Genomic DNA, 288358 nt, shown 5'->3' on the forward strand with positions numbered 1-288358 from the left:
TGTATTAGGCGTGACGCAGTATAATTACTAGGTAACAGTTCGTAAGGAAACGTAACAAAACATATATTTATATTTGAGCACTTTATTTGTATTAACAGTTAAACATTATTGGTTAAAAACAGTCTTGGTTGCAATTTCAGGTTAGATGCAACCAAGACAGTTTTTAACCAATACTGTTAAGCACTGGTTTGCTGTTATGCCACATATGGACTGGAAGAACTTAAACATTACGTGTTTACATTATTCCAGAACAAAAAAGAAAAATAATACACTCAACGTACAGAACGTAATGTTTAGGTGTTAATACAAATAAATGTGCTTAATTGATAAATGGACGTTTCGTTATGTTTCTTTACGAACTGTTACCTAGTATTTGTACTGCATCACTCCTAATTCAATTTCTCAAGCAGAAGTAGATGACTTAAACATCTGAACTGAAACCATCGTAGAACAGAAACGGTGCGTTTCTTGACATGGATTTGTATTCAAAATATTGTGTACCCCCTCCTCTCTACAAGACCTAGAAGTTTGTGACAGGAATTTTCGAACACCCAATACACTACAAAAATTACAACATCTCAACAGGAACAGCTGAAAATCGCAATTCCGCCAAAACGAGCTCGTTGTGAATCAATGTAATAAACATGAGTCAAATGAAACAATTTGCGGCTAACCATGTATCACGTGAAAGAAAATGACATATTTTGACCTCATGTTCACTGCGAGCCCAGCAGAGAAGAAGTCGTCAACATCAGAATCAAAAAGAGTGTTGCAAATCAATTGAAAATCCGATGTGGGACAGTAAAGTGAACATCCAAATACTGGAAGTTATATATGAATCATACAAAATGAAGAGACAAGCATGAGAACTCCTACAGGCACCAGCTCATGTAGGAACGCTTTATAATTAAAAGGTCGACCAGTTGATCAAGCCAGTACCCATGCCCCTACAATGAACGTTAATCTAACATCTTTCGATTTCAACATATGAATACGTGAAGTGGCCGCAGAAGAATTCGAGGGAACAGAAGCATTTAAATCTGGTGTAAAGATCAGCGTTGCGCTGTTATCTAACCAGCAATTAGAAGGTCCCCCTGGTTTTGACAATTTCAGGCGAGCAAGAAGCTGATAATAATTACCGTAGTACGAGTGCGTACCAACTATATTTTAATTCCCTCCAGTTCTATTGGATAGACTTTAAGGATAACCCTTTCCGTGAATATCGTAAGAAATAAGGAGTTGAAAACCACTTACTGTTTTCCTGCGGTTACTTCGAAGCCTAGCAAAAGCGCTTGTGCAAACCACTGTAAAAATGAAGATGTCGCTTCAAACAGAAGCTCCCTTGTTACGTGTCATGACGATATTAAAATCTACAAATTCCTCTTTGATTTTGTAAGAGATAGTAATGTGTGCTTATGAAATTTGGTGCACTACCAGTGACAACATAAACATGTTAAAAACAGGGTTGTTTTAGAAATCAGCCTTATGCAAACACAATTAGTTTATTTTTGTATTTACCCAGACATGTTTCGACACCAATGTGTCATCTTCTGTGGATCAAATTTTTATTTCTGTGAAGTACAATATCACATTTGTAATAATTTAACTGCTGTAGGCCTAAGAAATACAATATTTGCAATTTGCTTCGCTTTGTTTGGACACTCACCTTTAAATTACATCACTAACTGAACTGCATTATTATTCATTGATTTTAGAGCTCGCTTTCGTCGTTTTTTTGACAGCATGTCATCTGCAAACTAGCCATGAAGAAAATTATTGCGTATTTGTGGAGAGCTGTTTCGAGGGTAGAGGTTATGTACGTTTCTGTACTTACATTTTCGTGTCCCTGGTTGGTGTCTCAATCAGCTCTTATTTAGTGCGTTGCTTTCACTCAGTTTTCCACAAATTTCCGCTCACTGCTTCACATGTGAGGTGAAGTAGTGAGCGGAAATTTGTGAATTTATACAGATCACTCTGTACCAGAGGTTGCAATTTGTTTTTGATATCGAATAAAAATTTTTATACACTGTTATCGTAAAACACAGGTCTGCAGAAGCTTGTTTCCACCAAGATTAATATCCATATGCACAGTAACACCGCATGGAGCACCACGGACTGTCAGCACAGCAACCATTGTTGGGGTTTTGCTTGACGCGGCGGCAGGAGAGAGCGGTACACTGACAGCGGAACCCCCAACGAAAGTAGTGGACGCAGAAGTGGCAACACATCTTTCCAGGCGATTTTCAGTTCAGTGAGCCAGCCGGAGTGGCAGAGCAGTTCTAGGCGCTACAGTCTGGAACCGCGCGACCGCTACCGTCGCAGGTTCGAATCCTGCCTCGGGCATGGAGGTGTGTGATGTCCTTAGGATAATTAGGTTTAAGTAGTTCTGAGTTCTAGGGGACTGATGACCTCCGAAGTTAAGTCCCACAGTGCTCAGAGCCATTTGAACCATCTGATCAGTTCAGTATACAGCTTAAAGATGGAGGTAACCTTGTGCGGAACTAACATAGCCAGATACATTCGTCGTCATGCTCGTCTAGCCCAGCATCTGTCACAGCAGTGGTATGGTCTGCCACTGGGTACACAATATTATCGCCTCTGGTTCACGTAACTGGTAATTTGGACAACAGCCGCTATATTTCCAACATGTTGAAGACAGCGGTTCTGCTTTGTCTTCGAAGTCTCTATTAAGTTATCTTTCAATAAGATAACGCAAGACTGTGTGTTGGCTGAACTGTGGTGACCTATCACGATTCACATGGTATTCAGATATTTCCTTGGCCGGCACGTGCTCCGGATATCTCACCCACGGAAAACATCTACAGACCGATTAAAATTACATGACAGTTGTCTGTCACTTGCCATTACAGCGTTGTCACATCGGCTGCTGGCTACCGCTCGGTTATAGGCGACACGCAAACACAGCTGGTCACTTCACAAATGTTTAATGTTGGAAGCTGCAGCCGCGATGGATGGAAATGCGAGATGCTCTGTCGGCAGATGGTTTTAAGTGACAAATGACTGACCTGCGGTAGACGACGCGTTTTGTAGCGCTGAATTTAAACGCTTGCCCTAAACTAATCACAATCGCGTAATGTGCAGTTTATCTGAGGAAACGTCAGTCAGCAATCTGGGGCAGGACTAAAATCACGATCGTTGTGTTCACGGCGATTAAAGCCAACCTCTATGAGCAAACTCAAGACAGAAAAATGCCGCCGTTAATGCTACTACAAATGGTTTTAAAATGTTGGCAATGTAACGCGCCGAAGTCAGCGTCTGTTGAAAGAAGATGGGACCAATTGTGCTGCGTACAAACACTGCACACCAAACGCCAACCTCCTGATCATGCAATGGTGTTTCGTAAAAGTTACGAGGATTCTCCTCTGCCCAGAACCTGTGATTCTGTGAGCTGAGGTAACTACTCAGGTGAAACCAGGCTTAATCAGACACAAAGAACAGAGCGATGGCCAAGCCATTCGTTGTTGTCTCAGCGATCAGAAACTCACAAAATTGGATGCGCTGAGGAGCATCTGCTTGTTTTAATGCATGAATAACAGACACTCGGTGGGTATTCGTCTGCATGTTCGACGTGATACGCTAGTCTCTTGCGACAGACGTCGGACTCATTTTGTAGGACTCTGAAGCATTTTCTGGTGAATTGAAGCCACAGTTTTTGGTGTGCGGGCTCGTTTCGGAAAGTTTTTTCATTTGTTCAAAACAGATCCTGTCTGACGTCATTTTCGGACTAAGTGTTGCATGGCGCTCTTTGCTGCCACTTTTATACCATTAAACTTCTCAGCAAACAACTGACCACATCATTTCCACGACTTTGTTGTCACGTAACTTTCCACAATGAACACCCATTGCTCCACTGTGAGTGCCATCGTCACATTTGCACTGCGCCACTCACACTGACACAACCAGCACTAAACTCTGTACCGGTGTGGATGATGTGGCGGCCGTATACGTGGTGTGCGCGTCATGAGGTGTATTTACACAATGATCAGCCAGAGCATTATGACCGTCGAGCTATTATCGATATAAACCAGTCCAGGCGACAGCGGCGTCACTTAGCAAGGAATGACTGTCAGTCACACACACATACACGTACACACACACACACACGGTGCGTGTAGTATCAGTCAACGTGCTGTCCAGTGTTGAATGGAGAAGGTACGCGATCTATCTGAGTTTGCCCGAGGGCGTATTGTGATGGCACGGAGGCTCGGCACGACTTTTTGGGTGTTCGAGAAGTGCTGAGGTGACTGTCTTCAACTTGTGGCGAAACCAGTGTGAAACCAGGCCCAGATGTCGTGGGGTTGGGTGGCCACCCCTCACTACAGATGTCAGACGTTGTAGGCTGGGCAGTATGGTAAAACAGGACAGGCGGCGAACTATAGCGTAAACAACATCAGACTTCAATGAGATTTTCACTCTGCAGCGGAGTGTGCGCTGATATGAAACTTCCTGGCACATTAAAACTGTGTGCCGGACCGAGACTCGAACTCGGGACCTTTGCCTTTCGCGGGCAAGTGCTCTACCAACTGAGCTACCCAAGCACGACTCACGTCCCGTCCTCACAGCTTTACTTCCGCCAGTACCTCGCCGCCTACCTTCCAAACTTTACAGAAGCTCTCCTGCGAACCTTGCCGAACTAGCACTCCTGAAAGAAAGGATATTGCGGAGACATGGCTTAGCCACAGCCTGGGGGATGTTTCCAGAATGAGATTTTCACTCTGCAGCAGAGTGTGCGCTGATATGAAACTTCCTGGCAGATTAAAACTGTGTGCCGGACCGAGACTCGAACTCGGGACCTTTGCCTTTCGCGGGCAAGTGCTCCACCAACTGAGCTACCCAAGCACGACTCACGCCCCGTCGTAAAGCTGTGAGGACGGGGCGTGAGTCGTGCTTGGGTAGCTCAGTTGGTGGAGCACTTGCCCGCGAAAGGCAAAGGTCCCGAGTTCGAGTCTCGGTCCGGCACACAGTTTTAATCTGCCAGGAAGTTTAACATCAGACTTTCCGCTGGGCAGAGTACAAGTGTGTCTGAGCACAGTGTACTGAACACTCCTAATGATGGACCTCCGCGCCGAAAACCCATGCACGTGCCAGTGTTAACATCACGACATCGGCAATTACGACTGAAATGGACACGTGACTGTCGGCACTGGACGTTGGTGCAATGTCAGAGCGTTGCATGACCTGGGGAATCCCGACACTTTCTTTCGATGGGATGGCGCGAATCCGTCGTCTTCCTGGGTAACCTCTCCTTGACCCCTGTACTGCAGGACGAAGACATGCTGACAGCGACTCCTTTATATTCTGGGAACATTCGCGTGGGCATCCACGGGTCCAGTGGAACTCGTGCGAGACACCATGTCAGCCAAGGAGTATCGAATACTGATTGCAGACTACGTACACCTGTGCATGACGATCATGTTTCCCGATGGCAGTGGAATTTTTCATCAAGATAGTGTGCCATAGCACAAGACCAAGTGTATGTTAGAGTGATTCGAGGAACACAGTTTGCTAGTTCCAATTGTGCTGGCTCACCAGACCTGAACCTCGATCTAACACATCTGAGACGTGAATGAACATCGCGTCTGAGTTCATGGCCCCTTTTCCCGGAATTTACGGGAAGTAGGTGCCAAGTCCCCCCAGCGACGTACGAAGGGCTCATTGCTTCCATGCCACGACGCATCACCGCTGTTATCCGTGCTAAAGGTGGACATACCGGCTGTTGGTAGGTAGACATAATGTTCCGGCTGATCAGTGTATGCATACATTCACGTCCAATCGTATCCACTCATCTGGGCCACTTGTATTTGTCCCAGCCTGTACTTTCCTTGAAAGTCTCTTCGGATTTGCTGCCGGATCCTAAAATCAACTTGACTCGATATTTCGGCGATCCAACTGGTCGCCATCTTCAGGAAAATACTGGTTCTGCTGATGAGTCCCGCTGAGAACTGACACCATGTTGCAAATCGACGTCCTATATAGGCCACCGTTCAGTATACGGCGCATGCACCGCCCATCACGGTTGCTGCCCTCCAAGACAGGGAGGTGGCGCCGCCCTTAGTGCTACGCTGTACTTTCCTATTTAAAACCTCTACATGTCATCATTTTCGTATCTTCTGTATAAGCAATCTCTGCCTTAAACGCACATCATTTTATCTGCATTTTCTACAATCTGTCGCCACTTGACGATGGTCCAAGTAGCAAAAAGCCAAGCCGAAAGCCGGTTCGCGAACAAAAATGTAATTTTGCAGAACATTAGGTAAGTATTTCCTGATTAATGTATTTACGTGCTAGCAAGTTAAGATGCCTAAACGAAAGTGTCTCAGGGAAATGTAGTTCATGTAAGTATCTTTACAAGCATCAACCAGCATCGAGGCTCTCCAGCTGCCTAGATGCGAGGTACGTGAATTTCAGAAAAGTATTCTCAATCAGGTAGGTTTGCTGCATGGAATCAGTCGGTTAGCAACTTTCCCATGGAATCTCAAGTCGAGATATCCATATATCTCGCACGTCTTGACGCAATATTTCATTGCCTGAGAATACTTGCTCCTCGAAGAAAGTTCGTACATTTCTCACCACTCTACATTTCGGCACTCGCATCGTAGGTGAGAGCCATCAAGTGACCATATACCGAACGATGGGAGCAACACTCAGTGGGATGTATGACAACAGTGCTACGCGTAGCAGACTTCTCCAAAATAAAGCCACAGACATTTCTAAGTCAGCTACTACGCTCGAACATCGAGTGTTCGCTGTTGATCAGGTGCCTTTCTCAGGCCGTCTGGGCTTCGCTCGGTCCTTCACAGAACTATTCGGTATAGTTCGACGTTTTATTTGATGCACGATGCGACACTATTTCTACTGGAAGTTGGTCTGGCATTTTGCGTTCGACATGAGTTCCGAAAATTCGTGGTGTCAGTACTGTTTATCCTTCTCTATTTATTCGTGGTATAAAGGAAGTTCATAGATCCTGTGGTTGTTTGCACACAAAGAGCAAAACTAGTGACCTATTGTCCCATCATTTAAAAATGAATACAAATTACATAAGGGAATGATGTGAATCCTCAAATTCAATTATGCAGTCGCATAATCCACTGGTACCGCAAATTTATTATGGAACAGCATTACAACACCATACAAAAAGATTTAGTTGATGATGAAAGAGCAAAAAATTACAACGATCGACATACAGTTTGTACTGGGTTCATTGTTCCGTACATCAAGAATTACTTTGTGCTAAGTTAGCAAAGATGAAGCACGTGAAGATATTAGTGGAATGAGTAGTAAATTTTCTGAAGTCGAACGCATTTTTACATCATCAGTTGGAACAGTTTTTAACGGAACTGAACAAAGAGTACGGAGACGTTATATATTACAGCAAAGAACGTTGGTTAAGTCAAAGAGCATGGCTGGAACAATTTTTCAATTTAAGACCCACTAGTGTTGAGTTTCTTATGGAAAAAAGAAAAGAGGAACGAAAATTAGAAGATGCTGAATGGATTGCAGACCTCTCACCTTACAAGTACTTGACTGCACAATACCCACAGTAAGACGTTGGAAACTGAGAAACAACATGTTTCATATTTCTTGGTGATACGTTTAAAATGAAAATGCATTGTGGAAGGGGCAGATTCAAGTGAGCTCACTGCCATTAAAGTAAATGCAAATTATGAAGAATTCATTGTGGCGTTGAAATAATTGCAGGAATAGTTTTCTAAACGTTTTGAGGACACTATGAATCTTACATCTGTTTCTGAGCTCTTTTCGAGCTCGTTTGCTGTTTCAGTTGAAAGTATCCCTGTACATGTGCAGCTGGAACAGATCGATCTGCAGTGCAGTTATTGTTTAAAAGCCAAATTATTCTGAGATAAAACTGTACAAGAGTTCCGTAAACTTTCTTTGAATAACTCTAGAAGTGTCACAGCAGAATCGGGTGTCCGGTAAAAACATCCAACAATTAACTTGGTTTCTCCTTCACCTGTTATTTGAGACCAAATGACTTCACTGTCAACTCAACTTCGACATCAATAAAGACAATATTTCTGGCAGCTACAATGAATACTCCCCGTCTTATGACCACTAATCTGTCTTACCGATATACGTTCCGCGATCGCTAAATATCTCAGAGGTTTCCAACTCGAGTTTCAGCCAACTCTCGATCTCAAGAATAATTTAAGGTTGAGAACTTTCCTGGAGGGCAGTAAATTCGGGAACTTTATTACGAATACTTCAACAGTTTACTGATAAAACTGTGACAATTGATAACATCCTCATTGTCATCTTGTCCTGCCAATTGAAAGCAAGGGGTTTATCTGTTGGCATTAACTCGGTGTCACCTATTTTAAGTTTTTCTGATAAAGCAGGTACGCCTTTACGGTCTTTCCTTACAGCTCCACAAGCATTAGACACTCTGTCATGCAGATAAGAAAATAACGCTGCCTGGTCTACCAACTGTTAACACACAGTGTGTGACGGTTATCAAGATAGCAGTCTAGTGAAGTACATCTACATCAACAGCCATACCCCGCGAGCCACCGTACGGCGTGTGGTGGAGGGTACCCTGCACCACTACTACTCGTTTCCTTTCCTGTTCCACTCGCAGACAGAGCGAGGGAAAAACGACTGTGTATATGCCTCCATATGAGACCTAATTTCTCGTATCTTATCTTGGTGGTCCTAACGCGAAATGTATGCTGGCTGCAGTAGGATCATTCTGCAGTCAAGTTCAGATGATGGTTCTCTAAATTCCCTCAATAGGAACGTCGCCTTCCCGCCAGGAATTCCCGAAGCATCTCCACAATACTTGCTTGTTTTTCGAGCCTACCGTCAAAAAATCCAGCAGCCCGCCTCTGATTTGCTCCGATGACTTCCTTTAATGTGACGTGGTGTGAATCCCATACACTCGAGCAGTACTCGAGAATAGGTCGCACTAGTGGTCTCCTTTATAGATGAACAAATTTTTCCTAAAATTCTTACAATAAGCCGAAGTCGACCGTTCGTCTTTCCTATCACCTTCTCTACCACTCTCCTCACACGCTCATTCCATTTCCTATTGCTTTGCAACTTTAGGCCCATTTTTTGGACCACGTGACTGTGTCAAGCACTACACCAATTATGCTGTATCCGAACATTACCTGTTTGTTGTTCCTAATAATCCCCATTTACTTACGTTTTTCTACAATTAGAGGTAGATGCCACTCATCACATCAACCAAAAATTTTGTCTAAGTCTTAACCTACAATACCTCATCTTCGATTCCATCCTGTACATCATCAGCAAACAACCACATATTGCTGCCCCCTCTGTCCGCCAGATCATTTGTGTATACAGAAAATTATAGCTGTCCTATCACACTTCCCTGGGCACACCTGATGATATCCTTGTCTCGCTCAATACATGACACGTCCATTTTACTTTCAGGAACTTGGACCGCAAGGATCGAGGACATGTAGCACGAATGGCACAGGTTACTGTGATTTGCCTCGCCATCATGTGATCCCTGCTGTACGAGAGAGTGGTGATATGAACTCAATTACTTTGATGCACGTTGAAGCCCCACCTCCCATTGCTCCTGAGGTCGCTGGGTCACTTCGTGACAAATTTGGAGAAAACCACCGAATCGTTGGCCGATCGTTGCAAACAGCATGACGACTAAGATAAGCAGATTTTAACTCTCTCATGTGGAAAGTAAAATATGTTTCTTTCAATGGTTTATTCGTCGTTTCTCATCCGCATGTCCTTGCAAACGTTTTTACGAAATTTCGTTGTCCTACGATCACTCGTTTTTCAAGTCGGCTTTCTCAAGTAGCGAAAGTTTAGTTACAACCACCCTGTACTAAATCGTGCACCATTTGTATAACTAAACCACGTACAAATTTAATCACGCATTCTTCCTATTGTACCGTAGGCGCGCAGTAAGTAAAATTTCGTTATTAGCTATCCTTCCCTTTGATCCAGTAATTGTATAGTCCCCTGGCTGCGTTACGAGCACTGCGCAGGTGAAGTCGCTCGATGCGGCTGCCACCTGTAAGTATCGCGACTTGCCTGATATTCTGTCGAGGTTGTCTCCCTTATGGAATTTGGCTTCACCGTGCCTCTAGGATTCGACTTTAAAACTTCTAGTAGGAAAACGAAAGTAGTGGCATTCCGAGAAAAATGTCCAGTCAGATAAAAAATTGTTTTGGATAATTCAGTTTCAGTAGAAGTGTCTCAAACCTCTTATCTAGGCTGTGAATAAGTTATGATTTTCACTTTGATTTTCAAAATAAAATTCAAAAATTCGAAGCTGTCTGTGGTACCATTAGCAGAACATTGGGTCATAAACATTAGCAGAACATTGGGTGACAAAGTACAAAAGAGACCATCATAGAATATTATAAAGTAATGGCGGGTCCTGTATTATCCTGTGGAAGTGAAAGCTGGGTTGTCACAACAACAAAAAAACAACTAGGAAATAAAAGTCAAACTGCAAAGAAGGGGTTCCTAAGAAAGACGAAGGGCTGCAGAAGAAAAGACATGCCTAGAAATGAAGATACTAGAAAGCATATTTTCAACACGCATGAAAAAAATTCAAAAATATCATGATGATTGGAGACAACAGAATTCCAGGTCACAGAATTCCCTAGATGATCGTGAAGTTCAGGCTGAAGGAGAAAAGAGAGGTTGGAAGACCTCGAAAAAGATGGAAATGATTTTGTTTCTGAGCTCGTAACGGGCAACAGTCTAATCCTTGAAAAGATGATGATGATGATGATGATGATGAGACTATCCTTCCTCGAGCTACGATATTAATGGTTATAAGTGTACGCATCAGCGTATTAGGAAGCTAAAAATTCCGCTACTTGTGAAGCTCGTAAGCAAATTCGGTGTCTGTGCGTTCCATTGAGGCAGTGTAGCGTTGTGGGGCACTTCCAGGAACGGCGGACGGCAGCCAGAGCGAGGTGCGGGGCCCAGCAGTTTGAGTCCGACCTCTGCGCTGTCACCATCGCCGCAGCCGCCGCGTCTCCTTCCTCTCGGTGAGTAGCGCCCACCTTGCACGTCTTACTCAGCGCTCACGTTCTCCCCAGAATCGCAGTGAATGTGGAGCAGCCCAGGCCCAGTGTCGCTGCTTTCGCGTCGAATAGGCAGAGTGGTGTAAGGTCGGGTAGTATCGGAAACGTAAGATCTTACGAAATTATAATTCTTTCTCCAGCTTGTATTGGAACATTCTTCACACTTACTTAACAAAATTATAAAAATCGATGTCATAAGAATAAACGTCGGTAGATTTTTAAATATTTTTCCACCATTTTCTTTTCGGTAGTTTACATTTTTGGAGGGTTGTATCGGACATGAAATTATAACATGTAAAAAGTCATTTTTTGTTACAAAAATGTAATGAGAAGGTAAAATGTTATAAGTATTAAATTAAAATAAGTACCAGCTGTACAGGACGATTCCGTAATGATGTTACATACGTTTAAGAACGATGGAGAGGGGTAAATGTTTCAACGCACAGGTCGAAAGTTATAAGCGAAGATCGTTCTTATACCTCTGACGGTGGTGTATGTATACCGTCACTGTTGTTGCTAGGATTGTAAGGCAAGCAACTGTCATACGTGATAGTATGGACCAAAACAAGGGAAAAAAGCTCTAGTAACCAAATCACACCTTAAGAGCTATGAACACTTCTCCCTTTTCAGTACTGTGAAACACATATCTTCTACTGCAGTCTCTTTGGTTTTCATATTCTTTAGATAAGGTAATATGGACCAAAACAAGGAAAAAAGTCCATTAAATATGGGCTCCAAATTGATACATACCTAAAGAGCTATGGGCACTTGCTCAGTAAATACAAAATTTAATATTATTTATTTTCAAACAAAACACAGCATTTCAAAGCTAAGTTGCTGCACCGAAAAACTCATTAGAATCAGATAACTTGTCGCCAGTCCGAAACGCACTACTGTTTTAATTCAAAATCGCGTTCGTAGTCTGGTTTCTCCCTAGTTCACACTGCAGTGCCGCGACAGATGCTTCCACTAACGTGCGTGTTTAGAAATGGCTTTCATCCGATACAATTCGCTGTCCGATTATACCCGATCTTCCCATAATCTTGCACATATTATAAATGAAAGGTGTGTGTGTGTGTGTGTGTGTGTGTGTGTGTATTTGAGAGAGAGAGAGAGAGAGAGACAGTGAGTTTGCATGTTTGTTACTCCTTCACGCTGAAACGGCTGGATTGATGTGGATGAAGTTTGGAAACGCAGATAGCTAGTACCCTGAATTAACACACAGTCTACCTGATGAATACCTAACTGTCAAAGGGGTAGGGATGGGAGTGAAAAAGAGGTGTGCCCCACGATGCACGAATATTTTATGCATACTTCATTCATCCAGTAATTGAGAATGACAGTACTTTGTGACTTTCAACCAAGTTTACAACATACTTTCATACTTTTAAGAGACATATTTTCGATGACCCCCAATACAAAATGATGAAAGAGAAAAAAATGTATCGCTTACTACTTATTCGCTGTTGATATAGTAAAACTGCCGCATTAGGCACGACGTTTTATTTTATTACTTCTTTACTACTAATTGTATCTGCGACAAATTTTGGAGACGATACTGAAATATACCACTGTATGTACCAGCAAAATTATGTCACTGTTCGATACAGTTCAGGAGGTATGACGTCATAAACACTGAGATAGAAAAAAAACTGCCGCTTCATCCGTGACGTGTTAATTTATTACTTCTTTACAAACTGTGTTCAGAATACATTTCGGAGATAGTGGCCCCATACAGGGTGTCTCATAATTCATATTACGCACTTCTAGAGATTGTAGAGGGTACTCAGTAGATCAAGTTTTACATAGGAATCCATGGCCGAAAACGTTCATTTCCATGTTACAGGGGAAACAAGATGTACAGATTTCACTCTTATTTACTGTGATATTACACCAGCCGTTCGATATAACGACCACGAAATGCGGTTCACACAGTGTATCTGCGTAGTATGTTCGATAAACACTGTCCAACAAGCGTGGTGCGTGGCTAATTACTTCTGCCGCTGCCATGGTCCGTACAACCAGATCTTCCTCCGACTGGACATTAGTCTCGTAAAAAAGATTTTTCATGTAGAGCCATAAGAAGAAGTTCAAAGGGATTAAATCTCGGGTTCCTGGTGGGCAAGCATGTGGTCCACCTCGACTGCTCCACCTGTCCCCGTAGACTACGTTCCGATTGTTTCGCGCGCGAATGCAAAATGTACTGCCGCAACATCATGCTGGAACAACAATCCGTGCCGAATGTCCAATGGCACATCTTCCAAAAACTCCGCCAGCACATGTTGCAGAAATATCAAGTACCTGGAACCCATTAGGAGGGGAAGAAGGATGTACGACGCAATCACACTTCCATCGCAGATACCTGTCCAGATATTAATGCCGAAATCTTCGTGTACACGTGGCTTTAGTGTTTTCTTTATCTCAAATGTAGCTATTTCTAGTGTTCAGATCAGCTTCCCTGTTGAAATCGCTTCGTCGATGAAAAAAATTTGCCTCGGAAACTGAGGAAAATCCACACAACGGAGAAAAAACCAAGTACAGAAATGGACAAAGTACAGAAATTGTCACGTGGTACAATATCCGATGGAAGCACGGAGTGTTCTTTCTGGAGGTGATATGGGTGGAGTTACTGTTCATACAGAACACGCCAGACAGACAAGTGAGACACACGCAAAGGCACGAGTACTCATCGGTGGCTTCTCTTCAACTTGACGAAGCACTTCCTCTTCCAATACGACAGTGCGCCGCCTCCTTGGAGCACCACAGTTTGCTCTATCGCTTGTGAATTTCCCACTTTCCTGCAGCCGTTGTTCCACTCAGGCAAACATGGGATTAGATGGAATTAAACCGTTTGGAAAGTACTTGCGGTACAGCTTCTCTTCCATTGTGGCAAGATTCACCTTAAATTAATAACATATCGATGTACTCCGCGCATGTGTATTCAGGCATCCTGTTACTGAAGTACTAGTTACCGTGATGTCAACTGACACATCACCAGAAAGCATGAAAAAAAGACAGATGGAAACAGAGGACATACCGTGACATCGCGTCATTGTACCATTCATGAATATATAAGTAACCTGCCGTAACAGGCGAATTGCGTAAGAAACATCTTACGTACGACTTCGTATCTACATCTACATCCATACTCCGCAAGCCACCTGACGGTGTGTGGCGGAGGGTACCTTGAGTACCTCTACCGGTTCTCCCTTCTATTCCAGTCTCGTATTGTTCGTGGAAAGAAAGATTGTCGGTATGCATCAGTGTGGGCTCTAATCTCTCTGATTTTATCCTCATGGCCTCTTCGCGAGATATACGTAGGAGGGAGCAATATACAGCTTGACTCCTCGGTGAGGGTATGTTCTCGAAACTTCAACAAAAGCCCGTACCGAGCTACTGAGCATCTCTCTTGCGGTGTCTTCCACTGGAGCTTATCGATCATCTCCATAACACTTTCGCGATTACTAAATGATCCTGCAATGAAGCGCGCTCCTCTTCATTGGATCTTTTCTATCTCTTCTATCAACCCTATCTGGTACGCATCCCACACCGGTGTGCAGTATTCAAGCAGTGGACAAACAAGTGTACTGTAACCTACTTCCTTTGTTTTCGGACTGCATTTCCTTAGGATTCTTCCAATGAATCTCAATCTGGCATCTGCTTTACCGACGATTAATTTTATATGGTCATTCCATTTTAAATCACTCCTAATGTCTACTCCCAGATAATTTATGGAATTAACTGCTTCCAGTTGCTGACCTGCTATATTGCAGCTAAATGATAAAGGATCTTTCTTTCTATGTATTCGCAGCACATTACACTTGTCTACATTGAGATTCAATTGCCATTCCCTGCACCATGCGTCAATTCGTTGCAGATCCTCCTGCATTTCAGTACAATTTTCCATTGTTACAACCTCTCGATATACTACAGCATCATCCGCAAATAGCCTCAGTGAACTTCCGATGTTATCCACAAGTTCATTTATATATATTGTGAATAGCAACGGTCCTACGACACTCCCCTGCAGCACACCTGAAATCACTCTTACTTCGGAAGACTTCTCTCCATTGAGAATGACATGCTGCGTTCTCTCATCTAGGAACTCTTCAATCCAATCAAAAATGGCTCTGAGCACTATGGGACTTAACATCTGAGGTCATCAGTCCCCTAGAACTTAGAACTGCTTAAACCTAACTAATCTAAGGATATCACACACATCCATGTCCGAGGCAGGATTCAAACCTGCGACCGTAGCAGTCGCTCGGTTCCAGACTGAAGCGCGTAGAACCGCTCGGCCACACCGGCTGGCTTCAATCCAATCACACAATTTGTCTGATAGTCCATATGCTCTTACTTTGTTCATTAAACGACTGTGGGGAACTGTATCAAACGCCTTGCGGAAGTCAAGAAACGCGGCTTTTACCTGAGAACCCGTGTCTATGGCCCCCTGAGTGTCGTGGACGAATAGCGCAAACTGGGTTTCGCATTATCGTCTTTTTCGAAACCCATGCTGATTCCTACAGAGTAGATTTCTAGTCTCCAGAAAAGTCATTATACTCGAACATAATACGTGTTCCAAAATTCTACAACTGATCGACGTTATAGATATAGGTCTATAGCTCTGCACATCTGTTCGACGTCCCTTCTCGTTGTAACATGGAAATGAACCGTTTCCGGACATGGGTTCCCATGTAAACTTGATCCAAATCCCCTCTACAACTTCTAGAAGTATGTAACATGAATTGTGAAACACCCTGTATACCGCTGGATGTATCTGCAAAATTATATCAGTGCACAAAGCATAGTTTAGGAGATACGTCATACACATTGAGCTGCGTCAACATGAAACTGCAGAGTGAAATTCGGTAGAGATACAGGTGAAATATTGTACAAATAGGTGTTAAATACACAAAATACACATGAAATATATTTCACATGCGCGTACGTGGCCAAAATCACAGGTAAAAATCTCATCCTAAACCCCTGGAACGATTTCAACCAAGTATTGTACACATATTAGATACAATCTGCAAAGAAATACTGTGGGGGTAAGAACCAAGCGCTTCCTTTTGGGACAGGGGTGATAACGTGGAATGAGAAGGGGGAGAAGAAGATAGATTAACAGCAGGAGGAAGGAGGAGATTTAAACATGTAAGGGGAGGTGGAGCTGGAAAGAGAGAGGGGGAGGAGGAGATGGACAGACAGAGGAGGAGATCGAAATGGACAGAGAGAGGAGGAGATCGACAGGGAGAGGGGAAAGGAGGAGATGGACAGGGAGAGGGGAAAAGAGGAAATGGACAGGGAGAGGGGAAAAGAGGAAATGGACAGGGAGAGGGGAAAGGAGGAGATGGACAGAGAGAGAGGGGGGATGGAGTTGGCTAGGGAGGGAGAGGAGGAGGAGATATACAGAGAGAGGGGGAGGAGGAACTCGGCAGCGAACTGGGCGTGGAGGAAGTGGCCAGAGATCGGTGCTAGGCGGAAATGGACAGAGAGAGGGGGAAAGAGGAGATGAATTGATAGATGATTGGAATAAACACGTACTTGGGCATTTTTTTGTAAATAAATTTTTAACCGCGGGCGTCATCACGGGGCTGAGCTAGTCGTGATGTACGTTTACGTCGATGACCACTGTAAAACTGCCAGGTATCCAAGTTTAGGAAGGACTGTCGCACTCTTCGTGTGGAAAATCCGACTTCCGATTAAACCTTGTCAAGAAACGTAAAAACCCTTCTAACACCAACACTGATAATGTTTCACATGTCGCTATCTGTTCCTAATGCGTTTTAAATTAAGAAGTAGTCTCGTAAACGAAACTGAAATTAAAAATCCATTTCTTAATCAGACGAGATCTGTATAGGAAAATCTGCACTCAACACCCATAACATCGAACTTACTCACATGCAGTAGCGAGTCATAAGTCGATAGAAAGAACTGTTTGCAGTTATTGTCAATTTTACGGTTCGTGAAATATTTTTGCAAACGAATTCGTCGTCAGATAGCAAAACTAAGGAAGTGCTACTGCCGAAAAAGAAGCGGATGTTGGAACTGAGAAACAAGTATAATACTGAATGCTGTAATGTCTACTCATGGCTTAATAAAAGTAAAGATGGCTATAATAATCATTTCAACGTGGCTTCCTCCTATTATAGCGTATTTCAAATAGGCGAAAATAGCCTTAAAATGGCCACATTGGAAGATGAATTACTGGTGAAAATGAACTACTCATTTACTTCTTTGCAGTTTCGTCGGGTTCTCGATAGGGAAGAAGGGAAGGTTCTATTAAAGAGGCTGAGAAGCGTAACAGAGAGAAAACGTGGACTGGTGTTTCGCGGCCATCTAGTCTGGAAGAGTAACAGCGGGATATGTAATATAATTTTTGAATATGCCAACTGGAAAAAAATCTCCCCAGTGAAAGTGGCTTCAAGATATCAGAAGCGACGTCAAAGGCATGAAAATTGAAGAACAAGAAAGTCTGAAAATACTAAAGTTTCGAAAGCAGATTTTAGATTCTCATCTCCTGAGAAATGCAAAAACAAAACTGGAGCTTACTGGTCCGAAGATTGGGAACTACAGTACTCTCAAAGTACTCTCATCCAATGAACTACTATTGGCGAACCTGTTGTTAAATCACAAGTAGTTGTTTACGTGTCCATAGGACAGTCACGAGAGGCGAACCCAGCGGTATAAGGGGAGGCGAGGAGTATTGTGCTGTTAGTAGAGAAGCAGTCTCAGGAGACTGGGTCGTTCAGGAGATCTCAGTGACTTAGAACGTGCACAAGTCATTGGACGTTACCTGAGTGTCCATCAGCTTCATTTCAACCTTCATAAAGCTGCCCAGATACACTGTTGGTGATGTGATTGTGAAGTGGAAAGGCGGAGAAACAACTATAGCTAAACCAAGGTAAGGCAGACTTCGTACTGACGGAGAGGGACCGTCGAGCACTACGGTGGGTGGGTGTTCAATGAAATATACGATGCTCTGCAAAACTTAAGAATTTGGTGGAAATGAATGAAAGTGCAGGAGCATGTTGCCAGAGGTTTCCCAGTCGCGCACAGAATGCTGTTCATCGAAAGGCGTGAGGTCAGCGTGACTATAGCTTCGAACGGGGTTGGCCCCGCAACAGAGGCAGGAATGGGGAAAGATAGTGTGCAACAATCAGCGAACATTGACGGTGGACAGTGATAGTGTTCTTCATTACCACAAGTCCCGGAGACAACATTTGGATGACTTAACGTGGGGAAGTATCATCGAGAAACTGGAAGACGGCCGAAGTGTGACGATTGTAACCCAGGAGTTTGGTACTGGTCACAGCATTGTTTTACTTGCATGGGGAGTGCCCTAAAGAGAGAGAGGAGGTGGTCTACCATAGTCAACAACAGCGGCAGATGACCGCTGTATTTTGCAACAAGCAAGAAGGAACCCACGCCAAAAAGCGGGTGAAATTGCAAACAAATTTAACAGGACTGCAAGGCACGCATCTCACGCTCCACAGTGGCATGGCGACTGAATGGAAGTGGTCTCTTTGCCCGGCGACCTGGAATTCGACGTGGAAACGGGGGTGTATCTATGCAGCGGTGCAGGACCGTGTGCAGCAGACAACGCATTGCGGAAAATCGGCTGGACCTATAGCCTATATGCTTTGTAAGTGGTACAGATGTAGTTGTTGCTCACGCAGTTACACCCAAGATGATACTGCGACTAACACCCAATGCAGGCGCATTTGTTCGAGTACTCGTTGACGAGTTCTCTTCAACGATATGCAGTACATCTTCTTCAAATTCGGGAGTACAGCTATGCCGTGGAGCGCCACAGTCCTACCTCCTCACGGTGAAGATACCTGCGTCTCGGAGCCGCCGCGTGAACTGGGGCAAAACGATTGTGCGATGGCGTGCTGCGTAGTGGAAAACGTCCATGAGACAGCAGTTCTTCCTTTGCATTTAGCTTCGCTGTACACAAGGAGCACGTCAGTATATTCTGGGAACGTGTACCAAACCATGTTTATTGTATCGGAGATGCACAGGCATTAAATAGGTCTTGCAGTAAGGCAGGTTTTAAGTCACGTCAGGTGATAGTCTAACGCAATCCTGTCTACCCTACTGCATACCAGGACAAGCAACTCTGAGAGTCTTCCTTTTCGTTCGGCAGATGTGGATGCGTTACACATCGGAATTGAAACCGTAGTAGAGGGAGGGGGGGGGGGGGGGGGGGACGGTACGTTTCCGGACATGGATCCCCATTCAAAAGGTGACTTTGTAACGGGAATTTCCGAACACCCTGTATGTGCATATCGCTCCCCTATGCCTTTTGTCACCTCAGTGTACGTTTATAGCATTTTTAGATTAAGAGAAAGCTTTTAACAGTGTTGGCTGGAATATACTTAACGTACTAGAAATAAAGCACAGGAAGCGAAAAGTTATCTACAAGTCATAGAGAAACTTGACTGCGGTTATGAAGGTGTGAAAGGCAGCAGTAGTTGAGGAGGGAGTGGAACAGAGCTGTAGCCTACCTCCAACGTTATTCAGTCTGTACATTCAACGAGCGGTAAAGGAAACCAAACAGCAATTTGGGAACAGAATAAACGTTCGCGGAGAATAAACAACAATTTTAGGTTTGCTGATGACACTGCAATTCCGCCAGTGACGCCAAAGGACTTGCAAAATCAGTTAAAACGGAATCGGTAGTGTCTTGAAGAGAGGCTACAAAATGAATATCAAGAAAAGTAAAACAAGGGTAATGGACTAGCCGAATTAAGTCAAAATGGTTCAAATGGCTCTGAGCACTCTGGGACTTAACTTCTGAGGTCATCAGTCCCCTAGAACTTAGAACTACTTAAACCTAACTGACCTAAGGACATCACACACATCCATGCCCGAGGCAGGATTCGAACCTGCGACCGTAGCGGTCGCGCGGTTCCAGACTGTAGCACCTAGAACCGCTCGGCCACTACGGCCGGCTCCGAATTAAGTCAGAAGAAGTTGAAGGAATTACATTAGGAAATGAGACTCTATAACAGTAGATGAGTTTCACTATTTGGGCAGTAAACTAAGTGATTATGACCGAATTACAGAGGATATAAAACTTAAACCGGCAATAGTAAGGAAAGCGTTTCTAAAAAAGATAACTTTTTCATCATCGAATATCAGTTCAAATAATAGGATTTTTTTAAGTGCTTGTGTGAAGTGTATCCTTGCACGGAAGTGAAACGAGGACGATATACAGCTCAAGCAAAAAGGGACTAGATGCTTTTGAAATGTGGTGCTGCAGCAGCAAGATAAAGATCAGATGAGCAGATAAGAGGGGGAATTTTAATTAAATCTGGGGCAGAAGAGCTTCATGGTACAATTTGAATAAAACAAGCTATCGGTTGACAGGACACGTATTGCGGCATCAAGGATTCATCAGTTTGGCAATGAAGGGAAGTGTGGAGGGCAACAATTGTAGGGGTAGACCAAGACTTGACTATAGTAAGGAGATTCAAGTGGCTGTAGGTTGCAGTGGTTACGCAGGCACGAGCAGGTTTGCATAGGACAGACTAGCATAGAGAGCTGCATGAAACTTCTTCGGACTCAATATCAGAATAACAACGTGTACAAAAATCGTTGCGAAAGGTGATCGAAATCTGAGACCCGTTAGGTGAAGGCTTGCCTTGTCAGTTGTGCTTCATGCTACACGAGTCTAACTGGAATAACAAAGAACTTGGCCGGTCAGAATACAGAATTCCCTGAAAGGGGTTAGCGGAAGAGGGCGAACGGCGTAGTAGCTGTAGGGAGCAGCCGCCTTCCTGGAAGATTATCTGCTACTAGGCGGAAGTGGCGCAGCTACTGAAATGCGTACGTAGCAAGGGAGACGGAATCGAGCAGTTGGCGACGTCAGGAGAAGGCTCCACGTTGCATTTCTCGCTGCCTTATCTGTAGTTAGCTTCTCCACATTTCCAACGAAACTCTGAACACTGGCCTTCACATTTCTTGAGAAGTAAGCACACCAGATCCACCAAAGGCTTCGCGCTCACATCTCATACCAAAGCGTCTACCCCTGATAATCGTTTCATTCTACGATGAAAAGAGTCCACAAGTTTCTTCAGGCATACCACATCCACACAATGATGATCACATCTCATAGAGCTACCAAACTGTGGGCATTTTGACTGTCACTTTTCAGCCACTGTTCCAAATAGTCTCAAACATTTCTTGCGGGGCTGAAACCAGATAATTTAGCGAGCCTTTCCCGATAATTACTGGCGGCGAACATTTCTTCGCTTTCCATGATTCGCACTGGCTACATACTACTATCATTCACATATGAGGTAGCTATCTCTATGATGGTTACAATGTCTGTGTCCTTCAGACAAGCATACGTGTCTGAAGGACATTGTAATGTGAAGATAAAGAAACTGCATAAACACGGACATTATATCCATCACTGATGTAGCCATGCCTCGACGGGCTAAAATGACGATAAAATATTTAAGGTTGAATAACAAGTACACTGTTTTTGTTCTACAAGTTTTCGGCGTGTTGGGCCATCTTCAGGAAACAGATAACTATAATCTGGAAGGGATGCTCTTTCTTAGGTAACCAGAATTGTAAGCAAAGATACAATGCACTTGCATAGGCTGTTGAGCAGCAAAATTGTTTCTTAACGTTGAAATTACACTTTACCCAATGGACAATTTTAAACACAACAAATAATTAAACTACACATTACTATAGATTAAGTAGTTATAATGCTAACGTTTTTGACGTTTTGACATTGGCTGAGAAACTGTTGATCTGAGCACTCTTCATTTATTTTGTGAAACAAACATATTTTACATTGTAAATTACATTTTATGCAATGGACGATATTAAACACAGTATACGTGATTAAAATACACATTATTACAATATTACAACTTACGATGCTGAAGTTTGTGCACCACTTAAGTTACTAGCCCTCAGTTTTACAGTTCTCAACCAATGTCACGGTGCCTCAAACTATGCATCATAAGGAATAACCTATAATACTCTAAGATGATGTATTTTAATTATTGTGAAATATTGTCCATTACGCAAAGATTAACTTACAACGTTAAAAAACGTATTTGTTGCACAACATGAATGAAGAGTGTTCAGTCAATGTCAAGACCTCACAAACTTCATCATTATAACTGTTTAATCTGTAATAATGTGTAGTTTAATTATTTATTGTGCTGGGTAAAGTACAATTTCAACGTTAAGAAAAATGTTTGATGTACAACACTCTATGCAAGTTGATTGTATCTTTACTTATAATGTATGGTTACCTAAGAACTAGTGTCCCTACCAAACGCTAGTCGATTGATTCCTGCAGATGGCCCAGTAAACCGAAAGCTGGTTTCAAATAAACAAAAATCAGTGCAACAAAATCAGTGTACTTGTTATTCAATCTTCTACCAAACTTCTACCAAGAAGTAAAGGAAGAATCGTAAATAAGATAAAATATTTCTCTCCCTGTGCAGAAAACAAGAAATGTGCGAGCAAAAGGGCTGTCTACTTCGTGACATATGGAAGCTTTTGATGTTTCTGATCAACAGTCATACAGTAATTTTTAAATAAACACACCACCATTCGACGGTATTGTTGTTTATATAATTACGACCAGATTTCGGTCTTTTATTCCATTTTCAAGTGATTGAGTTCATGTCATTAATATATATTGCAGAACATTAAGATCAAAATTGACCATAAATTAACCATGATTGTGGTATCAGTTTGGATTCCGTAGAAATACTGGAACACGTGAGGCAATACTGACCTTACGACTTATCTTAGAAGAAAGATTAAGGAAAGGCAAACCTACGTTTCTAGCATTTGTAGACTTAGAGAAAGCTTTTGACAATGTTGACTGGAATACTTTCTTTCAAATTCTAAAGGTGGCAGGGCTAAAATACAGGGAGCGAAAGGCTATTTACAATTTGTACAGAAACCAGATAGCAGTTATAAGAGTCGAGGGACATGGAAGGGAAGCAGTGGTTGGGAAGGGAGTAAGACAGGGATGTAGCCTCTCCCCGATGTTATTCAATCTGTATATTGAGCAAGCAGTAAAGGAAACAAAAGAAAAATTCGGAGTAGGTATTAAAATTCATGGAGAAGAAATAAAAACTTTGAGGTTCGCCGATGACATTGTAATTCTGTCACAGACAGCAAAGGACTTGGAAGAGCAGTTGAATGGAATGGACAGTGTCTTGAGAGGAGTATATAAGATGAACATCAACAAAAGCAAAACGAGGATAATGGAATGTAGTAGAATTAAGTCGGGTGATGCTGAGGGAATTAGATTAGGAAATGAGACACTTAAAGTAGTAAAGGAGTTTTGCTATTTGGGGAGCAAAATAACTGATGATGGTCGAAGTAGAGAGGATATAAAATGTAGACTGGCAATGGCAAGGAAAGCGTTTCTGAAGAAGAGAAATTTGTTAACATCGTGTATAGATTTAAGTGTCAGGAAGTCATTTCTGAAAGTATTTGTATGGAGTGTAGCCATGTATGGAAGTGAAACATGGACGATAAATAGTTTGGACAAGAAGAGAACAGAAGCTTTCGAAATGCGGTGCTACAGAAGAATGCTGAAGATTAGATGGGTAGATCACATAACTAATGAGGAAGTATTGAATAGGATTGGGGAGAAGAGAAGTTTGTGGCACAACTTGACTAGAAGAAGGGATCGGTTGGTAGGACATGTTCTGAGGCATCAAGGGATCACCAATTTAGTATTGGAGGGCAGCGTGGAGGGTAAAAATCGTAGAGGGAGACCAAGAGATGAATACACTAAGCAGATTCAGAAGGATGTAGGTTGCAGTAGGTACTGGGAGATGAAGAAGCTTGCACAGGACAGAGTAGCATGGAGAGCTACATCAAACCAGTCTCAGGACTGAAGACCACAACAACAACAACAGTGGTATCAGAGAAATCCGAAGAGCCACCAGCACCAACCATAGGAGGCTAAAAAATTCTGAAGATGGCCTGTATATAAGCTGAAACGGGTTAGTAAAAAAATATTATTGCGATCTCGACAATTCATTTTAACTCAAATTAAGAAAAAAATTGGCACCCCACGAAATGCCAGATGTAAGATCATCATCTTGTAAAATGATCAGTAAAAATTACTATTACTTGCTATTATTTACTGATCTTTTTACAAGATGGTGATCTTCCATCTGGAATTTAGTTAGGAGAAAACATTTTTCTTAATTTATGATCAATTTTGAGCTTGGTGTCCTGCAGTATATGGTACTGACATAAACTGCATCACCTGAAAATAGCATAAAAGGCCGAAACGTGTGTCGTAATTAAATAAACAACAATACAGTCAAATGGAGGTGTGTTCTTTAAAAAACATGGGGAAGTGTGGGTCGGTCTTGTTGGAGCGCTCGGATAGCCGAAGTGGTTGATCGAAGAACTGGCACCCGCTTTTCACGAACCACCGACTGCAGTGGCGCGTATTTAACCCGAAACTATAAGGAGTTTTTTGTGAATTTCAGTTACGTCAAGGCCCTCCGCCGAGTGAGCGACTGCAGAGGGCCGGTAACGTTTATTGCCGGCTGATGTGAGACCATCCGCAGAATCCGACGGCAAGCCGTCTTCTCTCGATTACTTATCCAGTGGTGTGGCGTCCGGTGTACGGTGCTCTCCTCGAAACGGACGCCAGAGCAGCCTGGTATTTGGTCAACCACAGATATATGAATCGCCAGAGACTCCATTCTACACGTATGGTAGACTCTCCGTTATGTCTCCACTGCCATCTGCCTGATACGGATGAACAGATTCTGGAACGTGAGTTTTCCGTGGAGGATGACGAGACTGATGTGGGCCCTCATTCAGCGCGTGACTCCAACTGCAGTGACTCTGACTTCCCTTCTCTTCCCAGATTGATATTTTATCCACATGCATGCAGTTACATGGCTCAAGGATATTACCATATTGTATCTTTACCTGGATGGTGAGACGCACTTTCTCGATTTTTGGACCTTCCTTGTGGAACGATTCACTTGTCTCCGACGTCAACCGCGTTACCGCCAGTACTATGCTAATTATCTGAGTAGTATCTTCTTGGACTCTCTCCGCAGTTGGGGCCACTTTTATGGACCGCAACAAGTCACAGAAACATATGGACACTATCTTTACGAATACGTGCCCGCCCCTACTGTCCGGTTAGATGGGTCCTCGGACGTTTTGTCGCTAGTAACCGCGGTTGTAGTGTCTAATGTTGGTTCAGCCGAAACAGCGGACTTCACGTTGTGCTTATGTTTTAATTTTGCTTTTGCTGTTTCAATACTTTTTTTTACCTCCTAGAAGGGCGCAGTTGTAGGAATAAAGATTTTTTTATTAACCTGCCTCCCTGTCGCACGAAAAATAGTTAAGGTGATAACAAAAAAATGCAAACTTGCTTAAGGGGACCGCTCGCCGCAATAAGCGCCAAATTTGGGTTCGAGTCCGGACCCTGAACAAATTTTCATTTGTTACAAACAGTTGACTGCAGTCCACACTCACAAAATGCGAATTCATCTCGTAACAGCGATCGCGGCTAGTTTCATATGCAGAATGTAATACAATTTGCACGACCTACAGCACTCCCTCATAAAGTTATGCTGCTTGTAGTCAAGGGATTTTCAGCTTCTGCGTAGCACTTCCTCAACAACTTTGCAACTTATATTTACACCCCAGTTTACTTTATGTCCGAAATTCTAGTACTGCTACCTTACTTCAGTTAACTATGTATTTTTGTGTTTTTCTTTGTGGCTATTTAAATTAATACACTTATATTTTGCTACTAATATTAAAAGTCTCCTAAAATATGTTTCAAACAGTCGTTATAAGCTGTATCGGCAGTAACTCGTGCAACTAAAGAACGTAGCCAAGTCTCCAATAACTAGATATTTTCATAAACAAGTTGTGCTTTATTAGCTCCAATACGCGCCAACACACGTATCAAATAATATTTGTTAAAACTGATTATATATTCCAATCAGTGTGGCGAAACTATACAGATAATAATGACCTGATTGTGTCGTTAGACCCAAACTACAGAACACTATTCGTTGACTACAGTGGTGATTCAGTGCGGTGGTTGTGATGTTCGGCATTTGAGCAAGGCAGTCGACAGCTGATGATCGGCTGCAACTGCCGAAGCCAGCCATCGTCACCAACTCTGTAATTTCGCAGCTGTGCCTCAAGCAGATAATCAGTTTCAATTCGTTTACAATTTCTGTTTCTCTCGGAACAATGTCTCTGTCAATATATCCATCTATTACTCAAAAATATGCCAGAAAACTTAACTATTCTTTTTATTCAACAGAGTTCCGCAGCTTCCAGGGCGCTGCAACATCCAGGAATGTTACGACAAAAAGTAAGTTGCAAGATACACGGCCTGACAAAAAAAAAGTGAAGCGCCCAGAAGACGTGATCGGATGTCAACGTAAATACGTACACGTACACGCCATCGCGCGGGTACGTAAATCATTAGAGTTGCAATTCTCTGTGATAGGTACAAAGGTCACCGGAGTGTATTAGTGTTTTTTGAGTTTAGCGTTGTTACCATGCTTGGTGGGGTATATAAGGGGTGTGAACACCGTCCGATATTGAATGATCACTGTGAAGGACACGGAGATGCTGCGTATTCACGTGAGACGATGTTATCAGCACGTGGCAGGGTTTGAAAGGGGCCTCATTTGGTAGGCTGGTCGAATCGTGCACGGCCCAGATTTGAGGGGCATTCGGATGCGACAGTAGCCCAGTGCTGGACGGCGTGGCAACGTGAGGGCCGGTTTACACGTCGTAAGGTTTCCTTTTGATCACGTCTGGCCGCCACAAAGGAGGACTGAGTATGTGTGCCAAGCATATCGTAAGCCCTTTACTTATACGAGTATACATGCCATCCGAGAACAAGTAATGGAGTCCCTGCAACATTCTGTGCTATCTCGCACCGTTGATCGGAGACTAGCAGCAGCTGGACTAGACATTTACCTTTTCATGCGTAATACTCCGTAAGTAGCTGCGTTTAGTGTGGTAGCGTGATCGTGAAGCATGAACTGCTAATGAATATGGCGTCACATTATGTTCAGCAACGAATTTGGTATCTGCACTACCCCGAATCACCATTGTCGGTGAATATGGAGGCGACACGGGTGATGTTGACGTACTTCCGTAGCCAGTAATATCCCCAGATCTGTCCCCGACGGAACATGTGTGGGACTAGCTCGGACGTCAACTTCGTCACAGTTTTAGTATCCACGATATCAATGACCAGTTGCAATAGTTTTGGACGAGCTTGCCACAGGAGAGGGTACAGTGGCTTTATGACACCCCTCCCAGTCGAAGCACTTCATGTATCGAGGCCACAATGCAGCTACAACGACGTACTGATAAGTGGGCTCATGCGCCAAGTTCTTTGCAAACTCGAGTTCGTAATTACTGAAATAATCTGACATATCCTTTCAACGCGTGAAATTTCATTTCGTTTCCTCCTTCTCTTCAGGGTGCTTCACTTTTTTGTCAGTCAATGTATATTTTATTTCAAGATTTACTTAGAATAAGAAAGTAATTTAGAAATAGTTGAGACTAGTTTGCAGTTAGTGTCGTTTCGCTCATGTACGCCATACTGGTGCATTGAGAATACCTTGCTGTGTAGATTTACATTAGAATAATATTCAAGTGTATAGTTTAAAATACAACTTCTGGCTACGGATTCAACACAAATGGAAACTGTGCTCTGTTATGTAACACGAACTTTGCAGTTTATTCCAAGAAATGCAAGTAGTTGCAGGGATTAGCTAATCTGTTTTTAAGTCACATATTTAACTTCAAATTGTTCATCCATCATCATATGATGCTAGTGCGTCCGAAGCTGCAAAGCATAGAATGTAGTTTTGGTGGAAACAACTACAGTATGGAGACGAGAATGTACTTTACACTCAGTATGGAGACGAGAATATACTTTACAGTCAATATGGAGACGAGAATGTACTTAACAGTCGTTCGTATTCCTTTACAGTCGTTCGTATTCCTGTCTGCAGGAAAATTTCAAGTAGTTCAAATGGCTCTGAGCACTATGGGACTTAACATCTGAGGTCATCAGTCCCCTAGAACTTAGAACTACTTAAACCTAACTAACGTTAGAACATCACACACATCCATATCCAAGGCAGGATTCGAACCTGCGACCGTAGCGGTCGCGCGGTTCCAGACTGAAGCGCTTAGAACCGCTCGACCACTCCGGCCGGCCAGAAAATTTAAAAAGTGCTATAGGACATAAAGATAATTCGGATTGCATTCGTTAATAGTTCCCAGGGGCACTTCAGAACAAATAACCATTAAGAACTGTACGTCCTGCTCATCTGTCTCTGAAGTGTGTGAAGAGTGCGACCTAAAGGTTACCACTGCAGCAGCAGGAGTTACGTTCTTAACCAATTCCTCAAAGGAATCGTGTCAAGGATATCACAGGTCTTGGTTGTAAAGCAAACAACGAAAAAGAAGGTGAAAATGCTTCTGATATTTTGAAGAGGGCTAGGTCCACAGCCTCAGTGAAATACACTCCTGGAAATTGAAATAAGAACACCGTGAATTCATTGTCCCAGGAAGGGGAAACTTTATTGACACATTCCTGGGGTCAGATACATCACATGATCACACTGACAGAACCACAGGCACATAGACACAGGCAACAGAGCATGCACAATGTCGGCACTAGTACAGTGTATATCCACCTTTCGCAGCAATGCAGGCTGCTATTCTCCCTTGGAGACGATCGTAGAGATGCTGGATGTAGTCCTGTGGAACGGCTTGCCATGCCATTTCCACCTGGCGCCTCAGTTGGTCCAGCGTTCGTGCTTGACGTGCAGACCACGTGAGACGACGCTTCATCCAGTCCCAAACATGCTCAATGGGGGACAGATCCGGAGATCTTGCTGGCCAGGGTAGCTGACTTACACCTTCTAGAGCACGTTGGGTGGCACGGGATACATGCGGACGTGCATTGTCCTGTTGGAACAGCAAGTTCCCTTGCCGGTCTAGGAATGGTAGAACGATGGGTTCGATGACGGTTTGGATGTACCGTGCACTATTCAGTGTCCCCTCGACGATCACCAGTGTAGGAGATCGCTCCCCACACCATGATGCCGGGTGTTGGCCCTGTGTGCCTCGGTCGTATGCAGTCCTGATTGTGGCGCTCACCTGCACGGCGCCAAACACGCATACGACCATCATTGGCACCAAGGCAGAAGCGACTCTCATCGCTGAAGACGACACGTCTCCATTCGTCCCTCCATTCGCGCCTGTCGCGACACCACTGGAGGCGGGCTGCACGATGTTGGGGCGTGAGCGGAAGACGGCCTAACGGTGTGCGGGACCGTAGCCCAGCTTCATGGAGACGGTTGCGAATGGTCCTCGCCGATACCCCAGGAGCAACAGTGTCCCTAATTTGCTGGGAAGTGGCGGTGCGGTCCCCTACGGCACTGCGTAGGATCCTACGGTCTTGGCGTGCATCCGTGAGTCGCTGCGGTCCGGTCCCAGGTCGACAGGCACGTGCACCTTCCGCCGACCACTGGCGACAACATCGATGTACTGTGGAGACCTCACGCCCCACGTGTTGAGCAATTCGGCGGTACGTCCACCCGGCCTCCCGCATGCCCACTATACGCCCTCGCTCAAAGTCCGTCAACTGCACATACGGTTCACGTCCACGCTGTCGCGGCATGCTACCAGTGTTAAAGACTGCGATGGAGCTCCGTATGCCACGGCAAACTGGCTGACACTGACGGCGGCGGTGCACAAATGCTGCGCAGCTAGCGCCATTCGACGGCCAACACCGCGGTTCCTGGTGTGTCCGCTGTGCCGTGCGTGTGATCATTGCTTGTACAGCCCTCTCGCAGTGTCCGGAGCAAGTATGGTGGGTCTGACACACCGGTGTCAATGTGTTCTTTTTTCCATTTCCAGGAGTGTACTTGAGTTAAGTCGTTCCGTTTTAGGCTTTTAAAATATTATTTATTGCGACGGCAATTTATTTATTTATTTATTTATTTATGCATTTATTTTACCTGGCAAGATTAGGGCCTTCAGGCCCTCTCTTACACCTAACCAGGCATACTCAGATTCAAAAAATTTCAGTGTCTACAGAAAATTAGGACATATAACATGTTATACAATATTAATGTTAAAGAAAAAAAATAGAGATTATAAAAGTAGTACAATGATAATTATAACAATCAAAAAATAATTATAACAATCAAGAATAATAAAAATAATAATAATAATGATAATAATAATAATAATAATGACTATGTATAAGAAAGTAAACATGTTTTTCTTTTATGAGTGTCAGTCCTATTGCTACTTGGGAACACATGATCAAATGTCAAGCAGTGTGGAACATTGGGAACTACTCAACAACATAAAACTGTGACATGTTGGAACATAATTCCCAGCTGTGTAAAGCCAAATACATGTGGTGGTATAAATCTATCCACTGTTCCATACACCATGTGAGCACTCCTTAAGAAGCTGATAAAATAATGACATGCTTCTGACATGATAGTAAAAACAACATCCACTACAAACACTAATAACGTCAAAATTTCGTAGCAGGCATGGTGGATGGATTTTGATGCATCCATCACTCCTGCTATTCGAGATTTTCACTTTAGTGTTTGTAGTGGATGTTGTTTTCACTATAATGTCTGCTGTCTGCTGTTATTTTATCAGCTTTTTCATGAGAACTCGAATGGTATATGTAACAGCAGATGGATTTATTCCACCACATGTATTTGTATTTACACTGCTGGAAACTATTCTTGTACAGAGATACAGTACTGGAAAGAAGAATAAAATTTTCGAGTGGCCTGGAACGACATCCATGGGTAGCACACCTGCCTGGTACGCAGTGGGTGCCTAACGAACATAAACACTTGGGGTGACCGGAACACAAACAAGCAGGGAGCACATCACCACAGAGTGTGTGTGAGAGAGCGTCATTAACACCTGACTCAGTACCAAGACATTATTGCAAAGGAAGGGTAATGATATTTTGTGAATGTGGCAGCTTGAAGTAGCTACCGTAAATACTACACAAGAATGCCTCTCAGGCTGCAAATCTTGCACAAAAGACATCTCTGATGCTCAGAAACAAAACGTTAGTCCAGCAGAGAATGCTGACAGGTTCAAAAAATCGGAGCGCATTGAATCACCCGCAGGGGGTATCACGTCATTGACTACTAAACGAACCACTACTTTCCTTCTTCTGAGGGTCAGAGTCTAGCCATTCCGTCTGCATCACTGATACCGACAGAAGGCCAGTTCCATTAGTTTCTGGATGACCTATTGACATATGATGAAGCATTGCCAGCTGCTACCAGTTTGGGAGTCTACTGATACGAGGCCATAACCATCCTGCAGTGTGGGCAACTGCAACTCTGCGAGCTGACATTCCTGCCAGTCTGACAGGCTGACTTAAGATGAGGGACTTGCGCCTTCTCGCCATGACGACATCCATCATCACAGGTATGCAGATTTCTGGGGGCTAACCTAAGTAGAACTAAATTAACAAGAGTGCTGAGGCTTTGGCGGCCACCCACAGTCATGATAAGGTATGGGGGCACGCCAGCCAACTGTCAACGTTGCACGACGCCGTAGAACTGACCACAGGCAGCACTAGGGGCTAGGACCACTGATTCCACGATGGGTGCTGACGTGCCGCTGAGCACATCCCTGGGATGTGGACGTGCACGGCTGCTAACAAGCCACGCTGAGGAGGAGATTAAATCACTTTAAAACACTTATCAATAATTTAATGCTGTCTTATTGACTTCATGTGTGTGGCACAGTTCTTCGCCACCACCTCTCTGCTCGACCATCCTGAACCCTTGTAGGGGGCCACATCCAGTGACTTCCTGCACCATATTCTAGTATGTCACAACTTTATGTTACTGAACGGATCTCAGTACCCCACAATGAGTGACTATGAGTATGTGTCGAAATTGTAGTTGCAGTAAATAATATTTTAACAACTTAAAGCGGAATGACTTCATTCGAAAAAGCTTCTGACATTATTTCACAGGAAAATCACTTTTCAAGCAACGTTGTAAACTAGGGCATGTTAAGTGTTACGTGACTTTTTCGTTAGTTATTTATTTTCTATTCCTTCTGTAGGTAGTGCACTGCCAACCCACAGCCAGTCGCTCCTTGGAGTTTGTTTTGAGAACAGTTACAACTTGCAAATGACTTTTAATGAATTAAAAAGGTGGTATTGGGATGTGTAATGAGATACTAGTGATGTTACAGCGATTTCTTGGGCTGTGCCAAAAAGAATGTAGACTTTTCCTATTGCAATACATTCCTGTATCTAAATATGCTGGCACCATAAGTTGACTCTCATGTACAGTTACATATCGAAGGCTATGCTGCATAAATTGCGAAAGTAAATTCTAACAGTCTACACTCAGTGGTTCGCTGATTGAGGAGACGTATGTTTACCTCATGCCTTCTAAAGACGTCTCGTTATCCCCATAGGAATTCTACTCCATAACTCACGGCTTGTAACGTAGCTATTTTCTACAGTGAACGTGGTAACTGATATCGCTACTAATGTCACTATAATAACGTTCGAAATCTTTCATTTCATAAAAAGGTTACAGCCGTATTTATTCGTCCAAATAAGGAACACTTATATCAGTCGTTATGTAACGGGTTATCAGAAAGTTTACGTTCAAAGGCCGTGCAGTCCAAAATTGGTACGACAATCAGACAAAATCGCCACGAGCACTGAGGCATTCATCCCACCGACGCACCACGTTGAAGATACCCGTTTGTTAAGACACTGTGGCCCGCTGCGTGAAGAAGTCTGTAACTGCCTTCTGCGCATCCTTGCCCTTCAAGGTCCTTTTTAAGCGATCGAAGGTATGATATTCGCATCGGCAGGGATCAGGACTATAGGGTGGGTGCTCGAGTGTCTCCCACTTCAGTCTCCCAGTTGAGGCTGGACTGCCAGATCGACCAACGTTTTGTGTCGAATCTCGAACCTCACTGAACTTGGCACCTCGTTCACCGGTGTTTTTTGAAAGACCTACTGCCTAATATACATCCTTCATTCTACCATGGGCGTATAGCGCTGTTTGTCCTTCGGCAGCCAAGAAAAGAATAACAGCACTTTGGTCCTGTTCGAACACATTTGGTAATAACATCGCCATAGTCCACCTTTGCACATTTACCCTGCCCTTGTTGGGAAGATACGAATGCCACACTAACCCCTTGACTAGATGTCGGTGTTTATATACCCGCATACGAGTCACGCTACGTTACATACACGCTGCAGTAATATTCTCAAACGGAAACTCTTTGGTCTGTACTTATAGTAAAAAATGCCTTGTGCGGGCCAGCGAAAATACGAGGGTTGGAACTTAAATAGTGGAAACCATTTATTCACAACTGATACAAAAGAGTTAAATGTTTGTACCTGTTACTGTATTTCAAAGTAGTCACGAGCGTTGTGTAGAGCCCGTTGCCAGTGATGTGGAAGGCGTAGTATACCGTTAGCAGAGCCTTTTTTGTTGATGGTGCTAATGGAGCAGTCTAAAATTATGTTGATTCTCGTGTACGACTGTCATGGTGTTATCCTAACGCATTACGTTGCTTCACGGCAGACCGTCCATGCACAGTATAACCGTTCGTTTTTGGAGCATCACCTGCGACCAGCTTTGCGAAAGAAGCGGCGACACTTTCTGCGCAACCCTCCCATCCAAAAGCACCACATTGCCCGGGCGCATACAGCGCAAGCTGTGGCTGCTCTGTTCGGTCGATGAGACTGGGAAGTACTGTAGCATCCACATACTCCCCGGACTTAAGTCCTTGTGGCTTTGATTTGATTCCGAAGATGAAGGAACCACTTCGTGGCATTCGCTTCAGAACTGTTCCAGAGATTCGACAGGCAGTAGAGCGCTCCATTCGCACCATCAACAGAACAGGCTCAGCTAACGGTATGCTACGCCTTCTACATGGCTGGCAACGGGTTCTACACAACGCTGGTGACTACTTTGAAGGAAAGTAACAGGTGCAAACATGTAACTCTTTTGTATCGGTTGTGAATAAATAGTTGCCACTATTTAAGTTCCAACCCTCGCACATAAGCGAATGTACTCGTAACGATCGCAATGTCCAATCAAAATATCGTGCAGAGGAGCCATTGTACCAAACATCACTGACTTTTCTTGAGAGTCATTCAACCTCAAATTAAACATTGCCCAAGACAATTCTAGCAATTATACAGCTTTCAATTACAAAACTGTAGCTTGTTCGTTTGATAACGTTTTACATGCTCACATCGACAGCCAAGTTAGGCTGTTAAATGATCGCTCCTAACAGTTACTTGCTTGCCTGCGCAGGGTGCATTTCCGTCAGAGATCAGGAATATCAGCCGAAATTCGTTAAGTTGATCTTATTAATCTGTCTGCTACCGAAATATATTTTTTAACTAAATAATATTGGAAATATGAAACGTCAGTACGAGTAAATATTCCAGTATGGTTCGCTTGATTTTGTATTAATTATCAGTTAATTATCTTTTAATTATTTTTGCTTGAAGTTACGCGTCTTGCAGTCTATTTTAAGGTTAAGTTCCCACAATCTTCAACAGTTCAAAGATGAAGTTTCCTACTGACAGAAACTTTGGGACTCTCTGGGTCCAGGTGTCCTGTCCATCTGTCGTAGTAGATTGGGTAATCCGCCTCTCTACCGACACGCACAGCAAACCGGTGAATGTAACTATATTGGGATTAAATAATATCCCACAATAAGGAACAAACACCATAATTTGACGTACCATAACACATCTGGTGTGATTGCAGTTATTTATTGCGGTAACACCTTTCAGGTAACGAATTAAGACATAGGTTAGGACCTGAACTGGTTTTTATGCGAAAATAAGGGCACCATACAAAAAAATTAACATTAACACTAATGTCCTGTAACATTGCCTCTAGCCTTAGTAATGGACTCAATTCAGCGAGAAAGAGAATCTACAGATTTCTTCAGCTATGCCATATCCAGCTGAACATCCTCGTTAATTATTAGATCCCATAGACTAGACTGTTCCACCATTGCCCCAAAGATAACAAACGACTCCGGACCCCCGTCAGTTCGCAGTCGGGCAGGTGCAGTTAATTTAGGCTACTTTCCAGGTGGCCTGCTACACGCATTCTGTGCATACACCAGTCAACTGACCACCCCTGCCCGCGTGTGCTCGGCCAGTAAAGTACGATTACATACGCTATGGCCCGGCAGCTCGACCTCCTCCACTAAGCATTCTGTGCAAAAACGGAAGATAATTGCTTAACACCCTGTCGGCTGCGTGGTCATTAAAAATGGAGCACGAGCTCAGACTACGAAAGGATGAGGAAGAAAATGCCCTATTCAAAGGAACTATCCCAGCATTTGCCAGAAGTAATTTACAGAAATCACAGAAAACAAAGTCTGGTTGGCTGAATAGGTATATGAACTGTCATCGTCCTTAATGGGAGTCCAGTGTGCTAAGCATTGCGCCACCTCAGTCCGTCGGCTCTGTGTACGGGTCTCGATATTACCTTACCTGTCGTTGCAGAAAGAGCAGACTGAAGGTGGTGTGGGACTGCTTTCCTATATCTAGGAGTACAACATAGGTACTGCTGGTCATCGGTACATGTCTTGGCGCTTGACTATCATTTGGTAAACATTATGGATTCTAAACCTGTAATAAATGTGTCTCTGCATTCATGAGCTTCGTAAGGGCAAATGTTGTCTACCTTGTAGATAAGAATAAACTATTACTTATCTATTGGAACGGAATTTTTGCTATTGTTTTTAACAAATTTTTTTTTTCTAAATGTTTCAGCCATCTTTAGTGGTGTACAGAGACATCAGTGATGTAAGTATTTATTTAACTATGAATGTTTTGGTTTGAGATATGTAGACTTTCATATAATTCACACACATTAACATGCTAGCCTTAAGTGGTGGTGAGAGAGGGTGGAGGGCTTTGTTTTGAACTATGGCTGCATAAGATAACTGTAGAGACCAGGCGTGAACTATCTCGTTTACCACGCTGCCAGCTTCAACAAGCAATTGCGTGGTCGCTATTACCAAATGTTTGGCGTACTCTCCTCTACTTTGGGTGTCTGTTCTGCTCTCACAGAACACGCCTGCAGGCAGGTTGCCCTGCGAGTGGGAGGCGGGGTTTTTTTCCCCACACCGCTTCCCTCTGCTCACGCGGTCCAACTTCTGGCAGCAGACTGTCATGATATAGTATTGTCCGCACTAAAGTAATAGTTTAAAGTTGCCTTAATATAGATTGACCACTTACTCTTATGACACCTATATTTTAATTATGTCCATTGGTTCTTGTGTCAGCTCTTCTATTCTCAACATTATTTGATAAGTTTTCACTTAACCGTGTGTCACAACATTCTTCTTCATTGTACTTGACCTTGCTGCTACGTTAACTGAGGGTGATGGGAACTGTTGAGGGTTTCAGTGTGGTTAGATGATGGGGTGTGGAGGAAAAGTTCAAATTTCTAGGTGTTCATATAGGTAATACACTGTCATGGAAAGACCACGTTCAGGATCTTGTTCAAAGACTTAATGCTGCCATTTTTACTATTCGAACGGTATCTGAAGTGAGTGGTCGTTCGACACGAAAATTAGTCTACTTTGATTATTTTCATTCGCTTATGTCATATGGTATCATATTCTGGGGTAACTCTTCCCATTCTTAGAGGATATTTTTGGCTCAGAAACGAGCGCTTCGAGTAATAAATGGTGTAAGTCCACGTACCTCTTCTCGACCCTTGTTCACGAGTCTGGATATGTATTGGCCTCTCAATATATATATTCCTTACTGTCATTTCTTGCTAACAATATTAGCTTATTCCCAAGAATAAGCAACTTTCACTCAGAATGAGATTTTTTCACTCTGCAGCGGAGTGTGTACTGATATGAAACTTCCTGGCTGATTAAAAGTGTGTGCCGGGCCGAGACTCGAACTCGGGTCCTTTGCGAGGTACAGGCAGAAGTAAAGCTATGAGGAGGGGGTGTGAGCCGTGCTTGGGTAGCTCAGATGGTACAGCACTCGCCCGCGGAAGGCAAAGGTCCCGAGTTCGAGTCTCGGTCCGGCACACACTTTTAATCTGCCAGGAAGTTTCAACTTTAACTCAGTTAATATTCGGCAGGAGTCAAACCTGCGTTTGTGCAGGAAGGTGTGCACTATACTGCTGCATCCATTTTCAATAAGCTACCACTCGAATTCAAAAATCTTAGCAGTAATCCACGCGCTTTCAAATCGAAACTGAAGAGTTTCCTCATGGGTCACTCCTTCTATTCTGTCGAGGAGTTCCTTGAAAAATTAAGCTGATTCTTGTTGTATTGTTGATTGTGTTTACTTAAACTTATGGATTGATTTTTTCAGGTTCGTAAACATTCTATTTTTATCTGTTCTTACTGTTATGTTGTAATTTCATGTACTGACACGTTCCATGACTTGGAGATTTGCTTCTCAGTTTCATGCTACGGAACTTGACGTGTAAATAAAATAGAATAAAAATAAAACGACACGAGGTCAGCGTGACTGTACCACCAAATGGGGCTGGCCCTGCAACAGGAGGCAGTTGAACGAACGTGAAAGGTGTGAGTGTATGTGTGTGTGTGTGTGTGTGTGTGTGTGTGTGTGTGAATCAGTGAGCAGTTACGGTGCGCTGTGGTGGTGGTCTTGATTACAACAAGCTATTGGTCACAGCATTGTTTCACGTATAAGCGGAGCGTTCCGAATCACACGCACTACTAACCGAAGGCGAGAGTAGTGGTGCTAGACCACTATCAACTACAGCGACAGATGGCCACTACATTATACAACATGCAAGAACTGACCCACATCAAACACTGGGTGCAGTTGCAACCACAATTAACGGAACTGCAAGGCAAGCAGTCTCACGCTTCACAGTGGCTAGGCAACTGCGTAGGGCGGTCTCTACGCCGGACGACCTGTACGCTATGTTCCATTGACACCCGCTCATCGGCGGCACCGTTTGCGATAATGCCAAAAGAATAGAGACTGGACCAACGAAGAGCGTACTATTCTCGGATGAGAGATGATTCAGTCTCAGCACTGATTCTGGACTCGCTCTTATTTGGCGAGGGTGGGAACACGTTATACTCCCACTAAAATTGTCGAACAGGATCGTTTTGGTGGTCCAGGTGTTATGGTCTAGGGAGGCATAATGTTACTTGGGCGTACTGACCTCCAAATCTTTGGATGCGTTGCACTCACTGGTCAAAGTTATTATGACGCTGTACTCATTTCCCACGTGCGTCTTTTCAGGGGTACATTCGGACCTGACATCAATGTTGTACATGAGAATGCGCGACTGCATCGAATGACACAGGTGAGGTAGTTCTTGGAACGAACGATATTCGGCGAATGCTCGGCCCTGTCTGTCTGTTCGACTTAAATCGCATCGCGAAAGTGTGGGATGGGTTGGGAATTTGTATTGCAACACGTCCATATGCACCAAAGACTATCCAGCAGTTGCAACTGTGCTGGTAGAGGAACGGAATGCCTACCACAAGAACTCCTTACCAGCTTTGTGTCCAGTGGAGGAGCACGGTGTGGAGAACGCATTGCAGTGCGTAATGGTCGCACACCCTATTAAGAATCATGTCTGGCCGTTTTTCATGTCCAGGAGACCTTCACAATTCGCGGTGACTTCGGCGTAATTATTGTTTTTGAATAATAGTGTCCTTTAACTTCTTCTCATTGCATATTTCTGTCAGTTACACTCCGCTGTAGCAGTTCTTTCTATGAATGGTCCAAGTGTCGTCGAGCTATGTTTCTTAGTGGCGACACATCATGCGACAGTTGCTTTCATCCTTACGTTCTGCACATCAACGTAAACATCGAAAAGTGTCACGACTGAAAGTGAATAAAGATGCAAAAACATTTCAGTGAACTTGGATCTGCCAGAGAAACGTTTTCGAGATGAATACGATTGTGTATAAGAGCTGCAGTTGACTTCAGTATCTGTTGCCCTACTTTTCGATTAAATCCACATAGGTCTTAAAACCTATGCTCCGTGGATGGAGAATGTGGTAGACGTATGAACGGAGACTGGCATGTTTTGCTGTTAATACGAGATGACGTCTATTGTATCAGTATGGTCCTAGATGAATAGGTCGATAGGGACCTTACCTTAGTGTCCAAGATCACCGGATCTCAAAAAAATGGCTCTGAGCACTATGGGACTCAACTGCTGAGGTCATCAGTCCCCTAGAACTTAGAACTACTTAAACCTAACTAACCTAAGGACATCACACACATCCATGCCCGAGGCAGGATTCGAATCTGCGACCGTAGCGGTCTCGCGGTTCCAGACTGTAGCGCCTAGAACCGCACGGTCACTCCGGCCGGCTCACCGGATTTCAGTCCTCTGGATTTTTGTGTCTGTGGTCATCTCAGAAGCGGAGTGTACAGCAGTGCCGTTAATACAACCGAAGAACTGGAACAGCAAATTGTACAGTATTGTCAAGATTTACGAGGTGGTCTTAGAGTTTTCGAAAGAATTCATAACTCACTGCGGAGACGAGTGCAGTATTGCATCCAAATGCAAGGATGACTCGTGTAAAGTATATGTTTGAGGTCCCAGGTGGCATGACGAATATTGTGAAGTGATACCGTGCCACAGTTGACTGTTTAATATTGTGTGTTTTTTCCGCTTCACACTTTGCACATCGTCCTGAGAATACGTAAGGACAAATGGAAGATGAAACTCCGCCCACAGAAATCAATTACAAGAGCAAATGGCCTGCTGCTGATGAGCGTAGTACTGCAATTACAAAAGTTAGCCATTTGACAATGGGCAATGTAGTCCAGAACCCGTTATAGCAATAAAATAAAATTTCTAATACTGTTTATGTGTGGTTGCGTTCTCCACTAACAGTCCTTACCGCCCACGGAGGTTAATATGATCCAGCACAGACCCACACTCCCATCGAGCGCCACCTATCCACAGTCCCTGTTCATTTCCTCCTGGCTCGATGCTCTGAGATTCCCACTGGAGGTCGGACGTACTTGTGCATCGGCACTGAAGAAGGTGGATCCATTGTCCATCAAGGCGAATCAGTTATATGAATGCGTGGTGTCTGTGCTTTCGGACATGTTCCGTTCTTTCGGACGAGTTTCATGTCTGACTGCGAGTCGAAACTGGTACCAATCGTTATTGTTGAAAACACATGGAGAGGTGTTAAAAATCATAAATATTTGCCACCTCTAGTTTTATGTGTGCTAGCTACAATTTGAAATGACATGATGGAAACTTTTGTGCAGACCAGGTTCAGAATACAGACATGTATCTTTCGTGTAGACATTCAGGACTTCGGAATCTTGATAAAACAATGAAACGGTGAAACTTTATCATCTCAAAGGGGTCAACCCTGGCGAAAGGAGACATTTCAGTTCGAATCCCAGTCCAGCACCACACCACTATTCTAAACATCTCATGTTCCAATACAATAAGAAATAAGTGCCCCGTGACTTACATGATGACTGCCTCACTAACAAAAACCACTGTTGTGTAAAAAAACAAACTGGTGACAGAGTTTCTACCTGGCGTGACTTACGCCTCTGTCATGTTCAACCTACACTGACTCTTCTAAAGTAGGTAGCGAAGGGGGGGGGGGGAGGAGTCGTCCTGTTTAATGTCGATTTGGAACCCTTCAGTGCTCAACTTGGGTTACCAGAGGTAAAGGTGGTCTGTTTGTGTTTGTTAAAAATGGATGCCCGATGTGTGAATCGAACCCAGACCTTAAGTGTACGTAGGTAGAATGATTCTCACAGACCACCAACCTACACAGAGCATTGGTTCATGAGTGAGTCGTAATGAAGGAAGCCCCACACTGAAAGATAATTCTGATTCGCTGGAGGTTGATTACAACCTCTGTTATACATTTATTTCCTTGTTCATTTATATCGATATTCACTAGCTGTGTTGGCTACCCAATGCGTGCTTTTCACTTGATTTTGTAATGTCTGAATTGAAATCACATAACAGCTAGCTGAACGAACTGGCAACAATGTAGGATGCAGAAATTTCTGCTGGAAGTGTTGCTTTCCACTTGTGATTGTGTACTAGTGTATGTATTTATGGTCTACTCATAAATATGTTGCCGGCCGGAGTGGCCTTGCGGTTCTAGGCGCTACAGTCTGGAGTCGAGCGACCACTACGGTCGCAGGTTCGAATCCTACCTCGGGCATGGATGTGCGTGATGTCCTTAGGTTAGTTAGGTTTAATTAGTTCTAAGTTCTAGGCGAGTGAAGACCTCAGAAGTCAAGTCGCATAGTGCTCAGAGCCATTTGAACCATTTGAACCATAAATATGTTGCAGCGTAAACGCAGCGGCCAAATATCGAGCACATTCTCATCTTTACGTTTTTAAATCGCATATTACCACTTCGGCGACGTGTGTGTTCCTAGCCTACCGCGGTTATCCAGCCAGGGAAACGGAATCAACAGTTTAACGTGGAATCCGAACCACGTGTTGTTTCTGACGATTCCCCACATCTTTGAGATTGAATGGTGGGTTAAAAGGAAGATTGAAAAGTCGATGTTCTGATCAGGAATAGATCTCACACAACTTCTCGATTTCCTGGCACTCTTTTTTTTTTACCTCCAAAACTGAAAAATCCACAGTTTCGTCGAGACTCGATCCCGAAATTTCTCGTCTTGTATACACGTGCTTTACAGCTTTATTTTTTTATCGTTACAACTCTCTTCTTAAAAAAGAAAAACAAAATCAGAGTTAATTCCACATGGTACCGCCACTTTTATACACAAAAAATAAAAATTCCTTTCCAGTTGTTCCATGCAAGTACTTATTTACTTGCAGGGTGGCGCAAGAAATGTGTTACCATTTTGTTTTTTAAAAAAAACTTTATTGTCAATACAATCTGAAAGGAACATATACTGCAATGAAGAGCCGTCCATGGAGATTTGTTCTAACTCAGCACATGCTCAATATGTCCACCATTTCGTTTCCTAACTTCCTTGAAACGAACACTGAAGTTAGTGATTACCCTACGGCACATGTCTTCCGTAATTTCACTGCAAGCTTGAAGAATAAGTTTTCTGAGCTCCATTAAATCACGTGGACGTTTCTGGAAAATTTTTTCCTTTAGGTACCCCCAAAGAAAAAAGTCACATGGATAGAGGTCTGGACTATTTGGGGGCCAATTTTGTCCGTCATTGAAGCGACCTGGAAACCTGAGTCAAATGATCCGCATCTCGAAATGCTCGTGTAAAAACTCAACACAGTGTTTGCAGTATGTGGCCTTGCTCCATCTTGCATGAACCACTGCGTGTTGAAGGGCAAGGCAGTAGCAAGAAGCTGTGGAATGAAGCTATTGCGAAGCATGCTCAAATAACGCTCGCTGTTCACAGTTTCTTCACAGAAAAAGGGTCCAATAAGTCCGTGACTGGAAATTGCTGCCCACGCTGTAATCCTCGGAGCATAATGTTGTCGTTCATGAAGCACTTGTGGGTTTTCAGTGGCCGAAAAGCGTACATTTTGTTTGTTAACCACACCGTCTAAATGAGTCCAACAAGGCTTTTCGTTTCATGAAAAAGTAACACAATTGTCGATCGTTGCTGTGTCGTCAGTCTTCCATTGTCAGCCATTGCTGCTTATTAGTCTCCTAGCTGCAGCATCGTGAATTACACATCATTTCGCAACTCATTTGTTTTTCCAAGCTCTGCTGGTACTGCTGTAGAGATCCCAGCGGGATATCTAATGTGCGTCGTGAAAGAAACAATTGGTAACACATTTCGTGCGCCACCCTCTATTTTTAATTGATGAAAAAGACCAAAAGGACCACAAAAGTGAAATAAACTGCAAAACAATATTCCTATAAAGGAGCCATGATAAAACTACCACAAGGATACGCTAACTCAACCGATAAGTTGGCGACGAAATAGAAGGTTCAACATATTGGCCGATAGGTCGTGACACCCTGCTTTCCTGATGGGGTCGATAGTGCGAAAACAGCTGCTGAGGTCTCTAGTATTACTCCTAGTATTCCTCCCGCGTTTGAGATAATTCTTCCGGAAATACCGAAGGTTGAAGATGTCGATGAGTCTTCTGATATTCCAATGATTCAGCAGCAGCAAATACAGGCGCACCTAAAATTATCTGTTCCCTCGATGTCACCCATTCAGGTGACGACGCAACGATCAATTGTTGTTAATCCCGTGGAGGCGATTGTTGGCCGGAAATCCTCCCTGTGGACCAAGATGTTGAGGTGCCTGCACCCTCTCTTGTGCGTCGATCTGAATTGCAAGGATCCCATCCTAGGAAGTGGGCCTCTAAGGCTATTTGATTGTCACTTACTTCGGTTAATGTTCAAGAACCGCCTACGTCCCCGACTGTCGATGTGTATTGCCTTGTACTTGTTGTAAACAACGGGTCGAATTTGAGGGCGCGTTGGCTCATAAAAAGAAACGTAAAGATTTCAGAGGCGGTGGTGGTTGCCCCCCACCCTCTGACTCGTTAGTGGACTCGGCAATAGATCTTGACACACACTGATCAAGTAATTCAGTTGGTCAGCAGATCGAATTTTATTTATTGTTAAATATGCATGCTTATAGGTTTTTTGCTTTGAATGTTAGTATGGTGGAATCGGACCTGCGGTTCGTTTCGTTGCGTCAGTTTATTTATGAATCCTGTTCGGAAGTCGTAGTGCTACAAGAATTTCAGTTTATTCACTTTTCCCTTCTTAGTTTTTGCACTGTGTTGAATGGGGCTTCCGAATATCCGAAGGCGACTGCTTTCTGCTTTGTCTTTTAGAGATGGCATTCCCATTGTAGTTCAAATGGCTCTGAGCACTATGGGACTTAACATCTGAGGTCATCAGTCCCCTAGAACTTAGAACTACTTAAACCTAACTAACCTAAGGACGTCACACACATCCATGCCCGAGGCAGGATTCGAACCTGCGACCCGTTACCATCCATAGGGGTTTTCGTCGGGGAAGTCCGCTTTCACTGTCGTTGTTTGTTCTATCACTTTAGCCGCCTCTCGAAGGATTGTCACTCAGTTACAAGGATGGACACTCCTGGGCGAGACGATCTCGTTACGGACTATATGATTGCGCTACTCCGTTCTCCCGCTGAAATTCCATAGCCCACAGCTACTTTGAATGCCTTTTGCCCGCATCAATGAAGGCAAATATCGGTTGATAAAATAAGGGGTTTTAATAAGCTGTCATATCGTGGGCGACGGTGCTCGAGACTCATAAATCTTTTAGTTCTCCACTCCAAATCGCTACATTTAATTGGAAGTCGGTTATGAAGAAGATATAAAATGCAATCCTGGATCATGAACGGTGTTCCCTTAAGCCAGGGCCGGCCAAACGCTGCACAGTGTGCAGACGTGCGGTAGTGCTGCACATGTGCGCACGTGTGCGACAGCGAGCGACAGCGACGTCTGTTATTAGACATGTGTCCTAAATGAACGACGGCGTCTCCACTTCCCTGTGGTACAAGCAAGAGCGCAACATATCCAGTCTCGTTTACCCCTGGTGACCGTAACCTTAACAGAGAAGTACTGAGAAATGGCAAGTACTGTGACAAAGCAAAGGACGGGAGATCTATGTTCTTAGTCGTTTAAAAATGACTGGTAACTGCAATTCTTTTTTGTAGCCGTTGGCGAAAACTCACAGCGTTTGCTGTGCCGCAGAATAATAGGCGGCCAGCGTAAGTTTTCAATTGAAAGACACTACAATACATATCACAAAGACGAGTGTAGTGTACTCAACAGTGAAGAACGGCAAGCAAAATTAAAAGTCCTTAAGAAAATGGATGAGACACATCCACTCGATTTTACTGTACATCAAAGTAACTGATACTTCTTGAACTCTTAGTTTCTTGTGTTACATTTATGTCTGTTTCATTGTACGCTGTACAATGTACTGTTTTCAGTTTTCCAGAATGACAACCACACTAAATCTTCACTGCGAGCAAGTTTTAAAATCGCATTAAGAATTGCACAATCTGGGAAACCCTTTTCAGAAGGGGAGTTTGTGAAAGGGTGTCTGATTGATGCTGCAGAACTTGTGTGTCTCACGAACGTTAGCAAGTTCCAAGAAATCAGTCTATCCAAACAAACAGTGACAAGACGTATCAGTGCTATGGCCGGCGATCTGTACAGGCAGCTAATAAATAAGGCTAAATACTTTGTTGCTTTCTCTGCTGCGCTCGATGGAGCAACACATCTTACAGATACAGATACAGCCCAAGTTGTGATATACATACGAGGTGTCGATAAGGCACTTTGTGTAACAGAGGAGCGACATCTGTGCGTAGAAACATGCACTACATGAACGCTGACGGCTACGGCGTGCAGGCTGTGACCCGGAAGTTACACACGTACAGGAGCACCGCAGGCGTGCAGAATTTCTGGCCGGCCCTGCCTTAAGCTGTTTCAAAAAGTTCGGATCCTGGATACCTACGTTTCGTGCAAAGCATATTACATCGCTCAGACCTTTCTCCTTCCCGCGATGATGTCTAGGAAAGTAAAACGGCGGTCTTGGCTTTTTTTAAGGCAGCACCATCATATTTTTCGTATGCGTGTTCTCTCGGGGATTTGGGACTTTCCAAATTCAAAGGAAAGCGTCAGTGTTATTTGTTCGCCGCACCATGTTGAATATCTCTCACGCAATCCACATATTCACTTCCCGCTTATTTTACTGTCTGTGGGCGAGCAGTCTTGATCCCCATGCATCTCAGTACCGCATTTTTGGTGATGTGCGGGTGAGGGATTAACTGTGCGTCACTTGTTGAACCGGCATCGCCGCAAACTTCTTGGGAGACGGTGTGGTTTCACCTTCTCCATTTTGTTCAACCAATGGCGGTGGCGTCCTCGTGGTATCACGTGGTGCACAACCTAATATCCACCAATGAGCGTCTGTTTTGTATTCGACTTACTGTCACGGACCAGTGCAGTCGTTGTCCCGCTAGAGACACTCTACAACATAGATATATTTGTCATGGTCACGAAGCGAACTGGCACAGGCTGAAAAAAACCATTAGCGTTTCTAATTCGATACACTGAGACTGCCGGCCGAAGTGGCCGTGCGGTTAAAGGCGCTGCAGTCTGGAACCGCAAGACCGCTACGGTCGCAGGTTCGAATCCTGCCTCGGGCATGGATGTTTGTGATGTCCTTAGGTTAGTTAGGTTTCACTAGTTCTAAGTTCTAGGGGACTAATGACCTCAGCAATTGAGTCCCATAGTGCTCAGAGCCATTTGAACCATTACACTGAGACTGCCTTTTCGGCTGATATCCCGTTACGTCCAGGCTCCTCCCAGTTGTCGAGGGCAAAGTCAAATATTACTGCATGGTTGTTGGGCTACTATGTTCATTGCATTATGATGAAGGGGGCAATACACACATCCTCGCCTTCCACCAATATTTGGCCACTGCATATTGGAAGTGTTTGTGCCTGCCGGGGCAGGCTTTTTGAAACAGCTTAAGGCAGGGCCGGCCAGAAATTCTGCACGCCTGCGGTGCTCCTATACGTGTGTAACTTCCGGGTCACAGCCTGCACGCCGCAGCCGTCAGCGTTCATGTAGTGCATGTTTCTACGCACAGATGTCGCTCCTCTGTTACACAAAGTGCCTTATCGACACCTCGTATGTATATCACAACTTGGGCTGTATCTGTATCTGTAAGATGTGTTGCTCCATCGAGCGCAGCAGAGAAACCAACAAAGTATTTAGCCTTATTTATTAGCTGCCTGTACAGATCGCCGGCCATAGCACTGATACGTCTTGTCACTGTTTGTTTGGATAGACTGATTTCTTGGAACTTGCTAACGTTCGTGAGACACACAAGTTCTGCAGCATCAATCAGACACCCTTTCACAAACTCCCCTTCTGAAAAGGGTTTCCCAGATTGTGCAATTCTTAATGCGATTTTAAAACTTGCTCGCAGTGAAGATTTAGTGTGGTTGTCATTCTGGAAAACTGAAAACAGTACATTGTACAGCGTACAATGAAACAGACATAAATGTAACACAAGAAACTAAGAGTTCAAGAAGTATCAGTTACTTTGATGTACAGTAAAATCGAGTGGATGTGTCTCATCCATTTTCTTAAGGACTTTTAATTTTGCTTGCCGTTCTTCACTGTTGAGTACACTACACTCGTCTTTGTGATATGTATTGTAGTGTCTTTCAATTGAAAACTTACGCTGGCCGCCTATTATTCTGCGGCACAGCAAACGCTGTGAGTTTTCGCCAACGGCTACAAAAAAGAATTGCAGTTACCAGTCATTTTTAAACGACTAAGAACATAGATCTCCCGTCCTTTGCTTTGTCACAGTACTTGCCATTTCTCAGTACTTCTCTGTTAAGGTTACGGTCACCAGGGGTAAACGAGACTGGATATGTTGCGCTCTTGCTTGTACCACAGGGAAGTGGAGACGCCGTCGTTCATTTAGGACACATGTCTAATAACAGACGTCGCTGTCGCTCGCTGTCGCACACGTGCGCACATGTGCAGCACTACCGCACGTCTGCACACTGTGCAGCGTTTGGCCGGCCCTGGCTTAAGGGAACACCGTTCATGATCCAGGATTGCATTTTATATCTTCTTCATAACCGACTTCCAATTAAATGTAGCGATTTGGAGTGGAGAACTAAAAGATTTATGAGTCTCGAGCACCGTCGCCCACGATATGACAGCTTATTAAAACCCCTTATTTTATCAACCGATATTTGCCTTCATTGATGCGGGCAAAAGGCATTCAAAGTAGCTGTGGGCTATGGAATTTCAGCGGGAGAACGGAGTAGCGCAATCATATAGTCCGTAACGAGATCGTCTCGCCCAGGAGTGTCCATCCTTGTAACTGAGTGACAATCCTTCGAGAGGCGGCTAAAGTGATAGAACAAACAACGACAGTGAAAGCGGACTTCCCCGACGAAAACCCCTATGGATGGTAACGGGTCGCAGGTTCGAATCCTGCCTCGGGCATCTCGCTTCCCACGCCCGGGTTCCCGGGTTCGATTCCCGGCGGGGTTAGGGATTTTCTCTGCCTCGTGATGGCTGGGTGTTGTGTGATGTCCTTAGGTTAGTTAGGTTTAAGTAGTTCTAAGTTCTAGGGGCTGATGACCATAGAAGTTAAATCCCATAGTGCTCAGAGCCATTTGAACCATTTGAACCTGCCTCGGGAATGGATGTGTGTGACGTCCTTAGGTTAGTTAGGTTTAAGTAGTTCTAAGTTCTAGGGGACTGATGACCTCAGAAGTTAAGTCCCATAGTGCTCAGAGCCATTTGAAATACAATGGGAATGCCATCTCCAAAAGACAAAGCAGAAAGCAGTCGCCTTCGGATATTCGGAAGCCCCATTCAACACAGTGCAAAAACTAAGGAGGGAAAAGTGAGTAAACTGAAATTCTTGTAGCACTACGACTTCCGATCAGGATTCATAAATAAACTGACGCAACGAAGCGAACCGCAGGTCCGATTCCACCATACTAACATTCAAAGCAAAAAACCTATAAGCATGCATATTTAACAATAAATAAAATTCGATCTGCTGACCAACTGAATTACTTGATCAGTGTGTGTCAAGATCTATTGCCGAGTCCACTAACGAGTCAGAGGGTGGGGGGCAACCACCACCGCCTCTGAAATCTTTACGTTTCTTTTTATGAGCCAACGCGCCCTCAAATTCGACCCGTTGTTTACAACAAGTACAAGGCAATACACATCGACAGTCGGGGACGTAGGCGGTTCTTGAACATTAACCGAAGTAAGTGACAATCAAATAGCCTTAGAGGCCCATTTCCTAGGATGGGATCCTTGCAATTCAGATCGACGCACAAGAGAGGGTGCAGGCACCACAACATCTTGGTCCACAGGGAGGATTTCCGGCCAACAATCGCCTCCACGGGATTAACAACAATTGATCGTTCCGACGTCACCTGAATGGGTGACATCGAGGGAACAGATAATTTTAGGTGCGCCTGTATTTGCTGCTGCTGAATCATTGGAATATCAGAAGACTCATCGACATCTTCAACCTTTGGTATTTCCGGAAGAATTATCTCAAACGCGGGAGGAATACTAGGAGTAATACTAGAGACCTCAGCAGCTGTTTTCGCACTATCGACCCCATCAGGAAAGCAGGACTCAGCACCACAGGTTACATCAACCAGCCAAGTTACTTCAGGGAGGGGTGGATGAGTAATAGACATATCCGACTCCCCACCCTCCTTTGTACGACGTCTCTTGTGGTACACTGCGGACACTGCAGACTAGGCAACAACAATTTCAGGTCCTTACTGCGAGGACAGTCAGGAGTAGTAAGCTGCGCGTCCCTCAATTGTTCCAGTGAAAGACGCGGCACTAACTTCGTGAGCAGTATATATAATTTAATTTTCGGTACTGTTCAAATGAGGGTGGCAATACAAGAATCAGCAGCGTGCTAAGGTGGCCACTTTCTCTGCAGAGGAAGCACGCCCTCCCCCGCTGCCCACTATACGTAATATGAATGCGGTAACCACAGACCTGTAGATGGAAAGGAACGTTATGTTTGTCTACCATCTCCACTGAACAGATTCCACTATAACATTGCAACTGGTGTTGACTGGACCAGTGCTTGTCTCGTATGCTCCTCACAAACCTTCCTGAAGTAAACTGTCGTCAACCTCTGGCGAGAAACTGAACACCCGGACGTTAATTTAATCCATTTCCACGTTAGCAAGAAGCACCATACTTGTGGGGCCATCACGACGCTTACAGGGAACTTGAAAACCATGACTCAAAAGAAACCTGTCTGCTTGTATTGCATCCAAACACGTAACGAAAAAGACCAAGTTATTAGAAAAAGAGTACGCAGTATAAACCTGATCAGATGTTACATGAGTAGCATCAATGAGCTAATCATCAATCTCCAAAGTTCAGGGCTGCATGGAACTTTTAGATTTGTTGAAACAAAGCTGACTGTACCTTTCCTTGGAACATATTGGAACCTATGACCTACATTATGAGCGGACCACGCCGCTACCACACAACTATTAACGCTACGGACCAAACGACGATGCGACACACGCGAACACACAAACAAGGCTGTGATAAGGTTGTCCAGGCGCGCACGACGCTGCGGTGAGGCAGTAAACTGACAAAATTCTCACTCGGTGCTCGAAGTGAAACTATTATGTTATCAAGCACGCTCTCATCTTTACCTTTTTAAATCGCTTTTCATCTTATTATACACTGGGCTGACAAAAGTCATGGGATACCTACCTATATCATGTCGGAACTCATTTTGCCCACCATAGTGCAGCAACTCGACGTGACATGGATTCAACATGTCACTGGATGCCCCTTGCAAAAATATTGAGCCATGCTGTCTCTTTTGCCGTCCATAATTGCAAAAGTGTTGCCGGTGCAAGATGTGTTGCACGAATTGACTTCTCGATCATGTCCCGAAAATGTTCGATGGGATCCATGTCGGGAGATCTGGGTGGTCATCCCATTTGCCAATCGCGAACAGTTGTGGCACAGTGGCATGACATGAATGACTGCAAATGTCCATTTTATGTAAACACAGTCCACACCATATGGAGCTACCGCCATCTTGCACAGTGCCTTGATGATAACTTGGGTCCAAGGGTTCTTGGAGTCTGCTCCATACTCGAACTCTAACACCACATCTTAACAACTGAAAGTGGACTCATTTGTCCAGGCCACGGATTTCCAGTGGTCTAGGATCCAACAGATATGGTCACGAGCACAGGAGAGGCGCTGCATGCGATGTCGTGTTGTTAGCAAAGGCACTCGTGTTGATTGTCTGCTGCCATATCGCACCAACGCCATATTTTACCTCACTGTCGTAATGAATACGCTCCACATTGATTTCTGAGGTTATTTCACGCAGTGTTGCTTGTCTCTTAGCACTGACAACTCTATGCGAACGCCGCTGCTCTCCGTCGCTAAGAGAAGGCCGTCGGTCACTGTGTTGCCCATGGTGAGAGATAATGATTGAGTTTTGGTATTCTCGGCACACTCCTGACACTGTAGATCTCGGAATATTGAATTTCCTTATGTTTAACTTCAACTACCGTTCCGCGTTCAAAGTCTGTTAATTCCCTTGGTGCGGACATACGTCGGAAGCGTTTCACATGTATCACCTGAGTACAAATGACAGCTCAGCCGATGCACTGCCCTTTTATAATACTACAGCCACCTTTATTTGTGCATATCGCTGTCCCACGACTTTTGTCAGTTCAATGTATACCAAACACTACTGATGGAATGCTCCTGCTCATTAGCCTCGGCCTTTCGCCGATTCGTAAGAGCCGAGCGGTCTAAGGCGCTGCAGTCGTGGACTGTGCGGCTGATCCCGGGGGAGGTTCGAGTCCTCCCTCGGGCATGGGTGTGTGTGTTTGTCCTTAGGGTAATTTAGGTTAAGTAGTGTGTAAGCTTAGGGACTGATGACCTTAGCAGTCAAGTCCCATAAGATTTCACACACATTTTAACTTTTTTTTTTTTTTTTTATTCGTAAGAGATCGAGCCTGATGTGCATCGGCACCGAGCGAATCATTGGCCATCATCATCGTAATTATATATGTAGTGGCTGTTCTTTCGGACGTCATCGCATTAATTATATATGTGGTGCCTGTTCTTCCGAATGGAGGCGATGACGGCCAGTGACTCCTTAAGTTCAGATGCACAACAAGCTCGAACTCTTACGGGAATCGGCGAGATGCCGCGAGTAATGAGGCTAACGAGTAGGGGCACTACATGTGTAGTGCGTGGTGTAAGTTAAGAATCTGTGTCTGACTGGGGGCGTGCTAGGATAGTCCAAGCGATTGTGCTGGCCACTGTGTTCGGATGGCGTAGTGGTCAGCGCATCTGCCTAGAAAGCAGGAGACCCCGGTTCGAATACTGATACGAAACAAAATTTCAACTATCCCCATTGATATAAATCAATGCATACTGGCAGCTAACGTCTTTAATTCCATTGTGTCTTGCTTCATAGCTGGCGACGTTTGCTTCACAATTAGCTCGTGAGTTTTCATACTAGCGAAGCCTCTGGGGTATCAGGAACTTCATATGAGAATGAAAATAGCGTAATTGTTAAAACCGACTACTCCGTTAAACAGTACTCTAGTTGTGGCTGAATATGCATCAGTATCTGGCCCTAATTTTAATTTCATTTAATCTTCTGATGACATGCAGAATGAGTCACAAATGCTCTGAAAGTAGTCTTTCCTACCTTGTGAAAGCTCAGATACCGTTTTGTATTAGCTGACACTAGGAACGGGCTGCAGGCAAGCGCCAAACTCTTCATTGTTGTATCGGATTATCTGTTCTTAGCAAAGTGTTGCCCATTGCCGTAATTCGTTGTCTGTTACAGTTATTGCGTTAATCCCAAGGGCTTGTTCGAGAAAATTTTTCCACATAAGCGCCTTTTAATTTTGCGCCCCCTCTTCCTCCCCATTTTTCCTCGTACATTCTCACCTGCGCCAATTTTCGCTGCTAATTGCGTTATTAACAGTATGCATTCTCACGCGTGTCAATTTTCGCTGCTTATTGCGATATGCACGGTATACAAATCTTGCATTTGGGAGTAAGAGGCGCCACAAGCGGCTGCTATTGATTGCGGTACGCTCTGAATAGAAATCTTATAGTTGTGGCGTCTCTAGTACCCCTCTCAGCTTCGCGCCCCAAGCGGCGGCTCGTGTCGCTTGGGCCTAAAATCGTCCCTGTTAATTCTGAAGACAATTTGCAGATCAAATCTTATCGTCTGATACACAAGCGAAATGATGGTCACTGCACATCTTCTTCGTGTTACAGTCTGATAAATAATCAAATCATTGCCAGCTATCTTTCAACGTTTAGAATTTTACTGAAAGTTAGCACGTCCTGCACAAAATTTCTCAAGAGGATAATACATTTTTATGTACTCATTCCCGTCTACACCTCCCTTTCAATCCACTACCTCAATTTCACAAGTTAGCGCCTCTTCACAGACGCTCAAAACAACTGCGGGAAGCCGAGATATTGGCGGCTCCTCAATGTTGTATCATACTACACAAATGCTTAATATATTCTGTTGATTAGAATGGCTCATTCTAAACCTTTTAAACAGGAACTTTCACGCTTTATAATCTTTGTGACAATTATATTTTCATTTTAAAATCGGAAATGACGAGAGTCGATTCGTTTGAGGTTTTGTTTCACAGTAGAATGATGAACATTAAGTGTCTGATGAGATAAAAGATGATCTTCACTGCAGAAACGACGACGAATAGGTGGAAAATATTAATTAAAACAGGATGACAGAACATGTCTTAAGATAGTAGGAGAAAAGGGGAAAAGCTGTATTGAATTACAGGCATCATACACTACTGGCCATTAAAATTGCTACACCAAGAAGAAATGCAGATGATAAATGGGTATTCATTGGACAAATATATTATACTAGAACTGATATGTGATTACATTTTCACGCAGTTTGAGTGCATAGATCCTGAGAAATCAGTACCCAGAACAACCACCTCTGGCCGTAATAACGGCCATGATACGCCTGGGCATTGACTCAAACAGAGCTTGGATGGCGTGTACGGATACAGCTGCCCATGCAGCTTCAAAACGATACTACAGTTCATCAAGAGTAGTGACTGGCGTATTGTGACGAGCCAGTTGTTCGGCAACCATTGACCAGACGTTTTCAATTGGTGAGAGATCTGGAGAATGTGCTGGCCAGGGCAGCAGTCGAACATTTTCTGTATCCAGAAAGACCCGTACAGGACCTGCAACATGCGGTCGTGCTTTATCCTGCTGAAATGTGGGGTTTCGCAGAGATCGAATGAAGGGTAGAGCCACGGGTCGTAACATATCTGAAATGTAACGTCCACTGTTCAAAGTGCCGTCAATGCGAACAAGAGGTAACCGAGACGTATAACCAATGGCACCCCATACCATCACGCCGGGTGATACGCCAGTATGGCGATGACGAATACACGCTTCCAATGTGCGTTCACCGCGATGTCGCCGAACACGGATGCGACCATCATGATGCTGTGAATAGAACCTGGATTCATCCGAAAAAATGACGTTTTGCTATTCGTGCACCCAGTTTCGTCGTTGAGTACACCATCGCAGTCGCTCCTGTCTGTGATACAGCGTCAAGGGTAACCGCAGTCATGGTCTCCGAGTTGATAGTCCATGCTGCTGCAATCGTCGTCGAACTGTTCGTGCAGATGGTTGTTGTGTTGCAAACGTCCCCATCTGTTGACTTAGGGATCGAGACGTGGCTGCACGATCCGTTACTGCCATGCGGATAAATTGCCTGTCATCTCGACTGCTAGTGATTCGAGGTCGTTGGGATCCAGCACTGCGTTCCGTATTACCCTCCTGAATCCACCGATTCCATATTCTGCTAACAGTCATTGGATCTCGACCAACGCGAGCAGCAATGTCGCGATACGATAAATCGCAATCGCGATAGGCTACAATCCGACCTTTATCAAAGTCGGATACGTGATAGTACGCATTTCTCCTCCTTACACGAGGCATCACAACAACATTTCACCAGGCAACGCCGGTCAACTGCCGTTTATGTATGAGAAATCGGCTGGAAACTTTCCTCATGCCAGCACGCTATAGGTGTCCCCACCGGGGCCAACCTTGTGTGAATGCTCTGAAAAGCTAATCATTTGCATTCCACAGCATCTTCTGCCTGTCGGTTAAATTTCGCGTCTGTAGCGCGTCATCTTCGAGGTGTAGCAGTTTTAATGGCCAGTAGTGTATAACTGAAAACACTGAATTCAAATGGAGAGATTGGCACATGGGAGGAAGTCATGACGAGCTGGATCAAATCATTCAGGATACCAGAGGAAAAAACACTTCATTGGTGCGTTATGTATACATTTCTGCCGTTGTTGCAGTTGCGGTCTTCAGTCCGCAGATTGGTTTGATACAGTTCCCTATGCTAATCTAGCAAGTACATTATCTCTACGTAACGACTGCAACCTGCATCCTCTTGGACCTTCTTACTATATTCAAACGTTGATCTTTCTCAGCTGTTCTCCCCCTCCCCCTACACACCCCTCCGTCAATTACCAAATCGCGATTCCTTGATACCTCAGGACAGGTGCTATCAAACGATCTCTACTTTTACTCAAGTTATAAAATGAATATCTTTCCTTTCCAGATCGATACAGTAGCTCTTCGTTATCCGAACTACCCTACTAATCTTCAGCATTCTTCTGCAGCACCACTTTCTTGCCTGAACTGTTTATAGCTGACATTTCAATTCCGTTCAAGGATACACTCCAGACAAATACCTTCCGGAAAGACTTTCAAACATTTAAATTTATGTTGGAAGTAAACTAATTTCTCATTTCCAGAAATGTTTGTCTTAATATTGCACCTTGTGTTTTCTGTTCTCTCTAAGTAGGCCATCTTCACTTATTTTGTGCCACTTTGGCATCTGAGTTATTACATTGTTCTTGAAGTCTGCGAATATTTTTCCCTTAGCATTTATCTTGCATTCCTGGTTGAATGGTTTTGTCATTATGTTTTCTCCCAAAGATCTCAATTGTTTTGAGGTAATATCGTTTACTCCAAATGCCTTGTTTTTACTTATGGATTCAGAGTTCCGTAAATTCAGTTCAACGTTCCATACGTTTTTTAAGGAGTTTGTTTGGTTCAAATGGTTCAAATGGCTTTGAGCACTATGGGACTTAACTTCTGAGGTCATCAGTCCCCTAGAACTTAGAACTAGTTAAACCTAACTAACCTAAGGACATCACACACATCCATGCCCGAGGCAGGATTCGAACCTGCGACCGTAGCGGTCGCGCGGCTCCAGACTGTAGCGCCTAGAACTGCTCGGCCACTCTGGCTGGCAAGGAGTTTGTTTATCTATAACGATAGCTGCTGTCAGTATTAAGCTTTGCAGCAATAATTTTTTTTCTTTTTGGACCATGATGGGGTGCCCGTGATGTGTGTGGGGTCATGGAGTGTCGATGCTATTAACATATAGTTTAGCAGCATTTCCTAAGTCAAAGATTAAGTATGAGGTACTGTAATGAACCAACAAACAGCTGCTGTTGAATTATATTCAGCAAATGAGCTTTTCAGTTGCAGTACACATAAGACAGAAAAAAGTAATTACAACACTTACTGAAGAGTTGGGCCACGATTTATCTTCGACCCTCTGTTACAGTATTGCAGATAAAATTGATTGGCCTATTCATTTGGTTAACATGGCAGTGTCCTGTTCCGTGTTTTCCAGAAGCATGTAGCAGACGCACAAGATACAGCTTAGCGTTGGAAATATTTTTCCTGCCCCTAGCTAGAGACCTGACAACATTCTAGAGTATATCTGGCAATACTGTGACCTTCGACTTACTTCACGGAGGGGCAGAGAATTATCCTGCTATATTTGCTTGATATTTCCTTATCATTTTCATTAAAAATTCTGGATGGTTCTCACTTAAGGGATAACATACAGTTATGTTTTTCAGTCCAGGAGGCTGTTTCCAAGCTGTAACTACAACCACTCTCGTCTCTTACATTGAAAACTATCCATCTTGTCCAGCGCTGGGGCGAAGCGAGAGCTCCATGTGACAGTTGTCTGGTTGCTCAGCGGTAAAAGTGCTCACCCTTCAAAGAGCAGACTGTGGTAGCTGGCTGTTGAAATCTCGCTCAAGTCCAGATTTTTACTTGTCCTGTGACAATGTTACACTTGGGTAGATCGACAATCTGTAAAGAAATTTCCCTCATAAGTTTTTTTTTTCTACCTTGGTACAAGACCCTGTAGATCTAAAAGTAAAAACTTACAGAAATTCATGCTTGTTACTACTTCTTCTTCTGCAGACATAATTTTTAGTTTTTATGAATAAACAATTGTAGTGACTCAATTGGGGCACTGAATAATTTGTTAACTGGATTTAGTTATGTGCGTGCACTGCTACATTTTCACACTTTCTTTGTAGTCCTGTAACGCTACTTCAGTACGACCATGGACTGCACGTAGCCACAGATGGTTTTATGTCAAAAATATGTAGTAACTTGCAAATTCTTAACAACTTGAGGACGTTTGTGTTATAGGTACTTTGTATTATTATAGAAGATTGGATTGGACTGTTTGAGGGAAGAGACCAAACAGCGAGATCATCGGTCTCGTCGGATTAGGGAGGAGGGGTAAGGAAGTCGGGTGTGCCCTTTCAAAGGAACTATCCCGGCATTTGCCTGGAGCGATGTAGGGAAATCACGGAAAACCTAAATCAGGATGGCCGATTATAGAAGACCTTCGTTGTAAGGTTACTATAATAAGTTGTTATTTACTTGTCTTAGAGTGCACGCCACCTAACTTCGTGTCTCGCTGGTGACTGTGCAGCCGGGGGAAGCCGTCTGTTGCAATGTAGTGAGACTGCGCATTAGGTGAGATCCTTCGGCAGTCCGCTACAGACTGCATATAAGAAAGCTGACAAGCACAATGATTTACGCCTTTGTGAGGAACTCCAAGTCATCAAACTGTGAACTTTTAAAATATGGAGCTGTATAAAATGTGTAAAGTAGAAAAATAATAACGCATAGTAATAGGCTGAACAGGGAAAACAACAACAGACAGATTTGCATTGCTTGCCGTTTCCATCGATCAATACAACAAAATATCGTGATGAGTAACTGGGAAAAACCGCAGCGCATTTATTTACCTTTCCTGTTCGAACTTGGAAAATGAGTTCATCTTGTGATATCTCGTAAATTAAAATTTAAAACGAAGAAGAAACGAAAAGAAAACATCGTTTCAAGGTATATAATATAGTCTTAAGTTGTACGATATATTTTTAAATGCGGTTATAAGCAGTTCTGGCACAGTTAGCCAAAAACAGCGTCTTGACCCTCGCTGTCTGATTCAGACGAATCAGAATCGTGAAGATTAATTCTGAAAGGCTCCATCACCGAGTTTCTGTCGATTTGCTTTTTAAAATCTTCTTCCTGCGATGTTTCTGAATGTCTGACGAAGTTTGCCCATGCAGAGATGAATTGTTCACTGCTCCATGTGCGAGTCTTTCGATATCAGCAATCCGGAAGGTGCTATTTCTTTCTGCTATATCAGCTTTAACTTACACCCATTCCAGCTCAGTAGGATTGTAGTGGCAGTGATACGGTCGAAAGCTGGTTACTCGGTGATCATACTGTCTCGCAGGTTCATCTACCTCGTAAGTGCGATATGTAGGCTTGTATGTATTTACGAACACGGGTAACTCTGCCCTGATATGCGACGCAGTGTGAGGAATTCCGTTATATGACAACCATAACATAATTTCATATTTTCTGGTATTTGAAGTAGGAGCCTTATTCACTTGCACAGAGTGCACACTTGCATTGTTCATGACAATAACAGAATTCTCTGCCAGGTATGAAAGTGGTCATTGTACAAACCACTGCTTGAAGACAGGGTGAGTCATTTCAGAGTGGTAGTCATCTGAATGCTTTGACTTTGATCCTTTAAATGCTAATATACTTTCTGGTGTGAATCCTGTCTCTGCACAACCAGCGTGAAGCACAGCAAAGCGTCTTCCCTTGCACACAGGAACCTTCAGGACTCCAACATCCTCACTTGTCTTTTAGCACATTGGTCTTGAATTGTTACGAATCACGCACGTTTCATCGAGATGATAAATAATACTTGATTTTCCGGCGTGTTGTATCCCGTGCATTGATCTCGAGAGCACAGTTCTTGCTGCCACGTCATTGGTCTTTCTATATTTCAATCCCATTTTCCTTAATATTCTAAACATGGTAGATTATCTACCGTAGGATATTCAACTTTATTATACATGCCAAATATTTTTCTCCGTAATGCATTCTTGCTGATCGTACAGCTCACTTTCGAATTTCTTTCGAGTTTGGTGCTTTACAGCCGACTTAAAAATAAATGATCCGTTCTCTTCAGCAGATGCGTTGGCTTCTCTAGCGATCCGTTGAACATTTCTCAGTCCGATAATGCACGCCTCAGCTGTAACGTTCTTGGCACTTGGCAACACAGGCAGACGCTTTGTGATCAAACGTGAATGCCGCTTCCGACTCCCGTCTAAAGGATTGATAACGTGAAACACCATTTGTCTCGCCTGCTTGTGTAATCCTGGGCGATATTTGCTTTTGCCACTCATACTGCTCAGACTGCCTCGAAATAACGTTTGAAAGAACACTGCGCAGAATGCTAAAACCAATTGTAAACTTGCTCGGCACAGTACAGAATGAACTACGCTACGGCTGACTGCTGTTGGTTGGCGGATCAGACGACATATCCGCGTTTCTACGCATCGCATCCACAACTCACCCTTCAAGTTACGTGGCTTGCAGTCTAGCACAACGTATGCCTTATAGCATTTTCTCGTTAGTTTATTGAACACAGCAGATAAACGTATGAATTTTGTTAAGACTTAGCAGTATTGCTCCCACTCTATCTAACATTATCGAACTTACACTGTACCTGTATGCTTGTTTCATCTTCTTCATTGTTTTTTACTTCTGTTTTTTGGTCATTGTGAAAGATTTCCTTAAACAGTTTTCAGTTCTGATATAAAACTGTGTGTCATTCACAGCTTATGAAATATCTTTGTGGATGTTCGTGTTTTCTAATCGGTGTTGCTTTGCATTCTGATTTGTGTTATTATACGTTGGAGGCAGTACGTGTGTGTGTGGAGTGTAATGTTTGTGTTGTGTGATGATATTGACGATTATGATGATGATGATGATGACAGAAGGGAGAGGGTGAAACCCGGTGCCTACACATAGCCTACTCCACTCGAATATCCCCAAGGGTGGCGCCAAGCTTAACGTCCCCGTCCAACAGACGGATCACCGTCGACAGTCTCACATGCCCTCACTTCATGAGACACTGCGGAGACGTTTGGTATTTAAACCAGGACATTGACCCAAATCTTGGTGATCAGGAACTTTAAGCCACCAACTCCCCTCACCTTGCTGGCCAAATACCGGAAGTGAAAATTTTTCCACCACCAGGATTCGAATCGACTACCCCCAGGTCGAGCGACGCCACACAAGCAGGCGTTAGAGACCTCGGCCACGGATGCTAAAACAGCGAACCACTCCTGGTGAATGAATTTAATGTTTGCGTCACACATAAGACATAGAAAACAAAAATAGCTACGACAGCTTCTGAAGAGTGGGGCGACCAAATAATTTCCCCTTGCTCTTCAATTACGATGTCTGAGCTACAGTCAGTGAGCGTGAGTATTTGTTTTGTAAATAAAAAATGCCTTCTCTTGCTGCACTGTACTTTATTTCTCCCAGACGCATTTCGCCTCATTTCACTTTAGGACCTCATCAGTGGGATTTAGAATAATATAGTTTTGTTTTGATACGTGTTATTTATAGCTTACAAAACAGTTCACGTCTCGTTTTTACTTAAATACGTGATTGTTTACAATTCTTTGCGTTTTTAGTTGCCATCTGTAAGTAATGACTTATTTACATAAAAAATGAGACGTGAACGTTTTTGCAATTTGCAAATAACACACATCAAAACAAAACCGTATTATTCCAGATCCCCCTGATGACGCCTTAAAGTGAAAAACGGAGAAACGCGTCTGGGAGAAAGAAAATACAGTGCAGCAAGAGAAGGCATTTTTTATTTACAAAACAAATATTTCTGTGCTTGCTGGGGAAGATGACCACGCAAACGAACTCGTTAGTCTGGATATTATTTGTAACTATGCTCGTCAGCCCAACAGACCTCACGAAGGAGACAGCCCCTCCCAAGATAAAAGCAAATAACGCCGTGACCTCCTCTAGAACTCCGAAGGTTCGGTGACATACAATTAAGGTCAAAAAGGAATTGAAGGCTCTCAGACTAGCCTGTAAACCTGAGTCAGACTACTCCAGACCATTCAGGAGTGAGGAACTAACGGCAGCTCCCAAGGAAATGAAAGCAGTTAAGGCACCTGGCTTTGGCGGCATCGATTTATAATCCATAATCCACAGTGGGAAGCATGCAAAAATTTGGCTAGCAGCGTTCTTTAGTAATATCCTCCAAACTGGTAACATACCTATGACATGGAAAGAGCAAAAATTATAGTTATCTTAAAACCAGGTACACCAAATCACAGACGGCAAAGCTATCAACCAATTGCTTTACTTAGCACAGAATATGATCTTTTGGAAAGGATACTGTATAACAGAATCAGCAACAAAACTTTCCAAGACTTTCCCGCTGAACAGGCAGGGTTTCGCCCAAACCGTACCTGCACCGACCAGATTCACTCACTGACATCCTCTATTGAAGCAGGATTACAAAACAAACAAAACTGCGTTTATAGGTATAACAGCGGCCTATGATACTGTATGGAGGTAGGACGTTACAGTCAAACTTCTACGAGTCATACCATGTCTTAAAACTCAAAACCTCATTAGTGCTATGTTAAGCAATAGAAGCTTCCAAGTTCTAATAGATAATAAGATGAGCCCCCTAATGAAGCTTAATAATGGCTTTCCACAAGGAGCAGTGCTAGCCCCTCTTCTGTTTTCCCTGTATATAGCAGACATGCCTAAGACCACATCAGGGAAATTAGGATATGCTGACGATTGGGCTCTTGCTGCGACCCACAAAGATCAGAGCGTTACTGAGTCTGTCTTGACTCAAGACCTACAAATTGTTGGCCAATACTTCCGTATCTGGACGTTACAGCCAAGTGCTGTAAAAACAAAAGTCACCAGCTTACACCTTAACCACAAACCTGCAAACAAGAAAATAAAGACATATTTTGAAGGGAAACAGCTGTACCATAACAAAAGTCCACATTATCTAGGGGTCACTCCTGACAGGACGGTCATCTTCAAAGAGCACTTGCTGAAAGTTGCAGCTAAGATGAAGTCAAGAAAAAATATCTTGCAGAAACAATTGAAAGAAATCAACCCTCGGTCACTATTTTTAACGAATTAACCGGGTTTCAACATTGCTAGGAGTGTCTTCCTCAGAGTTTAAATCAAAGAATGGTCTATAACATGGTCACAGAATTATGACTAAAAACGTATGATACAAAGTATAAGTACAGAATCATCGTGAAAGACTGGCACTACTTATATGTCATTTATAGAATAATAAATATGCCAAAAAGGCATTAGTCACAAAGATATTTAAGATAATTTTTTTTTGTGATTGCGAGCCACTAAGGGCTGCTCGTTACTTACGCTCTTACAGGTTGCAAACGGACTGAGGTGCCCGCGTTAACAAATGCGGCCAGGTGAACATGGCACTGCAACGAGTGCGCCACCTAGTAGCCGTAGATACAATTAGGCTACTTCACATTGAATATAGGCAGATATGATTATAAATGAGCAGTATTTGGTACATAATGGAAAGCAATGTTTGTTTGATAGTAGCATACAACATAACATTTTGTCTACATCGAAGCTTATAACAATAAGATAAAACATAAAAACATCATTATGAAAATGTAGATAGGACTGAATGACAACTTGTAGAAAGCAATATTGACGTGAGATACAGCCAAGAAACAGTTGATAATTAGAAAACATAGGACTACCTTAGCGCGCGCCGGAGATCATCGCCTTCTGTGTCTCGTGTGTGTGACGTCGTTTAGTGTTTTTTGGTGCCCGCCGTCCCACCACTACGTTCACTTGTGCCGTCGGATTCATCAGTGTTCTGTACGCCGTGCCAACGTGTTTTCAGTGTTGTTATCGTCACGTGTGAACGACTCCGTGTTTTTTGTGTCTCTGTGACCTCTCTCTTTTGCCCGTCACTTTGTTCACTATCATTCTCCGTTCTTATACTATTGTAAACGCTATGGCTGAAGAGCGGCGTAGTGTGCCGCTGCCAGCCTACCTGATTTGTACAGGTTTTAAAATAACAATAAAGTAAAAAAAAAAAGACTACCTTAGAAGGAAAAGAACATTTCGGCAACTTGCACAAGGAGACCCGAAGTCAGATATCGAGTAACGGCTTTATACCGTTGAAAAAAGTTTTGTTACGTAGCTGTAGCTGATCGTTAAGGATGAGGCTATCCTTTCGAGCAAGATTTTGAAAATCTCTAATTCTTCTAGATTATATAGTCTACGCCCTTTCTTTTCGGTGTGCAAAATGTTGCTATCGCAGATGGTTTTAGGTGAATGACCTGTAATTAGAAGATGGTTGGCAAAAGACGAGTTTTGGAGGGTAGTGCCATTTTTTCTTAGCAAGTGTTCTTTATATCTGGCAGAGAAGTCACGTCCAGTTTGTCCTATATACTAAGAGCAGCAAGTATCGCAGACAATCTTGTAGACACCAGAACTTTCTAAAGGGGAACGAATAGAATGTAAATTATGAATGAAGCTTTTTTTCAAATTGTTATTAGTAGAAAAAGCAACGTCACAATCGTATTTCTTTCGATGAATGCGCTGGATCTGATAAGAGATAGGCTCCACGAAAGGAATAGAGAAATATTTTTTTGAGTTAGACTCGATAACAGAAGTGCCTAGCGTAGTAATTCTTTTAGCAGTTTTCTTTTTAAGGACGTCATCTACTATGTTAGGTTTATACTCGTTGTTAACTGTTATTGTTTTAAGTAAATTGATTTCATCGTTGAACTTTTCTTTAGAAAGTGGGATGGAAATGACTCGGTGAATAGCAGAATGAAAGAAGGCTTTTTTATGCGATTGTGGATGAGTAGAAGAGGCAGGAACGATCTGGTCGGTGTATGTTACTTAACGAAAAATGTTTAAAGAAATTTTATTTGTTTCTATGGTAAGCGTCGAGTCAAGGAAGGTTTAATTGACGGGCCTCATTTTCAAATTCGATAGTGAAAGAAATTTTCTCCTGAAGGCCATTGAATAGGTTAAAGAAACGATCAACACCGTCAGCGGGTCCTTTGTAGATGATTAGAATATTGTCAACATATCTGGAATAAGAAAGAATGCCTAGTGACGCAGATGGAAAACAATTACAAAGTTTTTCTTCTAGGGAGTTGATGAAAATATCAGCGAGGATACGAGCTAACGGATTTCCCATAGCGAGACCGTCGGATTGATGGTACAAATGTCCATTAAATTCGAAATAGTTGAACTTGACTAAGACTGAGATGAGTTTCATGAAATCTGTGATTTGTTCATCTGAAATATCTTTCTTGTACCGACGTAAATTTTTTTCTACAATTGTAAGCGTTTCCTGTACAGGGGACGTTAGTATAAAAATTTGTGATATCGAAAGAAACTAACTTGGTGTCTGAACTGCATTCTAAATCTTTTATGTTTTGGACTGAAGTGTGACTATTTGGAACGCTAAAATTGTTCACAAAAACGAATGATTTTCTCAAAGTTTCATGTAGAAATTTGGCCAGATCATGGTATGCACTCTTCATACTATTAGATATCAGGAATATCGGATGATTAGGTTTGCGGATTTTAAATTGAGACCGAAGTTTTGGAGGCTGAGAGTTCATGTTAATGAGCATTTTCTTCTCATACGGTTTGAGTAGGAAATTTGCGCTGTTGATGGCTGTCCTGACCTGTTTTTGTAAAACTGGAGTTGGATCCTCGTGCAGTTCCGAAATATTATTTTCGTTAAAGAAATCTAAGGTTTTACAAATATATTCAGAGTTATAACCAATAACTAAAGAGCACCCTTTGTCTGACTTAGTAATTAGGGCTTCTGCTTCTTTAAGGTTATTGTTAATGGAAACTACCAATTTTCTATCATTATGCGTAACGTTATGAATAGGGGCTGTATTTTTCATGAAAATGTTAGCTATACGAGTTTGACAAGAATTATCTATTTTTTTACTATCGAGACCAACTTTAAGATCTACAAGCACCTTTTCAGTCACGTTTCTATCTGACTAGTTGGGCGAGACATTAAACTTCAGCTCTTTTTCCAGCAGGACAGTTTCATTCTGTGTAAAAATAATGTTAGTTTTGTTCAGAATTCACCTTAGTCCAAAAAATAAAAGATTTAGAATGCAGTTCAGACACCAAGTTAGTTTCTTTCGATATCACAAATTTTTATACTAACGTCCCCGTACAGGAAACGCTTACAATTGTAGAAAAAAATTTACGTCGGTACAAAAAAGATATTTCAGATGAACAAATCACAGATTTCATGAAACTCATCTCAGTCTTAGTCAAGTTCAACTATTTCGAATTTAATGGACATTTGTACCATCAATCCGACGGTCTCGCTATGGGAAATCCGTTAGCTCGTATCCTCGCTGATATTTTCATCAACTCCCTAGATGAAAAACTTTGTAATTGTTTTCCACCTGCGTCACTAGGCATTCTTTCTTATTCCAGATATGTTGACAATATTCTAATCATCTACAAAGGACCCGCTGACGGTGTTGATCGTTTCTTTAACCTATTCAATGGCCTTCAGGAGAAAATTTTTTTCACTATCGAATTTGAAAATGAGGCCCGTCAATTAAAACTTCCTTGACTCGACGCTTACCATAGAAACAAATAAAATTTCTTTAAACATTTTTCTTTAAGTAACATATACCGACCAGATCGTTCCTGCATCTTCTATTCATCCACAATCGCATAAAAAAGCCTTCTTTCAGCCGGCCGCGGTGGTCTCGCGGTTCTAGGCGCTCAGTCCGGACCCGCGCGACTGCTACGGTCGCAGGTTCGAATCCTGCCTCGGGCATGGATGTGTGTGATGTCCTTAGGTTAGTTAGGTTTTAGTAGTTCTAAGTTCTAGGGGACTGATGACCACAGATGTTAAGTCCCATAGTGCTCAGAGCCATTTGAACCATTTTTTTAGCTTTCTTTCATTCTGTTGTTCACCGAGTCATTTCCATCCCACTTTCTAAAGAAACATTCAACGACGAAATCAATTTACTTAAAACAATAGCAGTTAACAATGAGTATAAAACTAACATAGTAGATGACGTCCTTAAAAAGAAAACTTCTAAAAGAATTACTACGTTACGCCCTTAGTGGCTCGCCATCACAAAAAAAATTATCTTAAGTATCTTTGTGTCTAATGCTCTTTTGGCATATTTATTATTTTATAAATGACATATAAGTACTGCCAGTTTTTCACGATGATTATGTACTTATACTCCGTATCATACGTTTTAGTGATAATTCTGTGACCATGTTATAGACCATTCTTTAATTTAAATTCTAAGGAAGACATTCCTAGCAATGTTGAAACCCGGTTAATCCGTTAAAAATAGTGACCGAGGGCTGTTTTCTTTCAATTGTAACTATTCACGGTCTCTGAACGTGGAGCCATGTACAAAATTTTGCGATCTTGGAGAAATTTTTTGGCATGGCATGGGGATCATCAGCTCCAGCACTAAGGCCATCTAGTCGTGGACTGGTGTATCCTGTGGCAGAATATGGTACTACAGTCTGGATCAACAGCCCATACACCAGACTCGTTGATACGCAGTTCAACCAGACTATGCGCATCATTAAACAAACTATCATAAATACTCCAGGGTTATGGCTGCCAATTATCAGTCATATAGCTCCTATTTTTTCCAACCTGAAGCCGCTCTCAAGCTGGAGTTTACAAAAATAGCTGGAGCTCCTTACCTCTCTATACATGAAGATATTCTTGTATTCAATAAAAACAGACTTCGCTCCCGTCATCTACTTCTACAAGGAGCAAAATCTCTGGTGGACATCGGAGCAACAACAGCAGACCGATGAACAGAAATGTGGCAGAACAACGCTACCCCAGAACAGCTAAAGATGCCCTGCATCTCGACCAGGCCACCAGGGTTTGAAGAGCATCGTAAGATCTGGTATACAATCAATAGGATGAGGACAAATAGTGGAAGAAATGCTGACTGAATGTACAAATGGGGATTAACAACATCGCCCAGCTGTGACAGTCGTGCAGAACGACAGACTGTTCAGCACATCATACTTACGTGCCGAAATCGATCCTTTCCTGTCGATCTAGAGGACTTCGTAGTCGCAACAAAGGCATCAATTGTGTATTTTCAATAGTTGGGCATAAGTCTATGATCTTCTGTGTTTCGTAAATACACTCCTGGAAATTGAAATAAGAACACCGTGAATTCATTGTCCCAGGAAGGGGAAACTTTATTGACACATTCCTGGGGTCAGATACATCACATGATCACACTGACAGAACCACAGGCACATAGACACAGGCAACAGAGCATGCACAATGTCGGCACTAGTACAGTGTATATCCACCTTTCGCAGCAATGCAGGCTGCTATTCTCCCATGGAGACGATCGTAGAGATGCTGGATGTAGTCCTGTGGAACGGCTTGCCATGCTATTTCCACCTGGCGCCTCAGTTGGACCAGCGTTCGTGCTGGACGTGCAGACCGCGTGAGACGACGCTTCATCCAGTCCCAAACATGCTCAATGGGGGACAGATCCGGAGATCTTGCTGGCCAGGGTAGTTGACTTACACCTTCTAGAGCACGTTGGGTGGCACGGGATACATGCGGACGTGCATTGTTCTGTTGGAACAGCAAGTTCCCTTGCCGGTCTAGGAATGGTAGAACGATGGGTTCGATGACGGTTTGGATGTACCGTGCACTATTCAGTGTCTCCTCGACGATCACCAGTGGTGTACGGCCAGTGTAGGAGATCGCTCCCCACACCATGATGCCGGGTGTTGGCCCTGTGTGCCTCGGTCGTATGCAGTCCTGATTGTGGCGCTCACCTGCACGGCGCCAAACACGCATACGACCATCATTGGCACCAAGGCAGAAGCGACTCTCATCGCTGAAGACGACACGTCTCCATTCGTCCCTCCATTCACGCCTGTCGCGACACCACTGGAGGTGGGCTGCACGATGTTGGGGCGTGAGCGGAAGACGGCCTAACGGTGTGCGGGACCGTAGCCCAGCTTCATGGAGACGGTTGCGAATGGTCCTCGCCGATACCCCAGGAGCAACAGTGTCCCTAATTTGCTGGGAAGTGGCGGTGCGGTGCCCTACGGCACTGCGTAGGATCCTACGGTCTTGGCGTGCATCCGTGCGTCGCTGCGGTCCGGTCCCAGGTCGACGGGCACGTGCACCTTCCGCCGACCACTGGCGACAACATCGATGTACTGTGGAGACCTCACGCCCCACGTGTTGAGCAATTCGGCGGTACGTCCACCCGGCCTCCCGCATGCCCACTATACGCCCTCGCTCAAAGTCCGTCAACTGCACATACGGTTCACGTCCACGCTGTCGCGGCATGCTACCAGTGTTAAAGACTGCGATGGAGCTCCGTATGCCACGGCAAACTGGCTGACACTGACGGCGGCGGTGCACAAATGCTGCGCAGCTAGCGCCATTCGACGGCCAACACCGCGGTTCCTGGTGTGTCCGCTGTGCCGTGCGTGTGATCATTGCTTGTACAGCCCTCTCGCAGTGTCCGGAGCAAGTATGGTGGGTCTGACACACCGGTGTCAATGTGTTCTTTTTTCCATTTCCTGGAGTGTATTTTACATTTAATCAACTTATAATCATGACTTTCTTTTCTATCTGTACATCTGTTGCTTAAGAAAAAATGTTTACTTGTGTGACGTGATGCTAGCCATTCGCTAAACATAATAAATAAACAGTTACAGAAATACGAATAAAGCTCATTGGGCTATGCTTCAGGTATTTCGGCTGCTAGTCAGTGTGGTAGCAGCAAGGATCATCGTATCTTCGAAAGGCGAGCTTCAAAGCTGCTATGCAGCGCAGCAGATCAGCTGAGCCATTGTATTCTTCTTGTCGTTAGTCGAATGAAGAATTGCCAACATTGTGGTATATTTTTAGCAAATACGTGCCTGTTGATTTACTTTCTGGCGTGGTTCAGAATTGTCCTGCTAAAGTCACTTGACATTTTGTTGTCTTTTCTGATAAATAATCTAAATTATTCTCACTCAAGGTGTAACATTTGGGTGTCGAATTCATTATTTGATTCCAGGAAGGTCATTCCACACAGAATCTATAACTAATGTGATATTTAACGTTACTAATTATCTCTGTTACTCAACAATACCCCAGTGAGAGCGTACATTTGTCAGTGCTGGCTCACCAGCTAAGTGGCAATGCGCCCGCTTTGTGTAAGGAACACTGCATTGGCTATAGATTCTACTCTCGGTACAGCTGTAAACATTTTTTCTGCTGTTTACTTCTTCTCTCACCGAGCTCTAAGCTTCCAGGTCGAAAACCGTTAAGTAAGTCTTAACTTCCCGATCTTAAGTCTCATCGCAATTTTGATTTACTACTCCTTGGATCTAAACGTGAAAAATTTTAGAAACTGGCCTTCCATGTTTGTTAACTCTTCGATTGTTTTTGCGTACACTGACACACATCTTACAAGGGAACCTCCCCATCGCACCCCCATCAGATTTCGTTATAAGTTGGCACAGTGGATAGGCCTTGAAAAACTGAACACGGATCAATCGAGAAAACAGGAAGAAGTTGTGTGGAACTATGAAAAAATAAGCAAAATATACAAACTGAGTAGTCCATGCGCAACATAGGCAACATCAAGGAGAGTGTAAGCTCAGCAGCGCCGTGGTCCCGTGGTTAGCGTTAGCAGTTGCGGAACGAGAGATTCTTGGTTCAAGTCTTCCCTCTAGTGAAGATTTTAATTTTTTATTTTCAGACAATTATCAAAGTTCAGGCACTCACACAAAATCAACTTCGCTCTCCAAAATTCCAGGACATGTTGAGATTTGCTTGGACATATGCAGGATTTGACGGCCTACACACGGAAAAATTTGAAAAAGTTAAAAAAATATGTTTTGACAGAGCACAGGGAAAAGTGCGACTGTGAAACTGTTGCATTCATTTGTTGCAGTTTATGTGACAAACTCTTATGTTTTCATCACTTTTTTGGGAGTGATTATCACATCCACAAGAAAACCCAAATCGGGCAAGGTAGAAGAATCTTTTTACCCATTCGCCAAGTGTACAAGTTAGGTGGGTCGACAACATATTCCTGTCATGTGACGCACATGCCGTCACCAGTGTCGTATAGAATATATCAGATGTGTTTTCCTGTGGAGGAATCGGTTGACCGATGACCTTGCGATCATATGTTTTCGGTTCCCATTGGAGAAGCAAGTCCTTTCGTCTACTAATCGCACAGTACTGCGGTGCGGTCGCAAAACACAGACACTAAACTTATTACAGTGAACAGAGACGTCAGTGAACGAAAGGACAGATCATAACTTTGCGAAAATAAAGAAAGTAAACTTTTCACTCGAGGGAGGACTTGAACCAAGGACATCGCGTTCCGCAGCTGCTCACGCTAACCACCAGACCACGGCGCTCCTCAGCTCGCGGTGTCCTAGATATTGCCTATCTTGCGCATGGACTACTCAGTTTGCATATTTTGTTTATTTTTTTCATAGTTCCACACAACTTCTTCCTGTTTTCTCGATTGATCTGTTTTCAGTTTTTCAAGCCCTATCTACTGTGCTAACTTATATCTAAATCTGAGGGGGGTGCGATGGGGAGGTTCCCTTGTTAGTTTCTTTGTGAATTCAGAATTCAATTGATTCTGTAAGGCATTGTATAATTCGTTAACTGGCTTTTTGTGTCTACTCGCTCCGTGGGGTTTATACACTCCTGGAAATTGAAATAAGAACACCGTGAATTCATTGTCCCAGGAAGGGGAAACTTTATTGACACATTCCTGGGGTCAGATACATCACATGATCACACTGACAGAACCACAGGCACATAGACACAGGCAACAGAGCATGCAAAATGTCGGCACTAGTACAGTGTATATCCACCTTTCGCAGCAATGCAGGCTGCTATTCTCCCATGGAGACGATCGTAGAGATGCTGGATGTAGTCCTGTGGAATGGCTTGCCATGCCATTTCCACCTGGCGCCTCAGTTGGACCAGCGTTCGTGCTGGACGTGCAGACCGCGTTAGACGACGCTTCATCCAGTCCCAAACATGCTCAATGGGGGACAGATCCGGAGATCTTGCTGGCCAGGGTAGTTGACTTACACCTTCTAGAGCACGTTGGGTGGCACGGGATACATGCGGACGTGCATTGTCCTGTTGGAACAGCAAGTTCCCTTGCCAGTCTAGGAATGGTAGAACGATGGGTTCGATGACAGTTTGGATGTACCGTGCACTATTCAGTGTCCCCTCGACGATCACCAGTGGTGTACGGCCAGTGTAGGAGATCGCTCCCCACACCATGATGCCGGGTGTTGGCCCTGTGTGCCTCGGTCGTATGCAGTCCTGATTGTGGCGCTCACCTGCACGGCGCCAAACACGCATACGACCATCATTGGCACCAAGGCAGAAGCGACTCTCATCGCTGAAGACGACACGTCTCCATTCGTCCCTCCATTCACGCCTGTCGCGACACCACTGGAGGCGGGCTGCACGATGTTGGGGCGTGAGCGGAAGACGGCCTAACGGTGTGCGGGACCGTAGCCCAGCTTCATGGAGACGGTTGCGAATGGTCCTCGCCGATACCCCAGGAGCAACAGTGTCCCTAATTTGCTGGGAAGTGGCGGTGCGGTGCCCTACGGCACTGCGTAGGATCCTACGGTCTTGGCGTGCATCCGTGCGTCGCTGCGGTCCGGTCCCAGGTCGACGGGCACGTGCACCTTCCGCCGACCACTGGCGACAACATCGATGTACTGTGGAGACCTCACGCCCCACGTGTTGAGCAATTCGGCGGTACGTCCACCCGGCCTCCCGCATGCCCACTATACGCCCTCGCTCAAAGTCCGTCAACTGCACATACGGTTCACGTCCACGCTGTCGCGGCATGCTACCAGTGTTAAAGACTGCGATGGAGCTCCGTATGCCACGGCAAACTGGCTGACACTGACGGCGGCGGTGCACAAATGCTGCGCAGCTAGCGCCATTCGACGGCCAACACCGCGGTTCCTGGTGTGTCCGCTGTGCCGTGCGTGTGATCATTGCTTGTACAGCCCTCTCGCAGTGTCCGGAGCAAGTATGGTGGGTCTGACACACCGGTGTCAATGTGTTCTTTTTTCCATTTCCTGGAGTGTATTTTACATTTAATCAACTTATAATCATGACTTTCTTTTCTATCTGTACATCTGTTGCTTAAGAAAAAATGTTTACTTGTGTGACGTGATGCTAGCCATTCGCTAAACATAATAAATAAACAGTTACAGAAATACGAATAAAGCTCATTGGGCTATGCTTCAGGTATTTCGGCTGCTAGTCAGTGTGGTAGCAGCAAGGATCATCGTATCTTCGAAAGGCGAGCTTCAAAGCTGCTATGCAGCGCAGCAGATCAGCTGAGCCATTGTATTCTTCTTGTCGTTAGTCGAATGAAGAATTGCCAACATTGTGGTATATTTTTAGCAAATACGTGCCTGTTGATTTACTTTCTGGCGTGGTTCAGAATTGTCCTGCTAAAGTCACTTGACATTTTGTTGTCTTTTCTGATAAATAATCTAAATTATTCTCACTCAAGGTGTAACATTTGGGTGTCGAATTCATTATTTGATTCCAGGAAGGTCATTCCACACAGAATCTATAACTAATGTGATATTTAACGTTACTAATTATCTCTGTTACTCAACAATACCCCAGTGAGAGCGTACATTTGTCAGTGCTGGCTCACCAGCTAAGTGGCAATGCGCCCGCTTTGTGTAAGGAACACTGCATTGGCTATAGATTCTACTCTCGGTACAGCTGTAAACATTTTTTCTGCTGTTTACTTCTTCTCTCACCGAGCTCTAAGCTTCCAGGTCGAAAACCGTTAAGTAAGTCTTAACTTCCCGATCTTAAGTCTCATCGCAATTTTGATTTACTACTCCTTGGATCTAAACGTGAAAAATTTTAGAAACTGGCCTTCCATGTTTGTTAACACTTCGATTGTTTTTGCGTACACTGACACACATCTTACAAGGGAACCTCCCCATCGCACCCCCATCAGATTTCGTTATAAGTTGGCACAGTGGATAGGCCTTGAAAAACTGAACACGGATCAATCGAGAAAACAGGAAGAAGTTGTGTGGAACTATGAAAAAATAAGCAAAATATACAAACTGAGTAGTCCATGCGCAACATAGGCAACATCAAGGAGAGTGTAAGCTCAGCAGCGCCGTGGTCCCGTGGTTAGCGTTAGCAGTTGCGGAACGAGAGATTCTTGGTTCAAGTCTTCCCTCTAGTGAAGATTTTAATTTTTTATTTTCAGACAATTATCAAAGTTCAGGCACTCACACAAAATCAACTTCGCTCTCCAAAATTCCAGGACATGTTGAGATTTGCTTGGACATATGCAGGATTTGACGGCCTACACACGGAAAAATTTGAAAAAGTTAAAAAAATATGTTTTGACAGAGCACAGGGAAAAGTGCGACTGTGAAACTGTTGCATTCATTTGTTGCAGTTTATGTGACAAACTCTTATGTTTTCATCACTTTTTTGGGAGTGATTATCACATCCACAAGAAAACCCAAATCGGGCAAGGTAGAAGAATCTTTTTACCCATTCGCCAAGTGTACAAGTTAGGTGGGTCGACAACATATTCCTGTCATGTGACGCACATGCCGTCACCAGTGTCGTATAGAATATATCAGATGTGTTTTCCTGTGGAGGAATCGGTTGACCGATGACCTTGCGATCATATGTTTTCGGTTCCCATTGGAGAAGCAAGTCCTTTCGTCTACTAATCGCACAGTACTGCGGTGCGGTCGCAAAACACAGACACTAAACTTATTACAGTGAACAGAGACGTCAGTGAACGAAAGGACAGATCATAACTTTGCGAAAATAAAGAAAGTAAACTTTTCACTCGAGGGAGGACTTGAACCAAGGACATCGCGTTCCGCAGCTGCTCACGCTAACCACCAGACCACGGCGCTCCTCAGCTCGCGGTGTCCTAGATATTGCCTATCTTGCGCATGGACTACTCAGTTTGCATATTTTGTTTATTTTTTTCATAGTTCCACACAACTTCTTCCTGTTTTCTCGATTGATCTGTTTTCAGTTTTTCAAGCCCTATCTACTGTGCTAACTTATATCTAAATCTGAGGGGGGTGCGATGGGGAGGTTCCCTTGTTAGTTTCTTTGTGAATTCAGAATTCAATTGATTCTGTAAGGCATTGTATAATTCGTTAACTGGCTTTTTGTGTCTACTCGCTCCGTGGGGTTTATACACTCCTGGAAATTGAAATAAGAACACCGTGAATTCATTGTCCCAGGAAGGGGAAACTTTATTGACACATTCCTGGGGTCAGATACATCACATGATCACACTGACAGAACCACAGGCACATAGACACAGGCAACAGAGCATGCAAAATGTCGGCACTAGTACAGTGTATATCCACCTTTCGCAGCAATGCAGGCTGCTATTCTCCCATGGAGACGATCGTAGAGATGCTGGATGTAGTCCTGTGGAATGGCTTGCCATGCCATTTCCACCTGGCGCCTCAGTTGGACCAGCGTTCGTGCTGGACGTGCAGACCGCGTTAGACGACGCTTCATCCAGTCCCAAACATGCTCAATGGGGGACAGATCCGGAGATCTTGCTGGCCAGGGTAGTTGACTTACACCTTCTAGAGCACGTTGGGTGGCACGGGATACATGCGGACGTGCATTGTCCTGTTGGAACAGCAAGTTCCCTTGCCAGTCTAGGAATGGTAGAACGATGGGTTCGATGACAGTTTGGATGTACCGTGCACTATTCAGTGTCCCCTCGACGATCACCAGTGGTGTACGGCCAGTGTAGGAGATCGCTCCCCACACCATGATGCCGGGTGTTGGCCCTGTGTGCCTCGGTCGTATGCAGTCCTGATTGTGGCGCTCACCTGCACGGCGCCAAACACGCATACGACCATCATTGGCACCAAGGCAGAAGCGACTCTCATCGCTGAAGACGACACGTCTCCATTCGTCCCTCCATTCACGCCTGTCGCGACACCACTGGAGGCGGGCTGCACGATGTTGGGGCGTGAGCGGAAGACGGCCTAACGGTGTGCAGGACCGTAGCCCAGCTTCATGGAGACGGTTGCGAATGGTCCTCGCCGATACCCCAGGAGCAACAGTGTCCCTAATTTGCTGGGAAGTGGCGGTGCGGTCCCCTACGGCACTGCGCAGGATCCTACGGTCTTGGCGTGCATCCGTGCGTCGCTGCGGTCCGGTCCCAGGTCGACGGGCACGTGCACCTTCCGCCGACCACTGGCGACAACATCGATGTACTGTGGAGACCTCACGCCCCACGTGTTGAGCAATTCGGCGGTACGTCCACCCGGCCTCCCGCATGCCCACTATACGCCCTCGCTCAAAGTCCGTCAACTGCACATACGGTTCACGTCCACGCTGTCGCGGCATGCTACCAGTGTTAAAGACTGCGATGGAGCTCCGTATGCCACGGCACACTGGCTGACACTGACGGCGGCGGTGCACAAATGCTGCGCAGCTAGCGCCATTCGACGGCCAACACCGCGGTTCCTGGTGTGTCCGCTGTGTCGTGCGTGTGATCATTGCTTGTACAGCCCTCTCGCAGTGTCCGGAGCAAGTATGGTGGGTCTGACACACCGGTGTCAATGTGTTCTTTTTTCCATTTCCAGGAGTGTATATTTTCGAGATAATCCCGAAATGCTTCTTGTATAGGGCAGAGGACTTCAATGGACACAGACCACATCGGGCTCAAAAGTGCGTAATATCTTGGTAATGCGTGCTCGCGTTACAGGTAGTATCTGTTTTATTAAATTATGCATTTGTCGTTAGGGGAAACCTGGTAAACTGTAGTTCATTTGTATTAGAAGAGAACATATTTTATAGCGTTTCTCGTTGTTTTATTGAACGTAACTGAAAAGTATAAAAGAGAAATTAATCACCAACGATGCACACTCCCAGCTTTAAATAAAACAGACTGACGAAAGTCGGGCAGTTTTTGGATTACACGTCTGTAGAAAGCTACTGCTTTGGAGATAAAGATGTCAATCCGAGATTAAAGTGCATTTTCGTCCACAAAGAAATTCTCTTTGCGGTTGTCCGATAAGGAGCGAGAAAGATAAACGTTTGAGGACGCTAGATCAGAAGAAGAAGTGCGACATGGATTGATTTCAAACCTATCTCCTGAATAGGTTCGTTTGTGAAATCAGCAGAGCGTAAGCGGGCTTTCTCATACAGTAGCAATACTAGTTGCAGTTTCTACCACTTTTTCTTAGGGACGGGTAGAGGTATCGAGGTGAAATTTATGTCGAACACTAATATTACGGTCTCTTGGCGTTGTAAATGATTTAACCTCCAAAGTCAATGTAATCAAAAGACACCATCATACATGTCACATATTTTTATACTTGCAAACACAGCCATCAAATCCTACATTCCCTATATATGTCGGACCCAGTGGTCTAGCGGGCAATCCGGCTTCTAAAGCCGAGAAGAGCGGACGTGGTGTGTGTCTCCGCACGCAGCGCGAGCCCGCTCGTCTTATTTACTTTCTTTGGCCGATAGTAAAGTGACTCCGAAGCGCAACAGGATCATGGCGAATCAATACTGAAAACCAATATTGAAATTCACGTTTAGAAACGACTTCGCTAGACCAAAAGAACTCGATGTCGAGCGGTTTTTAACAGAAGAGGCCAAGATCCTGGCTCCCGTCTTCGTCGGCATCCACTTTTCGATCTTAAGAAACACGGACCATGTGAAACTGGTTCACGGCGATACATGCTGGAGAGTTCTTTGATACGTGATACACGGACTCCGCTTTTGCCACTCAGACGGAAATCTTGGCAACGTCGAGGGTGATCATGCCAGAGTGGGACTATGGACTAAACGCATATTTGAATTACACGTCGAACTCTAGGCGGCAGTCGTCGTGGTGGTGCTCCACCCCTGCGATACAGTACAAGGACACTTGGCAGAAAAGTGTACCCAATTTAAGACGTATCCAAGCCTCAACGGAGTGCACTAGGTGCGCATTGAACTCCGACGGCATATGCCATCATACCTCCATATCGGAGGCTACCGGGCCATAGTTACTGATGACGGCCAGCCTAAGACGTGTTCCGGATGCTGCAAGGAAGGTCGTCCACGTTCCGAGTGCCTCAAACTTCGAATCACACAACTTCCACCGTTGGACATGGCACCTCCACCGACGCCGACAATCCTTCCAGTAACTTATGCGGCGGCGCTCAAGACGTCTTCGCCTGTCTAGACGCAACAGACTGACGTTACAGCACGGGAACCACCCTCCGCAGACCGACGCAGGGCCAATTATTCAGCCGGGCCAGTGGCAGAATTCTGAACAACACCATGGATACTACCGCAGGCATCGCCGACAGCAGGATGACAGTCGATACACTTAGCGACCAACAGAAGCCTTTGTGCCGCGAGTCAATGCCATCGTCGGACACGGAAGGCCACACATGAAAACAGCATTCTACGAGACGCCGAAAGCAACGCCGGGTAAGACCGTGTCGGAACACGGCAGTTCCCATTCGTAGGAGGAACAAAATTGATCCTGCAGGACGCCGACCATGACACTGACACCCCTGACACTGACGGTGGGGCGGGCCGGGCCCGTCTGTCAGTCCTTTGCGGCGAATAGAACAGACTTCCGCACCCACATCGCAGGACGAGGACGTCTAGGCCGGGCAGGACCCCGGTCCGGTGCGCGCTGAGGTCTGAACAACACCCGGAGTGCCGCGGTCGCCGGGGTTTGACGTCACTCACGACGTCCGCTTCTCACCACCATCACCATGGATAACGCTGCCCAACCAACCGCACAGCCAGGCATACCGCCTGTCCAGGAAGAATATCAACATGGTTAGCTCTCCTGCCAAGATCCAGCTACTGAGAGAAATAATACGAGCCACAGGAGTCGACTTTACATTCCTGCAAGAAGTACGAACGAATACATCCAGAACTACTCAACATATGTGACACCTGGGGGTGCCACAGGAACCAGCGTGGCGATTTTAGTGTGTGACGGTATCAAGGTTACCGACTTCCGTATCTCCCATCAGCACGAGGAATAGCGGTCACGGCACTCGCCATCCAGTTCACTAATGTTTGTGCACCGTCGGGCACCACCAAACGTCGTGACCGGGCCAGGTTCTACTTCGGCCCCCTTTTCCTAGGACGGTACGAACACAGAGTCTTCGCTGGCGATTTTAACTGCGTCCTTCATCCCAAGGACCTAATCCCGCACTACACGCGTTGCTCGGAATTGGGTATGGTGATTCACGATCTTCACTTGTGCGACACGTGTAAAAAGATACACGGAGACAGCGGTGGACACACACGTCTTACCAGTCATTCGACAAGCCGGCTGGATCGCCTATATGTGTCACAAAGTCTTACACAGGGAGTGATGGCCTCTGATCTTCTCTGATCACAGTGGCTATTTTTTCACGATGAATCTCCACCCTCAACAAATCTGGCATAGTAACGGCCTCTGGAAGACGAACATAACACACCTCCAGGATCCAGATTGCAGTCGGAAAGTCGCCGCAACTTGGTCCAACTGTCAACGACGTCACTCCCTATACCATTCGACTTTGACGTCGTGGCTCCTCTGCACCAAACAGACAATCCGCAAGACACTTATGAAGTTTCGCTAGGATACGGGTGCGTGTCGCTGGCAGGTCCTGAACTTTTACTATGTGACGCCCAATCTCATCGCCAGACAGACAACGCGAACAACACCGAATCATGGCTCACATATTATCGTTGATGAAGTGCCATTTAGAAGGCGCCGTGGTCCGCTCATGACGACACGACCGAACGGCCGCACAAGTCCCTACCATGCATCATTTTGTGGCATACATGCCCGACATCTATGGACCGATGACCTCAGCAGTTTGGTCCCTTAGGAATTCACACACATTTGAACATTTGGCCGACACTACCGACAGTTAATCAGACACCTTACGACACAAGTAAAGGTGCTCCTGTACGACCCAAGGAATCACAGTGAAAACCATGAAGTATCATTTTCGTCATTTTCATCATGAAAGAGCAGTAGACGACGAGGCCACTGCAGAAGCGTTGTAACAGATGACATGTACTACCGACACGGCAACAGCCGCGGCTTAATGGAGGAAGTCTCGTCTGAGGAGGTGGGAAACGTCTTGGACGAAGGTGCGGTCAGTAAGTCTCCACGGACCAAAAGATTACCATTCGAGTTTTACCGGACTTTCCGTGGCATCATGATGACCCGCTAGGCTAGAATGTTCGGAGAACTCATGCCCCCGGAGTGCTCGATACCGCGTACCTTTGTCGAAGGACTTGTCATACCAGTACAGTACCGGGCAATTGATCAGTGACCATAGGCCATTTACAGTGATTAATGCCGACTGCAAGATCTTAGCCAGGCTTTTGGCAGGCTACTTTAAGAGGACTTTGCCAATTACTGTCGCTCCAGAACAGACGTCGCAGCGATATGTAAATGGCCACCAGTGACTGTAGGTACTTAACGACGATCACCTCGGTGTGTCGCCTGTGGGCAGCGATCGTCTCTATCGATTTCAATCGGGCCATCGATAGAGTGCACCATAACTTCCTCCAGCAGGTGATTTCCTCCCAGGCACATTGACACCCTGCGGCGCCTTCTGGCAGCAGCCAGCTCTCAGGTCCAGTTCAACGGACGGACGGCAGACCCAATACCGTTCAAGAGATCTCTACAGCAAATTTGCCCCTTTCTACCTACCCACACACGAAAAAAGGTGGGCAAGCGCGTGTTTGAGAATCGAAAAGTCGTGGGATCTATTCTAGGTAGAATCATCGATTTTTCGTCTTCGTTTTAACCTAGCCTTCACATCTTAACGATGTAAGGAGTCGCCAGAAACAACACACGATTCGGTTTCAGTGTTGAACTGTAGGTCCCCTTTCCCCGTCTGGATAACTGGGCTAGGCTGGAGACACACTACTCTTCGAAGTGGCGTCCAATAGAAAGACTTGTACCAGAACGTTGAACCAAAATAAACTATTATTATTGTTGTTATTCGAAAACCTCAGAGCCTGAGTCCGACTCGCTCTCGTCCACTTTTCATAGGTAAATTTTGCCCAGGTGGATTTCATACACTACTACGACTGACGTAATATGCTGCATCAGAAAGGGTCACTACGCCTTTAACTACGTAATTATATGAGAGATAATACGGTTTAAAAACGTAAAGATGCGAGTGTGCTCAACATCTGGCCTTTGCTTTTACATTGCACCATATTTATGAGTAGACCATAAATACATACATCAGCACAGAATCACAAGTGGAAAGCAACACTTCCAGCAGAAATTTCCGTATCCTAACGTGTTGCCAGTTCGTTCAGTTGGCTGTTATGTGATTTTATTTCAATTAATTACAAAAGCAAGTCAAAAGCAAGCATTTTGTAGCCAAGAGAGCTAGTGATTATCGATGTGGACGAAGAAGTAAATGAATGTATCGAACAGGTTGTTATCAACCTTCATGAAAGCAGAATTCTCTTTCAGCGTGGAGTATTCTTCATTACGACACAATCATGAACCAAAGCTCTGTATACTTTGGTGGCCTCTTGGAATTGTTGTAGCTACGTATGTTTAAGGTATGGGTTCGATTCACATATCAGGAGCCATTTTCAACAAGCACGAACAGACAACCATCTTCACCTCCGGTAACGCAAGTTGAGCAATGCATGGTTGCACGTTAGTTACAAATCCACATTGAACATGATGTCCTTTGCTACCTACTTTAATAGTCAGTGTAGGTTGGGCACAACAGAGGTAGATGTCACATCACGTCGAAACTCTGTCACCATTTTTTTTCTTTTTGTTACACCACAGTCTTTTTTCAAAATTAATGAGCCAGTCGTCATGTAAGGCTAGTGGGCACTTCTTATTGTGTTTAAACTTAAGATGAAAATATTGGTGGTTGCCTGAGATTCTAACTCAGATGTTCCTTTCGCCAGGGTTGACCCCTTTGAGATGAAACTGTTCCACCGTTTCATTGTTTCCCCAAAGATACTAAAGTCCTCAAGGAATGCGAGAAAAGTGCATATTTGGGTTCTAAAACTGGACTGACATAAAAGTTTCTATCATGGCATTTCAATCTGTAGCACTTACATACCAAACTGCAGATGACAAATGGTTATGATTTTTAACATCACTCCGTGCTTTTCAGCAGCAACAATTGATAACGTTTTCGACTCTGAGTTAGACACCGAACTTTTCGTCATATCATTTCATGTTCAAACGTGCCACTCTTAATTATTAGTGAAAAAGAATTGTAGTCAACAACAGCGATATGTATGGTTCGATTTCCAGGCGGCACAGAACTTTACGTTATCTTATTTCCCGTTCAGACATGTGCACATCTCGCTCCTGGTGAGATAAAACCGTTTTTATCGTCTATATGTCACCAGACGTCACCGACGATAGGTGCTGTAATAGAAAACTTTTATGTCTCGTCATTTCAGTTTCAAACATCTCGTCATTGGTGAGAAATTACGATTTCTAACATTTGATTGAGCATAGTTAACAATTTCAAAAGGCGCCCAGCTCAAATCCCCGTCCAGAGCAAACCTTTATGCCACGTCATTTCAAGTTTAGACACGCACAAATTTTCTTACTTGTGATTGAAACCATATTTAATGTCTTCGTAGTTAGCTAACAGGAACAATAGTTGCTGGATTGGAGTCTCAGGTCCTAGTCCAGTACAAAAATGTTTGTAATGCGATTTCAAGTTCAAATTTGCTTCTTGGTATCTCAGTTACTGTAATAAATTTCAATTTACAAGCGAATTGGGAATGACATCTCTAATAATTTCTGACATTTGCATTATCGTGATATGAATTTGCATCTGAATTGATAGCAATGCAGAACAGTCATCTCTTGTGGTTTTTTGTAGTAATCTTTATGTATGCTCAAACGACTGCACTGAAAAGATAGCAGAGGACCTGCAAGACAGTTGCTTTATGTGGGTAGTATAACATTCAGGCGAAATGCAGTTCAGAGTGCCTGGCGGAGGATTTATCGAATCACTTCCACACTATATCTCTACCTTTCGCTCTCTAACAGTGCACGGGAAAAACGAAGACTTAAATATTTTCGTGCGAACATTGATATCTCCTATTCCGATGTCCTCTTTCAGTCCTGTTTGGTAAGGATCCCATACCGCACAGTTGAACTCTTGCAAAAAAAAGAGAAGCGTACTGTAGGTAGAGGTCATGATTGCCTACAGAACCATGATTTACTGTAGGTAGAGACACTTTAGTAGATTTTTTGCATCTTCTAGGTGTTCTGCCAACAAAAGAGAGTCTTAGTTTGCCTTCCCTACATCATTATCTATATGATCGTTTCAATTTAAGTTGTTCTTAATTGTAATTCCCACGTATTTAGATGAACTGGCAGCCTTTAGATTTGTGTGATTCATCGTGTACCCGAAATGTAACGTATTCCTGCTCCCGTGGATGACCTCACACTTTTCATTATTTATGGTCAATTGCCAACCTTCGCACCAATACAGATATCGTGTCTAATTGATTTTGCGATTGATTTTGATCTTTACTGCATGATAAATGGCAGTATCATCTGAAAACAATCTAAAAGGGCTCCTATGATTTAGTCTTTAATCGTTTATACCAGGTATAACGGGTGTAAGTTCAAATGGCTCTGAGCACCATGGGACTTAACATCTGAGGTCATCAGTCCCCTAGAACTTAGAACTACTTAAACCTAACTAACCTAAGGACATCACACACATCCATGCCCGAGGCAGGATTCGAACCTGCGACCGTAGAGGTCGCGCGGTTCCCGACTGAAGCGCCTAGAACCGCTCGGCCACACCGGCCGGCCACGGGTATAAGTACCGATGTTTTTATATGTGGTATAAAATATACAGGGTGTTCGTTTTAACTGAAGACATTGAAATATTTCGAAAACTACTTCATGGATAAAAAAAGTTAAAATTCCAATTTGTTTGTCTCGGAGGAGGACATCCAATGATGCCACACTCGACCCCCTCGCGTCTCCCAGTGCGTGGGTGGTGGTGGGCAACTTTGAAATCTGCAGTGGGAACCCCCATTTTTTATTACAGATTACGATTCTACGGTAAAATCTACATACGTCTTGTCTAAAGCTTTTTCTTCTTTTCGTTACAGATGGTGCTGTAATCGGAGTAATGGCAATGGGTACACAATCGTAATTTACGATATACTTCTCAATGACCTCTGAATATCCAGTGGCCCGTGGGACCCGACATCCATGCTGAGAGGGTAGAACAGGCCGGTATTTCATAGCTTCTAATTGGAAACCCCATTCGCAACGTTGTGTTCCTCCCACATATGGAACAGAGAATTACTCGACGCACCACTGTGGCCGTGGGTCGAGGCCAACGCTACTCTGCTTTTCCAAGTGTTCAAACGAAGTACCACCCACTTCAATACACTAAGTGATACGCTTTCCAAATGGCAGTATACAGGACAGAAGCATATCTGCGGGAATGTCAGTACAGGCGTTTCTGATCCGGTCGACCCTATATTTACGGCCTGTTGGCACTTGCTAGTACACGTTATCTTTTAAACATCTCCACTCAGAGAAATCCAGCGACCTTGTGGGGCAATTAATAGGGCCACATCTGCCGATCCACCGACCAATGTAAACACGGTCTAATACCTCCCGTGCTACAATTGCGTAGTGCGCTGGGCAACAGTCACGCTGAAACCACATACGTTGTCGAACGTCTAGGGCAATGTCCTGCAGTAGTACCGGTAGTTCCTGTTCCAAAAACATTCGATATTTGCGTCCTTTCAACATGCCGTCGATAAAATACGAACCAATGACATTTTTCCCCATGATGCCACACCATACGTTAATCTATCAAGGACGCTGATGGCCAACTTGCTCGGTACGGACTTTTGTTGAAGTTTCGAGAACATACCTTCACTGAGGAGTCAAGCAGTATATTGCTTCCTCCTATGTATATCTCGCGAAGAGACCATGAGGATAAAATCAGAGAGATTAGAGCCCACACAGATGCATACCGACAATCTTTCTTTCCACGAACAATACGAGACTGGAATAGAAGGGAGAACCGATAGAGGTACTCAAGGTACCCTCCGCCACACACCGTCAGGTGGCTTGCGGAGTATGGATGTACATGTAGATGAATCTGTGGGGATTGTACACACTCCAGTAATGCATGTTACGCCGGGTAATGGTACCATGGTTTGTGAATGCAGACTCATCGGAAAGTAGTACCTTGACATTGAACGTGGAGGCCGTTTGCATTTTTTGACGTGCCCATTCCCAAAACACTACCCGGTTATGGAAATCGGTGCCATGAAGTTCTTGATATAGTGACACGCGGTATGGATCACGTATGACGGTGCAGTATTGTGACAGTACTACCCATGGACATACCGGAATCGCAGTGTAATGGCCGGGGCCTTATCCATGGGTTGTAGTGCAATGCCGTTAGTACAGCTATTTCATTACCTTCCCCTGCAACACGTTTGCTTCGTTTCCTTTTGCCGCTGAATGCTACCATGAACAAAAAGGCGTTCACACCCTTGTAAAAGAACGAACGAGAGCGAGCTTTCTCTGGAAAACGCTCGGCACACAAGACAACAGTAGCCTCAACATTTCTTCTACAGTCTTCGTAAATCACGATCGTTTAAATTTTCACTTTTGTGGTTACAATATTCGTCGACCACTTGCACGTCTGTTCTCCAAATGATAGGCAGTGGTGCAGGTAATAAATACCGCACAAGTATTGTAACGTTTCGAACGTCTGTTCTACGTCTGCATGATATGTGAGCTCCGGTTGCAGCGTACTGCCTGTTATGATACGTCGAAGTTCGCTACACAGTCACGGTGGCACATCTAATAGCCGATACAACGTTGCGAATGGGGTATCCAGTTAGAAGTTATGAAATAGTGGCCCGGGCTCCCCTCACAGCACGGATGTGGAGTCCCACGTGCCACTGGACATTCAAGAGCCATTGAGTATAATGTCGTAAGTTAAATTGTGTACCCATTTCTATTACTCCGATTCCAGCGCCATCTGTGGCGAAACGAAGAAAATGCTTCAGACAAAACGGATGTAGATTTTACCGTAGAATCGTAATCTACAGTAAAAAACGGGGTTCCCATCGCAGATTTCAAAGTTGCCCACCACCACCCACGCACTGGGAGGCGCGAGGGGGTCGAGTGTGGCATCATTGGATGTCCTCCTCCGAGACAAACAAATTGGAATTTTAACTTTTTTGATCCGTTATGTAGTTTTCGAGGTATTTTAATGTCTTCAGTTAAAATGAACACCCTGTATATTTTATACCACATGTAAAAGCATTTACGCTTCACCCGTTATACCCGGTACAAACGATTTAAGACTAAATCTTAGCAGCCCTCTTAGATTGTTTTCAGATGATACTGCCATTTATCATGCAGTAAAGATCGAAATCAATTGCAAAATCCGTTAGACACGATATCTGTATTGGTGCGAAGAGTGGCAATTGACCATAAATAATGAAAATTGTGAGGTCATCCACAGGAGTACATTTTGGGTACACGATAAGTCACACAAATCTAAAGGTTGTCAGTTCATCTAAATACCTGGGAAATACAAGTACGAACAAATTAAATTGAAATGACCATACAAATAATGCCGTGGGGAAAACAACCTAAGACTGTGTTTTGTTGGCAGAACACCTAGAAGATCTACTAAGTGTCTGCCTGCGCTACACTTCTCCGTTTCCTGCAAGAGTATAGCTGTGAAGAGTGTGGTTCTTACCAAATAGGATTGACGCAGAACATCGAAATAGGAGATAACAGAGTTCGCAAGGAAATATTTAAGTCTTCGTTCTTCCCGTGTACTGTTAGAGAGCGGAAAGGTAGAGAAATAGTGTGAAAGTGATTCGGTAGTCCTCTGCCAGGCGTTCTGAACTGCGTTTCGCCTGAGTTGTACACAACCCTCATAACACAACTGTCTTGCAGGTCCTTTGCTATGTTTCCAGTTCAGTCATTTGACTATACATAAATGGTTACTACAAAATGCCACAAGAGATTACTGCCCTATATTGCTATCAATCGAGATGCAAATTAATATCACGATAATGCAGATATCAGAAAACATATTTTTAGAGATGTCATAATCATTACGCTTGTAAATTGAAATTTATTACAGTAACTGAGATTTCAAAAAGCAAATTTGAACTTGAAATCACATTACGAACATTTTTGTACCGGACTGCGACCTGAGACTCCAATCCAGCAACTACTGTTCCTCTTAGCTCACCCGGAAGGTAATGTGCAATTAAAAACGGGGTTTCCCATTGAAGATTTTAAAGTTGCTCACCACCACCTAAGCACAGGGTGAGTCGCGTGTGGTATCGTTGGATGTTTCCCTCCGAGACAAGCAAATTGGAATCATAACTTTTTTTCATCCGATGTGTAGTTTTCCAAATGTTTCAATGTTTTCAGTTAAATTGAACAACCTGTATATTTTGCGTTCGTGGATCCACATTTAAACACCAGACTTACTTCCCTGCGGAAAATAAACATTAATGGCTTTCTCTTGCCACATATACTTGGAGGTATTAACCAACCTTAAAACATACTACTCATAATAGTTACAACTATTAGTCTGCAAATGAAACAAATACTGATGCGATGTTATTCAGTACACTTTTCTCAGTCACCAGTAAAAATGTCTGTAGTTACACTCGTTACACCTTGCATAGATTACAAACAGCAGAGTACCTGTAACACTTTCATGGGGAACTCCAGATATCGCTTCTATTCTGCTCGATGACTTTCTGTCAGACCTTTCCGACAAGAAGTCGCGTAACTGAAACTATACGCCATAGGCACACAATCAGATTAAAACCCGCTTGTGAAGAACAGTATCAAAAGCCTTTTAGAAATCTAAAAATATGGAATCAATGTCGATAGCACTCATTACTTCGTGAGAATGAAGAGATAGCTCTGTTTCACAAGACCAATACTTTCTGACTCCATACTGACTGTCTGTCAACAGACCGTTTTTCCCGCGGTAAAACATATTCGAACACAGTACATGTTCCAAAATCCTATTACAGATCGACGTCAGTAATATGGATTTGTAATTTTTCGGATTACTCCTACTTCCTTCTTGAGTATTGCTGTTACCTGTGTAACTTTCCAGTCGCTAGGTACGGATCTTTCATCGAACGAGCGGTGTATATGATTGTTAAGCACGGAGCTATTATATCAGCATAGTCTGAAAGGAACGTAACTGGTATAGAATATTGACCGGGAGATTTGCCTTCATTAAGTGATATAAGCTGGTCTGCTGCACGGAGGATATCTACGTCCGAGTTACTCACGTTGGCATCAGTTATTGATTCGAAGCCTGGAATATTTACGTCATCTTCTTTGGCGAAGTAATTTCGGCAAACCGTATTTAGTAACTCCGCTTTAGTGGCACTGTCATCGGTAACATTAGCATCACTTATACACAATGAATCTTTTGATTATTTATGTCTCATTACTGTACTAATTCACAAACAACCAGAATCTCTTTGGATTTCCTGCCAGATTTCAAGGCAGGGTTGCGAAATTTTATTAAAAGCATCTCGAATAGAGGTTTGCTCTAAATTTCGAGCTTCTGTCAAATTTCGCCAATCTTGTGGATTTTGCTTTCTTTTAAATTGGGCACGCATTTTCGTTGCTTCTGCAACAATGTTCTATCCTGTTTTTTTTTTTTTTGGTATCCATCAGAGTCTTGTTTTCTATTGGATATAAACATCTCTATTGCTGTCGACCCTATTTCTTTAAGTTCAATCCTTATCTGGTCTACGCTTTCATAGTTACTTCGGAAGGAATGGAGGGTGTTTCTTAGGGAGGCTTCAAGTAAATTTTTATCTGCTTTTTAAGTATATATATTGTGCGTTTATTTTGAGTGAGTTTGGATATTACGTTGTTCAGTCTCGCTACAACGATCTCCTTGTCGCTAATACCTGTATCCGTCATAATGTTCCCTAACATTATGACGGATACAGGTATTAGCGACAATGAGATCGTTGTAGCGAGACTGAACAACGTAATATCCAAACTCACTCAAAATAAACGCACAATATATATACTTAAAAAGCAGATAAAAATTTACTTGAAGCCTTCCTAAGAAACACTCTCCATTCCTTCCGAAGTAACTATGAAAGCGTAGACCAGATAAGGATTAAATTTAAAGAAATAGGGTCGACAGCAATGGAGATGTTTATATCCAATAGAAAACAAGACTCTGATGGTTACCAAAAAAAAAAAAAAAACAGGATAGAACATTGTTGCAGAAGCAACGAAAATGCGTGCCCAATTGCTAAGAGGCCGAGTATTTTTCCGCAGACATTTACTCTTCGAGTGGGCTCTTGAACTAATTGTTCCAAATAATTTTCGGTGAAAGCGTTTAGTACAATTTCAGACAATATTTTTGCCTACCACCGACTTTAAATATTTATTTTCGCCAACATCTGGAGAGTAGATTGAAATCACCATCAAATATGAGTGGGGAATATATGTGGAGTGAGACTCAAGTTTTCTTGGAAGGTATAAAATGTAGGCTGGCACTAGCAAGAAAAGTAATTTTGAAAATGGAAATTTTTTGTCATTGAACACGAATATAAATGTTTGGAAGTCGATACTGAAGGTATTCGTACGGAGTATAGTCTTGTACAGAAGTTAACCGTGGACGATAAGCAGTTCGGACAAGAAGAGAATAGAACCTTGCGAAACATGGTGCTACAGAATAACACTGAAAATTAGATGGGTAGATCGAATAACTAATGAGGAAGCACTGAGTCAAACTCGGAAACAGACAAATTCCTGGGATAACTTGACTGAAACAGGTGATCTGATGATAGCACTCATCTTGAAGCATCTAGGAATCGTCAGTTTTACAAATGTTGACACCAAATCTCCGAATCTGCGGAAAAAAATGAATATTTGGGCCCACATTTGTAAAACTCTAATTCCTCTCTCTCAAACCCCACCCTATGAGGAGAGAGGGAGAGTTTTAGTGTTAGCGAATCAAAATTTACGAAGTAAATAAGTATTTTTTATTTATCCGTAACCATTTTCCACGTAAAAGTGAGAACATGGATTTTCTTGAATTACAGCGCCAACTACAAAAAATCGAAAGAAATTGTAACGCTACCGCCCTGCTCGGACGTACGTTAGCTCTATAAAGCCTGTACTGCAATAAGTTCACGGGCTTCACCTTATAAACAAGGATTTTAGTACATAAGTTGACCGCGTGTACCTAATAGAAGCAAGATCGGACTTATACTCAGTCAATAACTACAGTGACGCATCAAGCAAATGTAAAGTATAATTACTCTTTCGCATGGACAAGAAGTACACACAGTAGATGCTACCTATAATTAATAATTCGGTCGCCAGCCTACTTAGGCAATGAGTGAGTTTTTCCTTGTACAAGTGGGTGCATGTACAAGCATAACTACACGTAGTAACGTTGCCTTATATGGCAAAGTTTGGAACCAAAAAAAATCCACTGAACTAAAGTTTTCTCTTTTTGTACTACTTTGGACGAGCTAAATTTACACAACACCACACAGTAATGATTACTACGAACTGCATTTTGTATGTTGAGCAGACTGAAATCGGGCATAGATTGCCCTAGCATCGACAATCTTGAAAGTACACACACAATATCACTATTAATGATGGAAAAACACTAATACACTTAGGATTAATATAGAATTTAGCTTTACTGGTCAAATCTGATCAACACATTTCAAGGTTTGAAAGAATGGACAAGAGAAGGGGGGGGGGGGGGGGTCCTGAAACTGTTATGGTCGTTATACTGAAACTATTAAGTACTGAAGGCAAATTTACACTCAAATTTAGCAATCTATGGATAACTACTCTTTTGTCTTACTTCTGAATAATTTAACTGTCATTATTTCTGTCTCAAATTAATTAAATAACATCGCTAACTCAATTCAAAAAAAAAACTTTCTTCCAATTTAGTCATACCTTTGTTCTTTACCAACATTTGCAATAACACACAGGACTTTAAACTTCTTTATAGCATAGATTAATCTGCTGATAATTTTCGTTAACACTAACATTAAACTTTCAGTTCAGGATACTCGGGTTGCACAATACGAGGTAAGGATCCTGTCTAGGTCAGTGATCAGGATAAGTCATGGCTGAAGCAATTCTGGTAAAAGTCACGTTATTATTGAACAGTTAGAAACAGTTTCGACACTGGTCCACACAGATACACTTCTAAAGATGAAATAAATGTTTGACCTGTGCAAGTCGGTGCGGCAGATGGCGGGCAGCGAGATAGCGAGAAGAACGGCACACATGCAAGCACGGCTAAGGCTCTCACTGCAGCAGCACTTTCCTTCTTCTTAGCGTCGTTATCTTTCCAACTTTGTGCCTCAGAATATAGCCATGCTAAGTAGTCGTCGGAATCGGTTCATCCGAGGCTCAATGGAATCCACTTTTCCTGGATAGCCGCCTCGGTACAGTACGTGTTCCTCTGACCGATTCACAACTCCGACTGTTGCTCGCCTCCGACTGTAATACTGTCCGTTGTGCCGAACCGCGCCAGTGTGCGTTTTCCCGCCTCGCCTGCCTCCACCTTTTCCCGCTCCCCTACAGGTAGGGTATTCACCACAGGTTTTCTACTACACATATCCTAATGCATTACCTACGTATGGACCAAGTGTATAAATTACAATTTTCACATCTTACAATAGTTTTAACATTAAATACACTTTCCTTTGATTACCACATTATTTGAAATCTAACATAAATAATAATATTCATTTCAAAAGTTGCTCACAGTTTCTTTAACATAACGATACGAACCGAAAAAGAAGTTCAAAACATCGCTTACAATAATTTATCCAAATTCATAAAGAAAAAAATTATTATAGGTACAGTTGTCGTTACAAAATGTTTAAGACAAAATGTACATAGTTTTTTATGTAGAATCTGATTCTGCAATAAAAATTGGGTGTTCCCATTTGAAATTTTAAAGTTGCCTCCCGTTCCACCGCCAGGGGCGGTGGCGCGTTAATTTTAACAACAGCAGATGTCCCCACTCGAAAATAATCAACTTTGGGTCCTCCACATTTTTTCGTGCAAAGCTTATTTTTAGAGTTAATCTGCTTTGTCAACTTAAAATTTAAACCCTGTATTTACCCAATTCCTATACATATTTAGCAATTGCGAAGACTGCCGTGCTCTCTAGTTTACAATATTTACACGTAGCCAATCTGGCAAAAGGCAATACCTGATGCGCGTACAGTGACTTCCTTTGTTGCATTTACAATTGCTCGTCTAACTGAAAACTGGTCTCGGTTCACTGACTGCTCGCTTCTAGTAACTGATAATTGTAAAGCACGAGACGATGGCAGTCTTCTAAAGTTCGTCATGGCTTCTGCCCAGGATGTCTGCGTGAATCAACTTATAAAGAAGTGCGGAGGATACTATTTGCTCCGTCGAGGGTGTGACCATTAGCTGCGACCAACAACTGCGTATGTAATGCCACACGCGAAGATTCCAGAGCCGGCAGAGCGCCCATGGAGCTGCTATACCCGGCTGACGCAGGAGCAGCGCCATGAGAGCATCGTGTGACATCGACGTAATCTTTGCCAGTTTTGCAACCCCCAAGTTCACTTCATTCTACATCTACCTGATGGCTATAATTAAACTGACGGTGCTCCGAGTGCTGCAGTGTAGGCTGTATGCATTGCAGGAAGTTGAAACATCGTAAGTAAGTTCACTGATCGGTGCGCTCGTGGAGTATGCCAAAAAAATAATAGTCCAGTTTCTCACACAAGGTGAAAATATGGCGTTGTAAAAATGAGAATGTGAAATGTTTCCTGTTTTGACGTCAGTATGCTGTTTGTTCCTAGGTAACGTGTGATGATTTCTTTTGTGAACTGGCTTTTGGCGCAAAGGGTTAATACTGTTGAAGGTTTCCGTACGAAACACAATGGCTATTGAGAAGAAAGACCGTGCACTGTTGATAAAGTTGTTTTATGAGATCGGCAACAATAGCAGCGCTGCATTGCGAAAATACAGCCGACAGAATGCGGCTGAGTAGGAAATACAAACCCGTAGCGTTAGGATTAGGGATGGGCTAAATTTCGATTTTCAGATATCAGTGATTTCTGTGAATGGTACTTTCAGTTAACGAATTCACAACTTATATCCCTCCGCTATTCCTGCGACTTTTGATACTCCTGCGATTTACACGATTTTTGCGACTTATGCGATTTCTGTGACTTCTGCGATTTCATCTTTTTACGCAATTTCTGCGATTTATCACCGTATATGTTAGACCGTCATTAATTGCCAGTAAGAAGTGAGCTGTGTCAATGCAACCGAGAAATATGTTCTCGCCTGTATAGGCTATTATTTGTCAGGGCCTAATGTAGCGTTTTAGTAACTCAACTGACAAAAAGTTAAGTGAATTGGTATTATTAACATTTCCAACGATTCTTCCTCGTTTGTTACATGATATACGAAATATACGGTTGCCCACAGACAAAATTTCATCACAACGAAACAGTCAGTATTAAGTATGTTTTGCCTATGTTCTTCCTCTGGCTTTAGTTTTATATTGACGGAACAAGTGTGAAAATATTGATAGTGTGATGTTGAGAATCATAACACAAATTGCCACACAGTACCATAAGGGTTGATGTTTAGAATACGGATTCTAACCACGATGTTACGTTCACAAGTATCTGAACCACATTGTCAGTCACTCGATGCAGTGACAATTCAAAATATCAGTGACAGCAAACTGGAGAAGTTGCCACAGCGTCTTTATACCGACTTCGTCAGAAGTAAGGTTAGTTCCTAAGTTCGTGAATGAACGTAGGGACATCATTTAACGCAAATCGTGAAACCTCCCCCCCCCCCCTCTCAACTGCTTTCATTACCAGAATTATATTGCTAGTAATTAGTTGCAGAATAAAAGTTAAATAATCCTCTTGATTTTCCATACGCATGGTACTCCTAAAATTACCTTTGCATCTCACAATTTTGTCCCACCAAGAACGACGTGTGAAACCTCTCTGCGGGAATGTTGTAGATACAAATATGGTCCGTAATCGGTATGCTCTTATTTTCATCTACACCTACACCTACATGAATTACACTGCAATACACAATTAAGTACGTGGCATTAGATTGATCGAACCGCCTTTAAGGCACTTCTCTATCGTTCCATTCTCGAAGAGCGCCCGGAAAAAACGAACATTCAGATCTTTTGCGTGCGAGCTCTGATTTCTCTAATTTCATTACCATGATCATTTCTCCCTGTGTATGTGGGCGTTGACAAAATATTTTCACAATCTGAGGAGAAAGTTGGTGACTGAATTTTCATGAGGTCCTGCTGCAGCTAAAAACACCTTTGCCTTAATGACTGCCACACCAATATGTGGATCATATCCGTGGCACTCTCTCCTGTGTTCCGCGATAGTACAAAACGAGGTGCCCTTCTTTGAACTTCTTCGATGTCCTCCGTCAGTCCTATCTCATGCGGATCCCACATCGCACAGCAATACTCCAGAAGTGGCCGGACAAGAGCAGTGTAGGAGACCTGTTACATTTTCTATGTGTTGTGCAAATAAATCGCAGTCTTTTGTTTGCTTGGTAATTGTAATCTCTACGTATTTAGTTGAGTTTACAGCCTTTAGATTTGTATAATTTACCATGCAAATGAAATTAAGCGGATTCTTTTTAGTACTCATGTGGATGACTTCACACTTTTCATGGTTTACAGTCAAGTGCCACTTCTTGCACCATAGAGATATCTTGTCTAAAACATTTTGCAATTCTTTTTGATCCTCTGATACTTTACATGACGATGAATGATAGCATAGTCTGCAAAAAAACCTAAGAGGGCTGCTCAGATTGTCTCTTAAATCGTTTATGTAAATTAGGAAAAAACAGGGCCTACAACACCTCCTTAGGGAACTCCAAATATTCCTTCTGATTTAATCGATGACTCACCGTTACTTATTACGATCTGTGACCTTTCTGACAGGAAATCACGAATCCAGTCATCGCTTGTGAGGAACGGTGACAAAAGTCTTCCGAAATCTAAAAATATGAAACCAATTTGACGTCCCCTGGCGGTAGCACTCATTACTTCCTGAGAATAAAGAGCTACTTGTGTTTCACAAGAACGATGTTTTCTCAATCCGTGTTGGCTATTTGTCAATAAATCGTTTTCTTCCATGTGATTCATAAAGTTAGAGCACAGTATATGTCCCAAAATGCTACTTCAAATCGAAGTTAGAGGTGTGGTTCCGTAATTCTGCGGATTACTGCTATTTCCTTTCTTGGGTACTGGTGTGACACGTGCAACTTCCCAGTCTTTGGGTACGGATCTTTTCTACATACGAGCGGTTGTATACGATTCACTAAAATGTGGAACTGTATCGAACTTATCCCTGAAGTCAAGAAACGCAGTATCAACTGTGGCGGTGCACTTACATCCCGTCATCACGACCGCAACCGTTCGCATTCGGTGCCGCCCGCGAGAAAGCAATGTGGGGGCGCCACTGCTACCGCCGGACGAGTGTTACCGCCCGCACGCCGACAACGCGGCCTCGCCCTTGTGCATCAGCCGCGGTGGGGGAAGGTTCAGGTCACAGATTTGGACCGTTACGTGTTATTTCTGGTCGAATACTGCATGTGCCCGGACTCGGCCTGGGCTTATAAAGAACTGTAGATACTGCATCAACGTTTCCACAGTTGTCTACGGCGCTCTGGATCTCACGGACGAATAGTGCGCGCTTAGTTTTTCAAGATCACTGTCTGCAGAATCCACGTTGATATTTATAGAGAAGATTTTCGTTTTCTAAAAGCATCATAATGAGTGAGCATAGATCATATCTCTGAATTCATTGCAGTCACTCTTTCTAAATGTTGCAGTTTTCATTAAAAAAGCTACAATGAAGGGAATGAGCCGGCCGGGGTGGCCGAGCGGTTCTAGACACTACAGTCCGGAACCACGCGACCGCTACGGTCGCAGTTTAGAATCCTGCCTCGGCCATGGATGTGTGTGATGTCCTTAGGTTTAAGTAATTCTAAGTTCTAAGGAACTGATGACCTCAGACGTTAAGTTCCATAGTGCTCAGAGCTATTTGAACCATTTTTGAAGGGAATGAGGGGTAATTAAATGTGGACGCAGATAAAAGAAAATATGCATAATTCATTCCTGTTATTATTTGCGTGCCTGTTGCCAAGTATAGATGCTGTAGTATATGAGTGTATTAACTTATTGTCTTTGTAGATGTGTGATCAAACCCATTTCTCTTTCTCTTCCACAGAAGCTGAGGTTCCATTGGACTCCAACTCTCAGCACAATTTACGAGTCTGTGGTAAGTCACTCAATAGTAACTCTAGAAAGAAACCTTTGTATGGCCGAGCGGCTCTAGGCGCTTCAGTCCGGAACCACGCTGCTGCTATGGTCGCAGGTTCGAATCCTGCCTCGGGCATGGATGTGTGTGACGTCCTAGGTTAGTTAGGTTTAAGTAGTTTTAAGTCTAGGGGACTGATGACCTCAGATGTTAAGTCCCATAGTGCTCAGAGCCATTTGATACATTTTGAACACCTTTGTAAAAAATCACAAATGCTCTTCATCTACCGGTATTTTTCCATAAATTTTCACCTAGTTTGCCTATAGACACAGACAGCTTTGTAAATGCAACGTTAAGAAATACTTATTTCCTGATTAAATGTTCCACTCTGCAGCTTAGTGGTTTGAAACTTATTGACATATTAAAACTATGAACCAGTGGTCTAATTCTTACGAAGTGAGCTATCTTGATACGACAGATACAGTTACTTCCTCATACAGTAAACCCCCTTATTTACGAGAGACGTTCCGAAAGTAAGTTTCGTCAATGCTTTCCACACGGAAACCTTATCGTCAAAAACAAATACACTATGGCCTCTTGAACTGTACGCCTTGCACTATTTTTCGTCATAGCCCCCACCGACCAGGCAACATGTTTCCAGTCATGTACAGTCCAATGTCGGTGTTGACGGGCCCAGGCGAGGCGTAAAGCTTCGTGTCATGCAAGCCGATTGAAGAAAGCACTATGGTAAGCTTGGTGCCCTGCGATGCAAGAAATCGTCGCACAGCCTGGTCCACATCAGCATTGGTTTCGAAGTGACTTCCCGAGAGTGAGACTTTCAGTGCAAGGAACACGTAAAAGTCCTTCTCTGAATATGCAACACCAGCAACTAACCATTTGACGAGACATGACCTCTTCACCATACGCGGTCTGTAGGCGTTCACGGATGACGGACACACTAGACCCACGGGCCCATTCATACTGGATAACAGTACACACTTCCACTGGTAAGTACGCTGTCAGTACATTTTTGTCTGCTATCGTGATGAGTACACTCTTGATGACTGCACAGCACAAAGCTTTACGCCTCGCCTGGGCCCGTCAACACCGACATTGGACTGCTGATGATTAGAAACATATTACCTGGTCGGACGAGTCTCGTTTCAAACTGTATAGAGCGGATGGGGGTGTAAGGGTATGGGGACAACCCCATGAATCCATGGCCCCTGCATGTCAGTAGAGTACTGTTCACGATGGTGGAGGCTCTGTAATGGTGTGCGGCGTGTGCAGTTGGAGTGATATGGGACTCCAGATACGTCTAGATACGACTGCGTCAGGTGACACGTACATAAGCATCCTGCCAGATCACCTGCATCCATTCATGTCCATTACGCATTCCGATACACTTGGGCAATTCCGTCAGGACAACGCGACATCCCACACGTTCAGAATTGCTACAGAGTGGCTCCAGCAACACTCTTCTGAGTTTAAACACTTCCGCTAGCCACCAAACTACCCAGACATGAATATTATTAAGCATGTCTGGGATGCCTTGGAAGCGCTGTTCAGAAGAGATCTCCACCCCTTCGTACTTTTACGGATTTATGGACGGCCCTGCAGGATTCATGGTGTCAATTCCCTCCAGCACTGCTTCAGACATTAGTCAAGTTCATGTTATGTCGTGTTGTGGCACTTCTGTGTGCTCACAGGGACACTACACAATATAAGGCAGATGTACCAATTTCTTTGGCTCTTCAGTGTATTAGTACGGGAGACTATATTAACTATTGTTCTGAAATTATAAACACAGTTTATTTCTCAGCTTGTAGCTGACACCAGTTTTATCCTGCAAGAACTACGAATCAAGACCCAAGCAAATTAAAGACATTGGCTGCCAGTGGGCATTGATTTATATCAATGGTAAAGTTGAAAATTTGTGCCAGACTGTGTATCGAACCTGGGTATCCTGCTTACAAGGCAGATGTGCTGACTACTATGGCATCCGGACACAGTGGTCACCATAACCTCACGGACTACCATAGCATGCCTCCTGTCAGACCCAAATTCTCAACTTATACCACACATTACTCATGCAGTGAGCCTGCTCATTAGCCTCATTAGTCATGGCATCTCGCCGGTTTCCGTAAGAGTTCGAGCTTACTGTGGATCTGCACTGAAGGGATCATTGGTCATCATCGCCATAATTATATACGGGCTGTCTGTTCTTTCAGACATGTTGCGGAGGGGTAATATGTTTGCCCACAACACTTGAAATTGCAACAGGGGTCATCTCTCAACTCCCTTTATGTCAATGTATTGCTTACCCCCATATTCTCATCGTTCACGAATCTTCCAGTCTTTGATACATGGGTTTTCCATCTACAAAATTTTGAAGAGTGAGGCTGCCTCTAGATATCCCCAGCCAAGTCACACACTGCTGCTAATTCTCTCGAAATACCGTCACATTGCAACAGTGCTGGCTAGTTAGTAGGCTGTCTATCAATCTACCCATCATTCATTATGTAGAGAGCTATCACAATGAGAAAAAATAGTGCACTAACGTACAGGAAGAAATTCACCACCATAGGGATGCTTATGTCTGGATATTTTACGATTGGTACTGGTTCCCGTGATTTTTAGTAAATGGCGTAATAGAACACTAGCAGAACTCTTTGACTATTTTAGGTTCAATAGTTGCATTTATTTATTCTTAGCTCCAGCTCTCACCAATCGTCAGTCCTCTGCATATCGATAGAGCCTACTGGTGACGTACCCCAGCCATAGACACGAGCCTACATCTACATACATATTTTGCAAACAGCTGAAAAGTGCACAGTGTGGACTATGTCGTAGCGGTATTATGGATTTTTTCATTCTTATTCCACGCATATGCGTAATTATCGAGTAAAAGTGAAGGTCTGTATGCCTCTGTACATACCATAATCTCACCTATGACCGCTACCCCATTTATAGGTTTTCTATTGGGAAAAAAAAACCTTGCTGCTACACCTTTAGTATACGAGGACTGCACCAAGAAAGTCTGATACATATCACCTGCAATTCATCGATACCGAGTGAGTGTCTATAAGTATGTCCCTGTATGTGCCGTAATCTCCTTTATCGCATTCCTATTATCCCTACGCTAGATATACGAATGGTTCAAATGGCTCTAAGAACCATCGGACTTAACATCTGAGGTCATCAGTCCCCTAGACTGAGAACAACTTCAACCTAACTAACCTAAGGACAGCACACACATCCATGCCCTAGGCAGGATTCGAACCTGCGACCGTAGCAGCAGCGCTGTTCCGGACTGAAGAGCCTAGAACCGCTCGGCTACAACAGCCTGCCTAGATATACGATTTCATGATAGAGTCTGAATCTACGTTGAAAGCACGGCGTTTTGCGAGGAATACATAGTCTTTTTCTCATATGAGATACAGCAACAGATTGTTAATCAAAGAGTGTCACAGAGTTTCCAACACGTACACTATCCATTGAATTATTTACATTGGTGCAACTGCTTCGCACAACCACACATGATTCAGAGTACTGTGCGAGTGGGGAGAGATTTAGGATTTGATCACAGCCTTGTTCATTTTTGCTTCCCCCCTTCCAAACGTGTTATTCGAGAGTGGGCTGATCCTAATATCGTATTCCGGTTAGAGCAGTGGGCAGTGCGTATACGTGTAGGTGGAGTGGTACTCGTTTGATTTTAAATTTCTTATAAACACACCCACCAGTGCTTTATGTTGGTCAGAGTTGTAACGTTAGCTACGAGAGATGCGGACGGGGTTTGCGGCTGCTCACTTGCCACACATAAATCGACTGGTGACTTCTTAGTGTTTGGGTTACTTCCCCTAAGATTCTGAGCCTGAGATATGCAATTTTCTTCAGCTCTCTCCAGATGCTTACTGTTAGGCATTTTACTGCAGTTAATGCTTCCGATGACACTGCACGGGATTTTTAGTCCTTTTAATTTCGAACAGATTTAGCTGCGTTCAGGTCAACTACTAGCCTCATCACAGGTCATCTCGTCTCCTCGTAGACAAATCCATCAACTGTGAACACCCTACATCTAAAACAAATACGCCGCAAGCTGCTGTACAGTGGATGGAAGAGGGTACATCTCACACCAGTATTATCGGTTATCCTTCCATCCCAATCTCATGTATTGATTGAGTAAAAAATAATGGCCTATATACCTCCATTTATACCCTAATTCACACTTAGATTTCTGCCAGAAATACGACCTCTTTCCCAGTCTTTTTTGTCGTAACATATTCAGCTGGACTGTGCCAACACAACGATCATAGCAGCATCCACACGATGCTATTGCTTTGCTGATCAGCTACGTAACCCAAACAGATGTGGTCTCACATGGTTGATAGACAGTGACTTTGTAGTAGTGAACTGTCGAATTACATTGGTGCAACTGCTTCGCACAACCACACATGATTCAGAGTACTGTGCGAGTGGGGAGTTTAACCACAAACGAGTCTATTTGTATTAATGTCAGGATAGTAGTTTACAATGTCTTAAACGTTATAGTATAAATTGAGACTGTATGGTGAAATTTGAAGGTAGGACTAGTTCAAATTGAGTGGGAGAAGCTGTGCGGCAAACTGGCATGTTTCGAGGGGTAGTTGATTGCTAAGTACGCCACACTCTGTCTTGGCACTCCTGTCTTCACAACAGCAGTCTTAGTGCACCATTACTCGTTGTGTTCGGTGTTGCTACGTTAAAATTAACAGATTAACAGTCGTCATAGACGTATTTCTAACGCGTGAAAGTGTCGTGAACACACGTGGTCTGCAGGAAGAGGTATGTACTGCAGTGGATCGAGAGTAGATCTGTGGTATTGTCTTACTGAAGATTGTCGGAGCATTAAGATGGACATATGATGTTCGTGATTTCGGTTACTCACTCATTCTAAGATCAACGAAACTTCAGTGCAAGATGGTATTCTACTCCAAAAGGTATTCAGAGCACACAAAAAGAATTATTTGCAAAATACTATCGCATAGTTTCAAAAATCTATCTGTCCTATTTAAGTGTGTGGCACTGCCAGGCATCATTAATCAATGTTCCATTAAAACTACAGTCTTCAGCACCATGTACATGCATATACAACTCCGTAGTCAGTTATCCATTCACTCCCACAGTCTTCTATGGCGTATAGACTCCCTTCTGAATTCGAAATGTAATTTGCTTAGGAAGACAACACCCATTTTTCCAGCGGAGGAATGAAAACAGATGTGTGTAATATTTTTTCCGGACGTCTATCAGGGTTATTTATGTACAGTGCTGCTGCATAAGGCACTCCATGTCATTATTAACGAATGTTCTGTTAAAACAGTCCATTTCCATAGTTATAAGACTGATCTTAAAACCCAGGTTCCTTCTGGCGGAGGAATATGTGGGCGTTTCTTCGCGACATTAGGTAGTAGTACATTTCCATTCTGTTAAAAAAAATCTGGCGTTTTATCCGAAACCATAAGCTAGTAGTCACCTATAGGGGGGCATTGCAATTGCATAGGCTTAAAGTCCATTTCAGCGTCAGGCAGTTCTGCTCTGTATGGATTTGTTATATCCATGCAACATTCATACCAGCTTATCTTAATATGCCTCCTGCTTCTGGCTGGGGAAAACAGTACAATATCCCTTAGAGTGCATAGATTTCAACCCTATAAAATTATTGAAATGTAACATCATCCCTCCGTCTAACATATAGTGCATACCTTAAGAAATCAAGCACGTTCCACCACCAGTTACGATTATATCTGCTGTGTAATGCTTTTCACTAAAGTAATAAGACACATGGCCGTAGGCAGCACTCAGAGTTTCTTTTTTCTCTTGCAATACATGCCAATACAAAATCTAGTCGCCACTTGTACATGTTGCAAACCAGTTGTTAGCGGATGATATGGAACTGTGTAGCACAGTTCTTAACAAAAGCTCTCTGCTGAGGGACGAAATGATGCATTTTAACCTAACGGAACACTGCATTCGTTGACGGAACCGCGGTATCCTCTGTCAATTTCATGTTCCGACACTCAAAAATAACGATTCTTCAACGCAGGTCACGAGCAGTAAAGATCATAGAGTAACCATAGTTCTCATATTAAGGACGGACCTAAGAGCGATCGATGTAGGATAAAACAAGAAATGAATGCATTTTAATGATAATGTTTCCTCTTCACAATGTGTTTTAACAATATAGAAAAATAGACAATAAATTCACACAGCACACGAGAAAAGGGAAGCCCGACATTCAACGCAAGCAGCAATATGTCTGCAGGGAAAGAATAGTAGTCCCATTTCTTCCTGGAAGCAGATTTTACTCAGGCGAGCATTGTCAGAAGCTCTCACAGTCACACAGTGTTTTCAGAAGATTTGATGGAGGTTTAATATTAGCTATCGCTTCAGGCAAGTACCGGGATGGTTTTTTTGAAAGGGCTCGGCCGACTTCCTTCCCCATCCTTCCCTAATTCGATGGACCGATGACCTCGCTGTTTGGTCATCTCCCCCAATCCAACCAACCAACAACAACCAATATTAACTGCATCCTTTGCACTGATTCTTGCATCTATATTCTGACAAATATTATCCACAAAATCCTTAGCCTTCTCAAGAAGCACAAATAACTACCTGGAAATCCACACGGCATCTACAGCCCATGGACTGTAAGTTTCATCCCAATATTTCAACCTTCCTCCACAATGGAAACACCCGGTTTCATCTCCGTCGCCGGTATGAAACAACCCAGTTTCACTTAGTTTGACAGGATGGTGCTTAACAGCCAAAGCCCAACCTTTGAAAGATGACAGCCACATATCGTATCTTCTATATTTAGGGTGAGCTAACCTAATCTTCCACGCACCACATTTTGAACTGCATAGTGATGATGATTCAGGTGAATGTGGGAATATCTCCATTCTGCATAGGTTACAATTATCATACAAAAGAAACAGTTAGACATACCACAAACACAGACTTTCACAGATACACCTCCCCATCACCCTCAGACATCCACTACGTTACAGAGCGAACTGCTTTCATAGCTCAATGGCGGTTAGGTGTAGATCCCTCAGTGCGGTTGATGGGTCACGTCGCCCATAAACAGACCTATCCCAGGCACCACCAGCGACGTACGTCGGTCCCACATAATGCCACCTCAAAACAGCAGGGAACCTCCACCTTGCTGCACTCGCTGAACAGTGTGTCCAAGGCGTTCAGCCGGCCGTTGTGACCGAGCGGTTCTAGGCGCTTCAGTCCGGAACAGCGCTGCTGCTACGGTCGCAGGTTCGAATCCTGCCTGGGCATGGATGTGTGTGATGTCCTTACCTTAGTTAGGTTTAAGTAGTTCTACGTCTAGGGGACAGATGACTTCAGATGTTAAGTCCCATAGCGCTTAGAGCCATTTGAACCATTTAAGGCGTTCAGCCTGACCGGGTTGGCTCCAGGCACGTCTCCAACGATTGTCTGGTTGAAGGCATATGCGACACTCATCGGTGAAGAGAACGTGATGCCAATCCTGAGAGGTCCATTCGGCATGTTGTACCCATCTGCGCTGCGCTGGTTGGCTCTGAGCACTATGGGACTTAACATCTATGGTCATCAGTCCCCTAGAACTTAGAACTACTTAAACCTAACTAACCTAAGGACATCACACACATCCATGCCCGAGGCAGGACTCGAACCTGCTACCGTAGCGGTCGCGCAGTTCCAGACTGTAGCGCCTAGAGCCGCTCGGCCACCCCGACCGGCTGCGCTGCATGGTGTCGTGGTTGCAAAGGTGGACCTCGCTATGGAGGTCGGGTGTGAAGTTGCACATCATGCAGCCTATTGCGCACAGTTTGAGTCGTAACACGACGACGTGTGGCTGTACGAACAGCATTATTCAACATGGTGGCGTTGCTGTCAGGGTTCCTCCGAGCCATAATTCCTAGGTAGTGGTCATCCACTGAAGTAGTAGCCCTTGGGCGGCCTGAGCGAGGCATGTCATCGACAGTTCCTGTCTCTCTGTAACTCCTCCATGTCCGAACAACATCGTTTTGGTTCACTCCGAGACGCCTGAACAATTCCCTTAACGCGATCGAACCGTGGTATTGACTGTCTAGGCATGGTTGAACTACAAACAACACAAGCCTTGTGCCTCCTTCCTGGTGGTATGACTGGAACTGATCGGCTGTCGGACCCCCTCCGCCTAATAGGGGCTGCTCATGCATGGTTGTTTACATTTTTGGGCAGGTTTAGTGACATCTCTGAACAGTCAGAGGGACTGTGTCTATGATACAATATCCACAGTCAAAGTATATCTTCAGTTCTGGGAACCAGGGTGATGCAAAACTTTTTTTGATGTGTGTATATAACGTACTCTAAACATATAATATGCCGACACTTCTGCTCACGTGGTTATGATATCACTTCTCACCCTGTGTTCTAGATTTCCTTGTAAATGGAGTATAACTGTAAACACCTAGCGCAATTGCGCTACTTTTCTGTATGTGTGTGTATCGATTTCTCAAGCCCCCACACCCCCACCCGACACTACCACGGACCTAACGCTGGTGAATCGTCCTTCAGACACCACCCCTTGTTCCAGAAAGAAATGGGAGTACTCTTCTTTCCCTGCAGACATACTGCTGCTTGCGTTATATGTGGACCTACCCTTTCCTTGTGTGCTGTGTGCTACAGACCTTTTTTAGCTACAATGAGAGCAGTTTTGACGAAAGCAACGGTGTTGTACGAAGTACTATCACTTTATAATACATTTTTATACATTGTTAATATATATTTTGAAGAAAACAGCATTACCAGTAAAATGCATTCATTTCTTGATTTTTCCTATTTCAGTCACTCTTAGGTCTGCTCTTAATATGACAACTATGATTACACTGAGATATTAACGCCTCCGGACCTGCGTTAGCCGGCCGAAGTGGCCGTGCGGTTAAAGGCGCTGCAGTCTGGAACCGCAAGACCGCTACGGTCGCAGGTTCGAATCCTGCCTCGGGCATGGATGTTTGTGATGTCCTTAGGTTAGTTAGGTTTAACTAGTTCTAAGTTCTAGGGGACTAATGACCTCAGCAGTTGAGTCCCATAGTGCTCAGAGCCATTTGAACCATTTTGAACCTGCGTTGAAGAATTGTGATTTTTTTAGAGTTGAAACATAGAACTGACAGAGAATACCACAAATCCGTCAACGTATGCAGTCTTCCATGGAGTTAAAGAGCACCATTTAGTCCTCCAAAAGAGTGCTTTTGTTAGATCTGTGCTAAAGAGTTCCTTCAGTTTCTTCCATATGGTCCGCTAACATGAGCTTTGCTACATGTACACCCCACAAAGCTAGTAGCGACTACATTCTGTACTGAGGTGTACTGCAGGGAGAAAAAATAAAATATGTGTGCTGCCTACTGCCATATGTCTTATTACTTTAGTAAAAAGAATTATACAGCAGATGTAATCGGAATTGGCGGTAGAAGGTGCTTGGTTTCATAATGTACGCACTATATGTTGGACGGAAGGATGATGTAATGTATCATTACTGTAACAGGGGGAATTCTATGCACTCTAGAGACAGTGCACCAGCAGAGACAGTCAGAAGCAGGAGGTATATTAAGAGAAATTTGTGTGCATACTGCAGGAATGTAATAAATACATCTAGAGCAGAACTGGTTGACGTTGAAATGGACCATCGGCCTGTACTATTGTAATGACATCCAATACTTGACGACCAGTTTATGGATTCGGATAAAATGCGAAGTTTTTTCTATCTGGCAGAAACGTTTACATCTTCCTCCAGTAAAATTAAACTGGTTTTTAAGTTCTGATTTATAACTAGGGAAATTGAGTGTTTGAGTTCGAACCTGTCTAAATGCTAACAATACCGAACTACATTTCAGAAATCAGTATGGGATGTATATGGTGCGGAAGACTGTAGTTTTAATGGGACATTTCTTAATTATGGCAGGAAGTACCTTACACAGAACCACTGTACATAAATAGCCCTGACCGACTTTCAGAAATTATTTTACAGTCATCTGATTCCATTGCTCCACTGGAAGAATGAATATTGTGTACATGAACAAATTATATTTCGAAATCAGGAGGGAGAACAAGACTGTGGGAGAGAGTGGATAACTGACTATTCCATAATTAGCAGCCGGCCAGGGTGGCCGAGCGGTTTTAGGCGCTACAGTCTGGAACCGCGCGACCGCTACGGTCGCAGGTTCGAATCCTGCCTCGGGCATGGATGTGTGTGATGTCCTCAGGTTAGTTAGGTTTAAGTAGTTCTAAGTTTTAGGGGACTGATGACCTTAGAAGTTAAGTCCCATAGTGCTCAGAGCCATTTGAACCATTTGAACCATAATTAGCAAATAAAATTTCAGAAATCAGTATGGGGTGTATATTACGCATGAACATGGTGTAGAAGACTGTAATTTTAATGGAATATTGGTTAATGGTGAGAGGTAGTACCAAACTCACTCTCTCTCTCTCTCTCTCTCTCTCTCTCTCTCTCTCTCTCTCTCACGCATCTCGTGGTTGTGCGGTAGCGTTCTCGCTTCCCACGCCCGGGTTCCCGGGTTCGATTCCCGGCGGGGTCAGGGATTTTCTCTGCCTCGTGATGGCTGGGTGTTGTGTGCTGTCCTTAGGTTAGTTAGGTTTAAGTAGTTCTAAGTTCTAGGGGACTTATGACCTCAGCAGTTGAGCCCCATAGTGCTCAGAGCCATTCTTCATTCTCTCTCTCTCTCTCTCTCTCTCTCTCTCTCACACACACACACACACACACACACACACAGACACCATCACAGGTCTACTCTTGCTCCACTGCAGCACAAACCGCTTCCTGTAAACCACGTATATTCACGATACTTTGATGCGTTTGAAATACGCTCTATGATGACTCTCGAGCTGTTAATTTTAAAGACTCACCACCAAACACAACGAGCATTGATGCACTAAGACCGCCATTGATGAAGACAGGAATGCCCAGACAGAATGTGGCGTACTTAGCCATCAACTACCCCTCGAAATATGTCAATTTGCCATACAGCTTCTCCCACCATATTTGAACGACTCCCACCTTTGTACCTCACCATACATTCTCAGTTTCCACTATAACTTTGAGAGCAATGTCAGCTGCTATCTTGGCATTAGCACACATAAACCTGTTTGTGTTCAAATGATACGTACTGGTGAAAGTAACATTGTTTTGACAGCTTACTACTACATAGTCACTGTCTATCAACCATGTGAGACCACATCTGTTTGTGTAACGTAGCTGATCTGCAAATCAAAAGCATCAAGTGAATGTTCCTAGGATCGTATGTGTTGGCACAGTCCATCTGAATATGTTACGAAAAACAAAAGTCTGGGAAAGATGTCGTATTTTTGCCAGAAATCTAAGTGTGGATTAGGTTATGTACGGAGGTATATAGACCTTTTTTTTTTTTTTTTTTTTTTTTTGGCCGGCCGGAGTGACCGTGCGGTTCTGGGCGCTACAGTCTGGAACCATGCGACCGCTACGGTCGCAGGTTCGAATCCTGCCTCGGGCATGGATGTGTGTGACGTCCTTAGGTTAGTTAGGTTTAATTAGTTCTAAGTTCTAGGCGACTGATGACCTCAGAAGTTAAGTCGCATAGTGCTCAGAGCCTTTTGAACCATTTGAACCATTATTTTTTACTCTATCAGTGCGTGAGATTGGGATGGAAGGTTTACCGTTAATACTGGTGTGAGATGTACCCTCCACCATGCACTGTGTGTGTATTGAACCGAGGAGCTACAAACGATGGAGTGCCTTCACCCCGCCGTAGCCCTCAGTGGTTCACAGCCCCACAACAGGCCACAGCAGTCCGCCCACCCCGCCGCCGCCTCACACCGACCCCAGGGCTATTGCGCGGTTGGGCTCCCTGTGGACCCCAGACGAGTGGTTTGCGTGGTAGAGTAATGATGGTGTACGAGTACGTGGAGACAATGTTTGTGCAGTAATCGTCCACATAGCGCAACTGAGGCGGAATAAAGGTAACCAGTCCGCATTCACCGAGGCAGATGGAAAACCGCCTTAGAAACCATCCACAGGCTGGCCGGCACACTAGACCTCGACATTAATCCGCGGGGTGGATTCATGCCAGAGACCGTCACGCCTTCCCGCTCGGGAAGCAGCGCGTTAGACCGCGGGCATCATGCACTGTACAGCGGTTTGCGGCATGTTTGTTTTAGATGTAGGGTGTTCACAGTTGATGGATTTGTCTACGAGGAGACGAGATGACCTGTGATGAGGCTTGTAGTTGACCTGAACGCAACTAAATCTGTTGCAAATTAAAAGGACTAGAAATCCCGTACAGTGTCATCGGAAGCATTAACTGCAGTAAGGAAGACGATCCAGAATCAGAATTTACAGCAGCTTTTGTTGACTTGAGATCCAAATAAAGCAGCAGAGATAGATAGTATTCCATCTGATTTGCTAATATCATTAGGGGGAAATCGACTATTCAAGTTGGTGTGTAGACGCTATGAGTCTGGCTGTGTATCATTAGACTTTCATAAAAGTATCATCCAGACAATTCCAAAGACAACAAGGGGAGAAAGGTGCGAAAACTATTGCACAATCAGGTTAACATCTCATGCATCCCAATTGCTGAAAAGATTAACATACAGAAGAATGAAAAATAAAATTGAGGATATGTGATGACATGTTTTCGAAAATATGGGACAAATTTCGTTTACACATAAGCAGTTGTCGGGAACGTGACACAATTACGCAAATAATATTCTAACAGTGATTGGAAAATTCCATTTCATTGAAGATCAGTGATGATCCATTAAAAACTGCAGCTTCCGAGATGTACGTTTCAAAATCAGAATGATGTATATCGGGAGTGTATATGCTCTAATCCATATTAATATCCAGTAACAGACGTTCGGGTATATTTGATAGGATAGAGCATGCATCGATGTCGTCGGCGTATTGGAGTTCCATGTACTGAGAAGCTGCTAAATCCATTCACAAGTATGACCCGAAGCTCGAATCTTTTTATTCGCTGAAACGGATCGGTACAACCAAGTAAATCGTTTGCTGAACGGTGTGCAGTCCTATGAGGGGAAAGATTATCATCTTTGGAACTCTCTCATCCATTTCCCGAAAAATTATTCACCCTTCCCTGAAAAGATTTTAGATGTCATCCGTCAATCCTATCTTGTAATGATTCTGTTCAACGGAGAAATAATCAAGAGAAGGGGTGAACAAGACTGGTATTGGCGGTCATTTTTGTATGGGCTTCCTGTCTCTTCCAAGTGTTGTTGGAATAAAACAGTATTCGCTATGCCCTTACACTTGTTGTAATTACGTTATTTTGTCTCATTTTCTGTGTATTTAGAAGACGAAACACCTTAAGCAGTGTCAAAATGTTGCTGTTGATTTACAGATGCTATTACGCTACAATATCTCGGAAAAAACAAGCACTTACAGCGTACCGGAAATCAATCTTTTTTAGTCCTCTCTTATTACACACATGAGTGTTGTTGGACCGTTCAGCTACGCAACAGAAGCTATAAGGATGTCGCCACGGCAGTATCCTTTCTGTGCGCGTGGGAAACGCTACACTGTGTGGTGTTTGATTAAACATAGACAGTAATTATTCGCGTACCATTCCAGTACGGTTTTTTTTCATCACAATACAAACGACTAGGAGGGATGAAAATTCGGGTATGTGGTGTGCTCCAGTACATAACGCTACAACCGTTACTCGTTTTTCTTTAATCGAGATTATGATTGTACGGTTGTCGCTTATAGAGGCTGGTTGCAGCGCAGGACGGGCGCGCTACATTGTCCCCTTCGCTTATCTCCCCCTGGGCGCTGAGCTGGTGAGTGGGATGGGGGAGGGGTACGTTTAAAGAATTGTAGCTATGTATTTGCAATCGTACTGTTAATACACTTATTCTTCTGGTTAAAAGTTTTCACAACAGTCTAATATTGATAAACTTTTATTTTTCAGTCAGCATGCATCGCATCCATCTAATTCATGTGTCACAGCCAACAGTGTATCGTAATGTAGTACAAGATAGAATTGAATATCTTCCTTTTGTGAATTCAGTATTTGACTTCATTAACAATAAGTTCTCTGAAGAAATATCTCTGAAACTAAATGATACATTAGATGTTGAAGATGCTAATATCTTTGTGGAGGCATGTATTTATAGAGCCACAGCAATTGAAAGCAGGAATGACAAAGGTTATTCTACAAGCGAGTATGAACTATCATCACCAGACAGAGCTAAACGAAACGAGCTGACCGAAACCATTATAGAGAAGTGTAATAAAATGTATACATACACAGAAAAGTTAAAAAAGGGTGTAATAGAAAATATGTATAACCAATGCAAAGAAGTTTAATTGTACAACAAATGCGGTTAACCGTAGCAATGCCAACGCATTACGTACTACCAGGCCGGCCGAAGTGGCCGTGCGGTTAAAGGCGCTGCAGTCTGGAACCGCAAGACCGCTACGGTCGCAGGTTCGAATCCTGCCTCGGGCATGGATGTTTGTGATGTCCTTAGGTTAGTTAGGTTTAACTAGTTCTAAGTTCTAGGGGACTAATGACCTCAGCAGTTGAGTCCCATAGTGCTCAGAGCCATTTTCGTACTACCAGGAAAGGGGGAGGGGAGGGTACTTCAAACTCACCACAAAAAAATAAAAAAATTCGTTAGTTGGTTTTAACTTTTATTAACAACATACTTTTTAAATATGTGGCGATGTATAAGTTATGTCCAGGGCCCGACAATATTCTTTAACACACACTTAGCAACACCAACGTGTTTTCCGTAATGCGTACACCATACTTTATGACCACAAAAAATTTAAAGAATACAAATGTTGTTAACTCTCGTTGGCTTTGATTCACAACACACTTTTAAAGGTGTATAGATGTGTAAGAAGGATCCAAAACCTTAAGATATGAATATTACATTTGCTGCGAAAAGTCACATTTCACTACTAAGACTTAAGTTTTTGTGTTATGTTTTCCGGAAAAATTTAAAACAATTAGGGAATCTTGTATAAGAACTCATTAAAAGCAATCAACATATTTTTCAAAATTTTAAAATATAAAGCTCATTGCCTGATTACAGTATTTTCAAAAGGTAGGCATAAAGTACACACCCCCTAGGTATTATTAGGCTTATGAAAGCGATAAGATTTAACGAAAGCCCTCCAAACTCATATCAGTGTTCTTTAGTAAAAAACGAGATCTCTGAAAACTTTAAAGAATACATTGATCGGGGCCTGGCTTGATTGACCATGATTACAACTAACGAAACTGGGCTATTATTTCCACCAAGAAACACAATTGTAAATGCACTGCTTCGAATACTTTTGTAGACAGATTTAAAAGAGAAAACCACATTCCTTCCCGAAAAATAACAAGTTATGTTTCCACGAAAGAAATGAAGGACGAAAAAGACGTAACGGAGTCTGCTGGAGCATTTGTACGTGAGGTTAATGCCTTAATCGCATGCGAAGCCTATAGTGGAAACAGCATTTTCAATACAGAGCAGTGACTATTTGCATTTGAAACGGCAAATGAACAAAACTCATCGAATATTGGAGGAAAACACATCTTTGCTGTGGTGAAATCTATTTCATGCGTAGCAGATTCTTATACTCTCCAACTTTATATGCCATCTGCTGGATTCCTTGGTAGAAAGGTGTACTTTTTTTTTAAGAACAAAATGCACCATTTGGTCAAGGCTGAGACAGCTAATAACACAAGAAACTCCTTTTAACAAAGTTGTAAACTAACACAGACCCATGTTATCAGTTCGATGGAATATTTTTCTCTCCAACACCTTACTGTTGTTTGACTCTTGGACTGGGTAAAGCGATGGAGCTATATTTTAAGAACCTGAAATTCAGAAATCCTTAAATGAAAAAAGTATTCGAATCCTTAAATGAAAAAGGTATTCGCACAGAAATAATCCCCCCCACGAACCACTAAATACATCCAGCCGTTAAACGTCTACTTTTTCAGGCAATGTAAACTTGCCCGCAAGCTCGAAGGGTGTATTATAAATAAATTTATTTTGGAGGCATCGCAAGTTATACTACATGACCGAGTATTAATAATGAAACTTCATTCAGTTATTTACCACCAGATGTCTTCGCCAGTTTTCAAGGACATGATCATTCATACCTGGCAGTGCACAGGAAAGTGCAACGTATTCAAGTAGCATACTAAAATCAATATCACTAGTAGAAAACATTGACTGAAGTCCTGCCTCTGCCTGGAACACCTTATAATAACATCTCATTATCACATATGAGCACTATCGTATGCAGCAAAATACACCAGCAAAAAAATGACATTTTACAATAAACAAACAAAAGTTCGTATTTGTAAAAACATTCCATCTTATTCCGATTGTGAATGAAAATAACTTTTGTAGGTATAATTATGTATGCATTTATGTACATATTAATGTATGTATGTATGTATGTATGATTGCATGCATGCATGCATGTTATAGGGTGAAAATAAATGTGTACGTTAATGCTCAAACAGTCTTTTCCGTTACATACCAGTAGTGTACAGTATATTGCGGAGTTTATTTTTCTTAGGAAATAACACTGCTGTTTGCCTGCAAAATGAACATATTGCTCAGGAATGCATGATCTAATTGCCCGAAAACTAGGAGTTTCGTTGACAGGGTACCTTCACCACTACGTCTACGTTCACTGACTCGCAATGTGCCTAAGACGAGTTTTACCCAAATACGATTCGTACAGTTACACCAATTTGTTAGTATTTGACGCCATATCTCCTGAACTATGAGTCGTACAGTGATATATTTTTGTAGGTACGTCCAGTGACATATTTGGATACTGTTTGCAAATGTGTCTTGAATAGAGTTATTAAAAAAGAAGTAATAATTTAAAACTTCATTCAAGGTGCACCAAATTTTCACTCATGTCTATATTCGACATAATATATCCTGAATTATGTGCCGTAGGCCTACAATGATAAATTTTTGGAGGAACATTCAGTGGCATATGTGGATACTGCCTGCGACATGCGTTGAGAGTAGAGTAAGTAGCAAAGAAATAATAAATTTTAACGTCATGCATGAAATGGCAGTTTTTCACACATCTCAGTGATTACGACATCACATCTCCTGAACTATGAGGCATACAATGATATAATTTTGCTAGTACATACACTGGTACATGTGAATACTGTCTGCAACATGCGTCGAGAATACAGTTAGTAGTGAAGATGTAATAAATTTAAACGTCACCCTTTATGCGGCAGTTTCACTACATGAATAGCGATAATGTAGTAAGCAATGAAATATCGACCTTTTGCGCGGGTTGCCAGCGAGAAAAAGTTTCGTAAAAGTTAGAAATTAAGTGTGAAGTTTGTTGTAAGTCAGTAAGTGCTCTCATTCTCAAATACTGGATGACTAAAGTAAAGGGTATTAAAATTCTTCTGGATGTTGTACCGCGTCATTATACAACATACTTTAATTATAAACTTAAAACCAACGTTTCGACCGTACTACATCGGGCTTCATCAGGGGACGATTGGTTTTGGTGAAGGAAAGGTGGCTCTATTTATTGAACGGGAATTATCAGTGTATTTCTTCGCACATCAGAAGAAGACGTGCCCACCGGAAGCCACGCGCTGATTTGCAAGCCGTAGTCAATCACTGGCAAGCCGGCTAGCCCACGAATAGCTTCTTTCCTGCACTCTACCTTCCGTCATGTCTAGCCTTTATATTCTAGGGCCACTTAAGCTTCAAAAAATATGACGTATTGAGACCGATCGTCTGCAGTAAATAGAGCCACATTTCCTCTTCCAAACCAGTCCTGTACTGAGGAAGGAAGCTGTAATACGGTCGGAACATGGGTTGTAAGTTTATAATTAAAGTATTTTATATAATGACGCAGTACAACACCCAGAAGAATTTTAATCGTCATAACACTGGCCGCAGGAGCCTACGTAGTTTTTAAGTAATAGTATTCACGCGTCAAGTACTACGCTGTTTTTTTACACTCACCCCTACCCCTTTGATAGGTATGTTTCTTACCTCCTTGCCGAATCTTCCCAGAGAGTAAGTGATACGTGTATCAAATCTGGTTGACATCGTTCCAGTGGTTTAGGAGGAAGTATGGAACATACATACATACATATAGACGTACATCCATTTTTATAATACGTATGGATCTGAAACATTACGGCGTCTCCAGGTTTCTTCCACGTATACAACCTTCCCTTATGACCCTTAAACCAAGTGTTAGAGATGATTAAGTTATGATCTGAGCAAAATTCTACCAGGTGGCTTCCTCTTTCATTCCTTTTCCCCAGTCGATATTCAACCACTATTTTTCCTTCTCTTCCTCTTCCTACTACTGACTTCCGTCACTTCCCTATCCCTTAACAATTTGAATTATTTCTTTTATCTCATTATACACTCCTGGAAATTGAAATAAGAACACCGTGAATTCATTGTCCCAGGAAGGGGAAACTTTATTGACACATTCCTGGGGTCAGATACATCACATGATCACACTGACAGAACCACAGGCACATAGACACAGGCAACAGAGCATGCACAATGTCGGCACTAGTACAGTGTATATCCACCTTTCGCAGCAATGCAGGCTGCTATTCTCCCATGGAGACGATCGTAGAGATGCTGGATGTAGTCCTGTGGAACGGCTTGCCATGCCATTTCCACCTGGCGCCTCAGTTGGACCAGCGTTCGTGCTGGACGTGCAGACCGCGTGAGACGACGCTTCATCCAGTCCCAAACATGCTCAATGGGGGACAGATCCGGAGATCTTGCTGGCCAGGGTAGTTGACTTACACCTTCTAGAGCACGTTGGGTGGCACGGGATACATGCGGACGTGCATTGTCCTGTTGGAACAGCAAGTTCCCTTGCCGGTCTAGGAATGGTAGAACGATGGATTCGATGACGGTTTGGATGTACCGTGCACTATTCAGTGTCCCCTCGACGATCACCAGTGGTGTACGGCCAGTGTAGGAGATCGCTCCCCACACCATGATGCCGGGTGTTGGCCCTGTGTGCCTCGGTCATATGCAGTCCTGATTGTGGCGCTCACCTGCACGGCGCCAAACACGCATACGACCATCATTGCCACCAAGGCAGAAGCGACTCTCATCGCTGAAGACGACACGTCTCCATTCGTCCCTCCATTCACGCCTGTCGTGACACCACTGGAGGTGGGCTGCACGATGTTGGGGCGTGAGCGGAAGACGGCCTAACGGTGTGCGGGACCGTAGCCCAGCTTCATGGAGACGGTTGCGAATGGTCCTCGCCGATACCCCAGGAGCAACAGTGTCCCTAATTTGCTGGGAAGTGGCGGTGCGGTCCCCTACGGCACTGCGTAGGATCCTACGGTCTTGGCGTGCATCCGTGCGTCGCTGCGGTCCGGTCCCAGGTCGACGGGCACGTGCACCTTCCGCCGACCACTGGCGACAACATCGATGTACTGTGGAGACCTCACGCCCCACGTGTTGAGTAATTCGGCGGTACGTCCACCCGGCCTCCCGCATGCCCACTATACGCCCTCGCTCAAAGTCTGTCAACTGCACATACGGTTCACGTCCACGCTGTCGCGGCATGCTACCAGTATTAAAAACTGCGATGGAGCTCCGTATGCCACGGCAAACTGGCTGACACTGACGGCGGCGGTGCACAAATGCTGCGCAGCTAGCGCCATTCGACGGCCAACACCGCGGTTCCTGGTGTGTCCGCTGTGCCGTGCGTGTGATCATTGCTTGTACAGCCCTCTCGCAGTGTCCGGAGCAAGTATGGTGGGTCTGACACACCGGTGTCAATGTGTTCTATTTTCCATTTCCAGGAGTGTATATGCTTTCAATATTTTCATCATCTGCATAGATATACAGGATGAAAAGTATTTAAACCGACAAACTCTGGGAGGTTGTAAGGGACATCACAACAAATATTTTTCCCTAACGTCATTTTTTCCTATGAGGATTATTTAAACTGGTGGTGGCCGTATGCTCCTCAGTTGTTAGAGGCCGTATTACGATCTTCAGTTGTTAGAGGGCGTATTACGCTCTTCAGGTGTTGGCAACTGCTATCCACCAGTGTAGTAGTGCATTGTCCCTGTCTACTAATGGGGCGATACACCTGGAGTTAATACACTGATATGGTTGGTGCGTACTACGTAGCGCACGACAACGGACGAGCTGCACAGCGGGTTTGTTAACAACAATATCCTAATCGCCGTATCCCGCTTCATACGACCTTTGCTGCTTTGTATCAATGTCTGCGTGAGGCCGGATCATTTAGCAGATTACCTGGACAGGGACGCCGTCACACGGTAAGAACGCTGCAATTTGAGGAAGCTGTCTTGCAGCGTGTGGAGCGGGATCCATCAATCAGCACTCGTGCAATTGCACGCAACATGGGGACGAATCAGACGAATGTAAGAACAGTCCTTCGAGAGCAATTGTTACGTCCATTTCACTTACAGCGTGTCCACAACCTGGAACCAGTTGATTATCCACCCAGATCACAGTTTTCGCAGTGGTACCTGGAACAGTGTGAAATGTATCCTACATTTCCATCCTCTGTATTGTTTGCCGATGAAGCAACGTTCGGGCGTGATGGAGTCTTCAACATGCACAATTCGCATGTTTGGAGTGAGGATAACCCACATGCCACAGTTACTAGCGCTCATCAAGTGCGGTTCTTCGTTAATGTGTGGGTCGGCGTTGTTGGGAACTGTTTAATTGGGCCGTATCTGCTACCTAGGCCATTAAATGGCAGGCACAATTATAGTTTTCTCGCCAGAGCATTGCCAAAATTGCTGGAAGACGTCCCGCTCCCTACAAGACGACGCATGTGGTTCCAACATGACGGGGCGCCGGCACATTTCAGTCGTCGTGTGCGTCGATTCCTGGACAAACGGTTCCCAGAAATGTGGATTGGCAGAGGTGGTCCTGTACCATGGCCTGCTCGATCCTCAGATATGTCCCCTCTGGACATTTTTGTGTGTGGAGAGATGCGCAACCTTGTTTACGCAACTCCTGTTGCATCAGAAGAGGATCTGGTTCCCCGGATAGTAGCAGCAGCAGGAACAATTCAGGTTCTCCTGGGGTTTTTACCCGTGTCAGACAGAACATGATCCGACGGTGTAACTTTTGTTTACGTGTCAATGGAGGCATTTTTGGAAATCTACTGTAATTGAAATTGGGTTGTGTTGATGTGTTGTCTCTTGGTCATAAAAAATGGAAAAGTGTTTGTTGGTTTAATTAATTTGCCGCCAGAGAAATCTTCATTTACTGGTTTAAATAATCCTCATAGGAAAAAATGACATTAGGGAAAAATATTTGTTTTGATGTCCCCTACAACCTCCCAGAGTTTGTCGGTTTAAATACTTTTCACCCTGTACACTTGTACTACTGTGTAGGGCATTGACACTGTGTCTATCTCGGCTCGATAATGCGTTCACTCTGCTAATTTTAGTAGTTTACGCCTATTCCTGTTCTCTTTCCTTATTCACTATTAGACCCACTCCTGCATTACCTCTACTTGATTTTGCGCTTATAACCCAGTCCTCATTTCTCCAGATGTCTATTCATCCTGCCACCGAACTTCACTAATCCTTACTGCCTATAGCTTCAACCTATCCATTTTTGTCTTTAAATTTTCTAACCTATACACCCGATTAAGGGGTCTAACACTAAACTCTCTGATATATAGAATGCCAGTTTTGCAGTTTTGTTTTTCCTGATGACGACAGTCCCTGAGTAGCCACTGCCCGGAGATCCAAATGGAATCCGGAATATTTTACCCAACAGGACGCTATCATTATCTAACTATGCAGTCCTTCGGAGAAGTTCCGGCTGTAGTTTCCTCTTGCTTTCATCCGTTTACATTACCAACTCACAAAGGCCATGCTAACTGATATTACTAGGCCATATCAGTCAATCATCCAGACTGTTACTCCTGCAACAGACTGAAAAGACTGATGTCCTTCCGGAACTACATGTTTGTCTGCCCTTTCCACAGAACCCCCTCCCCCCCCCTCTTTAGTTTGGGTACCGGTATCACTGAGGCATGCAAGCCACCACACCTCGGCAAGATGCGTGGTTGATGGCCTTGCGTAATGTCCTGTGATCACAGAATCAATGACTCGCAACTTTAATCAGTAGACTGATACAAAACTTGTATCTAAAAACTTTTGGGCATACACGTAAGCTCAGTCGTAGCAGACATAGTATCATTGGTATGATGCTGGAAAAATACATTCACTCTACAAACAAACATCCTTGAATAGTAGTACTGTTTGACAAGAGACACACATTTCTCAAGAAGGACAGCATGGATCTACATCTACATCTACATGGATACTCTAAGAATCACACTTAAGTGCCTGGCAGAGGGTTCATCGAACCACCTTCACAATTCTCTATTATTCCAATCTCGTGTAGAGCGCGGAAAGAATGAGCTCTGATTTCCCTTATTTTATCGTGGTGATCGTTCCGCCCTATGTAGGTCGGTGTCAACAAAATATTTTCGCATTCGGAGGAGAAAGTTGGTGATTGGAATTTCGTGAGAAGATTCCGTCGCAACGAAAAACGCCTTTCTTTTAATGTTTCCAGCACAAATCCCGTATTATTTCTGTGACACTCTCTCCCATATTTCGCGATAATACAAAACTTGCTGCCATTCTTTGAACATTTTCGATGTACTCCGTCAGTCCTACCTGGTAAGGATCCCACACCGCGCAGCAGTATTCTAAAAGAGGACGGACAAGCGTAGTGTAGGCAGTCTCCTTAGTACGTCTGTTACATTTTCTAAGTGTTCTGCCAATAAAACGCAGCCTTTGGTTAGCCTTCCCCACAACATTTTCTATGTGTTCTTTCCAATTTAAGTGGTTCGTAATTGTAATACCTAGGTATTTAGTTGAATTTAGTGATTTTAGGTTAGACTGATTTATCATGTAATCGAAGTTTAACGAGTTCCTTTTAGTACTCATGTGGATGACCTCACACTTTTCGTTATTTAGGGTCAACTGCCACTTTTCGCATCATTCAGTTATTTTTTTCTAAATCGTTTTGCAGTTTGTTTTTATCTTCTGATGACTTTATTAGCCGATAAACGACAGCGTCACCTGCAAACAACCGAAGACGGCTGCTCAGATTGTCTCCCAAATCGTTTATATAGATAAGGGACAGCAAAGGGCCTATAACAGTACCTTTGGGAACGCCTGAAATCACTTTGTTTTACTCGATGACTTTCCGTCGGTTACTACGAACTGTGACCTCTCTGACAGGAAATCAAAAATCCAGCCACATAACTGTGACGATATTCCATAAGCATGCAATTTTACTACGAGCCGCTTGTGTGGTACAGTGTCAAAAGCCTTCTGGAAAGCCAGGAATACGGAATCTATCTGAAATCCCTTGTCAGTAGCACTCAGCACTTCATGTGAATAAAGAACTAGTTGTGTTTCACAGGAACGATGTTTTCTAAACCCATGTTGACTGTGTGCCAATAGACCGTTTCCTTCGAGGTAATTCATAATGTTCGAACACAATATATGTTCTAAAATCCTGCTCCATATCGACGTTAACAATATGGGCCTGTAATTTTGTGGATTACTCCTACTACCTTTCTTGAATATTGGTGTGACCTGTGCAACTTTCCAGTCTTTGGGTACGGATCTTTCGTCGAGCGAACGGTTGCATATGATTGTTAAGTATGGAGCTAATGCATCAGCATACTCCGAAAGGAACCCAATTGGTGTACAGTCTGGACCAAAAGACTTGTTTTTATTAAGTGATTTGAGTTGCTTCACTACTCCGAGGATATTTACTTCTACGTTACTCATGTCGGCAGCTGTTCTCGATTCGAATTCTGGAATATTTACTTCGTCTTCTTTTGTGAACGCATTTCGGAAGGCTGTGTTTAGTAAATCTGCTTTGGCAGCACTGTCTTCAACTTCAACCAATGGATGGTTACAACTTTGTCTGACGGGTGAGAGTGCGTCTTGGAAATACTGAAGAACATGAACAGTTGACGACAGGCACCAACTACCGTGCAAAAGGGTACTTACAAAGTTTCGAGAGTCGGTATTAAGAGAGGAACCCAGGAATATACTACAGGAACCCAGTTATCGCTTCTATAGGCACCGTGAAGACAAGCTGAGACACATTACAGAAATACCTCATATCAACATGGACGACGCAAGTAATAATTCCAATTCTCAAACGTGGTAAAGATCCAAACGTCGGTACTAATTATAGACCTGTTGCCTTGTCGTCGTGCGTTGCAAAAACACTGGAACGAATGGTAAAAAGGAGACTAGAATGGTGGCTTGAAAAAAGTAATTTGTTGCCTCGGAGTCAATACGGCTTCAGAAAAGGCAAAGGGACCATGGATAACCTGTTTTTGCTTAATATGAATATCACGTCAGCCTTTCAAACGAAAGAGACAGTAGTGGCAGCTTTTCTTGACGTTAAGGGTGCATATGATCACGTACAAATACCGATACTCTTGGACAAGCTGGCAGGATTCGGAATTCCTTCACGGATGATCTACGGTATCAGTACCCTGATTACTCAAAGAACGATCTACGTCCGTTTCAGAGGTACCATGATCGGACCTTTTTATGTCTCCCAGGGCTTGCCGCAAGGTGCAATTTTAAGTCCTCTCCTGTATACTCTATATACGCACGACCTAGAACGCATACTTACTCCCCCCACAAAAATCCTACAGTATGCTGATGATATATGTGTTTATTCTACTGCTGCTTCATATCTTCAGCCCAAAACGGCATTAACCACAACCATCGCACACATCGATGAGTGGCTCTCTATCAATGGGCTGGAGATCTCGGCTGAGAAATCAGCAGTCGTTCCCTTCTCCAAGTCGACGACAGCTCGCACTGAAGATCACATTACCTGTGGCAAGTACACCTTCCAAATAAAATCTCACGTTCGATTTCTGGGGATGATTTTTGACTCTCGGTTAAGCTGGGCGCCCCACATCCGATCCACCGTTACCAAGTGTGAAGAAGGTTTAAATGTAATCAGATCACTCACTCGTGTCTGGTGGGGAGCGCACCAGAGTGTTTTACTCACCATGTACCGAGGGATAATTCGATCTCGATTAGACTATGGCTGTCAATTCTACCACACTGCATCAAAGATTCATCTCTCCAAATTAGATACTCTTCAATATAGAGCCATTCGTACCTGTCTTGGAGCCATGCGATCGACGCCCACCAACGCCCTTTTAATAGAAGCAGGGGAGATGCCCTTGAGCATTAGGCGCGAAATGTTATCGGACAAATTCTACATTCAAGGCATGGCCATTATGGACAGTTCCGTCTATCAAAGTAGAGACTGCATTTATCGACTGTGTATTGCATCCCACAGAAGGAATAAAGTGCTAGCCGTTTGTGCCAGCTTTGACATTTGGTCACCTGTCGTACATTCTATACGGCGTGCCCGCATCTCGTGGTCGTGCGGTAGCGTTCTCGCTTCCCACGCCCGGGTTCCCGGGTTCGATTCCCGGCGGGGTCAGGGATTTTCTCTGCCTCGTGATGGCTGGGTGATGTGTGCTGTCCTTAGGTTAGTTAGGTTTAATTAGTTCTAAGTTCTAGGCGACTGATGACCTCAGCAGTTGAGTCGCATAGTGCTCAGAGCCATTTGAACCATTTACATTCTATACGGCGTTCAGCGCATCTACCTGTTTTTGAATATGATCTTCAAACGCTCTGCTCTCAGATCCCAGTCCATTATTTAAGTACGACCTGGCTGGACAGTACTAATGTCAACGTTGGCTTCAATTGTCTCGTTCAAGCACAATGGCCGGGTTTTCTCTGTGTATATACTGATGGCTCCAAAATTCGGCAAGAAGAGTGTACAGGATGCGCTTTTTTCTGCCCTCAGATCCAGATCCGCAAAACCTTCAAACTGCCTACGAGCACTTCTATTATTACGGCGGAGACAGTGGCAGTTTTGGAAGCACTTAAGTTTGTCTCTAGCACTTCCTTCCCCAAGATATTGATAGTATCTGACTCGCAAAGCGTTCTTAAAAACATTCAGTACAGTCGATGGAACAAAACGACCAACAGTTATACACTCCTGGAAATGGAAAAAAGAACACATTGACACCGGTGTGTCAGACCCACCATACTTGCTCCGGACACTGCGAGAGGGCTGTACAAGCAATGATCACACGCACCACACAGCGGACACACCAGGAACCGCGGTGTTGGCCGTCGAATGGCGCTAGCTGCGCAGCATTTGTGCACCGCCGCCGTCAGTGTCAGCCAGTTTGCCGTGGCATACGGAGCTCCATCGCAGTCTTTAACACTGGTAGCATGCCGCGAAAGCGTGGACGTGAACCGTATGTGCAGTTGACGGACTTTGAGCGAGGGCGTATAGTGGGCATGCGGGAGGCCGGGTGGACGTACCGCCGAATTGCTCAACACGTGGGGCGTGAGGTCTCCACAGTACATCGATGTTGTCGCCAGTGGTCGGCGGAAGGTGCACGTGCCCGTCGACCTGGGACCGGACCGCAGCGACGCACGGATGCACGCCAAGACCGTAGGAACCTACGCAGTGCCGTAGGGGACCGCACTGCCACTTCCCAGCAAATTAGTGACACTGTTGCTCCTGGGGTATCGGCGAGGACCATTCGCAACCGTCTCCATGAAGCTGGGCTACGGTCCCGCACACCGTTAGGCCGTCTTCCGCTCACGCCCCAACATCGTGCAGCCCGCCTCCAGTGGTGTCACGACAGGCGTGAATGGAGGGACGAATGGAGACGTGTCGTCTTCAGCGATGAGAGTCGCTTCTGCCTTGGTGCCAATGATGGTCATATGCGTGTTTGGCGCCGTGCAGGTGAGCGCCACAATCAGGACTGCATACGACCGAGGCACACAGGGCCAACACCCGGCATCATGGTGTGGGGAGCGATCTCCTACACTGGCCGTACACCACTGGTGATCGTCGAGGGGACACTGAATAGTGCACGGTACATCCAAACCGTCATCGAACCCATCGTTCTACCATTCCTAGACCGGCAAGGGAACTTGCTGTTCCAACAGGACAATGCACGTCCGCATGTATCCCGTGCCACCCAACGTGCTCTAGAAGGTGTAAGTCAACTACCCTGGCCAGCAAGATCTCCGGATCTGTCCCCCATTGAGCATGTTTGGGACTGGATGAAGCGTCGTCTCACGCGGTCTGCACGTCCAGCACGAACGCTGGTCCAACTGAGGCGCCAGGTGGAAATGGCATGGCAAGCCGTTCCACAGGACTACATCCAGCATCTCTACGATCGTCTCCATGGGAGAATAGCAGCCTGCATTGCTGCGAAAGGTGGATATACACTGTACTAGTGCCGACATTGTGCATGCTCTGTTGCCTGTGTCTATGTGCCTGTGGTTCTGTCAGTGTGATCATGTGATGTATCTGACCCCAGGAATGTGTCAATAAAGTTTCCCCTTCCTGGGACAATGAATTCACGGTGTTCTTATTTCAATTTCCAGGAGTGTATCTTGGATGTGATATCTGAATATTTTCGCAGCACACGCACGGGCCGGACGATCCATTTGTTGTGGGTACCTTCCCACTCTGGTATCGTCTATAATGATGAAGTCGATGCATTAGCCAAACAAGCGGCAACGTCAGGCACCGTCCTGGATCTGCAGCTTCCTTATACAGACTACTTACGTGCAGTCAAGGATCACGCAAGACAACAATGGCAGGAAATGTGGAACGTTTCTCAACAGACAAAAGGCGGTTATTACGCAGTGCTACAACCTCGGATTCCTTCACAGCCGTGGTTCATGAGGACACATCTGGGCCGATCCACGATTTCTACCATCATAAGACTCCGCTTCAATCATGCCTCTTTCCCACAGCATCTACATCGGATCAACGTTTACAGTTCACCTGCATGTGAGTGTGATCCTGAGTCGGAAGCTGATGTCAACCACATCTTATTTATGTGCCCCAAATTTGACCGTGAACGGTTGGTCTTTTTGAAGATATTGCTGAGTATGGGCTACCATCTTCCTCAATCAGCTTCTTCTCTTTTGTGTACTAAGGACGTTCGTCTATATAAAGTGATCGTTAACTTCATCAAGAGTACTGGTCACAATCCGTAGGTTTCAATGGTGTACGTCAATTATAAATATGTCTTGCTGATGAAGATATTTCAGAATTGGTGTGAATTGTAAGCCAAGACACTTTTAATTATTTTTCAATTCCGTTCAATTTTTAAAACATTAAGTATAAAACTGTAACAGTTAAGCTTTTTATTCTTGTAAATATGCATTTCTGTATTTGTTTATTCAATTATGTGTACATTGTCACTGTGTTGCCGATGGCTAAACTGAGTACACACTCAAAGGCCAAATAAAAAAAAAAAAAAAAAAAGCACAAACGGATTTAAGCTGACATTCATCCTTCACTCCATACATTGGCGGAATGGGAAGAAACACTAATATCCAATACAGTGGTAGTACTTTCTATTATATGATTCACTTTGGTTTGTAGAGTGTGAACGGAGATATTGAGTCTTTTAGTGAAAGCTAACAAAAAATTTGTCCCTTGTTTTCACAGGAATTGGGTTCACCAGATGAATCGTCAGCTCTCAAGGAAGACGATTTTCAGGTTGGTGATATGCTAAGTCTTAATATGCAACAGAAGCAATAATTAGTGATATGATATGTCACAGTAAGTAACAGCTTGTTGCTCACAAAGGCCTCATACCAGTTAAATCTATAACTGAATGTATATGGCTACAAACAAAGAGCAGTTGGCTCATTTCTACTATACCCTGGCACAATTCGGAATATTGAAAGGTGTGTGTGTGTGTGTGTGTGTGTGTGTATGTGTGTGTGTGTGTGTGTGCGTGTGTGTGTGAGTGTGTGCGTGTGTGTGTGTGTATGTGTTTGTGTTAGTGTAAAAAAGAACTATGCTTTTGGACAGTGATAAATATGGGCTGATATTTTAGTGACATGCAGAATGAAATATGCGACGCACAAAAGAATAAATTTCTAACATTATCTGACTCGAAATCATCTATTAAGTAATGACACAGGTCACCGTTTCATAAATCCCTCGCAACAGAAGGAGAAATAGGGGCCTACATGTCATAAAACAGGACATAATACAAGAATAAACAGTTCTATGTAACAACGGGTTGGATGAGCATGTATCAGCATTCCACTTGTAGATTCCAGCAGTGCACTACGGTACTTCCATTTCCTGTCTAAATACACTCCTGGAAATTGAAATAAGAACACCGTGAATTCATTGTCCCAGGAAGGGGAAACTTTATTGACACATTCCTGGGGTCAGATACATCACATGATCACACTGACAGAACCACAGGCACATAGACACAGGCAACAGAGCATGCACAATGTCGGCACTAGTACAGTGTATATCCACCTTTCGCAGCAATGCAGGCTGCTATTCTCCCATGGAGACGATCGTAGAGATGCTGGATGTAGTCCTGTGGAACGGCTTGCCATGCCATTTCCACCTGGCGCCTCAGTTGGACCAGCGTTCGTGCTGGACGTGCAGACCGCGTGAGACGACGCTTCATCCAGTCCCAAACATGCTCAATGGGGGACAGATCCGGAGATCTTGCTGGCCAGGGTAGTTGACTTACACCTTCTAGAGCACGTTGGGTGGCACGGGATACATGCGGACGTGCATTGTCCTGTTGGAACAGCAAGTTCCCTTGCCGGTCTAGGAATGGTAGAACGATGGGTTCGATGACGGTTTGGATGTACCGTGCACTATTCAGTGTCCCCTCGACGATCACCAGTGGTGTACGGCCAGTGTAGGAGATCGCTCCCCACACCATGATGCCGGGTGTTGGCCCTGTGTGCCTCGGTCGTATGCAGTCCTGATTGTGGCGCTCACCTGCACGGCGCCAAACACGCATATGACCATCATTGGCACCAAGGCAGAAGCGACTCTCATCGCTGAAGACGACACGTCTCCATTCGTCCCTCCATTCACGCCTGTCGCGACACCACTGGAGGTGGGCTGCACGATGTTGGGGCGTGAGCGGAAGACGGCCTAACGGTGTGCGGGACCGTAGCCCAGCTTCATGGAGACGGTTGCGAATGGTCCTCGCCGATACCGCAGGAGCAACAGTGTCCCTAATTTGCTGGGAAGTGGCGGTGCGGTCCCCTATGGCACTGCGTAGGATCCTACGGTCTTGGCGTGCATCCGTGCGTCGCTGCGGTCCGGTCCCAGGTCGACGGGCACGTGCACCTTCCGCCGACCACTGGCGACAACATCGATGTACTGTGGAGACCTCACGCCCCACGTGTTGAGCAATTCGGCGGTACGTCCACCCGGCCTCCCGCATGCCCACTATACGCCCTCGCTCAAAGTCCGTCAACTGCACATACGGTTCACGTCCACGCTTTCGCGGCATGCTACCAGTGTTAAAGACTGCGATGGAGCTCCGTATGCCACGGCAAACTGGCTGACACTGACGGCGGCGGTGCACAAATGCTGCGCAGGTAGCGCCATTCGACGGCCAACACCGCGGTTCCTGGTGTGTCCGCTGTGCCATGCGTGTGATCATTGCTTGTACAGCCCTCTCGCAGTGTCCGGAGCAAGTATGGTGGGTCTGACACACCGGTGTCAATGTGTTCTTTTTTCCATTTCCAGGACTGTAGATTCTGAATACGGAAAATAGTTCACCAGGTGAAAAATCTTTTAACAGAAACCTGAACTTCTACTGACTGTGTACTGTGTAATGATAGCAGTTCAGTGAGGCATTGGTACTACTTGTATCTGAATCCAGCAACACAGGATCATACATAACCTTACCTTACACATTTCCTGAAAAATAGCTACCATGCAAAGATATTGCACTATTTACTAATAATAATGAACCCCGTGGAGGCCTGGGAAAGGAATAGGCCTCCGGTATGTTCTGCCAGTTGTAAAAGGCGACGAAAATAACAAACCACTAATAGGGCTAACCCCCCTTTTAGTGTGATTAGTTGGTTCAGGACAGAAGTAATGAAGCCTCGGACAAGCGCTGTCATGGTCGGGGACGACGCTTGAACCCTATGCCCGTCCACAATGGTAACCACACTGCTAACCACACGGCAAATGATTTAAATCCAAATAGAGGTGTTTTGCAGGATATGCTTCCTGCAACCACTCTAGAAGAAAAACAGACAGAGGATGAGATGGTCAGATGAAGCTAACCGACACCTCATGTTCCATTATTATGAAGTAACAAACTTAGGAACCAACACAACTGAATACAGATCACAAGTATACACAACATTTATTACCAGATACCCAGAATTAAAATTTTTAACAGAACAACGACTAGCTGATCAGATTCGTGTAATAATCAAAAATAACAGGATACCCCAGTCAGAATTAGAAAACATCAAACAACAAGTACAACAAATACTGGAACAAAATAATGTGCAATCAGAAGAAGAAGAAAATACAGTAATGGACTCAAACAACCCAGAGCAAACAAACAAAGAACAACATGCGTCAATTATACAATCAGAGGAAAACGAAATCTTAAGACAGCCACCAGAACAAGCACAAATAGAACATGAAGTGACACACATGTTAGATATAGAAGAAAAATTTCAGTTGACATATATAGAATACAAAGACACAAATACAGACATTAGACCATTCTTGCATAGACCATCAAATAACCCACAAGTCGAAACAACTATCAACACAATAATGCACAACAAAATAAATGAAAATGCAACTATGGAAGAATTACAACTATTGGTATATGTAGGAGCACTCACTACACTAAATATACACACTAGGCAGAGATCAGAACCAACCAACACAGAGAAGAAACCCACAAAACCAGCATGGCAACACAGGCTACAGATCAGAATAGAAAAACTGAGAAAAGACATCGGACAGCTAACACAATTTATAAGAAATGAAATATCAGACAAAAAACGAAAGAGGTTAGGTAAAATCTCACAACAAGAAGCAATAGAGCAATTAGATGAAAAGAAACAGAAATTACAAGCATTGGTCAAACGACTTAGAAGATACAAAGAAAGTGAAAATAGAAGGAAACAAAACCAAACATTCAACACAAAACAAAAGAAATTTTACCAGACAATAGATAACACACACATTAAACTAGACAATCCACCAAACATAACAGACATGGAACACTTCTGGAGCAACATATGGTCAAACCCGGTACAACATGACAGACATGCACGGTGGATACAAGCAGAAACAGACTCATACAAGATGATGCCACAAATGCCTGAAGTGATAATTTTGCAACATGAAGTCACCCGAGCAATTAATTCTACGCACAATTGGAAAGCCCCTGGAAATGATAAAATAGCAAATTTCTGGCTAAAGAAGTTCACCTCAACACATTCACATCTAACTAAATTATTTAACAATTACATTGCAGACCCATACACAGTCCGTGATACACTTACACAAGGAATACTTTATCTGAAACCTAAAGATCAAGCAGACACAGCAAACCCAGCAAAATATCGCCCCATAACATGCCTACCAACAATCTACAAAATATTAACTTCAGTCATTACATGGAAATTAATGACACATACAACACAGAACAAAATTATAAATGAAGAACAAAAAGGCTGCTGCAAAGGAGCACGAGGATGTAAAGAGCAACTGATAATAGATACAGAGGTGACATATCAAGCTAAAACTAAACAATGGTCGCTGCACTACGCATACATTGATCACCAAAAAGCTTTTGATAGTGTACCCCACTCATGGTTACTACAGATGTTGGAAATATACAAAGTAGATCCTAAATTAATACAGTTCCTAAACATAGTAATGAAAAATTGGAAAACCACACTTAATATCCAAACAAATTCAGATAATATCACATAACAGCCAATACAGATTAAGCGTGGAATATACCAAGGAGACTCATTAAGTCCTTTCTGGTTCTGCCTTGCTCTGAACCCACTATCCAACATTCTAAATAATACAAATTATGGCTATAATATTACTGAAACATACCCACACAAAATCACATTTGCTATACATGGATGATCTAAAACTACTGGCAGCAACAAATCAACAACTCAACCAATTACTATAGATAACAGAAATTATTGTCTTTGAATAAAAGTGTCATTTCTGTTCGTTTCACTGCGTATTTTTTCAGTTACTTTATGTACTATATTGTAGCAGTTGTTTTCACGTATGGTCAAGTTTCATCGAGTTATGTTACTTGGCAGTGACACATCAAGAGAAAGTTTCCATCATTAAGTTTTGCTCACCAGTGAAGTTTCTCCTTTTCTTATTTAGTTTTATTCATTATATTTATTAAGAAATGTCATTATATTAAAATACTACAGACTACTGAACGTAAATGTTTTGATGTTTCTTTTGGTATCTTTCCTATAACAGAGCCTCGTACGACTACTGAAACTGAACAATCGAGTGGTAGCGATCAGCGAGGAGGAAACAATGATTGTTGACGTGGTGGCACGACTGTTACTTTGGTTTTCGTGTGAGAGGACGCAAATAAAACATTTAAACCAATATGTGCATCATATCAATGTCATACGACCGTTCATGTCCGCTACAAACATAACCGATCTGACGCTTAGGGTGAGCAGCAACCTGCGACAGCCGGCCGCAGTGGCCAAGCGGTTCTTGGCGCTGCAGTCCGGAACCGCGATACTGCTACGGTCGCAGGTTCGAATCCTGCCTCGGGCATGGATGTGTGTGATGTCCTTAGGTTATTTAGATTTAAGTAGTTCTAAGTTCTAGGGGATTGATGACCTCAGATGTTAAGTCCCATAGTGCTCAGAGCCATTTGAACCAAGCAACCTGCGACTGTTTGCTGCTGAAGCTGTGGCGTACGAGAAATTATTGTTGCTTGGTGCCAGTAGGAGTGTGAAAGATGACTTCGACATATCATCTATTTGGTGTGATGAATGGCAGCGAGCTCCAAATGCTGATAAATGTAAGTGAAATAGATGAACAGGAAAAACAATCATCTAATGTTCGAATACGTTGTTAGTGTTGTTCTGCTTGACACAGTCAGATCGATTAAATATCTACGCATACATTTCAAAGCGACATGAAATTTAATGAAATGAGCACGTAAAGTTGGAAGTAGAAAAGGAGAGTTAGTGAGTCCGGTTTATTGGAAGAATTCTAAGAAAGTGTAGCTCATTTATAAAGGAAATCGCTTATACGATAATTCTGCAACCCATTCTTTAGTACTGCTCAGATGTTTGGGATCCCCGCTAGCGCGTTAAAGGAAGACGTCGAAGAAATCCAGTGGTGTTACGCTATGTTTGTTACCGGCGTGCTCGATCGACACGCGGGTATTAGAGAAATGCTTGTGACTCCACTGGAAAGTCGTGAAAGAAAGAGGTTCTTTTCACGACAGACTACTGAGAAAATTTGGAGCATCGGCATTTGCGAATAACTGAAGAGCTATTCTAATGCCACCAATGTATAATTCGAGTACGGACAGCCAAGACCAGGTATGAGAAGTTAGTGCACGTGTGAAAGTATATAGAGAATTTTTTTCTCTCACTCCATTTTCGAGTGGAACAGGAGCGGGAATGACTAGTTGTGGTACAAGGTACCCCCCACCAAGCACCGTATGACGACTAGCTGAGTATATGTGTGGATGTAAATGCATAACTACAGAGATACAGTGATTACTACTGAGTAAATTGTGAACTGTGTACTGTGCTTTAATTCCAGTATGAACTGAGATAGTTTCGGCGAGTGCAAGTGACTTATATCGGTGGGTTGCTGCTGAAACAATTCGTATGCACAATATTAGATTTAAACATTACGAGGTGCGTGATTTGAAGTGATAAAGCTTTGAACTGTATCGTGACACTCAGTGTTCACTGTTTCACAGTTGCTGCAGAGTAGGACATCATACAACATCCTATAAATCTACTCCGTAAATATGTTAGTGCCACGTGTTTCAGATTGTGTACACTCTGGAACTCCAATCTCACGATGTCTAGATCCCCACGACAGTACGTGTGTCATATTGTGTAATGGATCCAGGGACGTTATCTTTAACGCAGAATCGTGAAATACCAGCATTTTGTGTCTCCGTCGCCACACTACCTCGGAGTCCTGAAACAAGATGACGTGCAGTCAGAGTGGAGATTTCTAAAACAGACTGCTAAATAGGACCAGGCTCTCAATCGCAAAGGTAGTATATTACCTGTTTTCCCTTTAAAATAAAATGTTGTCCCACTTACAATATTGCTTAGATCGACGTATTGTTGCGAATTGCCTCAACAATAATAACATATCAAAGTATTGCTTTGCTTCACGTCACTCCCTTGAATTTCTCTGTTAATTTGTAAAATAGTAGTCATATCACTCCTTTATTCAATGCATTTCCCTTTTTCCACAGATTCTCATTTCTCATGTAATAAATAATTCGAACTGTGACGTGGACAGTTTTTCAAACCATCATACGGCGTGCTTGCGAACCTATCATGAATGTGCTTTACTATGACTGGTCGAGAACCGTAGAAAGCGCAGCCCACAGATCTGATAGCTAGTGAATATGTGTTTGACGCTAGTTTGTCGGGAATGTTACGTGAGTTACATGGGTTGGACGCATCAGTGTACTTCGAACGACTGAGTACGTTTCTAGATGGGCACCATATTGTTATTAAAAATTAGGAGCCATATACTTGTGAGAATTATGTTTAATCTTATAGAATATTGTTTATTTGATTTCTCTGATGTTGATCTTCGCATGCTTCAGTGAGGGTACAGAGCGTGTATACTCGTATCAGTGCAGTTTTATTGGTTTTGTGTTGGACAGCAAATTTAATTTCATTCCTTTGAACACAGAATCCATCACATTGTATTAATCACTCTTTACTCTTTCTTCATTTTTCCAGCCTTTATCTCATATCTGCACATGGTCGGAACGTTATGCTAAATTTGGCAATTTTAATAGGTAGGGAGTAACTGGATGTCGTACCTGTCAACACCCTTTCCCTCAGGGACGAAATTAGTGCATCCTCGTCTGTTTGCCGTCTTCGTGTTATCCCATGTGAAGTGTGAGAACCTTTTTCGAAATCCTTGCGAATTGTGTAACTGAGGTGGGACATGTGCACCATCCCGGTATTTAGCTAGGCGGATGTGAGGAAGCGCCTAAAAACCATTCACAGGTTGGCCGCCACCACGGCCTTCGTCGTTAATCCGCCGAGCGGATTCGATTTGCAGACGATGGCCTCCCCTCCCTCCCTCCCTCACGAACACGCACGATAATTCGCGTATCTATTCGGCCGAGTGTTAATCTTTCTTGACTAACACAATTTAATTTGCACTATTCAAAATTAAGCCGACCATCTCGTTGTGACATACGACCAAACTACTCCGAAAGAAACTGGTGTAGGCATGCGTATTCGAACAAAGAGATATGAAAAAGGCAGCATATGGAGCTGTGGTCGGCAACATCTATGTAATAGAAGTGTCTGGCGCAGTTGTTGGATCGGGTACTGCTGCTACAATCTCAGGTTGGCAAAACTTGAGCAAGTCTGAACGAGGTGTTAGGCCGTGTCTTACGTGAGCGACTGCTTCAGGCGACAAAATACTACCACAAGTGCAGTTACGGAAGTGTCCTATGTGAGCGACATCTGTGTCGCTGCCTGTCTCCCGCTGAAACTGGCGACGTTTGAATTCAAACGTGTTTGAATCTTGTCGCTGCAGCACTCGAGACAGAGAGCGACAGCCACGTGTCTTCTCGGCAAAGCAGTGGTGCGGACGCGACGACAGCTATGAATTACTTAACGTCTGATTTTAAGAAAACTATTCCATGAAAAAAATTGATTCTTCCGCAACCTGTAGCTTGATATCTTCAAACGATAAAAGTGTGAATTTATTTCTGCGTGCTGTCATTTCCAAAATTCGTCGTTTCGATATCTTGAACCTTTTATGAGATACGACGATTTTTACGACCACTTGATTCCCGAAGCGCAGGAAAGCTTCTGACGCGCTGCGAGCGACCCGTCCGCGGATATAACAACCAATATCTCAAAAATGGAAAGAGATATAATTCTGGTCTCAACTTTAAATACAATTTAGATATATTGGTTACATTTCATACACAAGATCCAAAGAAGAGCGGCGCGTTTCGTCACCGGGTTATTTGGTAACCGTGATAGCGTTACGGAGATGTTTAATAAACTCAAGTGGCAGACTCTGCAAGAGAGGCGCTCTGCATCGCGGTGTAGCTTACTCGCCAGGTTTCGAGAGGGTGCGTTTCTGGATGAGGTATCGAATATATTGCTTCCCCCTACTTATACCTCCCGAGGAGATCACGAATGTAAAATTAGAGAGATTAGAGCGCGCACGGAGGCTTTCAGACAGTCGTTCTTCCCGCGAACCATACGCGACTGGAACAGGAAAGGGAGGTAATGACAGTGGCACGTAAAGTGCCCTCCGCCACACGCCGTTGGGTGGCTTGCGGAGTATCAATGTAGATGTAGATGTAGAATAATATATGGCCTTAAATGAACTATACGGAAAGTCTACACAATGTGATTTTACCTCTGCAAATTCTTAAAAATTTCGTGCACACATGTACTCAATTTCGTGCATCACAGTAACTATGGCGAATAACGAAAATAAATTCTGACCTTTATCGTTTAAAGATATCAAGCTACAGGTTGCGGAAGAATCACATTTTTTCACCGAATAGTTTTCTTAAAATCGGATGTTAAGTAATTCATAGCTGCCATCGCGTCCGCTCCACTGCTGTGCAGAGAAGACACGTGCCTGTCGCTCTCTGTTGCGCATGCTGCAGTGACAAGATTCAAACGCGTTTGAATTCAAACGTCGCCAGTTGCAGTGGGAGACAGGCAGCGACACAGATGTCGCTCACGTAGGGCACTTCCAAACCCACACCTGCGGTTGTGTTTTGTCACCTGAAGCTGTCGCATGCTGTCACTCGCTTCTGTCGCTCACTTAGGACACAGCCTTATAGTCGGCGCACAAGCGATGGGATACAGCATCTCTGAGGTAGCGATAAAGTGGGAATTTTCCCGTACGACCATTTTACGAGTGTACCGTGAATATCAGGAATCTGGTGAAACATCAAATCTACGACATCGCTGCGGCCGGAAAAAGATCCTGCAAGAACACTGCCAACGATGACTGAAGAAACTCGTTCAATATGACAGAAGTCCAACCCTTCCACAAACTGCTACGGATTTCAGTGCTGGCCCATCAACAACTGCCAGCGTGCGAACCATTCAACGAAACATCATCGATATGGGCTTTTGGAGCTGAAGACCCATTTGTGTGCCCTTGATGACTGCACGACACAAAGCTTTACGCCTCGCCTGGGCTCATCAACACCAACATTGGACTGTTGGTGACTGGAAACATGTTGCCTGGTCGGACGAGTCTCACTTCAAATTGTATCCAGCACATGGACATGTATGGGCAGGGAAAAAACCTTATGAATCCATGGAGCCTGCATGTCAGCAGGGGACTGTTCAAGCTGGTGGAGGCTCTGTAATTGTGTGGGGCATGTGAAAGTAAAGTGATATGGGAACGCTGATATGTCTAGATATGACTCTGACAGGTGACATGTATGTAAGCATCCTGTCTGGTCGCTTGCATCCGTTCATGTCTTCTTGGGCAATTCCAGAACGACAATGCAGCATCCCATACGTCCAGAATTGTTACAGAGTGTTTCCAGGAATACTCTTCTGAGTTTGAACACTTCCGCTGGTCGCCAAACTCCCCAGACATGAACATTATTGAGCGTATCTGGGATGCCTCACAACGTGCTGTTCAGAACAGATCTCCACCCCCGCGTACTCTTACGGACTTACGTACAGCCCGGGGATTCATGGTGTCAATTCCCTCCAGCACTACTTCAGACATCAGTCGAGTCCATGCCACGTCGTGTTGCGGCACTTTCGCATGCTCGCGAGGGCCCTACAGGATATTATGCAGGTGTACCAGTTTGTTTGGCTCTTCAATGTAGAATAGAATGACGGTGCACTGTTTGATAAATTTCAAGAAACAGTAGAAGATCCTACCCATTCCAGCTGCGAGGCTTCAAAGCTCCTCTTCTGTGCATATTAGATGCATCAAGTCATTACATGAGTGTTGGTCACGATTTAGATTTTATACTTACGAACCGTTGTCTTGTATTGTTCTCATGTATTTAGCTGAAGGCTACTGTTTTGCAGGTCACTGATGACGAAGAGGGAGAGGCAAATTATTCCGAGAGACTTGCCGGCGGCTACAGTGAGAGTGAGGGAATGGCGGATACAGCATCTGTAATCAGCAGCCCACACTTCGAACCAGAGGGCTCGTCAAGCATTGCCGGGAACAAGGTAACACGTAGCTTACAAAGTTTTCCTGCTCAGTTTTCAGTACTGCTACACTGCAGAGCAGTTGTGGGAAACGACGTCATCGTGGTCATTGTTCAACACTTACAGCAGGTCAGAACACATTATATTGCATGCTTGTTTCTGCAGTAGAGACAAGGGTCTCGGCGCCCTTTAGTGAGGAGCAAGCTGTAATCAAGAGATCTCTCCTGTTACGTCATGGATTTCATTGCTGAACTGCCAATTGTTCTAGAGTTTGTTGTTTGTATGGCACAGTCCTCGGGTTCTCATTCTCTCTTGCCTGTCCCGTAGTACAGTCTCCACCATAAGCAAAAAATTAATAATCTTAGCACTGTTAACTGCTTAAAATTGTAGACATGATTGTTTCAATTCTGTCATATCTAGCCTGCTTCCGTAGTCGAGATCGCCAATGCACGCTTGTGCAATGGTTCTCGACCCAGAGGTAACCGGTTTCACTTCTTGTGGTGAAAAGAAATTTTCATCGCCAATGTTTGGCTGACAAGGGAAGGAGAGCTGCTGGCACACAGTACATGGTCATCAGACTTTACACCAATGTTCTCTGTTAAATTCTAAATCCCTCTGCAGTGCCTCATGCAGTGAGGGTATGTGACACTGCTGATGATGATCTGTGTGACGCATGGAGACGTTAAGCTCGACACACACCCCCTCTGCCCCCATCCCTGTTAGTGGTGTATTCGAGAGTAGACTACATGTCAGCACCGGGTTTCGTTCAATAACACGCAAGCATGACAAACTCTTCACAGTCATTCACTCAACACAGACACACGTTTGTCACTTGATAACAGGTCAGAGTGAGGCGGCAGCAAGTCATCTGCACTAGAATCTTGTCCAAGATGGAAGAGTCGAGCAGTGGATGTGCACCAATAAAGAGTCCGTTGCTCTCTTTATACAAACACACTAGCCAGTGGGCCTAGCTCCCCTTACGTAAACAAACCCTGTAATTTATCACCATAATATAAAAATCTGCTCACTCAATCTCTTCGTTTTGTCTACAAGATTGTTACTTACGAGACAAATACTTTTAGCCGTATGGTATAACTGTCATCTTAATGACCATAATTTATTATCCAGAATTGTTACCATCATACGAAGTTATCTTTATGCAAAGGTAATCTTAATTATCACAATTTATGATGCATAAAATGGCGGCCTCCTGTCCCCCACTCGTGTAAGACATTCCTATCCGTCCACCATCACCACCCAACTGCTACTCACTAGGGTACCCAACATTATGTGATGGACTTAGTATTCATGCTCTACATGTGGATCGATCAACAGCAGCACCAGCAGCAACAAAATCAGATATTAGCAATTTCGCTTTTGCAATTACCAGCAGAGTATTGGGCCCAATAGTATTTGCTGTAAGCACATCAACATATGAGACTATTTGCAGTCTTGGAGTAATTTGTTACAATTTTATCGATTTTCTCACAGTATCCCACAAATACTGACTTTTTGGAAGACACATGTGAATATAGAACTGTAAATGCTTAACAACTACCGCCACAGAGCATTACTTAAGTTAACACACAGATATCCTAGTAGTTGAATGTCTAACATTTTGAACAATTACGAGTACACACCTGCTATGTACAAATTCTATGTTTCACTGTAAGGAAATCGCACAGCATTTCTACTCTGTTACATAGACAGGGACGTCACTATCACGATGCCTTAGTACCAACGTTCGCTATGTGGCCTCTTGAGGAACTTGTGCTAACCCCCACACAACTTTATTAGCATTAGTGATACCTATATTTAACGTAAAAACAGCTGCCACCACTGCTGGGATGACTGGGGGAGGGTAGACCACCATTTTCTGGGTCACAAATTATAATAATCAAGATTAGACTTGCATAAACATATGTTGGGAGAATGGCGGCAATTTTGGGTCAAATTATGATAATTAAAAGGACGGTTCCAACATGTACAATGAAAAAAATGATGTAGTGTAATGTCGCCTCGTGTGCCGACGAGTGCTACCTCGCCTCTCGTCGCACACTGGTGCTGCCCTGAAGTGCTCTTTATGGCTACTGTCATGCATCTGATGGTCGTGCCGCTGCTACCGGCACATTGCAGCGCTACTTGCGTTTCCCTCATTGTATTCGTGTTCATATCACAATGCCTCGGCACACGGCCATTCCTGAAATAAGAAATTAAAATCTACCCTTCGCCGGACACACATGCGTAGGAAAGCAGCAGCTGGAAGCTGGAAAAATGATCCTCTGTGATCAACGAACACCACAAGCGACCCCCCCCCCCCCTCCCCCTGACACCTTCCCATCTACAGACACCTCCCCCTCCCCTCCCCACACCTACTCACGTACAGACGTTTCCATGCAGGCTGGCCAGCTGCAACGGGGAAAGATACATCGCTTATCCTCACGCTGACCACCACTCCAAATAGAAATGAATTATTCGAGAGTTCGCTTCCATTTTGTAGCGATGTGCAATCTGCATACCTTATCTGATCAAAAGTATCCAGACACAGCGTTAGGTTCGGAAGAAAGGGTGAACCATTGGCTGCTAAACACTTAGAAGAACGCCAAAGAGAGCGCCTACATTACTCATGTGAGCACCATTTATTAGAGTATTGCTGCATGGTACTAATTTTCACTACATTCTTACCATTCACAAATGTTCTATTAAACCTGCAGCCTTCATGATACGCAGCATGTACAAATTTCGCCTCTCTAATTTTGAAATGCAATTTTCTAATTTTCACCAGCACTTCCCTCTTTCTGTAACTTTTACATTACAATTTGGCAATCGTCTAACAGCGTACTTATCCCTCGTAATTTTGTTATAATGATAAACTGCGTCCACATCTACGATATTGGCGGTTTTCTTTGATAATGACAGAAAAGAGTCTCTGTATAAAACTAGAAAGTAAAACATATAAGCAGGAAGTAATACTCGTATAATGCCCAGAACATACTGCTTTAGGTTTTTAACAGTTAAACCTCTCCATGACCCATAACACTTCTCTTGCAACAGCATATACCACGACTCCGCTACTGTCACTCTTCGTTGGATCTTCTCTCGACATCTTCTATCAATATGACCTAGTAAGGGTTCAGACTGACGAGCACGACTTACAGCTTGGTTGAACCAGTGTTTTCTAAGACATTTCTTTCATTGATGGATTATATTTTTCCTAAAGATTCCTCCAACGATCCTCAGCAAGGCATCTACTTTGGCTTGTATGTATTCATTGCACTTTAGAACTCCCCAGGTGCTTACTTCCAGACATATTACAATGGCTACCGTTTCTAGTGAATTGTCGTCGTTAGCAGCATAACAGAAGAAAATGTTCAAATGGCTCTAAGCACTATGGGACTTAACATCTGAGGTCATCAGTCCCCTAGACTTAGAACTACTGAAACCTAACTAACCTAAGGACATCACACACATCCATGCCCGAGGCAGGATTCGAACCTGCGACCGTAGCAGCAGCGCGGTTCCGGACTGAAGCGCCTATAACCGCTTGGTCACAGCGGCCTGCTATAATAGAAGGATAGTGGGTTTCTTCGCCTATTTGTATACAATAGTTACATTTATTTACTGCCATTCCTTGGACCAGTTGTCAATCCTATGCAAATCGCTCCAGCCTATTGGAGTTGCAGCCCTTCTGTAAATAACAGCCTACATCTAAACACATATTCTAGGGGCCTGTGTAGAGTGAGTGGTGGGGATACATTGTAACAGTATTATGGATACTTTCTCCTATTCCACAGATGAGTTTATCGAGGAAAACATTATCTATATGCCTCCTATTCGCCGGCCGAAGTGGCCGAGCGGTTCTAGATGCTACAGTCTGGAGCCGCACAACCGCTACGGTCGCAGGTTTGAATCCTGTCTCGGACATGGATGTGTGTGATGTCCTTAGGTAAGTTATGTTTAATTAGTTCTAAGTTCTAGGGGACTGATGACCTCAGAAGTTAAGTCCCATAGTGCTCAGAGCCATTTGAACCATACCCTATTCTCTTTTATGATATCTACAACAGATATAGGTTTTTAATGGCAAGAATACAAGAGACTAGTTCTCCAGAGCAATTTTCATAGAAGACTTGCTGCTGCATCTATAATTATACTGTTCTTAGTATAGTATTTGCACGATAACGGATTTCGACTAGAGTAGAGCATGTCTTACCTCCACACAGACACTGCATAAACTGCTGTTACAGAGAAAACATGACATTTCGTAAAATTCACTGTATTGCCACTTATTTTTGAATGGTTGGAGTCATTCCTATTGGTGGTGTATTTATTCCACCCTGACATTCCCATCCCTTTACCCAACATGGTTGTGTGAGAACTACATCGTCGTTCCTCGATGGCATTACATTTAAGTTTTGGGAGCATACCTCTCACATTTTCGAACAGGGTTACGCTGTAGTCATCACCATCCAATTTATCCTTGGTTTTATGAAATTCCTTACGATATCCCTGTGATTATATTTCCCTATACTCAGCAGCATTATAACCGAACAATCCTTTAGAGCTATTGATCCGATCTGCTACATCGTTTATTTATATTGATATGTGACATTCATCGTTCATTGCCCGCATCTCGTGGTCGTGCGGTAGCGTTCTCGCTTCCCACGCCCGGGTCCCCGGGTTCGATTCCCGGCGGGGTCAGGGATTTTCTCTGCCTCCTGATGGCTGGGTGTTGTGTGCTGTCCTTAGGTTAGTTAGGTTTAAGTAGTTCTAAGTTCTAGGGGACTGATGACCATAGATATTAAGTCCCATAGTGCTCAGAGCCATTTGAACAATTTTTTTCATCGTTCATTATAACGTAGAATGTTCTATCAGTTAAATACCCTTGGACCAAAGACGTAAAATGATTCAGATGTTGTTGTGGTCTTCAGTCCTGAGACTGGTTTGATGCAGCTCTCCATGCTACTCTATCCTGTGCAAGCTTCTTCATCTCCCAGTACCTACTGCAACCTACATCCTTCTCAATCTGCTTAGTGTATTCACCTCTTGGTCTCCCTCTACGATTTTTACCCTCCACGCTGCCCTCCAATACTAAATTGGTGATCCCTTGATGCCTCAGAACATGTCCTACCAACCGATCCCTTCTTCTAGTCAAGTTGTGCCACAAGCTCCTCTTCTCCCCAATTCTATTCAGTACCTCCTCATTAGTTATGTGATGTACCCATCTAATATTCAGCATTCTTCTGTAGCAGCACGTTTCGAAAGCTTCTATTCTCTTCTTCTCCAAACTATTTATCGTCCAAATTTCACTTCCATACATGGCTTCACTCCATACAAATACTTTCAGAAACGTCTTCCTGACACTTCAGTCTATACTCGATGTTAACAAATTTCTCTTCTTCAGAAACGCTTTCCTTGCCATTGCCAGTCTACATTTTATGTCCTCTCTACTTCGACCATCATCAGTTATTTTTCTCCCCAAATAGCAAAACTCCTTTGCTACTTTAAGTGTCTCATGTCCTAATCTAATTCCCTCAGCATCTCCCGACTTAATTCAACTACATTCCATTATCCTCGTTTTGCTTTTGTTGATGTTCATCTTATACCCTCATTTCAAGACACTGTCCATTCCGTTCAACTGCTCTTCCAAGTCCTTTGCTGTCTCTGACAGAATTACAATGTCATCGGCGAACCTCAAAGTTTTTATTTCTTTTCCATGGATTTTAATAACTACTCAGAACTTTTTTGTTTCCTTTATTGCTTGCTCAATATACAGATTGAATAACACCGGGGATAGGCTACAAACCTGTCTCACTCCCTTCCCAACCACTGCTTCCCTTTCATACCCCTCGACTCTTATAACTGCCATCTGGTTTCTGTACAAATTGTAAATAGCCTTTCGCTCCCTGTATTTTACCCCTGCCACCTTCAGAATTTGAAAGAGATTATTCCAATCAACATTGTCAAAAGCTTTCTCTAAGTCTACAAATGCTAGAAACGTAGGTTTGCCTTTCCTTAATCTTTCTTCTAAGGTAAGTCGTAGGGTCAGTATTGCCTCACGTGTTCCAACATTTCTACGGAATCCAAACTAATCTTCCCCGAGGTCGGCTTCTATCAGTATTACCATTCGTCTGTAAAGAATTCGCGTTATTATTTTGCAGCTGTGACTTATTAAACTGATAGTTCGGTAATTTTCACATCTGTCAACACCTGCCTTCTTTGGGATTGGAATTATTGTATTCTTCTTGAAGTCTGAGGGTATTTCGCCTGTCTCATACATCTTGCTCACCAGATGGTAGAGTTTTGTCAGGACTGGCTTTCTCCTGGCTGTCAGTAGTTCAAATGGAATGTTATCTACTCCGGGGGCCTTGTTTCGACTCAGGTCTTTCAGTGCTCTGTCAAACTCTTCACGCAGTATCATATCTCCCATTTCATCTTCATCTACATCCTCTTCCATTTCCATAATATTGTCCTCAAGTACATCGCCCTTGTATAGACCCTCTATATCCTCCTTCCACCTTTCTGCTTTCCCTTCTTTGCTTAGAACTGGGTTTCCATCAAAGGTCTTGATATTCATGCAAGTGGTTCTCCTTTCTCCAAAGGTTTCTTTAATTTTCTTACCCCTAGTGAGATAAGCCTCTACATCCTTACATTTGTCCTCTAGCCATCCCTGCTTAGCCATTTTGCACTTCCTGTCGATCTCATTTTTGAGACGTTTGTATTCCTTCTTGCCTGCTTCATTTACTGCATTTTTATATTTTCTCCTTTCATCAATTAAATTCAATATTTCTTCTGTTACCTAAGAGTTTCTACTAGCCCTCGTCTTTTTACCTATTTAATCCTCTGCTGCCTTCACTATTTCATCCCTCAAAGCTACCCATTCTTCTTCTACTGTATTTCTTTCCCCCATTCCTGTCAATTGTTCCCCTATGCTCTCCCTGAAACTCTGTACAACCTCTGGTTCTTTCAGTTTATCGAGGTCCCATCTCCTTAAATTCCCACCTTTTTGCAGTTTCTTCAGTTTTAATCTACATTTCATAATCAATACATTGTGGTCAGAGTCCACATCTCCCCCTGGAAATGTCTTACAATTTAAAACCTGGTTCCTAAATCTCTGTCTTACCATTATATAATCTATCTGATATCTTTTAGTATCTCCAGGGTTCTTCCATGTATACAACCTTCTTTCATGATTCTTAAACCAAGTGTTAGCTATGATTTAGTTATGATGTTTGAGATAGGATGGTTTTATAATTCTTCAGCTTTATGTGCAGTTTACCGGACATGCATGTGTGTGAATTCCTATGGGACCAAACCGCTGAGGTCATCGGTCCCGGACATGTATGACAAGGGCTCTTAGTATTAACAGCGGCTGGCATTCCAAACATGAAAGTAGATCAGACGATCATGGCAGTGGAAAGTTTGTGCATTATCAATAAAAAAAGGTGACGAAAGTCATGGGATAGCGACATGCACATATACAGATGGTGGTACAGGGTACAAAAGGGTAGTGAATTGGCGGAGGTGTCATTTGTACTCAGTTGATTCGTGTGAAAACGTTTCCGACTAGATTACGGCTGCACGACGGGAATTAACAGACTTTGAACGTGGAATGGTAGTTGGAGCTAGACCTTTGGGACATTCAATTTCGGAAATCGTTAGGGAATTCAGTATTCGGAGATCTACAGTGTCGAGAACAGCAAATTTCAGGCATTATCCGTTAGGTTACTGCTGCGAAATTTGGTGTTAGTCGGTTACGGCTGCAGACGACCGACGCGAAAGCCTTTGCTACCAGTACGACATCGCCTGCAGCGCGTCTCGTGACCATATCTGTTGGACCCTAGACGACTGAAAACCGTGGCCTAGTCAAATGAGTCACCATTTCAATTGGTAAGAGCTAATGGTAGGGTTCGAGTATGGCGCAGACCCCACGACGCCATGGACCAAAGTTGTCAACAAGACATTATGCAAGCTCGTTAGGGCTCCATAACAGAGTGGGCTGTATTTACAAGGAGTGGACTGGGTCCTCTGGTCCAACTGAATCGATCATTGACTGGAAATGGCTATGTTTGGCTAATTGCAGACCATCTGCAGCCATTTATGGATCTCATGATCCCCTACAACGATGAAATTTTTATGGATGACAATGCGCCATGTCAGAACATTCTGGAAAATTTGAGCGATTGATTTGACTTCCCAGATCGCCCGACGTGAATCCCATGTAAGATGTATGGAACACAATCGAGAGGTCAGTTCGTGGACAAAATCCTTTGCTGGTAATACTTTCGCCGTTATGGACGGCTGTAGTGGCAGTATGGCTCCATATTTGTGCATGGGACGTGCACTGACTTGTTGAGGCCATTCCACGTCTAGTCGCTGCACTACTCAGGGAAAAAGGTGGTATCCCGTAACTTTTGACACCTGAGTATAGTGTCAATCGGACGTGCCTAGCTGGAAATACGAGTAGCTCCCACAACAAATCATATTGCTCCAGCACAGAGGACCGCTATCCATTTCTGTGTCTGTGTTGTGACCTGACTCCAGCCTAGGCTTTGCTGATTATAAATGAATTTATGAAGTACCATTACTAAAGGAACGTATTGGTAAGCTACTATTTGCAACTGCACAGTGCTGATTGGTATTTTTCACACTAAGAACCATTATTTGTGATGCATCCTATGTCATACGCTTTTGTGTGGTGCAAACTGTGTAACAGTGTTCTGTAACGTGTCCACTGGGTTAGAAGAAGGCAGCATTGTGCATCCACAAGCTAGGAAGCAGATTGCCGAGTTTTAAAATCTGATGGGATAACTGCATTTAACAACAATTCGGTTGCCGTAGTGGTTAACTTACATGTAGACTATGTGAAACTGCGTTACGCAGACCTCTGCAGTCAAATTACCGAATTTATAAAGTGGCTGGCTAAGGATGAAGATAGTATTAGGGTACGATCTTTATCTACAGTATTTGCCTCTACAGAAACAATCAATAACACAGTCGAATTAAAGGGTAATGCACAGATACAAAACTTACGACTGACTGACAAGGGATCAAATACCGAGACTTTCTGATCCATAGAACGACACTTTCCAGCACAGTTATCTGATGGAGCTGTCAGAACTGCTATGGTCGGGGGCTATTAATAGTACCGTATCCGTGTGAACGACATGTCAGCGCTGCGGATCTATAGTAATGCGACCGAAGTCTGTTTGCAGGAAATGCCCTGCTGTGGAAAACTATGTTAAGGTTAAATGTAGGAGGTTATTGGAGTTTTCTGTCTCCTTTGATTTTACTTTAACATACGGTCCTAAGAACTGATGGATGGCGCTAGATCATCATCAGCACGTTCGTACCTAGGACCCGTGGCTCTACCCTCCATTCGATCCCTGCGAAACCCTACATTTCAGCAGAATAATGCATGACCGCATGTTGCAGGTCCTGTAAGGGTCTTGATAGGAGTCCCAGTATATTTCAAAAATAGTCGTCTTTTATTTTCAGGTTTAGATTTGGTAATTGGTATTGGCAAAAATTTCCTTAATTCATGACTCTTCGTGGCTAGTCATCAATATGATATTATTAGATTAGATTACATTAGATTAATTCTTGTTCCATAGATCATGAATACATTTCGTAATGATGTGGAACGTGTCATTTTAATGAAAGATTTCTTTACATACCATGATTCAATTTCTTTACAACAATTTTTTACTCTCTCTCTTATTCTTTTTTATTTCTCTCTTTCTCTCTGTCACACACACACACACACACACACACACACACACACACACACACGCACACGCACACACACACATTCTTTTTTTTTTTATTTGTTGTTGTGCTCGACTATCGGCGAGGCACGAAAACATCAGTGAATGAGTTTCTTAGTTTTGAGTACACTTACTAAAGAAATATAAAAACAACTATGAGAGTTACTGATTTATGATGCTTAGTTTTCAGTCAGTTCTGAGTATTATTAGTAACTACGCTACAGTCCCTAAACCTAGTTACAGAAATGCGATCAGACGCATTAAGTATTCCACGCCGTAGCAGCCGCGACTTGGAGACACCACCTATGGTCACTTCCCAGCCCGCTGTAGGATCACATCGGTTCGTCTTCTTCCTGCTGGTACTGTAACTGAGATTTGGCAACAAGGCAAGGTATGTTTGGCAACTCTGTGATCGACGAGTTATTTCCTGGTGTGCACGGAGTTTAGCCTCAAAGTTCACTTGATTTTACCTCTCATTTCCATTGAATAATCTGAGTTATTATCGCTTGAGATGTAAGAAAAGATTGTAAATTTACGGTTTTCAGCCTAGGAAAGTCGTTGCACGTGGAAATCGCAGCTAATCTCGTCCTTTAAATAGCGGTTTACGAGTTCTAGCCACTATTAGCCTTATAAGAGGGAGCTAAGACACATACCTCTTCACCAGCTCTGTGGTAACGTGCTGACCTGTAAAAAAAAAAGCGTCTGTTATGGTTTTTAGTTCCAGTCTCACTGAATGTAACGTTTTTATCCCTTCTGTGAAAGAGCTACAAGCAGTCAGTTCCAACATCGATAAGGAAATCACAAGAAAATACTTTCGGCTCATAGTGCAATGGTGAAAAACTTACAATGCTGCACAACAGGTAACGCCTCTTTCCGCTGCTGACAAGCAAATTTTGGGTTTCTAGGTATACATAACTTTATTTGTGAAATGCCACATTTGCATAACTCTTGAGTATGACACAGCATACCAATTAAACACAGACCCAATCAAAATCTAAGTGAGTAGTATTTTACTAATTCATGTAAATAGAGGCACGCTTGTGTACAGATACTCAATTTTATTAAAACAGACTTTCGTCGTAAGGTTATCGTGGGTAGTTTTATTTCATTTATTATAATGCATTGCACAATTTTCGTAAGGTTTCCTTTAGTATTGGTAAAACAATAGTAAACATGAGAGAGAAATTAATCATCAACGATATATGCGAATTCTCTGATGTTATCAATAACAGTCTGACAATGCACATGCAGTTTATTGATTACATGGATGTAGAAAACTTGTTCTGAGTTAAAGCTGTCAAACAAGGTTTGAAGAAGAATAAAATGCCACTACCACACGACTGCTAATGTAGAAAATACTTTTCTGACGTATTTTGGCACGATGCGCTCTCCCCATACATAATACAAAAGTTTCGAGATGCATCTGCTTCCTGGTTGTCTATTAAACATGAAAAGAACAAAATGTCGCAGATGTTAGCCCTTTTTCCACATGTGACTATTTTTGGTTGAGAAGTGAAGGGAATTATGTTCGAAGTTCCACTAGATTGATAACTTCAGCAGACAGCGGAACTGCGTTTTAAAAAATGTGGCAGTGAATGTACTCGAACTCGTGGCATCTTGTCTACAGAGCGCTACGCTTACCATTAACCTACTAGCTGACACCGAGCTACTGCACCTTCAGAACTCAACAATAATTCCTCCAGAACTTCTGCATTCCACAGTGCTGTGAGATAATGCATATGGCCGGGTCTAGACTTCTGAGAGACAAACAGTTACAGCTTTTCTTTTGCACTGCACGACGTTTTCAACAAACAGATCGCGCAGTAGAGTAGTTCACGTGTAAAAGAACACTTCCTATTTAAATTTCTGCATCCTACACTGTTGACAGTTCTGTGTAGGTGGCAATTACGTGATTTTATTTCCGTGATTACAAAATAGGGTCGAATGTTTGCACTGGGTAGCCAAGCCAGCTAGTTCATGGCGATTCGGTCAACCAAGTAAATGAATGTACTGAACATGCTGCAAACCACTACAGGGAGCCTATGTGTCAAAATTCTCATCCAGTGTGGCGTTACAATAGAAAAATGAGCTAGTGAGAAGGGGGTATGGTGGGCTGTTGGGTTCAATCCCACTTCTGCCGATGATTTTTGATAGGGAGAGAGAGATTCTATTCCCTTCTGGCTACGCCAAGTGAAGAAGGTATAATGGCATTGTGGTCTGAAATTCACATTCAACATGATATTCCTTCTCTACCAAGTAGACATTAGGTTGAACCACAATAAAGTCAATCGCCAATAACCTTTCGTATACTAGTTATATATTTCTAGTGATGAAACAAATGCTATGTAGGGTCACAGGACACTTATTCCATCTTTTATTTGAGCTTCTGTGTGTCGATAAAATTGGTTCTGAACTAGGAATGCAACTCAGACCGCCCTTAACGCGGAATTTGATCCCTTCGTGACAATACAGCTCGGCTACAATTTGTTTGTTCAAAACTGCAGATTCCTCAACATCTTGTAACGGAACCTATTAAAGGCTTTACTTAACCGAAGTATGCGATACCCTCCAAATTCAACCAGTTTAACGAGTATTTATGATTATAGAAAAGTTATTGTGTATGTTAACTGTGACTGCAGAACATGTCTCCATAAACAGTCAACCCATTAAATTATACTGAATAACTGACCCACACAAAAGTTAATATCACTTGATCACTGATACAGCAAATGTCATCATGTAAAAACACTAAGTTCATCTTAAATAATTAACATGAAGTACGAAAAATAGTGGCCAACTTACGTATTTTGGAACTCCTTAAATAAAAATCACCCAGTGAAACCTATTTGTTCACTAGGACCGTTTTCACTCAGTATTCACGTAAACACTCCTATTTTAGACGAAAACCAATGTAATTCTTAATAATTCATGTTATTTACTTATTTATGCAAATTAGAGAAGTCAATTGACAAACTTCTAAAAAACGGCCTTTTTGTAACAAAGAATTATTCTGTCAAGTCAACAAATCTGTCTGTCATTTTAATAACCTGTTAAATAATGTCACTCGATATAAATTAATAACTTTTCTGCACAAATTACGATAACAGATGTGCATGTGACTTATAAACTAAACCTCTTTTTAGTAGTTCTATGACAGGGTTATAAATACACTCCTGGAAATTGAAATAAGAACACCGTGAATTCATTGTCCCAGGAAGGGGAAACTTTATTGACACATTCCTGGGGTCAGATACATCACATGATCACACTGACAGAACCACAGGCACATAGACACAGGCAACAGAGCATGCACAATGTCGGCACTAGTACAGTGTATATCCACCTTTCGCAGCAATGCAGGCTGCTATTCTCCCATGGAGACGATCGTAGAGATGCTGGATGTAGTCCTGTGGAACGGCTTGCCATGCCATTTCCACCTGGTACCTCAGTTGGACCAGCGTTCGTGCTGGACGTGCAGACCGCGTGAGACGACGCTTCATCCAGTCCCAAACATGCTCAATGGGGGACAGATCCGGAGATCTTGCTGGCCAGGGTAGATGACTTACACCTTCTAGAGCACGTTGGGTGCACGGGATACATGCCGACGTGCATTGTTCTGTTGGAACAGGAAGTTCCCTTGCCGGTCTAGGAACGGTAGAACGATGGGTTCGATGACGGTTTGGATGTACCGTGCACTATTCAGTGTCCCCTCGACGATCACCAGTGGTGTACGGCCAGTGTAGGAGATCGCTCCCCACACCATGATGCCAGGTGTTGGCCCTGTGTGCCTCGGTCGTATGCAGTCCTGATTGTGGCGCTCACCTGCACGGCGCCAAACACGCATACGACCATCATTGGCACCAAGGCAGAAGCGACTCTCATCGCTGAAGACGACACGTCTCCATTCGTCCCTCCATTCACGCCTGTCGCGACACCACTGGAGGCGGGCTGCACGATGTTGGGGCGTGAGCGGAAGACGGCCTAACGGTGTGCGGGACCGTAGCCCAGCTTCATGGAGACGGTTGCGAATGGTCCTCGCCGATACCCCAGGAGCAACAGTGTCCCTAATTTGCTGGGAAGTGGCGGTGCGGTCCCCTACGGCACTGCGTAGGATCCTACGGTCTTGGCGTGCATCCGTGCGTCGCTGCGGTCCGGTCCCAGGTCGACGGGCACGTGCACCTTCCGCCAACCACTGGCGACAACATCGATGTACTGTGGAGACCTCACGCCCCACGTGTTGAGCAATTCGGCGGTACGTCCACCCGGCCTCCACATGCCCACTATACGCCCTCGCTCAAAGTCCGTTAACTGCACATACGGTTCACGTCCACGCTGTCGCGGCATACTACCAGTGTTAAAGACTGCGATGGAGCTCCGTATGCCACGGCAAACTGGCTGACACTGACGGCGGCGGTGCACAAATGCTGCGCAGCTAGCGCCATTCGACGGCCAACACCGCGGTTCCTGGTGTGTCCGCTGTGCCGTGCGTGTGATTGCTTGTACAGCCCTCTCGCAGTGTCCGGAGCAAGTATGGTGGGTCTGACACACCGGTGTCAATGTGTTCTTTTTTCCATTTCCAGGAGTGTACAAGCAGCAAGAAGGGTCGGGAGCGGAGTCTGAATGTCACTTTGGTAAAGTGTATGTGTGTTATTGTTCCAGGTGGATAAACATTGCAAAGAACATGTAAAAGAAGTGCTACTTTGTGTTGTGTCATTGTCTTTGGTGGATAGTGGAATTAAGATGGCCACCAGAGTAATAAATATTTGAAGTTTAAATATTTGTTGGTTTCGCTCATTATTTATCATCAAAAGCACATCAAAAACACGGGACCTCATCTTTTTACACCTAGACAACCAGATTTAGAGCCAGCATTAGCATCGAGACACAGCAGCGATCCCGCAAGCAGCAGCGATTACCACAATGCATTTTAATGGCGCCAACCTAACATCAAGTGCTAACAAGTTCCGTAAATGGGAGTGAAATAGTGCGATTATAGCAATATCTACGACTAGGCGACCATTATAATCTCCACATATTGCACGTGAATGGATTCGAATCCTCGCCCGGCTCTAAGGATTTCATTATGTATTATCGAACTCTAGCATGAGAATACCTATCTGCTGCTAGATAATAATTTTGATTCTTAATGTATTTTCATTCGTTGTCAGCACTAACGAGCTGCTGGTGGAGAAAAATTCGGTAGCTGACGTCTCTTTGTGTGTAGTCAACAACGATATGTGTGGAGCTCTATTCCCAGTCAGTACTGAACCCTTCGTCATATTATTTCTAGTTCAAACATGCTCACATGTCGCTGCTAGTGCAACAAACCCATATTTAACGTTCGTTTTCTCTAGAATATAACAGCGATAGGTGCTGGGTTGGAGTCCTGGGAAGGAAAAAATTAATGTTTCGTCTCGTCATTTCAGTTAAAACCTCTAGCTACTGCCGAGGAAATTCAATATATCACAGTTGATTGTGCTTCGATATCAATCCGATTAGGTTCTGGGTTCGAATCCCTGTCCAACACAAGGCTTTGCCTCACGGCATTTCAAGTAAGTTACTTGTGAAGAAGCAATATTTAGCATCTCTCGTAGTTCGTTAACAGGGACAATAGATGCTGGGTAGGAATTCGCGTCCGTTAGAAATGTTTGCGTTATGTAATTTAAAGTTGATATTTGTTAACTAATACTACCTAAAATCGAGGTATATCACTCTCGCTATGTCTAATGAGGAATGACTGTTAGTTTCCGTGAGTCACGAAAACAATCTGCATGACCTGGGTTTGAATCCATATGCAGAATAAGGCGGTTCGTGGTGTCATTTGAAGTTCATACGTATTCTCAACTAGCTGCTTGTGAATAGCTTAAGTTTTTAATGTCATTTTGTGTTAAATAATAAGTACGGTATGTCACCAGTGTTTAAACAAAGATGCAAGTGAATACCTCTCCAAACCTTTCCCACAACTACATACACCAGCGACGTGTGTTTGATAAACATACAGGCTGTGTCAGTGGGCTATCCAGTTTCAAGTTTAGGAAGAATGCTCTACAGTTTAACAGTCAGCAAATGGTTCAAAAGGCTCTGAGCACTATGGGACTTAACTGCTGAGGTCATCAGTCCCCTAGAACTTAGAACTACTTAAACCTAACTAACCTAAGGACATCACACACATCCATGCCCGAGGCAGGATTCGAACCTGTGACCGTTGCGGTCGCGCGGTTCCAGACTGAAGCACCTAGAACCGCTCGGCCACTCCGGCTGGCGCGTAAGCCCATTTGTCTTCAGATAGTTTACATTACACACAAGAATTTGCATGATGTTATCTAACGTTACTGATTTTGCACAAAGCGCCTCTCGATGTAAAATGCAGTAACTTCCGTATAACGTATCTTCTGTGACTGTGAATCCTGTACTGATGGCGTCGCACTGTTGTCACTGACGTTAACCGATTCCAGTCCATAGCGACACCATCAAACGCTTTTTCGACAGCTTTGAATATGCCTACACTCGACGTAGTCCCTTTCAACGGCACTAAGTCCAAAGCGTCCTCTGTTACACGCAGAGCGTTATGGACACCTCGTATGTGTCTCACTGCCAGAGCTGCATCTTTAAGATTTGCTTTTCGTGGGACACAGAAGTTCTGCATCATGAATGAGACAGTCTTTTACAGACTTCCCTTCGAAAAACGGTTTCCTGGAGCCCACTGTTCTTAATGCAGTTTTGAAACTTACTCGCAATGCACAGGGACTGTGACTGTGCTTCTGGAAAATTAAAAACAGTAAGCAGTACAGAAAAAAGAGAAACGACTGTAACACAAGAAAAGAAGACTTCAAGAGGTATCAGTTATTAAGACTTACATTAAAATCTTTTTGATATGCCTCACCCATTTTCTTAAGCTTAATTTGGTTTGCCGTTCGTCACTGTTCAATACACTAACCTCGTCTTTATGAAATGAGTTGCAATGTCTTTCAGGCCGCCAATTATTCGGTGGCACAGCAAACACTGTGAGTTTTCACCCCCTGCTGTAAAGAAGAATTGCAGTTTCCAGTCGTGTTTAAATGACTCCCGTTCATTGCTTTTTTTTGCAATACTCGACATTTCTCAGCACGTCTCAAGTAAGGCCACAATCCCCAGAGGGACGCAACACTGGGCGTACTTCGGTCCTCCTGGTAAACGTGAACAAGGAAGCGGAACCGTCGCCATTCATTTGGTATACGTGTCTAATGACAGATGTCGCTGTTCCGCTTCGCCCGCTGGCTGAGACGTGCGCACCTGTGCCGCACTTCCGCATTTTTCCAGTGTGCAGCATTCGGCCGGCCCTGCTATAAGGGTATACACTACTGGTCATTGAAATTGCTACACCACGAAGATGTCGTGCTACAGACGCGAAATTTAACCGACAGGAAGAAGATGGTGTGATATGCAAATGATTAGCTTTTCAGAGCATTCACACAAGGTTGGCGCCGGTGGTGAAACCTACAACGTGCTGACATGAGGAACGTTCCCAACCGATTTCTCATACACAAACGGCAGTTGACCGGCGTTGCCTGGTGAAACGTTGTTATGATGCCTCGTGTAAGGAGGAGAAATGCGTACCATCACGTTTCCGACTTTGATAAAGGTCGGATTGTAGCCTATTGCGATTGCGGTTTATCGTATTACGACTTTGCTGCTCACGTTGGTCGAGATCCAATGACTGTTAGCAGAATATGGAATCGGTGGGTTCGGGAGGGTAATACGGACCGCCGTGCTGGATCCCAACGGCCTCGTATCACTAGCAGTCGAGATGACAGGCATCTTATCCGCATGGCTGTAACGGATCGTGCAGCCACATCTCGATCCCTGAGTCAACAGACGGGGACGTTTGCAAGACAACAACCATCTGCACAAACAGTTCGACGACGTTTTGTAGCAGCATGGACTATCAGCTCGGAGGCCATGGCTGCGGTTACCCTTGACGCTGCATCACAGACAGTAGCGCCTGCGATGGTGTACTCAACGACGAATCTGGGTGCACGAATGGCAAAACGTCATTTTTTCGGATGAATCCAGGTTCTGTTTACAGCATCATGATGGTCGCATCCGTGTTTGGTGACATCGTGGTGAACGCACATTGGAAGCGTATATTCGTCATCGCCACACTGGCGTATCACCCGGCGTGATGGTATAGGGCGCCATTGGTTACACGTCTCGGTCACCTCTTGTTCGCTTTGACGGCACTTTGAACAGTGGACGTTACATTTCAGATGTGTTACTACCCGTGGCTCTACCCTTCATTCGATCCCTGCGAAACCCTACATTTCAGCAGGATAATGCACGACCGCATGTTGCAGGTCCTGTACGGGCCGGCTACATTCAGCACACTACCCATCATTTTGAACTTGGGGAAGTGGATTTTCTTACCCTTTTGGGTAGATGGAGTGGAGGAGGTGCAGTTTAGGAGGAAATGAGGGCTCCTGATATTTGCCTTGACATGACATGACTCTGTATGACATATTTGTTGACCATCTTGAACTTAGGGTGACAATTTATTTAAATGGTGACGTCGGAGAGGAATCACTTAACTTGGGACAGACAGTATAGAATTCCACAGTGACCCAGCTGCTATAAATAGCCCTACAGGTCTCTATGGATAAGTCACACTATGTAATCAAAAGTATCCGGACACCTGACTGAAAATGACTTACAAGTTCGAGGCATCCTCCATCGGTAATGCTGATATTCAATATAGTGTTGGCCACCCTTAGCCATGATGACAGCTTCCACTCTCGCAGGCACACGTTCAATCAGGTTCTGGAAGATTTCTTGGGGAATGGCAGCCCATTCTTCATGGATTGCTGCACTGAGGAGAGGTATCGATGTCGGTCGGTAAGGCCTGCCACAAAGTCGGCGTTCCAAAACATCCCAAAGGTGTTCTGTAGGATTCAGGTCAGGACTCTGTTCAGGCCAGTCCATTACAGGGATGTTATTGTGGTTGAACCAATCCGCCACAGGCCGTGCATTATGAAAAGGTTCTCGATCGTGTTGAAAGATGCAGTCACCATTCCGAATTGCTCTTCAACAGTGGGAAGCAAGAGGGTGCTTCAAAATACGACCACACCATAACACCAAGGCCTCCGAATTTTTCTGTTGGCACTACACACTCTGGCAGACGACATTCATCGGGTATTCTCCATACTCACGAGGTCGGCCTGTACGCTTTTGTGCTGTATGTGTCCCTTCATATTTCCACTTCACTATCACATAGGAAACAGTGGACCTAGGGATGTTTAGGAGTGTGGAAATCTCGTGTACAGACGTGTGACCTAAGTGACACCCAATCACCTGACCACATTCAAAGCCTGTGAGTTCCATGAAGCACCCCATTCTGCTCTCTCACGATGTCTAATGACTACTGAGGTCGCTGATATAGAGTACCTGGCAGTAGGTGGCTGCACAAGACACCAAATATGAAAAACTTACGTTTCAGGGGAGTGTCCGCATACTTTTCATGACATAGTGTACTTCCCGTCCCGTCTAAAGCATGTCATCTGTGACCTTTTGTCTTAGAATTTTGGATTCTGGTATCATAGACCTGCACAATATCGCGGGTCATCCATCTTGGATTCTGATGTCATACTGAGTCTGCGCCAGTATCCCAGATTCATCATCTCGGTTTATGACGTCATAGAGCTTTGCCACTATACCCCAATCGCCATATTCGGTCACCATTTTGGATTTTCGAATTTCTTACCAATTTATGCTTCAGACAACAGCCCTACTTACACAGAAGTATGGGACAACCTCGCCATAATTTGAATTTTCCACCACTTGACTCTTGCATAGGACAATTGGCCTTTGTCAGAGGCTTGGATGGAGGAGGGGTGGGGAATACTATGACGTCATCGGTGATCTACTCTGTGTCTGAATGCACTCAGTATCTGCTATTGCACGTGGAACTCTCCCTATACATATAAATATTGTTAGGAGTTGGATATACAAAAATAGATCCTGTGCAGGAAAGTGTCATTTCTTACATTTTAATTTTAATAGCGTCGCTTTCCTGACAACTAAGAGGCCTGAAACATCTCTCACAAACATTACAGAAATCCCACTGGGACATTGAAATCCACTAGTACAGTAGGCTGCATCCTGTTTGGACAAGTTGTCATTCAGTTCAAATGGTTCAAATGGCTCTGAGCACTATGGGACTTAACTTCTTAGGTCATCAGTCCCCTAGAACTTAGAACTACTTAAACCTAACTAACCTAAGGACATCACACACATCCATGCCCGAGGCAGGATTCGAACCTGCGACCGTAGCAGTCCCGCGGCTCCGGACTGCAGCGCCTAGAACCGTGTCATTCAGTTCTAAAATGGAATGAAGACGTATAAATGTGTCTGGAAGTGCACCAGCTGTGGTGGGGCTCACCACCCATAGCGGACAATAGGTGGCAAGCATCTGTCCCCATTCCAGGCTGTGTTACTTCAGGTATAGACACGCATCGTAAGGTTGAAAGGACCATCGACAGGTGTCATGCAAAGACAGTGGCATGCACCAGGTAACATCACATAGTCTAGCCACCTGTGGAACAGATAGCTTCCTGGAGCACAGAGCGTTCTATTGTGAATATGGTGCAGTACCTGTAGAACTTCAGTGTGCACACTGTTTGTTGGCTGGCAGCTGCGAAGTCATGAGTCAGCCCAACTGCGTGGTAGCACACCGAGGTGCAACTGGCTGCAAGGTTAAGAGTGACGACTGTTGTCATGCTGACTATCTGGCACAGTATAGTGCAGACGCTCTCTACTGTTCTGCCTACAGTCGTGTAAATAAAGATGCAATTGTTTCTATTCTGTCCTGCTACACACAGTGGTAACGGTTTCAAAAGCGTAAGTGAACTGCATAGTTTTGAACTTGGGTTCAAAAATGGTTCAAATGGCTCTGAGCACTATGGGACTTAGAACTACCTAAACCTAACTAACCTAAGGACATCACACACATCCATGCCCGAGGCAGGATTAGAACCTGCGACCGCAGCGGTCGTGCGGTTCCAGACTGTAGCGCCTTTAACCGCTCGGCCACTCTGGCCGGCTTTGAACTTAGGGAAGGAGGTAGGGCGGGGAGTTTAAATGTGCAAGCTGTCACTGTATTGGGACATCAAAGGTATGGGGTAAATTGTTACATTACTTCAGCCTTAGAACATATGGTCTATTTGGATTTCCCACAAATTCAAGCTGAACTCTTGGGTTTTATATTTGTGACATGTGGCCTAGTTCCACTGTGTGGTTAGCAGAAAAACCAGTGGAGAAGTTATGTTTTTGCAAAAGACCATTTTGCATGCTGTACTTATCAGAAGTGACCTGGCAACCATCCTGACAGTGCTCATGTGCCCAGGTCCACCATCTTGGATTCTATAATTAGCACATTTGATCTGGTAACAATGTACACTGTGCTCAGATCGCCATTTAGTATTGTATACCTCCACAATCTTTATTTACCAGCCAAGCCGGCTTTGCTTAGGTCAGACAGCTCGGATTTTTGAATATCCCACCAATAGGACGAGTTAACATTTTTAATTTTTTTTAATTTCTCACCAGTTTTTACGTAGGTCAATTAGGCTCTTATCACAAATGTCCTGTAATGTCAGAGGGCTGAGTTGATGCCCATCGTCTTATATTTTGTACTTATGCCAACTGGGCTATTTTTAATTTCCCAAAATTTTATACGCAGGGCAATTGGCCTAGGTTCACTGTGACGTCAGTGGAGAGGGGAGTGGCTGAGAAATCTGGCAGTAACACATGACATCATCCATGTCGTAATTGGCAATCTGGCCACAATGCAGGTTGTGATTGGATCGGCAAATCCCGTCTACTTCGTATGCGTCCTTTTTGTGTTTTAACTTCCACAAATGTCATTATAAAGAGACAATAAGATACGGTACGTTGTTGCAGCAGTCGAGCCACAGCCGCCTGTGCCGCATGTTCCGTGGGCTGGTCTGCTGCAACGGTGGCCACTGCCTCTGCTCCCAGGGGCAAACAAGGCGTGGCTACCGCCAGATCCCGCATCTCATCCCCAGGGTAAGTCACGCTTTAAAACTGTCAAGATCTTTACCGAACTACTTGCTAAAAGTTTCTTCTCGTCTGTTTTCCAGAGCTTTTGTGGCGTCACACAAATTCCCAGTCGTGATCGCAGGCGGAGCCCACACCGTGTGGTGCTCGAGACAAATCACGTAACGTATTGCTCCGCAGACATCATCCGACACATTATGGGACAATCCCGCCTAATTCTTTGCTCTACTACACATGTAAAACTTGTTTAAAGCAATCTAAGCACTTTAAAGAAAGATTCTGAGATGCAACCACTGTTCCAGAATATGTTCACGTAACTGTTCAATGTACCACCTCCAAGCGTTTACTAGCAACTCCCGCCAACAAGCACAACGACAAAACAGCTGAAAATCAATAAGAAAAGAAGTCGCAGATAAGCGACACACTCAAATTTGCACGGCAAGAAATGAACTTTATTGGTATCAATTAATCCTATCCAAGTTCATCAAATTTATCGAACATCATCTCTAGCTGGATAATGGCTCTATGAGCTACTGTAGGGTCTCTTTTTACTGATAAGTCTACGCTCACTAATCCGCAATACTCAATTAGAAAAGTACCTAAGCAGAAATATGCACACACTCTGGAACGAAATTTCGAATGTTCTGTTGGCTTTCCGTGCAGGTAAAGTAACGTCTCTGATCAAGAAGTGTCGCTGATTCAATATTTCCGAAATGATAACCACTTTGAAACAAATTCTGTCCGAAAAGGTCAATAACTTGCCAACTCAAGCCCTCGAGAGCTGCCAGCCGACTCCCGATTTCACGAGGTACCAAACTGCTCCACGAAATTATTTAACATATAGACCTTTCAGCCAATCTGAATCAGAAGCAGAATGCAGGCATTTTCATTAGCCATTTTCTGCTCCCAGTAGTAGAGTCTCTGTAACGTGCTGTTATTTCCTGACAGGACGTTAAGAACCTCTTCGTGAATGGGTATTAGGAAACACCAGGCATCGTAGGAAATCATAAATCCTTAAGCCAGCCATGTAGGCTCCAACTAAAACCAATTTAGGAGAGTTAGGGAAAGACCGGCCCATCATCTCCAGGCTGCAGAACTTCTTCATCCTCTATATACAGGTTCTGGCAGACACAATAGGCACCGCACGAGAACAACACAGGCACATCCAGAAATGATACGTGAGAGGTTAAATGTTTCTTGAGATGTTAAAACTACGAAGGGCGTTTCATATTGATTTACACTTTATTTTTTCCCATTAGCCCTGGCGTGCCATTTGACTCGTCGTTACAGTTGTAAGAACTCAGTACTTCGGTCGAATCACATGTGGCAGGACAATCATTGCACAGTACAGCTCATTTTCCCAACTGCTGTCATTGGAAAAATTTGTGGTAAGGTCTTATAGGACCAAACTACTTAGCTTAAATTAACTTACGCTATGGACAACACATACACCCATGCCCGAGGGAGGACTCTCGAACCTCCGACCGGGGGGCGGGGGGGGGGGGGGGGCGCACGGACCTTGACAAGGTGCCCTAGACCGCCGCGCGGCTACCCCGCGGCCCTGCTATCATTACCTGAGCGGGACAACATGGAGTGTGATAATCAAAGACAGCGCTGGACGACATGGTTCCTGTGGAAGGAGGACTTAAACATTGGGGATATTCACAAGCGATAGGTGGCAGTGTGTCTGGAGTGCGCAGCATCAAGAAAAGTGCATTTGCAGTTTGACAATGCTCGCCCCCACGCGAGTCGGAAAACCATCGCTGAAATGGTGTTCCTGGTACTTCCACACCTTCTGTTTTCACCTGACTTGGTCCCTTCTGATTAACGTCTACCCAGAGCTGTGAATAAACGTCTGCGCAGACATTTCACAGAATTCCAGGAACGGCGAGAAGCTGTCCTGCGGTGGGTGCGACAGGTCGGAAAAGTGGTTCATTGAGGGCGTACAGAAGTTATAGATGCAAAGTCATGGGAATACGGTGGATGTGGCAGTAGCTGGAACCCCATTTTAGCGACGGCAGCCGTTGTTTCCCAATTTCAACTGGTACGGGGACGACCTATGTCGTGTTACAGGAACAATTTTTCGTGATGGTGTACACACTCCTCACACTGCCACCAATTGTCTCTGATAGTCTTTGCTGAGCACGGATCAAACTTATAGTGCTTGCCTTGCCGCCTAGAACTAGACAAAAGTACTGCATACTGGAAATGAGTCAAATGGCGCACCATGAATGGTGGAAAAAAGCTTTTAAATCAATCTAGAACACCCTTCTTGTATGCTATGTCATTTGGCAGTCATATTCTTCCAATGAGCTCCACGAACTCACCTCACCTCACAGACCGACAAGAGAAGCATACACCCAGTGTGCCAAATATTGTTCTCATATTTCGAATGGTTGTAGTATGTATGTGGCTGTAACATATGCTGTTCTAGTACAAGGACTCCACAACCATTTTCGAGAAATGTAGGTTCAAAGTTTTAGGAGCCTATTGAAAACCACGAGAGAGCGCCAGCTGGCGAGTAGCGGCGTTAGCGCAACCGATTAAACCCCTACTGCATTCGAGTCACGTCATTTTTTCACATCCAATATTCCAGCAAACACTTTTGTTGCTACAACCAAGTACACTGATGGGAAAAAATCGCAATACCAAAATAATTAATGTAGGGTACTAAGATTTAGGGAATACGTCTCTGTAGGTAAGGTCTTTAAGTGATCAACGTTGCAACATGACTCGTTAATGTAAGCGCGAGATTAGCCATTGCAAATGTGAAATGCTGGCACATTAATAACCGGTGTAACCGCCAGAATGTTGAATCCAAGCACGCAAACGTTCGTGCATTGTGTTGTACAAGTGTTGAATGTCAGTTTGTGGCCTGTCGAAATTGGTCGGTCAATACAGGGACGGTTAATGCTAGTTGTGGATGACGCTGGAGTTGTAGTTCGATGGTGTCCCACATGTGTTCGACTGGAGACAGATCTGGTGATCCCGCAGGCCAAGGGAACATGTCAACACTCTGCAGAGCATGTTGGGTTAACAGCGGTAAGTGGGCGAGCGTTAGCCTACTGGAAAACATCCCATGGAATGCTTTTCATGAATGGCAGCACAACAGGTTGAGTCACCAGACTAATGTACAGTTTGCAGTCAGGGCGCGTAGGACAACCACGAAAGTGTTCCTGCTGCCATCCGAAATCAGACCCCAGATCATATCTCCAGGTATATCTAGCAGACAAACAGGTTGGTTGTAGGCCCTCTCTAACCACCACACGGCGATCACTGGCACCGAAACAGAACCAGTTTTCATCAGAAAACACAACAGAACTCCATTCTGCCCTCCAATGAGCTCTCGCTTGACACCACTGAATTGGAAAATGGAAGTGGTTTGCTGTTAGTGGAATGCATGCTACCGGGCGCCTGGCTCGAAGCTGTCGTTGAAATAACCGATTTTTAAGAATTCGTTGTATCACTGTGGTGCCAAGTGCGCCACAAATTGCTAATGCAAATGTAGTTACGATGCGCCAGAACCATACGCCAAACATGATGGTCTTCTCTGTCGGTAGTGCCACGTGGCTGTCCAGAGCGACCGTACAGTCCCTTGAGAACCACTGCCAGCAATCGTGTACAGTAGCTGCATTCCTGCCAAGTCTTTCTGCAATATCGCAGACGGAACAGCCACCTTCTCGTAGTCTTATTACGCGACCCTTTTCAGACTGAGTGAGATGTTGATAATAGGTCTTCATAACTTTCAAGGCATTCTTGACACACCAACCCACCACATCCAATCTCAAAGGTAACTAACGCTCACGATCATTACAGCCGGAAATTAAAGCTAACCTGATTTGTATCCTCATAGTGGTGATACTAGCGCCACTCTTACGCGACTGTAGCGAAATCTGAATAGACATCATTTTTGTATAAACATGCCTACCAACTTTCATTTATGTTGCACAACTCCTTACTGGTGTTACGATTTTTTCCGTCAATATATATAAAATTTAGAAAACGAATAACAACAAAAATAATCGGAAGAGAAAACAAACTAATGACAATTCACCATGCACTTCGTCCTGACAGGGACGTCGACAGGTTGTTGGTTGGTTGGGTTGTTTTTCGGGAAGGAGACCAGACAGCGAGGTCATCGGTCTCATCGGATTAGGGAAGAACGGGGAAGGAAATCGGCCATGCCCTTTCAAAGGAACCATCCCGGCATTTGCCTGGAGCGATTAAGGGAAATCACGGAAAACCTAAAAAAAAAAAGTGAGGCAGACAGTGGAAGAAGAGAAGCATGTGAAAGAACAACCAAGAATCAGCTCTGACTAAAGTGAACAACAGAGAGTTTCTTAGAGTGCAGCAAACCAAGACTCAGTATCGGAAAACTGCATTCCAGTACCGGACTGGCAGCCCGTATTTGTAGTTTTTGGAAAAAATCGAAGGTAAAATAGATAAAGAAAAGGCCTACTCTTGGCTCTTGGCTGCCTAATGGGACCCAAAAGAAAAAAAAATGGCTGATTTTTACTGGACTGGAACTAGTCATCAGAACAAATGCCTTCAAAGCCATAATTGGGAAATCGGAATACCCAAAGTGCAGACACTGCGAAGGCGGTGAGGAAACAGTTAACATATCTTGAACTGTTGCAAAATGATCGCTCAGTCTGATTACAGTAAGAGGCATATGCTGTAGCACGAATGATCTACTGGAACTTGGGACAAATTTAACAGCTTCCGGTGGCAAGGAACTGATAGTACCGTAAGCTAAAAGAAGCTTTCTGAAACGAACAAATCAAACTAATATGCGACTACAAACTTCAAACAGATCGAATGTTTTAACAGTATCAACATCTACATGTACATGTAGATCTATACTCCCCAAAACACTGTGAAGGGCGTGGCGGAGTGTACTTCCTATTGCAACAGTTATTAGGGTTTCTTCCCATTCCATTCACGTCTGAAACGTGGGAAGAATGTCTGTTTAAATGTCTCTGTGCGTACTGTAGTTAATACAATCTTGCCGTCGTTATTCCTGTTGGAGCGATATTTATGGGTTGTCGTAGATTCTTAGAGCCATTATTTAAAGCAGGTTATTGAAACTTTGTAAGAAGTATTTCTCGGTATAGTTTACATCTATCCTCAGAAATCTTCCTCTTCAGTTCTTTCAGCAACCCTATGACGCTCTCCCATGGGCCAAACAAATCTGTAACCATTCGTGCTGCCCCCTCTGCATGCGTTCAATATCCCATGTTAGTCCTATTTGGTATGAGTCCCACACACTTGAACAATATTTTAGGATGGATCGCACTAGTGCTTTGTCAGCAATTTCCTTTGTAGACTGATAACATTTTCCTGGTATTCTACCAATAAAACGAAGTCTGCTACCTGTCCTCATAGTGGTGATACTAGCGCCACTCTTACGCGACTGTAGCGAAATCTGAATAGACATCATTTTTGTATAAACATGCCTACCAACTTTCATTTATGTTGCACAACTCCTTACTGGTGTTACGATTTTTTCCGTCAATATATATAAAATTTAGAAAACGAATAACAACAAAAATAATCGGAAGAGAAAACAAACTAATGACAATTCACCATGCACTTCGTCCTGACAGGGACGTCGACAGGTTGTTGGTTGGTTGGGTTGTTTTTCGGGAAGGAGACCAGACAGCGAGGTCATCGGTCTCATCGGATTAGGGAAGAACGGGGAAGGAAATCGGCCATGCCCTTTCAAAGGAACCATCCCGGCATTTGCCTGGAGCGATTAAGGGAAATCACGGAAAACCTAAATCAGGATGGCTGGAAACAGGATTGAACCGTCGTCCTCGACGGGCTGTATTTGCCCTGAAAAATAGGTGGTAGAGGTCTCTTAAGTGAGGCAGACAGTGGAAGAAGAGAAGCATGTGAAAGAACAACCAAGAATCAGCTCTGACTAAAGTGAACAACAGAGAGTTTCTTAGAGTGCAGCAAACCAAGACTCAGTATCGGAAAACTGCATTCCAGTACCGGACTGGCAGCCCGTATTTGTAGTTTTTGGAAAAAATCGAAGGTAAAATAGATAAAGAAAAGGCCTACTCTTGGCTCTTGGCTGCCTAATGGGACCCAAAAGAAAAAAAAATGGCTGATTTTTACTGGACTGGAACTAGTCATCAGAACAAATGCCTTCAAAGCCATAATTGGGAAATCGGAATACCCAAAGTGCAGACACTGCGAAGGCGGTGAGGAAACAGTTAACATATCTTGAACTGTTGCAAAATGATCGCTCAGTCTGATTACAGTAAGAGGCATATGCTGTAGCACGAATGATCTACTGGAACTTGGGACAAATTTAACAGCTTCCGGTGGCAAGGAACTGATAGTACCGTAAGCTAAAAGAAGCTTTCTGAAACGAACAAATCAAACTAATATGCGACTACAAACTTCAAACAGATCGAATGTTTTAACAGTATCAACATCTACATGTACATGTAGATCTATACTCCCCAAAACACTGTGAAGGGCGTGGCGGAGTGTACTTCCTATTGCAACAGTTATTAGGGTTTCTTCCCATTCCATTCACGTCTGAAACGTGGGAAGAATGTCTGTTTAAATGTCTCTGTGCGTACTGTAGTTAATACAATCTTGCCGTCGTTATTCCTGTTGGAGCGATATTTATGGGTTGTCGTAGATTCTTAGAGCCATTATTTAAAGCAGGTTATTGAAACTTTGTAAGAAGTATTTCTCGGTATAGTTTACATCTATCCTCAGAAATCTTCCTCTTCAGTTCTTTCAGCAACCCTATGACGCTCTCCCATGGGCCAAACAAATCTGTAACCATTCGTGCTGCCCCCTCTGCATGCGTTCAATATCCCATGTTAGTCCTATTTGGTATGAGTCCCACACACTTGAACAATATTTTAGGATGGATCGCACTAGTGCTTTGTCAGCAATTTCCTTTGTAGACTGATAACATTTTCCTGGTATTCTACCAATAAAACGAAGTCTGCTACCTGTCGTTCCCTCGACTGAGCTTATGTGATAATTCAATTTCATGTCCCTACAGAGTGTTACACACAGGTATCAATATGATTTGACCGATTCCAGCTGTGACTCAATGATGTTATAGTCATAGGTTACTATGTTTTTTTTTTCGTTTTGTGTGGTTTTTAAATTTCTGAACATTTAATGCACGTTGCCAATCTTTTCTCCACTTTGAAATGTTATCAAGATCTGACTGACTATTAACACAGCTTCTTTCAGACAATACTTCATTATAGACAGTTTCATCATCTGTGGAAAGCCTGATGTTACTATTAATATTGTCCACAAGTTCGTTAATATACAGCATGAAAAGTAACGAACCCGGTACCCTTCCGTGAGGCACACCCGATATTACTTCCTTATCTGTCCATGACTCCATCCAAGGCAACTTCAAGCGTCCTCTTTACCAAAAATCCTAAGTCCAGTTACAAATTTCCCATACAATCTTATTTTTGATAATAATCGTATATGTGATAGTGAGTCTGGAATATTGAATTTACTTGTCTTCCCTGGACCACTCGTGAAGTTCTTGCTAGCAAGAAATCCTCAGTCCAGTTGTTAATTTTGTTTGCTCTCTCATATGATCGTATGTTCGTCATTCAAATGCCCTTCAGAAGACAAAAGCACTGCGTCTTCCTGGATCCATAGCGTTCAAAATGTCGTATGAGAAAAGCACAAGTTGGATTTTTCACGACCGATGTTTTTAAAATTCATGCTGATTTGAGTGTCGGAGGCCACTTTGCTCGAGACTGTTCGTTACATTGGAGCATAGGATATGTCCTGAAACCCAGAGGCGACTGTGTCGTCATGATATCGAAGGCTACATGGTGAATAAGTGGAACAAAGAATTTACATTATTTTTGTTATACAGTAAGAGATTCACCATTTTATAAATGAGGAGTGAATTTCATTACTATGATGTCTGATTAAATAGTTACACGTACATAAAGCATTCGTTAATTAATATCAGTAATTTTGGTGTTGCTTCTGAATGCTTTATGCTACGCCTACAAACAGTATGTCATCTGAAAGCGGTAAGAAGCACGATCGAGTAGCTATAGCCAAGAAGCCTGTGAATTATATTTAAATGAAAGTCTGAAAATCATGCTGGAACAATAACTAAGTAATTACATACAACACCGCACATACAGAAATATATCTGTTGACGTACTGATTTCATGATTTTGTTCATAGCTGCAGTCTAGCAGCTGCAGAATATTTCAACAAAGATAAAACGTCAAACGTCAGATATACTATCAGTTTCGACAGTTTAAACTGTGATCTTCAGAAGTGAAACTCGCTGACATCGTTGGTAAGCCAATGTCAAAATAAGAATCGGACGGCAGTGCCCTACAAAGGATTGACAAAAATTAAATATATAAAGCAAGCACGTTAAAACAGACGTACATGCACATACCGTCTGTAAAACGGAATATTGCTATTAACTTTATAAAATATGCTACCTTTCCCTCTGGTCATCTCCTTGCATCGCTTGAAATCACGAACTTCTACACCAATATTCCGGCAGATGAAACGATCTTCATTACGACAAATGCAGCAACATTTGGGCGTGGACGCCATCCGGTCCTGGGGCGGAAGAGCGAGAAGAAGAGAGTGCGTGTTGGAGTTCCCGCATAGAGAAAACAGTATTATAACTCACGCTATTTTGAGAGGAGAAAACAAGAGGTCCCACTTTCGCTGCCCGTTTCTTCGGGAGAAAGGCTGGCGGGTAATTTGAAGAGCTCGAAATCTCAGCGAAGTGTTGACGCAGTGAGTTAGAAATTTTGGCTGGATCCACTAAGGTATCATGCGCGACAGTGACCCCACAGATCGGGAAGAAACTAGACGTGCCGGATAGCCGTCGAATTCGACTCCAAACTACTGATGAGGGAGTAAAGGTGTTAAAGGAGCTGTTAAAGAAGTCACAGCTTGCCTTCTTGCTATCGCGGATGATGCAACGGCATCGCGCACGTAACCGCTTATAGCGGATACAGTTGGCCAACATAAGATGGTGGTGGAAAACGCGAAGAGCACAGTCTCCGCTCGTGTATCGCGTCTCGGCACACCTCGTTCCACCAAGAAACTGGGGGACGCCGTGGCAAACCGGAGGTGTGAGGTATTGAACGTTCCGCGGCTGTAAGAATAACTTCCGTAACATGAGTGACCTGATCGTCAATGCCAGGAAAGTGACGGTCATCGAATGTCGCTAGACAAGGAAAAGTTTCAAATCGGCTTGGAAAAACTTCCAGCGTCTTGGGCGCATAGATGGCAGTTGTGGCTGTAATCGAAGGACACATGGAAGATGGTCACTAGAGTGTGTATCAGCAAGAGCGAACCATTCAAAGCGTCGAGCTAGCTGAACAGTACCGACCGAAAGGTCCAAATGAGAGAAATTTGTCGTGGATGCATTTCCTTATAACCCATGTGGCTGTGTTTCATACATCCACAGGTTAGTAGCGGCAAGCGATTACAATGCAATTATCAGCATCAACTATCATTACTGATGTGACTGAGGAACTTGCTATTACATCTTCTCACTACACATGTGTTTTGTCGTAACAGCATCAAGGCTTGACAAAATTTGTACCACAATGGAATTTGATGTGCAAGGTTATGACATGTGTAACAGCTTCTCTGACCACCACGCCATAATCATTAAAGTAAAATGTCCACCTCGTCCAAGAATAATTGGTAGAAAATACTGGAAATTAAATTGTATCATCCTCGAAATAGCACTGTTAAAGTTAGTGTTCGGTTTTCGTTACTAGTTTTGCGTCAACCGGAAACGTTTCTCTCACGACACAGCTGATTAGTGAGAAAATCTGGTGAAATCTGGTCTCTAGCAACTATATACGAATGTAGCCTTCAGGCTAAATAACGACAGGAGGGCCATCGAATATTGCTACATTCTAATTCGTGAACTGTAAGCAGAAGTGGGTAACGGGAAAGACTGAGGAAGCAAACTACAAGATAATATCATCACATGCAAGGATCATGGGCATGTGCCAAGGGAGTGAATCATCTTGCATCTAACAAGAGAAAGAAAACAATGCAAGCAGAGGTATATAGGTAATACAGTGAACGAAAATGTTTGCCGGGAGGGGATAAAGTATCATTTCCAAAGATTGGATGGATCATGACCTTTTCATGATACAAAAATACCACACCTGTTACAAGATTGTACATGTATCTATCACACAAAAGTATTACTACTTCATCCGAACCAAAATCCAAAGTAGAACAGAAGACATAATACAAACATGCCAGGAACAGGAGCCCAGATATAGATGTTACCCCCTACGAATTTTATAAAAATTTTGGCCAATCGTTAAGGAAGAGTTCAGGAAAGAAGCAAGGTGAAAATAATGCTGCGGACACTTATACTCTGAAATAGAACTCAGAATAATCGTACTCATTCATAAGAAGAAACCAGGATTTCAGACCGATAACGTTGTTATGTGTAGACTCGAAAATCGTATCTCGTGTCATAATGGCAAGATTAAAACAGACCCTTCCAGACATCTCCAGTCCGTAATAGATGTGTAGAGCACCCAACAAAATCTTCATAGATGGAATCAGTTACTTAAGAGCACCGTCTTCTTGTCATGACATCAGGCACAGACATTAGTGCTGTTGAAATCAATTCAGAGAAAGGCTTCGATGAAGTCAGCCATCACAAGACCTGTGGAGTAACATTATCATTTTGTGAAGCATTTTCCTGAAGACTATGGAATTTAAAAGATGCATATTTAGATGCAATGTATGAGATGTGATTAAAAATACGGTGCACTATTTAATTAGAAACAAAGTAACAAGCTTACACGGATTTTGATTTAGTGTCCTTCAAAGTACCATCGTTGGCCAGCAATGCACTTATCCCAACGTTGAATCAATGACAAAACATTTTTGGAAGGCTTCGTTTGGGATGGCGTTAATAGCTGCTCTCTCATGGTCCTCACAATGATTCTCTTTAAACAATGTTTTGATATTTGAGAAGAGTGTGGTGATAAATCTGCTGAGGGAGGCGGCCCAAAACTCGCGACTGAAAATCGAAATGTAGCACAGCGATTTGTTGTAATGAAGAAGAAAGCCATTGGCCATTTTTCTGCTCTCTTTCTTCGTACATCGTTTTGTAAACGTTGCAGTGCGCCCTTGTAAATTTCAGCGTTTACAGTTGCTCCTCTTTGAACGAACTCTGAACGCACTATGCCGACAATACCGAAAAAAAACGATGAATATGACTTTCATATTCAATTTTTTACTGACATGCTGTTTTAGGGCGAAGATATTCATTGGTTTTCCATTAGGGACTCTAAATTTTCGTCTCAAGGTCGTACGCATAGACCCAAGTTTCATCTCGAGTTACAGTTCTTGACATGAAGCCCGGATCTGAACGAAGACAATCCTTCATCTTTTGTGCAAACTGACGCACGATTTTCCTTCTGTTCATCACTCAAAAGTCTGTGGTCAAATTTTACACTCACTAATCTCATTTGCAAATTATCGATTAAAACGCTTTGCATGGACCTGTACGAAATGAAAAGTTCTTCTGTAAGCTCTCGAATTGTTATTCGTCCGAACAAACAATTTTTGCTACTGTTGGCACGTTCTCTTCTGTTTGTGGAGGTTAATGGACGTCGCGAAAGTTGCTCGTGTTCTACCGACTCTTATCCGCTTTTAAATCGCTCTTATCACTTGTTAACAGTCTACATAGTAACAGCGTTATCACCATACACCAATTTCAACATTTCATTAGTTTCTTTGGCACTTTTTTGCAACTTTTAACAGAATTTAAACGTTCACGCGTTATTCTAAATCCATATGGGAAGGGCCAGATCGCCCATCGGTGTCTGGTGGCTCAGTGAGCCCCCAGGGGGTCCACAACTGTTTAGTGGATACGTGCATGGCGAGCACGGGGCCTCGAGCTAGTGCAAATACAGCTTAAGTCTAGCGTCTCTGGACGCTGGCTGACAAGTCAGAACATCTTCCAACTTGACGCTGCCTGTCTCAACGGATCAGACTATCGGATAAATTACATAAAATGGTTGTAGAGCCAGTAGCTGCTTCTAAAAATTTCATTCAGCATATTTTCTGATCACACATCTTACATCGCTACAGGCTATTAGTGTCGCATCTCTTCTATAAAGAGGACAGGTCGCGTCTAAACACATTCTGCCAGTCACTGTATGTTGTAATAATATTATCAATGTCCTTTTCATTCCACTCTCAAGCGCTTATGAATTAAGAGATTATTCTCTACATTCCTCTGAACGCACCTTATTCTCTTTTATGATCGCTATACCAGACATAGTTTTTTAATGACGAGAACATACGCAGAGGTAGGTTTATAGTTCTCCAGAGCAACGAACAAAGGAACATTGATACTTTTAATCATACAGCGCTTAGTGTAGTATCTACACAGTATCAGATTTCGTCTAGAGTAGAGTAAACGCCTCCTCCCCCCCCCCCACCCCCACCCCAACTCCCGTAGACACTATAGGAACTTATACCATTTAGTTGCCTCATAGTGCCCTGAGCAATTTACATATGATTTTTGAGAACTTACTGGAAGTTTGCAGGGCCATTTCAGTTAGTGTTAAATAAGCCAGTTTCATGTAACTTGGTCTCTGGAACCAATGAAGATAATCTAAATTTTTTACAGGTAACTTATCAATGTTATTTACTTCTACTGAAGCAGAATTAAGAGATAAGACACAAAAGAACCAGAGGTATTAATTTTTTAAATTACGCTATTTTTACTATGGATATTTGTACACGTAAGTCCTAGAATAATACCTACTCGTATGACAACCATGACTGTTCTTTAGTAGGTATAATATGTTATATTAAAACAGGTCACTAAGTTTCATGTAGCTTTCACAAGTCTTAGATAACATTATTGAAAGACTCATTGGGAGCCTGAGTCCGGCCATGTAGGCACTTTTGGAGGAAGTCTGGGTGAGCTAGGTCCCTATAAACTGGCTTAATGTTTTCCACAACAGCTTCCGGAATAGAATCCTCGTACTCAAAACTTCAACCTTCCAGAATTTACATCATGGTTCACGTCCAGGTGGATAAAGTGAATGTATGGGTTTTCTGTCAGTTAAGAGTTTGTCTGTGTATGAGGCCAATACTGCATTATTCGTATTTTCTAAAACAGTTCCGTTATTCCTGATGGCCATACCATAATACTGCTGAAGCTATTGGTTTATCAGCCATTCGACCTCTCAGTGGCTTGCCATCTGACAATGTGGTAGTGCAAAGATTTTGTTTCAATTTTCTGAGGCGTGTGCCCATCGTCTTTTGCACATGTCAAACGCATTCCAGTTTCTTTATCTACATATTTCCGTATGATTTCAACTACACACTTATACGCTTTAGAATCACCATGCCCAAGAAACCCCGTGTACTGGATAGCCCATTCTTGAAGTTATCACACAACGGTTTCACTGCTGCATGAGTTTCCATTCCTCCGCTATTACCTTCATAGTTTTTTTCACTGTTCCGATGTTTTGTAAGTACCTCAAAATCAATGAGTCTGCCTGTGTCTGTGATTTTAGCTGCTGCAACAGATATTTTAGGTGTGGTCATGTTTTTGCCATGTCCCATCAATTGCAATAGGTATATCAATTCTGCCATTGTTCATTTCAATAGCCTCGTTTGCTGCAGCCTTCATTGATAGGGAAGCACGAGATTGAACTGCTTCTCCTGTAACTGCAATGTACTTCTGAATTTTTGAAGGTGATGGTGGTGGTGGAAGATTCATAGGTTAGCAGAAAAAACTGTCCTAAGACCCCTACCAGCGGCTGCCAGGGCTCAGAAGAGTCTAACATTAACCTCAAACTTCGTTCTTACATTATTTTTAAGTACCAAATGACTTTCCGCTATGGCAGTCAGTGTAAATAATTATTTTTGCTGCTATTAGTCAATTTGTTTCCGATAAATCTTCTTCTACAATTACTTTTCCATCACAAATATCACAACACAATAAATCACACAACACCTGCATTAGAAAGTTCACATCACGTAAGACAGAGCCTAAACCAGAAGTACTGTTTGCTAACGTTTGCTCTAGTAATTCTAGTTTTTCAAATTGTTTACTTGATTTAGTTTCATTTGCAATGTGGAAGGCGCAACTGCTTTGTTGTCTGTATTCAAATTCAGGTTATTTTATGTTATACTGAAAATAAAATGTCTGACAAGTAGCGAAGCAGGTTTCAAATCTAATTTAAAATCGTTTTTCCTGGACTACTTCTACTCCACTGACAAATTTCTACTTAAAATTGATAAATTAATAGCAAGTAAGAAACTTTTTTAAATGTAGTTGAATGAATATGAATAAAATGATAATGTGTTCATTAGTTTTCAATTGTAATTGCAATGAGTAAAAATAAAATGGTAGTGTGTTCATTAATGTTAACACCAATCATGTATACATATCCTGGAAACTTACCTGTTCCACATCATTTCGACAAAAGAATTGTTCAAACGATCAATGGAATATGTAACCAACACACGCTAATGAGCCCAAACATTATGACCACCCACTTATTGGCGTGTGGGTCTAACTTTGGAATGAGAAATCACTATCGACGATACGGTCGGCAAATGGAGAAATCCACTAGTATAAGCGACTTCGACGAGGGGCAGACTGTTTTGGCTCATCACCGGCAATGCTATCTGGGAGACGACGACGCTGGTCAGCTCTTCACGTGCAGATGGGTAGGCAGATGTGTTTCGTAGCACTTCGTTCAGGGCACACCATTCAGTTATATAAATTGAAGGTGGAGTGGGGGTAGGGGGGGGGGGGGGGGGGGAAGGAGAAGGGAAGGAACTGATGGTATCTTCTGCAGCGGGACTTTATGCAGAATGGGCGGCGACGAGTGAAATGTGTGCCGGCCCGGAATTCGAACCCGGGATCTCCTGCTCGTCAGAAAGTTGTGTTAACCGCTGCACGGCATCCGGACACAGTGTTCGCAAATGGACGGACCTATCTGGGCACGCATTTTTCACTCGTCGCCGCCGATTCTGCATAAAGTCCCGATGCACTTGATACCCCTCCTCCATCCACCTACAGTTTACTTAATATGTATCGTAGCTGCGTGTTCGGCGTGTTGTCTGTTCTTCCAGATATGTCCGAAAGAACAGACAACACTCATTCATATGACGGATCGTTCAACATGCAGCTCCGCAGCAGACAACCACTATTTATTTCCATGTAAACCGACAACATTCCCAGTTATGACGGGATCATCGAGACTGCATCGTGAAACAACAGAAACGTGCCGCCTGGTCGGATGCATCAGTTTCTTGTTACATTAGGTCGATAGCTGTGTCCGGATACACCGTCATTCACGTGAATGGCAGCTCGAATTACGTGTGCCATGGAGGCAAGCAGGTGGGAGCACTATTATGCTACTGACGACATTGACCTGGACGTCCCTGGAATTGTGATAGGCACCACGACAGCCGTGAACTACGAGAACATTATTGCAGGCCATCAGCATCTCTACCTGCTTAATGTCTTAACCAACAGCGATGATATCTTCCTTCCAGTGCGATAATTGTCAATGTCACAAGGACAGAATAGTGCCTCAGTGGTTTGAGCTGCAAGATAGTGAGCTCACGTTGATGTCGTGGCCACCAAATTCGCGTGACCTGAACCTGACGAGACGCATCTCGGACACTATCAGGCGCAAACCCCATGCCCACTGTGCACAAGCTCATAATTCACGGGAATTTCCTGACCTGTACGTAGGCATCTGGTGCCACATACTTCCGGAAACATGCGAAGGACTTGTCGAATCCATGCCACGCAGAGTCGCTGCGTTATTATGTTCTAAAGGTGGACCAACACATTGTTAACCTTGTGGTCATAGTGTTTTTGCTCTTGAGTGTAATTACCCAGGATGCTAGTTATTTTGAGACAAGTGGAACTTTATCAAGCCGTTTTTTACATGAGTACGTATCATTGGCAGGCGATGCACACGGTGTGGCAGCGGCGAGGACTGCTACGCTGGTGGGTTCGAGGCAGCACATTCCCGGATGACGGCCGCTGCCTGCACACTGTGGTTCTGGATGGGCCAGCGTCGAGCGTCAGTGATTCTAACTGATCATTATGCAGTACAGAGCGACCTCTAGGCCTATCAGTGAACTTTCCTACTCTAGAAGGATCTTTCCCCAAGCTTTCTGCAAATTTTACTTTTCGTGTGTCCATGCGTCTGATGCAACCAGCTTCGACTTTTCATATCAGAAACTGAATTACTTTTAGCAACTTTACTTTCTGTTAAGAAATGCCCTGTTTTTCTATAGTGAGGGACAAACACCAATAACGTTACTTTCCGAAAGCTTTTGTGCTTAGTTTGTCAACATCTGCAGAACTATGTGGACTGTTGGGCAATGAATTCGTCAGGTCCTTTCCAAAATGTCTCCGTCTGTCAGTTTTATCTTTGACTCTATAGATGAAAATACATGCTGGAGCTCAGCCGAAATACGCAGACACAGATTAGCTGGGAAGCGTGCCCGCCTGGCACGACATCACGTGGCGAGTCCCTACTTCCTGCATGTCTCCAAGGCCTGAGGTCCGACCACACACAAACATCCTAAGTTCTCACGACAGACTGAATATTTTTGGAGCAAATGATATGTTTGTGAAGCATATAATGTGTACTTCTAGCTTTTTTTGAACACTTTACAGTTTTGGTGTTTGAGTGATCTGGTTTAGGAGAAGTTATGGAGTGTGTTGGAGAGCCACTTCAAGTTATGAATTTTACACAACTATGGACAGAGGAATAGACTCATGTGTCGATTTTGATCATTGTACAAGTCGTCATGAACTTTTAGTTATGCCAATAGGCAGTTTCCTGTTGCCAGGCTAACTTTCTTTCCACCAATACAGGAAATATTATACAACTACTTGGTGAATAAATTGAACATTTGTAAATTTATAGCCCTTGTTTCAATGAAAATTATTCATACTTTGTGTTATTCATACCTTATTTACACCTTGTTATTTATCCCTTAAATTTTATTGAGGTTTAAGCATTTATTGACAGTTTGGAAATTTACATTGGTTTGTGGTCATCTACTGACACATACGAGAAGAAACAAGCATCACATCATCCTTGCTGGATGCAACAGACAGTTCACAGCAGCAAAATTCCTCAGAGGTGTGAAGGCTTAAGTGATAGGAGTAGCAGTAACTATTCACCTCCAAATTTACGTTTTATACGGGTGGTTGGTTTAAAAGAGGGGGAAAGGGACCAAACTACGAGGTCATCGGTCTCTTGTTCCTAATAAAACAATGCTACAAGTGTGAGAATAAAACAGACGAGAAATGTAACACAAAACACAAAGAAAGGAAGACCACAAGAACGAAGGAAAGGCAACGAACACTAAAAGGAACAACAGAGAGATGCAAGAAACATAAGAGAGTAAAACAAGGAAGCAGATTATAGTGGCTGGCCGACCACGGAAATAAAAAGGAAAAGCCAGCCTCTCTGCAAAACATTAAAACCTCTACCCTAAAAGCACTATGGTGGAGAACACAGAGGGACAAAGGACATACCCTAAAACTTACATCAAATAATAAAACCCACCCTCACGGACGAAACGTAAAACCAAATCAGCCGATGAGGCGTTGTCCGCTAAAATCAATGATAACGAGTCCGGCAACCGCAGATGAAGTCGCAAGGCAGCCAAAGAAGGACAGAGCAGAAGAATATGGCCACTCTCATCCGAGCACCGCACCGACACTGAGGTGGGTCTTCACGGCGCAGGAGGTAGCCGTGGGTCGCACAGGCAAAGCCAATGCGGAGCCGCCAGAGAACCACGGAGTCCCTGCGAGAGACACTCATCGAGGACTTCCACACATTCGTGGACCCCTAATGGGTCGCAGTTTGTTGTGCATACTGAGATTTTGCCATTCCATCCCAAAGCTTAAAAACCTTGCAGCGTAATAACGAACGCAGATCAGTTGCGGGGATGCCCATCTCCAGAAGTGGTTTCCTTGTAACCTGTTAGGCCAGCCTGTCAGCAAGTTCATTTCCTGGGATTCCAATGTCACCAGGGGTTCAGACGAACACCACTCAACGACTGGACCGTCCAAGGGCATAGATGAACTCCTGGATGGACGCTACCTAGGGATGACGAGGGTAGCACTGGTCGATAGTTTTCAGGCTGCTCAAGGAGTCAGCACATAAAAGAAAAGACTCCCCAGGGCATGAACGGAGATACTGAAGTGCATGAGAAATAGCCAACAACTCTGCAGTGAATACACTGTAGCCATTGGGTAAGGAATGCTGTTCAATATGGCCGTCGTGAACGTAGGCAAAGCCAACGCGACCGTCAGCCGTCGAGCCGTCGGTGTAAACCACTTCAGAGCCCCAGAACAGGTAAAGAATCGAGAGGAAGTGACAGTGGAGAGACGCAGGGTTAACGGAGTCCTTAGGACCACGTGAAAGGTCCAGACGAAGCTGCGACCGAGGCGTACACCATGGAAGTGTACGTGAATGGACCTAGAGGAGAAGTGGTACAGGCAAGGACTTCAGACAGAAGCGATCGCACGCGAACCACAATCGTTAGCCCCGACCTAGGTCGCCGATGCGGGAGATTGACTGCCGCGGGCAGGAAAAAGAGACGGTAATTCGAGTGCTCAGGAGAACTACGAATGTAACTGGCAATCAGTTGTGCACATCTGATTTGCAATGGATGGACCCCAGCCTCCACCAGTATGCTGGTCACCGGACTCGCCCGAAAAGCTCATGTCACAAGTCGAACCCCGCAGTGGTGCACTGAGTCGAGTAAATGCAACGCTGAGGATGCTGCCGAACCATAAACCACACTCCCATAGTCAATTCGAAATTGGACAAGGGCTCTGTAGAGCCACAGCAGAGTAGAGCGATCTGCACTCCAATTGATGTTGCTCAGGCAACAGAGGGCATTGAGGTGCTGCCAGTATTTTTGCTTAAGGTGACGAAGACGAGGAAGACAAGTCAATCGGGCGTCGAAAACACGATATGTCTCCACTACAGTAAGTGGACTGTCATGACGGTAAAGTTCTGGGTCCAGATGAATGTTACGACGCTGACAGAAGTGCATAACAAACGACTTTGCGGCTGAAAACTGGAAGCCGTTGGATAAAGCCCATGACTGCGCCTTGTGGATGGCTCCCTGTAGGCGACGCTCAGCAACACCAGTACTGGAGGAGCAGTACGAAACACAGAAGTCATCCGCATACAGAGAAGGTGAGACCGACGGCCCTACAGCTGCTGCTATACACTCAATACAGAGCCCTGCAAAACATTCTCCTGAATAGGAGGGGGACTATGGGAGGCACCGACTTGGACACGGAAAGTACGGAGCGACAGGAAGTTTTAGATAAAAATCGGGAGCGGGCCCCAAACAATGTGGCAAGGATATGATGTCGGCAGGTAGTGTCATACGCTTTTCGTAAGTCAAAAAAACAGCAACCGGGTATTGGCGTATGGAAGAGGCTGTTCGGATGGCAGACTAGAGGTGGACAAGATTATCAGTGGTACAGTGACCGTGGGGGAAGCCGCCGTGACATGGAGCCAGTAGGCCACGTGAATCCAGGACCCAACCCAACTGCCGACATACCATACGTTCCAGCAGCTTACAAAGAACGTTGGTGAGGCTGATGGGCCGATAGCTATCCACATCAAGTGGGGTTTTACCGGGTTTGAGCACCGGAATGATGGTGCTCTCCCGCCATTGCGATGTAAAGACGCCATCGCACCAGATCCAGTTGAAGATGACTAGGAGATGTGGCATATTGTCACATGAGACATGTTTAATCATCTGACTGTGTATCCGATCCAGCCCAGGATCTGTGTCGGGGCAATGTGCAAGGGCGCTGAGGAGTTCCCACTCTGTAAATGGGCGTTATAGGGTTCACTGCGGCTTTTAGTGAACGAGAGGACTTTCCTTCCAATCCTCTGTTTGAGGGTGCGTAAGGCTTGGGGGTAGTTCTCCGATGCAGAGGATAGTGCTCAGCAAAGTGCTTGGCAATCGCATTTTCGTCGGTAGATAACACGCCATTGATGTTAATGCCAGGGACACCTGTTGGGGTCTGGTAGCCAAAAAGACGTCTGATTTTCGTCCATAGTTGGGAAGGTGACGTATGGCTCCCAATGGTCGACACGTACCTCTCCCAATACACCTGTTTCCGTCGTTTTATAAGCTGGCGAACGTGGGCACGGAGCCGCTTAAAGGCTATGAGGTGCTGCAGGGCAGGGTCCCGCTTATGCCGCTTCAGAGCTGACCGACGTTCCTTAATTGCTTCAGCGACTTCTGGCGACCACCAAGGGACTGCCTTACGCCTGGGCACCCTAAAGTGCGAGGGATCGCCTTTTCTGCGGCAGAAACTATTGTTGTAGTCACCTGCTCAACCATCAGATCGATGCTACCATGTGGGGGATATTCAACGGTGACAGCAGATGTGAAAGTTTCTCAGTCCACCTTGTTTAAACCCCATCTGGGCAGGCGTCCAGGGCCTGACGCTGGGGCAGTGACAGGAAGATGGAGAAGTGGTCACTACCACACAGGTCGTCATGTGCTCTCCAGTGGATACATGGGAGACGTCTTGGGCTGAAAAGTGATAAATCAATGGCAGAGTAACTGCCATGATCAACACTGAAATGTGTGGCGGCCCCAGTAAGAGGCAGAGGTCGAACTGAGACAGTAAAGTTTCCACATCTCTGCCTCGACCAGTAAGCACAACGTCACCTCACAAGGGGTTATCGGCGTTAAAATCTCCCAAAGGTAGGAAAGGTTTAGGGAATAGATCAATCAGTGCAGCTAATGCATTCAGGGACACTGCACCATCTGAAGGAAAATATACATTGCAGACAGTTATTTCCTGCGTCGTCCTTATTCTGACAGCCACAGCTTCAAGAGGGGTTTGAAGCGGCACAGGTTCACTACAGACTGAGTTTAGGACATAAAAGCAAACTCCATCTGACACTCGATTATAGTCGCTACAGTTCCTGTAATATTCTTTATTGCTGCGGAGGGCAGGGGTCCGCATTGCTGGGAACAAGGTTTCCTGGAGGGCAGTGAAGATAGCAGGTGTAAAGCTTAACAGTTGCCATAGCACAGCGAAGCGGTGGAAGAAACCACCGCAATTCCACTGGAGGATGACGTCATCTTGAGACTGGGAAGTCATGGAACATTCAATGAGGTAGCTTACGCCGCAGAGTCACCTACTGCCTCCGACTTACTGCCTGAGAACTCTATAACCATTGTGTCTGAGGATCTGGCGAGATCTAGGTCCTCAGTGAACGCCAGAAATCTCAATCCCATCCTCAGACACAGAGCTTGTAGGTAGCGGTGGTGTGGGTTCCACTGCAATTTCCTTGGTCTTAGGGGAATTTCTTTTTAGATTTCTCTCACTCCTCCTTGGGTTTTCCTGGCTGGGAAGACTTCACTGGCTCAGTCTCTGGGACTGAGGATGAGCGTGAAGCCCTACGACCAGCTTCTTTTGGGCTCTTCAGCCGCTGGTGGGTGTCATCTTTCCCACTAGCAGACACCTGGGAAGGGAATGACCCAAGGGACCCCTTCCTAGCGAGAGAAGCTATAGAAAACTTATGTTTCTCTGGCTTAGAAGTGGGGACAGACGTCCCCGATGGTTGGGGGGGGGGGGGGGGAGGGGGGTGTTGCTCCCGAAGGAGATGGTGCAGTAGCAACAGGGAGCGAAGTACCCCCCCCCCCCCCACCATCAAGGGGGCAGGAGCAGTCTTCCAGATTTTAGAGGTTACGCGTTGGCGGTGCTGATGGTGCCAGAACTGTTGCAGCGGCGGCGTAAGATGATGTCATATGCACAGGATGCAGGCGTTGAAATTTTCTCTTGGCCTCAGTGCAGGTCAGTCGGTCCAGGGTCTTGTACTCCATGACTTTCCTTTCTTTCTGAAGAAACCTACAGTCTGACGAGCAAGGCGAATGGTGCTCTCCACAGTTGACACAGATGGGAGGCGGGGCACATAGAGTATTGGAATGTGATGGGCGTCCGCAATCTCGACATGTGATACTGGAAGTATAGCAGGAAGAGATATGGCTGAACTTCCAGCACTTAAAGCAGCGCATCGGGGTAGGGATATAGGGCTTTACATCACAGCAGTAGACCATCACCTTGACCTTCTTGGGCAACGTATCACCCTCGAAGACCAAGATGAAGGCACCGATGGCAACCTGATTATCCCTCAGACCCTGGTGGACACGCTGGACAAAATGTACACCTCGTCGCTCTAAATTGGCGCGCAGTTCATCGTCAGACTGCAAAAGAAGTTCCCTGTGAAATATGATACCTTGGACCATATTTAAGTTCTTATCAGGCGTGATGGTTGCAGAAACGTCCCCCAGCTTGTCACAAGTGAGTAACGCCCGTGACTGGGTAGAGGATGCTGTTTAAATCAAGACTGTCCCAGATCTCATTTTGGACAAGCCCTCCACCTCCCCAAACTTGTCCTCTAAATGCTCAATAAAAAACTGAGGCATCGTCCTCATGAAAGATTCCTCATCAGCTCTCGAACATACAAGGTAGCAGGGTGAATACATAAATGACCTAGTAGATAGTGTCGGAAGTCCGATGCGGCTTTTCGCGGATGATGCTATAGTATACAGAGAAGTTGCAGCATTAGAAAATTGTAGCGAAATGCAGGAAGATCTGCAGCGGATAGGCACTTGAAGCAGGGAGTGGCAACTGACCCTTAACATAGACAAATGTAATGTATTGCGAATACATAGAAAGAAGGATCCTTTATTGTATGATTATATGATAGCGGAACAAACACTGGTAGCAGTTACTTCTGTAAAATATCTGGGAGTATGTGTGCAGAACGATTTGAAGTGGAATGATCATATAAAATTAATTGTTGGTAAGGCGGGTACCAGGTTGAGATTCATTGGAAGAGTCCTTAGAAAATGTAGTCCATCAACAAAGGAGGTGGATTACAAAACACTCGTTCGACCTATACTTGAGTATTGCTCATCAGTGTGGGATCCGCACCAGATCGGTTTGACGGAGGAGATAGAGAAGATCCAAAGAAGACCGGCGCGTTTCGTCACAGGGTTATTTGGTAACCGTGATAGCGTTACGGAGATGTTTAACAAACTCAAGTGGCAGACTTTGCAAGAGAGGTGCTCTGCATCGCGGTGTAGCTTGCTCGAAGGTTTCGAGAGGGTGTGTTTCTGGATGAGGTATCGAATATATTGCTTCCCCCTACTTATACCTCGCGAGGAGATCACGAATGTAAAATTAGAGAGATTAGAGCGCGCACGGAGGCTTTCAGACAGTCGTTCTTCCCGCGAACCATACGCGACTGGAACAGGAAAGGGAGGTAATGACAGTGGCACGTAAAGTGCCCTCCGCCACACACCGTTGGGTGGCTTGCGGAGTATAAATGTAGGTGTAGAATAAGATCTGCTGCCATCCTTAGCCTGACGTTCCTCCCATGGTGTGGCCAGGGAGGGGAAAGATTTGGGGTCATACTTCTGTGTGTTGAATTGAGCTCGTGAATGCTTAGAAACTGCCGGTGTTTCACCACCAGCAAGAGATAATGGACTACGCTTCATCACGTGTCATCCACCCTGATCCCACCCACTCCGACCAGGGGCCCTCCGCATGGGTGCCGCTCAGCTGTAGCAAAGGCCACCTGGCAGGATGGCCATTGCCGGGAGTCCCGATGCCCCAGGGGGATGGGCATCTACCCCTTGGCATACGTGGGTAGTTAACGGCGCAGCCATCAGCAGAGCGATCTCTGTGCAGTCAGGGGACTACAACCAACAGGGTACATGGCAGCCCCACCGCAATGGACTGGCTACCGTGTTGGATATCAGGCGCAAAGAAGTCCATGGTCATCGCCGATGCAGAAAGCGACACTGCATAGTGCATGGTGGAAAATGCACCCAGAAAGGTGTCCCCGCCCAAGAGATGGAGAATGGGAGGGACTGCAATGCGACGGCGAAAAAGTGGGCTAAGGATCTCAATGCATGATGGACATAATGCACCATGTAAGGCGCCCGCTCTTCGGGAAAATTTTGAAGAATGGAGGACAAACCCTACAAGGGACCATCACATGAAAGCCGAAACGTCTGAAACTCCTTTTAGTCGCCTCTTACGACAGGCAGGAATACCTCGGGCCTATTCTAACCCCTGGACCCACAGGGGGATTTTTTTACGGCTTCGTCGACAAGATTAAGGCGACTATTTTGGTTGCAACAGCGGCCACAGCCGAAATAACAGTTTTTAATGCTAATAATCCGCCGCAATGGCTGTCGTAGCTTGGTTTAGAACAATCTACATGTACGGCATCTTCACTTATTTCCATGCTAAGATAAATGTAAATGTGGTTTCCATTCGAAACCAGAAAAGCATTTCTGAGAAAAATTTGCTAACGTCGAATATAAATTTAAGTGTTAGAAAATATTTTCTGAAGAAGTTTGTATGGGGTGTAGCTTTGAACGGGAAGTGAATCTGAACAACAAGCATTTCAGACTAGAAGAGAATAAAAGCTTTTGAAATGGTGTGGTACAGAAGATTGTCGACAGTTAGATGTGTATCTAATTACTAATGAGGAGGTCTTTAATCTAGTTTGAGAGGAAAAAATTTGTGGCAAAATTTGACTGAAAATGAATCTGTTGAATTGGTGCCGTATGCCAAGACCAACCTACTTCGCAGAAGACTCGCCATATTTTCATTAAGATACATGTGCAAGCTCTTTAAATTCTGCTACATCTGGTATCTAGTTAAAACACCTAAAAATCGCTACGCAGCCGAAACTGGGCAGCAGTGAAGAATACAGAATGAAAGTATATTGTAACCCGTGTTACACCAGCCTGGGCAGCAGATTACTGTTATCCAAAAGCTTTAAAGGTGTCCGCTCCCGTTAGCTGAGTGGTCAGCGCGGCAGAATGTCATGCAAATGGGCCCAGGTTCGATTCCCGGCTGGGTCAGGAGGTTTTCTGCGCGCTTTCAAATAAAATTATGTGATGAGTGGCCCTTAACTACGTACCCTCTGACTCAGTGGTGAAATATTGAAAGTTTTGGCAGGTTTCGTTGTCTAGGTGCTGGGACACGTAGTTGCCGCATTACAAGCCAAATACTGCTGAGTCTACAGTATACAATATGAATATACACATGAATCGAATGGTCGAAGGTTCCTATCACTCGGCAATTTCGAATGTAACGTAGAAATTTATAAATGACACATTGCAATTAAATAAAATCTGCAGGTACTATCTTAACGACTTTAAATGATGAGTATGAGAGTAGAAGTACTTTTGAGAATGGTATATTTCTGCAAAACACTTATCGGTGTCGACGGTCCAGCAATTAAATAAAATATAAGCTGAATAACAGAGAAACAATAGATTCCTACTGCTCGTAATTAGTTATGAACAACAACATAGCTCATGAGATATTCAGTTATAAACGCACACTATGTCTTCACTGTAGAGGCCACGGAAATCTCACAAGTGCATAAGTCGGCACTATGATGTATTTCTATCTGCCGCGACCACGCGCAAACCGCTCCACACTCCCCAAGCCTGTGTCACGACCGTGCGTTCGTCACGTCCTGTGTGACTGTCCCTCGCGCCGCACTGTTCCGAAACCGCCTCGTGTCCTCTCCAGAAAACGATCCTACTCCCCCACTTCCATAAAGTCTCTCCACATGTTCTTTTTGGAACAATCACTGTAATTGGCTAGAGCGCTCCCGCCCTGTCTCCAACCCAACGTACACTCACGAAGATGTTGAAACACTTTCGAAATACTGGATTTACATTTAAATAACTTGAAATTAAATAAATATTCCTACAGCTGGACCATAAACACGCTCTAACACACATTATTAAATACATCACCAAATTAAATAATCATATAGCAAAGGAACAGAACTGAAGATAGGCCAGTAGCCTAATGTCTCTGTGCTTTCTAAAACACAGTAAATATTTAACCAATTTCTTCATGAATAGGATATATCGGATATAAACAAAGACATAGACTAATCAATATATTTACGAGCATGCTGCCACTGTTTTTTCGTGTCACTGTGGAGTACTTATGGCCTGACGCGATTAATAGTAATCTGCCACTTTGACCTCGAATAACTCATGTACTATTCAAGTTACATGCCTGTAATTCATACCAATTTAAGTTTACACTAATAGCTTTCTACAGACACATCGATCGACAAAATCGGACGAACCGGTTGGTTTTTGGAAATTCGTTGCTAGGTGTTACTTGTATAATTTACAGCCAGATACTAAACTTTAAACTAATAAAGATACTTAAAATCTGATTACACCATCAGAATACTCGTGTAAATGATGGTAATGTACATGTTTCTTTTTAAGGTATCATGATTCCTCTGGCTATTATTAATTTCTATACGAACTGCAAAATGACTGCCATTGCGGTTACACAAAGTCCGCCATCTTTGGCACTCCCGGCATGTCTCCTTCATCGACACAGCTTCACCATGGAATTCCCAGCCACGCTGTCGGCCTGGACCCCGACTAACGTTGGGTACCATGTGGCCGCCGACGAGCCGTGGCCCGCCGAGAGGCCCCAGCGCGGCCATGCCAACTCCGAACTTAGTATATTTTCAAGGCGTCACAACTCGCCTTTTACCTCACAACTGGGTGTTGTGTTATCATTTCATCGCCATCTCCGACACGCAAGTCGCCCAATGTGGCGTCGAACTTCCCCAAATGGGGGACTCCAACTTTTGATATAGACCGCTTCTCTACCGTCTCATCTAAATTCCCTGAAAACAAATCAGACCAAAATTTTCCTTTGTTTTTCTAATTTTTTTCTTTTCTGTGTTTTTAGTTAACGATCTAGCTTTAATGTCTGCAGTCTCTAATGCATTTAACATTTCAAGATTGATTATTGTGATGTAATGTTTTCGTTTTGCATTAATTGATATTGATATTTAATTTTATATATTTCACATAATTCTATAAGCCATCTGTAATTTACCGATTTTCTCCTTTTTACTTCATGATTTAATCCAGTTTGTTGGATAATTCCTCCGAGGTATTTATATTTGGATACTTGACATTTTGCCAAACTGTGTAAACATAGGTTGTTCATCGATATATCGAGGAGAACTTACCAAGTATTGGGCTTTTTCATGAGAAAGGGGGCCCATACACCGCCACACGTCTGGTGGAAACACCAGCTGGGACTGCTGGCTGGATAGGAAAGACCCCATCTAAGGAGCCATGTCATTTCTAAGACAGTTCAGTTCCATCTACGACTGTATCATTAGGGACGACCAGAAGGCTACAATGACTTTCTCACGCATGTCCAGCCAACTGCCTGACCTGCGGCTCGCTGGGCAACTACCCCAAGCAAAACTACGTAATTTATGGATACAAATTGAATAACAAGTAAAGCTTAACACCATCCAGACACAAAAAATTGTGTAACAAGGAATAAAACTAGCGTACCAAAGTAATAACTCTATACAAATATTTTCATATGACATTCCCATACACTATTGATCAAAAGTATCCGGATACCGGGTTGAAAATGGCTTAGAAGTTCGTGGATAACTCCATCGGTAATGCTGGAGTTCAGTATGGTGTTGGCCCACCCTTAGCCTTGATGACAGCTTCCACTCTCGCAGGCATACGTTCAATCAGGTGCTGGAAGTTTTCTTGAGGAATGGCAGCCCATTCTTCACGAAGTGCTGCATTGAGGAGAGGTATCGATGTCGGTCAGTGAGGCCTGCCACGAAGTCTGCGTTCCAAAACATCCCAAAGGTGTTCTATAGGATTCAGGGCAGGACTCTGTGCATGCCAAAACATTATAGGGATCTTATTTTCGTATAACCACTCCGCCACAGGCCGTGCATTATGAACAGGTACTCGATCATGTTGAAAGATGCAATCGCCATCCCCGAATCGCCCTTCAACAGTGGGAAGCAAAAAGGTGCTTAAAACATCAATGTAGGCCTGTGCTGTGATAGTGCCACTCAAAACATCCTCACGACCACACCATAACACCACTGCCTCCGAATTTTACTGTTGGCACTACACACGCTGGCAGATGACTCACCGGACCTTCCCCACACCCACACCCTGCCATCGGCTCGCCACATTGCGTACAGTGAGTAATTCGTCACACCACACGTTTTTCCACTGTTCAATCGCCCAATCTTTATACTCCTTACACCAAGCGAGGCGCCATTTTGCATTTACCGGCATGATGTGTGGCATGGTTGGTTGGTTTGTGGGGTTGGTTCAAATGGCTCTGAGCACTATGGGACTTAACATCTGAGGTCATCAGTCCCCTAGAACTTAGAACTACTTAAACCTAACTAATCTAAGGACATCGCACACATCCATGCCCGAGGCAGGATTCGAACCTGCGGCCGTAGCGGTAGCGCGGTTCCAAACTGAAGCGCCTAGAACCGCTCGGCCACACCGGCCGTCGTTCGTGGGGTTGAAGGGACCAGACTGCAAAGGTCATCAGTCCCTTTTTCCACGACAATGAAACATCCACAAGGAATGAAGACAAGGAAAGGAAAGGACAAGGGACGACACAGAACAAGAAAGACACAGACAAAGACCAGAAAAAGGAAATAAAAACACACAGAGCGTTACAGCGGTGGCCGACCATGGAAACAAAAAAACAAAAACGAAAAGCCAACCACCAAGAGACACACTAAAAACCTTAATCTAAAACCGTAGGTCAATGGCCAGACTCAACACACAAAAGAGACAAACCTTCAGATTGGGCGATAAAAGCCCCCTACTCGAATGAAACTCAAAGCTAAGCCATTGCACCGTCATCTGTTAAAAGTGCAGGCTCACCATGCGTTCGAGCAACTTGCACAGAACGATGGTGAGGCTAATGGGGTGGTAGCCATCCACCTCCAGGGGGTTCTTGCCAGGTTTCAACACCAGGATGATGATACTTTCCCACGATTGTGATGGGAACTCCCCCTCAACCCAGATATGGTTGAAATGGTCTAGGAGGCGTCGCTGGCAGTCCACCAGTAGGTGTCTGAGCATCTGATAGTGGATGAGGTTCCGACGCGGGAGCTGTATCAGGGCAAGCGGCTAGGGCTCTTTGGAATTCCCTCTCACTGAATGGAACATTGTACGATTTGGGATGGTGCATGTGGAATGAAAGGCTCCAACATTCCAACCACTCTTTCAGGAAGCAGAAGGCCAACGGGTAATTCGTAGAAGCGGAACTCTGAGCGTAACGCTCTGCTAAGAATTCTGCAATCATGTGTGATTCAGTACAGACTATTCCATTCAGGGAAAGCCCAGGTGTGGTGACAGGGTCTGATATCCATAGAGCCGCCTAATCTTCGTCCAGTCCTGCGATGGAGAGGTGCGGATGCCAATGGTGGAGAACTAACTTCCCCAGCATTCCAGCTTCCATCAGCGAATAAGGCATTTGTCTCAGGCACGGAGCCACTTAAAGGCACTAAGGTGTTCCAGGGATGGGTACCACTTACGACATTGGAGGGCCCACCTGCGATCTCTAATTGCCTCAGCGATCTCCAGTGACCACTAAGGCACAGTCCCCCACCAAGGGGACGCGGAAGAACAGGGCATTACAAGTTCTGCTCCAGAAAAGATGCCGGAGGTTACTGTGTGAACCACCACATCAATGGCGTAATGAGAAAGAGGCTCAATAGTGACAATGGAGTCGAACGAGTCCCAGTCAGCCTTATTCAATGCCCATATGGGGAAACGCCCAAAAGACCGACGCTGTGGCAGTGACAGAAAGATCGGAAAGTGGTCACTACCGCACAAGTCGTCATGCACACTCCATTGGACAGATGGTAAAAGGCTAGGGCTGCAGACCGAAAGGTCAATGGGCGAGTACATGCCAAGAGCCACACTGAAATGTGTGGAGGCACCATTATTTAAGAGAGAAAGGTCGAGCTGTGCCAACACCTGCTCAACTACAGTGCCTCGGCCTGTTGCCACCAATCCACCCCACAAAGGGTTATGGGCGTTAAAGTCGCCCAATAACAGAAAAGGTGGCGACAGTTGGGCTAACAGCGCTGCCAATACATGCTATGAGACATCACCATCTGGTGGAAGATAGATACTGGAGACAGTAACAGCCCGAGGCGTGCACACCCTAACAGCGACGGTCTCTAAAGGTGCTTGAAGAGGTACACATTCGCTGTAAAGAGAGCTAAGAACGTAGACGCAGACTCCACCAGATATCCTCACATAAGCTGCCCGATTCTTATAATAACCCGAATAGCCACGGAGGGTGGGGATTCGCATCGCCAGAAACCAAGTTTCCTGGAGAGCAATGCAAAAGAAAGGGTAAAGGCTGATAAGTTGTTCGAGCTCAACAAGGTTGTGGAGAAAACAGCTGCAATCCCACTGGAGAACGACATTGTCCTTGGCTGAAACAGGCGTGAAGGGACCGAGGAGGCAGATAACGCCGCTGGGTCATCTACCGCCACCAAAGGAGAGCCTGAATCGAGAACCATTGCGTCTGATGTAGAGGCGAGATCGAGGTCGTCAGGGGACGCCAAAATCTGCAGATCTTTCTCAGACGTAGAGCTGGTAGTAACAGGTGGCACAGAGGCAACCTGAACCTCTTCCTTCTTAGTCAGCTTCTTCTTCTTCTTCCTATTCTTCTTCTCCTCCTCCTCCTCCTCAGAAGGAGGGCCATGGACAGACAAAGAGCAGGAAGCTCTTCAATCTGCCGCTTGTGGCTCCTTGAGCCACTGTCTCATGGCAGCATGGCAGCTGTCGCACTGGAGGATGCCTTAGAAGGTAGACTTCCAAGGGACCCTTTCCATGCGAGAGAAGCTGGATGGCATACCTCCAGTGGGGGGTGGGGGGAGGGGTCCAATATCCCCATCAACTTTAGTGGATGGTCTCCTAAAAGAAGGTACCTGGGAGCACCAGCAGAAACAGTGTCGGGGTGGCCCTGAGGGCCCACTGGAGGTTTAACAAATACAGGGACAGCCATTGCCAATGGGGACAACGAAGTCGCAATCGCAGCATATGATGCAGTCATTGGAAGAGGATGAAGTTGTTCGTATTTCCTCTTTGCATCTTGATAGGTGAGCCTGTCCAGGGTTTTTATCTCCATTATTCGCAGCTTCTTATGAAGAACAGGGCAGCCAGGCGAGCTAGCAGGAGGAGTGGTGCTTCCCACAATTGACGCAAATGGGCGGAGGCGCACATGGAGTGCCTGGGTGCAGAGGACGACCACAATCCTTGCATGTGGCGCTGCAGGTACAGCGAGATGACACATGGCCAAACTTCCAGCACTTGAAGCACTGCATACGAGGAAGGACGTATGGTTTCACCTCACAGCGGTAAAACATCACCTTGACCTTTTCAGGTAACAAGTCACCCTCAAAAGCCAAGTTGAGGCACTGGTAGCAAACCTGTTGTCTTTGGGTTTCCTATGCACTCGACAGACAAAGTGGACACCCCATCCCACTAAGTTTGCGCATAGCTTCTCATCCAACTGAAAAAGGAGGCCTAGGCGAAAAATGATACCCTGGACCATGTTAAGGCTTTTATGGGGCGTAATCAAGTCAATGATGTCACCCAGCTTGCCACAGGCGAGTAACGCCCACGAATGGGTTGGGGAGGCCGTTTGGATCAAAATCGAGCCACTGCACATTTTGGACAACGCTGCCACTTCCCCAAACCTATCTTCAAGATAGTCGACAAAAAGCTGGGGCTTCGTTGCCTGAAAGGTCACGTCATCAGTCCTGCTGCAAACTAGATACTGAGGCGAATACTGCTCGCCAGACCTAATCGCCATACCGTCCTCCCAAGGTGTTGTGAGGGAGGGGAGTGATCATGAATCATAGCTCACAGCATCAGAATCATTCCTTACTCGCTTTGAGACTGCTGGGGCCGAGCGACCACCATCTTGATTCAGTTTAACCTGTTTCATTGCAGTTCATCCGCCCTGATGCCACCCACTCCGACCAGGGGCTCTCCCTAAGGGCACTACCCAGCCTCAGCAAGGGCCACCTGGCGGGATGGCCATTGCCCAGAGTACTGGTGCCCCAGAAAGAATGGGCACCAACTCCTTGGCATATGCGGGGTGGTCTCGGCTCTGGCATCAGCAGTGAAATCCCTGCGTTGTCAGGGGGCTACCACCAAGAGGGTACATGACAACCCCACCATTATGGACTGGCTACTGCGATGGATTTTGGGTGCCAAAATGGTCCAGAATTGTCTTGGGCGCAAAGGATGGGACAGTGTAGGAGACAAGATGTAGACAACCCATAAGACGTTGGGTGCAGAGCCCGCTACACGACAATAAGGAACATGCAAGATCTTGGAGCACAATGGACAAGCAAAAAACACCATGTAAGGCGTCCTTCCCCAATTGGCACCCAGTATCAACAGAAATTTGGAAAAGATGGAGGTCAAGCCCGAGAGGGGACCATCACAGCCGAAATGTTGAAGACTCCTTGTAGTCGCCTCTTACGACAGGCAGGAATATCACAGGCCTATTCTTACCCCTGGACCCACAGAGGGGGATGTGTGGCTCATGAGCAGCCGCTCGACCATGAAATCAAAGTTTTCTCAAATGGTTCAAATGGTTCTAAGCACTATGGGGCAACATCTGAGGTCATCAGTCCCCTAGACCTAGAACTACTTAAACCTAACTAACCTAAGGACATCACACACATCCATGCCCGAGGCAGAATTCGAACCTGCAACCATAGAAGCAGCGCGGTTCCGGACTGAAGCGCCTAGAACCGCTCGGCCACAGCGGCCGGCAAAGTTTTCTCACCCCCTACCTAACTGTCATAGTACTTGCAGTTGATCCTGATGCAGTTTGGAATTCCTGTGTGATGGTCTGGATAGATATCTGCCTATTACACATTACGACCTTCTTCAACTGCCAGCGGTCTCTGTCAGTCAACACATGAGGTCAGCCTGTACACTTTTGTGTTGTACGAGTCCCTTCACATTTCCACTTCACCACATCGGAAACAATGGACCTAGGGATGTTTAGGAGTGTGGAAATCTCGCGTACAGACGTATGACAAGTGACACGCAGTCACCTGACCACACGTTCGAAGTCCGTGAGTTCCGTGGAGCACCCCATTCTGCTCTCTCACTATCTCTAATGACTACTGAGGTCACTGATATTGAGTACCTGGTAGTAGGTGTACCTAATACGAAAAACATATGATTTTAGGGTTGTCCAGACACTATCACATAGTGTGTTTGTGTGTGTGTGTGTGTGTGTGTGTGTGTGTGTGTGCGTGCATGTATGTGTGATGCTTTGTCTCAAACGTTATTTAAACAAATAAAACATCTCGTAACCGTCTTCTAGTCACTACAAAAACATTATCTGACATACATATCCACTCATGAACACACAATCCAGTACCAATATAAACGCCCTTAAAGTAATAATTTCAACAAACGTGGTGCGTAACTTCAGTACAGATATGCTCGCCATAAACTGAATAGATTTCCTCTTTATCATCGTGTTATACAGTCGAATGCTAGCCTTTGTTACTGCAGCAGGATATCAGAGGACACCGTTTTCGTCTGTGAGTCGACACAGCTTCTCATAAGAAGCTACTAACCGGCGTTTTAAATTTCCTGTGCTCTTCAGTTTAAACTCATTAATTTCGCGCGTGTTTCTTTATCAGGCAGAATTCCGCCATCTTTAGTATTGATAGGTGTTCAAATGCGAGCTGAGCTGATGACCCTTCACTTACAGCTCCAGTCCATGTCGGTTTCAGTCACACAGCTTACCCAGCGAAATGGCGCAGTGGTTACCACACTAGACTCCCATTTGGGAGGACAATGGTTAAAATCCACATCCCACCATCCTGATTTAGGTGTTCCGTAATTTCCCTAAATCGCTTCAGGGAAATTCCCTGATGGTTCCTTTGGAAGGGCACAGCCGAATTCCTTGCCTAATCCGATGGGGCCGATGACCTCGCTCTTTGGTCCCCCTCCCCAAATCAACCAACCAACCAATCCCACAGCTTGTGGCTGCTGTCAATCGACATCATGGTTGGAGACCAGACGTCGATATCCCATTGACTGTTGATTGATTTGGGGGAGGGGACCAAACAGCGACGTCATCAGTCCCATCGGATTAGGGAAGGATGGGTAAGGAAGTGCCCTCTCAAAGGAACCATCCCAGCATTTGCCTAAAGCGATGTATAGCAATCACGGGAAACCTAAATCAGGACGGCTGGACGCGGGTTTGAACCGTCGTCCTCCCGAATGCGAGTCCAGGGTGCTAACCACTGCTCCACTTCGCTCGTTGAGAGATCCGAGAGACGTCAGGCACATCCTATGTGATCCCCAATCGGTGCAGTTCAGTGGCCGCCCCGGTTACTAACTGTACTGAGTTTGAAAGCTCACCTGTGGTCGTGTGGGAGGTCGTCCCAAGGTGTGGCAGGCAGCGGAAACTTTCAAGAGGTCCGATCGGAGGGTCTTCCCTGTTAGTCTGACAAACAGGTTTCGGGCGCTACAGTAGTGGAAGTCAGTGTAAAGTCATGGATATTTACAGAGAGAGGTAGCTCAGTGGTTAGCACACTGGACTCGTATTCGGGAGGACGACAGCTCAAACCCGCCTCCCGCCATCCTAATTTAGGTGCTCCATGATTTCCCTAAGTCGTTTCAGGCAAATGGCGGAATGATTCCCTCGAAAGGCACGACCAACTTCCTACCCATCGTTCCCCACTCCGTTGGGACCGATGACTTCGCTGAGTAGTCCCTTCCCCCAAATCAACCAACCAAACAACCAGTGAGGATATTTGCAGAAAAATCAACAGTGTTGGTTGGAATAGTTGTACACAATGTACACGCAATAGTGTGAAATCCAGTATACCGACAAATACACACAAGGTGGTACCGCATTTGATGTCAGTAGTACGGTATGTAATAAGACACTACGATTCAGTCGGTAGAGGGTGGAGCCCGGTATAAAGGCAGTCGGGTCTGTGCAGTGTCATTGCGTGCGTACGTGCCTTTACTGCAGATAGAAACATTAGTGACAGCGTGTGTTGTGTACACAAAGCACGATTGTGACAATGGCACGCAGAAAACAGTCATGTGATGAAAAAGAAAAAATCGGTACTTACAACTAAATGGGACACACTAATCGTCAAATTGCCAAGAAGTTGCACTGTTTAAATACAATGATTGATTATTTCTTTCGACTTGGCGCACGATATGGACAGAACGGAAAACATGGCCGAAGCAGGAAATTATGCAGGTATAGAAAGGTTTACTTTTACGTAAAGGGACGGTCACGACCCGTAATTCTTCTCAACTACTCGCTGAGTTACAACTTCCGGAAGTGCCAGACGTGTATGACAAACTTTGTCGCGTGACTAACATATCTTGCATTCAAGAAACGAGTTCAGAAACCTGATCTAACACCCCAACATAAACAGGCTAGATTGCAGTTAGCTGAAAAACATGTCATGGACTTCAGAATTGGATAAAGTTATAATCAATGATGAGAAGTAGTATAATTTAGTTGGGCAGGATGGCTTTCAACATTATTGTCATGATGTATGTCAGCTAAGGATGAGCAGAATTTTGGTTGGTTCAAATAGCTCTGAGCACTATGGGACTTAACTTCTGAGGTCATCAGTCCCCTAGAACTTAGAACTACTTAAACCTAACTAACCTAAGGACGTCACACACATCCATGCCCGAGGCAGGATTCGAACCTGCGACCGCAGCGGTCTCACCAGAATTTTGGTGGTGGAAGTGTTATGATTTATTTACTTTGGTTGAGAAACTGAAGTAAAGTAATTAATCATAAAGATCGGTCCTAATTACAGAACTACATGCTTAGCGCCAACCAAGCAGCGCCTAAAATCGCAATACAGGTCAAATTTTGACGATGCCATACAACTGGTGTTATCCTGCTGGGAAAAAATTTCACAATCCATTCAAAACTAATGATAGGCATATTCAAACTCCACCCTTCACCTACGAGCTGGTGGGAAAGGCTAGTGTGGAAGGTACTCCATTTATTGGCAGGAAATGTGTTCACCTGACGAGATGCTGGTGTTGGATAGAGGGGAGTATAATAAGTGGAATTACCTGTAAGCATGCACTGAGAACTGTGCCTATTGCTGTTTGACGTCATAGTTCGCTATGGACGCCTCCCCCTGCATTGCTCGACAATCACCCTGCAGCTCAGGTAACCGAAATTCAGAAAAGCCAATAAACGCTACCACAACTGATGGAAAATGCTTCACTGTTCTAATTGCACATCGAAACTGTTATGAAAGAAACAATGATTTGTAATCAATGGGTCATAATGCAACCCATGTACTGGGGACTAGGAAAAATCGTCATCCCAAAAAATTACGCCAGGAGAGAGGGGCAGCAGTTGTACATGCTTTCTTCTCAATGTGTGGTCATCAACTACCGAATTTAAAGCCACTCTTACCTCCCCTTATCCCTTCCTCTCCCCACCATAGGTGGGTATACAGACTTTTTCAAACAGCCAGCTGCTACTGCTTCTGCAAGCTGCCTACATTGACTGCATCCTTCCGTCGTATCTGGTGGCAGAGTCTTCAGTCCAGTGCGTCCCTGGCGAGTATGCGGCTGCAGGATCCAAGCGGCCGCTCTGCGCTAACGATACTGGCATACACAAAAGGCCATAACACCCCCAGAACAAAGTGAGACAAATGGTCATCTCGGGTGCAACTTGTCTAAAATGTAGCCACACCAAACTGCCCCCCATGCCACCCCCTGGTCAGACCACAGCTGCCTCGAGCGACCACACACACTAGGCCTGACACCCACAACTACATGCCATTCTGCAATGGACTACACTTATTTAACGTCAACGCACCTCCTATGAGCCAGCACCTATTAAAAGGAAAAAAGGAAACACAATCAAACGATAATAAATGTCCTCTTTCGATGAAAATAAGCGCAGTCCATTTTCTTTAAGTTTTATGAGCAAAATTTGTATAGTTTTTACGTTTGACTGCAGGATACAATTCGCATCTCTCCCCCCCCCCCCCCCCTCACTTCCCGTTATTTTGCGACATCCAATGAAGGGAACAAAATGCAGCACTGCCGCTGATTTCAGATGACCAAACTGCAGAGATCAAAGTATTTTCTTTCCGTTTGTGGGACATAATTACATGGCTTGAGAGCGTTCCTTACATTCAAATCAGTGTAAATAAATCGCCATGCATGTGTGTATGAAAAACATTTTAGACAAGTAAACTAACATTACACTATACAACCTTTCACACCATTCCTTCACGAGTCGAAAAAAAAACACAATGATTTTACGTTCGATAACAACAACGTATAGCCGGCCGGAGTAGCCGTGCCGTTCTAGGCGCTACAGTCTGGAACCACGAGGCCGCTACGGTCGCGGGTTCGAATCCTGCCTCGAGCATGGATGTGTGTGATGTACTTAGGTTAGTTAGGTTTAAGTAGTTCTAAGTCCTAGGGGACTGATGACCTCAGAATTTAAGTCCCATAGTGCTCAGAGCCATTTGAACAAGCTATAACGTGACATGGACTCGAATAATATGTGAAGTAGTGTTGGAGGGAATTGACACCATGAGTCCTACAGGACTGTCCATAAATTCATAAGAATACGAGAGGATGAAGATCTCTTCTGAACAGCACGTTGCAAGGCATCCACATATGCTCAATAATGTTCATGTCTGGGGAGTTTGGTAGCCAGCGGAAGTGTTTAACCTCAGAAGAGTGATTCCTGGAGCCACTCTGTAGCAATTCTTGACGTGTGGGATGTCGCATTGTCCTGCTGGAATTGCCCAAGTCCGTCGAAATGCACAATTGACATGAATGAATGCAGGTGATCAGATAGGATACCTACGTACATGTCACCTGTCAGAGTCGTATCTAGGAGTATCAGGGGTCCCATATAACTAACTGCACATGCCCCACACCATTACAGGGCCTCCACCAGCTTGAACAGTTCCCTGGTGACATGCAGAGTCCATGGATTCATGGGTTTGTCTCTGCACCTGTACATGTACATCCACTCAATAGAATTTGAAACGAGATTCGTCTGATCAGGCAACATGGTTCCTGTCATCAACAGTCCAATGTCAGAGTTGATGGACCCAGGTGTAAAGCATTGTCATGTAGTCATCAAGGGTACACAAGTGGGCCTTTGGCTTCAGAAGCGCATATCGATGATGTTTCGTTGAATGGTTCGCATGCTGACACTTGATGGCCCAGCATTGAAATCTGCAGCAATCTGCGGAAGGGGTGCACTTCTGTCACATTGAACGATTATCTTCAGTCGTCGTTGGTCCAATTATTGCAGGATCTTTCTCCAGCCACAGCAATGTCTAAGATTTGATGTTTTACCGGATTCTTGATTTTCATGGTGCACTCGTGAAATGGTCATACAGGAAGATCCCCACTTCATCACTACCTTGGAGATGTTGTTTCTCATCGCTCACGCACTGACTATAACACCACGTTCAAACTCAGTTAAATCCTGATCACCTGCCATTGTAGCAGCAGTAACCGATCTAACAACTGCGCCTTGTACTTGTCTTATTTAGGCGCTACTGACCACATCGCCATATGCTACCTGTTTACATATCTCTGTATTTGAATACACTTATCTATGTGTATGTGTGTAGAGCCGTTAGTGGCAGACTGCTCTGGTTCGAATGTATGACTTGCTAACTCTAATTACACTGCCAGGGATACACACGCTCTAGGTACGGAGAAGAGAAACTCTCCAATTCCAGGATGCTAAGTCCAGTCAACACACTGTTAGCTAACGAATAACTTATTACTAGGATAAAAAAATACCCGAAATCTACAGTTTGTAGATGTCCTGACAGGATTGTGGGAACGTATCAGAGCTGGAAGGTATAAACAAAGGTAGCAAAGCTCATCTGATAAGCAATAAGAGCATATACACTCCTGGCAATTGAAATAAGAACACCGTGAATTCATTGTCCCAGGAAGGTGAAACTTTATTGACGCATTCCTGGGGTCAGATACATCACATGATCACACTGACAGAACCACAGGCACATAGACACAGGCAACAGAGCATGCACAATGTCGGCACTAGTACAGTGTATATCCACCTTTCGCAGTAATGCAGGCTGCTATTCTCCCATGGAGACGATCGTAGAGATGCTGTATGTAGTCCTGTGGAACGGCTTGCCATGCCATTTCCACCTGGCGCCTCAGTTGGACCAGCGTTCGTGCTGGACGTGCAGACCGCGTGAGACGACGCTTCATCCAGTCCCAAACATGCTCAATGGGGGACAGATCCGGAGATCTTGCTGGCCAGGGTAGTTGACTTACACCTTCTAGAGCACGTTGGGTGGCACGGGATACATGCGGACGTGCATTGTCCTGTTGGAACAGCAAGTTCCCTTGCCGGTCTAGGAATGGTAGAACGATGGGTTCGATGACGGTTTGGATGTACCGTGCACTATTCAGTGTCCCCTCGACGATCACCAGTGGTGTACGGCCAGTGTAGGAGATCGCTCCCCACACCATGATGCCGGGTGTTGGCCCTGTGTGCCTCGGTCGTATGCAGTCCTGATTGTGGCGCTCACCTGCACGGCGCCAAACACGCATACGACCATCATTGGCACCAAGGCAGAAGCGACTCTCATCGCTGAAGACGACACGTCTCCATTCGTCCCTCCATTCACGCCTGTCGCGACACCACTGGAGGCGGGCTGCACGATGTTGGGGCGTGAGCGGAAGATGGCCTAACGGTGTGCAGGACCGTAGCCCAGCTTCATGGAGACGGTTGCGAATGGTCCTCGCCGATACCCCAGGAGCAACAGTGTCCCTAATTTGCTGGGAAGTGGCGGTGCGGTCCCCTACGGCACTGCGTAGGATCCTACGATCTTGGCGTGCATCCGTGCGTCGCTGCGGTCCGGTCCCTTGTCGACGGGCACGTGCACCTTCCGCCGACCACTGGCGACAACATCGATGTACTGTGGAGACCTCACGCCCCACGTGTTGAGCAATTCGGCGGTACGTCCACCCGGCCTCCCGCATGCCCACTATACGCCCTCGCTCAAAGTCCGTCAACTGCACATACGGTTCACGTCCACGCTGTCGCGGCATGCTACCAGTGTTAAAGACTGCGATGGAGCTCCGTGTGCCACGGCAAACTGGCTGACACTGACGGCGGCGGTGCACAAATGCTGCGCAGCTAGCGCCATTCGACGGCCAACACCGCGGTTCCTGGTGTGTCCGCTGTGCCGTGCGTGTGATCATTGCTTGTACAGCCCTCTCGCAGTGTCCGGAGCAAGTATGGTGGGTCTGACACACCGGTGTCAATGTGTTCTTTTTTCCATTTCCAGGAGTGTACTTATGGGCAAAATATCAGAGCAGCAGCAGAAATAAACTCTGTACACATGTCAACTCCCTGTTGCAGAGCCTTACACGGTAGAGTGGAAATCAAATGAACATGTAGAACTCCGCCAGACAGTTTCTGTCAAGTGCATCGCTACATGAGTTTGCAGACAAGCTCTCTAATGTGTCGTAGCTGTACACAGAATTTTGTCCAGACTTCAAGTTTTCAATCTGCATGGTTCTTTGAGCCCCATCTAGGTACAATGCGAGTGTGGCTATACTTTTCATGATCTTTCCATCCAAAATGCCTGCTTGTAGACCTGAAAGAGGGAAATTCTTAGGATTTTTTACTAGGCCCGTGTATAGGAAACGGAAATATCCTCATGTAAAATCAAACAACGCGTGGGTATGACAGCAATATGACGTATGAAAAACTATCGAAAAAGATATGGAAAATGACATAAAATCGGTAAAAATCGAGGACAACCAGGAATAATTATAGCAAATTGACGATAAACACGTAAAATTGAGGGAAATACGACGAAGTGTGTAAAATTGCGAAAACCTAACAAAATTATGTAAATTGAATGAGAATACATAAAATTATACATACAGTATCATCAAATGTGGGAATTGAGGTCAGCTTGGGTACCTAGACATTCAAGGCCAAGGAAAGCTTAAAGATTACACCCAGTCTGCATTGGGTTTTAACCCTCCCCCTCCTCCTGTAAAATATTTGGTTTTCCTAACACATACTTCAACAAAGGCGACATAAGTTTTACACAGAGGCGCTGTATTAAAACAGGCGAAACATTTATCCCAATCCAGAACTATTCTCACACATGCAGTCGAATATAGATATTACTGAATTACAGTTGGTTCTCACAAGCAATGTTCTTTAAGTGTTAAGGAGAAGAATCAATGTGTTTATCAGACATAATCCATTCCCAGAGTGTTCCGTAGGAAAGTGGACTGATGCCACATATATCCACGTTAATAGTTTGAGGACGACGTACTCTACAAACATGGAGTTAGGATGAAGTTGCTATATAATCTACACATAAGCAAAACTACCTAACATCAGACCAGGACTTCTGTGTGCAAGAGAAATGCTATCAGTACCGTGGTGATACTACTGTAAACAGCAGTAAGACTGTTACAGCTCCTTTGGCTACTGATCATGTTGTTTACTCCCTTGTAAAAATTTGCTGCTTCTTCGCATGCCTTTTCATGCAGCAGGGTGTGAGTGGTAACTATCGAAAATAATCTCGTTTTCTCCTCACTATTTCCTAGTGAGGCACAGCTGTATCTGTCAAAACCGCTACTACTACTTATAATAAGCAGGACAGATGCAGGAAGTGTGATGGAGGTTACATACATTCCCCACTGAAAAAAGATGTATAAAATTCGTCCATTTCCTAAGAGACACAACAGCAGTCTCCCACCTTCTTTCTAGTTGGTTTACAAGCAGCTCAAGAGGTGCATATACACTGACGATGCCTTTGTAGTGAGGACCAGCTTGGTCACTTCCTAGGACACCAGAAGAGCGTAGAAGGAAGTAATTGCATCATTTCAAAGTTTGTCACTGTAATGATAGGGGTTGGAAACTTGCAGGGTGGTTGTATGTCTGATGTTGGACAGATATCTCTTGCATTAGAGTATTAAGGGCATTGCATTCTGCACGACTAATACTTCAGAAACCATATGACTTTAGCAAGATAGCATATTTAAGTGCAGAACAATATTGCCATAGGAGTGTGTTCATGCACTACAGTCATTTCTCTTGTGCCAATACCTTCTTGGTACAGCCTACATGCATTGGACTAATACTCCAGAATTGATAGAGTTGATTTACATGAAGTGTTTCAAATTGTATCTGTCTGGAGCTTTATGTACAAACCACACATTTCATCTTAACCATCTGCTATATCACCACATCACTCATGTCTATTGTACACCGATAAGGGGTGCTAACCTCTATATGCATGCATATGGGGAGATCTTGTGAGCTTGGATGGGTGCCATGGGTAAAATTGGTGCAGAATGGTCTTCGCTGAACAGCTGTTACAAAAACAGCTCGCTCTGTTCCTTTATGAGACATGGGTGATGATTTGGGTTGAGGGGGCGCTCGACATCATGGTCATTAGCGCCCTGACGAAAATTCAACTTGCAAAACTCATGGGTGGGGACGAAGGCTGTCCCCACATTCGGAGCAGTTTTAACGTATTAAAGTCTGCCGCCCTTCCCCACCAGTTTAGGGATGGGGCCTGACCATTCACAAAATTTCACCACTCTTGTAACACTGGTCTCGGTATCTGCGAGGATGGTAGGCAGATCTCCAGCGAGACCGAGGGCTGCCCTAATATCAGTATACAGGGCACATGTAGCCACAATATGCTGAACTGAAAGAGCCACGCCACAAACTTCACAGAATGGTGTATCCTCCCGCTGGAGAGGGAAGCTATGTGTGAAAGGGCTATGCCTGATGTGCAGTATGGTAAGAAAAACCTCCTTCCAGCAGCGAGGCTGACATGAAGTCAGCCAAGCCTTTGTGGTCGATTTGAGCGACCACAGTTTGTTGTCTATCGCCTGTAACCATTCAGTCTCCCACTGACGCATGATCCATCTGTCAGAAAATGAGATAATGGCGTGCACCATCATGCTTCCTTGGCAGCTTTGTCAGCCATGTTGTTATCCTGTATCCCAATGTGGCCCGGTACCCAACAAAAGATCACCTCGTTTCCACGGTGTTGGAGCCACTGTAAGGAGTCATGGATGAGCTCAATCAGCGGGTCTACCGGATACATTTGGTGAAGTGTCTGCAGTGCACTAAGAGTCGGAACAGACAAGAAAACTCGTACGGTGATGTCTGTGAGCCCTCTCCAGTGCCTTCAAAATGCCATATAACTCGCATCATAATTTGTAAATTGTTCTGGAACATGCACTTCAAAAACCCTATCAGGGACAACCGCAGAACAACCGAGAGCATTCCCCTGCTGGGATCCATTTGTATAAATAACGATAAAACTATGGTACATACATAAAATAAACGAAAACAAAGTTGTAAAAACCAAATCTGGAGTACAACTTTTCGTGTACTGTGTCAATCTTAAAATCACTTTGGGCCTCTGAAGTTACCAAGGCGGCAGTGCGTTCCATCCCTGGGTGTGTATTTTCATGCCTGAGAGATCCAGATCTTTGAGACAGTCTGTAGCACGTATACCAAATGGCTGGGTCGCTTGGGGCCGATTCCTGAACAGTCGTTCGAAGGTGGGTTGTATCACTTAACTACATGCCAATGACTGAAGTGACGCTGAGATTTTCAGCGCCTGTCGAGCCAAAAGGATACATCGCCGAATCCAGAGTGGTGGTTCACCAGCCTCTGCACACAGACTCTGAACTTGGCTGGTCCGAAAGACAGACTGCATCTAACATCCGGAGGTAGGAAGAACAGGCCGACCCTTAGACCACGCTGCCATAGTCTAAGCGTGATCGAACAAATGCCCTATAAAACTGCAGGAGGCGGGACCTGTCAGCTCCCCATGTTTTTCCGCCAAGGCATTTCAAAATGTTCAACAACCGGAAGCCCTTTGTTCGTAGGTCTTTCAGGTGAGGGAGCCATGTTAATTTCGAGTCAAATAATAAAAACAAAAAGCGCACAGTGTCCTGAAAACTTAAAATACGGTCTCCCATTGTAAGCTCTGGTTGATTAAAACTCCGAAAAGCACGATTATAATTGACACACATAGTCTTCTCAGGTGACAACCAAAAACCTGTCTGGGCTCAGGGTTCCAGCCTCCTAATTGTCAGCAGTACCTGCCTCGTCGTCGTCGTAAGATCAGAGGAAGAGTAGAAGATTGCAAAGTCATCCACAAACAAAAAGCTTTTGACAGGGCTCCTGAATGTGGAAGAAATGCCATTGATAGCGATGGGAAACAATGTGACACTGAGGACACTGCCCTGGGGCACACCATTCTCCTGAACATAGCAATCAGACTTGGCACCGCCAATGCGATAAAGAAAACGCCGGTCCTCGAGAAAGGATTGGATCAGAAGCGGCAGGCGTCCACATAGTTCCCATTCATGAAGTTGGCAAAGGATGTTGTACCTCCAAGTAGTGTCATATGCTTTTTCGAGGTCATAAAACACACAAACTGAATGGTTTTGGCGTAAGAAGGACTCCTGTATCGCCGTCTCCTGTACCATTAAGTTGTCAAGAGTGGAAACCTTAGCGCCTGAAACCGCACTGGGAGCGGCTCAGGTGGCCTCGTTGACTCAAGGAGCCAGATGAGGCGGCGGCTGATCATGCGTTCAAGTCTTACCCATACAACTGGTAAGGGCGACACTCCGATAACTGTTAGGGGGAAATAAAATTGCCTCCTGCCAAGTCGTGGGGTACTGTCCATCAAACCAGATCTGATTGAAACAAGCGAGAAGCTGACCTTTCACTTCAGGGCACAGATGACAAAGCATGGTATAATGTATCTCATCAGGTCCTGGAGCAGTGTCTCTGGCTGTAGATAATGCTGATTCCAGTTCCCACATGGAGAATGGAAGGTTGTAGATTTCCTCATTATGCGAGAAGAAATTGAGCTTCCTCATCTCTGCAGTCCGACGGAATACCTGAACAGCAGGACTTTGTCTGGATGACGTAACAGTAAAGAAGTGTTCAGCTAAAAGTGAGTCATGTCTTCTGGTGTGTCCACCAAGAACCCATTATTTGATAAGGCAGTAAGGGGATGTGGATTACCCTTGCCTGAAATCCGTCTTATTGATTCCCAAACGTGCAGAGCGGAAGTGGACCGATTAATGGAAGTCGTGAATTCCCTGCAGGAAGCCCTCTTCCGTTCTTTGATCACTCGCCTTGCATGTGCTCTCGCAGACCTGAAGGTATGAAGATTGTTTGTAGTTGCACACTGTTTGAAGTTCCGTAGAGCTGTCCATCTGGCCCTGGTGGCCAATCGACAGTTGTCATTCCGCCAAGGTACAGGCCGTCGTCTGAGGTAGTTACTAGACGTGGGGATGGACTCTGCAGTAGCTCATTGGATCTCATGAGTGATATGGGCCACCGCCTCCTGTGCACAATCATTTTGTTCAAAAATAGACTGTCGACTGTATTGTAAACAATTTGGCCTTTGTATCACGCACCTGCATGGTCTCCTGATGGCCACCGTCCTAGTCAGCAGACGGATCCACACTAGGAAGTGCTCACTAGAATGTAAATCTGGAGCCACTTCCCACTGAACTGAGTCTGCAATAGCTGGGGAACAAAAACAAAGAACAATACCTGAAAAAGACCCTGTAGCTGTGGAAATGTGAGTCACCTGACTAGCGTTAATAAGGCAGACATTCTCAGAATGGACAAGTCGCGCGATCATCCGATCCCTGGAGCAAGTAGTAGCTGAGCCCTGCAGGATATTGTAGGGCACTGAAGCCCCCCCCCCCCGCCACCCCCCCCCCCCCCCCAGGGAGGAATGGGCGTGGGAGTGCCTGGAAGAGGTCTGCCAGTGCGTCTGCATCCAAAGCGTCATCGGGGGGCAGGTACAAAGAACACACCATGATAGTGTGTGTGATTCGGGTTGAAGGGACCAAACAGCAAGGTCATCATTCCCTTGTTTCAAAGGTGGTCCATTCGGGCAGATTTATATCTCAGAACAGTCATAATGATAAAAGGCAAAAAGCTAAAAAACGTACAAGTGCTGTCGTATTGTCAATGGTGAAAACAAAAGGAGGGAAGTCAGCAAGTGGGTAGCCACAGGGCTACGCTAGAGGCAGGAAATATCCCATCTCTGATGCAGTACAGGAGAGACCACCTGCTATTCGAAAGCGTTCAACCACTAGGATGTAAAAGTGTGTATTGTAAAAGGAGACTAACCAAATCTAAAAAGCGATAAAAACAGAGTAAAAGGGAGAGAAAAGAGAATCTTGGCCAAGGAAGGGAGTCAGGAATCTCCAAAAACAGCTTAAAATGGGAGACACCCAACCCTCACCGCCCTGCCCCTACTCCAGAGGGAGATTAAAAACCTTAGAAATGAAAATAAAAACCACTTTCACAGAGGAAACTGAGAACCAGTTCAACCATCCGGGAATCATTGGCCAATATTAAAGGTAAAGTGCAGGGAAATCCGAATGTAGTACACAGAGCCAAAAGGAGGGGGCATTCCACCAAACTGTGGGCTACCGACTGGAATGCTCCACAACCACAAAGTGGGGGTTGCTCATTACGCAAAAGAAAACCATGGGTCAGCCTCGTATGGCCGATGTGGAGACGACACAGGGTGGCCGACTCCTTTCGGGAGAGGCGGAAGGAAGAACGCCATGGGACAGGTGTCACCTTAATCAAACGAAGTGTATTAGCCAGGGAGGTAGCCTTCCAGGAGTTGGCCCATGATTGTGCGCAGTGTGATTTGGTATGAAGCCCTAAATCCGCCGCAGGAGGGGTTACAGAGAAGGGGGGATAAGTGACTGCTCCCCTAGCCAAACGATCAGAAAGCTCATTACCTGGGATGCCCACATGGCCAGGGAGCCAAAGGAAGTCAACAGAACAAGCAGCATGGCGAAGATCAGCGAAACAGTCAAGGATGGCCGAGACCAAGGGCTGGCGGGAAAAACACTGATCAATAGCCTGAAGGCCATTCATTTAGTCCGTACATAACAAAACGGGGTTGAGTTGGGACTGTTTAATTAAGGCCTGGGAAACTGCCATCAATTCTGTAGTAAGCACCCCACATACAGTTGGCAGGAGATGATTTTCCGTGCCATCAGAGGACGCAAAGGCATAGCCCACATGATCAGCAGATTTAGAGCCATCAATGTAAAAAACAACAGCATCCCGAAACTCTCATAAAATTCGGCGGGAAAAACAACGGAACACCATCCACCATTGGGGGAACAGAATCTTTCGGACGTCGGCGGAGATCCATCCGAATCCAGGACCGAGGAAATAACCAGGGGAGGGGGGCGGGTGCTGGGGACGGAACATAGGAGACAGGACAAAGAAGGAAGCTGAAAATCACGGCGAAGAGACGCAAGGTGGAGCCCAACTGGTAAACCCGGGAATCAGGTGGGTGACGTCCTTGGTCTGGGAACAGGATAGAACAGGGAGAATGAGTGGGAGACGAATGGACAGAGATTGCATAAGAAAACAGAAGCTGGGACCGCTGAACAGAAAGGGAGGGGATCCCAGCTTCAACTAGGAGACTATCAACAGGGCTAGTAGGGAAGGCACCGGTGACCAAACAGATACCAAGATGGTGGACCGGATTCAGGAGGTGCAGTGTGGAAGGAGCAGCCGAACCATAAACTTGACAACCATAGTCCAAACAAGACAGCATTAAGACCCGATAAAGGCGGAGAAGAGTGGACTGATCCGCACCCCAAGAGGTGTGGGCAAGGAAGCGAAGGTCACTGAGTTTACGGAAACATCCTATCTTCAGAAGTCTGATATGAGGGAGCCAAGTGAGCTTGTTGTCGAAAAGAAGACCCGGGAAACGAAAATGTGGGACCACAGGTAATCGTTGTGCATCGAGGTAGAGCTCCAGATCGGGGTGGACCGTAGTACAGCGACAGAAGTGGACTACCCGCGATTTTAAAGGAGAAAATTGAAACCCATGCGAGAGGGTCCATGCAGAGGCACGCCGTATAGCATCCTGGAGCTGCCACGCTGCAGAGGCCATCGAAGAGGAATTAACCAAAATGCAGAATTCATCCAAATACACAGCAGGGTTGACCAAAGGACCGAAGGAGGCCACTAGTCCATCTACAGCAATGAAGAAAGGAAGTACAGTCAATACAGAACCCTGTGGGATGCCATTCCCCTGATTCCATGAAGAACTAAAGGAACTGGAAGATAAAAATCGGGAGTGGTCCCCGAAGACTCCACTCATGAAGTATAAGTAAGATATGATGGCTCCCAGCTGTGTCATAGGCCTTGCAAAGGTCGAAAAATGCTGCAACCAAATAGCGGCGGTGGGAAAAAGCCGCCGAACTGCGGATTCCAAGGAAAGTAACTGATCGATCGGAGACCGTCCCTCTCGGAAGCCACACTGGTAAGGGGAATGTAGATCCCTAGATTCGAGGACCCAATTGAGCCGACGGGCTACCATCTGTTCAAGTAACTTGCAACCAACGTTTGTCAGACTAATTGACCGATAGCCTTCGACCAACAGGGGGTTCTTACCAAGCTTAAGGACGGGAACCACGATGCTATCCCTCCACTGAGAAGGGAAGTCACCCTGGAGCCAAATACGGTGAAGCACCCAAAGAAAATATTGTCGTTGTGGAGCACTGAGATGTTGAAGTAAGTGGTTACGAATGGAGTCTGGCCCAGGGGCCGTATCATGAGAAGAAGAAAGTGCGGAAAGAAGTTCCCATTCAGTAAAAGGTTCATTGTAAGATTCTGATTTCCAAGGGCTAAAACATAAGACGGAAGCTTCGGCCCGCTGTTTCTGGTGAAGGAAAGCAGCCAGATAGAAGGTTGATGCTGACGCTGTTGCACAATGGGTCGCAAGATGTACCACGAGAATCAATGGGTCCATGCAAAGACCATCTGGGAGGGCAAGGCCCGGGAGGTTAGACTGCCAGTGGCAACCTTAGAGAAACTGAATTGTTGCCCATACCCATGATATAGGGACAGTAGAACCGAGGGAAGAAACAAAGCGTTACCAACAAGCTCGTTTGCTCCATTTGGTTAAGTAACGGGCTTTGGCGCGAAGGCGTTTAAAGGTAATAAGATTGACAGTGGATGGGTGCCTCTTAAGGTGTTTCAAAGCTTGACGGCGACCACGGATGGCAATGGCAATGGCTGTACTCCACCATGGGACGTGCCGGCGGTGAAATGGTGAATATGAGCTTTGGATAGCAAGGCTAGCGGTGCGAACAATTTTATCAGACATGTCACGCAGGACGTCATCAATACAACCTGACAAAGAGGGAGAAAAAACGACCTGTGCAGTATATAGAGGCCAATCGGTGCGTTGGAAAGACCATCAAGGCAACCTGTCCATCGGGGAGCGGGAAGGGAGCTAGAGAATCAACGGGAAATGGTCACTATCACAAACGTCGTCGTGTGGCGACCAGTGTAATGAAGGGAGGAGGGAGGGAGAAGAAATAGAATGATCAATGGCAGAAAAGGTACCATGACTGGCACTGAAATAGGTAGGGGAGCCATCATTAAGAAGGTACAAGTCATGGTCTGCAAGAAACTAGTCTGTGAGAAGACCCCAACTAGATGTAAATGCACTGCCCCACAAGGGATGATGAGCATTAAAATCTCCGAGGAGGAGGAAGGGAGGAGGAAGTTGCTGAAGAAGGGCAGTTAAGGCAGCAAGTGTAAGAGTCCTGTCAGGACGCAGATAAAGATTGCAAACTGTGACACCAGAATCCAGGTGGACCCTAACAGCAACTGCTTCCAATGTAGTTTGAAAATGAATCCACATGCTAGCAACGTATATATGGATCAACATACAAACACCACCAGAGGCCTGCAGGGGGCCAACCGGATTGCGACAGAAAGCATGGAACCATGGAGGGTCGTTGAGTGACCATCAGTAAAATGAGATTCCTGTAGAACCACACAAGCTTCAGAGTAAAACGAAATAAGGGATTGCAGCTCCGGAAGGTGACTGTAATATCCAATAAAATTGCATTGGATAACCACAGAACGATGATTCAAATGGGGTGGTGGTGGTGAACAGGCTAAAGCCAGTCATGATACAGGGTCACCATCCATCACTGACAAGGAGGGGGCGACATCCATGAACAGCAGGTCACAGTCAGGTTGTGAAGGTGGGATGGGACCTCTGGCGACACCAGAGGCTCCTTGTCCCGGGACTTATGTTTCTTCTTCTTCTCTGTTTGAGATCGAGGAAGGCTGCGCTGCAAAATGAGCCAGCTGCAGCAAGATCTGGCAACAGAAAGAGAGCGGGCGACTGGGGGAGCCACATACCGTGGTTCTTGTGTTCGTCGTGTGGCAGCAGACCTTTGGCCTGGAGGGTGCTGGAAGGGGGCTCCTGGCAGGGGCGCTCTTGACCAGCAGACGCCAAAGAAGTTGGACACTTCTCCGGCTAGGAAGCAGGAGCAGCGCCTGGAGGGAGGATGTGGGAACTGCAGGGAGGGGGAGAGGAGAGGGGTTCGGGACTAGGGTAAGGAAGGGGGATGAAAGGGTGAAGACGTAACTAAAGCATAGCGAGACATCACTGACACAAGATGAAGACGTTCATACCTTTTAAGAGCCTCAGTGTAGATTAGACGATGAAGGGACTTATACCCCTGTATCTTCTTTTCCTTTTTATAAGCCGGGCAATCTGGTGAATGTGGTGAATGATTGCCATGACAATTAACACCCACGGGAGGGGGAACACAGGAACTCCCCTCATGGAGAGGACAACCACAGTCACCACAGAAAGGTGTCTGCGAACAGTGGGAAGACATGTGTCCAAAATACAAGCACTTAAAACATCGCATAGGTTGTAGGCTGTACGGCTTCATGTCACATCAATAAACCATAATCTTGATCTCCTCAGCAGAGAGGGTATCCCCTTCAAAAGCCAGTATAAAGGCACCAGTATCAATGCATGTGATTGTCCTTTGGGCACTTCTGAACACGCCGAACAAAGTGAACACCCCTCCTTCCCAGATTGTCCCTAAGTTCCTCATCAGTTTAAAGGATGAGGTCCCTATGAAAAATTACACCTTGAACCATATTCAAAGACTGGTGGGGCGGTAATGGACACAGGAATTGGGTCAAGATGGTCACAGGCACGACGGGCCACAGACTGGGCAGTTGAAGCAGTTTTGATCAACAACGAACCTGACCGCATCTTGCTCAGAGAGTCCACTTCGCCAAACTTGTCTTCAATGTGTTCCACAAAAAATAAAGGTTTGGTATTTGTGAAAGTATCCCCATCAGACCTGGTGCAAACCAGATGGCGGGGGAAAGGTTACGCCCATAGCCGACGAAGCTGATCCTCCTCCCAGGGGGTAGCCATGGAAGGGATGACTGAAGGGGTAGAAGAAGCAGCGCTAAAAGAATCATTTCCAGCCAAAGAGACGGCCATAGAAGAACAGCCAGAGTTCTGGACCATATACATTTCATTTGCATAGTGTCCACCCTGATACCACCCACTCCGATCAGGGGCTCTCCCCATGGGCACCACCCAGGCACAGCAAGGGCCTGCTGGCACGGCAGCCATTGCCGGGAGTTCCGATGTCCAGGATGACAAGCAAGCACTCCTAGGCTTACATGAGGAGGTCACAGCTCAGGTATCAGAAGTGTGATCCCTGTGTTTTCAGGGGGCTCAACCAAAAGGTTACATAGCGACCCCACCACACAGGCTGGCTACCATGCCGGCTATGGACCCTAGCATCAGACAACGATATGAAGGAAAAGATGGAAGGAACTAGGAGGGCACACGCCAGAGACACTAGGTAAGGTGCTCTTCCCCAACTGTTCTGTAATTTTGTGGATCCGCTCTTTTACCTCTTTTACATACTGGTGTCACTTGCAGTTTTTTCCAGCAGCTTGGGACTTTGTGCTGGGCGAGAGATTCGACATAAATGCAAGTCAAGTAAGGGGCCAATGCCGTAGAGTACTCTTTGTAAAATCGAACTGGGGTTCCATCAGGACCTGGCGACTTATTTGTTTTCAACTCTTTCAGCAGTTTCTCTACACAAGGGATGTTTACTACTATGTCCTCCATACAGCCGTCTGTGCGATGGTCAAACGATGATATGTTTGTACAATTCTCCTGCGTGAACGATTTCTTAATGGAAATTTAAAACTTCAGCCTTATTTTTATTTATTTATTTATTTATTTGTATTTCGACATAACTGTCATCAAGGAGTGTGACTTAATGAAATTTAAATTATTTACTTGAGACTTCAAATAGTCGTCAAGCCACAGTGAGTTTAGTTTAGTTATGTCATGTTCCGTAGATTATTTTCACGATTAATTAATCGATATGATGTGGAACAAGTCAGATTACAAGATATATATACACACATGAATAGTGCTAATATTAAGATTACTGAAATTTTCAATTCTACACATGCAACTACATTTAGAGGTACATTTTTTTTACCAGTTCTGGAACAGAAACTCGTCCATGGAATAGAAGGAGTTGTCCAAAAGAAACGATTTTAACCTATATTTAAAACTTGATCTGCTACCAACCAGACGCTTTATGTTGTTAGGCAAATGATCAAAGATTTTGGTGCTGAATAATGTACTCCTCTTTGAGCAACTGACAGCTTCAATAACAGATAGGAAAGGTCATTTTTTCCTCTAGTGTTGTACGTATGAACATCACTGTTCTTCGCGAATTCAGATGGATTATTTATAAAGAATTTCATTAGGGAATATATTAACTCTGGTGATGCAGTTAAAATACCTAATTCTTTGAATAGGTGCCTACATGATGTCCTTGAGTGAACACCATTAATTATTCTCACTGTTCTCTTTTATGCAATCAATACTTTATGTCTAAATGGTGAGTTACCCCAGAAAACTATTCCATTAGACATTACTGAGTGGAAATGTGCAAAGCACGTTAGGAGGCTGATCTGTTTATTACCAAGACTAGCGATTCTACGAAGAGCAAAAGAAGCTGAACTTAATTGTTTGAGAAGTTCAGTATTATGCTACTTCCAGTTCAAGTTGTCATAAATATGAACACCCAAAAATTTGGAGAAATCTGCTCTGTTAACTGAGCCCTGTTCATATGCTACATCAATTGTCGGCATGACTCTATTCGGTGTACAGAACTGGATATAGTGAGGTTTCTTAACATTAAAGGATAGTCCATTTTCTCAGAACCACTTAATAATTCTTTGAAAGACATCCTTAACAGTATCTTCAGCGTCTTTTTCTAGAATGGGATTTATTATAACACTCTTGTCATCTTCAAAAAGTACTAGTTCTGCTTGCTGAACATTAAGTGAGAGGTCATTCACAATAAGGAACAGCAGAGGACCAAAAATTGAACCCTTTGGGACTCCCTTTGCGATAACTCCCCATTCACTAGAATTTACCACCCTCCCAACATTATTTGTGTTATTCAGTAACATAGTGAAATTTTTAAAAGGTTACATACCTAGTTTAGATACAGTGAGTCGTCGTTTTCAAATGTAATCACAAACCTGGAAAACCGCATAAATAATTGCAACCACACTTCTTTCAAATGTTGCGAAAATTGCGCTAAAACAAGTAAACTGAAACAAAAATTTATTATTACAGAGATATGTACAGAATATGCAATTAATACAAATTAATTACATCCGCAATGTACTGTGTAAATACAAAAGTACGACCATCACATGTAGTAGGGTGGTAAGGGGTGGAGGGGTGGGGGGGTGGGGGGGAGGGCAAGGGAGAGTAAACAAGTGATTCATATTGGATTTTTTGTCGTGACTTTGTTTCAGTTTACTTGTTTTAGCGTAATTTTCGCAACATTTGAAAGAAGTGTGGTTGCAATTATTAATGCGGTTTTCCAGGTTTGTGATTACATTTGAAAATGACGACTCACTGTATCTAAACTAGGTATGCAACCTTTTAAAAATTTCATTATTTTAGTGACTGTGACTTGACGACCGTTTGTGGTGTCAGTTAAACATTTTAAACTTGAGCTTTACTTTTGCTGTCTTCCATTGCCGCACCAGACAAACGCACGAATTTCTATTAATCTTTGCTTGTCGTCACTTCCGCGTTCTCTTTTGAACCGAGAGAGCAACAGCCTATGCTTCCTCAGAATTTTTTTAATTTTGTAATTAAACCTTGGTTGGTCTTGCCCGTCCTTAATCTACTCGTCTCATACTTCCCCAGAGTATGATTTACAGTCCGTTTAAACTTTGCCCATAATTCCTCTACGTCCATAGTACTGGAACTAAAGGGGGACTGATGACCTTAGCTGTTTAGTCCCCCTTAAACATCCCAACAACCACCACCACCACCACCACCACTGGAACTAAATAACGTCAGTTCATTGTCTAAGTGGGATGCTAACAGCTGTCTATCTGCTCTTTCTAGCAGAAATACTCTCCTAGCCTTCTTGATTGATTTATTAACTTTAGCAACCAAAGTCGCTATGATGACATCATAGTATTAATCCCTATCTCTATACTGACACCGTCGATTAGGTCAGGCCTGTTTCTATCTGCAAGGTTTAAAATACACTGGCGGAAAATAAAATCGCAGTACCAAAAAATAATTAATGTAGAGTAATGAAATTTCGGGAATACATTTGCCTAGGTAACATATTTCAGCGATTAATATTATAAGATCACTGGTTAATGTAAGCGCGAGATAAGAAATTGCAAATGTGAAATGCTGGTACATTAATAAACGGTGTAATCGCCAGACTGTTGAATACAAGCATGCAAACGTGCATGCACTGTGTTGTACAGGTGCAAGGTGTCAGTTTGTGGGGTGGAGTTCTACGCCTCTTGCTTTTACTCGGTCAGTACAGGGACGGTTTAATGCTGTTTGTCGATGACGATGAAGTTGTCGTCCAATGATGTCCTATATGCTCTCGATTGGAGACAGATATAGAGATCAAGCACGCCAAGGCAACATGTGGACACTCTGTAGAGCATGTTGGGTTGCAACTGTGGTATGCGGGCGAGCGTTATCCTTTAGGGCAGGGCTTCCCAACCTTTTCAGGTGGCGGACCGCCCTTCTTCAGGCGAAAATCCATGGCGGACCCCTAGTCAGTCAAGAGCACAGTAACTTTAAATTTCAGAGCGAACCCCATCGGAACTGAAAGCTTCTTAATGCTAGCGCCATGCTCCCAATAACCCCCCCTCCTCCTCCCCCCCCCCCCCCCGAAGTACCGAAGTATCAATAGTCTTTGGTTTAGAGATGAATGAAAACAACTTGAAATTAACGATCCAATTTGAATTCCCAGTGTATCCAGACACTTACTTGTGGATTTACTCCCTTTATTCAACACACTATAGCCTGATTAAAATTACTTGATAACTGACATTTCACACGTTGGAGCTGCCTTCCTCCAAGAGCAATTAACGTCACGTCCACTTGTGGTCTCTTCACTTCCACTGTTTGGCTACTGTTGTGTAAGGAGCATGCATATTTTGTAACCGTCATGTGTGTGTGTGTGTGTGTGTGTGTGTGTGTGTGTGTGTGTGTGTGTGTGGTTTTTCGTAAAATCTGAAGAAAAATGTTCAAATGTATGAAAAGTCTATGGGACTTAACTGCTGAGGTCATCAGTCCCTAGTCTTACACACTATTAACCTAAATTTAACTTCCGCTAAGGACAACATACACACACGCAAAATCCAATAGACGGATTATTTCAGCACCTGTTGTGTTGGCAGGTAGTGATCTGCACAATAAGAGGTCCTCCTCAAAACATCCAGAATATTTATAACGTACAAGAGCCAATAAAACTGCTAATCCTGCAACATCAGTCGATTCATCTATCTGCAGAGAATATGAATTGTGTTGGATGCGAGAAACAAGAGTGTCTTTCACATCATTTGACATGTCAACAATGCGTCTCTTGAGAGTATTGTTTGATAATGGCACCGAAGATACAAGCTTTACTGCCTTTTCATCTAGCATGCAAGAAACAATCATTAACACACGGCTTTGTGAGATTTTCTGCAATGGTATGAACTTTGCCTGTTTTTGCCACTCGATAACTAACCAAGAAAGAAGCTTTTAATGAATTTTCATTAATTGTTTTTGCATGAGTTTTCATGCAATGCTGAGAAGCAGCTAGTTCAGCACTCTTCCTTTTGAAAAAATCGATGTCTTTAGCCTGCAAATCCGGGTGAATACCTTCAAAATGACGGCGAAATTTTACTGGAACCATTGAACTGTTCGGAAGGACTCGCACACAAATTACATACTGAGCTTTACCCTCGTTTGTCTCCATAAAGCCCATTTCTAAATTGCTTTCGTTGCACTTACGCTTCTTGGTTATTCCACTTCCACAGGATATTGCAACCAATGGAGTACTTGCAGCGTTTTCACATAATAAATCCGGCTGTGGAGCTTCTTGTGATTGTTCTTCCTTTGGTCGTCCCCCCTCCTCATTCATTTCAACTGGAAACTTCCCTTGTTGTGAAGGCGATGGAGAAACTGCACCCTTCTTCAATGATCCTGACTTCAGCCACCGATCCATGTTAGTAGTAATAAACTTCTTATGAAATAGGTAGTGCACTGACAAAGCAAGTTTAACATTTAATGATGCCTGGGGCCGCATACGTGCCAGCGAGCGCTGTGATTGGTCGACAAAGCTCGCTCCGCGCGTGCGTAAAAGGTTTCAGCGCATCTATCGCCGTGAGCCGGCGCACAAACGACCCCCGTATTGTTGCGAAACAGTCGATCAGAGAAGCCACATTCCCCGGCACTAAACTGTGTATGCGTTCTCACTTAGGAACCGCAAAGGCTGCTTGGGAAAACGACCTGAAGTAAAAGTACATATGTTTTTCACACTAAAAAAAAGTGATGAATTAGATTTTCACATTTTTATTTAATAATTTTACTCATTTTACACGATTTGGTGGAAGGTGGCCGCGCTGTTCATGAGTGGCAACACAACAGGCTGACTCACCAGGCTGACGTACAAATTTTCAGTCAGAATACGTGGGATAGCCACGAGAATGCTGCTGATGTCATGCAAAATCGCACCCCAGACCATAACTCCAAGTGTAGGTTCAGCGTGTCTAGCACGGAGACAGATTGGTTGCAGGCCCTCAATTGGCCTCTTTCTTACCAACACACTGCCATCACTGGCACGGCGACAGAAACAGCTTTCATCAGAAAACACAACAGGCCTCCACCGCGCCCTCCAACGAGTTCTCACTTGACACCACTGAAGTCGCAAATGGCGGTGGTTTGCGGTCACTGGATACACTCTACAAGCTGTCTGGCTTGGAGCTGTCCTTGACGTAATCGATTTGTAACAATTCGTTGTGTCGCTGTGGTGCCAATTGCTACTCAAAGTGCTGCTGCAGATGCAGTACGATGCCCCAGAGCGACACGCCAAACATGATGGTCTTCCATCTCACGTGGCCGTCCGGAGCACCGTCTTCTTACGACCGTATATTCTCGTGACCACCTCTGCCAGCAATCATGTACAGTGGCTACATTCCTGACATGCTTTTTCTGCAATATCGCAGAACGAATATATCAGCTTACCACGTCCAATCTCAACGGTAACTAACACCCAAGAACTTTACAGCGAATATCTAAAGCAAATCTGATTTGCATCTTCACAATGGCTCTAGTAGTGCCACTCTTATGCGACTGGCACGAAACTGAAATAGGCATCATTTTTCAGATGTAGACACAAGCATACTAACTTTCGTTCATGTCGCATTACTCCTTCTTGGTGTTGCAATGTATTTCCACTGCGTGTGGGCTGTCGATCTAACTGCTGAAAACAGTTTTCGGAAAACGTGTTCAAAAGAGTATCACAAGACTGTCTGTCTGTACCCACTGCAATGAATCCATAAAAGTTCCAGTCTATAATCGGTAGGTTAAGGATGGTAGGTGATTTCAACAAAATGATGACGTTGAATTTGTGGGGCGCTCAACTGCGCAGTCATCAGTGCCCGATTTCATCAAAATGTACTGAGTGATATAGCTTTGCGAAGAACTTATTTACAGGTGTTATAAAAATGTGTGGTAGTGGCCGCTCAGAGATTAGGAATTATTGCGTGTTTTACTATTACATAGTACGTGGGAAGTAGAAAACTATTCATATGATCACGACGAAACCTGCCACACCAATAATATTTAATTAGTTATGCTTTGCTAGGAAACTATCATAGTCTGGCTACTTCGACAGCTGTAGTAGGTTGTTCCTTTAAACTGTTAGATGACATTGTTAAGACAATTTTTGTGGTATAAAATCAAGAACAAATTGAATCTTCCTGGCAGATTAAAACTGTGTGCCGGACCGAGACTCGAACTCGGGACCTTTGCCTTTTGCGGGCAAGTGCTCTACCAACTGAGCTACCCAAGCACGACTCACGGCCCGTCCTCACAGCTTTTACTTCTGCCAGTACCTCGTCTCCTACCTTCCAAACTTTACAGAAGCTCTCCTGCGAACCTGCAGAACCAGCACTCCTGAAAGAAAGAATATTGCGGAGACATGGCTTTTCCCAGCCTGGGGGATGTTTCCAGAATGACATTTTCACTCTGCAGCGGAGTGTGAGCTGATATGAAACTGACAGACTAAAACTGTATGCCGGACCGAGACTCGAAGAACTCGGGACCTTCGCCTTTCGCGGGCAAGTGCTCTATCGACAGAGCTACCCAAGCACAACTCACGCCCCCTCCTCACAGCTTTACTTCTGCCAGTACCTCGTCTCCTACCTTCCAAACTTTACAGAAGCTCTGCTGCGAACCTGCACAACTAGCACTCCTGAAAAAAATTGTTGATTATCTATAGGAAGCAACAAGTGAAAGGTCTCTATATCAGCCATTTCATAATGTATCGCTAAAGCTTAACTGCGTTTATTATGTCTTCAGCACGTCATATTTTTGGTGCACTTAATAAATCATGCCAGAAGAAAGAGTCAGCAGTTGAGTATGTCATTATCAGCTACAACTTCATATATTCTCCGAACTGATGTTTGCTCTGTATGTTTTACATGCATATATGTAGATTGATTAAGTATCTATCTTTCCTTCACCTTCCCCACACTTGATTACGGTGTTTTAATGTTGTACTTCTAACCTTGTTTGTCATTCCCACCCTCTTTGAATGGCAGAGTGAGTGAATGCGTCTGGATATTATGTTTCCGCAGCGTATTGTGGCGGGTAAACTTCTTGTCTGCTACTGTGGCAGTCTAGCCAGATTTTGTGTTCGCATAGAGTGAGGCAAAGAGGTTTCGCTCCTTCTGGTCGAAACGCTATTGTGCTTAAATTGGCAGGGTGCGGAAATGGTTTTCTCTGCAGACTTGCGCTACTTGTCTGGGTTCTGATTTGGTGAGGGTGCTCTTCACTCATTCCTGGGATTTTGAAGAGAGAGGTTGCTCGTGGACTCTCGATTTCAGTAGTGGATATGGTTACCGAGTGTGTGTAAGTTTCAGCCTCGCTGAAGTCTTAACCATTTCCTTTTGTAGCTTCAGGCATTTATGACAATGCAGAATACCTTATTCAGAATAGGAAGTGGTAGAGTTTTTGTAATTGTTAGATTGTGCTGTTGGTTACTTTGTTCAGCCAGAAGTTAGGAATGTGGGAGTGCGGTGCGCGAGCTATGATTAGTCTCAGGTAGCATTCGTATTTCCCAGTGTGAATGTGCGTGACCTTGCGTTTCTTATATTATTTATTCTTCTGTTTATTAGTTTTTTTCCACTGATCAACATATTTTACGGAATTTTTATGTTCTCTTCCTTCGTGTGGCTTGGCCACGTGTTTAAAAAACCAATGAACCCTCATCTCGTCGGTTTTCAGTTGTTTTTCTATACTGGTAATGCTTGAATTGAATTGTCTTCACGCATGTGTTGTGTCTTACCTGCATTACCGATCTGATTGCATTTTGGATCATAATTCTCGTTCAGTTCCACAGCTTGAACTTTTCGTATTGTGCATTAGCCCGGTGGAGAAAATGTTTTACCGACTATATGTGTCTGTTGTAGATGTTATTGTTATTCTAGTTCCTTTTTTATCTTCTGTATGTTATTAGTGTGAATGCGAAGTGATGCGTGACTCCTTACCATTATGTTATTCCTATTTTATAGGAATCTCATAATTTACAAGCCCATCAGCCAATGTATCCGATTACTTGTTGCACTTGCATGATTATTTACGGAAACCACTAGCAACCATTAGGTATATATACAAATGTATAATGATTCTGTAATTGTCTTGGCAAAATAAGTATTCAGTTCAAGTTGAATTTCATTGTGACAGTTGGTAAATCATCACACATCCAAATCTTGGTTCCACAGGACACATCTTACAGTATTTTCCTTTGTGCAAATATAAACAGGTCCATTCATTTATCTGAATATTAAATAAAGATTTATTTTATAAAGAAATCAACCTAAGAATAGACTGGATGTTTGGTTAATCATGGAGTTAAGCCGTGAGTCATCTACTTTCAGCCTGCCTTATACCGAAAGAGCTGCTATTTTGGATGTGCACTATTTATTGATCAGAATCAAATTTCTGTTCCTATTATCATTAAGATCTCACTGGGAAGGAAGAAGGCAGGAAGGAAGGAAAATTGGGTTTAACGTGCCATCGTAATCGAGATTATTAGAGACAGAACACAGACACAGATGGTGTCAAGGATGGGGAAATAAAACTAAATGATATTAGATAATGCCCCTTTTCAGAGTCATCTATTCATTTCCTTTCGAAGGACTATCACTGTTAAAATATAATTTTAAAGCAGCTGCAGCCTGTATTCTTTAGATATTCCAATGCATCGTTTCTACATTTGCCTGAGAACTTTGTCCTTCTCAACCACTACAAAGAGAGAGAGAGAGAGAGAGAGAGAGAGAGAGAGAGAGAGAGAGAGAAAGCACACTCCCAACCACACACACACTCACAAACACACACACACACACACACACACACACACACACACACACATATATATATATATATATGAATGGAGTCAGTAAACGTTCCAAACAGAGAGCGAGCTGTCACTGAGTTTCTTTTGGTGCAAAACGAGCATCGCAGATGATGTTCATAGACGCTTGCAGAATGTTTACAGAGAACACAAGCACGGTGGACGAAACGCCTGTCAGCCTGACAACAAGGTCGCGCCAACTTGTCCGATCTCCCTCGTGCCGGCCGGCCGTACACAGCTGTGACACTTGCAATGTCGGAACTTGCGGACGCCCTCATTCGATGTGATCGACGTATGACAATTAAACACTTCACTGCATAATTGGACCTTCCTACTAGTAGTGCTGGAACACTCTTTCATCAATTAGGGTCCTCAGGGATGTGTGCCCACTGGTTTCCTCACCGCCTAACAGAAGACCACAAAGAACAACCAAGAATCATTTGTGTGAAATTGCCTGCGCGTTAAGAGACTGGTAGTGACAATTTTATGTCCAAAATTGTCACAGGCGGTGAAACATTGATTAATCAGTTCGAACCGGAAACAAAACGGCAACCCATGGAGCGGCGCTACACTACCTTTCCACTGAAGTATAAGGTCAAAGCCGCACCCTCAGCTGGTACACTCATAACGACAGTCTTCTAGGACCTTGAAGGAGTTATTGTGTTTGATTTCCCCCCACATGGTGCAAAGATCCACTCTGAAGGGTATTGTGCTATCCTCAGGAAACTGAAGAAACGACTTCAGCGTGTTCGTCGCCACAAAAACGCAAATGTACTTCTTCTTGACAATGCAAAGCCTCACACTAGTCTGTGGATCCGAGAGGAGATCACAAAACTTCTCTTGACTGTTCTTCCTCATCAACCCTACAGCCTGGATCTCGCACCGTCAGACTTCCGACTGTTTGGTCGAATGAAGGATCCTCTCTATAGGAAGCAGTACGTGGATGACGGGGAGGTTATTGATGCAACAAGACGTGGGCTCCGACATCAACAAGTAGAGTGGTACCATATGGGCATACAGGCCCTTCCAGTAATATGGCACAAGGCCGTCGCATTCATGGAGATTATTTGAAAAATAGGGTTTTGTATCCAGAAGAGTGGGGAATAATATGGTGTATTGGAATCATCTGCTTTCAGAAAAGAATGTATTGCATTAATTAATGAAAGCCTCTTGTACATATCGATAAAACAAATATTACACTAATTAATCTGGGATTAGTCTAGCGAATGGGTACGTACAATTCCGATTTTATAAACATTTTGTTTGTAACGAGAAACAAACCGATGCTTTCAGTCGACACTGGGTATCGCATGAGAAACATGATAAGCAATACAATGAGGTGACAAAAATCGTGAGCAACCTCCTAATATCGTGTCGGACCTCCTCTTACCAGGCGTAGTCCAGCAGCTCGACGTGGCATCGACTCAACAAGTCGTTGGAAGTCCCCTGAAGAAATATTGAGCCATGCTGCCTCGACAGCCGTCAATAATCGCGGGCCGGCCGGTGTGGCCGAGCGGTTCTAGACGCTTCAGTCTGGAACCGCGCGACCGGTACGGTCGCAGGTTCGAATCCTGTCTCGGGGATGGATGTGTGTGATGTACTTAGGTTTAAGTGGTTCTAAGTTCTAGGGGACTGATGACCTCAGATGTTAAGTCCCATTGTGCTCAGAGCCATTTGAACCAATAATTGCGGAATTATTACCGGTGCAGAATGTTGTGCATGCACTTACTTCTCGGTTATGTTCCACAAACGTTCAGTGGGATTAACGGTGGGCGATCTGGGTGGTCCAATCATTCGCTCTAATTATCCAGAATGTTCTTCAAACCAATCGCGAACTATTGTGGCCCAGAGACATGGTGCATTGTTAACCATAAAAATTCCACCTCTGTTTGGGAACATAAAAGTTCATGACTGGCTGCATATTGTATCCAGTTAACTGAACATAACCATCTCCAGTCAATGATTTGTTTAGCTGCACCAGAGGACCCACACCATTATGGAACCACCGCCAGTTTGCACAGTGCCTTGTTCACAACTTGGTTCCATGGCTTTGTAGGGTCTGCGCCACACACGAACCATACCATCAGCTCTTACCAGCTGAAATCGGGACTCATTTGACCAGGCCATGGTTTTTCAGTCGTCTAGGGCCCAACCGATATGGTGACGAGGCCAGGAGAGGTGTTGCAGGTGATGTCGTGCTGGCAGCAAAGGCACTCTCGTCGGTTGTCTGCTACCATATCACATTAACGTCAAATTTCGCCGCACTCTCCTAGTGAATACGTTCGTTGTACGTCCCACATTGATTTCTGCGGTTATTTCACGCAGTGTTCCTTGTCTGTTAGCACTGACAACTCTATGCAAATGCAGCTGTTCTCAGTTGTTAGGTGAAGGCCGTCGGCCACTACGGTGTCTATGGAGAGACATAATGCCTGAAATATGCTATTCTCGGCACAGTCTTGACACTGTGGATCTCGGAGTATTTAATTCCCTAATGATTTCCAAATTGAAACGTCCCATCCGTCTAACTCCTACTACCATTCCCCGTTCGAAGTCTGTTAATTCCCGTCGTGCAATCGTAATCACGTCGGAGATCGTTTCACGTGAATCACATGAGAACAAATGACAGCTCTGCCAACGCACTGCCCTTTGATACCTTGTGGCCGCGATGCTACCGCCATCTATACGTGCATATCGCTATCACATGACTTTAGTCAGCTCAGTACATTTGTTTGGGCTGACATCAGCTACACATTGCAAAACCGAATCTGCAAATATCTCTAGAAAAAAAAATGGCTCTGAGCACTATGGGACTTAACATCTGAGGTCATCAGTCCCCTAGAACTTAGAACTACTTAAACCTAACTAACCTAAGGACATCACACACATCCATGCCCGACGCAGGATTCGAACCTGCGACCGTAGCAGTAGCGCGGTTCCGGACTGAAGTGCCTAGAATCGTATCTCTAGAACACCAGAGAAAATGTGCCTGATGGCTATTGGGAGAGACGTCTGGTATATATAGGGTGTAATTAAATTCCCTTTACAGTCTATGAGGACAGGTTTATTGTACCAAAACACGAAAAAGATAAATATAAGCCTTAAAATGCGTACCTTAAGAACTATAAGCACTTGTTCAATAGAAGAGATATTTTCAAGAGAGAGCAAGGGAATTGTTTTGTGGGCAAAACCTGACTTGACCAGTCAGCAAAATAATGGAAAGGGCGGAATTCATTCGAACACACTGACACTAACACCAACACTGACACAGTTACATCTTCAGAGAGGAAAGACCTGCCTTCTTTTACATGACGCTTGCGGATTATGTATGGGGATGTACGTGTAGAATCCTCATGTAAGCTGTGGAACAGCATGCTAGAATATAGCTGATGCCGGTAGTTATCAGGACAGACTTCATCACCTGCTGTATTCCAAATATTTATTGATTACCACATGTACACCTAAAAAGAAAGTATGCTGAGAAAGTAACTGGAGTCCCCAGGAATATTACAGCAGCAGTTACGGAGTTTGCCAGTGAGTGTGTGTGTGTGTGTGTGTGTGTGTGTGTGTGTGTGTGTGTGTGTGTGTGTGTGTGGAAAGACAGATACTAATCCCAGAAGTAGTGATAATTAAGCCCTAATATCTCCAAAATGTGCATAATGCGTGATTCTAATGACATAGAAACAATTTGGTAACGCGATCTGATTGATAAATTGAATAGAAAGTAGTTTCAGTACACACCTATTTACTAAATTTAGAGCAAGAAAAGAAATCGACCCGCATATGTCACACTTGTATATTGCACAGTGAATATTTTAGTTCTTAGAGATAATGAATTGTATGGAAAATCTGTTAGTTTTCTGCCCATGTCGTCCATCTGTACAATGAGGCTGTCTCCTCATTTGTGAAAGCGTAGATGCAGTGTACAAAACTAGTTCATCGTCAAATGAAGCTTTAAATTCTGGGTCTCCATTCTGCATAACCTCATAATAGTGAGTGCGTATACACAACACAGTATTTCCTAAATAGCAGTCAACAATGCAGACCACATCGTCCTCTCTTTATTGGCACATGAAACCTGATAGCACGCAAGGAAGGACTGCTTATTACTAATATTGTTTAGTGGCAGCTCCACAGATGAGTGCCTAGTCAACAGAGTGCATGTAAGACGTGAAGTTAGCTCACGTAAGATAACAATATAGCGGATAATTAACGTGGCGCACTAAAGCATAAGAAATACAAAAAGGTGACAACGTTTGTGGTTAAATGAAACAGAAAAGGACGAATTAATAAGCAGCATATTGTCATTAAAAACAAGAAGATAAGCATACCGTCCCATAAGGGTATTTCAACCTACATGTCCATGATCCGAATTTACAAGCAGAAGGAACATTGTCTTCATAACACGTAGTCCTAAATGAATGGGAAACTAACCTTAACACTTCAGGAGAGGGTGGTATCTTCACAATATCACGAAGCAAAATAACGCATGTGAGATCGCAATAAGCAGCTTCCAAACAGTTCTGCATTAATAATCTATAAGCACCTATTCCACGGTGCACAGTCATACGCCCTGATATCTATACTGCGAGTTTTCCAGGCAATACCGTGCCATAGTAACCTCGCCATGAAAACTAATTTCATTATAGCAAATAAATTTTAATGATATCTCCCAATTTCTCATGCATAATTGCATCTGTGCAACAGCATGGAGCTCCACCAGACAATGCCAGACTTCCTCTCAACATCCTGGCCCCAGAGTCGGAACAAGTAAAGGCAACGTAATGTAATCAGAACCACATGGCTGCACGCCCTTGGATGATTCTTATTGGCCACAAGAAAAGTGGACTACTAAAGACCCCATCACAGTGACCAAGCAAAGGGGTTGTTACAGAGCTTATATCAATTAATCGAATCAGTTTAGAGCAGAGTTGTGACGAATGTAGCTAATATAAGAACCAAAACCCAAAACAAGAAGGTATTACGTAAGAAAATCAATGTGCTGAATAGACAGGCACATTTCTTATCACCCCTTCCTTTATAAATTTAACAGCTTCCGCATATGCTCTGGAGGAGACTACCAGAGGACATTAAAAATTTCCACAACACATGCTAACAAAGGACTATGCTACCAAATTACTGAAGAACGATATTAACAAATTAGATGCTTACCGACTGATCGATAAAGAAGGTGATTTCGTGGCAGTGTCTCCCCACTTACTCTACACAGTCTCAAGCCATGCTTCCCTAAGTTGTAATTTCATGAGCTCAACGGGCATTACAGAATAGAAGCTTTTGAAATATGGTGCTACAGAAGAATGCTGAAGATTAGATGGGTAGATCACATAATTAATGAGGAAGTATTGAACAGGATTGGGGAGAAATTTATGGCACAACTTGATTAGAAGAAGGGATCGGTTGGTAGGACATGTGTTGAGACATCAAGGGATCACCAATTTAGTATTGGGGGGCAGCGTGGAGGGTAAAAATCGTAGAGGGAGACCAAGAGATGAATACACTAAGCAGATTCAGAAGAATGTAGGTTGCAGTAGGTACTGGGAGATGAAGAAGCTTGCACAGGATAGAGTAGCATGGAGAGCTGCATCAAACCAGTCTCAGGACTGAAGACCACAACAACAACAACAGACATTACAACGCATCAAGCATATAAAGTTTTTCAAACTATAACGAAATAAGTTCTAGTAAAATAATATTAACAGCGATCTCTTCTACTGCATAAAATACATACAGATTTTTTAAACTGCTGATAGTAAAATCCCAACAGAATAACGTTGACATTGTAGACAACTCAAAACATAGACATATGTAAAGACCTTAAACTGTCATTACCAAAGCTAATGTAACTTATTAAGATTTCATACAAAAACGATAAACATCAATACAAAGAACAACTAGATTGTAGAGTCATTTTAGTAGAGGGAAAACTATAGAATAATAATGTGATCTCTTGCAAAATAACAGTTCCTAAACATAACATTTAAGAATAAAAATTGACGAAAATCAGAATGTTGATTCTTTTCAAGGAAACAATTCAATAATGGTGTAATTTTTTGCAACATTATCATTTATCATGTAAAGCACCGAGTGTTGAAAACAACAATATTGCTGAATCTTTTCATTTGCAAAATTACTACCTCTACACAAAATGTTAAATACTGGGAACTGAAAACAAAAGGTTGTTGGTTCTTTTCTAGAGAGAGGAAGGGAATTGTTTGTCGGCAAAACCTGACTTGATCAATACGCAAAATAATGTAAAGGGAGTAATTCATTCGAACACACTGATACTAACACTGACAATGTTACATCTTCAGAGAAGGGAGACCTGATTTCTTTCACATATGACGTCATCTTCTGTCAAGAGTGATGAATTGAAAAGGGCATGCAAGGCAGTTGAACGACTTCTTATAGATGAGTGATGGAATAGTTACAAAAGAGCCTGTTAGGAAGTCCCATAGTCCATCAGTTTATGTAATGGGAACCCCCATCCAGCAACATGTGAAATGGTGTAATATCCATGTCACAATGAAGTTCCCTATGGTCTGCATACATGTCAAACCCTTAAACTGTGCACAGGTTCTTTTCAAGCAGTAGCATGGTGCTTCCCATGCACACATATAAAATATGGTCTACACATCAGGACATTCCTGTTTCCTCTGCATACAGTCAGTATTCGTTTCTAAATCAGCATCCACCCATCCAGCAACATGTGAAATGGTGTAATATCCATGTCACAATGAAGTTCCCTATGGTCTGCATACATGTCAAACCCTTAAACTGTGCACATGTTCTTTTCAAGCAGTAGCATGGTGCTTCCCATGCACACATATAAAATATGGTCTACACATCAGGACATTCCTGTTTCCTCTGCATACAGTCAGTATTCGTTTCTAAATCAGTTATGATACTCAGTCATTCTCAGTGCAGGTCCAACAGAAGCCTCCATAAGCCCTGATCTCTTTAGCCAATTCGCCAGTCTTCCTGTCTCCTTTACCTTTTCTGACAGAGCATTTACATAGTAAGTATGGCGTCACATAGGTTCCTTTACATTTAAACAGTAATACCAATCATCAAATATCTATATCTAATCTACAAAGAGCAGCCTCACATGTCTGAAAAAAAAACATGGCATTGATTAATAATATCAAAAAATGTCACAGAATTACAAAATTATTTCCAAAGACAACAACTGAGATAATACTCGCGAAGAAATCATCGTAGCTGACAATAAAATATTCTAATAATGCAATGAAAAGCTAATGCTTACAACATCCTCTACTACTCTGTTCTGGTAGGAGAGAATTCGAATCATAACATAATATCATAGAAATAAACACATGACTTAGAGATCTCAGATTAGTATCACAGCTACTCTACCATGACAATGATTACTCATCTCCTACACGCTACTCATACTACCTACAGCTGTGTCACTAGATTCAAAACTACTGGGCCCATCTCGACTCCACTGGTCATCTTGTCGACCATCCCAACCACCTATGTATGCATGTTTTCATTTACTGAACAGACAGTTTAAAAATCTTGGCGGGAAACAAAAAACAACAAAATCAATGTACACTTCTGAAGCTAAACACTATTAACAAATAAGGAACTGACCTCTTCTTGCTAAGAGAAGGAGATTCATGAAATATATCACTTTCTATACTAAATAAGTCATGTACCTCCTGCAAGAAAATAAGATAAATTTGTGAAAATCTCCCGTATTATCTCCAGGCGAAAGTCCTAGGAAAAATAGGTTCACAAATGGTAATTAGCACACAAATAAAGACACATAATTACATGAACATATTTCCCCTTTTACATGCTCTTGTCTTTGATGTACCTCCATCTCCACAGTGCTCACTCTACCTAAAGACTATAAACGTAATCATGTAACAAGGTACAGAAAATAGATTACAGTATATAGAAATAAAAAAGGGTCAGAATGAATACAATACATAATAGCATCACCCAAGTTACTCAGTTCCATAACCTAGATACAACAAAGAGGGGTTTCACGATCTAGAACAATGCACAGTGTTTCTAGACACAGCTTCAGCATGTAAAAGACCAATACAAATAAATGTATTGGTTCCATTGTCACATTTTATACCTATACAACGGGATTCCTGGGGACAACAGTAAAATGAGACAGAGTCATGGCCATACACACTGAATTAAGATAAACACTAAATAAGGACCTCCAGTGACAGGAGACATCCTCACACTGAAAGAAATATTAACACAAGTATAAGGAATGTACAACAATATAGGTGGACCAAACAGACCAGTGAAAAATGCATCTGAACATTAAATCATGGACATGAAATTAGTACACCTTCAAGAAAACCAAGCAGCTAGGAAGAAAAACATCAGCATTAATGGATCATTAGCTTAAATAAATAGAAATATTCATTGTCCAAACACTGAACTCAACGACATACAATCTACCCATCATGTACTCCAACACATTGTCACACACAAAGTCATGTGATCTACACTTCTTGAATTCACATATTCACAAATAATCCACTTCACTGCTGCAGTTGTTCTTAAAACATTCTACAATTACTAAAAATTTGTCACAGAGAAGTTTAACATATTTTTGTACTGTCTTTAAAATCACTTTCAAAAATCATTATGTAGAACACTTACCAAACTTCCAAATTTCAAATGCGAGTTGGTTTAACTATTAATCTGAACACATCCTCCAGTATTTTCTCATATTCTTATATTTAAGCTCAACTCACAAAGCTGGTTATGGAAACTTTCAAATCTTGCAATCCTTTAAATAATATCATACTGTGTCCTCAGAACAAAAATTAAACATTATTAGTTTCTCTTCTTTTATAGGTATACAGAAAACAAATTCTCAATATTATCTATGTGGGTCAGAGGGTTTATTCATCTATTGTGTATTCTCTACTTACCTTGTTTACGTTAAGCTACTGTGATGCTCTTCGCATCAGCAAATTCACATACACAAAAATACTCATTAATACCAGGCACAGATCTGTTCTTTCAGGGCCGGCCGGAGTGGCCAGGCGGTTCTAGGAGTGGCCAGGCGGTTCTAGGCGCTACAGTCTGGAACCACGTGACCACTACGGTCGCAGGTTCGAATCCTGCCTCGGGCATGGGTGTGTGTGATGTCCTTTGGTTAGTTAGGTTTAAGTAGATCTAAGTTCTAGGGGACTGATGACCACAGCAGCTAAGTCCCATAGTGCTCAGAGCCATTTTGTTCTTTCAGGCTGCCAACTATACTCGTAAGTAACATGAGTAACAGTCCTCTCTTTATGGACTGGTAATCATTAATTCAACTCACATTAAGCACTGGAAGAAGTATCAGTCTCGTGTAAACCTTCCTGGCTACAGCCCAGCGGCACTCATTAACCATAAACTGAAAGATCATTCCTTACATCCTCAGCCTGAAGGAAACCGACTCACTCCACGCATCTTCTACCTTTGGAGGGAAATTACTAAATCACAAACTCTTCAAATAATCTCTTAAATAACACAAAAATCACAATATGACCATCACTTGAGGGGGAATCAATACATCACACATAAAATTCTCTTTTACAAAAGAACACACAGAAAGACACGTGAAGCTCACCCCTCATATGCGGCAAAATCTAATCATCACCTGGAATCACCAGCCACCTTCAGTTCGTATGTGTCATCCCACAGACAAGGTCAACACCAACACAATCATCCCAGACAATCTTATCACTCAGAGAAACTAAACAAAAAACATAAAACTGCTTGATTACTCAAAAAAATAACTAACTAAAAACACCTCAAAAAATCACATGAAATACTGTGTGGCCTTTCTCAGAAAAGAAAAAACTATTAATGAATATACAAATAAAAGACCCTGTATACTCCCTGTTGAGCACATCTCCTGCTTCACACTTCCACACATAAGTCCACTGTGGTTACAAAGGGAAGAGTAACACTTTTGCAACGAATTCTCTTCCAGTTGTGTCCTACAGCATCTTAGCTCCCACAGTTGAGTCATCGATATGCATGGGGAGTCATCCATCAACAGCTCATAAATTTTCACACCATTAATTTTATCCCTGTCTCCAGTCCTACGATCCAGACAAAAACTGATCATTCCCTCACAAGAGTCTGGAACAAAATGTATGCAGTATTTATTCTGTTACAAAAGTAAAAGCAAAAACACACTCATTATGCTCAGAAAAATAATTTCAATGATTTGAATAGTTTCAGGCTCATCTACTTCCCTACTTGTAAATCATTCTACTTGAGATGCACCCATGTTGGCTGCTCGTTCAGAGTCCAATTACTGAACAGCTGATTCACAGTTTAACACTTGTTCTGGAATCAGATTTGAACTATAACATCCATAGCTACAATGATTTCGTCTGAAGAAACTCCCCCATACAAGAAAACGTGCAACATGAAGTACACATAATGAACTAGATTGCTTTTGGCAATGATTATACTGCTCCCATAGTTGACATAGTTCTAGAAAAACTTAAGAAAATTCCAGACACAATTCCAGAAAAAGACAAAAACAAATATATATCTAGCATCCCATACATTGGAATTATATCACAGCAGATTACAATAGTTTTCAAAAACCACAAAGTATAAATTGGGTTTTCTACATGTGATAGACTATTACAAAAACTAATACATAGTACAAAGTGTAATCATGACCCATAATCAGACTCCTGAATATACAAAATAACATGCCAGTAGTGCTCCATGTTCTACCTAGGACAAAAACGTCGAAATTTCGCCAGAGACACAGAACACATGAAAGCTTACACCCAAAACAGAAACACAGCATCACTACTAGCCATACACTTACATACACAGGACACCCACTTGGAAAAGCAGAGCAGAATGTCAAAATACTACATCGACTAAATAAAGGGCATTAAATGGATTTGTTAAGAGAAAAGTTGGTATATTCACAGTACAGAAAATATGAAGATAAAACATTAAATGAAAAACTTGGATGTAAATTTATTCAGATGCTCCGACAATACACTTAAATAAAAATAGTGACACATACAAATAAGTACCATAGTGAAATAGATATATGCAAATTAGGATTGTTAAGATAAATTCTTGCTGTAGGCAAACGTATCATACTCTGTGGAAGACCGATAACATTATCTCTGTCGACCACATCTAAAAACATTTTCGTAACTGTTTGCTCTGCAAGTTATTCTCGACGTGCGTTGTGCCCAGAAAACATTGTGCGATGTTCAGAATGTGTGTGAGTTCACAAATGGACCAAAAGAAAACTGAGTATAAGTTCTTCCAAATTTCGCCACTAACCACGTAAAAAGACCGATAACCAACAAAAAAGTTGCGCGTTTTTTATATATCGCGGGAAAGTGAACAGAACACAGCGTAACCTCAGACGAAAAAATTAGATAAAAATGGTATAGTACATAGAGAAAAACGCACTTTAAAATGGGAATCATTTCCGAAAATGCATCATGTAAAATGTTTATAAAAGAAAATCGTGACTGATAGCAGAAAAGTTACTTATAAACAATTGGAGAGGAAAGTGACTGCACGCGGACTCCCATTTCGTTTCTTTTTTTTTTTTAACAGAAAATAGATAAAACTGTGCTTTAAAAGCATGTAATATTTACTTTATAATGTAATATATGATTTATATTTTAGTAATAGGAAAGAAACGAAAAGTTATTATGAAAAAATACTTGAAAAAATTTACACGTAGGGTGTTCCAAACATAGCTGCCAAAATCGGATCCCATGTAAAAACAGTCAAAATTACACTAAACAAAATTATAAGGTTGTATTAAACCGGAGAAAATATAATCTAGTTTCAAAGTAGGCATAATATAACATTTTCCAGAAAGTTGTAGAATACCTGTGTGTTTTCTTTGCTGAACCCAGGAGCACTGCTAGGTCTATAGGATGTTCCTGTGGAATTTATTCCTGACAGTTTGGTTTTTTGTCGCTTAAGAACTGCTCCTCTCCCATTTTCCCAGCAATTTCGTCTTTGAGAGGATGTTCAACTTTGACAGTTGTGTAGTCATTCTTCACAAGTCATTGTTAGTAAGCATGAAGAAAGAAGCTTCCATAGGAGGACAACTCTCTACCAGCTCTTCTTAGAGATCTTTACCCGAAAGTGTATGTCTGCTTCGTCTTGTTTTTGCTGCTTCCTCGGGTGTACTGCACTTCATGTTGGACATGCTCATAGGAGTTCATTGACGTTCTTCCAACGCATCTGTTTTTGAACTACATCAGTAGCTTTAGTCATTTTACACAGATTCCACTATCTTTCATCAACCCTCCCTATTACCCTGTTGCAATCAGCAAGACAATTATAAGGGAATAAGAGAATGCACTAATATGGGAAGACTTTAAACATGGAAAAGCAAAGGACCCAGTTTTAGGAACTTCAAGAGTCCAGTTTACGTAACTAAAGCCTACATTTCATAACAGAATAATGTGTAACGAAATATGTCAATCAAATTATAAAAATGTGTGATAAAACAAATGCGTCAAAGTACAATAGATATGCTCTTTGTGTATGCCGCATTAGGCCTTACTACGAAAAATACCAATTTTCCACATATGCGTTCACACTCTGTGCAGATTGCACTTCATATAATTTATTTGACGCCCATTTGATATCATTCATTACATAGTGCTTGTTTCTACCATTGCACTGTCGTTCAGCATTCGTCGTAGAAACTATTCTAGAAGATTCACATTTTACCTCATACACGCATAGTTTATCTGATTTCACTATTTAAAGTAGCAATACGGAGAAAAACACTAAACGTAATTTTCGCAAACAAGTAAAATCATCGCAAATAAATATAATTTTCAAAGGAAACATTTTTCACATATAAGTAGGCAAATTTTCGAAGAAGCAGCAGTGCTATAGACGACAAACAAAAATCAGCTGTTTTTACTTGCTTTCCGATTGGCTTTCCAGTTCTGATTTTTCGTTGGTCGCTTGGTCAGAGCTGGGACGACGTGGTTGGGAGAGTGCAAAACCCTGTGTTTTTTCCGGTCTCATCACCACAGCGAGGTTGCTAAAGAGCTTGTATCGAATGATCGAATCTGTTTATAGAGCAGATTTGCATCGAATACATCTAATATAAGATTCAAGACCCACAGAAAACAAGATATCATGTGATGAAAATGAAAGTGCTGAGTAAACAGCTACCTTTCAGGCATTTCAATAAAACTCGTAAAGATATCAGTGTACAGTGCAAGTCATTGATATGATACAATCCCAGGTCTGAATATGAGTTCTGTGTGTAATAAGACCATCTGCAGACAGCAGGGGATTTTAGAAGCATAAGACGATTTTGGCAGGGGTAAAACATAGGGAGCGAAAGGCTATTTACAATTTGTATGGAAACCAAATGGCAGTTATAAGAGTTGAGGGGCATGAAAGGGAAGCAGTGGTTGGGAAGGGAGAGAGACAGAGTTTTAGCCTCTCCCCTATGTTATTCAATCTGTATATTGAGCAAGCAGTGAAGGAAACAAAAGAAAAATTCGGAGTAGGTATTAAAATCCATGGAGAAGAAATACAAACATTGAGGTTCGTCGATGACATTGTAATTCTGTCAGAGACAGCAAAGGACTTGGAAGAGCAGTTGAATGGAATGGATAGTGTCTTGAAAGGAGGATATAAGATGAACATCAACAAAAGCAAAACAAGGATAATGGAATGTAGTCGAATTAAGTCTGGTGATGCTGAGGGAATTAGATTAGGAAATGAGACACTTAAAGTAGTAAAGGAGTTCTGCTATTTGGGGAGCAAAATAACATGATTGTCGAAGTAGAGAGGATATAAAATCTAGACTGGCAATGGCAAGGAAAGCATTTCTGAAGAAGAGAAATTTGTTAACATCGAGTATAGATTGAAGTGTCAGTAAGTCGTTTCTGAAAGTATTTGTATGGAGTGTAGCCATGTATGGAAGTGAAACACGGACGATAAATAGTTTCGACAAGAAGAGAATAGAGGCTTTCGAAATGTGGTGCTACAGAAGAATGCTGAAGATTAGATGGGTAGATCACATAACTAATGAGGAAGTATTGAATAGGATTGGGGAGAAGAGAAGTTTGTGGCACAACTTGACTAGAAGAAGGGATCGGTTGGTAGGACATGTTCTGAGGCATCAAGGGATCACCAATTTAGTATTGGGGGGCAGCGTGGAGGGTAAAAATCGTAGAGGGAGACCAAGAGATGAATACACTAAGCAGATTCAGAGGGATGTATGTTGCAGTAGGTACTGGGAGATGAAGAAGCTTGCACAGGATAGAGTAGCATGGAGAGCTGCATCAAACCAGTCTCAGGACTGAAGACGACAACAACAACAAGACGATTTTAACCCCAAAGTGCTTTAAGAACATGCAGGCCTCCGTGCATTCGGTCATTATAGAAGGAGTTACATAACTTCACTGCGTAAATAATTACCACACGTCCTATAGAAATTTGTCAAAACACGCAGATCTGGAATACCACAGGCAACATCACTTTGGCAAAACTTTTGTAAGAGTAATGTAACGACTGTGAGAACATCCGTGTCACAGATGGCATAGTGCTATATCTAACAGTCAATGACAGCATAGCTCAGGAAGTTAATGAGAATTGCGACGTACAAAAGTGGCCCACACTCTTGGACGAATGAACGGCCCTCTACCGAAATGTGTCGTAGACAGTCAGCTTCGTCCGGCAGCATCACTGTGATGAAATCCTTACAACAGAGGAAAGACGAAAATTCTGTTCAAAGCAAGTTACGTACCAAATTATGAAGTGTATGAATCGAATAAACGATGTAAACACTGGCTGTCAAGTACTGGGGTCCAGCGAAGGAGTCCCTAACTTCAAAATTAAATATCTCGAAAACTCGTAAGATCGATAGACGAGTGCCATAAAAGGTATATTTACTGTGAAAGCTGCTATTCAGAAGTTTCGAAATAGTTCGAAAAGCTGCTAACACATGGTCCTGCACACTATGAGGCTCTCACAGTGTCAATGTGCATAATTAAACTCGTCCTCTGCACGCAGTCTTTGCAATCACATCATAGTCTTGTCGAAGTGTACACACTCGCAGTATGAAGGTGGCGCAAACGAACAATGAAATTTGCCATCACATTATGTAGTGTCTCAAAGGAATCGAATTCAGATGTCACACAGATCGTCGATTCAAGTTCGTTCATCGTGGTGAGATGCTTCCTGTAGACGGTGTCTTTCAATGTACCCAAGAAAAGTAGTGTCGAAAAGTCATTTCGGGCAAACATGGAGACTAGTCCATCCCTGCGCCAGTAAATTTGCCGTAATCCAACCCAATGACTCCATTCCGAAGCATTCACTAAGAAAGCGAAACACCAGTTCGGCACAACGTGGTCTGGCCCCATCTTGAATGAACCATTCGGTGCCTGGTCGACCTTCCATCGAAAAAAGGGTCAATAATATCTCTGTAGCATACCGCAGCCCAAATAGTAACTTTGGGAGAATACAGTGGTTTCGCTTCAGACAAACGGAGATTTTCGGAACCCTAAGATCATCAGTTTTGTTTATTCACGCCTCAATTCAGGTAGCGATGTGCTTTATCTGTGAACCAGATGCAGTAGGCATCAAATTTTTCATTCTCTGGTACGCAAAGTCAGCACTCTCAAGCACTTCTAGTACAAGAATCGCTTCGGATTTTGAATGGAATCGTGTGGGCTCAGTCTCAGTATTTTCTGCGTACTGGGACGCTTCAAATCAGTACCTGCTGCAATTCTTGGCTTTTGCTGAATAATTCCTGAAACCGTGGCTTCCCCGTTAAATCATTAGCCATTCTGCCTGGCCGTTGTGATTTGGCGAAGAGCTTGCGAATTTTTTTCCGCAGTGGGTCCTTTGGTAATAATAAATCGTGTTTGTAAACTGCGCTTTGTTGCTGTATTATTGTGTCCTAAACTGTGGTATCCCGGTATCAGGAAAACACGTTGTTCCATGGGATACATGATTTCAGCTTCCTCGTTCGGTACGCTAACCTCCATTCACGTTGCTTCGGTGGAAATGATCGCTCTGATCTCCGGCATAATATTTACTGCGATTACAGCGTCATCTGTAAGAAGGTTTTCGAACCGTAACTTGTATGTAAAATTCTTATAGCTTTCACAGTAGACATATCGTTTGTTGCACTCGTCTGTCGATCTTAGTTTCCAATATCTACATCTACACTATATCTAGTTCTAGTTTTAGTTTTAAAATCAGGGACTCCTTCGCTGGACGCAGCGCACGATCATGCTACAATATGAAAGAAAGAGGCTAAAACGTAGTAGACGCCGAAATGACGCTAAGATCCATAATCATACCCACTCTAACAAGTATACGACACTAAATTTCCTCCATAAGTAGATGTTTTGTGTTCTGCAGGAGAGAGTAGCAGTATATATCGTCAACTCACAGGACTTCGTAGCGGCAATCTATTAGGATACTTCAAGACATGTCCTACACCAGAGTCATCCATTAAAAATCTGTGTCACTGGGTCGGATTTCAATAGATAAAAATTACGTTGTAGAAATGGGTATCAGGATGTAGCTTTCACTGAATAGTTCATACACATGTCAGTTATTTCCACCGGCGAGTCTAGCAAAATACCGGCCCCAAAGAACAGTAGCATATCAACAACGTTTAAAATTTTTGTGTGCTTTTGAGATTTACGTCCCACGCTAACCCAGGATACAGTTTATTTGTTATTTGAATGCATAAGAAAGGAATTGTACGTATGTGTCCTTGTGCAAAAGCACTCCGTCTTCAGGCCACAAGTGGCCCATCGGGACCATCCGACCGCCGTGTCGTCCTCAGATGAGGATGCGGATAGGAGGGGCGTGTGGTCAGCACACCGCACTCCCGGTCGTTATGATGGTTTTCTTTGACCGGAGCCGCTACTATTCGGTCGAGTAGCTCCTCAGATGGCATCACGAGGCTGAGTGCACCCCGAAAAACGGCAACAGCGCATGGCGGCCCGGATGGTCACCTATCCAAGTGCCGGCCACGCCCGACAGCGCTTAACTTCGGTGATCTGACGGGAACCGGTGTATTCACTGCGGCAAGGCCGTTGCCCTGTCCTTGTGCAAGCGTCCATTAAATTCATACCTCACACGCTGCTCTTGCTCATATTTCATGTCCACCATTAGCTTACTGGATACGCACAGTGCAATTTATAGGAGTGTCTCTCGTTAATTAGTACACTGAAACCTGCATGTGAAATTTTATATCTTCGGCACGTGAGAGACCATACCAACCTGGAACAAAGTTTCGGGTGATAACTGCACGAATCTAAGAACTGTAGCATAATATTACGTGTTAAAATACACTCTGACATAAAAAACTACGCACCGCGAAGGAATTATCCGAATGGGACGGAAATCGGTAGATGGAATGTACGTGTACAGACAAACAATTGATTACAATTTCAGAAAAACTGGATGCTTTATTCGCGAGAAAGAGCTTCACAAATTGAGCAAGTCAATAACACGTTGGTCCACCTCCGGCCCTTACGCAAGCAGTTATTCGGCTTGGCATTGATTGATCGAGTGTCGTACCAAATTCCGCCCAATTCGAGCTTTAGATCGTCAAAATCCAGAGCTGATTAGAGGGCGCTGCCCGTAATGCTCCACACGTCCTGAATTGGAGAGATACCGGCGACTTCGCTTGCCAAGGTAAGATTTGAAAACACGAAGACGAGGAGTAGAAAGCCTCGCCGTGTGCAGGCAGGTATTATCTTGCTGAAATGTAAGCCAAGGATGATTTGCCATGAATCGCAACAAAACGGGACGCAGAATATCGTTAATGTACCGCTATGCTGCAAGAGCGCCGCAGATGATAACCAAAGGGGTCCTACTATGAAAAGAAATGACTTCCCAGACCATCACTCCTGGTTGTCGGGCCGTATGGCGGGCGACATTCAGGTCGGTATCCCTGGGCTGTCCAGGACGCCTCCAGGAACGTCTTCAGCGTCGAATCTCATTGACTGGAGCAGAATTGTCTTCAGTGATGAGTCCCGCTTTGAGCTGAGCCTCGATGACCAGTGAAGACATGTCTGGAGACGCCGTGGACAGCGGTGAGACACCAACCTAACTGTCACCTTCCATACAGCCCGGCAACCAGGAGTAAATATAGCTCCAAGTGCTCACTGGCTAAGGACTTGAAGGTTCGTTTTAATCATGAACATCGCACCCAGCCCAGATGACGTGTACAAAGGATGGACGTGTGTAAGCTCTGTACACAAACACAATTAGGTACCTAACTACATCATCAAACGAATCATTCATCGGTTTCCTTGTGCTACGATTCAACTTCATTGGATATGGGTAGAGGAAAGACACTGTGGCATATGATAAGAGACTGTTGTGTATGTTATCACTGTCACAGTCAGTCACAGGAACGAGAAGACATTCAAAGTCCGCGTACACAACAGACGGCCCTCGATCCTGGTGTGAAAAATTCTTAACATTTAAGAGGTTTTCTGCCTCACTAAGTATTTTTAAACGTACCAGGGTCTGAGTAGAACAATCCCTCTCAGCCGGCCGTAGTGGCCGAGCGGTTCTAGGCGCTTCAGTCTGGAACAGCGCGACCGCTTCGGTCGCAGGTTCGAATCCTGCCTCGGGCATGGATGTGTGTGATGTCCTTAGGTTAGTTAGGTTTAAGTAGTTCTAAGTTCTAGGGGACTGATGACCTCAGATGTTAAGTCCCATAGTGCTCAGAGCCATTTGAGCCAATCCCTCTCATGCTCTGTCACAATGGTCTTTCTCATGAAAAGCAATCAGGCAAGGAGGGACATGCTTTAATGTTATTTGGAACCATCAGAGATAAGTGTGAATGAAACAATTTTCGAAAGATGTTACATGATGTGGACCTAAAATTATATATCTTCCTTCACAATCGGACTTGGGTTTCATAGACTTATCGAAATGTGTTGAAGCTCTTTGGTAGTTTGTTAACTACACGCTCCTTCCATCAGCAATGTGTTTCACGTTACCAGACAACAGATGTGATGACCTTACCACTATCTGGAGAACAAAGCCACACATAACAGAAAATGGAATGCTGGTGTGCTATTCAAAATTCTCAGTATGTTCACGCCTTCTGAAGGCTAAAACTTCAGCAGTACGAAGTACAGCAATATATCAAACGAAGCAACAAGTTCACTATTACCAGCCACTATTTATGTGTTTCCAAAATGCGTTTCGGAGACTTACGCCTCCACTGTCAGGTGGATTTATGTATATTAATATAGCATGGCTGTGTTGAGGGATAACACAACACATACATGTTATATTTTTAATCCACAAAAATCCACTTGATGACGGAGGTTGAGACCTCCAAACTGTGTTGTGGAAATGAATAAGCAAATAGCATATTCGGAGGTTTGTTTTTAACTTACTCAATGTCAGTAAGTGGCGTAAGGCTCACGACCCGTTAAGAAGTACGCCAGTTCTCTTGAGGGATTCAGATACCTCCCTTCCAGTATGTTTGGGAGAAAACTATAGGTTCTCCTGGCTGTTTGCACAATATTCTAACATTTCTGTCACAGGTGGCTGATCTGATTGTGAATTTGTTGCTTGCTTGTGGTCCGGATTTCTATTAAATTCTTCACATTGTGATATTCTTTTTTCAGCGAACACGTAGCCTCTTTTTTTCGTATTTGGAGATAAGAAGACACATCCCAAATTTTACCCCAATGCCTCTACTGACACAGTACAAAAGCTCCCACCAACTGAAGAAGTATTCTTTGTTGCACCCCGTTATCTACCGACACTGGTGTTATGAGAAGAAGTCTTTTATGCTCAAGCCCTTGCACAGTATCCCATGACCACAGTTAGGACAGCGGTATGATACGTTCTTATTGTTTGCGTTGGTAGTTTATAATCGTAACTGGCTAGACTAATAATTTGGCACATCATGCTCCTGTCTCTTTTGCTAATTTCTTCAGCACATGCAGTATAACTCTGTCGCTAGTCCAAGAACACGCTTAGGTATGTGGTGACGGACTTTCTCTTTATGGACCTGTTGCTTAACCCCTTATCAGATTTCTTAAAAGATACCATTTTAATAAAATATACGTGGTCTTTTTAGGTTTAACAGGCAATTTTACTCCTGGGCACAAGTGGTGTAATTGTTGAAGGACTGTGGTACATCCTTCTCCTGGAGCTTCTGTTCATAAGGATCATCAGATCGATGGCATATGCCACTACTCCTATGACTGCTTCGTTATCCTGCAGCTTTCCTAATACGGGATCGAGTACCATATCCCAGAACGCAGAGCCACTTACGGATCCCTTTGGACAGCCTTTCGAAATTTATTTTGTAGGGCTCTCGCCTCTTCATGACAGAGTTGCTTCCCTGTTTTGGCAATAATTCTTCAAATGGTTGTGTAACGTTGGGCGCTTGTGGGTAGTCCAAGACCCTCAGGCGGCCGGTCTGAGTGGCCGAGCGGTTCTAGGCGCTTCAGTCTGAAGTTCTAAGTTTTAGGTGACTGATGACCTCAGAAGTTAAGTCCCATAGCGCTCAGAGCCCCCCCCTCCCCCCCTCAGGCGGTCAAAAAATACCTGTCACCATAAGTGATCCAAAGCCCCGGCCGCGTCCACCTTTATAGCTACAATATATTTATACGGAGCGTTTTTGCAAGTCTTATCGCCTAATTTACTGCGTTTTCTATTGGCTTCCACACTTCTGCATCTATGTTGTTGGAAGTTCTTTATATGAGGAAGTCTTTTCTCCTGTAGTCTACCGTACAGCAACTTTCCCGAAGGTATGTAGAAGGCAAATTGGTCTGTATGATTTCCGAGCTGGTGCATCCTTATCTTCACCCTTTTTCGAGATAACCACATTTGCTTTCTTCTTTATATCTGGTATTATTCCATGCAATACGTACACGATACAGAGTTGGCACAAATATAAACTTCTTTCTACATAAATGGCATGGAGAACTTCAGCAGGGATGCCAGCAGGAAAGACCAAGCCAACTGCTGACATACAGCTCAATATGTACCAGCCATGCGTAACCAATAGGGACTGAGAGAGGACTCAATTGTTGACTGGCCACAAGCTCTCTTTGGAAACAGCTCGTAGGTAGCACTGAAGTGTTCCCTTAACTGCTTTGAGGACATTAGTTCCGCAATTAATACCTTTCTAAAGCATCTTCTCTAGACGCAGTCATGGCTGGGTGTCGTCTTGTAAACCTACCTGGGAACGCCCATCTGTACTCCGAATAAGGAATAAACTTATCTTCTGTTCATAAAAGTATCTATCTTATAATTTATCATCCTCTAAAAAATACACACACCTTGAATAACCTGACTAGGCTCACTCTGCGTCTGTACACTATATTCTAAGTGAACTGCAGGTGAGTTTTTTACTTGATTCATGCTATAATTTACGCAAAAGTACACAATATTGTACAAAAATCCGTTTTGCAAATCCCTACAACCACCAGAAACTGTATAGCACGGTCTCCATAATATTTCTGATAATTCTATGTAGATACTTCCTCTTCCCAATCTATTGTCTAGTCTTGCAAGTTCTTCACACACGGAGGAATCAATAGCATTTTAAAGATTATTGAATGTGACCGCAACCAACCATAAATACCTATAAAAATTATTATTTTATTGCCATAAAATAAAGCTTTTTTAAAAATGTTAAAAATGTTTGACAAAAAATTATTTGCGATGGGATGTATTATTACTCTTGCAGTCTTCACACAAACAATAGCTGAAAGGAATTCAAATTGTAATTGTTTATAATACTTGTTTTCACTTTTTTGTCAGTTAATTTTACTATCACTCACTTTAATCTGGGTGGGATGACAGAAAGAAACCAAGTTTTAAGATAGATTGGGACTGAAACAACCCTTCAGTCAGAGAAATTCATTAAACAACATAATACTAGCATACATTGACCAATTCGACAACCACCAGAAACTTTATTTTTCCTCCAATTACATCTGCTCGACGTCCCTTCTTGAAAACGGGGATGACCTGTGCCCTTTTCCAATCCTTTGGAACGCTACGCTCTTCTAGAGACCTACGGTACACCGCTGCAAGAAGGGGGGCAAGTTCCTTCGCGTACTCTGTGTAAAATTGAACTGGTATCCCATCAGGTCCAGAGGCCTTTCCTCTTTTGAGCGATTTTAATTGTTTCTCTATCCCTCTGTCGTCTATTTCGATATCTACCATTTTGTCATCTGTGCGACAATCTAGAGAAGGAACTACAGTGCAATCTTCCTCTGTGAAACAACTTTGGAAAAAGACATTTAGTATTTCGGCCTTTAGTCTGTCATCCTCTGTTTCAGTACCATTTTGGTCACAGAGTGTCTGGACATTTTGTTTTGATCCACCTACCGCTTTGACATAAGACCAAAATTTCTTAGGATTTTCTGCCAAGTCAGTACATAGAACTTTACTTTCGAATTCATTGAACGCCTCTCGCATAGCCCTCCTCACACTACATTTCGCTTCGCGTAATTTTTGTTTGTCTGCAAGGCTTTGGCTATGTTTATGTTTGCTGTGAAGTTCCCTTTGCTTCCGCAGCAGTTTTCTAACTCGGTTGTTGTACCACGGTGGCTCTTTTCCATCTCTTACGATCTTACTTGGCACATACTCATCTAACGCATTATGTACGACGGTTTTGAACTTTGTCCACTGATCCTCAACACTATCTGTACTTGAGACAAAACTTTTGTGTTGAGCCAACAGGTACTCTGAAATCTGCTTTTTGTCACTTTTTCTAAACAGAAAAAACTTCCTACCCTTTTTAATATTCCTATTTACGGCTGAAATCATCGATGCATCATTCAGGAGCACACATTTTAATAACCTGCAAGCAGCCAGAAAATGTTTAACTGCTAAGGAAACAGCATTTAAATTGCAAGTTCTGTTTAGTAGGAGCCTAAAGGATTTATTGGTGGTTAAATCTTTCATCACCATTGTCGAATTTCTTTGTGGAACAGAGTGATGTGTATGTATTACTAACAATATCAAATAATATAGTACTCTTACGTAAAATCTAGATATGTACTACACATCTTCAGTTCAGTGCTATGATGTGATCAATGGAAATAAGTATTGTGACCTGATTTTCTCTTTGATGATTCATGGCTTCAATAGCCTAAGAAATGTCATGCGCAATTTGGTGTATTTTACATTTAAATGTTTTGAGACAAGTTAGTTATTATAACTTAAATGAAAATATATTTAAGATTTCTGGACTTATTTTACAACCATGGTGAGCTTTTCACTTGGGGTCTGTGGAAAGGACATTTGCATATCTCTTTGTTGTAAATGTATTATATATTCTTGTGTTATCACATGTTATACATCCTTATGAATCTCATCACTATGGATCTGTGGAACAAAAAGCACATATAATCTAAATGACTGCACCTGACATGCATTTTCACAGGTGATTGAGTACAGTACTGGCAAATGGTGCACAGATCTTCAAAAGGGTACTTGATATGTTGCAATGTCCAGGTGAGTATTTACTAGGTTTTATAAATTATTCATTGCCATTCACATTGTTTTCTGTAGCCATAAGTGACATTGCAATAATGGATTACCTAATTTTAGAAGTTCTGCATACTTCTCAATATCAATAAGATTTTGATTTAACTTGAGACCTCTAGAGACAGGTTATTAAATATTTTGCAAATTCCTTGACATATGGCTATGTCGTTTGACTATCACCACCTACTGCATCGGTGTAATACATCCCCCCAGTTATCTAATTTGGTTGCTTATTTCCACTTTCATTATTTTGAAAGAATTATCAAAGAATGTGATCAAATTTTGTAGGTATATGGAGTCCTCGTCGTCCAGGCTGTCTGTTTGGAAAGATTCGTGTAGCTATTGTGATTGGCTTTACATATGCGTACATATTTTTCAACCTATTGTTTTATTCTAATGGGATTTTACCTTAACTTGTTTCTTTTCACTTTAGTACTTGTGTATCTGATCTTAGAGGATATTAATAAATTTCCTCTACAAATAAAAACGTGTGGGAACATACTTCTCATGACTATGTTAGTGTTACTCTGTATTCTAGTTGAAGAAAATATTGTAGGCATTAGGATGTTTTGTTCCAGATTTTCTCTTTGTGGAAACTTTTTCGTCTTCAGAATTTTTCTAGCGATAAATTTGAGAGATTACTGTGCGCAAAACTCGCTTTTGCTCAGTAGTGTAGATGACCTATTGAATCTTTTTCCATATTTTTCAACTTGTTATAAACACACGTTAATGTCATTAACAGTGCTTTACGAGAACCGCCTTTTCAGATTTCGGAACAGTGGTGGCGCTGTCGAGGACAGCTCATGAGAAAGGAGAATTCAATCTCCGAGATTTTCTCAATTGAGCAGTTCTGCAGAAATCCATTCTGCTTGTGTTATTGGTATACTGCGCCTAAATCGAAGCCTCCACTGAAATACGTAAGTAACGCTTGGCAGATGTATGCTAAATAGTATAAGACGAATGATACAGTTAAAGCTTAAATTACCGTAACAGAAAAATTTCGCACCGTCTATTGCGGTGTGTACTAGTTCTGTTGTTAAGGGTTTACTACGTTCCTGAGAGAGATCCACTGGGAATGAGTGACGTCAGCGGATTCCATTACCTACAGTGATAATTACCACCGAAATAAACGAATGGTTACAACTTACGTAACACACTACAGTGTTTGAAAACTGATACACCAAGATTTTGGAGATTACTGCTCACAATGAGTACATGTTAACATACTGACATTTAGGCTTACATAACTGTGCTACATCTCTAACTTTGAGATTTGATTGCGGTATGAATGACAAACTCGTTGCAGTCAGAATATCTGCGTGTTGCGGCATGTCCTTCCTCCACATTTCACTAAGGCCCAACAGTGGTCATTGGAGGTCGATACCAAACAAGATGATGAGGAGCCAAATCCATAACATTCTCGATAAATTTACCTTTCTAAGTGAATGTGAAGCCTACGAAAGTAGATGTAGAGAACAAGAATTTGTATGGTATTGTTGACTGGGAGACTCAGACAAGTAGGGTCAGTCGCATAATCGGTAATGTAGACTCCGAGTGCATGACCACAGAGGCAATGAATTGTGCTACCGATATCTCAGGATAAGGCTGTAGTGATGTCGGTGACAGCTGTCAGTGACCCATCATGGAAACATTTCCAGTTGACAAAGTCTTTTGTTTCAAAACAATTACAGTGGAGGAGAGATGGTCAATGTCCACAGTTGATAGAAAATGCGAAGTTGCCAGGAGAACAGCATGTGGCATGTACCAACATGTGGTGGTAGCTGTCAGCAGGGTGCTGCTTTCAGCATGGCAGCAGAGGTGCCGATGCAAGGTGGCGTTGGCATGTGGTGGACAGCGGAAAGCAGCCACAGCTGGTGGCCACCTTATGCAGCTAGGTGGGAACACACCAGGGAAGGCGATCAAACAGCAGCCTCAGCATGGCTGATGATGACAGCATGTGCCCACACTGGGAAGTGGACAGGAACGGTGTGTACTGGGCGAAGGTGATGAACAGTGATAGCGTGCCTGCTCGGGCAGTGATGTCTGGGTAGCTGGATAGCCCAGACTCGAACTCGTGGCCCACTAGGAAGACAGCCATCAGCAGTTGGTAGTCAACCAGCAGGTGGCCCGGCATTGTGAAGGCACCAAGTCGACAGCATTCACAATCATTTCAGGCAGTGTCCTTCAGCTGTTGGTTGCATAGTCTGACAATGGTGGCTGGCTGATTCAACTCGGACTGCAAGCGGACTTCTTCTCATGACCAGCGGCTGATGACGCCTATATAACTGAGCGTACTAAGCACAGCTGTGGGTGAGAGTCTAAATTGTGTGGTGGACATAAGAGTTGGGGTGGCTAGCGTTTCTCATACAGCACAGTCCTGGGCGCTAAGTCATAACAAACTAGAGGTGCTGAGTGTAATCGTTGGAAAATCATGACATCATTTAGGCTGACTTTTGTGTCTTGCCAGTGCCTCCAGACACCTTGCTGGTGCTGTAAGGTGTCAAATCGACTTGCAGAAACAATAGGCGGCATCTTCTGCAATGTCAACATACTGAATACATTTTCTTGCATAATGTTGCGTACTGAATACGCGTTTTTATGCCATAGAACCTAGATATCGAGCTGACTTGCAATATCTTCCCTGCAACATCTTTTTGTTCAATCCACTTAGAAGCTGTTTGTTACAGAGTCCTCTTCCCTTTGAGAGATCCGATCCACAAGATTGTGTTCTGTCTACATTTTTGGAAAAATTGTAACTACACATTTCATGTTATGGTATGTTGATAATTATTACTTTGGGCCGTCTAGCCACAATAGATTAAAACACAATTTTTGTGCCCCACAACACAGAACTTTAAATAATTACTACATGATAGAAAAGCAAAACGTGGGCACACAAACTATGTTTTATTCAGTTGTGATTAAGTGGCCACAAAGCAATAATTACAACATACCGCAATATTATGTGTAGCACAGGACGATATGACCACAGCAGTTGAACATTTTACATTTTTCATGGTTTAAGATATGTGTACAGTATTCTTTTTTTTCTTTTTTTTTTTTTAATCTAACTCAGTGTCAATCACATTGTTCACTGGCTGCATATTAACTTACATAGTATTTTCTAATATTAATCTAGTGTGCTGACAACTGGTGCACTGGGAGCTCAAGTGGTAATGCAGTTTTCTGCCTAAAATAGTTACAGATTATAGAAAATAGAGTTAGACCACAATAATATCAAAACCTGAGAAACTCGCTCTCGTGACTTTCCTGTATTCCTCGTTGTCGTATTCCTGTGCATATTGGAGCATCTGCTCTGCGGTAATGCGTTCTTTTTGTGGTCAGGATTGAAGGTGTTTAGGTAAGTTAGATACTGAGTTGGTAGTAACTCCAATGGCTTATCTGGCCACTACAACAAGGGCTTGTTACATGTACTTTGTGGTCCCATTGATAGTAGGTGGAAGACAAAAAGCTGTTCCTGCTATTTCACAGGTTGTACCATTGATCAGTAATCCGCTACCTCATGGTTCTAGCGCCATCGCCCCTTTAGGTCGACCCTGCTCGTAACAATTTACAACAACTACTTCTGATTTGAATCCGGATTACATCTAATGCATGCCGATCCTTTGGATGTAAGGGATCAGAGCCAGAATACACCTTTGACATCCTACTTCATCTGTTTTCCATAGAAAGAACTGTACTTGCAAGCCTTTGTGTCATTCTGGGCCATCTGGGTCAGGCAGGCACGTATAGAAACCATTCCTTGTCACCCCTTCGTCAAGATATGCCCATCTTCACAATTACACTGGTGCCCAAAATTAAAGTAACAAACCTCTATTTCCCCGTCTTGTATCTAATTCACAATGTAATTATACAAACTGTCAACAAATGTTCGTACGACTGTGTTTAGCACGGGAGATCGCATTCCAGTTCAACGGACAACCATGCCAATGACGACGTCAGGGCACCTATCTTACGGGGTAGTGTTTGCTGGGTAGTCCCACATCCACAACCGCTGTATACATAGTCATGGACGGTGCAGTACGGCACAGAGAAGACGCCTACAAGACTCTGCGGTGGAAGGCTATAGGCAGAATGGAAGCAGGACAACAGCAAACTGATGTGGCAGATGGCTTAACGTGAATCGTTCTGTTGTTTTTCGGATGTGGCGACAGTTTATTATAGAGACAGGAACTGTATCCTGAAGACCGGGGTATGGCTGACCACGTTTGACATCAGAAAGAGAGGACCGTTATTTGGTTGTAAGGGCACGACGGTACCACCTTGTACTGCACAGCAACTGGCATTTGACCTGGCAGCATCCACTGGACGTGTTGTATGGAAGCAAACGGTGTACAGAAGACTTCGGCAGAGTGCCTTTATTGTCAGAGACCTGCTGCATGTGTACCTCTGATGCGTCGTCAAAGAAGGGAACGCCTAGAGTTCAAATCAAATGGTTCTGAACACTATGGGACTTAACATCTGAGGTCATCAGTCCCCTAGAACTTAGAGCTACTTATACCTAACTAACCTAAGGACACCACACACATCCATGCCCGAGGCAGGATTCGAACCTGCAACCGTAGCGGCCGCGCGGTTCCAGACTGAAGCGCCTAGAACCGCTCGGCCACGAAGGCCGGCGAATGCCTAGAGTGGATCTGTCAACATGCCACCTGGACGATCGAACAGTGGGCCACTGTTCTTTTCACATATGAGTCCCGATTTGTTCTGGAGTGTGATTCTCGATGGATGGAACGTGGAACACAATTTCGAGACCCAAACATTGCGGAAAGAGCTCGATATCGAGGAGCGTTCCTAATGATGTGAGCAGGGATTATATTGTACGGTTGAATCGGCAAGATTTAACTGCTTTCAATGATCTTGGGACCTCATGAAGGGTGGTTGCGAGGTGCTGTGGACCCAGACTTCGTATTGATGGACGATAATGCTCGACCACATAGAGCAAGAGTGTTTGATCCTCTCTTGGGGACGGAAGGTATTGCACGCATGGCGTGGCCTGCTCACTCTCCCGATTTGAATCCCACAAAGCACGACTGGGATACACTAGGGATACTGGTTTATTACCCCAGCATCCACCAACCACTCTCCAAGACTTGCGAGCAACTCTGCAGGAAGAATGGGCGTTATTGCCTTAACATAAGAGAGATGATGTCATTCACAGCATGCCCCGTCGTTGTCAGGCTCGTATTGCTGCCAGAGGTGGTCACACCCCATACTGAGCAAGTGTGTAAATCCGTTAGGTTGGAAAAAAAGATGAACATTTTTGTCTACAGTTATGCAAGTTGCAGTTGCTTACATCCTGTATTCTTTACAAAAAAAAAATTTCAAATGGCTCTGAGCACTATGGGACTTAACTTCTGAGGTCATCAGTCCCCTAGAACTTAGAACTACTTAAACCTAACTAACCTAAGGACATCACACACATCCATGCCCGAGGTAGGATTCGAACCTGCGACCGTAGCGGTTGTGCGGCTCCAGACTGTAGCGCCTAGAACCACTCGGACACTCCGGCCGGCTGTATTCTTTACATCGTTTCTACTTTACTGCCACCTGTTTGTACTGTTTTGTGGCAAAATAAATGCAACCCTGTAAAATTTCCGTTTGTTGCTTTAATTTTTGACACCAGTGTAATTACAACGAAACAAACACCATTTCAAGTTCAATGACAAAGAAAAATAAGCAATAGTTCCCACAAAAATATATATGTAAAAATACCTGCAAGCAAAGATCCTCATTTATCCACATAATCACTGGGTAATCACATGCAGTGTCGGTAATTCGTATAAGTCCCTTGTATTGTATTGAACTGGGGACCTCGAAACGACGGAGAGGCTCCGTCCCCGCCGTAGCCCTCAGTGGTACACAATCCCACAATAGGCTACAACAGTCCGCTCACTCCACCGCCGCCGCACACCGAACCCAGGGTTATTGTGCGGTTCGGCCACCGGTGGATCCCTCCAGGAACTTCTCACACCAGACGATTGTAACTCCAATGTTTGAGTGGTAGAGTAATTATGGTGTACGCGTACGTGGAGAAAGTGTTTGCGCAGCAATCGCGGACATAGTGTTAACTGAGGCGGAATAAGGAGAACAAGCCCGCATTCGCAGAGGCAGATGGAAAACGGCATTAAAAACCATCAACAGACTGGCCGCACACCGGACCTCGACACTAATCCGCCGGGTGGATTCGTGCTGGGGACCGGCACGCCTTCCCGCCCGGAAAGCAGTGCGATACACCGCACGGCTAACCGGGCGGGTATAAATCCCTTACTAATCACTACACGAAAATAAAATGCAAGAAAACATAATTTTCTCAATAAACTCTCACTCGTAGTCATTCTTAGTGGTAACGTCGCCTGGGGAAAGAAATCCATATCACTCTTCCCCACTCCTCCTCTTGAAAAGAGCAGATGCCCATGGTCCATTGTTACACGCAGACAACAATATAACTCATACTGATACGCTTCCAACGCTATCCTCTCTAATTGCATGGGCATTTGTCAATATAATGTAAAAAAGGTGTTAATTAAATTAGCCCTGCCATTGACAACCTACAACAGGGAGTAACGTGTGGCTTAATTCTCCAAGCAGTGAGAATACTCCACTCTAACTTAGGAAAAGCAGAACGACTGGGTACTGAATAATATATTTATTATAAAAACAACGCTCAAGAAAACATGCAAGTTGTACAAGTGCAGACATAGGACGATAACTCCTACTCATTAAGCTAAATTTGAGATTGGCGAAACGTCTGTGACTTGACTTGAAATCGCGCCCCTATTTATATGGTGGAAACATTAAGTGTTAAAATTTTTTAATAAAACAGTCAGAACAGCATAAAAATGTTTATTTATTTACAGGTGACCGGTTTCGACCACTGTTGTGGTAATCATGAGACCACTTACTCCATGGGAGTCTTCTGAAGCTCGCGAGGAGCAGGCATCACTGTAGAGGCGTATAACCACTTCTGCTCCCCGCCAGGTTCAGCAGACTCCCATAGAGTAGTGGTCTGATGATAACTAGAACAGGTGATTTCCTGTCAGAGAGGTCACAGTTCGTAGTAACTGACGGAAAGTCATCGAGTAAAACAGAAGTGATTTCTGGCGTTCCCCAAGGTAGTGTTATAGGCCTTTTGCTGTTCCTTATCTATATAAATAATTTGGGAGGCAATCTGAGCAGCAGCCGTCTTCGGTTGTTTGCAGATGCGACGCTGTCGCTTATCGACTAATAAAGCCATCAGAAGATCAAAACCAACTGCAAAACGATTTAGAAGAAATATCGGGATGGTGTTGAAAGTGGAAGTTGACCTTAAATAACGAAAAGTGTGAGGTCATCCAATGAGTGCTAAAAGGAACTCAAACTTCGGTTACACGATAAATCAGTCTAATCTAAAAGCCGTAAATTCAAATAAATACCTAGGTATTACAATTACGAACAACTTAAATTAGAAGGAACACATAGAAAATGTTGTGGAGAAGGCTAAACAAAGACTGCGTTTTATTGGCATGACACTTAGAAAATGTAACAGACCTACTAAGGAGACTGCCTACACTACGCTTGTCCGTCCTCTTTTAGAATACTGCTGCGCGGTGTGGGATCCTTACCAGATAGGACTAACGGAGTACGTCGAAAAAGTTAAAAGAAAGACAGAACGTTTTGTATTATCGCGAAATATGGGAGAGAATGTCACAGAAATGATACAGGATTTGGGATGGAATTCATCAAAAGAAAGGCGTTTTTCGTTGCGACGGAATGTTCTCACGAAATTCCAATCACCAACTTTCTCCTCCAAATCCGAAAATATTTTGTTGACACCGACTTGCATAGGGAGGGACGATCACCAAGATAAAATAAGAGAAATCAAAGCTCGTACGCCGGCCGTTGTGACCGAGCGGTTCTAGGCGCTTCAGTCTGGTACCGCGCGACCGCTACGGTCGCAGGTTCGAATCCTACCTCGGGCATGTATGTGTGTGATGTCCTTAGGTTAATTAGGTTTAAGTAGTTCTAAGTTCTAGGGGACTGATGACCTCCGATGTTAAGTCCCATGGTGCTGAGAGCCATTTGAGCCAGAGCTCGTACGGAAAGATATAGGTGTTCATTCTTTCCGTGCGTTATACGAGATTGGCATAATAGAGAATTGTGAAGGTGGTTCCATGAACCCTCTGCCAGGCAATTGAATGTGATTTGCAGAATATCCATGTAGATGTAGATTCCGGTCACCAGTAAATAAATAAACATCTTTATGTGGTTGGGACTGTTTTATTGTAATAAATTTTTACATTTGTTGTAACCACTGTATTTCCAATAGAAACAAGGTAATATGTTTCAAAAAAGTTTAGACATTAAGTGGTTGATACCGATTATTACCGAAGTTCTGAAAGCCTCGTCCGGACTGGCACTGACAGGAAAGTGCTCTGCGAGCAAACAAATCGAACTTAACACATTTACTGTTGAAGATTCCCTACATGACGAGCCGTTACATATATCACCGATTTCGGTACTGTGAAGTGCACCTCTACAGCGGTGATCTGCTTGTTGCTGCCGCCGATCGTGCAGATGACATGCGTTGCGTAGTTGAAAACTGACTACAAAGAGGACGTGAAACAGCGTCCGCAAACTCCTAGGGTCGAAGCTTCTTCCGTATACCGAACACAACTCAAGAACTGTGCTTGCTCATAAGTGAGGAGCAGAGACTTGACTCAAGTGTGCGGTCGTAAAGAAGTACTTCATAATGCCTCAGTCTCCACAAAGAAGCATAGATCGTTTCTCTGCTCGCACAGAAACGAATGATGATGTTCTTAGTGGCGAAAACAGCAGTTTCAAATAGCCAAGTTTGCCTATCGACACTTCGTCAGAGAGTCTTATAAAACACAGTCTAGCGATGTGTGCCTCCCGACACCCCGCATCCAAGAGCCCTATTTAAGGCAAACCTCGCCTCGTTAACGAGAATTCTTTTTGCAGCCAATCACCGCGCTCGTTATAAACGGGATATATCCCACTCTCCGAGCCATGAAGCCATCAGCCAACCGCCTTCACCTCATACTCCTTCCGGCAGTAACTTCTAGAACAAATTATGAGTCCTCCTCTCTACAAAAATTCAGCCAACCATATACTTTTCTGTAACTTTTGGCGGGAATACTCTTGCACGTGTCTGCCGTGAGAACTTCTGAGACCCTTAGCCCACATCTGCGGCAGGCATTCTCGAGTGCATTCCACTCTGCTAAAGGCTGGTGAGCAAGATGTATGAGACAGGCGAAATACCCTCAGACTTCAAGAAGAATATAATAATTCCAATCCCAAAGAAATCAGGTGTTGACAGATGTGAAAATTATCGAACTATCAGTTTAATAAGTCACGGCTGCAAAATACTAACACGAATTCTTTACAGACGAATGGAAAAATTAGTAGAAGCCGACCTCGGGGAAGATCAGCTTGGATTCCGTAGAAATATTGGAACACGTGAGACAATACTGACCCTACGACTTATCTTAGAAGCTAGATTAAGGAAAGGCAAACCTACGCTCCTAGCATTTGTAGACTTAGAGAAAGCTTTTGACAATGTTGACTGGAATACTCTCTTTCAAATTCTGAAGGTGGCAGGGGTAAAATACAGGGAGCGAAAAGCTATTTACAATTTGTACAGAAACCAGATGGCAGTTATAAGAGTCGAGGGACATCAAATGGAAGCAGTGGTTCGGAAGGGAGTGAGACAGGGTTGCAGCCTCTCCCCGATGTTGTTCAATCTGTATATTGAGCAAGCAGTAAAGGAAACAAAAGAAAAATTCTGTGTATGTATTAAAATCCATGGAGAAGAAATAAAAACTTTAAGGTTCGCCGATGACATTGTAATTCTATCAGAGACAGCAAAGGACCTGGAAGAGCAGTTGAACGGAATGGATAGTGTCTTGAAAGGAGGATATAAGATGAACATCAACAAAAGCAAAACAAGGATAATGGAATGTAGTCGAATTAAGTCTGATGATGCTGAGGGAATTAGATCAGGAAGTGAGACACTTAAAGTAGTAAAGGAGTTCTGCTATTTGGGGGAGCAAAATAACTGATCATTGTCGAAGTAGAGAGGATATAAAATGTAGACTGGCAATGGCAAGGAAAGCATTTCTGAAGAAGAGAAATTTGTTAACATCGAGTATAGATTGAAGTGTCAGGAAGTCGTTTCTGAAAGTATTTGTATGGAGTGTAGCCATGTATGGAAGTGAAACACGGACGATAAATAGTTTGGACAAGAAGAGAATAGAAGCTTTCAAAATGTGATGCTACAGAAGAATGGTGAAGATTAGATGGGTAGATCACATAACTAATGAGGAAGTATTGAATAGGATTAGGGAGAAGAGAAGTTTGTGGCACAACTTGACTAGAAGAAGGGATCGGTTGGTAGGACATGTTCTGAGGCATCAACGGATCACCAGTTTAGTATTGGAGGGCAGCGTGGAGGGTAAAAATCGTGGAGGGAGACCAAGAGATGAATACACTAAGCAGATTCAGAGGGATGTATGTTGCAGTAGGTACTGGGAGAGGAAGAAGCTTGCACAGGATAGAGTAACATGGAGAGCTGCATCAAACCAGTCTCAGGACTGTAGACAACAACAACGACTTCTTGGATACAATAGCAAATGGCGCTCCCCAGGAGCAATTCACCTCTTCTATAATGCCAGCACTTAAATGCTGATGGATAAATTTCTCAATTACTGGATGCAGATGGTGGGGTATTCTGTGCGGTTACCAACACACAGGAAATTTGTCCATGGTCAGGGTCCTGTGCTCTGTTATGAGTGTTGCTGACAATGAACCACAAGGATTGAATAACTCTGTGAACTTTACCAATATTTTCTCTATAGTTAACCTGTTTTCTTCCTTAAAATGCTGAAATTTTGCATGTAATGCAGCTGTACTGGTGGTTTGCTCATGGCTGAGGTCGATGCATGACCTGCATAAATCTTTCTCATCCAGAATGTCCTAAATGGCAACTAACAACCCTTTTGCCAAAATCACCTAATCAGCGTCGAATATATCTACACTGATAAGAATCATACGTTTCCCATATACGTCTTGCACATGTTCAATGCTCCTATGCATAAAACAATTAGATGTAACCAATTCATCATTATCTATGAATGGCTCTACTATGCACAAGATATTAGTTGATAAGTCCATACTCAGATTCACCTAGAGTAACTTCTCTATGCCCTGCACCTCTTTATCACGCAATCGACCCTTGACGACTTTGTATAGGGTTTAAACAGTTCCACCTTTATATCAGGAGAACCTTGTAACACTGCATCCTCGGCAGAGATCTCTTATAGTGGAACAACATTCCACTGAGTTTGACACACAGCTACAAAAGATCATATTTTTCTTGATTCCTGTTTAAGAAACCCAACCCAGGATTGCACAGTACCCACCACCTACAATGGGGAAAACTTCCATATTCCATTGCAAAAGTTTTGCTCCAATTTCTAAACTGAGCATCACCGAACCTAGTGATGCCTCATTATTATTTCCTACCACACATAACCTATAACATGGAAGGTTCAGCCTTCCCCTACCCAAGAGATTGAGATTCTTCACAGGCACAGGATCCCTGTGTCATTATAAATTATGCTTTTTATCATTTATCACACCGAATAAGCAACACTCAACCTCTGCAAACGGCTTTTTAGCACTGAAATTTTATTTCGAGCACTATCCAGCGGATTTGGAGTTCTTATTGGTTTTTAACACCCACTCATCACATTCTTGTCCATTCTGCTTATTATTCGTACAGTCTTGTTCACAGTGCCCAGGCACTCCCCACCTACTACAATGTGGCAGGCGACAATCCCTTCGAATGTGACCTACGCACTCACATCAGTAACACTTTATGTCTGCAGAAAATACATCTCATCCATCTCACATTCCCATCTCATCGCCACTTATGTCTTCTAGCTGTGTGGCTACCCTGATGGCGGTGGACAGGTCCTCTCCTAGATATGTCGCATGGAAGCCCTCAGAAAAGCATTCAATGCTCTATGCTCCGCTTCCTGAAGAATAACCACGTTTGCATCGTCATTTCCGTCAACTGATAGGTCTGAGCGTTTCTTTGTCCTTATCACACCCAGAAAACTGTCTACTTATTTACTCCATTTTTGAGATACTCCACTCAGCTGCTCAAGAAAGAACTTCACACTATTCAGTTTCCTGTAGTTCTGTAAGAGCCCTTGCTTCAGCTGCTGAAAAGTATATGCATTCTTCAGATCCTCATTGTACATCGGGTATGTTTTGCCTCACCTACTAAGTGTAGTCTAGACATCTGCAATTCTCTTTCTTCAGTCCAGGCACCCAGCCTTGCTGCTGCTTCTAGGTCTCTTACGAATGCCAACATATCCTCTGTTGACTCGCCTGATAAGGGATAATCGGACTGTCACCAGTCGAAACTAATAAGGGTGTGATTACACTGGATGAAGTTTTTCCTTCCCTCGCTTCGGCTAATTCCCTGAAAATCCATGTGTGGTCTGTCCTTAGAGTCTCTACTTGCTCTACCAAAGCTTCAAACGCCTCTTGTGAGGAAACATCCTGCATCTCTGACACCGCCATTGCAAAACCTTTACCCACCAAAAATTTAAAACAAAAGCCACACTATAACAAAAAACAAAAATAACTACAGGCACTCAAAAACAGCAGCACACTTTTCTAAGTCTTTGTGTTTAATCATCATCCATCTTGACTGCATATGCTGTGACCCAACAAATTGCACTAAGAGCATGTCATTGTGTACATACCAGCATAATCCTCCCGAATATTCCCTCTGAATTGAAAAAGTACAGCAGGTCCCTCAACCTTTACAAATTTCACTTTTAAGTTTCTGTGGCAATCTGTTTTCTGAACCATCCTTGTGCACATGAACAGGAGAGGGGAACAAAGTAAGTAAGTCCACTCACCACTCTGTATCTTCAAAAGTTGCAAGTCACATCTGGGGATGACATCCATGATCCAGTTGTTTGTAGCAGTAGAGCCTTCTTCTTTATGCATGACAACCGTTGAGGTTGTAGTGACCACTTCTGTAATGACAATGTAGAGGTTAGACGCCAGAACTCCACAGTGGCAGATTGGTTGAGGTCAAGATGTAATGCAGTTCCGCCCCCATGGCATGACTGCAGTGGTGGTGATGGCAGGTGTTGGGCAGCGACATGTCATTGAAACATTTCTGAGAAATCTTTTATTACAAAACAATTACAGTGGTGGAGTTGGAGCTGGAGGGGCAGTCAATGGCCTCCATAATGTAACAGGCCGTTATCACTGGGCCATGCCAGCATCAGCAATAAGCTACCCGGAAGTTGGCGCGGGACATGTACCGACAGATGGTGATGGGTGTCAGGAGGGTGCTGTTCTTAGAGCAGCAGAAGAGGGACTGACACAAGTGACAAGATGGCAGCAGTGTGTGGTGAAGAGCAGAAAGCAGACACAGCTGTTGACTGGCTTGTGCAGTTCGACGAGAAGCATACTGGGAAGGCAGTATCAAACCACAACCTCCATCATGGCTGATGACAATGGTGTGTGCCCACACTAAGCTGTGAACAGCACAGCATTTACTGGCCCAGAGTACAGCGACAGTGTGCACATTCTGGCTGTGGTGACTGGGTAGCTAAATGGCTCAAACTTAAATCCACAGTCCACCAGGAAAGTGGCCATTGGCAGACAGTTGTCACACAGCAGGTTCGATGGTGTGAAAGTTCCAAGTCGACAGCATTCAGACTCAGTTCAACCAGTCGCCTGCAGCAAAGTCTGATGGTAGTGGCTGGCCAGTTCATCTCGGACTGCAAGTAGACTTCTTCTCATGATTAGCATCTGGAGTCGCCTGTATAACCGTGCTTACTGTCCATAGCTGAGAGTAAGAGTCCAAAGCAGGTGCTACATACAGGGTGTCCCAGCAGGAATTGTCAATATTGAGGAGTATGACAGGAACGATCATTCGAAGCAGAAATGTCTAATAAACATGGCCTCTAAAATGTATACCTTAAGAGCTCTGAGCACTTATTTATCTTCGATATTGTGAAACAAATTTCTTCTACTGCAAACTCTTCGCTTTCCATATTTTGTGAGCAGGTAGTATAGACCAAAACAATAAAAAATTGTCTAGTAAACATGGGCTTTAAAATGCATACCTTAAAAGCTATGAGCACTTGTTCAGTAGAAGAGGTCTGTTTCACCGTAGCGAAAACGAGCAAATGCAGATAGCTCTTAATATGTGCATTTTAGAGCCCATGTCTACTGGACTTTTTTGATTCAAATGATCATTACTGTCATATACCTGAATATTGACCATTCCTACTGGGATATCCTGTATACAAGCCGGGATGGCTAATATTTCTCAAGTCCTGAGCACTAAGTCAAAACAGGCCGGAGCTGACAGGTGTAACTTTTGAGAAATCATGGCATAATTTTCCATGGCTTGCTTGTCTTGTCAGCACCTCTAGACACCTTGTCATGGCTGTAATATGTCACAACTCTGACTTTCAGAAGCATTGGACGGCGTCTTCTCCAATTTCAACATATTTAATACATCTTATTGTGTACTGTTGTTGTGTACTGAATACACGATCTTTTGTCATTACACCTTGTTATCGAGCTGACTTGCGATACTTTCCCTGTGACGTCGTTCTGCTGAATAGATGCAGGAGCCCTTTGTTACACTGGGCAAAGCAGTGGTGGAATAAAAAGCATTTTCTCCCTACATGGACAATGACCTCTTTCCTTGTGCTATGTCAATTGCATATTAAGTGCACCTGTTGAATGTAGGTCTGTGTTATGCATGTGTGCCATGTTTCTCTTGTGAAATCTGACGGCAGGAAGTGCTTGGCAAATAGCACCAGGAAATCACTGAGCTTATGCCTCTTCTGAGAGACAGATCACCATCAACAGTGTTTCATATCCCCACTCAATGGGGAGATTTTTGGAATTTAATCCAGAACATTGGTGCAAAGTCTGGTGATCGGGAACTTTACACCACCACTTCTTCTCCTCTTATCAGCCAAAACGTTGTGGTGACAAGTTATTCCTCATCCAGGGTTCTAAATGCCTACCAATGACGTGTGTTAGGGATATCAGCTATGGAGGCAGGAAGGCAGGTAGTTAAGTCCAGACTACATGTATACCAAATGGCTCTGAGCACTATGGGACTTAACATCTATGGTCATCAGTCCCCTAGAACTTAGAACTACTTAAACCTAACTAACCTAAGGACATCACAGACATCCATGCCCGAGGCAGGATTCAAACCTGCGACCGTAGCAGTCGCGCGGTTCCGGACTGAGCGCCTAGAACCGCTAGACCACCGCGGCCGGCACATGTATACCACCATTGGAGTTTATGGGCACTCATTGCCAAGATTATCAGTGCTGCACCACCGCTGCCCTGCTGCAGTGTGACATGTACAGTGGCCAGAAGGGTACTAACGTCTCCATGAAGTGGAAATATTGAGCCTTCTGATACCACTTGTTTGGTTTGACACATGATGTCATCAAAATGACATGAACCACTCATCGAAGTCCAATATGCATACAGTACACTCCATAACAATAACTGTAACTATTTTTATGACATCACATTATGTGAGTTCACCAGCTTGCTGCCAGACCACCGTTCACCTTAATCTAGTCTATGAGCTATGTTACAGAACAATCGGTACAGCAGCTAAACTCCAAAAAACAATAAATCGATGTCAGTCGCATACACAGGAAATGAGCATTGGTGGCAGGTATGGGAATCCCACATTGCCATCCTGGACGAGACCGTAATGGATGTGTTATCCTATTGCTCTCCTCCTACCTGTTCTAAAGCGTCAGCTAAGTATCAGTGTCGTGTGAATGATTATGATGAGTGCTTCCACGATGTAGCGTTGTGTTTCAGCTGGTATGGATGCAAACATCCCTATCCAAAGGACGCATGATCATCAACAATTCTTATATCGTGGGCCGAAGTCGATTTTGCGGTAGTTTCATGCAAACACATGATGTAACCTTTACTGTTCAGCCTGACCGCTAAACCTAAGACGGAGGATATCTTTTTTTATGCAATAGTGCCCCAAAACATCATAACTGTCATCATCACTCAACAACAGGTGCTGCCAAACGGTAGTCATTGGAATTTGTTATAATCACACTAGCTTTGTTCTCATAGCAGTTCAAGATTTATGGACTAGGAATCTGATGCGTGCCTAGCAGCAGCCGAGTCCCTAACAGATGATGTGCTTGTGTCGTGTATGTGTATGTGTATGTTTAGTGCCATGATCATATGGAAAATATGGCATCCATCTTCTGCTGTGACCACACTGTGAGGCTTCAAATTAGTCCGTCGCAACAAACTACCCTCTTCTATCCACACTGAAACACACAAAATGTCACAGCTTGACAAACTTATTTCCCATAGCCCAATCATTCTGCCCCATATGGGCTCACTCCTATGTTAATAAGCAAACCTAACAAAAAATTAGTAACCCACAGTTGACATAACTCTAGGACTGTGTAAAACTTCCTCAAACCCAGACAGTGGCCTCTTTCAGCTAGGAAAACAATCCATGAGTTTCTTGAGGTACACAGGATCCATCTGAAGCAACTCATTGACGATTATACCCTGTAGAAGTACAATAGGAGGAATGCCGATTGCTATGTTGCAGTGGCTATTCCATATAGTCTTAGATTTTTTTCTATATGTGTAAGATTTTAACGATCTAGTCGAGATGCAGACGGTGGTAAGTGTTGGTCAAATCAGGAATGTATGTGTGCAGCCCTATGAACATGGCTATTGTCATCTTGGAAGATGGAAATGTCCACATCAACTCATCATGAAGATGTAGAAGGTAGGATAAAACTTGGTCACGAAGAATGTTGAAATAAACATTATGGTTCACGTTAAAGGTAAATTAAATGAATGGGTCCAAGTCATCATATTGAAAACGGCACGAAACATCACAAAACCACACCACTACACTGCAGGTTTAACATCTAATCAAGAGTCGGTGCGCTCGATGCCTTCCATCATTAGAAAGTGGTATAACCGCGAATCATCGAACCACACTACTCACCTTCACATACTGTGTAGAGTCAGTGTTGTTTGGCCCTTTGAAGAGGTGCATCTTTATGTGCCTCTATCAGCAAGGGCCTTTTGCGAGATACCGGACTGCAGATGGCCATTGTATATGCTGTAGTTCTCTTCCCAATGTTCGCTTGGAAACCGGTAGATATTGATATGAACCCTAGTTGTGTCTGAAACCGATTGTCAATGACAAGACATAAGACTTGTCTCTGGACCTTCTCGGTATCTTTTTATGGCCATTGTACTTACCCCGTTTTATATTGCTCCGAGTGGTCCAAAAATCCTTGTAAACACATTGGATAGTCCATGTTGATAAACCAACAAATCGGCCAAATTCATTCACTGTGAGATAATGGTCACGTCTACACACCATAGTTCCTTTCTGCCACAACTTCACGTCATCCGATCGTAGTGAGCCGATTCCATACGAGCGACTAGTATGTACACACCCCTTCACAGCCTTGACTTACGTTAATAGTGGAGGGTCAGAGAACTGCCTAATGCCAATTCTACAACATCTACAGTGCTCCAGAGCGACCAATGCCATCTTATAAAGAGTGACTACTATTTTGTAGGGCTATCTTGATTAAACAACTTCAGTAACAGCGAGTAGGCCGGCAGGATGTATGTTCATAAAGATCTTCCAATTGTCAAAACCTACCTGTCAGTTTTTAACCTGTAATCCCAACCATATTTTGATTAATATATACAAAATTCGCGGGATGTAGCATTTAAATCGCGAATTACCATCGAATGCAGCTCTCGAACGTAATCTTACCCTAACATGATACATAACCTTAGCTGAGAAACCGTAGTTCGTCACAGACGTTGCTTGGTGGACACAACACGCCTAATCACGTCCTGTAAAATGGATAAATCATTAAGCGAACAGCCACGTGCAACGGAAGGCAAAACAGCGAGTTTTTAACTTTAAGTGAGATGTATGATTCTCAGTCCCCCCAAATGCGCCAGTTTTGTTTATTGACGAATCCATCAAAATGAAAGTGAGCTTCGTCGCTAAACCAAACCATACAGTGCATACTAATTCCCATCATGACCCGCGGCCAACCGTGCGGTTTCAACGTCCTAACGCAAACCGTTCAGAAGTTATGACGATTTTATATCATATGGTTCAATAATTGTCACCCTATAAATGTATTAAGGTAAAAATCGGTATAGCAAGTCGAACCTCAATTGGGCACGCGACACATTCCGACGATTTAAGAAATCTCATACCACAAAAGACATTAATATACCACTTATTGAACTAGAGCTTCTCCATGCATTAACTTTGCGCGGAGATGATGACGGGGCTCAGTACACACAGTAAGCTGCGGTAAAAAAAAAAAAAAATCATATTACTAACTTTTTTCACAAAATTAAGCTGCTGGTCATAAAAACAGGAACACAACGAAGGCCACATGCAACAGACTTCCAACTGACATGAAGTGTACTAAATACTTGGCTATGCAAATGATTAGCATTTCAGCGCAACCGCATAGCGTACTGTACACGATGGTCCATTTAAACGTTTCAGTGTATATATTTCTGGAAAAACTATAGATATTGAAAACCGACTTCCACAGGTATGAATGTGAGGCAGGGTCTCATGAAAGTAAGTGCAATGAGACATTCCAAAATGTAAGCAAATATTATTTTCAACGCAAATTTACGTTTTTTTTTAAATGGACACCCCGTGTAATTTCTTACGCAGTTGATAACATGAAAAATCACAAAAAGGATGGCGTTGGTTACATTACAATACGTCAATTACACCCTGAGAAATTGCGAAGTGAAGTTGACGCTTGAAATAAACGAAACGCGCCGCTATTGCACATCCTGAATTGCAAGCGCCATTCCCAGACTGTTCGTAATCGTTCCGTGATTGATGTACAGCGATGCAACAGTCGCCATACCTATTGTATTAAGTGGCCTGGAAACAATACAGATGTCCAGTCACATAGCTATGTACAACTACCATTTACCCCTCTGTTAGATCCTCGATCAGCCTTTAATTATGTTTAACCTGGCCAGTGATATTCGGTTTTTCGCTACCGTTACGTCCATTCTAGTACTGTAATAGAGGTCAATAAAGTACGAATGCGTTAACACATTACTCATTTTTCATTGTGTATGGCTGCACATTTGTATTGTTTCCAGCCCACTTAGTAACAGTGCAAATAGCAATAAGTACAGACTTCGTTGCATCTTAGTACATTAATCACATCGCGTTTACGAGCAATGTAGTGTTCCTGCTTGCATCTCGGGCTATGCAATAGTGGTGCGTTTCGGTTACTTCAAGCATCAACTTTACTTTGTAATTTCTTTGGATGTAATTGACGTATTGTCCTGCAACTAACGCCATTCTTTTTTTGATTTTTCGTGTGATTGATTGCATAAGGAATAATATGAAGTGAAATTTCCTGGCAGATTAAAACTGTGTGCGAGATCGAGACTCGAACTCGGGACCTTTGCCTATTACAAGCAAGTGCTCTACCAACTGAGCTGTCCAAGCATGACTCAGGAGCCATCCTCACAGCTTCAATTCTGCAAGTACCTCGTCTCCTCCCTTCCAAATTTCACAGTCAGGCAGTTAGTAGCCGGCCGAGACAATCGCAGCAACAGGGATGTAGCCGCTTTTGTGCCATTTAAGAGTTCCTAACCAGGAACGAATTTTATTATATCATATGTATGCTTTAATAGTTTAGTTTCCCCAGTTTCTGCGTGTAAATTTAATATCTAATAGCCACAGTTCTCGCGGTTTCGTTTACGTCGGAAAGTAAACCGATTTTGTGACATATTACAAGTTCCTAATCAGTGGCGAATTATATAGTTTCGCCTTAGTGCTTCGGTAGTTAGGTTTTCGAATATCTGCGTATTATTAGACACACTTCCTGCGTTTTCGTCAGGGCCTACAGTAGAGTTGCGCAGCACGTGCCGATAGTCCGTTTATCTGCATAGTTTACTTTTCCACAGTCTTTTAGTATGGCCAGGGACTGCGATTGTTGTGTGCAGATGCGAGCTGAGTTCGTGACACTTCACTCTCAGCTTCAGGCTGTGATGGCTTCGGTTGCACAGCTGGACGCTGCAGTGGATTGGCACCACTGTTGTGGGCCAGCCGTGGGGATCCAACTGACGTCCAGCACGTCCGAGTCCTCCGATCAGTCCTCACCGGTGGCCACCACAGTTACTGCTCGCACTGAGGTTGACCCCTCTCCTGTGATCGAGTCGGAGGTCGCCCCGGGCCGAAGCAGGCGGTGAAAGACTTCCCAGGCAGCCGCACGTAAGGCCTCCCCAGTTTGTCTGACAAACAGATTGCAGGTGCTGTCTGTGGCTGACACTGTCGCTGAGCCAGATGCTGTCGCCTGACCTGCTTCAGAGGAAACCACTCAGCCTGCAAGATGCGGGCAATCACAGAGGGTGAGATTATTGGTAGTTGGGAGCTTCAACGTTAGGCGCGTTATGGGGGCCCTTAGGGACTTGGCTGCCAAGAAGGAGAAGAAAACCAATGTGCACTCCATGTGCATACCGGGTGGAGTCATTCCAGATGTGGAAAGGGTTCTCCTGAACGCCATGAAGAGCACAGAGTGCAGCCAACTGCAGGTGGTTGTTCACATAGGCACCAATGATGTGTGTCACTTAGGATCAGAAGAGATTCTACCTGGTTTCGAGCGGCTAACAGAAGTGGTAAAGGCTGCCAGTCTTGCTTGCGAGATGAAAGCAGAACTCACCATTTGCAGCTTGGTCGACAGGACCGATTGCGGACCTTTAGTACAGAGACGAGTGGAGGGTCTGAATCAAAGGCTCAGACGGTTCTCCGAGCGTGTAGGCTGCAGATCCCTCACTTTGCGCCAAAGGGTGGTGGGATTTTGGGTTTCGTTGAATAGGTCGGGAGTCCACTACACACAGGAGGCGGCTACGTAGGTAGCAGCGGCTGTGTGGCGTGGACTGAGCGGTTTTTTAGGTTAGAAGGTCTCGGGGAAGAACAAAAGTGTTCAGTCTCAAAGAGTGCAGGTCGAAAATAGGAAGAACGTAGCTACAGGAACCATCGGTGTAACAGTTGTAAATTGTCGCAGCTGTGTTGGGAAAGTACCAGAGTTCCAAACGCTAATAGAAAGGATAGGCAAAACACCGTTGGCGGTGGCGTGTCTGTTGCTGTTAGAAGTAGTTTAACTTGTCGCTAAATTAAAGTAGATACTTCCTGTGAGTTAGTATGGGCAGAGGACATTGCTGGCAACCGGAATAAAATAATAATAGGATCCTTTTACCGACCTTCCAGCTCAGCTGATACAGTTGCTGGAAGGTTCAAAAGAAACTGGAGTTTGATTTCAAACACGTACCTGACTCATACGATAATAGTTTGTGGTGATTTTAGTTTACCCTCGATATGTTGGCGAAAATACATGTTTTAATTCCGGAGGTACGAATAAAGTATCATCCGAAATTGTGCTAAACGCATTCTCTGAAAATTATTTCCAGTAGTTAGTTCATGAGCACACGCGAATAGTAAACGGTTGTGAAAACACACTTGACTTCTTAGCAACAAATAATCCTGAGTTAATAAAGAGCACTAAAACCGATACAGGGATTAGTGAACACAGGGTTGTCGTAGCGAGATTGAATATTGTAATTCCCAAATCCTCCAAAAATAAGCGAAAAATATACCTATTCAAAAAAGCAGATAAAAATTCACTTGAAGCCTTCCTGAGAGACTATCTCCACTCATTCCAAATCAATAATGTAAGTGTAGAGCAGATGTGGCTTGTATTCAAAGAAATAGTACCGGAGCAATTGAGAGATTTATACCAAATAAATTAACAAACGACGGAGTTGATCCTCCTTGGTACACAAAATTGATTAGAACACTGTTGCAGAAACAACGAAACAAACATGCCAAATTTAAACAGACGCAAAATTCCAAGATTGGCCACGTTTTACAGAAAAAAAAGCTCGAAATTTAGCGCTGACTTCAATGCGAGATGCTTATAACAGTTTCCATAACGAAACTGTCTCCAAACGCGGCAGAAAATCCAAAGAGATTCTGGTCGTATGTGAAGTATGTTAGCGGCAAGAAACAATCAATGCCTTCTCTGCGAGATAGTAATGGAGGTACTACAGAAGACAGTGCTGCCAAAGCAGAGATACTAAACACAGCCTTCCGAAATGCCTTCACAAAAGGACACGAAGCAAAAATTTCACAATTAGAATCGAGAACAGCTGCCAACATGAGTAACGTAGAAGTAAATATGCTCTGAGTAGTGAAGCAACTTAAATCATGTAATAAAATCAAGTCTTCTGGTCCAGATTGTATACCAATTAGGTTCCTTTCGGAGCATTCTGATGCACTGACTCCATACTTAACAATCATATACAACCATTCGCCCGACGATAGATCCGCACCCAAAGACCGGAAAGTTGCACAGGTCACACCAATATTCAAGAAAGGTGGTAGGAGTAATCCACTAAATTATATGCCCATATCATTAACGTCGATATGCAGCAGGATTTTGAAACATATATTGTGTTCAAACATTACGAATTACCTCGAAGAAAACTGTCTATTGGCACACAGTCAACATGGACTTATAAAACATCGTTCCTGTGAAACACAACTAGCTCTCTATTCACATGAAGTGTTGAGTGCTATTGACAAGGGATTTCAGATCGATTCCGTATTTCTGGATTTCCGGAAGGCTTTTGACACTGTACCACACAAGCTACTTATAGTGAAATTGCGTGCTTATGGAATATCGTCTCAAGTTATGTGACTGGATTTGTGATTTCCTGTCAGAGAGGTAATTGACGGAAAGTCATCGAGTAAAACAGAAATGATTTCTGGCGTTCCCCAAGGTAGTATTATAGGCCCTTTGCAGTTTCTTATCTGTATAAACGATTTGGGAGGCAATCTGAGCAACCGTCTTCGGTTGTTTGCAGATGACGCTGTCGTTTATTAACTAATAAATTCATCAGAAGATCAAAACAAATTGCAAAACGATTTAGAAAAGATATCTGAATGGTGCGAAAGTTCGCAGTTGACCCTAAATATAGAAAAGTGTGAGGTCTTCAACATGACTGCTAAAAGGAATTCGTTAAACTTCGGTTACACATTAAATCAGTCTAATCTAAAAGCCGTAAATTCAACTATATACCTAGGTATTAAAATTACGAACAACTTAAATTGGAAGGAACACATAGAAAATGTTGTGGCGAAGGTTAACCAAAGGCTTCGTTTTGTTGACAGGACACATAGAAAATGTAACAGATCTACTAAGGAGACTGCCTACACTACGCTTGTCCATCCTCTTTTAGAATACTGCTGCGTGGTGTGGGATCCTTACCAGACAGGACTGACGGAGTACATCGAAAAAGTTCAAAGAAGGGCACCACGTTTTGTATTATCGCGAAATATGGGAGAGAGAGTCACAGAAATGATACAAGATTTGGGATGGACATCATTAAAGAAAGGCGTTTTTTGTTGCGACAGAATCTTCTCACGAAATTCCAATCACCAACTTTCTCTTCCGAATGCGAAAATTTTTTGTTGGCACCGACCTACATAGGGAGAAACGATCCCCACGATAAAATAAGGGAAATCAGAGCTCGTACGGAAAGATACAGGTGTTCGTTCTTTCCGTGCTATAGGAGATTGGAATAATAGAGAATTGTGAAGGTGGTTCGATGAACCCTCTGCCAGGCACTTAAATGTGATTTGCAGAGTATCCGTGTAGATGTAGATGATGTAGAAGCTCTTCCGCAAACCTTGCAGAACTAGCACTCCTGGGAGAAAGGATATTGCGGTGACATGGTTTAGCCACAGCCTGGGGGATGTTTCCAGAATGAGATTTTCACCCTGCAGCGGAATGTGCGCTGATATAAAACTTCCTGGCAGATTAAAACTGTGTACCAGACCGAGACTCGAACTCGGGACCTTTGCCTTTCGCGGGCAAGTGGCCTTCCATCTGAGCTACCCAAGCACAACTCACGCCCCGTCCTCACAGCTTTACTTCTGTCAGTATGTCATCTCCAACCTTCCAAATTTTACAGAAGCACTCCTGCGACCCTGCAGGACTAGCACTCCTCAAAGCAAGGATATTGCGGAGACATGGCTGTAAAGTACGGACGGTAGGATACTGGCAGAAGTAAAGCTGTGAGGAGGGACCGTGAGTCGTGCTTGGGTATCTCAGATGGTAGAGCACCTGCCCACGAAAGGCAAAGGTCCCGAGTTCGAGTCTCGGTCCAGCACACAGTTTTAATCTGCCAGGAAGTTTCATATGAGCGCACACTCAGCTGCAGAGTGAAAATCTCATTCTGTATAGGTTAATGTTTATGCTGTTCAGTTAACAGGCCCATGGTATTTTGTTTCAGTAAAAGCCGCTGGAATATTGTTGCTTTTTGACATAATCAGCATTTATTTGCAAATTCTTGACACTTTCTACAACACGACTTCTTAAGTGTTAAAAATTATCCTGCATTTCAACACGACACAAAAAACTTGATAGTTATATTGACAGTTGAAACTATAATGGTGTTTTTGACGTCTAGAATTTCTGTAAGTATTACGTACATAGCTTCATTACAGACATAGCTTCCAGATCGCTCTAGAATCGACTGTTGTTCAAATGAATTTTTTTTATGATTGTCTTAATTGAAATTACTTTTCACGTAAAATTTACATAATGTTTTCTGAAAATAATTGTTTATAGGATGATTTATGCGCCCAATAATTAATAGTGAAGGTTGCAAATTTTGACAAAATAAAAACTAGCTTTCTGTCTTTGTATAATTGTCGATTGAATTATCGATAGTAAAATTAGAATAATTTAAAGCGAAAACAGAATTTCTGTTTACAAGAAAATTAAAGTACAATAATATTAGTTTGACTGTAAAGTGGTTTTTGACTCATTTAAGTTCACAGTTGTGATTACTAATTTCTATGGTTCAAGATCTATGTTGCTAAATGGATCTATATAGAAAATAAAATTATTTTATCAGAAAAATAGTGTCTTGGTGATTAAATATTTGCAAAATTATCTTTAGATGTGGAATATACTACTTAAGTACAAAAATTAAGTCAGGCCAAAATTTATACGGAATCGAACATTTCAATTAAAGTACGAACGTTCTGAGGAGCAAAATTGATTACAATGTACATTGGGAAACATCGTGTAGTATTCTTCCACGAACATGGATAGATAAATTACAAACTAAAATAAAAATAACTATAGGGTTTCGAACATCCGAACAAAGTAAGAAACCGCCACGCTAGGCACTGTACCAGCGCTTCGGCGGGAGTGTGTACTCGCTAAAAGGTACATACAGTACCTCGATAACTTTGAGCGTCATTTTCTAAGAAACGGTCGAGTAGCTACGTATAAGCTAAGACACATGTTAGCTTATTTTGACCCTCTTCCACTGAGCGAATTTCTGGGAAATCTGGTTATGGCACTTTCCGTGACCTCCTCATACATAAGTATAAATGGAAGCATGTTAATCTTAGTGATTCTACTAAATGTACTTTGATTCATTTTTCTCTGCCTGTAAACTCTGCAGCTTAATAGAGACAAATTTGGTTCTAATGATTGTCTGTCATAGAAGACTTAGTTCCAGCCTTAGAAGAGACAGAATATGTTTTATTGTACTTTGTAATGGTCGCCTAGTCATTGATATAGCTAATTGCTGTAATCGCACTATTTCACTCCCATTTACGGAGCTTGTTAGCACTTGATGTTAGGTTGGCACCATTAAAATGCGTTGTAGTAATCGCTGCTGCTTCCTGGATCGCTGCTGTGTCTCGATGCTGATGCTGACTCTAAATCTGGTTGTCTAGGGTTAAAAACATGAGGTCCCGTGTTTTTTATGTGCTTTTGATGATAAAGAACGAGCGAAACCAACAAATATGTAACCTTCAAATATTTATTATGGTGGCCATCTTAATTCCACTGTCTACCAAAGACCATGACACAACACAAAGTAGTACTTCCATTACATGATCTTTGCATTGTTTATCCACCTCAAACAATAACACACAAACACACTTTACCAGAGTGACATTCCGACTGCCTCCTCGACCCTTCTTGCTGCTTGTATTTATAACATTGTCAAAGAACTACTAAAAAGAGATATAGTTTATAAGTCACATGTACATCTGTTATCATAATTTGTGCAGATAAGTTATTAATTTGCATCGAGTGACATAATTTAACATGTTATGAAAATGACAGACAGATTTGTTGACTTGACAGAATAATTCTCTGTTACAAAAAGGCCATTTTTTAGAAGTTTGTCAATTGACTTCTCTAATTTGCATAAATAAGTAAGTAACATGAATTATTAAGAATTAAATTGGTTTTCGTCTAAAATAGGATTGATTACGTGAATACTGAGTGAAAACACTCCTAGTGAACAAATAGGTTTCACTGGGTGATTTTTATTTAAGGAGATCCAAAATACCTAAGTTGGCTACTATTTTTCGTACTTCATATTAATTATTTAAGATAAACTTAGTGTTTTTACATGATGACATTTGCTGTATCAGTGATCAAGTGATATTAACTTTTGTGTGGGTCAGTTATTCAGTATGATTTAATGGGTTGACTGTTTATGGAGACATGTTGTGCAATCATTGTTAACATACACAATAACTTTTCTATAATCATAAATACTCGTTAAACTGGTTGAATTTGGCGGGTATCACATACTTCGGTAAAGTAAAGCCTTTAATATGTTCTATTACAATACCCCCCTCGGGTAATATCATTTACAGAATGTTAATGATATTAGCCGACTAAGACAAATGTGTCAAATGCTTAAAATTTGGAAAAGTACTACTTTAATAATTTTTGTTTTGTTTTACTATGCATAATGTGTATGTATACCATGACCGTTACACCGTTTCAAAATGACTTTTTCCTGCAAATATTTTAGTTATGTTCTTTCAAATGCACTTTGTGTTATGGCTTTCAGTACGACAGCATAATAAAAATATTTAGTAATATATGAAAGTAAAAAAAAAAGCTTAATCTTTGCTCCCAGTGAGCCACATGGAAAATGATCAAAAACAGACACAAATATATCACATGCGATCTTAAGATATATAAAAAAATATATGTAAATTATTTCAAAGCCAGCTCTCATTGAGTCACAGAATAATCAAGATAATAGAAGGAACATAAATATATTACATAGATGGACAGGTCAGATGTCCATAGGAAAATATTGCAACTGTCTGCTCTTTTTGAGCCACATAAAGGAAATGAAAACAAAAAACATAATTAGAAGTATGGACATGATATATAAACACAAACACTAGAGAAGTCACATGTATGAATATAATATGCATTTTAAAAAAAAGAAAATATTTAAAAAACTTGTCTCCCATTGAGACAGTCAAGATAGTACAAGAACATATTAATACTAAAATTGGACACTTAAATTGGTCACAACATAACACAAACATCAAACTTGGTGAACATCTGATTAGCTGTAGAAAATTGTACACAAATCTTATGCTTAAGAAAATAGTAACAAAATGATGGGTCTTGCACAACAATTTTTACATTGTCTTTTATATTTGGTGCAAGTATGTCCCATATTCAACAATACAAACAGAAAGTAATAAATGTTTGTCACCTCTTTGGGTGCATGTTTAAACTTGCCCCTTGCAAGTAAAGAAGATGTCTCCAAATTTAATATTCAATAGTGACAATAAAAATATAAAAACATTGTCTCAGAGATCTGGAACTTTTCCAGGGTCTGTAGGATGAGTGGTAGTTGCTATTTGACACACCCAGTAAAAATCTTTGCTGATAAAATGCTTTACGGAAAATGGGTAAGTAACTGTATTCAAACAGGGAAATGTGCTTAATCATGTTTATATGGTTTCAATTCAGTGATGTTTCTTAATCCAAATAACCTTCTTGATCTGGGAAAGATAAGTCTATATGCATTAGGATGTGGGCTTTCTTTTATTTCAAATGGACCAATGTAAATATCAAAAAACTTTTTAAGTTCGGCCGACAATAATTTTGATTTCTCTTGTGTCTTGACGAGTACAAGGTCCCCTGGTTTGAACTGTGTAGCTTTTCCTTTGGCTGCATGTCGCCTTTTTCTCAATTCCCCTTGTTTTTTCATGGTTTCCCGTACACAGTCTTCTCTTTCTTGTGGCGACATAATTTTGCAAGGTGGATACTCTATGTTTTCAGTGAAGAAACTAGCAGGGTATTGGTTGTACATCATTTCGTGTGGGGAAAACCCAGTGGAAGAGTGCTGTAAGCTGTTCATTATTTCTTCAAAACTATTTATGTACTCTAACCAATTAGTGTGGTTCTGGCTACAGTAGGTTCTGCACAGTCTTCCAATCTCTCTCATGTATCTCTCAGCCGGATTGCTTGATGGGTGGTCGTTTTCTCTGATGAGATACTTTTTCAGATGTCTGGAGTCTAATACAATCCTAACGCTATTCTCTCCCTTTTTTTACAATGACCAACGGGTTGTTGTAGGCACTGCAACTTCTTTCTATAACTTCCCAATTTTCCATTTTTTGTATTTCTTTTTCCACAGCGTCTCTTTTTGCAAATGGTATTCCATACGGTTTTATAAAGAAAGGCTCATGAGGTTTTAACTGTAATTTACATTGATAATATTTCACTCTACCAGGTCTATCATCAAACACATCCTGGAATTCCCATAATAACTCTTTTAATTTTTTCTTCTGTGTACTATTTAGGCTTTCAGCTTCCCCCAGTTTTTTCTCTACTAACTTCTCAAACTCTTGACCCTCTGCATCATCCCCTAAGTTCTCATCCGGGTAATAAACATCATCATTTTCATGATACACCGATTGAATGTGGTTACAGCTGTCACCACAGTTTAAAATTAACAAATTCACTACACAGCTTTGTTGCTTAACAGGTTCTATAATACACATTTGTTTTGCTGTAAAATTAAACCCAGCATTCACTTTTAATATCCAATCCATACCTAAAATGAAATTTTCATTCAGGTCATCTACTACTAAGCATCCATGTTCAAAATTTAGGTTATCAATTTTAAAAGTAAGTAACACTTGTTTCTTAACTACCTTACTGGCTCTGCCTGTAGCTCCTTTCACTTTTAATCCAACAACTGGCATCTCAGGAAAATGTTGAGAATTTCTGAGCTTATCTCTAAGTCTAGAAGTGATGGCAGAAACAGGACTTCCTGTGTCTACTAACACTCTTCCTTCCCACTTGTCAATGTTTACTTTAACATATGGACAACCTAGCTCAACATCTTTGTCTATTTCAGTATTTTCAAACAATAGATCATTTTCAATTTCTTTAGTTCCTAAGTCTAATGTCTCTTTCCTACACTTAGACACATCCCTCTCTGTTTGCAAAGCATTGACATTTAACCATAAACCTTTGTTTTCATCTGTTCCTCTTAACACTGTGTTGTCACTTAACAAACTACTGTTTTCACCCCATTTTTTATAAAGTCCACTACGGATTCTTGTCCACCATGTAGGATACAAGGTTGCACTTACCTTTGCTAATTCTTTCCAAAAGGCATCTTTGTTTATACAGTTTCCATAGTTGTTCCACAAAACTTCCAAAAACTTTTCCCCTTTTTCTTGAAAACACACATTTACATTCCATCCCTTTATATTTTCTTTATTATTATTACCATTCTCATAGATTAGTGTTTCATAGTTCCCAATAGGCAATAGCTTGTAATCAGATACACATTCCCTAGTCTGCATTTCACTTAAATTAACCTCATTATTACCCATGTTTGTCACATCACTTACCTTTACTACATAATCACTTTTCAATTCTACAAATACTTTTATTTCTTCCTCCACACTCTCATCATCAATAACATCACTTGATTTAGGATCATTATTTAAATGTCCCTCTATTACTTCTTCCTCCTCCTCCACAACAACCCCATCTTCAGTTTCCCCCCTATGTATCTGAATCTCAGCAATTGGGCCTTTGGCTCCATTAAACACTTCGGCATCCCCCTTCTTATCAAATAAACCCCCCAAAATAGATTCTATTTGTGGTGTGTCTGACTTGTTATTAACACCAGTATCTTTTTCAGCCCAACTAAGGAACTCTGCAATACCTTCAACTTCTGCACTTTCACTAACTACCTGTGCTTGAACACTGTTTTTATTAACTGTATCACTTTTACTCATAGTATCCCAAAACCTTTTATTAAATTCTAATTTATTCATTCTAACAACATCAGTATTTTCATGGTATTTACTCTTTACATTGTATCCTCTCCTTTTCCAGTTTCGGTTATGTGTTGTCCTATCATAATATTGTCTAGCCCCAAAACTACGGACACCTAGTGGGACTGTCCACCGTTTCCCGGCTGGTTCCCTCGGTCTGTCCGTTTGTAGTTGTCGTTTTGTTCACTAGTTTCAACAAACCCCCTTCTATCTTGTTCTCTTCCCCAATACCTATTTCTATCATTCCTGTTATCTCTCCTCCATCCTCCCTCCTGTGTATTGTTTCTGAAATCATTTTCATATCTCCTATCTCCCCTATTTGGAGCATTATTTCCAGAATTTTCAAAGTCTCTCCTCCCATAATAATCTCTATTTACATTCCTGTTCCACCCCCCATACTGATTGTTGCCAGAGCCAAAACTTTGGTTATTCTCTCTTTCCAAGGCCCTATCTAATCTATCTACAAATTTCAGGAACTCTTCCATTGAATCGTCTGGTCCATGGACCAATTCCCACTGCAGTCTCTCTGGTAACCTTCTTTTTAAAACATCAATTTGTGTCATAATATCAAAAGAGTTATTCAAGTGAGCAAGTTTTTTCAATTGATCTCTGCAAAATTTTTGCATTCCCCCTACTTTCCCTCTATACACTGGTCCATTTAGAAATTCTGACTTTAATCTGGCTTGTATGGATTGTGACCAAAATTTGCAAATAAATTTAGCTTCAAACTCTTCAAAAGTATTCCAAGAATCATTATTCTCATTTGCCCAGGATAGGGCCTCCCCTTCTAGAAACCGTTTTACTAACTTAATTTTTATGTTATCTGTCATTCGTACAACAAACATATCCTTACATTGATGAATAAAGTCAATAGGGTGCAGATTTTCACCAGGAAAGCATTTCACTTGGATGTGCCCATACATTGTATTTTGATTGTAAAACATTTGTTTTGACATCAATGCATCTTCCAATTGTGTATATTTAGTGTGTATCTTTTCTACTTTTGTATCTACATTAGTGGTATACAGGTTGTACTCTTGTTTAAGGTTTTCTGATGTTTTGTCTATTCTCTGATCTAATCTTTCAACTTCAGTATCTACTCTGTTGTAGATGACAGCAATACTGTCTGTGTTAGCTTGTATATTTTCATTTAAACTTTCAACTTTAATTTGAAATTCTTTTCTGAAGTGTATCAGCTGTTCGGTAGTATCCTTACTGAGGGTAGTTTTAATTTCCTCACACTTCTCATTGAGATGAGTAGTTAATAGATCAAAATTCAAACTTAACTTACCCAGTCTATCTGTGTTTTCTTTAAGTTTCAAACTTACTTGTTCACTCGATTGTTTAAGTTGCGAGCTTATTTGAGTTGCAAACTCTGCTAGCCACTCTGTTAAGTTTAATTGTTCACCATCCCCTGGTTCAATTTTTACATTTCCTACGGTCTCGGGTAGAGACATGTTAACTATAATTTTTTTTTTTTTTATGACAACAAAATACCTTGCTTTATGTAGCTATACTCTGATGTGATCGGTGTTCTTGTTGGCTTTTTTCACATCTATTCGGTTTTATCTTGATTGATGAATTCCATTGACAATCCAGACGTTAATCTTCCGAGCGGTGTGATGATAGTTTTTCGTAATCTCACATACACACGTTTTTTTGTTTTTCACTTTGACATATCTTCACTGTTGCCACACTGCACAAATAAACTTTTTTTTTTTTGAAGTGCTAAGCACTTACGAAATTTATCGCTGCACTATTATCATCGATGCACTTAAAGATCCCGGACAAGCCCCCACTTTTGTAATGGTCGCCTAGTCGTTGATATAGCCAATTGCTGTAATCGCACTATTTCACTCCCATTTACGGAGCTTGTTAGCACTTGATGTTAGGTTGGCACCATTAAAATGCGTTGTAGTAATCGCTGCTGCTTCCTGGATCGCTGCTGTGTCTCGATGCTGATGCTGGCTCTAAATCTGGTTGTCTAGGGTTAAAAACATGAGGTCCCGTGTTTTTTATGTGCTTTTGATGATAAAGAACGAGCGAAACCAACAAATATGTAACCTTCAAATATTTATTATGGTGGCCATCTTAATTCCACTGTCTACCAAAGACCATGACACAACACAAAGTAGTACTTCCATTACATGATCTTTGCATTGTTTATCCACCTCAAACAATAACACACAAACACACTTTACCAGAGTGACATTCCGACTGCCTCCTCGACCCTTCTTGCTGCTTGTATTTATAACATTGTCAAAGAACTACTAAAAAGAGATATAGTTTATAAGTCACATGTACATCTGTTATCATAATTTGTGCAGATAAGTTATTAATTTGCATCGAGTGACATAATTTAACATGTTATGAAAATGACAGACAGATTTGTTGACTTGACAGAATAATTCTCTGTTACAAAAAGGCCATTTTTTAGAAGTTTGTCAATTGACTTCTCTAATTTGCATAAATAAATAAGTAACATGAATTATTAAGAATTAAATTGGTTTTCGTCTAAAATAGGATTGATTACGTGAATACTGAGTGAAAACACTCCTAGTGAACAAATAGGTTTCACTGGGTGATTTTTATTTAAGGAGATCCAAAATACCTAAGTTGGCTACTATTTTTCGTACTTCATATTAATTATTTAAGATAAACTTAGTGTTTTTACATGATGACATTTGCTGTATCAGTGATCAAGTGATATTAACTTTTGTGTGGGTCAGTTATTCAGTATGATTTAATGGGTTGACTGTTTATGGAGACATGTTGTGCAATCATTGTTAACATACACAATAACTTTTCTATAATCATAAATACTCGTTAAACTGGTTGAATTTGGCGGGTATCACATACTTCGGTAAAGTAAAGCCTTTAATATGTTCTATTACAACTTATAGAACGTATCTGCTAACATGAGCTACCGTCGGCCTGAAGAAGTAAAATCCTGAAAAATACTTTTTGTTTCTTTCAGAGATATAATCGATTGGTAGAAGAATGGCCTGAGAACATCTGTTTCGATCCATGTTGTCTGGGTTTCTGGTACAGAGCCGAAGAGGAAAAGAGGACACAGAAGAGTGAGTGACTGTCCAGCAGGATACTTCAATTTCTTATTTATGGATTCTTCCGTTATTTATTGGTAGAACAGTTCCGTACTTAATGTTGAATAATTAGTACAGAGTTTTTGTTCTACAGATTTTTGTTTATTTCAAATTAGTTTTCGGCTTACTGACCATCTTCAGGCAACAACTGACTAGAGTCTCAAAGGGACACTAGTCATTAGCTAACCAAACATTAGAAGCAAAGGTACAACCTACTTTAATAGAGTGTTGTGCATCAAACTTGTTCATTAACAACACAGTGTTACACACTGTAAGATCTTACATACTGTAAGATTGAGTATTTCAATTAATATGTACAATACTGACTGTTGCTTAAAGTTTAGTTTACAATCATAAAACATGCTTGTTGCAGAGCATAAATGACGAGTGCTCAGTTTAGCAGTTGGTAAGCCAATGTCAAGAACTCACAAAATTTTGCGAGATAACCGTTTAACCTGTAATATTGTGTAGTTTATTTCTTGTGACTAACATTTTACGTTGTGTTAAGTGTAATTTCAATATTAAGATACAAGTCTGAGGGACAATACTCTATGCAAGTGGATTGTATGTTTGCTTATAATGTTGGATTACCTAAGAACTAGTGTCCCTTCGATACACTATACAGTTGTTTCCTGAAGGAGGCCCAGTAAGCCGAAAACTAGTTTGAAATATATAAAAATCAGTAGAACTGAAACAGAGTACCTGCTATTCAACCTTAAATACTTTCGTTTCAGTTTTGAAAACTCTAAACATAATAAGCTCCCTGAACCAAATAATAGTCAACCCTTTATAAGGGCATAATGGACGCTTTTGAGCTCTGTAGATGACGTAGAAAGGGTAGAGGCGGTCATGTGATACTCCACGTTTGACATAAGTCATGATTAATTATAACTTCGTGTGGCTGAGTGGTTTGATCCAAGTCTTTCAACGGGTCGTCACCTCGGTGACTTGCATGTGCCTATCTATCCCGCTTATCCAAGCGGGAGAACTGAGCGTATAGTTTAATCTGGATTCCGAGCCACGTGTCGTCATTGGTTACTCTTCGCATCGTTTAGAGGTAAAGGCTAGATTAAAGGCAGACTGAAGGCAGACTGAAAATTTCGCCGTTCCGACTGGGATTCGATCCCGCAACCTCTCGGTTTCCATGCACATGCTTTATCGCTTTTTCTTTTCTTTTTTTGCTTTAACTGGAAAACAGGTTTGGCGCGAACGGGACTCGAACTTCGGCCTTTTTTTTTGTTTAGTATTACTTTCACGGTACAAGTCGGTTGAACATCACCAGCCACATAAGTCCTACAGCATGGTGTCATGCGTCGTGATGACAATAACTGTCAGTACATTGTACATACTTATTTGATTGTCAACACACTTCCCGATGTTTTATCTCAAAAAAAAAAAGAGGAAGTAGAGGCACGCCAACCATCACAACATCATCAGATACACCCAAAAAAAACCATCGAACGAAACAAACCCACCACCAAGAATCGAACACGGACCCACAGTGTTGTGTGTGTGTGTGTGTGTGTGTGTGTGTGTGTGTGTGCGTGTGTGTGTGTGTGCGTGTGTGTGTGTGTGCGTGTGTGTGTGTGTGCGTGTGTGTGTGTGCGTGTGCGTGTGTGCGTGTGCGTGTGTGCGTGTGTGTGTGTGCGTGTGTGTGTGTGCGTGTGTGTGTGTGCGTGTGTGTGTGTGCGTGTGTGTGTGTGCGTGTGTGTGTGTGTGTGCGTGTGTGTGTGTGCGTGTGTGTGTGTGCGTGTGTGTGTGTGCGCGTGTGTGTGTGTGCGCGCGTGTGTGTGTGTGTGCGTGTGTGTGTGTGTGCGTGTGTGTGTGTGTGCGTGTGTGTGTGCGTGTGTGTGTGTGCGTGTGTGTGTGTGCGTGTGTGTGCGTGTGTGTGTGTGCGTGTGTGTGTGTGCGTGTGTGTGTGTGCGTGTGTGTGTGTGCGTGTGTGTGTGTGCGTGTGTGTGTGTGCGTGTGTGTGTGTGCGTGTGCGTGTAAGCTGGGTTAAAACAAAGACTGAAAAAAATCATTGTCCAAACGAGATTCAATCCCACGACCTTCGCTTTAACTAAGAAGGCTGAAAAATTTGTGGTTCAAATGAGATTCAATGCCGTGACCTGCACTTTATCTTTTTTATACGGAAAATGCATGTACCGGCAGGAAAGAATGGGTATCGCCAGCTTCAGACTGGATGCTGACAAGGTGGACAGGGATCGAATCCCAAGGCCTGCTACTCAGGGTTCTCTCCTTATTACCCATACTCTCTCATAAACCATGAGTCCTATCCTTGTCACTGACTCTTAACTCAGTCTATTAATTCTTTAAGTTCTAAAAAAGCACCAGCTTCATGATGCAAAACCTTTGGCCTTAGTAACGAAGAATTTAATCAGTCGCTGACCCTGTTATGAGGTCTGAACCTTCCATCACTTCCTCATCTACTAGCCTAATCTTACTACAGTACCAGAAATCGTTATTCACCTACTGTCCTAAGCATTGTCCCGATTTCTGCAATCCGTGACCAGTGGTTAACCTTCTTGCCAGTCTACTGAGCTTCCAGACTGCTTTCGGACATCAGGATCGTGACCTCCGACATCGGCCACGAGGGACACGCCCCCTGGCGCACTATCAGGATGTTGACATACGTGACGTGCACACCACTCCTCCGAGCGCACTGTCAGATACTTTGAAATCCACAGCGCGTGACACGCCCCCCGGACGCGATGCTGCTGCATACATCTAATACTTCCCCTCTTTGGGGAAGTGTGAGGGGGAGTTTGTAGCCTTTTGGGCTTTTACTCCCCTGTGTACTTGTGTGAGTGATTATTTCTGTACTTTTTTTATGTCTGTGAGATGTGATGTTTGTTCTGTGTGAGTCTGGTACTTGCCTGAGGTTTGGCGAGATAATTGTAGTAATTTGGGTAGGAGTAGGATTTGGGAATGGGTATTGGGATTTTTCTCTTCGACTTAGTCGTCGGAGATCGTCATGGGGCGATTGTGTTTATCGCGGGACATGTCATACCGACCTAGGGAGTGGATGAGGGCGTTTCCCGACCTGGAAGTACCTTCATAGAAGGCCCTTGCCAGGTCTTGGAAACGCTCTCTCAGGAGTGGGATTTCCGCAGCGGCATGTAAATCGTCAATAGGAAATCCAAGGGGTAAACGCAGTGCCCTCCTGAGGGCGCGGTTCTGCAGCCTCTGGAGAGTGTCCAGGTGCTGCTTCGCCGCGTATCCCCAGACAGGACACGCGTATTCCATGACTGGCCAGATCAGGGCCTGGTATATGTTCACTCCTACTGAGCAGGAAAGGGAGCTGGATGAGTTGAGGATTGGGTACAGGATGGACATTCTGGCGCAGACCTTCCTATGGACTTCGTCTATGTGGGGTTTCCACGTAAGACGAGAGTCCAAGGTTACGCCAAGATACTTGGCGGTTCTGCGCCAGGGGAGTTGGGTTCCGTTTAGGTGAAGGTGGAGGGGGGGGGGCGTTGAGGAGGTTCGCGCCTTCCGAGCCTACGGGTAATCAGCATCGCCTGCGTCTTTTCAGAATTGATGGTGATTCGCCAGCGACGGGCCCAAGTTTCTGTGTCATCTAAAACCCTTTGTAGCCTACGGATGACCAGGTCCTTGTTCGCGTTTCTTGTGTAGAAGGCTCTATCGTCAGCGTACTGAGCGGTGTGCACCAGGGGGGCCGTTGGTGTGTCCGCAGTGTACAGACTGTACAAAACGGGCCCCAGGACCGATCCCTGTGGCACCCCAGCACGAATACGCCTCTTGGTGGAGGTGGCTGTTTCTACTTTGACAGAGAAAGTTCTGTTCGAGAGATAGCTTTTGATCTGCTTAACTATACTCCTGGGGAACCCTTGAGTGTACAACTTGTAGAGTAGCCCTCTATGCCATACCGAGTCAAAGGCTTTGGCTACGTCTAGTAGCACTATCCCGCAGTAGCCTCTGTGGTTGAAGCCCTCTGTGGCTGCTTCAACCACTCTCATGATCTGTTGTGGGGCAGAGTGGTTCTGCCGGAATCCGAATTGGAAATCCGGCAGAATTTGCTCTCTGGTGATATGTTCTTGTATGGGTCTTAGCAGGAGGCGCTCATAGATCTTGCTGAGAGTTGGCAAGAGGCTAATCGGCCTGTAGTGCTGTGGGAATAGAGGGTCTTTCCCTGGTTTGTGTATTGTGACCACTTCCGCGTGTTTCCAGCAAGCTGGGAACTCGCGGGTACGAGTAATCTTGTTGAAGACGTTCGCGAGGTGTTCGATCGCCGTGGGTGGGAGGTTTTTGACCAACTGGTTGGTGACATTGTCATGTCCTGGCGCCTTTTTGGAGGGGAGGGACCTAATTACTTTTGCCACGTCTTCAGGGGCAAAAACTGTGGGTTCGTCTTCTGGGTCCTCCTCAGCATTGAGGAAGACGGCCAGTTGACGACGGACCACTCTTTCATGCTCATCATCCTGGGGTTCAGCCGCTTGGAACTCTTTCTCGAAAGTGTCGGCGAGGGCGTTGGCCTTTTCAGCATGGCTGTAGGCCATACCCCGCTCGCCGTGCAGTGGCGGCATCCTAGCGCGTCTTTTTGTGAATTGTTTGGTTGCTTGCCAAAGTGTGTGATCGTCTACTTTGAGGCTTCTGAGGCGGTTTTGCCATTGCTGGTTTCTGTGCTCATTGAGCGCTACCTTCAATTCTCTCTGTAGACGATTGAGCAGCCTCCTTGTGGCCTGGTTTCTGGATATCTTCCACTCTTTTGCCACTCTGTTCTTATGTCGAATTTGAGCTAGCAAGTGTTCCGGGAGCTGTATTTGCGGCGGCGGGCCATCCCTTTGTGGAGGGGTGGCCTCTTCTGCTGCCTGCAGGATGGTACCTGTTAGGTCTTGTAGCGCTTGTTCTACTGTTTCGGCAGTGGGTGGCGGAGCGCAAGCGATATCAGAGGCGACAGTTTCTCGGTATCGCTCCCAGTTTGTACGTTTGTAAGACGTCTGGTACCGTGGGAGTGCTACCCATTCTCCCACGTCGACCTCTAGGATCACTGGGTTGTGGTCGGAGGACATTCTGTTGATCGTCCTCGCGGTCACAAACCCCGTAATCCTCCTAGTGAGAGCTATGTCTAACACGTCGGGCCTGCCTCCATTTTTTGGAAAATGTGTGGGTTCGACTGGACCCCATGTTTCGAAATGGTGGTTGCGCGCTAGTTGTTGCAATCTGGCGCCTGCTCTGGAGGTTACTCTAGAATTCCAATCAGGATGTTTGGCATTGAAGTCGCCCCCTATTATGAGTTTGCCTTCAATTTGCCCTAGAGTAGCTATGTCTCCCTCATCTATCTGGTCTTGTGGGGGTCGGTAGATTGCAACGATTGTTAGGGGTCCAGTGGCAGTGGTTACTTCCACTGCCACTGCTTCGATTTTATTGGTAGCTGGTAAGAATACCTGGTGGTGGGGGATCCCTCTTTTTATGTATATGGCCGCTCCTCCGCCATGGGTTGGCCAGTCTTTGCGATAGCTAACATAGTTGGGGACTGTCGCTTTTGTTCCCGGTTTTAAGTGGGTTTCCCCCATCATGCATATGTCGATGGAGAACTCCTTCATGAGTTCTCTGAACTCGACCTCTTGGTTAACAATGCCGTCTGCGTTAAAGACGCACATTGTCAGGCCATGGATGTTTGGTCGTCTATCCATGATGGGGTTTTGAAACTACTGAGGAAGTCGCAGAGGGGAGCGACTGCTGGACTGTTGCCTGAAGGGCAACGAGGATCTGTGTGTTCTGCTTCTGGGCTTCCCTGAATTCCTTCATCATTTCCATGACGAGGTTCATGGTCTGCACCATAACGCCTAACAACTGGTCCATGGGGGGGGGGGGGGGGGGGGGACTGTGTGTGGGGTTCCCTAGAGCTTCCTCTGACTTGGTGGACCTGGTCGCTGTTGTTGTGTGTTTCCCGGTGTTGTTCTTGTGACTGTGATTGGTGTTGTGGTGACGGGGCCACGCTTTCATGGTTTCTCGGGGGAGAAACCACTTCTGTGTATGTTGCCCTGGGTGTGTCCGGTCTTGGTTTTAACCAGGCCTTGTCTGTGTGTGTTGTTGTATTTTGTTTTCTTGTGTGGTTGGTTGGGTTTGTCGTGTTTTGTTTACATGTGTGGGGACCTTTTGTGGACCTCACACCCTTGGTAACCCGCTGTGTGGTTTTTGCCACACAGCGCGCACCTTATTTGTGGGTCCGTGTGCTTGAGTGTGCATGTCCTGGTGTCGTGGGCCTCGGCGCACTTCCTGCATCTCACTGGCATGGTGCAGTGCGCAGCTATGTGGTTCAGGCCCTGACACCTGAAGCACTGCACCGTCTTGTTTTTACGGCGCAGTGGCTCCGTGGTGACAGGCACTGCCAGGACCATCTTAATCTCCCTCTTGTTTTGGGGTATGTGGCCTGGTACAGCGGCCACTTACTGTCTATGCTGCCCATTTGCTGTACCACCTTGACGACGTACCCCCGGGCAGTCAAGTCTGTTTTGATTGCCTGGGGGGACACTCGTCTTGGAAGGTCTCTGATAACTATGTTCCTGTTCCGTGTCTTTGTTGTTGGGAATGTGTAGTGAGGTATGCTTCTTGTGTTGAATAGCGTTTTGACTGTGTTGTAGTGTTCGAGTGTGTGTACTGTGACTTTTATTTTGTCTCCACCGGCGGGTTTTGCCTGGAAACTGCCTCCCCCGATTTCTGTTTTGAGCAACTCGAAGAGCTCCTCGTAGTTATGAGGAAACTCTGCGACAATCGGGAGGAGGTGGTGGGCGACTTGGTTCTGTGTTTGTGTTGTGTTTTCTGTTGTCTCTGGCTCCTCAGCAACCGCCTGGAATCTGTTTGGGGTGGGTTCCACTCCCCGGGCCGGCGGAAGCCTCGGTTGGCGAGACGTTTTCCTCGCCAGCACGAAACCATCCGAGTCCTGCCCGGTTACACGGTTCCCTTCCAGTGCCGGTGTTACCTGGTCCCCTCCCAGAGCGACGACAGGTGCTGTCGGGGGCGCAAGCTCCTCGTAGGGTGTGGAATTGGTTAGGGTGGGGGTGGTGGATTGCTTCTTCCCCTTGGAGTGCTTCTCCTTCCTGTCCTTCTTTACACGCCGCTGCTTTGATGTGGTGGACTTGTGTGGGAGGGATTTAAGGTATTTTGAACGGGTGGAGGACTGAGACGAGGGAGTGGGTTTGGGGAGGATTTTGGTCGGCAGACGGTTCGTCTGCTTCCCATTTTTCATGGATTCAATGTATTCAGGTAGTGTGTCGGTGGCGTGGGCAAGCAGGAGCGGGGTTAGGACGAGGTTAGGAGGGGTGGGATTGCAAGTACTGACGATGTATGAGGTTGTTGGTATTCTGTGTAGGGTGGCATTTTTTGCTGTGTTATTTGCCACGCCCGGAACGGAGAGGGGGTGGTGCTGCCAGGGGGGGTGCCAGTTACAGCCTTCGTTGACACCGTTAGGTGGCCCGGCTGCATTGCTGGCCCTATTCTCCTTGTGGACGCGGAGGTCTGATCGGCGGCGGCGGAAACCTTCTCTGCGGTTCCGCGGCCGGCTCCCAGGTCCTGGCCCACATTTTCCCTAACCTTGGGGGGGGGGGGGGGGCAGAGCCTGGCTCTGCGGCAGCTGGGGCGCTCGAGACGGCCGACGACGCGGCCCGCGGCAACGACAAGACGCGCTTTTTGTCGACAGCGGTTGACCGCTTCGACCCCAAAGCACCACTGGAGCTCGACATCCCGCAGTTGGAAGAGGAAAACACGACAATTTTGCTGTCGGGCGTCGCCAAAAAATATCCTGCCCGCCGTAAGTCCTTGCTGCAGACCTTGACTGGGTTCCCGCCGATGCTTTAATAAAAGCAAAGCCGTAGATACCCCTAGTGTGTCACCCGTACAAGCGGGGGCCTATGACTGACAGTGCGCGAGTAAGAGGAGCAAGCTCAACCCTTGACTGCCACTCAGCGATGCAAGCGTGTGGACAGCTGTGTCCTGGCTTTCCGCCTGGATCAGGGACATCGGGAGTGGGATACTGCTATCAGCTGATAGAGCCCTCAGTGGAGGGGAGGGGAGCGCCGCGCCTCCTCCCTCCCCCCCTCCCCCCCTAGGGCTGGCACGATGTGGCACCCCAACTCTACTTTACCATTCAGACAGACGCAGGGCGAAAGGCAGCTTGGCGACTACGTTGTCTCGTCGGCCGCCTTCACAGCGCCGATTCTCGTAAGATCGTCTTGCTGGCACCTGACTTAACTCCTCCTTCCTTGCTCCAACATGTGTGCATCTTACAACAGTTACAAAGAGAGAGCATTGGTATAACATTACGGCAACAGTTCCTTTTTTATTTCTTACAAGATTCCCTGGTTAATTTACGAATGAAGAGATCGGACTTACACGGTGTTTCTAATAATTTTGAGCATTTTTCATCGAGTCATACATATATCCCTAATGTCATATTCTCTTAAGTGTGTATAATATACACTACATTAAGTGACTGCCGTAATTGTTCCAGGCGATTTTTTTTTTCAACTTGACAGTTGGACATTTAAAAGCAATTACCTTCAACACGTTTACTAAAATTAAGGCTTACACTAATTACAAATCATAAATTCAGCGACTCCATGTCCGCTTTTACATTAAGGAGTCCTATTTACAACTATCACACTAAAACTAACAGACCAATCTACTAAAAACATTTAAACAACCTCCGACTATCACTTCCTGACAATCGTACATAGGAGGTACATGACCCTTCTTGGTGTATTTTCTATCTAACTTCTCATCGATTAAGAACAAACGGGATACACCCACAACAAAATTCAAGAGCTTATTTACTTCTAATTTCATTAACACATTATTCTTATAGCTGCAGAGAGATGATGCACAACACATTGGAAAAGGGAAGACCATGACCATGTTGTTGACATCCTCCCATGGATTATGTCATGCATTACGTTCAGGTAAAGGGAAAATTTGGAACTGGTTCTTTATCGAAAAGAAAAAAAAACTAACCGTCAACACATCTCTTCCTTATAGGCCATTAGACCTTCTCTCTCGAATAATCGCTCCATACTGAGTTATATTAGAACAATTATAATTCCAAGCACTAGACCCTATAGAGACTGATTACTCTATTCTCCCTAGGACTTACAATTACATTGACAAGGGCATCTTTCGAATTTCCCTAGTATTTTCCATGGAAATGTCAACTAAGGACTCCCCTTGATGACACATCCAAATGCACACAAATAGGCAAATCTGTCAAATTTAAACTTAACAATGAAGAGCTTAATTAGAACGATTCGTTACCATAATTTACCATCTTTACTTACGCACTGAGACTACTTCTTATAAATATTCTTCTCGGAATACTGATTAACATTGAAATCCATTGCATAACATTATCTTCTAGTCACTTCACTAGCAGTTATTGTCATCGTGTAACATCTGGGTTATCTTCAACCTGTCATCGCCTCCATCACCTGTTATTAAAAATTTATGAGAACCTGACAGTAAAGAGTGCACACATAAATTCACACACCACATACAAATAATCAAGAACGCCTTAGCACATCTGACATAAATCTCACTTATAGGGCATTAGAAATTACTTTTATACGTTACCAGTTCAGGTTATCTGATCACTTTGGCATAATGCTAGGATCTTACCATACCTTTCATCGTGTTTTATCATCAGTTCTACTTCTCTCCTGTGATTCCTCTCTCGTCCATGTCTTCACAGTATCCGACACACACTCTTACTTTATCTGGAACATACTACAAAGCATACTCTGTTCCTGGAACTCCCTAACAATCACACAAAAACCTCTCATTTCTCCTTCACTAAATGCTCTGGGATCGTTGACGCATTAATCCGCGCTCCTGTCGCCGCAATCATCATCCTCTCTACCGCCCTGCCTCCTGAGCAGTAACCAAGGGCAAAAATCTAAAAAAAAAAACACATGCCCTCGCACTTTCGGCGCCACTAACACAAATCCTCGTCAATAGATTCTCCTTTTTTTTCACATATTTCAGGTATCCTCAAAGTGTGTCCATCTTTCGTATGAACAGTACTCAAAACTGAACTACAAACTCTCAATTACTCTTTCTGTATCCACTGAACACTCAAAATTAAGCCTTCGATGATCCTTGACATCAACGATGTGACTAGAAATTGCCCAATAAAAATGTTCTTTTATTCTCGGAATAGCTGTATGTTAGAAATGTGGTGCAGACCTCGTGACTTTCGTCCGCGAAGAGTTTCGACTTCGACGGCGCTCTCGTGAACCACTCTCCTCACACGGAAAGGCTCCAAATACACATTAAAACACTTGTTAGCAAGAAACCTGTGTTTCTTAGATGAACGATGACCTTTAATTAACACTTTGTCTCCCGTTCACAACATTAAACGGCGTATATTTCCCTTTTGTCTCTTCTGTCGACTTAGAGCCTCTTTCTGAATCGTTTTAATTGCTAAGTTGACAATTTCACTGACTGTTTTCACTCGCGCTAATTCGCACTGTAAGTCAACCTGACTTTGATAACCATTGTAAGTAGCGTGAATAAAAGGACGCTATGTGCAAGAAGCATGAAGCGCCCTTTGAATGTATCCTGATAGCTAAAAGAGCCACGCGCACTTTGAATAAGAAAATGCTATTTGACACTGAAATCAATATAAAAGATAGGGTCGCCACCAACTCTAGCCACACGACAAAGAAGAGGTAGCGCTGATTCGGAAAATTACTTAATTTATTAATAAGAAAAACTCACAAAAGAACATTCATTGTAAAGTCATTGATAAAGAATGGGATGTAGTTATTAATATGATCCAGGCATTCTTCCCGTGAATCAAATATTGAGTAAAGTAAAGAGGTCGTGAACACCATGCGTAAGTGCAGCCTGTAGCAAGATTCGTGAAAACACGATCTATTCCAGAGCATTTGTTTCAGATAAAAAAAGGGACACTAATCACTACACCTGTGCACATGGAAACGCTATAGGTGGGCCAACAAGGAAAACTACAAGGTAAATGGCGAAGGTAACGGCGACGTAACATCGGTACACAAGATAAGATTGAAGGCAAAATTATTTATTCCTTAAAACATTGATGTAGTGCATCTATAGACTGCTGTTGCATGCTAACTATGTACAATTGCTTGTGAAATACTATACGTTTCATAACAGACTCGCGTGCCCACTCGGTCCGCGGAGACAACTTCTATGGACCGTGGCCCAATTTTAATCACATGAGACAAAGAAAATCCACAAATACACAAAAATTACCAAGATCCGGAAAAGATTAGAAGCATACACACACAGTTGTAGGCACATAAACATTCACACTGAACCGAGGGTACTTCAACATATGCAACTCCTTTGTGCTGCGTTCCTCTCACGGATCAAAGTCAAGACTGCATTGGGAATCAAACTGAAAGTCTACAAAAGCCTTGCATTCCCTGCTGCAACCCAGCAAGTAAATCTTTATAAGACGAAATTCGAGACCAAAAGCTAAAAGCTCCCCTCTCTATGTGACAACGCGCCACGCGGTCAGTCCAACTCACCCTTCTTCGACTGGAGCACAGCTGTGTACGCTTCCCGTACTGGCGGCAGACTGCCTCCCGCTTCTCCAGCCTCTTCCACGCTCCGCGTGGACCGGAAAACCCCAGGATGCCATTTCCGCCACCACCCTAACGCAGGTGGATTTCTCACAAGTAGCGGAAACCTCTTTGCCGAGTTGACCACTACGAGAGTTGGCAATGAAAGGTGGCTACAGGACCCTTTCATCACCCGAAACGTCCCGGAGAAGACTGTGCCGCGAATTTTCTCGCCATGCTAGGAGATTCGACAACAGTCTTCGAAACAAACATACCCTAACGAGTAACAATTGCAACAGTAATCAGCAGCACAAAGGAGTTGATTAATCTCTTATATCCAAGTGAGCTTTATCTGACCTTAGTCAATAATTGTGACCTCGTGCGGTCCGCAAAGCAAACAGAACAAATTAAATTAAGCGTGATATACTACGCTAACATCATGTCATCTGACCCACCACGACCACAACCATGAGATATTATTTTAAAATTGCTTTAACCAACTATCAAAAGTTAACATAGAGACATAGGTGAACAGGTACATAATATATATAAATATATAAACAAATACAATGATGCAAAATCATTATCACGAACCAAAGCAGTATCATCTGGTGCTGACATATATAAAAACATGCAAGTGAAAGTGCAAAATACAATATTCACAACAAATACAGTGATACAAAATCATTAATGAACCCAATGGTATGACAGTTGGTAAACAATCGATCACCTATGGAAAATAAGACATGAGTACAAAAACACATCCAGAAATCAACTCGTTGACACGCTGTCATTTTTCAGTTTCGCCACATGGTTGTTTCACTGGGTATTCTCTTTAGGTGCTGGGGTGGGCGTCTCTTCTAAAGGCGACTTGGAGGATAAGCTACTAGGGGACCACAACACTGAACTGGGGAGTTCGCAGCGGCGTTGATTGTAACGTCCGTTGTAACCCAGGTTGCTCATCCTAGACAGCACCCCGCGACGTTGCCTCGTGCCCGTTTCCACCCTCTGCGTCCATACAGTGGGATGGTTCGGCGTTGCAGATTTGCAGGACATCGCCACTTGTGGGCCCTGCCTCATCATCGAGAAGGCGGCTTGGCGGTCGTCGTCCGTGTGTTGTGGAGGAATGTGTTTTACCGACACACGCCCCCGTCTCCTGTCGTGTCAATGGGGAGAACGCGCTCTTCTGCGTCGCATCGAGGTCGACGTAAACTCGCGCGGGTGTCGGGCTTGAGACCCGCTTATCACCTCTTTGCACCGTCTCAGCTGATGCGTCAGTGGTGGGACCCGCCTCCCTCCGGGCAGTGACCGTTACCTCACCGCAGCAGCCGTCTGGACTAGCGGCGCTCAGGGATCGGCGGCCTCGCCTGGTGTGCGTCATACTTTCCCTTTCGCTTGTCAGATGACTAGCGCATGGGGTGGAACGCCGGCCATCAGCTGGCGCTGCCGTGGTGACACGCCTGCGGGCTCCGGTGTGAGCCTGCGCCTGGGGGAAGACCAGCATCCCCTCCCCTCTGACGGGGAAACAGCTGTGACCGCTCGCCGCATCACTGCTTCGCCGTTGATACCAGGGTTCGGCAACGCCTGCCGGTGGACCAAGCCCTGTGCTTTCTGATGCGGAGGCTCCCTAGGCGGCCTTGCACCCACTTAAGAACTGCGCTCACAGGGATCGTTACAAAATATCATGTGTACAGATTACCACAAAATCTTCGGAGTTTCTCACTCCTGATCAATACATGGAATAGTGCCCAAAATTAACTTGACAAAAAGGGCCTTCTTAACATTACTAATAAAAAAAACAATGAAGAAAATTAAATATCCAGTATTCAAACAAACAAAAAATCCTTTTTATAAAATTTAGTTCCAGCATTACATCTGCTGTCAATCATTCAGGGTAGATCTTGTACAAGGTTTGGTCAGAATTTGGATAGGATTTGGCGCCGCTGCTAGCTACAGACACAAAACTCTACCTGCTCCTAACTACGCTCTCACTCACAATCTACACAGCTCGTACTAGTCACCATCACCATATAGCCCGACTACAATTCCCACATATAAACAAAATATTCCTTTCAACACCAATACCCATATCGTTGTTCATTGACTGCTCCTCCAAGGTTTGCAGAACATGTTTGCTGATCTGTGAAAAATTTCCGTGACTTCTTTTCTATGGACATTGCATAATAAAAGTTATGATTAATGAGACACAGAAGGTTCATTCAAGTCACATCTGGAATGGTAAATGTTTCAACATCTATTCATCAGACTAATGCAAAAGGTCAGTGGGCATAAAAATGAAAATAAAAATCATCCTATCCTATTAGCAAACACATAAA

The 288358-nt window shown here is 43.6% G+C and overlaps 1 protein-coding gene, 1 non-coding gene and 1 pseudogene across 7 annotated transcripts; 1 reads left to right on the forward strand and 2 right to left on the reverse strand.

The window, feature by feature from the left end:
• Positions 1-31458: 31458 nt before the first annotated feature.
• Positions 31459-173520, forward strand: LOC126471625 (uncharacterized). 6 transcript variants are annotated; one of them, XR_007586356.1, is made up of 7 exons: positions 31459-31577; positions 35938-35970; positions 95355-95405; positions 124023-124073; positions 134654-134800; positions 156475-156600; positions 172581-173520. XR_007586356.1 is itself a non-coding variant. In XM_050099859.1 (7 exons), coding segments are annotated over exons 4-7 (411 nt in total). In that variant the 5' UTR covers positions 31459-31577; positions 35938-35970; positions 95355-95405; positions 124023-124082; the 3' UTR covers positions 172716-173520. The 6 variants fall into 6 exon arrangements, 3 of the variants coding, with proteins under 3 accessions (XP_049955816.1, XP_049955817.1, XP_049955818.1); XR_007586357.1 differs by having other exon boundaries at positions 156478-156600; XM_050099859.1 differs by having other exon boundaries at positions 124023-124084; positions 134653-134800.
• A 41320-nt stretch (positions 173521-214840) lies between these two features.
• On the reverse strand, positions 214841-214915 carry Trnal-caa (transfer RNA leucine (anticodon CAA)). The gene has a single exon. It is a non-coding gene; the product is annotated as a tRNA-Leu (tRNA).
• A 19553-nt stretch (positions 214916-234468) lies between these two features.
• Positions 234469-234586, reverse strand: LOC126471863 (5S ribosomal RNA; annotated as a pseudogene).
• Positions 234587-288358: the final 53772 nt, after the last annotated feature.

The sequence above is a fragment of the Schistocerca serialis genome, chromosome 3 (genome assembly GCF_023864345.2).
Source record: "Schistocerca serialis cubense isolate TAMUIC-IGC-003099 chromosome 3, iqSchSeri2.2, whole genome shotgun sequence".
NCBI classification, from domain to species: Eukaryota; Metazoa; Arthropoda; class Insecta; order Orthoptera; family Acrididae; genus Schistocerca; species Schistocerca serialis.

Coding starts and splice junctions, on each gene's coding strand:
- LOC126471625 (XM_050099859.1), top strand. Junction 134,801..156,474: donor CAAGCATTGCCGGGAACAAG/GTAACACGTAGC, acceptor ACGTTGTTGCAG/CAGTCGAGCCACAGCCGCCT. Junction 156,601..172,580: donor TCCCGCATCTCATCCCCAGG/GTAAGTCACGCT, acceptor TATCATTGGCAG/GCGATGCACACGGTGTGGCA.